At 45.2% G+C, this 288,358-nt stretch overlaps 1 protein-coding gene across 1 annotated transcript; it reads right to left on the bottom strand.

Annotated features, from left to right (window-relative positions):
- Positions 1–145,505: 145,505 nt before the first annotated feature.
- Positions 145,506–266,831, bottom strand: LOC122550340 (uncharacterized). The gene is made up of 14 exons (XM_043691068.2): positions 266,640–266,831; positions 262,275–262,313; positions 258,084–258,119; positions 257,871–257,951; positions 238,343–238,360; positions 230,752–230,778; positions 187,940–188,044; positions 180,713–180,787; positions 178,966–179,040; positions 164,919–164,981; positions 160,718–160,780; positions 155,905–156,006; positions 147,131–147,214; positions 145,506–145,800 (listed from the first exon to the last, which is right to left on the bottom strand). Exons 1-13 carry the CDS (start codon positions 266,662–266,664, stop codon positions 147,135–147,137), a joined length of 789 nt encoding a protein of 262 aa, XP_043547003.2. The 5' UTR covers positions 266,665–266,831; the 3' UTR covers positions 145,506–145,800; positions 147,131–147,134.
- Positions 266,832–288,358: the final 21,527 nt, after the last annotated feature.

Genomic DNA, 288,358 nt, shown 5'->3' with positions numbered 1-288,358 from the left:
ACTGTCACAGTTAGTCAGGGGGTACTGTCACAGTTAGTCAGTGGGGAACTGTCACAGTTAGTCAGGGGGTACTAACCCAATTAGTCAGGGGAAACTTTCACAGTTAATCAGGGGGTACTGTCACATTTAGTCAGAGGGATACTGTCACAGTTAATCAGGGGGCACTGTCACAGTTAATCAGGGGGCAATGTCACAGTTAGTCAGGGAGCACTGTCACAGTTAGTCAGGGGAGCACGGTCACAGTTAATCAGGGGATACTATCACAGTTAGTCAGGGGGTACTGTCACCGTTAGTCAGGGGGCACTGTCACAGACAGCCAGGTGGTACTGTCACAGTTATTCAGGGAGCACTGTCACCGTTAGTCAGGGGGCACTCTCACAGTTAGTCAGTGGGTACTGTCACAGTTAGTCAGGGGGCACTGTCACAGTTAGTCAGGGGGTACTGTCACAGTTAGTCAGAGGGGTACTGTCACAGTTAGTCAGAGGGGTACTGTCACAGTTAGTCAGTGGGTACTGTCACAGTTAGTCAGGGGGCACTGTCACAGTTAGTCAAGGGGTACTGTCACAGTTAGTCAGAGGGGTACTGTCACAGTTAGTCAGGGGGCACTGTCACAGTTAGTCAAGGGGTACTGTCACAGTTAGTCAGAGGGGTACTGTCACAGTTAGTCAGGGGGTACTGTCACAGTTAGTCAGGGAGCACTGTCACAGATAGCCAGGGGGTACTGTCACAGTTAGTCAGGGGGCTCTTTCACAGTTAATCAGAGGCATACTGTCACAGTTAGTCAGAGGAGTACTGTCAGAGTTAGTCATGGGGGCACTGTCACAGTTATTCAGGGGGTCTGTCAAAGTTAGTCAGGGGGGCAATGTCACAGTTAGTCAGGGGGTACTGTCACAGTTAGTCAGAGGGGTACTGTCACGGTTAGTCATGGGGTACTGTCACAGTTATTCAGGGGGTACTGTCACAGTTAGACAGAGGGGCACTGTCCCAGTTAGACAGGGGGGCACTGTCACAGTTAGTCAGAGGGGCACTGTCACAGTTAGTAAGGGGGTACAGTCACAGTTAGTCTGAGGGGGAATGTCACAGTTAGTCAGGGAGCACTGTCACAGTTAGTCTGGGGGCACTGTCACAGTTGGTCAGGGGGTACTGTCACAGTTAGTCAGAGGGGTACTGTCACAGTTAGTCAGGGGGCACTGTCACAGTTGGTCAGGGGGTACTGTCACAGTTAGTCAGGGGGTACTGTCACAGTTAGTCAGGAAGCACTGTCACAGTTAATTAGGGGGGCACTGTCACAGTTAGTCAGAGGGTACTGTCACAGTTAGACAGAGGGGTACTGTCACAGTTAGTCAGGGAGCACTGACTATCTGTGCGAGTACCCCCTGACTAACTGTGACTGTACCCCTCTGACTAACTGTGACAGTACCCCTTAGTCAGAGGGGCACTGTCACTGTTAGTCAGGGGGCACTGTCACAGTTAGTCAGTGGGTACTGTCACAGTTAGTCAGGGGGCACTGTCACAGTTAGTCAGGGGGTACTGTCACAGTTAGTCAGGGGTACTGTCACAGTTAGTCAGTGGGGAACTGTCACAGTTAGTCAGGGGGTACTAACCCAATTAGTCAGGGGAAACTTTCACAGTTAATCAGGGGGTACTGTCACATTTAGTCAGAGGGATACTGTCACAGTTAATCAGGGGGCACTGTCACAGTTAATCAGGGGGCAATGTCACAGTTAGTCAGGGAGCACTGTCACAGTTAGTCAGGGGAGCACGGTCACAGTTAATCAGGGGATACTATCACAGTTAGTCAGGGGGTACTGTCACCGTTAGTCAGGGGGCACTGTCACAGACAGCCAGGTGGTACTGTCACAGTTATTCAGGGAGCACTGTCACCGTTAGTCAGGGGGCACTCTCACAGTTAGTCAGTGGGTACTGTCACAGTTAGTCAGGGGGCACTGTCACAGTTAGTCAGGGGGTACTGTCACAGTTAGTCAGGGGGCACTGTCACAGTTAGTCAGTGGGTACTGTCACAGTTAGTCAGGGGGCACTGTCACAGTTAGTCAGGGGGAACTGTCACAGTTAGTCAGGGGGTACTAACCCAATTAGTCAGGGGAAACTTTCACAGTTAATCAGGGGGTACTGTCACATTTAGTCAGAGGGATACTGTCACAGTTAATCAGGGGGCACTGTCACAGTTAGTCAGGGGGCTCTTTCACAGTTCATCAGGGGGTACTGTCACCGTTATTCAGAGGGTGTTGTCACCGTTCGTCAGGGGGCATTGTCACAGCTAGTCGCGGGTACTGTCACAGTTTGTCAGGGGGCACTGTCACAGTTAGTCAGGGGGCACTGTCACAGTTAGTCAGGGGGTACTGTCACAGTTAATCAGATGGATCTTTCACAGTTAATCAGGGGGTACTGTCACAGTTAATCAGGGGGTACTGTCACAGTTAGTCAGGGGGTACTGTCAAAGTTAGTCAGAGGGGCACTGTCACAGTTAGTCAGGGGTACTGTCAAAGTTAGTCAGAGGGGCACTGTCACAGTTAGTCAGGGGGTGCTGTCAAAGTTAGTCAGAGGGGCACTGTCACAGTTAGTCAGGGGTTACTGTCAAAGTTAGTCAGGGGGGCACTGTCACAGTTAGTCAGGGGGTCCTGTCACAGTTAGTCAGAGGGGCACTGTCACAGTTAGTCAGGGGGTACTGTCAAAGTCAGTCAGAGGGGCACTGTCACAGTTAGTCAGGGGGTACTGTCACAGTTAGTCAGAGGGGCACTGTCACAGTTAGTCAGGGGGTACTGTCAACGTTAGTCAGAGGGGCACTGTCACTGTTAGTCAGGGGGCACTGTCACAGTTAGTCAGGGGGTACTGTCACAGTTAGTCAGGGGGCAATGTCACAGTTAGTCAGGGAGCACTGTCACAGTTAGTCAGGGGAGCACGGTCACAGTTAATCAGGGGATACTATCACAGTTAGTCAGGGGGTACTGTCACCGTTAGTCAGGGGGCACTGTCACAGACAGCCAGGTGGTACTGTCACAGTTAGTCAGGGGGCTCTTTCACAGTTAATCAGGGGGTACTGTCAGAGTTAGTCAGGGGGGCACTGTCAAAGTTAGTCAGGGGGGCACTGTCAAAGTTAGTCAGGGGGCACTGTCACAGTTAGTCAGGGGGGCACTGTCAAAGTTAGTCAGGGGGGCACTGTCAAAGTTAGTCAGGGGGGCACTGTCACAGTTAGTCAGGGGGGGCACTTTCACAGTTAGTCAGGGGGTACTGTCACAGTTAGTCAGGGGGTACTGTCACAGTTAGTCAAGGGGTACTGTCACAGTTAGTCAGAGGGGTACAGTCACAGTTAATCAGGGGGTACTGTCACAGTTAGTCAGGGGGCTCTGTCCCAGTTAGTCGGGGACACTGTCACAGCTAGTCGGGTGCACTATCACAGTTAGTCAGAGGGCACTGTCACAGTTATTCAGAGGGTGTTGTCACGGTTAGTCAGAGGGCACTCTCACAGTTAGTCAGTGGGTACTGTCACAGTTCGTCAGGGGGCACTGTCACAGTTAGTCAGGGGGTACTATCCCAGTTAGTCAGGGGGCACTGTCACAGTTAGTCAGGGGGTACTAACCCAATTAGTCAGGGGAAACCTTCACAGTTAATCAGGGGGTACTGTCACATTTAGTCAGAGGGATACTGTCACAGTTAATCAGGGGGCACTGTCACAGTTAATCAGGGGGCACTGTCACAGTTAGTCAGGGGGCTCTGTCCCAGTTAGTCGGGGACACTGTCACAGTTAGTCAAGGGGTACTGTCACAGTTAGTCAGAGGGGTACTGTCACAGTTAGTCAGGGGGTACTGTCACAGTTAGTCAGGGAGCACTGTCACAGATAGCCAGGGGGTACTGTCACAGTTAGTCAGGGGGCTCTTTCACAGTTAATCAGAGGCATACTGTCACAGTTAGTCAGAGGAGTACTGTCAGAGTTAGTCATGGGGGCACTGTCACAGTTATTCAGGGGGTCTGTCAAAGTTAGTCAGGGGGGCAATGTCACAGTTAGTCAGGGGGTACTGTCACAGTTAGTCAGAGGGGTACTGTCACGGTTAGTCATGGGGTACTGTCACAGTTATTCAGGGGGTACTGTCACAGTTAGACAGAGGGGCACTGTCCCAGTTAGACAGGGGGGCACTGTCACAGTTAGTCAGAGGGGCACTGTCACAGTTAGTAAGGGGGTACAGTCACAGTTAGTCTGAGGGGGAATGTCACAGTTAGTCAGGGAGCACTGTCACAGTTAGTCAGAGGGGTACTGTCACAGTTAGTCAGGGGGTACTGTCACAGTTAGTCTGAGGGGTACTGTCACAGTTAGTCAGGGGGTACTGTCACAGTTATTCAGGGGGTACTGTCACAGTTAGTCAGAGATGTACTGTCACAGTTAGTCAGGGAGCACTGTCACAGTTAGTCTGGGGGCACTGTCACAGTTAGTCAGCGAGGCACTGTCACAGTTGGTCAGGGGGTACTGTCACAGTTAGTCAGGGGGTACTGTCACAGTTAGTCAGGAAGCACTGTCACAGTTAATTAGGGGGGCACTGTCACAGTTAGTCAGAGGGTACTGTCACAGTTAGACAGAGGGGTACTGTCACAGTTAGTCAGGGAGCACTGACTATCTGTGCGAGTACCCCCTGACTAACTGTGACTGTACCCCTCTGACTAACTGTGACAGTACCCCTTAGTCAGAGGGGCACTGTCACTGTTAGTCAGGGGGCACTGTCACAGTTAGTCAGTGGGTACTGTCACAGTTAGTCAGGGGGCACTGTCACAGTTAGTCAGGGGGTACTGTCACAGTTAGTCAGGGGGTACTGTCACAGTTAGTCAGTGGGGAACTGTCACAGTTAGTCAGGGGGTACTAACCCAATTAGTCAGGGGAAACTTTCACAGTTAATCAGGGGGTACTGTCACATTTAGTCAGAGGGATACTGTCACAGTTAATCAGGGGGCACTGTCACAGTTAATCAGGGGGCAATGTCACAGTTAGTCAGGGAGCACTGTCACAGTTAGTCAGGGGAGCACGGTCACAGTTAATCAGGGGATACTATCACAGTTAGTCAGGGGGTACTGTCACCGTTAGTCAGGGGGCACTGTCACAGACAGCCAGGTGGTACTGTCACAGTTATTCAGGGAGCACTGTCACCGTTAGTCAGGGGGCACTCTCACAGTTAGTCAGTGGGTACTGTCACAGTTAGTCAGGGGGCACTGTCACAGTTAGTCAGGGGGTACTGTCACAGTTAGTCAGAGGGGTACTGTCACAGTTAGTCAGAGGGGTACTGTCACAGTTAGTCAGTGGGTACTGTCACAGTTAGTCAGGGGGGCACTGTCACAGTTAGTCAGAGGGGTACTGTCACAGTTAGTCAGGGGGGTACTGTCACAGTTAGTCAGAGGGGTACTGTCACAGTTAGTCAGGGGGCACTGTCACAGTTAGTCAAGGGGTACTGTCACAGTTAGTCAGAGGGGTACTGTCACAGTTAGTCAGGGGGCACTGTCACAGTTAGTCAAGGGGTACTGTCACAGTTAGTCAGAGGGGTACTGTCACAGTTAGTCAGGGGGTACTGTCACCGTTAGTCAGGGAGCACTGTCACAGATAGCCAGGGGGTACTGTCACAGTTAGTCAGGGGGCTCTTTCACAGTTAATCAGAGGCATACTGTCACAGTTAGTCAGAGGAGTACTGTCAGAGTTAGTCATGGGGGCACTGTCACAGTTATTCAGGGGGTCTGTCAAAGTTAGTCAGGGGGGCAATGTCACAGTTAGTCAGGGGGCACTATGTCAGTTAATCATGGGGCACTGTCACAGTTTGTCAGGGGGTACTTTCACAGTCAGGGGGCACTGTCACAGTTAGTCAAGAGGGTACTGTCACAGTTAATCAGAGGGGTACTGTCACAGTTAGTCAAGAGGGTACTGTCACAGTTAGTCAGTGGGTACTGTCACAGTTAGTCAAGAGGGTACTGTCACAGTTTGTCAGTGGGTACTGTCACAAGTCAGGGGACACTGTCACGGCTAGTCAGGGGAGCACTGTCACAGTTAGTCAGGAGGGCACTGTCACATTTAGTCAGGGGCACTGTCACATTTAGTCAGGGGCACTTTCAGAGTTAGTCAGGGGATACTGTCACAGTTAGTCATGGGGCACTGTCACAGTTAGTCATGGGGCACTTTCACAGTTAATCAGGGGGGCACTGTCACAGTTAGTCAGGGGGGCACTGTCACAGTCGGGGGGCACTGTCACAGTTAACCAGGGGCACTGTCCTAGTTAGTCATGGGACTCTGTCATAGTTAGTCAGAGGGGTACTGTCACAGTTAGTCAGGGGGCACTGTCACAGTTAGTCAGGGGGCACTTTCACAGTTGGTCAGGGGACACTGTCACGGTTAGTTGGGGGGCACTCTCACAGTTAGTCTGGGGGCACTGTCACAGTTAGTCAGCGAGGCACTGTCACAGTTAGTCAGGGGGTACTGTCACAGTTAGTCAGAGGGGTACTGTCACAGTTAGTCAGAGGGGTACTGTCACAGTTAGTCAGTGGGTACTGTCACAGTTAGTCAGGGGGGCACTGTCACAGTTAGTCAGAGGGGTACTGTCACAGTTAGTCAGGGGGGTACTGTCACAGTTAGTCAGAGGGGTACTGTCACAGTTAGTCAGGGGGTACTGTCACAGTTAGTCAGAGGGGTACTGTCACAGTTAGTCAGGGGGCACTGTCACAGTTAGTCAAGGGGTACTGTCACAGTTAGTCAGAGGAGTACTGTCACAGTTAGTCAGGGGGTACTGTCACAGTTAGTCAGGGAGCACTGTCACAGATAGCCAGGGGGTACTGTCACAGTTAGTCAGGGGGCTCTTTCACAGTTAATCAGAGGCATACTGTCACAGTTAGTCAGAGGAGTACTGTCAGAGTTAGTCATGGGGGCACTGTCACAGTTATTCAGGGGGTCTGTCAAAGTTAGTCAGGGGGGCAATGTCACAGTTAGTCAGGGGGTACTGTCACAGTTAGTCAGAGGGGTACTGTCACGGTTAGTCATGGGGTACTGTCACAGTTATTCAGGGGGTACTGTCACAGTTAGACAGAGGGGCACTGTCCCAGTTAGACAGGGGGGCACTGTCACAGTTAGTCAGAGGGGCACTGTCACAGTTAGTAAGGGGGTACAGTCACAGTTAGTCTGAGGGGGAATGTCACAGTTAGTCAGGGAGCACTGTCACAGTTAGTCAGAGGGGTACTGTCACAGTTAGTCAGGGGGTACTGTCACAGTTAGTCTGAGGGGTACTGTCACAGTTAGTCAGGGGGTACTGTCACAGTTATTCAGGGGGTACTGTCACAGTTAGTCAGAGATGTACTGTCACAGTTAGTCAGGGAGCACTGTCACAGTTAGTCTGGGGGCACTGTCACAGTTAGTCAGCGAGGCACTGTCACAGTTGGTCAGGGGGTACTGTCACAGTTAGTCAGGGGGTACTGTCACAGTTAGTCAGGAAGCACTGTCACAGTTAATTAGGGGGGCACTGTCACAGTTAGTCAGAGGGTACTGTCACAGTTAGACAGAGGGGTACTGTCACAGTTAGTCAGGGAGCACTGACTATCTGTGCGAGTACCCCCTGACTAACTGTGACTGTACCCCTCTGACTAACTGTGACAGTACCCCTTAGTCAGAGGGGCACTGTCACTGTTAGTCAGGGGGCACTGTCACAGTTAGTCAGTGGGTACTGTCACAGTTAGTCAGGGGGCACTGTCACAGTTAGTCAGGGGGTACTGTCACAGTTAGTCAGGGGGTACTGTCACAGTTAGTCAGTGGGGAACTGTCACAGTTAGTCAGGGGGTACTAACCCAATTAGTCAGGGGAAACTTTCACAGTTAATCAGGGGGTACTGTCACATTTAGTCAGAGGGATACTGTCACAGTTAATCAGGGGGCACTGTCACAGTTAATCAGGGGGCAATGTCACAGTTAGTCAGGGAGCACTGTCACAGTTAGTCAGGGGAGCACGGTCACAGTTAATCAGGGGATACTATCACAGTTAGTCAGGGGGTACTGTCACCGTTAGTCAGGGGGCACTGTCACAGACAGCCAGGTGGTACTGTCACAGTTATTCAGGGAGCACTGTCACCGTTAGTCAGGGGGCACTCTCACAGTTAGTCAGTGGGTACTGTCACAGTTAGTCAGGGGGCACTGTCACAGTTAGTCAGGGGGTACTGTCACAGTTAGTCAGAGGGGTACTGTCACAGTTAGTCAGAGGGGTACTGTCACAGTTAGTCAGTGGGTACTGTCACAGTTAGTCAGGGGGGCACTGTCACAGTTAGTCAGAGGGGTACTGTCACAGTTAGTCAGGGGGGTACTGTCACAGTTAGTCAGAGGGGTACTGTCACAGTTAGTCAGGGGGCACTGTCACAGTTAGTCAAGGGGTACTGTCACAGTTAGTCAGAGGGGTACTGTCACAGTTAGTCAGGGGGCACTGTCACAGTTAGTCAAGGGGTACTGTCACAGTTAGTCAGAGGGGTACTGTCACAGTTAGTCAGGGGGTACTGTCACCGTTAGTCAGGGAGCACTGTCACAGATAGCCAGGGGGTACTGTCACAGTTAGTCAGGGGGCTCTTTCACAGTTAATCAGAGGCATACTGTCACAGTTAGTCAGAGGAGTACTGTCAGAGTTAGTCATGGGGGCACTGTCACAGTTATTCAGGGGGTCTGTCAAAGTTAGTCAGGGGGGCAATGTCACAGTTAGTCAGGGGGTACTGTCACAGTTAGTCAGAGGGGTACTGTCACGGTTAGTCATGGGGTACTGTCACAGTTATTCAGGGGGTACTGTCACAGTTAGACAGAGGGGCACTGTCCCAGTTAGACAGGGGGGCACTGTCACAGTTAGTCAGAGGGGCACTGTCACAGTTAGTAAGGGGGTACAGTCACAGTTAGTCTGAGGGGGAATGTCACAGTTAGTCAGGGAGCACTGTCACAGTTAGTCTGGGGGCACTGTCACAGTTGGTCAGGGGGTACTGTCACAGTTAGTCAGAGGGGTACTGTCACAGTTAGTCAGGGGGCACTGTCACAGTTGGTCAGGGGGTACTGTCACAGTTAGTCAGGGGGTACTGTCACAGTTAGTCAGGAAGCACTGTCACAGTTAATTAGGGGGGCACTGTCACAGTTAGTCAGAGGGTACTGTCACAGTTAGACAGAGGGGTACTGTCACAGTTAGTCAGGGAGCACTGACTATCTGTGCGAGTACCCCCTGACTAACTGTGACTGTACCCCTCTGACTAACTGTGACAGTACCCCTTAGTCAGAGGGGCACTGTCACTGTTAGTCAGGGGGCACTGTCACAGTTAGTCAGTGGGTACTGTCACAGTTAGTCAGGGGGCACTGTCACAGTTAGTCAGGGGGTACTGTCACAGTTAGTCAGGGGTACTGTCACAGTTAGTCAGTGGGGAACTGTCACAGTTAGTCAGGGGGTACTAACCCAATTAGTCAGGGGAAACTTTCACAGTTAATCAGGGGGTACTGTCACATTTAGTCAGAGGGATACTGTCACAGTTAATCAGGGGGCACTGTCACAGTTAATCAGGGGGCAATGTCACAGTTAGTCAGGGAGCACTGTCACAGTTAGTCAGGGGAGCACGGTCACAGTTAATCAGGGGATACTATCACAGTTAGTCAGGGGGTACTGTCACCGTTAGTCAGGGGGCACTGTCACAGACAGCCAGGTGGTACTGTCACAGTTATTCAGGGAGCACTGTCACCGTTAGTCAGGGGGCACTCTCACAGTTAGTCAGTGGGTACTGTCACAGTTAGTCAGGGGGCACTGTCACAGTTAGTCAGGGGGTACTGTCACAGTTAGTCAGGGGGCACTGTCACAGTTAGTCAGTGGGTACTGTCACAGTTAGTCAGGGTGCACTGTCACAGTTAGTCAGGGGGAACTGTCACAGTTAGTCAGGGGGTACTAACCCAATTAGTCAGGGGAAACTTTCACAGTTAATCAGGGGGTACTGTCACCGTTATTCAGAGGGTGTTGTCACCGTTCGTCAGGGGGCATTGTCACAGCTAGTCGCGGGTACTGTCACAGTTTGTCAGGGGGCACTGTCACAGTTAGTCAGGGGGCACTGTCACAGTTAGTCAGGGGGTACTGTCACAGTTAATCAGATGGATCTTTCACAGTTAATCAGGGGGTACTGTCACAGTTAATCAGGGGGTACTGTCACAGTTAGTCAGGGGGTACTGTCAAAGTTAGTCAGAGGGGCACTGTCACAGTTAGTCAGGGGTACTGTCAAAGTTAGTCAGAGGGGCACTGTCACAGTTAGTCAGGGGGTGCTGTCAAAGTTAGTCAGAGGGGCACTGTCACAGTTAGTCAGGGGTTACTGTCAAAGTTAGTCAGGGGGGCACTGTCACAGTTAGTCAGGGGGTCCTGTCACAGTTAGTCAGAGGGGCACTGTCACAGTTAGTCAGGGGGTACTGTCAAAGTCAGTCAGAGGGGCACTGTCACAGTTAGTCAGGGGGTACTGTCACAGTTAGTCAGAGGGGCACTGTCACAGTTAGTCAGGGGGTACTGTCAACGTTAGTCAGAGGGGCACTGTCACAGTTAGTCAGGGGTTACTGTCAAAGTTAGTCAGGGGGGCACTGTCACAGTTAGTCAGGGGGTCCTGTCACAGTTAGTCAGAGGGGCACTGTCACAGTTAGTCAGGGGGTACTGTCAAAGTCAGTCAGAGGGGCACTGTCACAGTTAGTCAGGGGGTACTGTCACAGTTAGTCAGAGGGGCACTGTCACTGTTAGTCAGGGGGCACTGTCACAGTTAGTCAGGGGGTACTGTCACAGTTAGTCAGGGGGCAATGTCACAGTTAGTCAGGGAGCACTGTCACAGTTAGTCAGGGGAGCACGGTCACAGTTAATCAGGGGATACTATCACAGTTAGTCAGGGGGTACTGTCACCGTTAGTCAGGGGGCACTGTCACAGACAGCCAGGTGGTACTGTCACAGTTAGTCAGGGGGCTCTTTCACAGTTAATCAGGGGGTACTGTCAGAGTTAGTCAGGGGGGCACTGTCAAAGTTAGTCAGGGGGGCACTGTCAAAGTTAGTCAGGGGGCACTGTCACAGTTAGTCAGGGGGGCACTGTCAAAGTTAGTCAGGGGGGCACTGTCAAAGTTAGTCAGGGGGGCACTGTCACAGTTAGTCAGGGGGGGCACTTTCACAGTTAGTCAGGGGGTACTGTCACAGTTAGTCAGGGGGTACTGTCACAGTTAGTCAAGGGGTACTGTCACAGTTAGTCAGAGGGGTACAGTCACAGTTAATCAGGGGGTACTGTCACAGTTAGTCAGGGGGCTCTGTCCCAGTTAGTCGGGGACACTGTCACAGCTAGTCGGGTGCACTATCACAGTTAGTCAGAGGGCACTGTCACAGTTATTCAGAGGGTGTTGTCACGGTTAGTCAGAGGGCACTCTCACAGTTAGTCAGTGGGTACTGTCACAGTTCGTCAGGGGGCACTGTCACAGTTAGTCAGGGGGTACTATCCCAGTTAGTCAGGGGGCACTGTCACAGTTAGTCAGGGGGTACTAACCCAATTAGTCAGGGGAAACCTTCACAGTTAATCAGGGGGTACTGTCACATTTAGTCAGAGGGATACTGTCACAGTTAATCAGGGGGCACTGTCACAGTTAATCAGGGGGCACTGTCACAGTTAGTCAGGGGGCTCTGTCCCAGTTAGTCGGGGACACTGTCACAGCTAGTCGGGTGCACTATCACAGTTAGTCAGAGGGCACTGTCACAGTTATTCAGAGGGTGCTGTCACCGTTAGTCAGGGGGCACTCTCACAGTTAGTCAGTGGGTACTGTCACAGTTAGTCAGGGGGCACTGTCACAGTTAGTCAGGGGGTACTATCCCAGTTAGTCAGGGGGCACTGTCACAGTTAGTCAGGGGGTACTAACCCAATTAGTCAGGGGAAACCTTCACAGTTAATCAGGGGGTACTGTCACATTTAGTCAGAGGGATACTGTCACAGTTAATCAGGGGGCACTGTCACAGTTAATCAGGGGGCACTGTCACAATTAGTCAGAGGTGTACTGTCACAGTTAGTCAGGGGGCACTGTCACAGTTAGTCAGGGGGCTCTTTCACAGTTCATCAGGGGGTACTGTCACCGTTATTCAGAGGGTGTTGTCACCGTTCGTCAGGGGGCACTGTCACAGCTAGTCGCGGGTACTGTCACAGTTAGTCAGGGGGTACTGTCACAGTTAATCAGATGGATCTTTCACAGTTCATCAGGGGGTACTGTCACAGTTAGTCAGGGGGTACTGTCAAAGTTAGTCAGAGGGGCACTGTCACAGTTAGTCAGGGGGTACTGTCAAAGTTAGTCAGAGGGGCACTGTCACAGTTAGTCAGGGGGTACTGTCAAAGTTAGTCAGAGGTGCACTGTCACAGTTAGTCAGGGGTTACTGTCAAAGTTAGTCAGGGGGGCACTGTCACAGTTAGTCAGGGGGTCCTGTCACAGTTAGTCAGAGGGGCACTGTCACAGTTAGTCAGGGGGTACAGTCAAAGTCAGTCAGAGGGGAACTGTCACAGTTAGTCAGGGGGTACTGTCACAGTTAGTCAGAGGGGCACTGTCACAGTTAGTCAGGGGGACTGTCAACGTTAGTCAGAGGGGCACTGTCACTGTTAGTCAGGGGGCACTGTCACAGTTAGTCAGGGGTTACTGTCACAGTTAGTCAGGGGGCAATGTCACAGTTAGTCAGGGAGCACTGTCACAGTTAGTCAGGGGAGCACGGTCACAGTTAATCAGGGGATACTATCACAGTTAGTCAGGGGATACTGTCACCGTTAGTCAGGGGGCACTGTCACAGACAGCCAGGTGGTACTGTCACAGTTAGTCAGGGGGCTCTTTCACAGTTAATCAGGGGGTACTGTCAGAGTTAGTCATGGGGGCACTGTCACAGTTAGTCAGGGGGGCACTGTCAAAGTTAGTCAGGGGGGCACTGTCAGAGTTAGTCATGGGGGCACTGTCACAGTTAGTCAGGGGGGCACTGTCAAAGTTAGTCAGGGGGGCACTGTCAAAGTTAGTCAAGGGGTACTGTCACAGTTAGTCAGAGGGGTACAGTCACAGTTAGTCAGGGGGTACTGTCACAGTTAGTCAGGGGGCTCTGTCCCAGTTAGTCGGGGACACTGTCACAGCTAGTCGGGTGCACTATCACAGTTAGTCAGAGGGCACTGTCACAGTTATTCAGAGGGTGTTGTCACCGTTAGTCAGGGGGCACTCTCACAGTTAGTCAGTGGGTACTGTCACAGTTAGTCAGGGGGCACTGTCACAGTTAGTCAGGGGGTACTAACCCAATTAGTCAGGGGAAACTTTCACAGTCAATCAGGGGGTACTGTCACATTTAGTCAGAGGGATACTGTCACAGTTAATCAGGGGGCACTGTCACAGTTAATCAGGGGGCACTGTCACAGTTAGTCGGGGACACTGTCACAGCTAGTCGGGTGCACTATCACAGTTAGTCAGAGGGCACTGTCACAGTTAGTCAGGGGGTACTATCCCAGTTAGTCAGGGGGCACTGTCACAGTTAGTCAGGGGGTACTAACCCAATTAGTCAGGGGAAACCTTCACAGTTAATCAGGGGGTACTGTCACAGTTAATCAGGGGGCACTGTCACAGTTAGTCGAGGGGTACTGTCACAATTAGTCAGAGGGATACTGTCACAGTTAATCAGGGGGCACTGTCACAGTTAATCAGGGGGCACTGTCACAGTTAGTCGAGGGGTACTGTCACAATTAGTCAGAGGTGTACTGTCACAGTTAGTCAGGGGGCACTGTCACAGTTAGTCAGGGGGCTCTTTCACAGTTAATCAGGGGGTACTGTCACCGTTATTCAGAGGGTGTTGTCACCGTTCGTCAGGGGGCACTGTCACAGCTAGTCGCGGGTACTGTCACAGTTTGTCAGGGGGCACTGTCACAGTTAGTCAGGGGGCTCTTTCACAGTTCATCAGGGTGTACTGTCACCGTTATTCAGAGGGTGTTGTCACCGTTCGTCAGGGGGCACTGTCACAGCTAGTCGCGGGTACTGTCACAGTTTGTCAGGGGGCACTGTCACAGTTAGTCAGGGGGCACTGTCACAGTTAGTCAGGGGGTACTGTCACAGTTAATCAGATGGATCTTTCACAGTTAATCAGGGGGTACTGTCACAGTTAGTCAGGGGGTACTGTCAAAGTTAGTCAGAGGGGCACTGTCACAGTTAGTCAGGGGGTACTGTCAAAGTTAGTCAGAGGGGCACTGTCACAGTTAGTCAGGGGGTACTGTCAAAGTTAGTCAGAGGGGCACTGTCACAGTTAGTCAGGGGGTACTGTCAAAGTTAGTCAGGGGGGCACTGTCACAGTTAGTCAGGTGGTCCTGTCACAGTTAGTCAGAGGGGCACTGTCACAGTTAGTCAGGGGGTACTGTCAAAGTCAGTCAGAGGGGCACTGTCACAGTTAGTCAGGGGGTACTGTCACAGTTAGTCAGAGGGGCACTGTCACTGTTAGTCAGGGGGCACTGTCACAGTTAGTCAGGGGGTACTGTCACAATTAGTCAGAGAGGCAATGTCACAGTTAGTCAGGGAGCACTGTCACAGTTAGTCAGGGGAGCACGGTCACAGTTAATCAGGGGATACTATCACAGTTAGTCAGGGGGTACTGTCACCGTTAGTCAGGGGGCACTGTCACAGACAGCCAGGTGGTACTGTCACAGTTAGTCAGGGGGCTCTTTCACAGTTAATCAGGGGGTACTGTGAGAGTTAGTCATGGGGGCACTGTCACAGTTAGTCAGGGGGGCACTGTCAAAGTTAGTCAGGGGGGCACTGTCAAAGTTAGTCAGGGGGGCACTGTCACAGTTAGTCAGGGGGTACTGTCACAGTTAGTCAGGGGGTACTGTCACAGTTAGTCAAGGGGTACTGTCACAGTTATTCAGAGGGGTACAGTCACAGTTAGTCAGGGGGTACTGTCACAGTTAGTCAGGGGGCTCTGTCCCAGTTAGTCGGGACAATGTCACAGCTAGTCGGGTGCACTATCACGTTAGTCAGAGGGCACTGTCACAGTTATTCAGAGGGTGTTGTCACCGTTAGTCAGGGGGCACTCTCACAGTTAGTCAGTGGGTACTGTCACCGTTAGTCAGGGGGCACTGTCACAGTTAGTCAGGGGGTACTATCCCAGTTAGTCAGGGGGTACTAACCCAATTAGTCAGGGGAAACCTTCACAGTTAATCAGGGGGTACTGTCACATTTAGTCAGAGGGATACTGTCACAGTTAATCAGGGGGCACTGTCACAGTTAATCAGGGGGCACTGTCACAGTTAGTCGAGGGGTACTGTCACAATTAGTCAGAGGTGTACTGTCACAGTTAGGCAGGGGGCACTGTCACAGTTAGTCAGGGGGCTCTTTCACAGTTCATCAGGGGGTACTGTCACCGTTATTCAGAGGGTGTTGTCACCGTTCGTCAGGGGGCACTGTCACAGCTAGTCGCGGGTACTGTCACAGTTTGTCAGGGGGCACTGTCACAGTTAGTCAGGGGGCACTGTCACAGTTAGGCAGGGGGTACTGTCACAGTTAATCAGATGGATCTTTCACAGTTAATCAGGGGGTACTGTCACAGTTAGTCAGAGGGCACTGTCAAAGTTAGTCAGAGGGGCACTGTCACAGTTAGTCAGGGGGTACTGTCACAGTTAGTCAGAGGGGTACTGTCACAGTTAGTCAGTGGGTACTGTCACAGTTAGTCAGGGGGGCACTATCACAGTTAGTCAGAGGGGTACTGTCACAGTTAGTCAGGGGGCAAAGTCACAGTTAGTCAAGGGGTACTGTCACAGTTAGTCAGAGGGGTACTGTCACAGTTAGTCAGGGGGTACTGTCACAGTTAGTCAGGGAGCACTGTCACAGATAGCCAGGGGGTACTGTCACAGTTAGTCAGGGGGCTCTTTCACAGTTAATCAGGGGGTACTGTCAGAGTTAGTCATGGGGGCACTGTCACAGTTATTCAGGGGGTCTGTCAAAGTTAGTCAGGGGGGCAATGTCACAGTTAGTCAGGGGGTACTGTCACAGTTAGTCAGAGGGGTACTGTCACGGTTAGTCATGGGGTACTGTCACAGTTATTCAGGGGGTACTGTCACAGTTAGACAGAGGGGCACTGTCCCAGTTAGTCAGGGGGGCACTGTCACAGTTAGGCAGGGTGTACTGTCACAGTTAGTAAGGGGGTACAGTCACAGTTAGTCTGAGGGGGAATGTCACAGTTAGTCAGGGAGCACTGTCACAGTTAGTCAGAGGGGTACTGTCACAGTTAGTCAGGGGGTACTGTCACAGTTAGTCTGAGGGGTACTGTCACAGTTAGTCAGGGGGTACTGTCACAGTTATTCAGGGGGTACTGTCACAGTTAGTCAGAGATGTACTGTCACAGTTAGTCAGGGAGCACTGTCACAGTTAGTCTGGGGGCACTGTCACAGTTAGTCAGCGAGGCACTGTCACAGTTGGTCAGGGGGTACTGTCACAGTTAGTCAGGGGGTACTGTCACAGTTAGTCAGGAAGCACTGTCACAGTTAATTAGGGGGGCACTGTCACAGTTAGTCAGAGGGTACTGTCACAGTTAGACAGAGGGGTACTGTCACAGTTAGTCAGGGAGCACTGACTATCTGTGCGAGTACCCCCTGACTAACTGTGACTGTACCCCTCTGACTAACTGTGACAGTACCCCTTAGTCAGAGGGGCATTGTCACTGTTAGTCAGGGGGCACTGTCACAGTTAGTCAGTGGGTACTGTCACAGTTAGTCAGGGGGCACTGTCACAGTTAGTCAGGGGGTACTGTCACAGTTAGTCAGGGGGTACTGTCACAGTTAGTCAGTGGGGAACTGTCACAGTTAGTCAGGGGGTACTAACCCAATTAGTCAGGGGAAACTTTCACAGTTAATCAGGGGGTACTGTCACATTTAGTCAGAGGGATACTATCACAGTTAGTCAGGGGGTACTGTCACCATTAGTCAGGGGGCACTGTCACAGACAGCCAGGTGGTACTGTCACAGTTAGTCAGGGGGCTCTTTCACAGTTAATCAGGGGGTACTGTGAGAGTTAGTCATGGGGGCACTGTCACAGTTAGTCAGGGGGTACTGTCACAGTTAGTCAGGGGGTACTGTCACAGTTAGTCAAGGGGTACTGTCACAGTTATTCAGAGGGGTACAGTCACAGTTAGTCAGGGGGTACTGTCACAGTTAGTCAGGGGGCTCTGTCCCAGTTAGTCGGGACACTGTCACAGCTAGTCGGGTGCACTATCACAGTTAGTCAGAGGGCACTGTCACAGTTATTCAGAGGGTGTTGTCACCGTTAGTCAGGGGGCACTCTCACAGTTAGTCAGTGGGTACTGTCACAGTTAGTCAGGGGGCACTGTCACAGTTAGTCAGGGGGTACTATCCCAGTTAGTCAGGGGGTACTAACCCAATTAGTCAGGGGAAACCTTCACAGTTAATCAGGGGGTACTGTCACATTTAGTCAGAGGGATACTGTCACAGTTAATCAGGGGGCACTGTCACAGTTAATCAGGGGGCACTGTCACAGTTAGTCGAGGGGTACTGTCACAATTAGTCAGAGGTGTACTGTCACAGTTAGGCAGGGGGCACTGTCACAGTTAGTCAGGGGGTACTGTCACAGTTAGGCAGGGGGTACTGTCACAGTTAATCAGATGGATCTTTCACAGTTAATCAGGGGGTACTGTCACAGTTAGTCAGAGGGCACTGTCAAAGTTAGTCAGAGGGGCACTGTCACAGTTAGTCAGGGGGTACTGTCACAGTTAGTCAGAGGGGTACTGTCACAGTTAGTCAGTGGGTACTGTCACAGTTAGTCAGGGGGGCACTATCACAGTTAGAGGGGTACTGTCACAGTTAGTCAGGGGGCAAAGTCACAGTTAGTCAAGGGGTACTGTCACAGTTAGTCAGAGGGGTACTGTCACAGTTAGTCAGGGGGTACTGTCACAGTTAGTCAGGGAGCACTGTCACAGATAGCCAGGGGGTACTGTCACAGTTAGTCAGGGGGCTCTTTCACAGTTAATCAGGGGGTACTGTCAGAGTTAGTCATGGGGGCACTGTCACAGTTATTCAGGGGGTCTGTCAAAGTTAGTCAGGGGGGGCAATGTCACAGTTAGTCAGGGGGTACTGTCACAGTTAGTCAGAGGGGTACTGTCACGGTTAGTCATGGGGTACTGTCACAGTTATTCAGGGGGTACTGTCACAGTTAGACAGAGGGGCACTGTCCCAGTTAGTCAGGGGGGCACTGTCACAGTTAGGCAGGGTGTACTGTCACAGTTAGTAAGGGGGTACAGTCACAGTTAGTCTGAGGGGGAATGTCACAGTTAGTCAGGGAGCACTGTCACAGTTAGTCAGAGGGGTACTGTCACAGTTAGTCAGGGGGTACTGTCACAGTTAGTCTGAGGGGTACTGTCACAGTTAGTCAGGGGGTACTGTCACAGTTATTCAGGGGGTACTGTCACAGTTAGTCAGAGATGTACTGTCACAGTTAGTCAGGGAGCACTGTCACAGTTAGTCTGGGGGCACTGTCACAGTTAGTCAGCGAGGCACTGTCACAGTTGGTCAGGGGGTACTGTCACAGTTAGTCAGGGGGTACTGTCACAGTTAGTCAGGAAGCACTGTCACAGTTAATTAGGGGGGCACTGTCACAGTTAGTCAGAGGGTACTGTCACAGTTAGACAGAGGAGTACTGTCACAGTTAGTCAGGGAGCACTGACTATCTGTGCGAGTACCCCCTGACTAACTGTGACTGTACCCCTCTGACTAACTGTGACAGTACCCCTTAGTCAGAGGGGCACTGTCACTGTTAGTCAGGGGGCACTGTCACAGTTAGTCAGTGGGTACTGTCACAGTTAGTCAGGGGGCACTGTCACAGTTAGTCAGGGGGTACTGTCACAGTTAGTCAGGGGGTACTGTCACAGTTAGTCAGTGGGGAACTGTCACAGTTAGTCAGGGGGTACTAACCCAATTAGTCAGGGGAAACTTTCACAGTTAATCAGGGGGTACTGTCACATTTAGTCAGAGGGATACTGTCAGAGTTAATCAGGGGGCACTGTCACAGTTAATCAGGGGGCAATGTCACAGTTAGTCAGGGAGCACTGTCACAGTTAGTCAGGGGAGCACGGTCACAGTTAATCAGGGGATACTATCACAGTTAGTCAGGGGGTACTGTCACCGTTAGTCAGGGGGCACTGTCACAGACAGCCAGGTGGTACTGTCACAGTTATTCAGGGAGCACTGTCACCGTTAGTCAGGGGGCACTCTCACAGTTAGTCAGTGGGTACTGTCACAGTTAGTCAGGGGGCACTGTCACAGTTAGTCAGGGGGTACTGTCACAGTTAGTCAGGGGGCACTGTCACAGTTAGTCAGTGGGTACTGTCACAGTTAGTCAGGGGGCACTGTCACAGATAGTCAGGGGGTACTATCCCAGTTAGTCAGGGGGTACTAACCCAATTAGTCAGGGGAAACCTTCACAGTTAATCAGGGGGTACTGTCACATTTAGTCAGAGGGATACTGTCACAGTTAATCAGGGGGCACTGTCACAGTTAATCAGGGGGCACTGTCACAGTTAGTCAGGGGGCTCTGTCCCAGTTAGTCGGGGACACTGTCACAGCTAGTCGGGGGGTACTGTCACAATTAGTCAGAGGGCACTGTCACAGTTATTCAGAGGGTGCTGTCACCGTTAGTCAGGGGGCACTCTCACAGTTAGTCAGTGGGTACTGTCACAGTTAGTCAGGGGGCACTGTCACAGTTAGTCAGTGGGTACTGTCACAGTTAGTCAGGGGGCACTGTCACAGTTAGTCAGGGGGTACTATCCCAGTTAGTCAGGGGGCACTGTCACAGTTAGTCAGGGGGTACTAACCCAATTAGTCAGGGGAAACCTTCACAGTTAATCAGGGGGTACTGTCACATTTAGTCAGAGGGATACTGTCACAGTTAATCAGGGGGCACTGTCACAGTTAATCAGGGGGCACTGTCACAGTTAGTCGAGGGGTACTGTCACAATTAGTCAGAGGTGTACTGTCACAGTTAGTCAGGGGGCACTGTCACAGTTAGTCAGGGGGCTCTTTCACAGTTCATCAGGGGGTACTGTCACCGTTATTCAGAGGGTGTTGTCACCGTTCGTCAGGGGGCACTGTCACAGCTAGTCGCGGGCACTGTCACAGTTTGTCAGGGGGCACTGTCACAGTTAGTCAGGGGGCACTGTCACAGTTTGTCAGGGGGCACTGTCACAGTTAGTCAGGGGGGCACTGTCACAGTTAGTCAGGGGGTACTGTCACAGTTAGTCAGGGGGCACTGTCACAGTTAGTCCGGGGGCTCTTTCACAGTTCATCAGGGGGTACTGTCACCGTTATTCAGAGGGTGTTGTCACCGTTCGTCAGGGGGCACTGTCACAGCTAGTCGCGGGTACTGTCACAGTTTGTCAGGGGGCACTGTCACAGTTAGTCAGGGGGCACTGTCACAGTTAGTCAGGGGGTACTGTCACAGTTAATCAGATGGATCTTTCACAGTTAATCAGGGGGTACTGTCACAGTTAGTCAGGGGGTACTGTCAAAGTTAGTCAGAGGGGCACTGTCACAGTTAGTCAGGGGGTACTGTCAAAGTTAGTCAGAGGGGCACTGTCACAGTTAGTCAGGGGGTACTGTCAAAGTTAGTCAGAGGGGCACTGTCACAGTTAGTCAGGGGGTACTGTCAAAGTTAGTCAGGGGGGCACTGTCACAGTTAGTCAGGGGGTCCTGTCACAGTTAGTCAGAGGGGCACTGTCACAGTTAGTCAGGGGGTACTGTCAAAGTCAGTCAGAGGGGCACTGTCACCGTTAGTCAGGGGGTACTGTCACAGTTAGTCAGAGGGGCACTGTCACAGTTAGTCAGGGGGTACTGTCAAAGTTAGTCAGAGGGGCACTGTCACTGTTAGTCAGGGGGCACTGTCACAGTTAATCAGGGGGTACTGTCTCGGTTAGTCAGAGGGGTACAGTCACAGTTAGTCAGGGGGTACTGTCACAGTTAGTCAGGGGGCACTGTCACAGTTAATCAGTGGGTACTGTCACAGTTAGTCAGGGGGTACTGTCACAGTTAGTCAGGGGGGCACTGTCACAGTTAGTCAGAGGGGCACTGTCACAGTTAGGCAGAGGGGTACTGTCACAGTTAGTCAGGGGGTACTGTCACAGTTAGTCAGAGGGGTACTGTCACAGTTAGTCAGTGGGTACTGTCACAGTTAGTCAGGGGGGCACTATCACAGTTAGTCAGAGGGGTACTGTCACAGTTAGTCAGTCAGCACTGTCACAGTTAATAAGGGGGGCACTGTCACAGTTAATTAGGGGGGCACTGTCACAGTTAGTCAAGGCATACTGTCACAGTTAGTCAGAGGGTTACATTCACAGTTAGTCAGGGGGTACTGTCACAGTTAGTCAGAGAGGTACTGTCACAGTTAGTCAGGGGGCACTGTCACAGATAGTCAGGGAGCACTGTCACTGTTAGTCAGGGAGCACTGTCACAGATAGTCAGCGGGTACTGTCACAGTTAGTCAGAGGGGTACTGTCACAGTTAGTCATGGGGTACTGTCACAGTTAGTCAGGGGGCACTGTCACAGTTAGTCAGAGGAGTACTGTCACAGTTAGTCAGGGGGCACTTTCACAGTTAGTCAGGGGGTACTGTCACAGTTAGTCAGAGGGGTACTGTCACAGTTAGTCAGGGGGCACTGTCACAGTTCGTCAGGGGGTACTGTCACAGTTAGTCAGAGGGGTACTGTCACAGTTAGTCAGGGGGCACTGTCACAGGTAGTCAGGGGATACTGTCACAGTTAGTCAGGAAGCACTGTCACAGTTAGTCAGAGGAGTACTGTCACAGTTAGTCAGAGGAGTACTGTCACAGTTAATCAGGGGGGTACTGTCACAGTTAGTCGGGGGGTACTGTCACAGTTAGTCAGGGGGCACTGTCACAGTTAGTCAGGGGGTACTGTCACAGTTAGTCAGAGGGGTACTGTCACGTTTAGACATGGGGTACTGGCACAGTTTGTCAGGGGGCACTGTCACAGTTAGTCAGACGTGTACCGTAACAGTTAGTCAGGGGGTACTGTCACAGTTAGTCAGGAAGCACTGTCACAGTTAGTCAGGGGGGCACTGTCACAGTTAGTCAGGGTGTACTGTCACAGTTAGACAGAGGGGTACTGTCACAGTTAGTCAGGGGGCACTGTCACAGTTAGTCAGAGGAGTGCTGCCACAGTTAGTCAGGGGGCACTGTCACATTTAGTCAGGGGGTACTGTCACAGTTAGTCAGAGGGATACTGTCACAGTTAGTCAGGGGGTACTGTCACAGTTAGTCAGAGGGGTACAGTCCCAGTTAGTCAGGGGGTACTGTCACAGTTAATCAGGGGGTACGGTCACAGTTAGTCGGGGGCACTGTCACAGATAGTCAGGGAGCACTGTCACTGTTATTCAGGGAGCACTGTCACAGTTAGTCAGAGGGGTACTGTCACAGTTAGTCAGTGGGTACTGTCACAGTTAGTCAGGGGGGCACTGTCACAGTTAGTCAGAGGGGTACTGTCACAGTTAGTCAGAGGGGTACTGTCACAGTTAGTCAGGGGGTACTGTCACAGTTAGTCAGAGGGGTACTGTCACAGTTATTCAGTGGGTACTGTCACAGTTCGTCAGTGGGCACTGTCACAGTTAGTCAGAGGGGTACTGTCACAGTTAGTCAGGAGGCACTGTCACAGTTCGTCAAGGGGTACTGTCACAGTTAGTCAGAGGGGTACTGTCACAGTTAGTCAGGGGGTACTGTCACAGTTAGTCAGGGAGCACTGTCACAGATAGCCAGGGGGTACTGTCACAGTTAGTCAGGGGGCTCTTTCACAGTTAATCAGAGGCATACTGTCACAGTTAGTCAGAGGAGTACTGTCAGAGTTAGTCAGGGGGGCAATGTCACAGTTAGTCAGGGGGTACTGTCACAGTTAGTCAGAGGGGTACTGTCACGGTTAGTCATGGGGTACTGTCACAGTTATTCAGGGGGTACTGTCACAGTTAGACAGAGGATTACTGTCACAGTTAGTTAGGGAGGCACTGTCCCAGTTAGTCAGGGGGGCACTGTCACAGTTAGTCAGGGTGTACTGTCACAGTTAGTAAGGGGGTACAGTCACAGTTAGTCTGAGGGGGACTGTCACAGTTAGTCAGGGAGCACTATCACAGTTAGTCAGAGGGGTACTGTCACAGTTAGTCAGGGGGTACTGTCACAGTTAGTCAGGGGGTACTGTCACAGTTAGTCAGAGATGTACTGTCACAGTTAGTCAGGGAGCACTGTCACCGTTAGTCAGGGGGCACTCTCACAGTTCGTCAGTGGGTACTATCCCAGTTAGTCAGGGGGCACTGTCACAGTTAGTCAGGGGGTACTAACCCAATTAGTCAGGGGAAACTTTCACAGTTAATCAGAGGGTACTGTCACAGTTAGTCAGGGGGCACTGTCACAGTTAGTCAGGGGGCACTGTCACAGTTAGTCAGGGGGTACTATCCCAGTTAGTCAGGGGGCACTGTCACAGTTAGTCAGGGGGTACTAACCCAATTAGTCAGGGGACACTTTCACAGTTAATCAGAGGGTACTGTCACATTTAGTCAGAGGGATACCGTCACAGTTAATCAGGGGGCACTGTCACAGATAATCATGGGCACTGTCACAGTTATTCAGAGGGTGCTGTCATCGTTAGTCAGGGGGCACTCTCACAGTTAGTCAGTGGGTACTGTCACAGTTAGTCAGGGGGCACTGTCACAGTTAGTCAGGGGGTACTATCCCAGTTAGTCAGGGGGCACTGTCACAGTTAGTCAGGGGGAACTGTCACATTTAGTCAGAGCGATACTGTCACAGTTAATCAGGGGGCACTGTCACAGTTAGTCAGGGGGCACTGTCACAGTTAGTCAGGGGGCTCTTTCACAGTTCATCAGGGGGTACTGTTACCGTTATTCAGAGGGTGTTGTCACCGTTCGTCAGGGGGCACTGTCACAGCTAGTCGCGGGTACTGTCACAGTTTGTCAGGGGGCACTGTCACAGTTAGTCAGGGGGCACTGTCACAGTTAGTCAGGGGGAACTGTCACGGTTAATCAGATGGATCTTTCACAGTTAATCAGGGGGTACTGTCACAGTTAGTCAGGGGGTACTGTCAAAGTTAGTCAGAGGGGCACTGTCACAGTTAGTCAGGGGGTACTGTCAAAGTTAGTCAGGGGGTCCTGTCACAGTTAGTCAGAGGGGCACTGTCACAGTTCGTCAGGGGGTACTGTCAAAGTCAGTCAGAGGGGCACTGTCACTGTTAGTCAGGGGGCACTGTCACAGTTAGTCAGGGGGTACTGTCACAATTAGTCAGAGAGGCAATGTCACAGTTAGTCAGTGAGCACTGTCACAGTTCGTCAGGGGAGCACGGTCACAGTTAATCAGGGGATACTATCACAGTTAGTCAGGGGGTACTGTCACCGTTAGTCAGGGGGCACTGTCACAGACAGCCAGGGGGTACTGTCACAGTTAGTCAGGGGGCTCTTTCACAGTTAATCAGGGGGTACTGTCAGAGTTAGTCATGGGGGCACTGTCACAGTTAGTCAGGGGGGCACTGTCAAAGTTAGTCAGGGGGGCACTGTCAAAGTTAGTCAGGGGGGCAATTTCACAGTTAGTCAGGGGGTACTGTCACAGTTAGTCAGGGGGTACTGTCACAGTTAATCAGGGGGTACGGTCACAGTTAGTCGGGGGCACTGTCACAGATAGTCAGGGGGTACTGTCACTGTTAGTCAGGGAGCACTGTCACAGATAGTCAGGGGGTACTGTCACAGTTAGTCATGGGGTACTGTCACAGTTCGTCAGGGGGCACTGTCACAGTCAGAGGAGTACTGTCACAGTTAGTCAGGGGGCACTTTCACAGTTAGGGGGTACTGTCACAGTTAGTCAGGGGGTACTGTCACAGTTAGTCAGGGAGTACTGTCACAGTTAGTCAGGGGGTACTGTCACAGTTAGTCAGGGGGGCACTGTCACAGTTAGTCAGAGGGGTACTGTCACAGTTAGGCAGAGGGGTACTGTCACAGTTAGTCAGGGGGTACTGTCACAGTTAGTCAGAGGGGTACTGTCACAGTTAGTCAGTGGGTACTGTCACAGTTAGTCAGAGGGGCACTGTCACAGTTAGTCAGGAGGTACTGTCACAGTTAGTCAAGGGGTACTGTCACAGTTAGTCAGGGGGGCACTATCACAGTTAGTCAGAGGGGTACTGTCACAGTTAGTCAGGGGGGCACTATCACAGTTAGTCAGAGGGGTACTGTCACAGTTAGTCAGGGGGCACTGTCACAGTTAGTCAAGGGGTACTGTCACAGTTAGTCAGAGGGGTACTGTCACAGTTAGTCAGGGGGTACTGTCACAGTTAGTCAGGGAGCACTGTCACAGATAGCCAGGGGGTACTGTCACAGTTAGTCAGGGGGCTCTTTCACAGTGAATCAGAGGCATACTGTCACAGTTAGTCAGAGGAGTACTGTCAGAGTTAGTCATGGGGGCACTGTCACAGTTATTCAGGGGGTCTGTCAAAGTTAGTCAGGGGGGCAATGTCACAGTTAGTCAGGGGGTACTGTCACAGTTAGTCAGAGGGGTACTGTCACGGTTAGTCATGGGGTACTGTCACAGTTATTCAGGGGGTACTGTCACGGTTAGACAGAGGAGTACTGTCACAGTTAGTTAGGGAGGCACTGTCCCAGTTAGTCAGGGCGGCACTGTCACAGTTAGTCAGGGTGTACTGTCACAGTTAGTAAGGGGGTACAGTCACAGTTAGTTTGAGGGGGACTGTCACAGTTAGTCAGGGAGCACTGTCACAGTTAGTCAGAGGGGTACTGTCACAGTTAGTCAGGGGGTACTGTCACAGTTAGTCAGGGGATACTGTCACAGTTAGTCAGGGGGTACTATCCCAGTTAGTCAGGGGGCACTGTCACAGTTAGTCAGGGGGTACTAACCCAATTAGTCAGGGGAAACTTTCACAGTTAATCAGGGGGTACTGTCACATTTAGTCAGAGGGCTCTGTCCCAGTTAGTCGGGGACACTGTCACAGCTAGTCGGGTGCACTATCACAGTTAGTCAGAGGGCACTGTCACAGTTATTCAGAGGGTGCTGTCACCGTTCGTGAGGGGGCACTCTCACAGTTAGTCAGTGGGTACTGTCACAGTTAGTCTGGGGGCACTGTCACAGTTAGTCAGGGGGTACTATCCCAGTTAGTCAGGGGGCACTGTCACAGTTAGTCAGGGGGTACTAACCCAATTAGTCAGGGGAAACATTCACAGTTAATCAGGGGGTACTGTCACATTTAGTCAGAGGGATACTGTCACAGTTAATCAGGGGGCACTGACACAGTTAATCAGGGGGCACTGTCACAGTTAGTCAGGGGGGCACTGTCACAATTAGTCAGAGGTGTACTGTCACAGTTAGTCAGGGGGCACTGTCACAGTTAGTCCGGGGGCTCTTTCACAGTTCATCAGGGGGTACTGTCACCGTTATTCAGAGGGTGTTGTCACCGTTCGTCAGGGGGCACTGTCACAGCTAGTCGCGGGTACTGTCACAGTTTGTCAGGGGGCACTGTCACAGTTAGTCAGGGGGCACTGTCACAGTTAGTCAGGGGGTACTGTCACAGTTAATCAGATGGATCTTTCACAGTTAATCAGGGGGTACTGTCACAGTTAGTCAGGGGGTACTGTCAAAGTTAGTCAGAGGGGCACTGTCACAGTTAGTCAGGGGGTACTGTCAAAGTTAGTCAGAGGGGCACTGTCACAGTTAGTCAGGGGGTACTGTCAAAGTTAGTCAGAGGGGCACTGTCACAGTTAGTCAGGGGGTACTGTCAAAGTTAGTCAGGGGGGCACTGTCACAGTTAGTCAGGGGGTCCTGTCACAGTTAGTCAGAGGGGCACTGTCACAGTTAGTCAGGGGGTACTGTCAAAGTCAGTCAGAGGGGCACTGTCACAGTTAGTCAGGGGGTACTGTCACAGTTAGTCAGAGGGGCACTGTCACAGTTAGTCAGAGAGGCAATGTCACAGTTAGTCAGGGAGCACTGTCACAGTTAGTCAGGGGAGCACGGTCACAGTTAATCAGGGGATACTATCACAGTTAGTCAGGGGGTACTGTCACCATTAGTCAGGGGGCACTGTCACAGACAGCCAGGGGGTACTGTCACAGTTAGTCAGGGGGCTCTTTCACAGTTAATCAGGGGGTACTGTCAGAGTTAGTCATGGGGGCACTGACACAGTTAGTCAGGGGGGCACTGTCAAAGTTAGTCAGGGGGGCACTCTCAAAGTTAGTCAGGGGGGCACTGTCACAGTTAGTCAGGGGGTCACTGTCAAAGTTAGTCAGGGGGGCACTGTCACGGTTAGACATGGGGTACTGTCACAGTTTGTCAGGGGGCACTGTCACAGTTAGTCGGGGGGTACTGTCACAGTTAGTCAGAGGTGTACCGTAACAGTTAGTCAGGGGGTACTGTCACAGTTAATTAGGGGGGCACTGTCACAGTTAGTCAGGGGGTCCTGTCACAGTTAGTCAGGAAGCACTGTCACAGTTAATTGGGGGGCACTGTCACAGTTAGTCAGGGGGTACTGTCATAGTTAGACAGAGGGGTTCTGTCACAGTTAGTCAGGGGGCACTGTCACAGTTAGTCAGAGGAGTGCTGCCACAGTTAGTCAGGGGGTACTGTCTCAGTTAGTCAGAGAGATACTGTCACAGTTTGTCAGGGGGCACTGTCACAGTTAGTCAGGGGGTACTATCCCAGTTAGTCAGGGGGCACTGTCACAGTTAATCAGGGGGCACTGTCAGAGTTAGTCAGGGGGGCACTGTCACATTTAGTCAGGGGGGACTGTCAAAGTTAGTCAGGGGGCACTGTCACAGTTAATCAGGGGGCACTGTCAGAGTTAGTCAGGGGGGCACTTTCACAGTCAGTCAGGGGGTACTGTCACAGTTAGTCAGAGGGGTACTGTCACAGTTAGTCAGGGGGCACTGTCACAGTTAGTCAGGGGGTACTGTCACAGTTAGTCAGAGGTGTACTGTCACAGTTAGTCAGGGGGCACTGTCACAGGTAGTCAGGGGATACTGTCACAGTTAGTCAGGAAGCACTGTCACAGTTAGTCAGGGGGGCACTGTCACAGTTAGTCAGAGGAGTACTGTCACAGTTAGTCAGGGGGGTACTGTCACAGTTAGTCGGGGGGTACTGTCACAGTTAGTCAGAGGGATACTGTCACAGTTAGTCAGAGGAGTACTGTCAGAGTTAGTCAGAGCGGTACTGTCCCAGTTAGTCAGGGGGCACTGTCACAGTTAGTCAGGGGGTACTGTCACAGTTAGTCAGAGGGGTAGTGTCACGTTTAGACATGGGGTACTGGCACAGTTTGTCAGGGGGCACTGTCACAGTTAGTCGGGGGGTACTGTCACAGTTAGTCAGAGGTGTACCGTAACAGTTAGTCAGGGGGTACTGTCACAGTTAATTAGGGGGGCACTGTCACAGTTAGTCAGGGGGTACTGTCACAGTTAGTCAGGAAGCACTGTCACAGTTAATTGGGGGGCACTGTCACAGTTAGTCAGGGGGCACTGTCACAGTTAGTCAGAGGAGTGCTGCCACGTTAGTCAGGGGGTACTGTCTCAGTTAGTCAGAGAGATACTGTCACAGTTTGTCAGGGGGCACTGTCACAGTTAGTCAGGGGGTACTATCCCAGTTAGTCAGGGGGCACTGTCACAGTTAATCAGGGGGCACTGTCAGAATTAGTCAGGGGATACTGTCACAGTTAGTCAGGGAGCACTGTCACAGTTAATCAGAGGGTGCTATCACCGTTAGTCAGGGGGCACTGTCACAGCTAGTCGGGGGTACTGTCACAGTTAGTCAGAGGAGTACTGTCACAGTTCGTCAGGGGGTACTGTCAAAGTTAGTCAGAGGGGCACTGTCACAGTTAGTCAGGGGGTACTGTCACAATTAGTCAGAGAGGCAATGTCACAGTTAGTCAGGGAGCACTGTCACAGTTAGTCAGGGGAGCACGGTCACAGTTAATCAGGGGATACTACCACAGTTAGTCAGGGGGTACTGTCACAGTTAGTCAGGGAGCACTGTCACAGAGAGCCAGGGGGTACTCTCACAGTTAGTCAGGGGGTACTGTCACAGTTAGTCAGAGGGGTACTGTCACAGTTAGTCAGGGGGCACTGTCACAGTTAGTCAGGGGGTACTGTCACAGTTAGTCAGAGGGGTACTCTCACGGTTAGTCATGGGGTACTGTCACAGTTACTCAGGGGGCACTGTCACAGTTAGTCAGAGGGGTACTGTCACAGTTAGTCAGGGGGCACTGTCACAGTTAATCAGGGCATAATGTCACAGTTAGTCAGGGGGTACTGTCACAGTTAGTCAGAGGGGTACTGTCACAGTTAGTCAGGGGGTACTGTCACAGTTAATCAGGGCATAATGTCACAGTTAGTCAGAGGGGTACTGTCCCAGTTCGTCAGGGGGCACTGTCACAGTTAGTCAGAGGGGTACTGTCACGGTTAGTCATGGGGTACGGTCACAGTTAGTCAGGGGGTACTGTCACAGTTAGTCAGAGGGGTACTGTCACGGTTAGTCATGGGGTACGGTCACAGTTAGTCAGGGGGCACTGTCACAGTTAGTCAGGGGGTACTGTCACAGTTAGTCAGAGAGGTACTGTCACAGTTAGTCAGGGGGTACTGTCACAGTTAATCAGGGCATAATGTCACAGTTAGTCAGAGGGGTACTGTCACAGTTAGTCAGGGGGTACTGTCACAGTTAATCAGGGCATAATGTCACAGTTAGTCAGAGGGGTACTGTCACAGTTAGTCAGGGGGTACTGTCACAGTTAATCAGAGGGGTACTGTCACAGTTCGTCAGGGGGTACTGTCACAGTTAATATGGGCATAATATCACAGTTAGTCAGAGGGGTACTGTCACAGTTAGTCAGGGGGTACTGTCACAGTTAATCAGAGGGGTACTGTCACAGTTAGTCAGGGGGCACTGTCACAGTTAATCAGGGCATAATGTCACAGTTAGTCAGAGGGGTACTGTCACAGTTAGTCAGGGGGCACTGTCACAGTTAGTCGGGGGGTACTGTCACAGTTAGTCAGAGGGGTACTGTCACAGTTAGTTAGGATGCACTGTCACAGTTAGTTGGGGGGGCACTGTCACAGTTAGTCAGAGCGTACTGTCACAGTTAGTCAGGGGGGCACTGTCACAGTTAGTCAGGGGATACTGTCACAGTTAGACAGAGGGGTACTGTCACAGTTAGTCAGGGGGCACTGTCACAGTTAGTCAGGGGATACTGTCACAGTTAGTCAGGGGGCACTGTCACAGTTAGTCAGGGGATACTGTCACAGTTAGTCAGAGGGCACTGTCACAGTTAGTCAGGGGGCACTGTCACAGTTAGGGGATACTGTCACAGTTAGTCAGGGGGGCACTTTCACAGTTAGTCAGGGGGCACTGTCACAGTTAGTCAGGGGGTACTGTCACAGTTAGTCAGGGGGGCACTGTCACAGTTAGTCAGGGGGCACTGTCACAGTTAGTCAGGGGATACTGTCACAGTTAGTCAGGGGGCACTGTCACAGTTAGTCAGGGGATACTGTCACAGTTAGTCAGGGGGCACTGTCACAGTTAGTCAGGGAGTACTGTCACAGTTAGTCAGGGGGCACTGTCACAGTTAGTCAGGGGATACTGTCACAGTTAGTCAGGGGGGCACTGTCACAGTTAGTCAGGGGTCACTGTCACAGTTAGTCAGGGGATACTGTCACAGTTAGTCAGAGGGCACTGTCACAGTTAGTCAGGGGGTACTGTCACAGTTAGTCAGAGAGGTACTGTCACAGTTAGTCAGGGGATACTGTCACAGTTAGTCTGGGGGCACTGTCACAGTTAGTCAGGGGGCACTGTCACAGTTAGTCAGGGGGCATTGTCACAGTTAGTCAAGGGGGCACTATCACAGTTAGTCAGGGGATACTGTCACAGTTAGTCAGGGGATACTGTCACAGTTAGTCAGGGGGCACTGTCACAGTTAGTCAGGGGATACTGTCACAGTTAGTCAGGGGTCACTGTCACAGTTAGTCAGGGGATACTGTCACAGTTAGTCAGAGAGGTACTGTCACAGTTAGTCGGGGGCATTGTCACAGTTAGTCGGGGGCACTGTCACAGTTAGTCAGGGGAGCACGGTCACAGTTAGTCAGAGAGGTACTGTCACAGTTAGTCGGGGGCACTGTCACAGTTAGTCAGGGGGGCACTGTCACAGTTAGTCAGGGGGTACTGTCACAGTTAGTCAGAGGGGTACTGTCACAGTTAGTCAGGGGGCACTGTCACAGTTAGTCAGGGGATACTGTCACAGTTAGTCAGGGGGCACTGTCACAGTTAGTCAGGGGATACTGTCACAGTTAGTCAGGGGGCACTGTCACAGTTAGTCAGGGGGTACTGTCACAGTTAGTCAGGGGGCACTGTCACAGTTAGTCAGGGGATACTGTCACAGTTAGTCAGGGGGGCACTGTCACAGTTAGTCAGGGGTCACTGTCACAGTTAGTCAGGGGATACTGTCACAGTTAGTCAGAGGGCACTGTCACAGTTAGTCAGGGGGTACTGTCACAGTTAGTCAGAGAGGTACTGTCACAGTTAGTCAGGGGATACTGTCACAGTTAGTCAGGGGGCACTGTCACAGTTAGTCAGGGGGTACTATCCCAGTTAGTCAGGGGGCACTGTCACAGTTAGTCAGGGGGTACTAACCCAATTAGTCAGGGGAAACCTTCACAGTTAATCAGGGGGTACTGTCACATTTAGTCAGAGGGATACAGTCACAGTTAATCAGGGGGCACTGTCACAGATAATCAGGGGGCACTGTCACAGTTAGTCGAGGGGTACTGTCACAATTAGTCAGAGGTGTACTGTCACAGTTAGTCAGGGGGCACTGTCACAGTTAGTCCGGGGGCTCTTTCACAGTTCATCAGGGGGTACTGTCACCGTTATTCAGAGGGTGTTGTCACCGTTCGTCAGGGGGCACTGTCACAGCTAGTCGCGGGTACTGTCACAGTTTGTCAGGGGGCACTGTCACAGTTAGTCAGGGGGCACTGTCACAGTTAGTCAGGGGGTACTGTCACAGTTACTCAGATGGATCTTTCACAGTTAATCAGGGGGTACTGTCACAGTTAGTCAGGGGGTACTGTCAAAGTTAGTCAGAGGGGCACTGTCACAGTTAGTCAGGGGGTACTGTCAAAGTTAGTCAGAGGGGCACTGTCACAGTTAGTCAGGGGGTACTGTCAAAGTTAGTCAGAGGGGCACTGTCACAGTTAGTCAGGGGGTACTGTCAAAGTTAGTCAGGGGGGCACTGTCACAGTTAGTCAGGGGGTCCTGTCACAGTTAGTCAGAGGGGCACTGTCACAGTTAGTCAGGGGGTACTGTCAAAGTCAGTCAGAGGGGCACTGTCACCGTTAGTCAGGGGGTACTGTCACAGTTAGTCAGAGGGGCACTGTCACAGTTAGTCAGGGGGTACTGTCAAAGTTAGTCAGAGGGGCACTGTCACTGTTAGTCAGGGGGCACTGTCACAGTTAATCAGGGGGTACTGTCTCGGTTAGTCAGAGGGGTACAGTCACAGTTAGTCAGGGGGTACTGTCACAGTTAGTCAGGGGGCACTGTCACAGTTAATCAGTGGGTACTGTCACAGTTAGTCAGGGGGTACTGTCACAGTTAGTCAGGGGGGCACTGTCACAGTTAGTCAGAGGGGCACTGTCACAGTTAGGCAGAGGGGTACTGTCACAGTTAGTCAGGGGGTACTGTCACAGTTAGTCAGAGGGGTACTGTCACAGTTAGTCAGTGGGTACTGTCACAGTTAGTCAGGGGGGCACTATCACAGTTAGTCAGAGGGGTACTGTCACAGTTAGTCAGTCAGCACTGTCACAGTTAATAAGGGGGGCACTGTCACAGTTAATTAGGGGGGCACTGTCACAGTTAGTCAAGGCATACTGTCACAGTTAGTCAGAGGGTTACATTCACAGTTAGTCAGGGGGTACTGTCACAGTTAGTCAGAGGGGTACTGTCACAGTTAGTCAGGGGGCACTGTCACAGATAGTCAGGGAGCACTGTCACTGTTAGTCAGGGAGCACTGTCACAGATAGTCAGCGGGTACTGTCACAGTTAGTCAGGGTGTACTGTCACAGTTAGTCAGAGGGGTACTGTCACAGTTAGTCATGGGGTACTGTCACAGTTAGTCAGGGGGCACTGTCACAGTTAGTCAGAGGAGTACTGTCACAGTTAGTCAGGGGGCACTTTCACAGTTAGTCAGGGGGTACTGTCACAGTTAGTCAGAGGGGTACTGTCACAGTTAGTCAGGGGGCACTGTCACAGTTCGTCAGGGGGTACTGTCACAGTTAGTCAGAGGGGTACTGTCACAGTTAGTCAGGGGGCACTGTCACAGGTAGTCAGGGGATACTGTCACAGTTAGTCAGGAAGCACTGTCACAGTTAGTCAGAGGAGTACTGTCACAGTTAGTCAGAGGAGTACTGTCACAGTTAATCAGGGGGGTACTGTCACAGTTAGTCGGGGGGTACTGTCACAGTTAGTCAGGGGGCACTGTCACAGTTAGTCAGGGGATACTGTCACAGTTAGTCAGAGGGGTACTGTCACGTTTAGACATGGGGTACTGGCACAGTTTGTCAGGGGGCACTGTCACAGTTAGTCAGGGGGCACTGTCACAGTTAGTCAGAGGAGTGCTGCCACAGTTAGTCAGGGGGCACTGTCACAGTTAGTCAGGGGGTACTGTCACAGTTAGTCAGAGGGATACTGTCACAGTTAGTCAGGGGGTACTGTCACAGTTAGTCAGAGGGGTACTGTCACAGTTCGTCAGTGGGTACTGTCACAGTTAGTCAGGGGGGCACTGTCACAGTTAGTCAGAGGGGTACTGTCACAGTTAGTCAGAGGGGTACTGTCACAGTTAGTCAGGGGGTACTGTCACAGTTAGTCAGAGGGGTACTGTCACAGTTATTCAGTGGGTACTGTCACAGTTCGTCAGTGGGCACTGTCACAGTTAGTCAGAGGGGTACTGTCACAGTTAGTCAGGAGGCACTGTCACAGTTCGTCAAGGGGTACTGTCACAGTTAGTCAGAGGGGTACTGTCACAGTTAGTCAGGGGGTACTGTCACAGTTAGTCAGGGAGCACTGTCACAGATAGCCAGGGGGTACTGTCACAGTTAGTCAGGGGGCTCTTTCACAGTTAATCAGAGGCATACTGTCACAGTTAGTCAGAGGAGTACTGTCAGAGTTAGTCAGGGGGGCAATGTCACAGTTAGTCAGGGGGTACTGTCACAGTTAGTCAGAGGGGTACTGTCACGGTTAGTCATGGGGTACTGTCACAGTTATTCAGGGGGTACTGTCACAGTTAGACAGAGGATTACTGTCACAGTTAGTTAGGGAGGCACTGTCCCAGTTAGTCAGGGGGGCACTGTCACAGTTAGTCAGGGTGTACTGTCACAGTTAGTAAGGGGGTACAGTCACAGTTAGTCTGAGGGGGACTGTCACAGTTAGTCAGGGAGCACTATCACAGTTAGTCAGAGGGGTACTGTCACAGTTAGTCAGGGGGTACTGTCACAGTTAGTCAGGGGGTACTGACAGAGTTAGTCAGAGATGTACTGTCACAGTTAGTCAGGGAGCACTGTCACCGTTAGTCAGGGGGCACTCTCACAGTTCGTCAGTGGGTACTATCCCAGTTAGTCAGGGGGCACTGTCACAGTTAGTCAGGGGGTACTAACCCAATTAGTCAGGGGAAACTTTCACAGTTAATCAGAGGGTACTGTCACAGTTAGTCAGGGGGCACTGTCACAGTTAGTCAGGGGGCACTGTCACAGTTAGTCAGGGGGTACTATCCCAGTTAGTCAGGGGGCACTGTCACAGTTAGTCAGGGGGTACTAACCCAATTAGTCAGGGGACACTTTCACAGTTAATCAGAGGGTACTGTCACATTTAGTCAGAGGGATACCGTCACAGTTAATCAGGGGGCACTGTCACAGATAATCATGGGCACTGTCACAGTTATTCAGAGGGTGCTGTCATCGTTAGTCAGGGGGCACTCTCACAGTTAGTCAGTGGGTACTGTCACAGTTAGTCAGGGGGCACTGTCACAGTTAGTCAGGGGGTACTATCCCAGTTAGTCAGGGGGCACTGTCACAGTTAGTCAGGGGGTACTAACCCAATTAGTCAGGGGAAACCTTCACAGTTAATCAGGGGGTACTGTCACATTTAGTCAGAGCGATACTGTCACAGTTAATCAGGGGGCACTGTCACAGTTAGTCAGGGGGCACTGTCACAGTTAGTCAGGGGGCTCTTTCACAGTTCATCAGGGGGTACTGTTACCGTTATTCGGAGGGTGTTGTCACCGTTCGTCAGGGGGCACTGTCACAGCTAGTCGCGGGTACTGTCACAGTTTGTCAGGGGGCACTGTCACAGTTAGTCAGGGGGCACTGTCACAGTTAGTCAGGGGGAACTGTCACGGTTAATCAGATGGATCTTTCACAGTTAATCAGGGGGTACTGTCACAGTTAGTCAGGGGGTACTGTCAAAGTTAGTCAGAGGGGCACTGTCACAGTTAGTCAGGGGGTACTGTCAAAGTTAGTCAGGGGGTCCTGTCACAGTTACTCAGAGGGGCACTGTCACAGTTCGTCAGGGGGTACTGTCAAAGTCAGTCAGAGGGGCACTGTCACTGTTAGTCAGGGGGCACTGTCACAGTTAGTCAGGGGGTACTGTCACAATTAGTCAGAGAGGCAATGTCACAGTTAGTCAGTGAGCACTGTCACAGTTAGTCAGGGGAGCACGGTCACAGTTAATCAGGGGATACTATCACAGTTAGTCAGGGGGTACTGTCACCGTTAGTCAGGGGGCACTGTCACAGACAGCCAGGGGGTACTGTCACAGTTAGTCAGGGGGCTCTTTCACAGTTAATCAGGGGGTACTGTCAGAGTTAGTCATGGGGGCACTGTCACAGTTAGTCAGGGGGGCACTGTCAAAGTTAGTCAGGGGGGCACTGTCAAAGTTAGTCAGGGGGGCAATTTCACAGTTAGTCAGGGGGTACTGTCACAGTTAGTCAGGGGGTACTGTCACAGTTAATCAGGGGGTACGATCACAGTTAGTCGGGGGCACTGTCACAGATAGTCAGGGGGTACTGTCACTGTTAGTCAGGGAGCACTGTCACAGATAGTCAGGGGGTACTGTCACAGTTAGTCATGGGGTACTGTCACAGTTCGTCAGGGGGCACTGTCACAGTTAGTCAGAGGAGTACTGTCACAGTTAGTCAGGGGGCACTTTCACAGTTAGGGGGTACTGTCACAGTTAGTCAGGGGGTACTGTCACAGTTAGTCAGGGAGTACTGTCACAGTTAGTCAGGGGGTACTGTCACAGTTAGTCAGGGGGGCACTGTCACAGTTAGTCAGAGGGGTACTGTCACAGTTAGGCAGAGGGGTACTGTCACAGTTAGTCAGGGGGTACTGTCACAGTTAGTCAGAGGGGTACTGTCACAGTTAGTCAGTGGGTACTGTCACAGTTAGTCAGAGGGGCACTGTCACAGTTAGTCAGGAGGTACTGTCACAGTTAGTCAAGGGGTACTGTCACAGTTAGTCAGGGGGGCACTATCACAGTTAGTCAGAGGGGTACTGTCACAGTTAGTCAGGGGGGCACTATCACAGTTAGTCAGAGGGGTACTGTCACAGTTAGTCAGGGGGCACTGTCACAGTTAGTCAAGGGGTACTGTCACAGTTAGTCAGAGGGGTACTGTCACAGTTAGTCAGGGGGTACTGTCACAGTTAGTCAGGGAGCACTGTCACAGATAGCCAGGGGGTACTGTCACAGTTAGTCAGGGGGCTCTTTCACAGTGAATCAGAGGCATACTGTCACAGTTAGTCAGAGGAGTACTGTCAGAGTTAGTCATGGGGGCACTGTCACAGTTATTCAGGGGGTCTGTCAAAGTTAGTCAGGGGGGCAATGTCACAGTTAGTCAGGGGGTACTGTCACAGTTAGTCAGAGGGGTACTGTCACGGTTAGTCATGGGGTACTGTCACAGTTATTCAGGGGGTACTGTCACGGTTAGACAGAGGAGTACTGTCACAGTTAGTTAGGGAGGCACTGTCCCAGTTAGTCAGGGCGGCACTGTCACAGTTAGTCAGGGTGTACTGTCACAGTTAGTAAGGGGGTACAGTCACAGTTAGTTTGAGGGGGACTGTCACAGTTAGTCAGGGAGCACTGTCACAGTTAGTCAGAGGGGTACTGTCACAGTTAGTCAGGGGGTACTGTCACAGTTAGTCTGAGGGGTACTGTCACAGTTAGTCAGGTGGTACTGTCACAGTTAGTCAGAGGGGTACTGTCACAGTTATTCAGGGAGCACTGTCACCGTTAGTCAGGGGGCACTCTCACAGTTAGTCAGTGGGTACTGTCACAGTTAGTCAGGGGGCACTGTCACAGTTAGTCAGGGGGTACTATCCCAGTTAGTCAGGGGGCACTGTCACAGTTAGTCAGGGGGTACTAACCCAATTAGTCAGGGGAAACTTTCACAGTTAATCAGGGGGTACTGTCACATTTAGTCAGAGGGCTCTGTCCCAGTTAGTCGGGGACACTGTCACAGCTAGTCGGGTGCACTATCACAGTTAGTCAGAGGGCACTGTCACAGTTATTCAGAGGGTGCTGTCACCGTTAGTGAGGGGGCACTCTCACAGTTAGTCAGTGGGTACTGTCACAGTTAGTCTGGGGGCACTGTCACAGTTAGTCAGGGGGTACTATCCCAGTTAGTCAGGGGGCACTGTCACAGTTAGTCAGGGGGTACTAACCCAATTAGTCAGGGGAAACATTCACAGTTAATCAGGGGGTACTGTCACATTTAGTCAGAGGGATACTGTCACAGTTAATCAGGGGGCACTGACACAGTTAATCAGGGGGCACTGTCACATTTAGTCAGGGGGGCACTGTCACAATTAGTCAGAGGTGTACTGTCACAGTTAGTCAGGGGGCACTGTCACAATTAGTCAGAGGTGTACTGTCACAGTTAGTCAGGGGGCACTGTCACAGTTAGTCCGGGGGCTCTTTCACAGTTCATCAGGGGGTACTGTCACCGTTATTCAGAGGGTGTTGTCACCGTTCGTCAGGGGGCACTGTCACAGCTAGTCGCGGGTACTGTCACAGTTTGTCAGGGGGCACTGTCACAGTTAGTCAGGGGGCACTGTCACAGTTAGTCAGGGGGTACTGTCGCAGTTAATCAGATGGATCTTTCACAGTTAATCAGGGGGTACTGTCACAGTTAGTCAGGGGGTACTGTCAAAGTTAGTCAGAGGGGCACTGTCACAGTTAGTCAGGGGGTACTGTCAAAGTTAGTCAGAGGGGCACTGTCACAGTTAGTCAGGGGGTACTGTCAAAGTTAGTCAGAGGGGCACTGTCACAGTTAGTCAGGGGGTCCTGTCACAGTTAGTCAGAGGGGCACTGTCACAGTTAGTCAGGGGGTACTGTCAAAGTCAGTCAGAGGGGCACTGTCACAGTTAGTCAGGGGGTACTGTCGCAGTTAATCAGATGGATCTTTCACAGTTAATCAGGGGGTACTGTCACAGTTAGTCAGGGGGTACTGTCAAAGTTAGTCAGAGGGGCACTGTCACAGTTAGTCAGGGGGTACTGTCAAAGTTAGTCAGAGGGGCACTGTCACAGTTAGTCAGGGGGTACTGTCAAAGTTAGTCAGAGGGGCACTGTCACAGTTAGTCAGGGGGTACTGTCAAAGTTAGTCAGGGGGGCACTGTCACAGTTAGTCAGGGGGTCCTGTCACAGTTAGTCAGAGGGGCACTGTCACAGTTAGTCAGGGGGTACTGTCAAAGTCAGTCAGAGGGGCACTGTCACAGTTAGTCAGGGGGCACTGTCACAGTTAGTCAGAGAGGCAATGTCACAGTTAGTCAGGGGGTACTGTCAAAGTTAGTCAGAGGGGCACTGTCACAGTTAGTCAGGGGGTCCTGTCACAGTTAGTCAGAGGGGCACTGTCACAGTTTGTCAGGGGGCACTGTCACAGTTAGTCAGGGGGCACTGTCACAGTTAGTCAGGGGGTACTGTCGCAGTTAATCAGATGGATCTTTCACAGTTAATCAGGGGGTACTGTCACAGTTAGTCAGGGGGTACTGTCAAAGTTAGTCAGAGGGGCACTGTCACAGTTAGTCAGGGGGTACTGTCAAAGTTAGTCAGAGGGGCACTGTCACAGTTAGTCAGGGGGTACTGTCAAAGTTAGTCAGAGGGGCACTGTCACAGTTAGTCAGGGGGTACTGTCAAAGTTAGTCAGGGGGGCACTGTCACAGTTAGTCAGGGGGTCCTGTCACAGTTAGTCAGAGGGGCACTGTCACAGTTAGTCAGGGGGTACTGTCAAAGTCAGTCAGAGGGGCACTGTCACAGTTAGTCAGGGGGTACTGTCACAGTTAGTCAGAGGGGCACTGTCACAGTTAGTCAGAGAGGCAATGTCACAGTTAGTCAGGGAGCACTGTCACAGTTAGTCAGGGGAGCACGGTCACAGTTAATCAGGGGATACTATCACAGTTAGTCAGGGGGTACTGTCACCGTTAGTCAGGGGGCACTGTCACAGACAGCCAGGGGGTACTGTCACAGTTAGTCAGGGGGCTCTTTCACAGTTAATCAGGGGGTACTGTCAGAGTTAGTCATGGGGGCACTGACACAGTTAGTCAGGGGGGCACTGTCAAAGTTAGTCAGGGGGGCACTGTCAAAGTTAGTCAGGGGGGCACTGTCACAGTTAGTCAGGGGGGCACTGTCAAAGTTAGTCAGGGGGGCACTGTCACGGTTAGACATGGGGTACTGTCACAGTTTGTCAGGGGGCACTGTCACAGTTAGTCGGGGGGTACTGTCACAGTTAGTCAGAGGTGTACCGTAACAGTTAGTCAGGGGGTACTGTCACAGTTAATTAGGGGGGCACTGTCACAGTTAGTCAGGGGGTCCTGTCACAGTTAGTCAGGAAGCACTGTCACAGTTAATTGGGGGGCACTGTCACAGTTAGTCAGGGGGTACTGTCATAGTTAGACAGAGGGGTTCTGTCACAGTTAGTCAGGGGGCACTGTCACAGTTAGTCAGAGGAGTGCTGCCACAGTTAGTCAGGGGGTACTGTCTCAGTTAGTCAGAGAGATACTGTCACAGTTTGTCAGGGGGCACTGTCACAGTTAGTCAGGGGGTACTATCCCAGTTAGTCAGGGGGCACTGTCACAGTTAATCAGGGGGCACTGTCAGAGTTAGTCAGGGGGGCACTGTCACATTTAGTCAGGGGGGACTGTCAAAGTTAGTCAGGGGGCACTGTCACAGTTAATCAGGGGGCACTGTCAGAGTTAGTCAGGGGGGCACTTTCACAGTCAGTCAGGGGGTACTGTCACAGTTAGTCAGAGGGGTACTGTCACAGTTAGTCAGGGGGCACTGTCACAGTTAGTCAGGGGGTACTGTCACAGTTAGTCAGAGGTGTACTGTCACAGTTAGTCAGGGGGCACTGTCACAGGTAGTCAGGGGATACTGTCACAGTTAGTCAGGAAGCACTGTCACAGTTAGTCAGGGGGGCACTGTCACAGTTAGTCAGAGGAGTACTGTCACAGTTAGTCAGAGGAGTACTGTCACAGTTAGTCAGGGGGGTACTGTCACAGTTAGTCCGGGGGTACTGTCACAGTTAGTCAGAGGGATACTGTCACAGTTAGTCAGAGGAGTACTGTCAGAGTTAGTCAGAGCGGTACTGTCCCAGTTAGTCAGGGGGCACTGTCACAGTTAGTCAGGGGGTACTGTCACCGTTAGTCAGAGGGGTAGTGTCACGTTTAGACATGGGGTACTGGCACAGTTTGTCAGGGGGCACTGTCACAGTTAGTCGGGGGGTACTGTCACAGTTAGTCAGAGGTGTACCGTAACAGTTAGTCAGGGGGTACTGTCACAGTTAATTAGGGGGGCACTGTCACAGTTAGTCAGGGGGTACTGTCACAGTTAGTCAGGAAGCACTGTCACAGTTAATTGGGGGGCACTGTCACAGTTAGTCAGGGGGCACTGTCACAGTTAGTCAGAGGAGTGCTGCCACGTTAGTCAGGGGGTACTGTCTCAGTTAGTCAGAGAGATACTGTCACAGTTTGTCAGGGGGCACTGTCACAGTTAGTCAGGGGGTACTATCCCAGTTAGTCAGGGGGCACTGTCACAGTTAATCAGGGGGCACTGTCAGAATTAGTCAGGGGATACTGTCACAGTTAGTCAGGGAGCACTGTCACAGTTAATCAGAGGGTGCTATCACCGTTAGTCAGGGGGCACTGTCACAGCTAGTCGGGGGTACTGTCACAGTTAGTCAGAGGAGTACTGTCACAGTTCGTCAGGGGGTACTGTCAAAGTTAGTCAGAGGGGCACTGTCACAGTTAGTCAGGGGGTACTGTCACAATTAGTCAGAGAGGCAATGTCACAGTTAGTCAGGGAGCACTGTCACAGTTAGTCAGGGGAGCACGGTCACAGTTAATCAGGGGATACTACCACAGTTAGTCAGGGGGTACTGTCACAGTTAGTCAGGGAGCACTGTCACAGAGAGCCAGGGGGTACTGTCACAGTTAGTCAGGGGGTACTGTCACAGTTAGTCAGAGGGGTACTGTCACAGTTAGTCAGGGGGCACTGTCACAGTTAGTCAGGGGGTACTGTCACAGTTAGTCAGAGGGGTACTGTCACAGTTAGTCATGGGGTACTGTCACAGTTAATCAGGGGGCACTGTCACAGTTAGTCAGAGGGGTACTGTCACAGTTAGTCAGAGGGGTACTGTCACAGTTAGTCAGAGGGGTACTGTCACAGTTAGTCAGGGGGCACTGTCACAGTTAATCAGGGGGCACTGTCACAGTTAGTCAGAGGGGTACTGTCACGGTTAGTCATGGGGTACTGTCACAGTTCCTCAGGGGGCACTGTCACAGTTAGTCAGAGGGGTACTGTCACAGTTAGTCAGGGGGCACTGTCACAGTTAATCAGGGCATAATGTCACAGTTAGTCAGGGGGTACTGTCACAGTTAGTCAGAGGGGTACTGTCACAGTTAGTCAGGGGGTACTGTCACAGTTAATCAGGGCATAATGTCACAGTTAGTCAGAGGGGTACTGTCCCAGTTCGTCAGGGGGCACTGTCACAGTTAGTCAGAGGGGTACTGTCACGGTTAGTCATGGGGTACGGTCACAGTTAGTCAGGGGGTACTGTCACAGTTAGTCAGAGGGGTACTGTCACGGTTAGTCATGGGGTACGGTCACAGTTAGTCAGGGGGCACTGTCACAGTTAGTCAGGGGGTACTGTCACAGTTAGTCAGAGAGGTACTGTCACAGTTAGTCAGGGGATACTGTCACAGTTAATCAGGGCATAATGTCACAGTTCGTCAGAGGGGTACTGTCACAGTTAGTCAGGGGGTACTGTCACAGTTAATCAGGGCATAATGTCACAGTTAGTCAGAGGGGTACTGTCACAGTTAGTCAGGGGGTACTGTCACAGTTAATCAGAGGGGTACTGTCACAGTTCGTCAGGGGGTACTGTCACAGTTAATAAGGGCATAATATCACAGTTAGTCAGAGGGGTACTGTCACAGTTAGTCAGGGGGTACTGTCACAGTTAATCAGAGGGGTACTGTCACAGTTAGTCAGGGGGCACTGTCACAGTTAATCAGGGCATAATGTCACAGTTAGTCAGAGGGGTACTGTCACAGTTAGTCAGGGGGCACTGTCACAGTTAGTCGGGGGGTACTGTCACAGTTAGTCAGAGGGGTACTGTCACAGTTAGTTAGGATGCACTGTCACAGTTAGTTAGGGGGGGCACTGTCACAGTTAGTCAGAGCGTACTGTCACAGTTAGTCAGGGGGGCACTGTCACAGTTAGTCAGGGGATACTGTCACAGTTAGACAGAGGGGTACTGTCACAGTTAGTCAGGGGGCACTGTCACAGTTAGTCAGGGGATACTGTCACAGTTAGTCAGAGGGCACTGTCACAGTTAGTCAGGGGGCACTGTCACAGTTAGGGGATACTGTCACAGTTAGTCAGGGGGGCACTTTCACAGTTAGTCAGGGGGCACTGTCACAGTTAGTCAGGGGGTACTGTCACAGTTAGTCAGGGGGGCACTGTCACAGTTAGTCAGGGGGCACTGTCACAGTTAGTCAGGGGATACTGTCACAGTTAGTCAGGGGGCACTGTCACAGTTAGTCAGGGGATACTGTCACAGTTAGTCAGGGGGCACTGTCACAGTTAGTCAGGGGGTACTGTCACAGTTAGTCAGGGGGCACTGTCACAGTTAGTCAGGGGATACTGTCACAGTTAGTCAGGGGGGCACTGTCACAGTTAGTCAGGGGTCACTGTCACAGTTAGTCAGGGGATACTGTCACAGTTAGTCAGAGGGCACTGTCACAGTTAGTCAGGGGGTACTGTCACAGTTAGTCAGAGAGGTACTGTCACAGTTAGTCAGGGGATACTGTCACAGTTAGTCTGGGGGCACTGTCACAGTTAGTCAGGGGGCACTGTCACAGTTAGTCAGGGGGCATTGTCACAGTTAGTCAAGGGGGCACTATCACAGTTAGTCAGGGGATACTGTCACAGTTAGTCAGGGGATACTGTCACAGTTAGTCAGGGGGCACTGTCACAGTTAGTCAGGGGATACTGTCACAGTTAGTCAGGGGTCACTGTCACAGTTAGTCAGGGGATACTGTCACAGTTAGTCAGAGAGGTACTGTCACAGTTAGTCGGGGGCACTGTCACAGTTAGTCAGGGGGTACTGTCACAGTTAGTCAGAGAGGTACTGTCACAGTTAGTCGGGGGCACTGTCACAGTTAGTCAGGGGGGCACTGTCACAGTTAGTCAGGGGGTACTGTCACAGTTAGTCAGAGGGGTACTGTCACAGTTAGTCAGGGGGCACTGTCACAGTTAGTCAGGGGATACTGTCACAGTTAGTCAAGGGGGCACTGTCACAGTTAGTCAGGAAGCACTGTCACAGTTAGTCAGGGGGGCACTGTCACAGTTAGTCAGAGGAGTACTGTCACAGTTAGTCAGGGGGTACTGTCACAGTTAGTCAGGGGGTACTGTCACAGTTAGTCAGGGGGTACTGTCACAGTTAGTCAGAGGGGTACTGTCACGTTTAGACATGGGGTACTGGCACAGTTTGTCAGGGGGCACTGTCACAGTTAGTCGGGGGGTACTGTCACAGTTAGTCAGAGGTGTACCGTAACAGTTAGTCAGGGGGTACTGTCACAGTTAATTAGGGGGGCACTGTCACAGTTAGTCAGGGGGTACTGTCACAGTTAGTCAGGGGATACTGTCATAGTTAGACAGAGGGGTACTGTCACAGTTAGTCAGGGGGCACTGTCACAGTTAGTCAGAGGAGTGCTGCCACAGTTAGTCAGGGGGTACTGTCTCAGTTAGTCAGAGAGATACTGTCACAGTTTGTCAGGGGGCACTGTCACAGTTAGTCAGGGGGTACTATCCCAGTTAGTCAGGGGGCACTGTCACAGTTAATCAGGGGGCACTGTCAGAGTTAGTCAGGGGGGCACTGTCACATTTAGTCAGGGGGGACTGTCAAAGTTAGTCAGGGGGCACTGTCACAGTTAATCAGGGGGCACTGTCAGAGTTAGTCAGGGGGGCACTTTCACAGTCAGTCAGGGAGTACTGTCACAGTTATTCAGAGGGTGCTGTCACCGTTAGTCAGGGGGCACTGTCACAGCTACTCGGGGGTACTGTCACAGTTTGTCAGGGGGGAATGTCAGAGTTAGTCAGGGGGGCACTGTCACAGTTAGTCAGGGGATACTGTCACAGTTAGTCAGGGGGGTACTGTCACAGTTTGTCAGGGGGCACTGTCACAGTTAGTCAGGGGGTACTATCGCAGTTAATCAGGGGGATCTTTCACAGTTAATCAGAGGGTGCTGTCACCGTTAGTCAGGGGGCACTGTCACAGCTAGTCGGGGGTACTGTCACAGTTAGTCAGAGGAGTACTGTCACAGTTCGTCAGGGGGTACTGTCAAAGTTAGTCAGAGGGGCACTGTCACAGTTAGTCAGGGGGTACTGTCACAATTAGTCAGAGAGGCAATGTCACAGTTAGTCAGGGAGCACTGTCACAGTTAGTCAGGGGAGCACGGTCACAGTTAATCAGGGGATACTACCACAGTTAGTCAGGGGGTACTGTCACAGTTAGTCAGGGGGTACTGTCACAGTTAATCAGAGGGGTACTGTCACAGTTAGTCAGGGGGTACTGTCACAGTTAATCAGGGCATAATGTCACAGTTAGTCTGAGGGGTACTGTCACAGTTCGTCAGGGGGTACTGTCACAGTTAATAAGGGCATAATATCACAGTTAGTCAGAGGGGTACTGTCACAGTTAGTCAGGGGGCACTGTCACAGTTAGTCGGGGGGTACTGTCACAGTTAGTCAGAGGGGTACTGTCACAGTTAGTTAGGAAGCACTGTCACAGTTAGTTAGGGGGGCACTGTCACAGTTAGTCAGAGGGTACTGTCACAGTTAGTCAGGGGGGCACTGTCACAGTTAGTCAGGGGATACTGTCACAGTTAGTCAGGAGGTACTGTCACAGTTAGTCAGGGGGGCACTGTCACAGTTAGTCAGGGGGCACTGTCACAGTTAGTCAGGGGATACTGTCACAGTTAGTCAGGGGGAACTGTCACAGTTAGTCAGGGGGCACTGTCACAGTTAGTCAGGGGATACTGTCACAGTTAGTCAGGGGGCACTGTCACAGTTAGTCAGAGAGGTACTGTCACAGTTAGTCAGGGGGCACTGTCACAGTTAGTCAGAGAGGTACTGTCACAGTTAGTCAGGGGGAACTGTCACAGTTAGTCAGGGGGCACTGTCACAGTTAGTCAGGGGATACTGTCACAGTTAGTCAGGGGGCACTGTCACAGTTAATTAGGGGGGCACTGTCACAGTTAGTCAGGGGGTACTGTCACAGTTAGTCAGGGGATACTGTCATAGTTAGACAGAGGGGTACTGTCACAGTTAGTCAGGGGGCACTGTCACAGTTAGTCAGAGGAGTGCTGCCACAGTTAGTCAGGGGGTACTGTCTCAGTTAGTCAGAGAGATACTGTCACAGTTTGTCAGGGGGCACTGTCACAGTTAGTCAGGGGGTACTATCCCAGTTAGTCAGGGGGCACTGTCACAGTTAATCAGGGGGCACTGTCAGAGTTAGTCAGGGGGGCACTGTCACATTTAGTCAGGGGGGACTGTCAAAGTTAGTCAGGGGGCACTGTCACAGTTAATCAGGGGGCACTGTCAGAGTTAGTCAGGGGGGCACTTTCACAGTCAGTCAGGGAGTACTGTCACAGTTATTCAGAGGGTGCTGTCACCGTTAGTCAGGGGGCACTGTCACAGCTACTCGGGGGTACTGTCACAGTTTGTCAGGGGGGAATGTCAGAGTTAGTCAGGGGGGCACTGTCACAGTTAGTCAGGGGATACTGTCACAGTTAGTCAGGGGGGTACTGTCACAGTTTGTCAGGGGGCACTGTCACAGTTAGTCAGGGGGTACTATCGCAGTTAATCAGGGGGATCTTTCACAGTTAATCAGAGGGTGCTGTCACCGTTAGTCAGGGGGCACTGTCACAGCTAGTCGGGGGTACTGTCACAGTTAGTCAGAGGAGTACTGTCACAGTTCGTCAGGGGGTACTGTCAAAGTTAGTCAGAGGGGCACTGTCACAGTTAGTCAGGGGGTACTGTCACAATTAGTCAGAGAGGCAATGTCACAGTTAGTCAGGGAGCACTGTCACAGTTAGTCAGGGGAGCACGGTCACAGTTAATCAGGGGATACTACCACAGTTAGTCAGGGGGTACTGTCACAGTTAGTCAGGGGGTACTGTCACAGTTAATCAGAGGGGTACTGTCACAGTTAGTCAGGGGGTACTGTCACAGTTAATCAGGGCATAATGTCACAGTTAGTCTGAGGGGTACTGTCACAGTTCGTCAGGGGGTACTGTCACAGTTAATAAGGGCATAATATCACAGTTAGTCAGAGGGGTACTGTCACAGTTAGTCAGGGGGCACTGTCACAGTTAGTCGGGGGGTACTGTCACAGTTAGTCAGAGGGGTACTGTCACAGTTAGTTAGGAAGCACTGTCACAGTTAGTTAGGGGGGCACTGTCACAGTTAGTCAGAGGGTACTGTCACAGTTAGTCAGGGGGGCACTGTCACAGTTAGTCAGGGGATACTGTCACAGTTAGTCAGGAGGTACTGTCACAGTTAGTCAGGGGGGCACTGTCACAGTTAGTCAGGGGGCACTGTCACAGTTAGTCAGGGGATACTGTCACAGTTAGTCAGGGGGAACTGTCACAGTTAGTCAGGGGGCACTGTCACAGTTAGTCAGGGGATACTGTCACAGTTAGTCAGGGGGCACTGTCACAGTTAGTCAGAGAGGTACTGTCACAGTTAGTCAGGGGGCACTGTCACAGTTAGTCAGAGAGGTACTGTCACAGTTAGTCAGGGGGAACTGTCACAGTTAGTCAGGGGGCACTGTCACAGTTAGTCAGGGGATACTGTCACAGTTAGTCAGGGGGCACTGTCACAGTTAGTCAGAGAGGTACTGTCAAAGTTAGTCAGGGGGAACTGTCACAGTTAGTCAGGGGGCACTGTCACAGTTAGTCAGGGGATACTGTCACAGTTAGTCAGGGGGCACTGTCACAGTTAGTCAGAGAGGTACTGTCACAGTTAGTCAGGGGGTACTGTCACAGTTAGTCAGGGGGCACTGTCACAGTTAGTCAGAGAGGTACTGTCACAGTTAGTCAGGGGGCACTGTCACAGTTAGTCAGGGGATACTGTCACAGTTAGTCAGGGGGGCACTGTCACAGTTAGTCAGGGGGCACTGTCACAGTTAGTCAGGGGATACTGTCACAGTTAGTCAGAGGGCACTGTCACAGTTAGTCAGGGGGTACTGTCACAGTTAGTCAGAGAGGTACTGTCAGAGTTAGTCAGGGGATACTGTCACAGTTAGTCAGTGGGCACTGTCACAGTTAGTCAGGGGGCACTGTCACAGTTAGGGGGCATTGTCACAGTTAGTCAAGGGGGCACTATCACAGTTAGTCAGAGGATACTGTCACAGTTAGTCAGGGGGCACTGTCACAGTTAGTCAGGGGGCACTGTCACAGTTAGTCAGGGGATACTGTCACAGTTAGTCAGGGGGCACTGTCACAGTTAGTCAGGGGGCACTGTCACAGTTAGTCAGAGGGGTACTGTCACAGTTAGTCAGGGGGCACTGTCACAGTTAGTCAGGGGGCACTGTCACAGTTAGTCAGAGAGGTACTGTCACAGTTAGTCAGGGGGCACTGTCACAGTTAGTCAGGGGGCACTGTCACAGTTAGTCAAGGGGGCACTATCACAGTTAGTCAGGGGATACTGTCACAGTTAGTCATGGGATACTGTCACAGTTAGTCAGAGGGTACTGTCACAGTTAGTCAGGGGATACTGTCACAGTTCGTCAGGGGATACTGTCACAGTTAGTCAGAGGGCACTGTCACAGTTAGTCAGGGGGTACTGTCACAGTTAGTCAGGGGGGCACTGTCACAGTTAGGGGATACTGTCACAGTTCGTCAGGGGATACTGTCACAGTTAGTCAGAGGGCACTGTCACAGTTAGTCAGGGGATACTGTCACAGTTAGTCAGGGGATACTGTCACAGTTAGTCAGAGGGCACTGTCACAGTTAGTCAGGGGGTACTGTCACAGTTAGTCAGGGGGGCACTGTCACAGTTAGTCAGGGGGCACTGTCACAGTTAGTCAGGGGATACTGTCACAGTTAGTCAGGGAGCACTGTCACAGTTAGTCAGGGGATACTGTCACAGTTAGTCAGGGGGCACTGTCACAGTTAGTCAGGGGGTACTATCCCAGTTAGTCAGGGGGCACTGTCACAGTTAATCAGGGGGCACTGTCAGAATTAGTCAGGGGATACTGTCACAGTTAGTCAGGGAGCACTGTCACAGTTAATCAGAGGGTGCTATCACCGTTAGTCAGGGGGCACTGTCACAGCTAGTCGGGGGTACTGTCACAGTTAGTCAGAGGAGTACTGTCACAGTTAGTCAGAGAGGTACTGTCACAGTTAGTCAGGGGGCACTGTCACAGTTAGTCAGGGGATACTGTCACAGTTAGTCAGGGGGGCACTGTCACAGTTAGTCAGGGGGCACTGTCACAGTTAGTCAGGGGATACTGTCACAGTTAGTCAGAGGGCACTGTCACAGTTAGTCAGGGGGTACTGTCACAGTTAGTCAGAGAGGTACTGTCAGAGTTAGTCAGGGGATACTGTCACAGTTAGTCAGTGGGCACTGTCACAGTTAGTCAGGGGGCACTGTCACAGTTAGGGGGCATTGTCACAGTTAGTCAAGGGGGCACTATCACAGTTAGTCAGAGGATACTGTCACAGTTAGTCAGGGGGCACTGTCACAGTTAGTCAGGGGATACTGTCACAGTTAGTCAGAGGGCACTGTCACAGTTAGTCAGGGGGTACTGTCACAGTTAGTCAGAGAGGTACTGTCAGAGTTAGTCAGGGGATACTGTCACAGTTAGTCAGTGGGCACTGTCACAGTTAGTCAGGGGGCACTGTCACAGTTAGGGGGCATTGTCACAGTTAGTCAGGGGGCACTGTCACAGTTAGTCAGGGGATACTGTCACAGTTAGTCAGGGGGCACTGTCACAGTTAGTCAGGGGGCACTGTCACAGTTAGTCAGAGGGGTAGTCACAGTTAGTCAGGGGGCACTGTCACAGTTAGTCAGGGGGCACTGTCACAGTTAGTCAGAGAGGTACTGTCACAGTTAGTCAGGGGGCACTGTCACAGTTAGTCAGGGGGCACTGTCACAGTTAGTCAAGGGGGCACTATCACAGTTAGTCAGGGGATACTGTCACAGTTAGTCATGGGATACTGTCACAGTTAGTCAGAGGGTACTGTCACAGTTAGTCAGGGGATACTGTCACAGTTCGTCAGGGGATACTGTCAGTTAGTCAGAGGGCACTGTCACAGTTAGTCAGGGGGTACTGTCACAGTTAGTCAGGGGGGCACTGTCACAGTTAGGGGATACTGTCACAGTTCGTCAGGGGATACTGTCACAGTTAGTCAGAGGGCACTGTCACAGTTAGTCAGGGGATACTGTCACAGTTAGTCAGGGGATACTGTCACAGTTAGTCAGAGGGCACTGTCACAGTTAGTCAGGGGGTACTGTCACAGTTAGTCAGGGGGGCACTGTCACAGTTAGTCAGGGGGCACTGTCACAGTTAGTCAGGGGATACTGTCACAGTTAGTCAGGGAGCACTGTCACAGTTAGTCAGGGGATACTGTCACAGTTAGTCAGGGGGCACTGTCACAGTTAGTCAGGGGGTACTATCCCAGTTAGTCAGGGGGCACTGTCACAGTTAATCAGGGGGCACTGTCAGAATTAGTCAGGGGATACTGTCACAGTTAGTCAGGGAGCACTGTCACAGTTAATCAGAGGGTGCTATCACCGTTAGTCAGGGGGCACTGTCACAGCTAGTCGGGGGTACTGTCACAGTTAGTCAGAGGAGTACTGTCACAGTTCGTCAGGGGGTACTGTCAAAGTTAGTCAGAGGGGCACTGTCACAGTTAGTCAGGGGGTACTGTCACAATTAGTCAGAGAGGCAATGTCACAGTTAGTCAGGGAGCACTGTCACAGTTAGTCAGGGGAGCACGGTCACAGTTAATCAGGGGATACTACCACAGTTAGTCAGGGGGTACTGTCACAGTTAGTCAGGGAGCACTGTCACAGAGAGCCAGGGGGTACTGTCACAGTTAGTCAGGGGGTACTGTCACAGTTAGTCAGAGGGGTACTGTCACAGTTAGTCAGGGGGCACTGTCACAGTTAGTCAGGGGGTACTGTCACAGTTAGTCAGAGGGGTACTGTCACGGTTAGTCATGGGGTACTGTCACAGTTACTCAGGGGGCACTGTCACAGTTAGTCAGAGGGGTACTGTCACAGTTAGTCAGGGGGCACTGTCACAGTTAATCAGGGCATAATGTCACAGTTAGTCAGGGGGTACTGTCACAGTTAGTCAGAGGGGTACTGTCACAGTTAGTCAGGGGGTACTGTCACAGTTAATCAGGGCATAATGTCACAGTTAGTCAGAGGGGTACTGTCCCAATTCGTCAGGGGGCACTGTCACAGTTAGTCAGAGGGGTACTGTCACGGTTAGTCATGGGGTACGGTCACAGTTAGTCAGGGGGTACTGTCACAGTTAGTCAGAGGGGTACTGTCACGGTTAGTCATGGGGTACGGTCACAGTTAGTCAGGGGGCACTGTCACAGTTAGTCAGGGGGTACTGTCACAGTTAGTCAGAGGGGTACTGTCACAGTTAGTCAGGGGGCACTGTCACAGTTAGTCAGGGGGCACTGTCACAGTTAGTCAGAGAGGTACTGTCACAGTTAGTCAGGGGGCACTGTCACAGTTAGTCAGGGGGCACTGTCACAGTTAGTCAAGGGGGCACTATCACAGTTAGTCAGGGGATACTGTCACAGTTAGTCATGGGATACTGTCACAGTTAGTCAGAGGGTACTGTCACAGTTAGTCAGGGGATACTGTCACAGTTCGTCAGGGGATACTGTCACAGTTAGTCAGAGGGCACTGTCACAGTTAGTCAGGGGGTACTGTCACAGTTAGTCAGGGGGGCACTGTCACAGTTAGGGGATACTGTCACAGTTCGTCAGGGGATACTGTCACAGTTAGTCAGAGGGCACTGTCACAGTTAGTCAGGGGATACTGTCACAGTTAGTCAGGGGATACTGTCACAGTTAGTCAGAGGGCACTGTCACAGTTAGTCAGGGGGTACTGTCACAGTTAGTCAGGGGGGCACTGTCACAGTTAGTCAGGGGGCACTGTCACAGTTAGTCAGGGGATACTGTCACAGTTAGTCAGGGAGCACTGTCACAGTTAGTCAGGGGATACTGTCACAGTTAGTCAGGGGGCACTGTCACAGTTAGTCAGGGGGTACTATCCCAGTTAGTCAGGGGGCACTGTCACAGTTAGTCAGGGGATACTGTCACAGTTAGTCAGGGGGCACTGTCACAGTTAGTCAGGGGGTACTATCCCAGTTAGTCAGGGGGCACTGTCACAGTTAATCAGGGGGCACTGTCAGAATTAGTCAGGGGATACTGTCACAGTTAGTCAGGGAGCACTGTCACAGTTAATCAGAGGGTGCTATCACCGTTAGTCAGGGGGCACTGTCACAGCTAGTCGGGGGTACTGTCACAGTTAGTCAGAGGAGTACTGTCACAGTTCGTCAGGGGGTACTGTCAAAGTTAGTCAGAGGGGCACTGTCACAGTTAGTCAGGGGGTACTGTCACAATTAGTCAGAGAGGCAATGTCACAGTTAGTCAGGGAGCACTGTCACAGTTAGTCAGGGGAGCACGGTCACAGTTAATCAGGGGATACTACCACAGTTAGTCAGGGGGTACTGTCACAGTTAGTCAGGGAGCACTGTCACAGAGAGCCAGGGGGTACTGTCACAGTTAGTCAGGGGGTACTGTCACAGTTAGTCAGAGGGGTACTGTCACAGTTAGTCAGGGGGCACTGTCACAGTTAGTCAGGGGGTACTGTCACAGTTAGTCAGAGGGGTACTGTCACGGTTAGTCATGGGGTACTGTCACAGTTACTCAGGGGGCACTGTCACAGTTAGTCAGAGGGGTACTGTCACAGTTAGTCAGGGGGCACTGTCACAGTTAATCAGGGCATAATGTCACAGTTAGTCAGGGGGTACTGTCACAGTTAGTCAGGGGGTACTGTCACAGTTAATCAGGGCATAATGTCACAGTTAGTCAGAGGGGTACTGTCCCAATTCGTCAGGGGGCACTGTCACAGTTAGTCAGAGGGGTACTGTCACGGTTAGTCATGGGGTACGGTCACAGTTAGTCAGGGGGTACTGTCACAGTTAGTCAGAGGGGTACTGTCACGGTTAGTCATGGGGTACGGTCACAGTTAGTCAGGGGGCACTGTCACAGTTAGTCAGGGGGTACTGTCACAGTTAGTCAGAGGGGTACTGTCACAGTTAGTCAGGGGGTACTGTCACAGTTAATCAGGGCATAATGTCACAGTTAGTCAGAGGGGTACTGTCACAGTTAGTCAGGGGGTACTGTCACAGTTAATCAGGGCATAATGTCACAGTTAGTCAGAGGGGTACTGTCACAGTTAGTCAGGGGGTACTGTCACAGTTAATCAGAGGGGTACTGTCACAGTTCGTCAGGGGGTACTGTCACAGTTAATAAGGGCATAATATCACAGTTAGTCAGAGGGGTACTGTCACAGTTAGTCAGGGGGTACTGTCACAGTTAATCAGAGGGGTACTGTCACAGTTAGTCAGGGGGCACTGTCACAGTTAATCAGGGCATAATGTCACAGTTAGTCAGAGGGGTACTGTCACAGTTAGTCAGGGGGCACTGTCACAGTTAGTCGGGGGGTACTGTCACAGTTAGTCAGAGGGGTACTGTCACAGTTAGTTAGGATGCACTGTCACAGTTAGTTGGGGGGGCACTGTCACAGTTAGTCAGAGCGTACTGTCACAGTTAGTCAGGGGGGCACTGTCACAGTTAGTCAGGGGATACTGTCACAGTTAGACAGAGGGGTACTGTCACAGTTAGTCAGGGGGCACTGTCACAGTTAGTCAGGGGATACTGTCACAGTTAGTCAGAGGGCACTGTCACAGTTAGTCAGGGGGCACTGTCACAGTTAGGGGATACTGTCACAGTTAGTCAGGGGGGCACTTTCACAGTTAGTCAGGGGGCACTGTCACAGTTAGTCAGGGGGTACTGTCACAGTTAGTCAGGGGGGCACTGTCACAGTTAGTCAGGGGGCACTGTCACAGTTAGTCAGGGGATACTGTCACAGTTAGTCAGGGGGCACTGTCACAGTTAGTCAGGGGGTACTGTCACAGTTAGTCAGGGGGCACTGTCACAGTTAGTCAGGGGATACTGTCACAGTTAGTCAGGGGGGCACTGTCACAGTTAGTCAGGGGTCACTGTCACAGTTAGTCAGGGGATACTGTCACAGTTAGTCAGAGGGCACTGTCACAGTTAGTCAGGGGGTACTGTCACAGTTAGTCAGAGAGGTACTGTCACAGTTAGTCAGGGGATACTGTCACAGTTAGTCAGGGGGCACTGTCACAGTTAGTCAGGGGGCACTGTCACAGTTAGTCAGGGGGCATTGTCACAGTTAGTCAAGGGGGCACTATCACAGTTAGTCAGGGGATACTGTCACAGTTAGTCAGGGGGCACTGTCACTGTTAGTCAGGGGGCACTGTCACAGTTAGTCAGGGGATACTGTCACAGTTAGTCAGGGGGCACTGTCACAGTTAGTCAGGGGATACTGTCACAGTTAGTCAGGGGTCACTGTCACAGTTAGTCAGGGGATACTGTCACAGTTAGTCAGAGAGGTACTGTCACAGTTAGTCGGGGGCACTGTCACAGTTAGTCAGGGGGTACTGTCACAGTTAGTCAGAGAGGTACTGTCACAGTTAGTCAGGGGGTACTGTCACAGTTAGTCAGAGAGGTACTGTCACAGTTAGTCGGGGGCACTGTCACAGTTAGTCAGGGGGGCACTGTCACAGTTAGTCAGGGGGTACTGTCACAGTTAGTCAGAGAGGTACTGTCACAGTTAGTCGGGGGCACTGTCACAGTTAGTCAGGGGGGCACTGTCACAGTTAGTCAGGGGGTACTGTCACAGTTAGTCAGGGGGTACTGTCACAGTTAGTCAGAGGAGTACTGTCACAGTTAGTCAGGGGGTACTGTCACAGTTAGTCAGGGGGTACTGTCACAGTTAGTCAGAGGAGTACTGTCACAGTTAGTCAGGGGGTACTGTCACAGTTAGTCAGAGGAGTACTGTCACAGTTAGTCAGGGGGCACTGTCACAGTTAGTCAGGGGGTACTGTCACAGTTAGTCAGGGGCACTGTCACAGTTAGTCGGGGGGGTACTGTCACAGTTAGTCGGGGGGATACTGTCACAGTTAGTCAGGAAGCACTGTCACAGTTAGTCAGAGGAGTACTGTCACAGTTAGTCGGGGGGGTACTGTCACAGTTAGTCGGGGGGATACTGTCACAGTTAGTCAGGGGGGTACTGTCACGTTTAGACATGGGGTACTGGCACAGTTTGTCAGGGGGCACTGTCACAGTTAGTCGGGGGGTACTGTCACAGTTAGTCAGGGGGGTACTGTCACGTTTAGACATGGGGTACTGGCACAGTTTGTCAGGGGGCACTGTCACAGTTAGTCGGGGGGTACTGTCACAGTTAGTCAGAGGGGTACTGTCACAGTTAGTCGGGGGGATACTGTCACAGTTAGTCAGGGGGGTACTGTCACGTTTAGACATGGGGTACTGGCACAGTTTGTCAGGGGGATACTGTCACAGTTAGTCGGAGAGGTACTGTCACAGTTAGTCAGGGGGTACTGTCACAGTTAGTCAGGGGGTACTGTCACAGTTAGTCAGAGGGGTACTGTCACGTTTAGACATGGGGTACTGGCACAGTTTGTCAGGGGGCACTGTCACAGTTAGTCGGGGGGTACTGTCACAGTTAGTCAGAGGTGTACCGTAACAGTTAGTCAGGGGGTACTGTCACAGTTAATTAGGGGGGCACTGTCACAGTTAGTCAGGGGGTACTGTCACAGTTAGTCAGGGGATACTGTCATAGTTAGACAGAGGGGTACTGTCACAGTTAGTCAGGGGGCACTGTCACAGTTAGTCAGAGGAGTGCTGCCACAGTTAGTCAGGGGGTACTGTCTCAGTTAGTCAGAGAGATACTGTCACAGTTTGTCAGGGGGCACTGTCACAGTTAGTCAGGGGGTACTATCCCAGTTAGTCAGGGGGCACTGTCACAGTTAATCAGGGGGCACTGTCAGAGTTAGTCAGGGGGGCACTGTCACATTTAGTCAGGGGGGACTGTCAAAGTTAGTCAGGGGGCACTGTCACAGTTAATCAGGGGGCACTGTCAGAGTTAGTCAGGGGGGCACTTTCACAGTCAGTCAGGGAGTACTGTCACAGTTATTCAGAGGGTGCTGTCACCGTTAGTCAGGGGGCACTGTCACAGCTACTCGGGGGTACTGTCACAGTTTGTCAGGGGGGAATGTCAGAGTTAGTCAGGGGGGCACTGTCACAGTTAGTCAGGGGATACTGTCACAGTTAGTCAGGGGGGTACTGTCACAGTTTGTCAGGGGGCACTGTCACAGTTAGTCAGGGGGTACTATCGCAGTTAATCAGGGGGATCTTTCACAGTTAATCAGAGGGTGCTGTCACCGTTAGTCAGGGGGCACTGTCACAGCTAGTCGGGGGTACTGTCACAGTTAGTCAGAGGAGTACTGTCACAGTTCGTCAGGGGGTACTGTCAAAGTTAGTCAGAGGGGCACTGTCACAGTTAGTCAGGGGGTACTGTCACAATTAGTCAGAGAGGCAATGTCACAGTTAGTCAGGGAGCACTGTCACAGTTAGTCAGGGGAGCACGGTCACAGTTAATCAGGGGATACTACCACAGTTAGTCAGGGGGTACTGTCACAGTTAATCAGAGGGGTACTGTCACAGTTAGTCAGGGGGTACTGTCACAGTTAATCAGGGCATAATGTCACAGTTAGTCTGAGGGGTACTGTCACAGTTCGTCAGGGGGTACTGTCACAGTTAATAAGGGCATAATATCACAGTTAGTCAGAGGGGTACTGTCACAGTTAGTCAGGGGGCACTGTCACAGTTAGTCGGGGGGTACTGTCACAGTTAGTCAGAGGGGTACTGTCACAGTTAGTTAGGAAGCACTGTCACAGTTAGTTAGGGGGGCACTGTCACAGTTAGTCAGAGGGTACTGTCACAGTTAGTCAGGTGGGCACTGTCACAGTTAGTCAGGGGATACTGTCACAGTTAGTCAGGGGGGCACTGTCACAGTTAGTCAGGGGGCACTGTCACAGTTAGTCAGGGGGCACTGTCACAGTTAGGGGATACTGTCACAGTTCGTCAGGGGATACTGTCACAGTTAGTCAGAGGGCACTGTCACAGTTAGTCAGGGGATACTGTCACAGTTAGTCAGGGGATACTGTCACAGTTAGTCAGAGGGCACTGTCACAGTTAGTCAGGGGGTACTGTCACAGTTAGTCAGGGGGGCACTGTCACAGTTAGTCAGGGGGCACTGTCACAGTTAGTCAGGGGATACTGTCACAGTTAGTCAGGGAGCACTGTCACAGTTAGTCAGGGGATACTGTCACAGTTAGTCAGGGGGCACTGTCACAGTTAGTCAGGGGGTACTATCCCAGTTAGTCAGGGGGCACTGTCACAGTTAATCAGGGGGCACTGTCAGAATTAGTCAGGGGATACTGTCACAGTTAGTCAGGGAGCACTGTCACAGTTAATCAGAGGGTGCTATCACCGTTAGTCAGGGGGCACTGTCACAGCTAGTCGGGGGTACTGTCACAGTTAGTCAGAGGAGTACTGTCACAGTTCGTCAGGGGGTACTGTCAAAGTTAGTCAGAGGGGCACTGTCACAGTTAGTCAGGGGGTACTGTCACAATTAGTCAGAGAGGCAATGTCACAGTTAGTCAGGGAGCACTGTCACAGTTAGTCAGGGGAGCACGGTCACAGTTAATCAGGGGATACTACCACAGTTAGTCAGGGGGTACTGTCACAGTTAGTCAGGGAGCACTGTCACAGAGAGCCAGGGGGTACTGTCACAGTTAGTCAGGGGGTACTGTCACAGTTAGTCAGAGGGGTACTGTCACAGTTAGTCAGGGGGCACTGTCACAGTTAGTCAGGGGGTACTGTCACAGTTAGTCAGAGGGGTACTGTCACGGTTAGTCATGGGGTACTGTCACAGTTACTCAGGGGGCACTGTCACAGTTAGTCAGAGGGGTACTGTCACAGTTAGTCAGGGGGCACTGTCACAGTTAATCAGGGCATAATGTCACAGTTAGTCAGGGGGTACTGTCACAGTTAGTCAGAGGGGTACTGTCACAGTTAGTCAGGGGGTACTGTCACAGTTAATCAGGGCATAATGTCACAGTTAGTCAGAGGGGTACTGTCCCAGTTCGTCAGGGGGCACTGTCACAGTTAGTCAGAGGGGTACTGTCACGGTTAGTCATGGGGTACGGTCACAGTTAGTCAGGGGGTACTGTCACAGTTAGTCAGAGGGGTACTGTCACGGTTAGTCATGGGGTACGGTCACAGTTAGTCAGGGGGCACTGTCACAGTTAGTCAGGGGGTACTGTCACAGTTAGTCAGAGAGGTACTGTCACAGTTAGTCAGGGGATACTGTCACAGTTAATCAGGGCATAATGTCACAGTTCGTCAGAGGGGTACTGTCACAGTTAGTCAGGGGGTACTGTCACAGTTAATCAGGGCATAATGTCACAGTTAGTCAGAGGGGTACTGTCACAGTTAGTCAGGGGGTACTGTCACAGTTAATCAGAGGGGTACTGTCACAGTTCGTCAGGGGGTACTGTCACAGTTAATAAGGGCATAATATCACAGTTAGTCAGAGGGGTACTGTCACAGTTAGTCAGGGGGTACTGTCACAGTTAATCAGAGGGGTACTGTCACAGTTAGTCAGGGGGCACTGTCACAGTTAATCAGGGCATAATGTCACAGTTAGTCAGAGGGGTACTGTCACAGTTAGTCAGGGGGCACTGTCACAGTTAGTCGGGGGGTACTGTCACAGTTAGTCAGAGGGGTACTGTCACAGTTAGTTAGGATGCACTGTCACAGTTAGTTAGGGGGGGCACTGTCACAGTTAGTCAGAGCGTACTGTCACAGTTAGTCAGGGGGGCACTGTCACAGTTAGTCAGGGGATACTGTCACAGTTAGACAGAGGGGTACTGTCACAGTTAGTCAGGGGGCACTGTCACAGTTAGTCAGGGGATACTGTCACAGTTAGTCAGAGGGCACTGTCACAGTTAGTCAGGGGGCACTGTCACAGTTAGGGGTTACTGTCACAGTTAGTCAGGGGGGCACTTTCACAGTTAGTCAGGGGGCACTGTCACAGTTAGTCAGGGGGTACTGTCACAGTTAGTCAGGGGGGCACTGTCACAGTTAGTCAGGGGGCACTGTCACAGTTAGTCAGGGGATACTGTCACAGTTAGTCAGGGGGCACTGTCACAGTTAGTCAGGGGATACTGTCACAGTTAGTCAGGGGGCACTGTCACAGTTAGTCAGGGGGTACTGTCACAGTTAGTCAGGGGGCACTGTCACAGTTAGTCAGGGGATACTGTCACAGTTAGTCAGGGGGGCACTGTCACAGTTAGTCAGGGGTCACTGTCACAGTTAGTCAGGGGATACTGTCACAGTTAGTCAGAGGGCACTGTCACAGTTAGTCAGGGGGTACTGTCACAGTTAGTCAGAGAGGTACTGTCACAGTTAGTCAGGGGGCACTGTCACAGTTAGTCAGGGGGCATTGTCACAGTTAGTCAAGGGGGCACTATCACAGTTAGTCAGGGGATACTGTCACAGTTAGTCAGGGGATACTGTCACAGTTAGTCAGGGGGCACTGTCACAGTTAGTCAGGGGATACTGTCACAGTTAGTCAGGGGTCACTGTCACAGTTAGTCAGGGGATACTGTCACAGTTAGTCAGAGAGGTACTGTCACAGTTAGTCGGGGGCACTGTCACAGTTAGTCAGGGGGTACTGTCACAGTTAGTCAGAGAGGTACTGTCACAGTTAGTCGGGGGCACTGTCACAGTTAGTCAGGGGGTACTGTCACAGTTAGTCAGAGGGTACTGTCACAGTTAGTCAGAGGGGTACTGTCACAGTTAGTCAGGGGGCACTGTCACAGTTAGTCAGGGGATACTGTCACAGTTAGTCAGGAAGCACTGTCACAGTTAGTCAGAGGAGTACTGTCACAGTTAGTCAGGAAGCACTGTCACAGTTAGTCAGGGGGTACTGTCACAGTTAGTCATGGAGGTACTGTCACAGTTAGTCGGAGGAGTACTGTCACAGTTAGTCAGGGGGTACTGTCACAGTTAGTCAGGGGGTACTGTCACAGTTAGTCAGAGGGGTACTGTCACGTTTAGACATGGGGTACTGGCACAGTTTGTCAGGGGGCACTGTCACAGTTAGTCGGGGGGTACTGTCACAGTTAGTCAGAGGTGTACCGTAACAGTTAGTCAGGGGGTACTGTCACAGTTAATTAGGGGGGCACTGTCACAGTTAGTCAGGGGGTACTGTCACAGTTAGTCAGGGGATACTGTCATAGTTAGACAGAGGGGTACTGTCACAGTTAGTCAGGGGGTACTGTCACAGTTAGTCAGAGGAGTGCTGCCACAGTAAGTCAGGGGGTACTGTCTCAGTTAGTCAGAGAGATACTGTCACAGTTTGTCAGGGGGCACTGTCACAGTTAGTCAGGGGGTACTATCCCAGTTAGTCAGGGGGCAGTGTCACAGTTAATCAGGGGGCACTGTCAGAGTTAGTCAGGGGGGCACTGTCACATTTAGTCAGGGGGGACTGTCAAAGTTAGTCAGGGGGCACTGTCACAGTTAATCAGGGGGCACTGTCAGAGTTAGTCAGGGGGGCACTTTCACAGTCAGTCAGGGAGTACTGTCACAGTTAGTCAGGGGGGTACTGTCACAGTTTGTCAGGGGGCACTGTCACAGTTAGTCAGGGGGTACTATCGCAGTTAATCAGGGGGATCTTTCACAGTTAATCAGAGGGTGCTGTCACCGTTAGTCAGGGGGCACTGTCACAGCTAGTCGGGGGTACTGTCACAGTTAGTCAGAGGAGTACTGTCACAGTTCGTCAGGGGGTACTGTCAAAGTTAGTCAGAGGGGCACTGTCACAGTTAGTCAGGGGGTACTGTCACAATTAGTCAGAGAGGCAATGTCACAGTTAGTCAGGGAGCACTGTCACAGTTAGTCAGGGGAGCACGGTCACAGTTAATCAGGGGATACTACCACAGTTAGTCAGGGGGCACTGTCACAGCTACTCGGGGGTACTGTCACAGTTTGTCAGGGGGGAATGTCAGAGTTAGTCAGGGGGGCACTGTCACAGTTAGTCAGGGGATACTGTCACAGTTAGTCAGGGGGGTACTGTCACAGTTTGTCAGGGGGCACTGTCACAGTTAGTCAGGGGGTACTATCGCAGTTAATCAGGGGGATCTTTCACAGTTAATCAGAGGGTGCTGTCACCGTTAGTCAGGGGGCACTGTCACAGCTAGTCGGGGGTACTGTCACAGTTAGTCAGAGGAGTACTGTCACAGTTCGTCAGGGGGTACTGTCAAAGTTAGTCAGAGGGGCACTGTCACAGTTAGTCAGGGGGTACTGTCACAATTAGTCAGAGAGGCAATGTCACAGTTAGTCAGGGAGCACTGTCACAGTTAGTCAGGGGAGCACGGTCACAGTTAATCAGGGGATACTACCACAGTTAGTCAGGGGGTACTGTCACAGTTAATCAGAGGGGTACTGTCACAGTTAGTCAGGGGGTACTGTCACAGTTAATCAGGGCATAATGTCACAGTTAGTCTGAGGGGTACTGTCACAGTTCGTCAGGGGGTACTGTCACAGTTAATAAGGGCATAATATCACAGTTAGTCAGAGGGGTACTGTCACAGTTAGTCAGGGGGCACTGTCACAGTTAGTCGGGGGGTACTGTCACAGTTAGTCAGAGGGGTACTGTCACAGTTAGTTAGGAAGCACTGTCACAGTTAGTTAGGGGGGCACTGTCACAGTTAGTCAGAGGGTACTGTCACAGTTAGTCAGGGGGGCACTGTCACAGTTAGTCAGGGGATACTGTCACAGTTAGTCAGGAGGTACTGTCACAGTTAGTCAGGGGGGCACTGTCACAGTTAGTCAGGGGGCACTGTCACAGTTAGTCAGGGGATACTGTCACAGTTAGTCAGGGGGAACTGTCACAGTTAGTCAGGGGGCACTGTCACAGTTAGTCAGGGGATACTGTCACAGTTAGTCAGGGGGCACTGTCACAGTTAGTCAGAGAGGTACTGTCACAGTTAGTCAGGGGGCACTGTCACAGTTAGTCAGAGAGGTACTGTCACAGTTAGTCAGGGGGAACTGTCACAGTTAGTCAGGGGGCACTGTCACAGTTAGTCAGGGGATACTGTCACAGTTAGTCAGGGGGCACTGTCACAGTTAGTCAGAGAGGTACTGTCACAGTTAGTCAGGGGGAACTGTCACAGTTAGTCAGGGGGCACTGTCACAGTTAGTCAGGGGATACTGTCACAGTTAGTCAGGGGGCACTGTCACAGTTAGTCAGAGAGGTACTGTCACAGTTAGTCAGGGGGTACTGTCACAGTTAGTCAGGGGGCACTGTCACAGTTAGTCAGAGAGGTACTGTCACAGTTAGTCAGGGGGCACTGTCACAGTTAGTCAGGGGATACTGTCACAGTTAGTCAGGGGGGCACTGTCACAGTTAGTCAGGGGGCACTGTCACAGTTAGTCAGGGGATACTGTCACAGTTAGTCAGAGGGCACTGTCACAGTTAGTCAGGGGGTACTGTCACAGTTAGTCAGAGAGGTACTGTCAGAGTTAGTCAGGGGATACTGTCACAGTTAGTCAGTGGGCACTGTCACAGTTAGTCAGGGGGCACTGTCACAGTTAGGGGGCATTGTCACAGTTAGTCAAGGGGGCACTATCACAGTTAGTCAGAGGATACTGTCACAGTTAGTCAGGGGGCACTGTCACAGTTAGTCAGGGGGCACTGTCACAGTTAGTCAGGGGATACTGTCACAGTTAGTCAGGGGGCACTGTCACAGTTAGTCAGGGGGCACTGTCACAGTTAGTCAGAGGGGTACTGTCACAGTTAGTCAGGGGGCACTGTCACAGTTAGTCAGGGGGCACTGTCACAGTTAGTCAGAGAGGTACTGTCACAGTTAGTCAGGGGGCACTGTCACAGTTAGTCAGGGGGCACTGTCACAGTTAGTCAAGGGGGCACTATCACAGTTAGTCAGGGGATACTGTCACAGTTAGTCATGGGATACTGTCACAGTTAGTCAGAGGGTACTGTCACAGTTAGTCAGGGGATACTGTCACAGTTCGTCAGGGGATACTGTCACAGTTAGTCAGAGGGCACTGTCACAGTTAGTCAGGGGGTACTGTCACAGTTAGTCAGGGGGGCACTGTCACAGTTAGGGGATACTGTCACAGTTCGTCAGGGGATACTGTCACAGTTAGTCAGAGGGCACTGTCACAGTTAGTCAGGGGATACTGTCACAGTTAGTCAGGGGATACTGTCACAGTTAGTCAGAGGGCACTGTCACAGTTAGTCAGGGGGTACTGTCACAGTTAGTCAGGGGGGCACTGTCACAGTTAGTCAGGGGGCACTGTCACAGTTAGTCAGGGGATACTGTCACAGTTAGTCAGGGAGCACTGTCACAGTTAGTCAGGGGATACTGTCACAGTTAGTCAGGGGGCACTGTCACAGTTAGTCAGGGGGTACTATCCCAGTTAGTCAGGGGGCACTGTCACAGTTAATCAGGGGGCACTGTCAGAATTAGTCAGGGGATACTGTCACAGTTAGTCAGGGAGCACTGTCACAGTTAATCAGAGGGTGCTATCACCGTTAGTCAGGGGGCACTGTCACAGCTAGTCGGGGGTACTGTCACAGTTAGTCAGAGGAGTACTGTCACAGTTCGTCAGGGGGTACTGTCAAAGTTAGTCAGAGGGGCACTGTCACAGTTAGTCAGGGGGTACTGTCACAATTAGTCAGAGAGGCAATGTCACAGTTAGTCAGGGAGCACTGTCACAGTTAGTCAGGGGAGCACGGTCACAGTTAATCAGGGGATACTACCACAGTTAGTCAGGGGGTACTGTCACAGTTAGTCAGGGAGCACTGTCACAGAGAGCCAGGGGGTACTGTCACAGTTAGTCAGGGGGTACTGTCACAGTTAGTCAGAGGGGTACTGTCACAGTTAGTCAGGGGGCACTGTCACAGTTAGTCAGGGGGTACTGTCACAGTTAGTCAGAGGGGTACTGTCACGGTTAGTCATGGGGTACTGTCACAGTTACTCAGGGGGCACTGTCACAGTTAGTCAGAGGGGTACTGTCACAGTTAGTCAGGGGGCACTGTCACAGTTAATCAGGGCATAATGTCACAGTTAGTCAGGGGGTACTGTCACAGTTAGTCAGAGGGGTACTGTCACAGTTAGTCAGGGGGTACTGTCACAGTTAATCAGGGCATAATGTCACAGTTAGTCAGAGGGGTACTGTCCCAGTTCGTCAGGGGGCACTGTCACAGTTAGTCAGAGGGGTACTGTCACGGTTAGTCATGGGGTACGGTCACAGTTAGTCAGGGGGTACTGTCACAGTTAGTCAGAGGGGTACTGTCATGGTTAGTCATGGGGTACGGTCACAGTTAGTCAGGGGGCACTGTCACAGTTAGTCAGGGGGTACTGTCACAGTTAGTCAGAGGGGTACTGTCACAGTTAGTCAGGGGGTACTGTCACAGTTAATCAGGGCATAATGTCACAGTTAGTCAGAGGGGTACTGTCACAGTTAGTCAGGGGGTACTGTCACAGTTAATCAGGGCATAATGTCACAGTTAGTCAGAGGGGTACTGTCACAGTTAGTCAGGGGGTACTGTCACAGTTAATCAGAGGGGTACTGTCACAGTTCGTCAGGGGGTACTGTCACAGTTAATAAGGGCATAATATCACAGTTAGTCAGAGGGGTACTGTCACAGTTAGTCAGGGGGTACTGTCACAGTTAATCAGAGGGGTACTGTCACAGTTAGTCAGGGGGCACTGTCACAGTTAATCAGGGCATAATGTCACAGTTAGTCAGAGGGGTACTGTCACAGTTAGTCAGGGGGCACTGTCACAGTTAGTCGGGGGGTACTGTCACAGTTAGTCAGAGGGGTACTGTCACAGTTAGTTAGGATGCACTGTCACAGTTAGTTGGGGGGGCACTGTCACAGTTAGTCAGAGCGTACTGTCACAGTTAGTCAGGGGGGCACTGTCACAGTTAGTCAGGGGATACTGTCACAGTTAGACAGAGGGGTACTGTCACAGTTAGTCAGGGGGCACTGTCACAGTTAGTCAGGGGATACTGTCACAGTTAGTCAGAGGGCACTGTCACAGTTAGTCAGGGGGCACTGTCACAGTTAGGGGATACTGTCACAGTTAGTCAGGGGGGCACTTTCACAGTTAGTCAGGGGGCACTGTCACAGTTAGTCAGGGGGTACTGTCACAGTTAGTCAGGGGGGCACTGTCACAGTTAGTCAGGGGGCACTGTCACAGTTAGTCAGGGGATACTGTCACAGTTAGTCAGGGGGCACTGTCACAGTTAGTCAGGGGATACTGTCACAGTTAGTCAGGGGGCACTGTCACAGTTAGTCAGGGGGTACTGTCACAGTTAGTCAGGGGGCACTGTCACAGTTAGTCAGGGGATACTGTCACAGTTAGTCAGGGGGGCACTGTCACAGTTAGTCAGGGGTCACTGTCACAGTTAGTCAGGGGATACTGTCACAGTTAGTCAGAGGGCACTGTCACAGTTAGTCAGGGGGTACTGTCACAGTTAGTCAGAGAGGTACTGTCACAGTTAGTCAGGGGATACTGTCACAGTTAGTCAGGGGGCACTGTCACAGTTAGTCAGGGGGCACTGTCACAGTTAGTCAGGGGGCATTGTCACAGTTAGTCAAGGGGGCACTATCACAGTTAGTCAGGGGATACTGTCACAGTTAGTCAGGGGATACTGTCACAGTTAGTCAGGGGGCACTGTCACAGTTAGTCAGGGGATACTGTCACAGTTAGTCAGGGGTCACTGTCACAGTTAGTCAGGGGATACTGTCACAGTTAGTCAGAGAGGTACTGTCACAGTTAGTCGGGGGCACTGTCACAGTTAGTCAGGGGGTACTGTCACAGTTAGTCAGAGAGGTACTGTCACAGTTAGTCGGGGGCACTGTCACAGTTAGTCAGGGGGGCACTGTCACAGTTAGTCAGGGGGTACTGTCACAGTTAGTCAGAGGGGTACTGTCACAGTTAGTCAGGGGGCACTGTCACAGGTAGTCAGGGGATACTGTCACAGTTAGTCAGGAAGCACTGTCACAGTTAGTCAGAGGAGTACTGTCACAGTTAGTCAGGGGGCACTGTCACAGGTAGTCAGGGGATACTGTCACAGTTAGTCAGGGGGTACTGTCACAGTTAGTCAGGGGGTACTGTCACAGTTAGTCAGAGGGGTACTGTCACGTTTAGACATGGGGTACTGGCACAGTTTGTCAGGGGGCACTGTCACAGTTAGTCGGGGGGTACTGTCACAGTTAGTCAGAGGTGTACCGTAACAGTTAGTCAGGGGGTACTGTCACAGTTAATTAGGGGGGCAATGTCACAGTTAGTCAGGGGGTACTGTCACAGTTAGTCAGGGGATACTGTCATAGTTAGACAGAGGGGTACTGTCACAGTTAGTCAGGGGGCACTGTCACAGTTAGTCAGAGGAGTGCTGCCACAGTTAGTCAGGGGGTACTGTCTCAGTTAGTCAGAGAGATACTGTCACAGTTTGTCAGGGGGCACTGTCACAGTTAGTCAGGGGGTACTATCCCAGTTAGTCAGGGGGCACTGTCACAGTTAATCAGGGGGCACTGTCAGAGTTAGTCAGGGGGGCACTGTCACATTTAGTCAGGGGGGACTGTCAAAGTTAGTCAGGGGGCACTGTCACAGTTAATCAGGGGGCACTGTCAGAGTTAGTCAGGGGGGCACTTTCACAGTCAGTCAGGGAGTACTGTCACAGTTATTCAGAGGGTGCTGTCACCGTTAGTCAGGGGGCACTGTCACAGCTACTCGGGGGTACTGTCACAGTTTGTCAGGGGGGAATGTCAGAGTTAGTCAGTGGGGCACTGTCACAGTTAGTCAGGGGATACTGTCACAGTTAGTCAGGGGGGTACTGTCACAGTTTGTCAGGGGGCACTGTCACAGTTAGTCAGGGGGTACTATCGCAGTTAATCAGGGGGATCTTTCACAGTTAATCAGAGGGTGCTGTCACCGTTAGTCAGGGGGCACTGTCACAGCTAGTCGGGGGTACTGTCACAGTTAGTCAGAGGAGTACTGTCACAGTTCGTCAGGGGGTACTGTCAAAGTTAGTCAGAGGGGCACTGTCACAGTTAGTCAGGGGGTACTGTCACAATTAGTCAGAGAGGCAATGTCACAGTTAGTCAGGGAGCACTGTCACAGTTAGTCAGGGGAGCACGGTCACAGTTAATCAGGGGATACTACCACAGTTAGTCAGGGGGTACTGTCACAGTTAATCAGAGGGGTACTGTCACAGTTAGTCAGGGGGTACTGTCACAGTTAATCAGGGCATAATGTCACAGTTAGTCTGAGGGGTACTGTCACAGTTCGTCAGGAGGTACTGTCACAGTTAATAAGGGCATAATATCACAGTTAGTCAGAGGGGTACTGTCACAGTTAGTCAGGGGGCACTGTCACAGTTAGTCGGGGGGTACTGTCACAGTTAGTCAGAGGGGTACTGTCACAGTTAGTTAGGAAGCACTGTCACAGTTAGTTAGGGGGGCACTGTCACAGTTAGTCAGAGGGTACTGTCACAGTTAGTCAGGTGGGCACTGTCACAGTTAGTCAGGGGATACTGTCACAGTTAGTCAGGGGGGCACTGTCACAGTTAGTCAGGGGGCACTGTCACAGTTAGTCAGGGGGCACTGTCACAGTTAGGGGATACTGTCACAGTTCGTCAGGGGATACTGTCACAGTTAGTCAGAGGGCACTGTCACAGTTAGTCAGGGGATACTGTCACAGTTAGTCAGGGGATACTGTCACAGTTAGTCAGAGGGCACTGTCACAGTTAGTCAGGGGGTACTGTCACAGTTAGTCAGGGGGGCACTGTCACAGTTAGTCAGGGGGCACTGTCACAGTTAGTCAGGGGATACTGTCACAGTTAGTCAGGGAGCACTGTCACAGTTAGTCAGGGGATACTGTCACAGTTAGTCAGGGGGCACTGTCACAGTTAGTCAGGGGGTACTATCCCAGTTAGTCAGGGGGCACTGTCACAGTTAATCAGGGGGCACTGTCAGAATTAGTCAGGGGATACTGTCACAGTTAGTCAGGGAGCACTGTCACAGTTAATCAGAGGGTGCTATCACCGTTAGTCAGGGGGCACTGTCACAGCTAGTCGGGGGTACTGTCACAGTTAGTCAGAGGAGTACTGTCACAGTTCGTCAGGGGGTACTGTCAAAGTTAGTCAGAGGGGCACTGTCACAGTTAGTCAGGGGATACTGTCACAATTAGTCAGAGAGGCAATGTCACAGTTAGTCAGGGAGCACTGTCACAGTTAGTCAGGGGAGCACGGTCACAGTTAATCAGGGGATACTACCACAGTTAGTCAGGGGGTACTGTCACAGTTAGTCAGGGAGCACTGTCACAGAGAGCCAGGGGGTACTGTCACAGTTAGTCAGGGGGTACTGTCACAGTTAGTCAGAGGGGTACTGTCACAGTTAGTCAGGGGGCACTGTCACAGTTAGTCAGGGGGTACTGTCACAGTTAGTCAGAGGGGTACTGTCACGGTTAGTCATGGGGTACTGTCACAGTTACTCAGGGGGCACTGTCACAGTTAGTCAGAGGGGTACTGTCACAGTTAGTCAGGGGGCACTGTCACAGTTAATCAGGGCATAATGTCACAGTTAGTCAGGGGGTACTGTCACAGTTAGTCAGAGGGGTACTGTCACAGTTAGTCAGGGGGTACTGTCACAGTTAATCAGGGCATAATGTCACAGTTAGTCAGAGGGGTACTGTCCCAGTTCGTCAGGGGGCACTGTCACAGTTAGTCAGAGGGGTACTGTCACGGTTAGTCATGGGGTACGGTCACAGTTAGTCAGGGGGCACTGTCACAGTTAGTCAGGGGGCACTGTCACAGTTAGTCAGGGGGTACTGTCACAGTTAGTCAGAGGGGTACTGTCACGGTTAGTCATGGGGTACGGTCACAGTTAGTCAGGGGGCACTGTCACAGTTAGTCAGGGGGTACTGTCACAGTTAGTCAGAGGGGTACTGTCACAGTTAGTCAGGGGGTACTGTCACAGTTAATCAGGGCATAATGTCACAGTTAGTCAGAGGGGTACTGTCACAGTTAGTCAGGGGGTACTGTCACAGTTAATCAGGGCATAATGTCACAGTTAGTCAGAGGGGTACTGTCACAGTTAGTCAGGGGGTACTGTCACAGTTAATCAGAGGGGTACTGTCACAGTTCGTCAGGGGGTACTGTCACAGTTAATAAGGGCATAATATCACAGTTAGTCAGAGGGGTACTGTCACAGTTAGTCAGGGGGTACTGTCACAGTTAATCAGAGGGGTACTGTCACAGTTAGTCAGGGGGCACTGTCACAGTTAATCAGGGCATAATGTCACAGTTAGTCAGAGGGGTACTGTCACAGTTAGTCAGGGGGCACTGTCACAGTTAGTCGGGGGGTACTGTCACAGTTAGTCAGAGGGGTACTGTCACAGTTAGTTAGGATGCACTGTCACAGTTAGTTGGGGGGGCACTGTCACAGTTAGTCAGAGCGTACTGTCACAGTTAGTCAGGGGGGCACTGTCACAGTTAGTCAGGGGATACTGTCACAGTTAGACAGAGGGGTACTGTCACAGTTAGTCAGGGGGCACTGTCACAGTTAGTCAGGGGATACTGTCACAGTTAGTCAGAGGGCACTGTCACAGTTAGTCAGGGGGCACTGTCACAGTTAGGGGATACTGTCACAGTTAGTCAGGGGGGCACTTTCACAGTTAGTCAGGGGGCACTGTCACAGTTAGTCAGGGGGTACTGTCACAGTTTGTCAGGGGGGCACTGTCACAGTTAGTCAGGGGGCACTGTCACAGTTAGTCAGGGGATACTGTCACAGTTAGTCAGGGGGCACTGTCACAGTTAGTCAGGGGATACTGTCACAGTTAGTCAGGGGGCACTGTCACAGTTAGTCAGGGGGTACTGTCACAGTTAGTCAGGGGGCACTGTCACAGTTAGTCAGGGGATACTGTCACAGTTAGTCAGGGGGGCACTGTCACAGTTAGTCAGGGGTCACTGTCACAGTTAGTCAGGGGATACTGTCACAGTTAGTCAGAGGGCACTGTCACAGTTAGTCAGGGGGTACTGTCACAGTTAGTCAGAGAGGTACTGTCACAGTTAGTCAGGGGATACTGTCACAGTTAGTCAGGGGGCACTGTCACAGTTAGTCAGGGGGCACTGTCACAGTTAGTCAGGGGGCATTGTCACAGTTAGTCAAGGGGGCACTATCACAGTTAGTCAGGGGATACTGTCACAGTTAGTCAGGGGATACTGTCACAGTTAGTCAGGGGGCACTGTCACAGTTAGTCAGGGGATACTGTCACAGTTAGTCAGGGGTCACTGTCACAGTTAGTCAGGGGATACTGTCACAGTTAGTCAGAGAGGTACTGTCACAGTTAGTCGGGGGCACTGTCACAGTTAGTCAGGGGGTACTGTCACAGTTAGTCAGAGAGGTACTGTCACAGTTAGTCGGGGGCACTGTCACAGTTAGTCAGGGGGGCACTGTCACAGTTAGTCAGGGGGTACTGTCACAGTTAGTCAGAGGGGTACTGTCACAGTTAGTCAGGGGGCACTGTCACAGGTAGTCAGGGGATACTGTCACAGTTAGTCAGGAAGCACTGTCACAGTTAGTCAGGGGGTACTGTCACAGTTAGTCAGGGGGGCACTGTCACAGTTAGTCAGAGGAGTACTGTCACGTTTAGACATGGGGTACTGCCACAGTTTGTCAGTGGGTACTGTCACAGTTAGTCAGGGGGTACTGTCACAGTTAGTCAGGGGGTACTGTCACAGTTAGTCAGAGGGGTACTGTCACGTTTAGACATGGGGTACTGCCACAGTTTGTCAGGGGGCACTGTCACAGTTAGTCGGGGGGTACTGTCACAGTTAGTCAGAGGTGTACCGTAACAGTTAGTCAGGGGGTACTGTCACAGTTAATTAGGGGGGCACTGTCACAGTTAGTCAGGGGGTACTGTCACAGTTAGTCAGGGGATACTGTCATAGTTAGACAGAGGGGTACTGTCACAGTTAGTCAGGGGGCACTGTCACAGTTAGTCAGAGGAGTGCTGCCACAGTTAGTCAGGGGGTACTGTCTCAGTTAGTCAGAGAGATACTGTCACAGTTAGTCAGGGGGCACTGTCACAGTTAGTCAGAGGAGTGCTGCCACAGTTAGTCAGGGGGTACTGTCTCAGTTAGTCAGAGAGATACTGTCACAGTTTGTCAGGGGGCACTGTCACAGTTAGTCAGGGGGTACTATCCCAGTTAGTCAGGGGGCACTGTCACAGTTAATCAGGGGGCACTGTCAGAGTTAGTCAGGGGGGCACTGTCACATTTAGTCAGGGGGGACTGTCAAAGTTAGTCAGGGGGCACTGTCACAGTTAATCAGGGGGCACTGTCAGAGTTAGTCAGGGGGGCACTTTCACAGTCAGTCAGGGAGTACTGTCACAGTTATTCAGAGGGTGCTGTCACCGTTAGTCAGGGGGCACTGTCACAGCTACTCGGGGGTACTGTCACAGTTTGTCAGGGGGGAATGTCAGAGTTAGTCAGGGGGGCACTGTCACAGTTAGTCAGGGGATACTGTCACAGTTAGTCAGGGGGGTACTGTCACAGTTTGTCAGGGGGCACTGTCACAGTTAGTCAGGGGGTACTATCGCAGTTAATCAGGGGGATCTTTCACAGTTAATCAGAGGGTGCTGTCACCGTTAGTCAGGGGGCACTGTCACAGCTAGTCGGGGGTACTGTCACAGTTAGTCAGAGGAGTACTGTCACAGTTCGTCAGGGGGTACTGTCAAAGTTAGTCAGAGGGGCACTGTCACAGTTAGTCAGGGGGTACTGTCACAATTAGTCAGAGAGGCAATGTCACAGTTAGTCAGGGAGCACTGTCACAGTTAGTCAGGGGAGCACGGTCACAGTTAATCAGGGGATACTACCACAGTTAGTCAGGGGGTACTGTCACAGTTAATCAGAGGGGTACTGTCACAGTTAGTCAGGGGGTACTGTCACAGTTAATCAGGGCATAATGTCACAGTTAGTCTGAGGGGTACTGTCACAGTTCGTCAGGGGGTACTGTCACAGTTAATAAGGGCATAATATCACAGTTAGTCAGAGGGGTACTGTCACAGTTAGTCAGGGGGCACTGTCACAGTTAGTCGGGGGGTACTGTCACAGTTAGTCAGAGGGGTACTGTCACAGTTAGTTAGGAAGCACTGTCACAGTTAGTTAGGGGGGCACTGTCACAGTTAGTCAGAGGGTACTGTCACAGTTAGTCAGGTGGGCACTGTCACAGTTAGTCAGGGGATATTGTCACAGTTAGTCAGGGGGGCACTGTCACAGTTAGTCAGGGGGCACTGTCACAGTTAGTCAGGGGGCACTGTCACAGTTAGTCAGGAGGTACTGTCACAGTTAGTCAGGGGGGCACTGTCACAGTTAGTCAGGGGATACTGTCACAGTTAGTCAGGGGATACTGTCACAGTTAGTCAGGGGGAACTGTCACAGTTAGTCAGGGGGCACTGTCACAGTTAGTCAGGGGATACTGTCACAGTTAGTCAGGGGGCACTGTCACAGTTAGTCAGAGAGGTACTGTCACAGTTAGTCAGGGGGCACTGTCACAGTTAGTCAGAGAGGTACTGTCACAGTTAGTCAGGGGGAACTGTCACAGTTAGTCAGGGGGCACTGTCACAGTTAGTCAGGGGATACTGTCACAGTTAGTCAGGGGGCACTGTCACAGTTAGTCAGAGAGGTACTGTCACAGTTAGTCAGGGGGAACTGTCACAGTTAGTCAGGGGGCACTGTCACAGTTAGTCAGGGGATACTGTCACAGTTAGTCAGGGGGCACTGTCACAGTTAGTCAGAGAGGTACTGTCACAGTTAGTCAGGGGGTACTGTCACAGTTAGTCAGGGGGCACTGTCACAGTTAGTCAGAGAGGTACTGTCACAGTTAGTCAGGGGGCACTGTCACAGTTAGTCAGGGGATACTGTCACAGTTAGTCAGGGGGGCACTGTCACAGTTAGTCAGGGGGCACTGTCACAGTTAGTCAGGGGATACTGTCACAGTTAGTCAGAGGGCACTGTCACAGTTAGTCAGGGGGTACTGTCACAGTTAGTCAGAGAGGTACTGTCAGAGTTAGTCAGGGGATACTGTCACAGTTAGTCAGTGGGCACTGTCACAGTTAGTCAGGGTGCACTGTCACAGTTAGTCAGGGGGCATTGTCACAGTTAGTCAAGGGGGCACTATCACAGTTAGTCAGAGGATACTGTCACAGTTAGTCAGGGGGCACTGTCACAGTTAGTCAGGGGGCACTGTCACAGTTAGTCAGGGGATACTGTCACAGTTAGTCAGGGGGCACTGTCACAGTTAGTCAGGGGGCACTGTCACAGTTAGTCAGAGGGGTACTGTCACAGTTAGTCAGGGGGCACTGTCACAGTTAGTCAGGGGGCACTGTCACAGTTAGTCAGAGAGGTACTGTCACAGTTAGTCAGGGGGCACTGTCACAGTTAGTCAGGGGGCACTGTCACAGTTAGTCAAGGGGGCACTATCACAGTTAGTCAGGGGATACTGTCACAGTTAGTCATGGGATACTGTCACAGTTAGTCAGAGGGTACTGTCACAGTTAGTCAGGGGATACTGTCACAGTTCGTCAGGGGATACTGTCACAGTTAGTCAGAGGGCACTGTCACAGTTAGTCAGGGGGTACTGTCACAGTTAGTCAGGGGGGCACTGTCACAGTTAGGGGATACTGTCACAGTTCGTCAGGGGATACTGTCACAGTTAGTCAGAGGGCACTGTCACAGTTAGTCAGGGGATACTGTCACAGTTAGTCAGGGGATACTGTCACAGTTAGTCAGAGGGCACTGTCACAGTTAGTCAGGGGGTACTGTCACAGTTAGTCAGGGGGGCCCTGTCACAGTTAGTCAGGGGGCACTGTCACAGTTAGTCAGGGGATACTGTCACAGTTAGTCAGGGAGCACTGTCACAGTTAGTCAGGGGATACTGTCACAGTTAGTCAGGGGGCACTGTCACAGTTAGTCAGGGGGCAGTGTCACAGTTAGTCAGGGGGCACTGTCACAGTTAGTCAAGGGGTACTGTCACAGTTAGTCAGGGGGCACTGTCACAGTTGGTCAGGGGGTACTGTCACAGTTAGTCAGAGGGTACTGTCACAGTTAGTCAGGGGACACTGTTACAGTTCGTCAGGGGATACTGTCACAGTTAGTCAGGGGGCACTGTCACAGTTAGTCAGGGGGCACTGTCACAGTTAGTCAAGGGGTACTGTCACAGTTAGTCAGGGGTGCACTGTCACAGTTAGTCAGGGGGCACTGTCACAGTTAGTCAGGGGATACTGTCACAGTTAGTCAGAGGGCACTGTCACAGTTAGTCAGGGGGCACTGTCACAGTTAGTCAGGGGATACTGTCACAGTTAGTCAGGGGGCACTGTCACAGTTAGTCAGGGGGCACTGTCACAGTTAGTCAGGGGGCATTGTCACAGTTAGTCAAGGGGGCACTATCACAGTTAGTCAGAGGATACAGTCACAGTTCGTCAGGGGGCACTGTCACAGTTAGTCAGTGGGCACTGTCACAGTTAGTCAGGGGATACTGTCACAGTTAGTCAGGGGGCACTGTCACAGTTAGTCAGGGGGCACTGTCACAGTTAGTCAGAGGGGTACTGTCACAGTTAGTCAGGGGGCACTGTCACAGTTAGTCAGGGGGCACTGTCACAGTTAGTCAGAGAGGTACTGTCACAGTTAGTCAGGGGGCACTGTCACAGTTAGTCAAGGGGGCACTGTCACAGTTCGTCAGGGGATACTGTCACAGTTAGTCAGAGGGCACTGTCACAGTTAGTCAGGGGATACTGTCACAGTTAGTCAGGGGATACTGTCACAGTTAGTCAGAGGGCACTGTCACAGTTAGTCAGGGGGTACTGTCACAGTTAGTCAGGGGGGCAATGTCACAGTTAGTCAGGGGGCACTGTCACAGTTAGTCAGGGGATACTGTCACAGTTAGTCAGGGAGCACTGTCACAGTTAGTCAGGGGATACTGTCACAGTTAGTCAGGGGGCACTGTCACAGTTAGTCAGGGGGCAGTGTCACAGTTAGTCAGGGGGCACTGTCACAGTTAGTCAAGGGGTACTGTCACAGTTAGTCAGGGGGCACTGTCACAGTTGGTCAGGGGGTACTGTCACAGTTAGTCAGAGGGTACTGTCACAGTTAGTCAGGGGACACTGTTACAGTTAGTCAGGGGATACTGTCACAGTTAGTCAGGGGGCACTGTCACAGTTAGTCAGGGGGCACTGTCACAGTTAGTCAAGGGGTACTGTCACAGTTAGTCAGGGGTGCACTGTCACAGTTAGTCAGGGGGCACTGTCACAGTTAGTCAGGGGATACTGTCACAGTTAGTCAGAGGGCACTGTCACAGTTAGTCAGGGGGCACTGTCACAGTTAGTCAGGGGATACTGTCACAGTTAGTCAGGGGGCACTGTCACAGTTAGTCAGGGGGTACAGTCACAGTTAGTCAGGGGTGCACTGTCACAGTTAGTCAGGGGGCACTGTCACAGTTAGTCAGGGGGCACTGTCACAGTTAGTCCGGGGGTACTGTCACAGTTAGTCAGGGGGCACTGTCACAGTTAGTCAGGGGATACTGTCACAGTTAGTCAGGGGGTACTGTCACAGTTAGTCAGGGGGGCACTGTCACAGTTAGTCAGGGGGCACTGTCACAGTTAGTCAGGGGATACTGTCACAGTTAGTCAGGGGGCACTGTCACAGTTAGTCAGAGGAGTGCTGCCACAGTTAGTCAGGGGGTACTGTCTCAGTTAGTCAGGGGGTACTATCCCAGTTAGTCAGGGAGCACTGTCACAGTTAATCAGGGGGCACTGTCAGAGTTAGTCAGGGGGGCACTGTCACATTTAGTCAGGGGGGACTGTCAAAGTTAGTCAGGGGGCACTGTCATAGTTAATCAGGGGGCACTGTCAGAGTTAGTCAGGGGGGCACTTTCACAGTCAGTCAGGGAGTACTGTCACAGTTATTCAGAGGGTGCTGTCACCGTTAGTCAGGGGGCACTGTCACAGCTACTCGGGGGTACTGTCACAGTTAGTCAGAGGCGTACTGTCACAGTTCGTCAGGGGGTACTGTCAAAGTTAGTCAGAGAGGCAATGTCACAGTTAGTCAGGGAGCACTGTCACAGTTAGTCAGGGGGTAATGTCACAGTTAGTCAGGGGAGCACGGTCACAGTTAATCAGGGGATACTACCACAGTTAGTCAGGGGGTACTGTCACAGTTAATCAGAGGGGTACTGTCACAGTTAGTCAGGGGGTACTGTCACAGTTAATCAGGGCATAATGTCACAGTTAGTCTGAGGGGTACTGTCACAGTTCGTCAGGGGGTACTGTCACAGTTAATAAGGGCATAATATCACAGTTAGTCAGAGGGGTACTGTCACAGTTAATCAGGGCATAATGTCACAGTTAGTCAGAGGGGTACTGTCACAGTTAGTCAGGGGGCACTGTCACAGTTAGTCGGGGGGTACTGTCACAGTTAGTCAGAGGGGTACTGTCACAGTTAGTTAGAAAGCACTGTCACAGTTAGTTAGGTGGGCACTGTCACAGTTAGTCAGGGGATACTGTCACAGTTAGTCAGGGGGTACTGTCACAGTTAATCAGGGCATAATGTCACAGTTAGTCAGAGGGGTACTGTCACAGTTAGTCAGGGGGCACTGTCACAGTTAGTCGGGGAGTACTGTCACAGTTAGTCAGAGGGGTACTGTCACAGTTAGTTAGGAAGCACTGTCACAGTTAGTTAGGGGGGCACTGTCACAGTTAGTCAGGGGATACTGTCACAGTTCGTCAGGGGGTACTGTCACAGTTAGTCAGGGGGCACTGTCACAGTTAGTCAGGGGATACTGTCACAGTTAGTCAGGGGGCACTGTCACAGTTAGTCAGAGGGTACTGTCACAGTTAGTCAGGGGGGCACTGTCACAGTTAGTCAGGGGATACTGTCACAGTTAGTCAGGGGGCACTGTCACAGTTAGTCAGGGGGCACTGTCACAGTTAGTCAGGGGGCACTGTCACAGTCAGGGGATACTGTCACAGTTAGTCAGAGGGCACTGTCACAGTTAGTCATGGGGTACTGTCACAGTTAGTCAGAGGAGTGCTGCCACAGTTAGTCAGGGGGTACTGTCTCAGTTAGTCAGGGGGTACTATCCCAGTTAGTCAGGGAGCACTGTCACAGTTAATCAGGGGGCACTGTCAGAGTTAGTCAGGGGGGCACTGTCACATTTAGTCAGGGGGGACTGTCAAAGTTAGTCAGGGGGCACTGTCATAGTTAATCAGGGGGCACTGTCAGAGTTAGTCAGGGGGGCACTTTCACAGTCAGTCAGGGAGTACTGTCACAGTTATTCAGAGGGTGCTGTCACCGTTAGTCAGGGGGCACTGTCACAGCTACTCGGGGGTACTGTCACAGTTAGTCAGAGGCGTACTGTCACAGTTCGTCAGGGGGTACTGTCAAAGTTAGTCAGAGAGGCAATGTCACAGTTAGTCAGGGAGCACTGTCACAGTTAGTCAGGGGGTAATGTCACAGTTAGTCAGGGGAGCACGGTCACAGTTAATCAGGGGATACTACCACAGTTAGTCAGGGGGTACTGTCACAGTTAATCAGAGGGGTACTGTCACAGTTAGTCAGGGGGTACTGTCACAGTTAATCAGGGCATAATGTCACAGTTAGTCTGAGGGGTACTGTCACAGTTCGTCAGGGGGTACTGTCACAGTTAATAAGGGCATAATATCACAGTTAGTCAGAGGGGTACTGTCACAGTTAATCAGGGCATAATGTCACAGTTAGTCAGAGGGGTACTGTCACAGTTAGTCAGGGGGCACTGTCACAGTTAGTCGGGGGGTACTGTCACAGTTAGTCAGAGGGGTACTGTCACAGTTAGTTAGAAAGCACTGTCACAGTTAGTTAGGGGGGCACTGTCACAGTTAGTCAGGGGATACTGTCACAGTTAGTCAGGGGGTACTGTCACAGTTAATCAGGGCATAATGTCACAGTTAGTCAGAGGGGTACTGTCACAGTTAGTCAGGGGGCACTGTCACAGTTAGTCGGGGAGTACTGTCACAGTTAGTCAGAGGGGTACTGTCACAGTTAGTTAGGAAGCACTGTCACAGTTAGTTAGGGGGGCACTGTCACAGTTAGTCAGGGGATACTGTCACAGTTAGTCAGGGGGTACTGTCACAGTTAGTCAGGGGGCACTGTCACAGTTAGTCAGGGGATACTGTCACAGTTAGTCAGGGGGCACTGTCACAGTTAGTCAGAGGGTACTGTCACAGTTAGTCAGGGGGGCACTGTCACAGTTAGTCAGGGGATACTGTCACAGTTAGTCAGGGGGCACTGTCACAGTTAGTCAGGGGGCACTGTCACAGTTAGTCAGGGGGCACTGTCACAGTCAGGGGATACTGTCACAGTTAGTCAGAGGGCACTGTCACAGTTAGTCATGGGGTACTGTCACAGTTAGTCAGGGGGCACTGTCACAGTTAGTCAGGGGGTACTGTCACAGTTAGTCAGGGGGCACTGTCACAGTTAGTCAGGGGGTACTGTCACAGTTAGTCAGGGGATACTGTCACAGTTAGTCAGGGGGCACTGTCACATTTAGTCAGGGGGCACTGTCGCAGTTAGTCAGGGGATACTGTCACAGTTAGTCAGGGGGCACTGTCACAGTTGTCAGGGGGCACTGTCACAGTTAGTCAGGGGATACTGTCACAGTTAGTCAGGGGGCACTGTCGCAGTTAGTCAGGGGGCACTGTCACAGTTAGTCAGGGGGCACTGTCACAGTTAATCACGGGGTACTGTCATGGTTAGTCAGAGGGGTACTGTCACAGTTAGTCATGGGGTACTGTCACCGTTAGTCAGGGGGCACTGTCACAGTTAGGGGGGGCACTGTCACAGTTAGTCAGGGGGCACTGTCACAGTTCGTCAGTTGGTACTGTCACAGTTCGTCAGTTGGTACTGTCACAGTTAGTCAGGTGGCACTTTCACAGTTAGTCGGGGGCACTGTCACAGATAGTCAGAGGGGTACTGTCACAGTTAGTCAGGGGATACTGTCACAGTTAGTCAGGGGGTACTGTCACAGTTAGTCAGGGGGGACTGTCACAGTTAGTCAGGGGATACTGTCACAGTTAGTCAGGGGATACTGTCACAGTTAGTCAGGGGGCACTGTCATAGTTAGTCAGGTGGCACTTTCACAGTTAGTCAGGGGGCACTGTCACAGCTAGTCAGAGGGCACTGTCACAGTTAGTCAGAGGAGTACTGTCCCAGTTAGTCAGGGGGCACTGTCACAGTTAGTCAGGGGGCACTTTCACAGTTAATCAGGGGGTACTGTCACATTTAGTCAGAGGGATACTGTCACAGTTAGTCAGGGGGGTACTGTCACAGTTAGTCGGAGGAGTACTGTCACAGTTAGTCGGGGGGTACTGTCACAGTTAGTCAGAGGGGTACTGTCACAGTTAGTCGGAGGAGTACTGTCACAGTTAGTCAGAGGGGTACTGTCACAGTTAGTCGGAGGAGTACTGTCACAGTTAGTCAGTGGGCACTGTCAGAGTTAGTCGGGGGTACTGTCACAGTTAGTCAGTGGGCACTGTCAGAGTTAGTCGGGGGTACTGTCACAGTCGGTGGCACTGTCACAGTTGGTCAGAGGGTACTATCACAGTTAGTCAGTGGGCACTGTCACAGTCAGGGGACACTGTCACATTTAGTCAGGGGGGCACCATCACAGTCAGGGTGTTATGTCACAGTTAGTCAGGGGGTAGCATTCCAGCCAGCGATGGGGTAACTGACAGTCAGTTGTGAACAAACAAAAAGAACATCTTATTGGAATAATCTGCCAGATTCTGTAACATCTGAAATACTGTAGTACATTTACTGTCGGGTCAAAGCGCACTAAATTGCTGCAAAAACCCTTCACTTGACCTCATTTTGTAAAAGATATGTAACATTAGCACTTATGCTGACTCACTGCGACAAATTCCAGCAATGGAATGACTACTAATATCGTCTGATGTGTCCGACTGATCGCTATCCCGAGTTGGAATCATAGGACAATACGATGTGTCAGTTGTATCTAATGATGTGACAAGAGAAGAAATTCTCATTGAGCATGCAAATATGGAATAGACAGACATTTGTCAAATGAACCTTAAGAAATGCGAAATCATGTATTTTTCAAAGGAAAAGTCAGGAAAGACAATATAAAATATTAAATTCTCAAAGCTGTGCAGGGACCTGGAGTATATATGTTAATGGTATGTTATTGATGGCAGAAAAATTGGAATCATTTGCAATGATTCTGGGCTTAATATATCATTTGGTCAAACTCATTATGAAACTTCTAATTAATATTAACACTTTAGTGGACTCACTGTCAGTAGTAGTATCTATAAACATAGAGCTGTATGTTGAGTCAGTTGTATCTTGAGTTGTTGATTGCACTGTGGAAAGAGAAAAGTCCATTTGAACAATTATCTGTGTTATGAGGTTGTGGGTGCACTATTCCTTTAAAAGTGCTGAAATGTCTGGCTAACACAAAGTGTGCTGAATATTTAAAAACGTAACATTTGGATTGAAACACATATCTGGTTCTGTGTTGCCAAGATACACAAACAAATTCAAAATTTGGTCACTCAGTTTAAAGGATGCCCTAGATCCAATTGGATTTGAACCTTACCATTTCTAATGACATCAAACCAATGAAATGATCCGATGTTTTGGGGTAAAAATATCAAACATTTTGAAGAGTTTGCCAGAGCGGCAAAGAGCAGCCAGCACCAACAAGTCTACTTGCAGAAAGATCTGCTCTCGGAGAGGTACCTTTATCTATCAAAGACCTGTGGAGCAGAATCTCCAAGAAGAAGAAGAAAGGAAGAACTGAAAGCTGACTGGTTATGAAACACGATTTTTTTTTGGTAAATCTTTATCGGGATTTTTTTATCAGACTAGTATTGTAGAGTGGGAGGTAAAAGATAGGTTTAAGAGAAAGGAGTTGTAAATATTCTCTGTTAGACTTAAAGAATGAAGTTGTTAATTTTTACTTTAAGTAGTGCATTTTGGGATAGTTCTTGACCTCTCAAATTTTAACAGATTACAGCACAGGATGAATCTTTTCTGTGCTGCAGGTTTAAATTAGCAGAGGGGTTTAGTCCGTGTCATAACGTGAAATTCATAAGCATTTGTTAAATGAAATTTATTATCAAGAAGTGTGACGATAGGAAAAATGAGCAAAGACAATGTAACTTAAAGGATTAATTTCCAAAGATTCCAGTCAGATGGGCCACTTTGTAAATAGTGGCAGAGTAAAGGAAAGGTAAAAAAGCAATGCTCTCACAAACCTTTGAAAAACATTGGTTTAGCATAACCTGCTATATTCCATGCAATTCTGGGCAACACACTTTAAGAGGAAAAGAGGGTTCAGAAAAGATCAATGAGTTTTTTTTAACATACTTTCTCATGTTGTGGTTGTCACTGGCAAGACCAGTCTTTGGTGAGCAGCACTGATTACCATTGAAAACGTGATATGGTGTTGTCTACATTAACTACAGAAGACATTCTGGTGCTGGTGCACTCATTGTGCTGCTGGGAAGGGAGCTTCAGGAGTTTGGATGTTACCTCGAAGATGGACAATGGTCAAGTTGCTCTCCTCGGAGCAAAGCAAGTTCAGAGGAGATTGGATGGAGGTGTTCAAAAGCAGACAAAGAGTCACTTTACTTGAAGTGTTAAGGTGTTTTCTCTGCATGGATGCTGCCAGACCTGATGAGTTTCTCCAGCAATTTCTACTTTTGATTCAGATTTCCAGCATCCACAGTTCTTTGTTTTATTTTACTGTCCAAAAGTCATATCCCAGCTGGACAGGGTAGGTAGGGAGAGACAAATGATCTATTGCCTGTGAACGTTTGTTAAAGATGATTGGTAATGAAGTGATAGCATTGTGAAGTGTAGCTTCTTTAACAGAGAGATTAATATCTTGAGTGTGTTGTCCAGGACGTTGCAAAGTAATTCCATGGTAACTTGACAGAAACATTTTATGGAGCTATGCAGAAAAGGAAGTGCTTCTCCCAAAAGCTGGCAGAGATACCATGGTTCAAATGGCCTCCTTCTGTGGTGTACTCATTGCATACTTCCATGATTCAATTCCCTCAACATCATCCACTTTACCACTTGTTTTGCCAGTTACCACCTCAAACAATTCCAATGGGTTAAAATGTATCACTCTTGAATCACAAAGTCTGAGACCACTGAAGGAAATGAGGAAGGGGTGGAGGTCCCATCCTCAGACCCAGCTGCAGAAACGCTTGGCTTGCCTATCGGTGTGCATAACTCCGACTTCTATTATTCTCACATGAAAATGTTGGTCTCAGTCCATCAACTGATAATTAGGACAGAATCTGACCAGCTACTGAACCATGTGGGCGACAACAAGAAAGTCGGGAGAATCATGCGTAATGAGTGATGGGGAGCTTCACAAGATGATAACAATAAATCCCACATGCCAACAGAGGGACTTGGTCAGAGACCTATTTGCATGCGGAAATATGCATTAATACCTTCACTTTTAAGTCAGTGAAATGCAGTTTCCCAATAGAAACCAGAGTTCTGGGATCTCGAATCAACAGATGTAGAGTCCATACTGTTGGAGGTAAGAAATAAAAAAGGGAGAAAGACATTGAAAGTAGTAGTCGATAGGCCCCCTAACAGTAGCTATAATTAGATTACTTACAGTGTGGAAACAGGCCCTTCAGCCCAACAACTCCACACCGCCCCGCTGAAGCACAACCCACCCAGACCCCTACATGTACCCCTTACCTAACACTACGGGCAATTTAGCATGGCCAATTCACCTGACCTGCACATCTTTGGACTCTGGGAGGAAACCGGAGCACCCGGAGGAAACCCACGCAGACACGGGGAGAACGTGCAAACTCCACACAGTCAGTCGCCTGAGTCGGTAATTGAACCCAGGTCTCTGGTGCTGTGAGGCAGCAGTGCTAATCACTGTGCCACCGTGCCGCCCTATAATGTTGAACAGAGAATAAATAGGGAGATAATGAGGGCACATGACAAAGGTAGTACACATCTCATGAACGATTTTAATCTTCATGTAGATTGAGATTGGTTTAGTCACATTGGCAGAAGAAGCCATAAGGAACAATTCATAGAGTGTATTCAAGAAAGTTTTCAGAACAATATATTGTGGACCTCACCAGGGATCAGGCAATTTTGATAGTAATATCTAATGAGGCCGGTTTAATAAATTATCTCAAAGTAAAAGATCCTCTCAGAAACAATGACCACAACATAGTAGAATTTAGCATGCAGTTTGATAGGGAATTGGAAATAGCTGTGGAAGAATGATTACAAAGGAATGAGGGCAAAGGGTGGAATGCACTTGGAAAAGAGTTTACCAACAAAGATAGTTGAGGAACAGTCGTAAATGTTTAAGAAAATAGTTTGTGGATCACTGAAAAGATATATCCCAGTGAGAAAGAAGGATTCTAGGAAGGGGATAAGCCAATCAGGTTTAACCAGGAAAATGAAATCTGGAAAGCTGACTATGATATAGTTGAATCACCACACAATTTCACTGCTTTACTTATGCCCTAATGAGAGGGAGGTTTGGAATTTTTTCTCCTATTTTGTGCCTGCAGTATCTTGCTCTCTATAAACGCTTTCTGAAAGCACTTTACATCCATGCAGTTAAGTCAAATCATCATGCAAACCACCCTGGGGAGGCTCAAGCAATGTCAACATTATTGACACCCATATGCAGCAAATGAAACAAAGTGCTTCCAGGCTTCAGGGTCAGATCCTTAAATATGTCAGGCACATTGAATTTACTATCCATTCTGCAAACCACCTTGAACAGTAATACTTACGACCACATCTTCCAGACATGGAATAACTGCTTAAATCCAATGAAGAATCGGTGTCATGGCTACTCTGATTCTGCTGCAAATTAGCACATGGGTCACATGCAGTTGAAGCTGGATTTGCAGATGCTGTGAAAAGCGAGAAAGGTGAGAAGTTCCCATTCAATACTTCCACATGAACAAACTGAGCAACTAGACTTATTAATGCTATTGTCAACTGTGCACACAATTTATAACAATTAACAAATTCACAGTTCATGTCTTACAATCTTCGAGAAGGATAAAGCTGACATCCCAGAGTTTAGTTGATATTAAGTTCAGCCCCATTATGACAAACAGAATGTGAACTTTGGGTGCAGAAAGTGCTCCATTCAACATGTACGGTCAGGCATATGCAAAGGTCTATGATGAAGATGAAGCCAATATCTGTTGAGTTCACTTCTGAACATAGAATATGCTTGCCTCACGGTGCTGGGACCATATTGAAAGGTTCTGAAAATGCAGATATATCACGTCCACTGGTTCCCCCCCCCACTTATCTGTGAGGTCAGTTATTTCCTCCAAAACAATTATGCATGTCAGACATGATAGATCTGATCTCCTTTCATAACTCCATACTAATTCTGTCCAATGTATCCGTTTTCATTGAATTATTACATCCTTTCTCATAGATTTTAGCAATTTCTTTCCTGCTGATATCAGGCTAGTAAGTCTCTCTTATGCTACTCCTCAAATACTACAGCACTCTGTGCATATATGCAGTAAGATCTGGACAATATGCAAATGTGAGTTTATAGGCAGCAAGCCATATTATTGCACACAAGTACCAGGCGATGGCCATCTTTAATAAGCTAAAACAAATTATGTTCCCTTAGCATTCAGCACCATTATCACTGCTGAAAGCTCACTTTCAACATCCCAGAGGACACCATTGACTAAAAAAGGCAATTATTATTCATATGGACATCCTTGTCAATGAGTATCAAGTGGTTATGTAGATTGAGGGGTACCTCATCACATTACCAGGGAGCAAGGCAAAGAAGCAACTCTTCGTAAATGACGATTGCTGCTTTTGGATTTGAAACAATGCCTTGGGTGTTATTCACCACCATATGCTGGTCATTCAACCAACTGAGCTAACTAATTCCACCATGGACCAGTACTGAACTCGGAGAAAGTGAGGACTGCAGCTGCTGGACACCAGAGCCGAGAGTGTGGTCAGGCAGCCGGTCAGGCAGCATCCAAGGGGCAAGAAAGTCAACGTTTCAAACATAAGCCATTCATCAGGATTTCCTGATGAAGGGCTTGCGCATGAAGTGTCGATTCCCAGTACTGACCTTGGTCAGCCATATAAATACTACGGGTTAGAACAGCAAATATGATACCGCAAATTGTGAAATGAGTAACTCACTTTCTAACTTCTCAATGTCTGTCTATTGCAGGTGGAAGTCAAGAGTATGATGGAGAACCTTTTTTGTTTATTCTCACATGGGACGTGGATGTCGCTGGCTGGGCCAGCATTCATTGCCCATCCTTTCAGAATTTGATGGTGAGCTGCCTTCTTGAACCACCTTAGTCCAGGTGCTGTGGGTAGACTCACAGCACCCTTAGGTAAGGAATTCCATGATTTTAACCCAGTGACAGTGAAAGAATGGAGATATATTTCCAAGTCAGGGTGGTGAGTAGCTTGGAGAGGCATTTTCAGATGGTGGTGTTCCCATGTAACTTCAGCCCTTGTCCTTCTACTTCCAAATGGTCTGGCTGTTTGTGCAGCCTCCTCCTCTCATCACCATTTCCACTTGCCTGAATGCTGCAGCTCCAAGAGCTCAAAGATTTTGACCCCACCCAAGACAAAAGAAGATTATGTTAAGATTTAGGAAACTGAAATCAGTCAAAGCCCTTAAGGAATATAAAGGTGCTGGCTTGAGATTTTTGGTGAATTTCTGCAGTGCATTTTGTGGGTAGCACACACTAATGCGACTGAGCTTCCAAGGGAGAGGGAGTGGATGCTTGTGGATGTCGTGCAAATCAAGTAGATTGTTTTGCCTGGATGGTGTCAAGCTTCTTGAGTGTTGTTGGAGCTGCGGCCATCCAGGCAAGTGGGGAGTATCTCACCACATTCCTGACTTGTGGCTTGTAGATGCCGGACAGGCTTTAGGGAATCAGGAGGTGAGTCACTCGCCTTTCCTGGCTTCTGACCTGCACTTGTAACCACTTTTTCTTTAAGGTGGTGAGTCCAATTGAGTTTCTGGTCAATGGTCAAGCTCAAATGTTGACGATAGGGGATTCAGTGATGGTAACGGTAGCTTATCATTGGGGATTGTCATTGATTAGCATTTGCATGGCACAAATGGTGGTTGCCACTTGTCAGCTCAAGCTTGTATATCGTCCAAAACTTGTTGTATTTGAATATGGACTGCTTCACTATCTGAGGAATCATGGATGGTGCTGAATGTTGTGCAATCAATGGCGAGCATGCCCACTTCTGACCTTATAATGGAGGGAAGGTCATCAATGAAGCAACTGAAGATGGTTGGATCAAGGACACTACCCTGAGGAACGCCTGCACAGATGTCCTGGAGTTGAGATGGCTCCCCTCCAACAACTACGACTGTCATCCTATGTCCCAGATATGACTCCAACCATCGGAGCGTTTGCCCCCGATACCCACTGATTCCAGTTTTGCCAGTGCTTCTTGATGTCACACTCAGTCAAATGTAGCCTTAATGTCAACGGCTGTCGCTCTCACCTCACCTCTGGAATTCAGTTCTTTAGTACATGTTTAAACCAAGGCTGAGTGGCCCTGCAGAACCAAAACTGGGCATCCCTAACCATGTTATTGCTAAGCAGGTGCCACTAGATACCATTCTTGGTGACACCATCCATCGCTTCACTAGTTTTTGAGAGTAGACTGGTGAGCCAGTAATTGTCCTGCTTTTTGTGTACACTACATACCTTGGGAGAATTTCCACATTGTCAGGTAGGTGCTAGTGTTGTAACTATACTGGAAGAGCTTGGCTAGGGGAGCGGCAAGTTTTGGGGCACACGTCTTCAGTACTATTGCCGGAATGTTTTCAGGACCCATAGCCTTTGCAGTATCCAGTTCTTCCAACCATTTCTTGATATCATATGGAGTGAACTGAATTAGCTGAAGCTGGTACCTGTGATGTTGGGGACCACTGGAGGAGGCCAAGTTTGATCGTTCACTCAGTACTTGTGGCTAAAGATTGCTGTGAGTGTTTCAACCTTATCTTTTGCACTTTTGTGCTAGGCTGTTCCACCATTGAGGATGGGGATGTTTGTGAAGCCTCCTCCTCTCGTGCGTTGTTTAAATTGTTCATCACCATTTCCACTTCCCGGAATGGTGCAGCTCCAAGAGCTCAAAGATTTTGACCCCACCCAGGACAAAAGAAGGTTACGTGAGATTTAGGAAACTGAAATCAGTCAAAGCTCTTGAGGAATATAAAGGAAACAGGAAAAAAAGTAAACATGGTGTTACAAGGCGTATAAAGGGCCATAGACTGTTCTTGGAAAGCAAGATGAAGAAGAATTCCAAGGCATCATACACATATTTGGAACAAGAGAGTAGCTAGGGAACGGGTAGGTCCACATATGAACGAGGGAGGGAATATATGCATGGGGCCAGGGAAGGTTGGTGAGGTCCTTAATGAGTACTTCGCATCGGTATTTACCAAGGAGAGACAAAAAGGGCGATGGTTAGATTAAGGAGGGGTATGATTTGAAGATGCCGGGGTTGGACTGGGGTGTACAAAGTAACAAATCACACAACACCAGGATATGGTCCAACAGGTTTAACTGGAAGCACTAGCTTTCGGAACGTCGCTCCTTCATCAGGTGGTTGTGAAGTACACAGTTGTAAGACACAGAATTTATAGCAAAAGTTTACAGTGTGGTGTAACTGAAATTATACACTGAAAAATACCTTGATTGTTTGTTAAGTCTCTCATCTGTTAGAATGACCATGATAGTTTCACTTCTTTCACATGTAAATTACAAAACTTTTTTAAAAAATTACATTCTCAGGTTAACTGTAACAATTGGTATCAGCGCAGATAAGATGTTGAGATGTTGAAGGTGTTAGCCCTCTGTGTTCCCTGTCTGTGCCATAATGTTTAGACTGATTCTAATGTGAAAAGTGAGTTAACAGAGTCTTACATGGATTCATGCAGTTTTTGAGCAAAGTACAATGTAACTCTGGAAGTGCAAATTCACCCCACAAATGTATATGCGTGTGTGTGTGTATGTGTGTGTATGTGTCTGGCCTGGGAGTTTGTGAGAGTGTCTGTGAGAGAGAGTGTATATGTTTGTGTAAAGTGGTCTCAGTCTGTGAGAGGATGCATTGTTAGTGTGGGAGTGTGTGTGTCTGTAGGAGTGTGTGTGTCTGGGGTGGGGAGTTGTGAGTGTGTGTGAGTGTAAAGTGTCTAAGTCAGTGAGAGGGCGTATGTGTGAATGTGGGAGTGTATGTGTGTTTGTAGGAGTGTGTGGGAGTGTCTGTGTGCATGTCTGTGTATAGGAGTGTCTGTGTGTGTATATAGTGCAATGGTGGTCACCTGTAGTGATACAGTTAACCTGAGAATGTAATTTTTAAAAAAAGTTTTGCAATTTACATATGAAAGAAGTGAAACTATCATGGTCATTCTAACAGATGAGAGACTTAACAAACAATCAAGGTATTTTTCCTGAAAGCTCCGAAAGCTAGTGCTTCCAATTAAACCTGTTGGACTATAACCTGGTGTTGTGTGATTTGTAACTAAGAAGGGGTATGTTGATATCTAGGACATCACAGTATTAAGAAGGAGGAGGTATTCGGTCTCCTGAAAAAAACTAAGGTAGCTAAATTCATAGGGGTTAATGGGCTCAGTATCTATCCCATGATACTGAGGGGGCAAGGGGGGAAATTGCTGGGGCCTTCTCACTGAAGATCTGTGACCAGTGGTGCTCCGTGAGGATCAGTGCTGGCTCCTCTGTTGTTTGAGTAAGATAAAAATGTAGGTGGTCTGATTAGCAAGTTTACAGACAACACAAAACTTGGTGGAGTTGTAGATAATTAAGAAGATTGTCAAAGGATACAGCAGAATATAGATCAGTTGGAAAGTTGGACAGAGAAACAGCAGATGAATTTTAATCTGGACAAGTGTGAGGTGATATGGTTTGTGAAGTCAAATCCAAGAGGAAAGTCGACAGTAAATGGCAGGACCCTTAGGAGCATTGGGGTGCGAGTCCCTGAAAGTGACAACACAAGTGGATAAGGTGATAAAGACTATATCCAGCATGCTTGCCTTCATTGATCAGGCCACTGAATACAAAAGTTAGTAAGTCAAGTTGCAGCTATATAAACTTTAGTTAGACCACTTTTGGAGTTTTGTGTGCAGTTCTTGTCTTCACACTACCAGAAAGATGTGCAAGTTTTAGAGAGGGTGCAAAAGAGGCTGACCAGGACGTTGCTTGGTTTGGAATGTATTAGCTATAAGGAGAAATTGGACAGTATATAGAATTATGAGAGGCATGGAAAGGGTGGATAGGATTCCTACACTGTGGAGGAGAAAGTGAGGACTGCAGATGCTGGAGATCAGAGCTGAAAATTTGTTGCTGGAAAAGCGCAGCAGGTCAGGCAGCATCCAGGGAACAGGAGAATCGACGTTTCGGGCATGAGCCTGAAGAAGGGCTCATGCCCGAAACGTCGATTCTCCTGTTCCTTGGATGCTGCCTGACCTGCTGCGCTTTTCCAGCAACACATTTTCAGCTCCTACAGTGTGGAAGCAGGCTATTCAACCCACACTGACCCTCTGAACATCATCCCACCTCCCCTATCCAATCCCTGTAACCATGCATTTCCCATAGAGAACCCAACTAACCTACGTGTGTTGGGACTGTGGGATGAAACCAAAGTAACCAGAGGAAACCCATGCAGACGCGAGGAGAATGTGTAAACACCACACAGTCACCTGAGGGAGGGATTGAACTGTGAGGTGGCTGTGCTAACCACCCAGCCACCAGGCTGCTCCAATAGTTGGAATATTTGTCCCAGGGTGAAAATGTCAAGCACTAAGGGACATAGGCTAATGGTGAGAGAGGGAAAGTTTAAAAAGAGATATAATAGACAGATTTCTTGCAAAGAGGGTAGTAGGTTCCTTGGAACACGCTGCCAGTGAAAATGGTGGGAAGCAATGCTTCACAGGCACTTAGACAGACACATGAACGAACAGAGAATAGAGGGATACAGGCCATGTACAGGCCGATGGGATTAGTCTAGATTAGCACCATGGATCGTGCAGATATGGTGTTCCTGTGTTGTACTGTTCTATGTTTTATGTTCTATGTTCTAAAGCTGCTCACTTAATTGGCACCCCATCTTAAAACATTCACTCACCCAACACAGTGCACAGTTGCAGCGCAGTCACCATCTATGAGATACACTGCAGTAAATGGAGTCAAGTTAGGTAAAGGGACAGTACAACAAGATTTGGGTGTTCTTGTACATCAGTCAATGAAAGCAAGCATGCAGGTACAGCAGGCAGTGAAGAAAGCTAATGGCATGCTGACCTTCATAACAAGAGGGATTGAGTATAGAAGCAAAGAGGTCCTTCTGCAGTTGTACAGGGGCCTGGTGAGACTGCACCTGGAATATTGAGCGCAGTTCTGGTCTCCAAATTTGAGGAAAGACATTCTGGCTATTGAGGAAGTGCAGCATAGGTTCACGAGGTCAATTCCCGGAATGGTGGGACTATCTTACGCTGAAAGATTGGAGCGACTGGGCTTGTATATGCTTGAGTTTAGAAGGCTGAGGGGGATCTGATTGAGACGTATAAGGTTATTAAAGGATTGGACACTCTGGAGGCAGGAAGCATATTTCCGCTGATGGGTGAGTCCCAAACCAGAGGACACAGTTTAAAAATAAGAGTAGGCCACTTAGAACAGAGTTGAGGAGAAACTTCTTCACCCAGAGAATGCTCTGCCCTAGAAGGCAGTGGAGGCCAAGTCTCTGGATACTTTCAAGAAAGAGTTGGATAGAGCTCTTAAGGATAGTGGAACCAAGGGTTATGGGGATAAGGCAGGAACAGGATACTGATTGAGGATGATCAGCCATGATCATAATGAATGGTGGTGCTGGCTCGAAGGGCAGAATGGCCTACTCCTGCACCTATTGTCTATTGTCTATAACTTACCATGGTGGCTCAGTGGTTTGCCTCACAGCTCCAGGGACTCAGGTTCAATTCCACTCTTGGGTGACTGTCTGTGTAGAGTTTTTATATTCTCCCTGCATCCACATCGGCTTGCTCAGGTTTCCTCCCACACTCCAAAAATACGCAGACCAGGTGGATTAGCCATCGGAAATGCAGGATTACAGGCATAGGTCAGGGATCTGGGTGGTTTGCTCTTCAGAGGGACAGTGCAGGCTTAATGGGCTAAACAGGTTATTTCCACACTGTGGGGATTCTATGATTTCTAAATCTGTTTTAGCAGTACCTTTAACTACTACCATCTAGAAGAACAAGGACTACAGACTCATGTAACAATGCCAATTGAGAGTTCCCCTCCAAGCTGTCTCCCATCCTGTCCTGGAACGACAGTGTTCAGTCACTGTTGCTGGGCTAGACACTTGGGACTTCTTTCTGATTGTGTGGTGAATCCCCAAGCACCACACAAACAGCAGAGATTCAATAAAATTCAATGCTTTCAAGGTCAATTCAATAAACACTGGCCGAGCCAGTGACACTCATGTCCATGAACAATTAAGGTAAAATTACTAACAGAGTTCATGAGGGGTATTCGTGGCACAAGGAATCTGACTAAAAGCTTCAGATGAGCTTAGGCCTCCAGCTCTATTCTTGACTCTGATCTCCAGCATCTGCCGTCCTCACTTTTGCCTAGGCCTCCAGTAGGCAAATGCTTTCACCTGCCCCTCAATGGATACATTTGTGCCTTTTGTTGCTGGTGCCCATTCACTGCAGCAAGTAAACAGAACATAAAATATTGAACAATACAGCACAGAACAGGCCCTTCGACCCTCGATGTTGCGCCGACCTGTGAACTAATCTCAGCCCATCCTCCTACACTATTCCATCATCATCCATGTGCTTATCCAAGGATTGTTTAAATGTTGCTAGGGTGAATGGGAAAGAAGCAGGCATGTACCTTGGGCCTTTAATCCTTCCACTATTCTCATGCATGGTATGAAGATGTAATGAGCTACAGCTCCTGGGAGGGCACTGACAGTCACTCTTCCTCGTTCCAGATTCTTTGTGAAAGAAACTCTAGCTTATGGGCCTAAATAGTTAGAGGTGAGATGTCATTCATAACAGATTGGATGCTGGGATCAAAATCAGGCTTCTTAATGGAAGTCTTACTACAAAATTAGAACAATGGTTCTGACCAACACATACATCCTAATCCAGATATTTATAAAATTTGAGCCATAAAGTTTCTCAGTAAATGAGAGGGAAGCTCGTTTCTATCATTTCTGTGAAATAGACTCACAGTATACACTGGAGAAAGTGAGGACTGCAGATGCTGGAGATCAGAGCTGAAAATATGTTGCTGGAAAAGCGCAGCAGGTCAGGCAGCATCCAAGGAGCAGGAGAATCGACGTTTCGGGCATGAGCCCTTCTTCAGGAATCATGCCCGAAACGTCGATTCTCCCTGCTCCTTGGATGCTGCCTGACCTGCTGCGCTTTTCCAGCAACACATTTTCAGCTCATAGTATACACTTGCTAGTTCAGCTGTAAACCTCAGCTTCTTTGACATCGATTGGTTTATTGTGACCCTATTTCATATCATAGGCTTGGACCATTTTCAACCAAAATTTACTTATTTCCAAAAATCCAGTGATCTCACCAAAAGTCACATTGCCGAATCCAAGTTGTCCCCTGCCCAAAAGTCTCATTGGATGTTGAGGTGTTTGTCTGCTCGCAAGACTGCTCTGCGGTTCTAACATTAAAGATCAAACAGTTTAGTTCAAATATTGCATGTCGGGACCATATTTCAAAATATTACTTTCTGACTCCAGACACTTGTTCTGTTCTATTGTTTACCTTTGCGCATGCTGAACCAGCAAAAGGCAACGAGGAACCCATCTACGCCTATTCAACCTCATCCATCGGTTTACATTGGATTTACAATCCCAAACACCAGGCTAATGCTTCAGGGACATGGGTTCAAATCTCATCACAGTGAGTTGTGATTTCAGTTAATCAATCTGGAATTAAAAGCCATAGTCTAGTGACAACCTTTGTTGTTAAAACCCATCTGGTCTACTGATGCCCTTTAGGGAAGGAAATCTGCACTCAGCTGTATTAAATTGCTACAAATCCAAAGAAAAGGAATAAAGCCTGATGTGCTACATGGCAGTGACCTTGCAAATCCAGCCTTTTAAAATCTGCTTCACTAACATAAGACCTTACGCCCATAAGATACAGGAGCAGAAGTTAGACCCATTCAGTCTGCTGAGTCTGCTCTGCCATTCGATCATGGCTGGTAAGTTGCTCAACCCCATTTACCTGCTTTCTTGTAACCCTTGATCCCCTTGACCATTAAGAACTGATCTATCTCCGTCTTAAATATACTCAATGACCTGGCCTCAACAGCCTTCTGTGGCAGTGAATTCCATGGATTCACCACTCTCTATTAGTGAATCAGTTGCTGTTCTGAAAGGTCTTCCCTTTACTCTAAGGCTGTGCCCTCGGGTCCTAGTTTCTCCTACCAATGGAAACATGTTCCCAACATCCAACTTGTTCAGGCCATTCAGTATTCTGCAAATTTCAATCAGATCCCCCCATATCCTTCTAAACTCTATTGAGTCTCGACCCAGAATCCTCAAACATTCCTCCTGTGTTAAGCTTTTCATTTCTGGGACCATTCTTGTGAACCTCCTCTGATTACTCTCCAGGGCCAGTACATCCTTCCTGAGAAATGGGGCCCATAACTGCGCACAATACTCCAAATGTGGTCTGACCAGAGACATAGAGAAGTACATCCCCGCTTTTAGATTCAGGTCCTCTCTCATGCCTGAAACGTCGATTCTTCTGCTTCTTGGATGCTGCCTAACCTGCTGCGCTTTTCCAGCAACACATTTTCAGCTCTCAAAATAAATGCCAGTATTGCATTTGCCTTCCTACTACTGACTCAACCTGCAAGTTTACCTAGAATCCTAGACTAGAACGCCCAAGTTTCTTTCCACTTCAGACTTCTGAATTTTCTCCCCATTTAGAAAATAGTCCATGCCTCTATTCTTCCTACCAAAGTGCATGACCTCACACTTTCCCACATTGTATTCCATCTGCCACTTCGTGGCCCACTTTCCCAATCTGTCCAAATCCTTCTGCAGCTTTCCCACCTCCTCAATGCAACCTGTCCTGCTATCTACTTTGTATTGTCTACAAACTTAGCCAAAATGCCTTTAGTCCTTCATCTAGATCATGTATAAAGTGAAAAGTTGTGGTCCCAACACTGGTCATTGAGCAACACTACTTGTCACCAGCTGCCGTCTTGAGAAAATAGAACATAGAAAATAGAACATTACAGCGCAGTACAGGCCATTCGGCCCTCGATGTTGCGCTAACATTTCGATCTTTTATGATAAATTTTGTGTCCTATGATCCTGCCCCACTAGCTACCTGACGAAGGAGCAGCACTCCGAAAGCTGGTGCTTCCAAATAAACCTGTTGCACTATAACCTGGTGTTGTGTGATTGTTAACTTTGTCCACCCCAGTCCAACACTGGCACCTCCACATCAAAATCAAGATTGCAGCCTCATTTAATCCTAACATACTAATCTAATTTAATCCCATCGCATTAACTTTATTTAATCCCATCGAAGTAACCTGGAGAATAAATAGTTATTTCATTGGTTAAAGGCTGAGTTATAAATTGACTTCCAACCATTCTGTACAATAGAGCCTGCAGAGCTAGTGTCTGAAAACTCAACATGCTTTTCAAAGACATTACCACTTCTTCGTCTTATGTGGGCGCTGGCTCCACTTTGTGTAGTTCTCCATGCTAGATCGTCAGCAAAATGGCTTTCTGCACCTGTGCACAGATATATATAATTAAAGTGGTGATTATATTAAACTGAAATTAGAAACATTTAATACACATATTAAAGCACTATCATCAACATAACAATTCAGTTACATCAACTAGGAAATTAACTATATGGTCACCTTCTTAAAAAAAACACTTCCTTTCTGTTTTCCTATCCACTTCACATTTCTGCACATAATATTGCATTGGCGACTTCCTTGTCCACAAATTTAACCTTACTGTGATTCTATATAAGTTCTTCTGCAAGCTCATTGCATCACAGCTTGTATTCAGGCCTATGTCACACCTCACAGCGGTAGCATGCTGGAAATCAAACCCTGTTATTCCTAGGGTCATCAGCAAAGCTTAACAATTTTGAAAAGTCTGCAAGAATCCCTAATTTACATATCTTTTTGACAAAGATTGTCAGAAAGCAAGAATCAGGCTTCTTCACTCAATAATAATTATGATTAATTTAAATGAATTGGTTTGAAAAACAGATAAATAATCATGAACTGTCAACACATAACTTTATGGGTTACAACTCTAACCCCTTATAAACCCTCCCTCTAAACAACTAATAAGATGAGTGATATGGGCAAAAGGGAAGCCTGGGGAGGGGTTCGATGGATATAGTTAACTGAGATCTCCTTTTGACTTGTCCGGACATGCTGCTCCTTAATTCTCCTTCTCCAAATACTCTCACTTGTTTGCAGAAAGTACAGGGTGGCTGATGACTATTTTTGTTCATTCACAGGATGCAGGTGTTGTTGGCTAGGCCAGCAGTCATTGCCCCATCCCTAATTGCCCAGAGCGCAGTTGAGAGTCACCAATTTTACTGTGTCTCTGGAATCACACACAGACCAGACCAGGCGAGGATACCAGTTTCCTTCCCTAAAGAACATTAGTGAACCAGATGGACCTTGCCTTGCAATCGACAATGGTTTCATGGCCACCATTAGACTCCTTCTTCCAGATTTTTACTAAAATCAAATTCCACCATCTGTTTAAGGGAGTTTTAGATAAGCACATGAATAAGCAAGGAATGGAGGGATGGAGGGATAAGGGCCACGTACAGGCAGAAAGGATTAGTTTAGCTTGGTGTCATGTTCGACATGACATCATGGGCTGAAGGGCTGTTCCTGTGCTATACTGTCCTACATTCTTCATCTGAACCAGAGGGGTACCAATATCCTGGGGGGGAGGGGAATTCGCTAAGGCCTTTGGGGTGGGTTTAAATTAATCCAGCAGGGGGATGGGAACCAAAATTGTAGTTCGAGTATAGAAAAGGTTGAGAGTAGGAAGGTCCAAAACCAAAGTTTCAGGGATGCAAGATGGCACCAGCAAGCAAGAAGTTGGTTTGAAGTGTGTCTACTTCAACGCCAGGAGCGTCCGGAATCAGGTGGATGAACGTGCAGCATGGGTTAGTACCTGGGACTTCGATGTTGTGGCCATTTCGGAGACATGTATAGAGCAGGGACAGGAATGGTAGTTGCAGGTTCCAGGATTTAGATGTTTCAGTAAGAAGAGAAGATGGTAAAAGAGGGGGAGGTGTGGCATGTTGGTCAAGGACAGTATTACAGTTGCAGAAAGGATGTTTGGGGACTCGTCAACTGAGGTAGTATGGGCTGAGGTTAGAAACAGGAAAGGAGAGGTCACCCTGTTGGGAGGTTCCTATAGGCCTCCAAATAGTTCCAGAGATGAGGAGGAAAGGATAGCACAGATGATTCTCGATAGGAGTGAGAGAGACAGGGTAGTTGTCATGGGGGACTTCCAACTTTCCAAATTTTAACTGGGAACACTATAGTACGAGTACTATAGATGGGTCTGTTTTTGTCCAGAGTGTGCTGGAGGGCTTCCTGACACAGTATGTAGACAGGCCTACAAGGGGCGAAGCCACATTAGATTTGGTACTGGGTAGTGAGCCTGACCAGGTGTAAGACTTGGAAGTAGGTGAGCACTTTGGTGATAGCGATCACAATTCTGTTATGTTTACTTTAGTGATAGAAAGGGATAGGTGTATACCACTGGGCAAGAGTTATAGCTGGGGGAAAGGCAATTACAATGCAATTAGGCAAGATTTAGGAAGCATAGGATAGGGAAGGAAACTGCAGGGGATGGGCACATTAGAAATGTGGAGCTTACTCAAGGTAAAGCTCCTGTGTGTCCTAGATAAATATGTACCTGTCAGGCAGGGAGGAAGCTGTAGAGCGTGGGAGCAGTGATTTATGTAGGAAGTGGAATCTCTGGTCAAGAGGTTGAAGGTGGCTTATGTTAGGATGAGATGGGAAGGCGCAGTTAGGGCGCTTGAGGGTTACAAGGTAGCCAGGAAAGACCTAAAGAGAGAGAGCTCAGAAGAGCCAGGAGGAGACATGAGAAGTTGTTGGCGGATTGGATCAGGGTAAACCCCAAGGCTTTCTATAGGTATTTAAGGAATGAAAGAATGACAAGAGTAAGATTAGGACCAATCAAGGATAGTAGTGGGAAGTTGTGTGTGGAGTCAGAGGAGATAGGGGAAGCACTAAATGAATATTTTTCGACAGTATTCACTCTAGAAAACGACACTGTTGTCGAGGAGATTACTGAGATACAGGCTACTAGACTGTGGGTGGGATTGAGGTTCACAAGGAAGAGGTATTAGAAATCCTGCAGAGTGTGGAAATAGATAAGTCCCCTGGGCCGGATGGGATTTATCCTCGGATCCTCTGGGAAGCCAGGGAGGAGATTGCCGAGCCTTTGGCGTTGATCTTTAAATTGTCATTGTCTACAGGAATAGTGCCAGAAGACTGGAGGATAGCAAATGTGGTTCCCCTGTTCAAGAAGGGGAGTAGAGACAACCCTGGTAATTATAGACCAGTGAGCCTTACTTCAGTTGTTGGTAAAGTGTTGGAAAAGGTTATGAGAGATAGGATTTATAATCATCTAGAAAAGAATAATTTGATTAGGGATAGTCAGCACGGTTTTGTGAAGGGTAGGTCATGCCTCACAAACCTTATTGAGTTTTTTGAGAAGGTGACCAAACAGGTAGATGAGAGTAAACCGGTTGATGTGGTGTATATGGATTTCAGCAAGGCGTTCGATAAGGTTCCCCACAGTAGGCTATTGTACAAAATGCAGAAGAATGGGATTGTGGGAGATATAGCAGTTTGGATCAGTAATTGGCTTGCTGAAAGAAGACAGAGGGTGGTGGTTGATGGGAAATGTTCATCCTGGAGTCCAGTTACCAGTGGTGTACTGCAAGGGTTGGTGTTGGGTCCACTGCTGTTCATCATTTTTATAAACAACCTGGATGAGGGCGTAGAAGGGTGGGTTAGTAAATTTGCAGATGACACTAAGGTCGGTGGAGTTGTGGATAGTGACGAAGGATGTTGTAGGTTACAGAGAGACATAGATAAGCTGCAGAGCTGGGCTGAGAGGTGGCAAATGGAGTTTAATGCGGACAAGTGTGAGGTGATTCACTTTGGTCGGAGTAACCGGAATGCAAAGTACTGGGCTAATGGTAAGATGAGCAGAGAGATCTCGGTGTCCAGGTACACAGATCCTTGAAAGTTGCCACCCAGGTTGACAGAGTTGTTAAGAAGGCATAGTGTTTTAGATGTTATTAATAGAGGGATTGAGTTCCGGAACCATGAGGTTATGCTACAGCTGTACAAAACACTGGTGCGGCCGCACTTGGAGTATTGCGTACAGTTCTGGTCACCGCATTATAACAAGGATGTGGAAGCTTTGGAAAGGGTGCAGATGAGATTTATTTGAATGTTGTCTGGTATGGAGGGAAGGTCTTACGAGGAAAGGCTGAGAGTCTTGAGGCTAGAGAGAAGAAGGTTGAGAGGTGACTTAATAGAGACATACAAGATAATCAAAGGGTTAGATAGGGTGGACAGGGAGAGCCTTTTTCCAAGTATGGTGACGGTGAACACGAGGGGGCATAGCTTTAAATTGAGGGGTGACAGATATCAGACAGATGTCAGAGGTAGTTTCTTTACTCAGAGAGTAGTAAGGGTATGGAATGCTTCTCCTGCAAAGTAGTAGATTCACCAACTTTAAGTACATTTAAGTCGTCATTGGACAGGCAAATGGACGTACATGGAATAGTGTAGGTTAGATGGGCTTCAGATTGGTATGACAGGTCGGCGCAACATTGAGGGCCGAAGGGCTTGTACTGCACTGTAATGTTCTATGTTCTATGTTCTACATTCCATGTTAAATCATGCCAGTTACAACCCTTAAAACTCTACAGATTTGTCAAACGTCATTTCCCTTTAGTAGATCTTAGTAGTGATTTTCTAAGCATCCTGTTACTACCTCTCTAATAATAATTTACAGCATTTTCTATAATTCCACTGTAAGGCTCACTTATTGGCCCATAGTTCGCTCTTCTATCTTTCTTCCTTTCTTGGAGAATATTAAACAGCAATTTGAAAACAAAGCCCAAAGGTCTTCATTTGGCTCCTTGTTTAATCTTTATGTGAGAATCATAGAATCATACATTATAGAAGAGATAAAGTCATAGACTCATAGGGTCTCAGCACAGAAACTGACCCTTTGGTCTAACTTGTCCATGCTGACCAGATAGCCCAACCTAATCTAGTCTTATTTGCCAACACTTGGCCCATATCCTGCTAAACCCTTCCTATTCATATACCCATCCATATGCTTTTTAAATGCTGTAATTGTACCAGCCTCGACCACTTCCTCTGGCAGCTCATTTCATACGTGCACTACTCTCTGTGTGAAAAGGTTACCCCTTAGGTCCCCTTTATATCTTTCTCCTCTCACCCTAAACCTATGCCCTCTAGTTCTAGAGTCCCCCACCCCAGGGAAAAGACTTTGTCTATTTATCCTATCTATGCCTCTCATGTTTTTATACACCTCTATAAGGTCACCCCTCAGCCTGCAACACTCTAGGGAAAACAGTCCAACCCTAGCAACATCCTTGCAAATCTTCTCTGAACACTTTCAAGTTTCATAACATCTTTCCGATAGGAAGGAGACCAGAATTGCAAGCAATATTTCAACAGTGGCCTAACCAATGTCCTGTACAGCTTCAACATGACCTCCCAACTCCTGTACTCAATATTCTGACCAATAAAGGAAAGCATAACAAACACCTTCTTCACTATCCTATCTACCTGTGACTCCACTTTCAAGGAACTATGAACCTGCACTCCAAGGTCTCTTTGTTCAGCAACACTCCCTAGGACCTTGCCATTAAGTGTATAAGTCCTGCTAAGATTTGCTTTCCCAAAATGCAGCACCTCGCATTTATCTGAATTAAACTCCACCTGCCACTCCTCGGCCCATTGGCCCATCTGATTAAGATCCCGTTATACTCTGAGGTAACCTTCTTCGCTGTCCACCACACCTCCAATTTTGGTGTCATCTGCAAACTTACTAACTATACCTCTTATGTTCACATCCAAATCATTTATACAAATGACGAAAAGCAGTGGACCCAGCACTGATCCTTGTGGCACTCCACTGGGCACAGGCCTCCAGTCTGAAAAACAACCCTCCACCATCACCCTCTGTCTTCTACCTTTGAGCCACTTCTGTATCCAAATGGCTAGTTCTCCATGTATTCCATGAGATCTAACCTTGATAACCGGTCTCCCATGGGGAATCTTGTCGAACACCTTACCGAAGTCCATATAGATCATGTCTACTGTTCTGCCTTCATCAATCCTCTTTGTTATTTCTTCAACAAACTCAATCAAGTTCATGAGACATGATTTCTCACGCACAAAGCCATGCTGACTATCCCTAATCAGTCCTTGCCTTTCCAAGTACATGTAAATCCTGTCCCTCAGGACTCCCTCCAACAACTTGCTCACCACCGAGGTCAGGCTCACTGGTCTGTAGTTCCCTGGCTTTTCCTTGCCATCCTTCTTAAACAGTGAACATAGAACATAGAACAATACAGCACAGAACAGGCCCTTTGGCCCACGATGTTGTGCCGAACATTTGTCCTAGCTTAAGCACCTATCCATGTACCTATCCAATTGCCGCTTAAAGGTCGCCAATGATTCTGACTCTGCCATTCCCACAGGCAGCGCATTCCATGCCCCCACCACTCTCTGGGTAAAGAACCTACCCCTGACATCCCCCCATACCTTCCACCCTGCACCTTAAATTTACGTCCCCTTGTAACACTCTGTTGTACCCGGGGAAAAAGTTTCTGACTGTCTACTCTATCTATTCCGCTGATCATCTTATAAACCTCTATCAAGTCACCCCTCATCCTTCGCCGTTCCAATGAGAAAAGGCCTAGCACTCTCAACCTATCCTCATATGATCTATTCTCCATTCTAGGCAACATCCTGGTAAATCTCCTCTGCACCCTCTCCAAAGCTTCCACATCTTTCCTAAAGTGAGGCGACCAGAACTGCACACAGTACTCCAAATGTGGCCTAACCAAGGTCCTGTACAGCTGCAGCATCACTTCACGACTCTTGAATTCAATCCCTCTGCTAATGAACGCTAATACACCATAGGCCTTCTTACAAGCTCTATCCACCTGAGTGGCAACCTTCAAAGATCTATGAACATAGACCCCAAGATCCCTCTGCTCTTCCACCTTACTAAGAACCCTACCGTTAACCCTGTATTCCATATTCTTATTTGTCCTTCCAAAATGGACAACCTCACACTTGACAGGGTTGAACTCCATCTGCCACTCCTCAGCCCAGCTCTGCATCATATCTAAGTCCCTTTGCAGCCGACAACAGCCCTCCTCACTATCCACAACTCCACCAATCTTCGTATCATCTGCAAATTTACTGACCCACCCTTCGACTCCCTCTTCCAAGTCATTAATAAAAATTACAAACAGCAGAGGACCCAGAACTGATCCCTACGGAACTCCACTTGTAACTGGGCTCCGGGCTGAATATTTACCATCTACCACCACTCTCTGACTTCGACCGGTTAGCCAGTTTTCTATCCAACTGGCCAAGTTTCCCTCTATCCCATGCCTCCTGACTTTCCACATAAGCCTACCATGGGGAACCTTATCAAATGCCTTACTAAAATCCATGTACACTACATCCACTGCTCTACCCTCAACCACATGCTTGGTCACCTCCTCAAAGAATTCAATAAGACTTGTAAGGTAAGACCTACCCCTCACAAATCTGTGCTGGCTATCTCTAATCAAGCAGTGTCTTTCCAGATACTCATAAATCCTATCCCTCAGTACCCTTTCCATTACTTTGCCTACCACCGAAGTAAGACTAACTGGCCTGTAATTCCCGGGGTTATCCCTATTCCCTTTTATGAACAGGGGCACGACATTCGCCACTCTCCAGTCCCCTGGTACCACCCCCGTTGACAGTGAAGACGAAAAGATCATTGCCAACGGCTCTGCAATTTCCTCTCTTGCTTCCCACATAATCCTAGGATATATCCCGTCAGGCCCAGGGGACTTGTCTATCCTCAAGTTTTTCAAAATTCCCAACACATCTTCCTTCCTAACAAGTATCTCTTCTAGCTTACCAGTCCATTTCACACTCTCCTCTTCAACAACAACAACAACAACAAAAACAGTGGCACCACGTTTGCCAACCTCCAGTCTTCCGGCACCTCACCTGTGACTATCGATGATACAAATATCTCAGCAAGAGGCCCAGCAATCATTTCTTTAGCTTTCCACAGAGTTCTAGGGTACACCTGATCAGATTCTGGAATTTATCAACTTTTATGCATTTCAAGACATCCAGCACTTCCTCCTCTGTAATATGGATATTTTTAAAGATGTCACCATCTATTTCCCTACATTCTATATCTTCTATATCCTTCTCCACATAAACACTGGTGCAAAATACTCGTTTAGCATCTCCCCCATCTCCTGAGGTTCCAAACAAAGGCTGCCTTGCTGATCTTTGAGGGGCTATATTTTCTCCCTAATTACCCTTTTTTCCTTAATATATTTATAAAATCCTTTAGGGTTCTCCTTAATCCTGTTTGCCAAAGCTATGTTATGTCCCCTTTTTGCCCTGTTGATTTCCTTCTTAAGTATACTTCCAATGCAATTATACTCTTCTGAGGATTCACTTGATCTCTGCTGTCTATATGCTTTCTTATTTTTCTTAACCAAAACCGCAATTTCTTTAGTCATCCAGCATTCCCTATACCTACCAGCCTTTCCTTTCACCCTGACAGGAATACAATTTCTCTGGATTCTTGTTATCTATTTCTAAAGTCTTTCCCATTTTCTAGCTGTCCCTTTACCTGCGAACATCTGTCCCCAGTCAGCTTTTGAAAGCTCTTGCCTAATCCCGTCAAAATTGGCCTTTCTCCAGTTTAGAACTTCAATTCTGGTCTATTCTTTTCCATCACTATTTTAAATCTAATAGAATAATGGTCACTGGCCCAAAGTGCACTCCCACTGACTCCTCAGTCACCTGCCCTGAGATCCTTCAGCCCATCAAATCTGTACTGCCAAAGCTACACTAAATCTACACTAGTCCCACTTACAGCTCCAGGTCCATCGTCTTTAATGTTATGATATTTCAAGCTCTCATCCAAGTATTTTTATAGGTTGTGAGGCATTCCAGAATCCCGCCATTTCTGTGTGGGTAAGTTTTTCCTCAAATCGTATGGAAACCTTGTACCCTTCAGGTTAAAATTATTCCTCTTGTTATTTATCTTCAATTAAGGGAAATAGCTTCTCTTTTTCCACCCTGTCCATGCCTCTCTTTATCTTATACACAACTATCAGGTTCCCCCTCAACCTTTTCTGCTCCAAAGAAAATAACGCAAACCAGTCTAGTCTCTCTTCATAGCTAACACCTCCATCCCAGACAACATCCTGGTGAATCTCCCCTGCACTCTTTACACTGCAATAACATCCTTCCTATGGTGCCGTCACCAGAACTGCACACGGGACTTCAGCTATGTCCTCCCCAAAATTCTGTACAGCTCCAACATAACTACTCTGCTGTTATAATCTCTGGTATGACTGACAAAGATAAGTGTCCCATTTGTTTTCTTAACTGCCTTAATAATTTGTTCAGTCAACCTTCAGGGATCTTGTTGACAAGCACCCCAAGATCTCCCCTTTCCTCTGATTTTCCTCATGTCCTGCCATGCATTGAGTACTGCCTTGTCTTGTTCCTTTTTCCAAAGAGCAACCCCTCACATTTATCAGGGTTAAATTCTACCTGCCACTGATCTGCCCATCTGGTCAACCTGTTTCTCTTCTCCTGTAATCTTCGGCCTTCTTCCTCACTGTCGACCACCTGGTCAATCTTCACATTATCCAGAACCTGACGTATCATCCATATTCTTGTCTATATTGTTTATCTATATCATGAATAATAAAGGACCCAGCATTGATCCTATTGGTATGTCACTGTGCACGTGGCTCCAGTCACACAAACAATCTTCTACCTGGAGCTTCTGTCTCCTGTCACTAAGCCAACCTGGATTCAGCTTACCAAGTTACGCTGGATCCCAAGTACTTTTACCTGCTTTATCCTACAGAACCTTATCAAAGGCTTTACTGAAATCACGAGACAGTAAAGACAATAACCTTACATCATCTCTATCAGTTTCGACTCACCCTCACTTACTGCTTGGTAAAGACACGGGCCACCTGCAAATGTGAAGAGAAATAAAAAGGACTGATTAATACTATTAACAGCAAATGAAAACTCTAATTTCAAAATGTTCACAACTGATCAAACAACTGTTGCCTGGTTTCGTTCCTCTCCTTATCACAAGTGAACTTATAGAAAGAGGACCCCTAACATCTTTAAATATGTGTTGTAAGACAATCCAGTCAGTTCATGGAATAGGTTGACCCTAGGTACAATGAACAGATGTATTAGGCTGTTGTAAGCAGTAACCCATGCAGCATAAAGTAACAGTTCTCTAACCCGCTCATACAATTTCCCACATAGTAGCTTAGGCATTCGGGGAAAACTTTTGAGTGGAATCGAGATACATTTCAAGAGGGAAGGACAGAGCATGGAATCTGTATTGACAGAGACAATATCTATGAATCCAAGTTGATTAAGGCACATTTTCAGAAATAGAAATAGAAAGTATCAAAAAAAGGATAAGGGAATGTCTGTGAATGCAAGAATCATAGTAAGTCGGTCTGGTCAGCTGCTTGCAAACTACCAGAACAAGAGACCTTGTTGAAATAAGGCAAAGATTGTAAATGTAACATTCCCAGCTACAGGGTTTTCAACAAACATAGGACATTGGGAATAAAAGGGAGAGGATGGCAGTATTGATTATAGAGACAATAAAGCATCAAGTCAGATGATGTAACATAAGGGTCAAAGTCACAGTTTGGATCACACTGAGGGACAATAATGAAGCAACTACATTACCATGCATATACCAAAGCCCACTAAATAATAGGAAGGAAAGTTAGGTGAACAAGGTTGCAGGTGAATTACAAAAGAGCAGAAGAATAATAAAATAGTGACAAAGGGAAGCTCCATTATCCCATTATGTTCATAATAACAAATGGAGTTGAGGGAAAGGAATTCCTGAAGTAAATGCAAAAAAAAATTCTTATTCAGTATGCTTCCAGCACCAAGTATGAACACCGCTGATGGAATAGTATTATCTCAATTAGTCACACTTGTTTGCTGTTTCAGACTTTAAAGTTTTCTCTACTGTTGTGTGATATTTTCTAGAAGTGAACATAATTTAATTTGATTGTTATCAGTCAGTCTCTGGAGGACACGTCTGAATGGCTGATTAGCTTGGACTATTTATAATTTCTGAGGTATATCGTAAAACAGTGAATCCTTTTGAAAAACCACAGATGAGATTAGAATTTATTCTGAACTGAACTGATTTGCTTTGTTGACTCCTAGCAATTTAATAAATGTGTTATAAGCTTAAATGCTGTATGTGTTTGAATGAAGAATTGGAATTATTTTGGATTGTATGGCCACGAATTTTCGATATTTTTGAAGTGTTGAAGTTAACTGGCCATCCCCACTGCAGAGAAAACTCAAATTATCGCACATCAGTCAGCTTAGCGAGACTGAACAAGGTCCTTAGCTATTACTGGCCTCGGCAATAACACCCAGATCACCAGAAGCTAACAATCAAACATTTCCAACTTCTGGCTCTAAGGGACTACCCCAAAGCTTCCTCCTTGTGGTCACTTCACATGGAGTGGGCCCATGGGATACCGGGAAACCACAGGAGTCAGAGACACAGGCAATTGACAGCTTTCAGACACCAGCCCCTTGCTCCCATCTCTGTTTCTGATTGCCACCAGACTGGAGTCCCCATCAACCCAGGTCGATCTGATTTCTGAGTTGGAATTAAGCATCAGGAATACAGGTAATCAGAACGGTGATACATTAAGGCCATTAAGTAGCTTTTAGTTGAACACTTAAAGCCTAAACTTGTGGCTTCTTGAGAAGGTTGCTTATAGACCTTCTTGCCCAGAATTTAATGGGTGAGGTGCCAGATGGAGTTTAATCCGGTTCTGCATTTTGGGAGGTCAAGTGCAAGAAGAAAGTATACAGTAAATGGAAGGAGCATTGATATAATATATGGATGGATCCTGAGGTGCAAGTCCATAGCTTCCTGAAAGTGGCAACACAAGTGGATAAGGCAGTAAATAAGGTGTATGGCATGCTTGCCTTCATCAGTTGGGGCACTGAGCATAAAACTTGGCAAGTCATGTCGTAGCTGCAAATACTTTAGTTCAGCCACATTTGGTACTGTGTGCAGTTCTGCCCCCCATACTACAGGAAGGATGGGGAGGCTTTGGAGAGGGTGCAAGAAGGGTTTACCAGGATGTTGCCTGGATTGCAGTGTATTAGCTATAAAGAGAGGTTGGAAAAACTTGGATTGGTCACGCTTGAGCCTCAGAGTCTGAGAGGTGACCTCGTAGAATTGTATTAAATTATGAAAAGCATGGATGGGGTAGCTAGATGGAGTCTTTTTCCCAGGGTGGAAATATCAAATACTAAGAGGCATAGGTTTATGGTGAGAGGGCAAGTTTAAAAATGATATACAAGACAGGTTTTTTTGCACAGAGGCTGGTAGGTGTCTGGAACATGCTGCCAGGGGAGATGGTAGACGCAGATATGATAGTAATGTTTGAGAGCCATTTAGACAGATGAACAGACAGAAAATAGAGGGATACAGACAATATGAAGACAGGTGGGATTAGTTCAAAATGGCAGCATGCTCAGCCCACACATGGTAGGCCGAAGGGCCTGTTCTGGTCTGGGCAAAAGTGAGGACTGCAGATGCTGGAAACCAGAGTTTAGATCAGAGTGGTGCTGGAAAAGCACAACAGGTCAGGCAGCATCCGAGGAGCAGGAAAATTGACGTTTCAGGAAAAAGCCTATGGTAGAAAATCTTGCAGCCTCGTGTGAGAAGTCTAGCAAGGCCATTCTCAGGTGCAATGAGCTGCACTTTTCAACAAAGCTCTGAACGTCAAGACAAGATTCTCACTAGGGAGTAGCAAGAGACCTTCCTCAAAAGCAGATGCTGTCATCCAACACTGTTAGCCCCTTTGTACCATTGTAGTACACCTCCAACCGACTTTGTTTTTTCAAATCAACCTGCTTTGGAGCAGGTGGGACTTGAATTCAGGCCTCCTGGATCAGAGATAGAACACTACCGATGTGCCACAATAGTCTTCACTTCCAATCTACTAACTGCAAGCTGTGCGCTTCAGTACTACTTTAGGGTCATTGCCAACTCTCGTTGCAATGCTGTGACAGGAACACCTTCCCATCGGGGCAAGCAGCCACACTGGAGCAGACTTTAGCTCAGGGCTGCTCATTTGCCCACGAAGCCCTCACTCTGTGCTGGCCCTGCCTTGTCTTCCCTTTTAGGGCAGGCACAACACCAAGTAGTTTGTCATCTTTGCCAGTTGTCACCAGCCAAGACAGTGAATGCGTAACTGTCTGTCACAATGCTTGTGTGTTAGACCTATACCGTCTGCCAGCAGTCGTGGCATCCACACCACTTGTGCTTCAACCAAACAGTCATGTCTCAGAGAGAAGTACTCAGTTACATCAAGTGAGATACCCGTCAGTCACAGCATCCTGGCCATAAGTCACACCTAACTGCCAATATCAGTTTAAGGAATCAGACATGGTCAATTGGCCACTTGAAGTGTTTGGAAGCAGGAGGTCAATTCATAGTGTGTGGGTGAAGAGCCAATATCAAACACCCACCACATGTCATGGCTCATTTTGTCCTAATGGGCAGCATGGTGGCTCAGTGGTTAGCACTGCTGTCTCACTGCGCCAGGGACCTGGGTTCGATTCCAACCTCGGTGACTGTCTGAGTGGAGGTTGCACGTTCTCTCTGTGTCTGCGTGGGTTTCCTCTGGGTGCTCCGGTTTCCTCCCACAGTCCAAAGATGTGCAGGTTAGGTTGTTATTAGGCATACTAACACCCATGGTGTTCAGGGATAAGTAGGCTAGGTGCATTAGTTAGAGGCAATCTAGAGTAATCTGTATAGGGGAATGGGTCTGGGTGGGTTACTCTTCAAAGGGTCGGTGTGGACTTGTTGGGCCAAATGGCCTGTTTCCACAGGTTAGGGAATCTAATTCCAATTCTATTATGGGCCATTCTCTCCTGCATTGAGAGAAACAACAGGAATAAATGAAATGAAAGCGAGTAGCATAGCTGTTAGTGCTGATGCAGGAGAGGAAAAGGCAGTGAGGTATCTGGGTGAGTGAGAAGAAAGTGTGGAGGACACGCAGGGTCAGTAGAGTAGGGGGTTATGGTGGGAAGTGCAGAGGATATGCAGGGTCAGTGGTGTGAGTTAGTGAGGGAATATGTTGTAGGCAATACTGAAAGGGGTGGAGCATGGTTGAGAGCTTGATGGGAGGTGAGTGCAGTAGTAGAGAGAGTATGATTGTGAGGAGCAGAATGAAGATGGTGACTTGCCCTGGCAGAGTGGAGAAGATCACTGACCTTCTTTTCCCTCATTGCTGGATGTTTCTCCAAATTACTGATACATCGCTGACCTGGTAGCAATGTCGAAGTGGGCTGGCAGGATCTGCAGTGGTCTCTGCCAATCTGGCAGGGGGTAGTGGGGTGGTGGATGGGAACGGTAGAATGGGAACAGGTCAGCAGCACTCTTTCTAGCAGGATCTCCAGGAATCTGGCCACAAATCGGTGTGCCAATTACACGTCTCTGCCAGCCATCACAATCTCAGGAGGGTAGTCTGGGACTACACTTGTCTGGTTGCTGAAAGGTCTTTTGCAAATAATTTGCATTTGACCATGGGTTGTGGGCATCACTGACTGGGCTAGCATTTAATGCCCAATCATATTCAAGTGGGTTAGGAAATACATGTAGGCCAGACCAGGTAAGGATGGTAGATTTTCCAAGCCTCAAGAACATTAGCTAGCTCTTAACGGCAGATACTTTATTAAATTCAAATCTATCACAGTGGGATTTGAATGCATGCCTGCAATAATTTTAGTGAAGTCAGCCAGGTGAACCTCATGGAATGTGAGTTCCCCGATTGGGGCTGTTAATCTGGTCCAATCAGGGAGCCCAGGCTGACAGATATAAACAGGAGTGTCAGAGGTTCTGTTCACTCTGAGATCTGGCTCTGAGGGAGCTGGGTCAGTGTAAAGGATTCTCCATGTGTAAATACAGGGTGACAATGAAAGGATACTGGTCCCTGTGGAGTTATTTCAGTGGCAATAAGAACAATTCATATTCATTAAGAAATTCCCTCGCATCTTTGAGTTGGGATAAGCATATCTGACATCATGCTGTTACTTGAGAATCTTGACTCTTCGACCATACCATCGAAGACTGGGTCCAGTACGTGGAAAGAATGCATTGTGTTTTACAGGCAAATAATTTTGGGGGGCACGATGGATCAGTGGTTAGCATTGTTGCCTCACAGCATCAGGGACCCAAATTCAATCCCAGCCTGAGGTGACTGTCTGTGTGGAGTTTGCATATTCTCCCAATGTCTGCGCGGGTTTCCTCCCTCAGTCCAAAGATGTGCAGGTCAAATGAACTGGCCATGCTAAATTGTCCATGGTGTTCAGGGATGTGTAGTTTAGGTGGATTAGTCCAGGGAAATGTAAAGTAATAAAATAGGGGGGTGCATCTGGGTGGGATACTTTTCAAAGAGTCAGTGTGGACCTTTTGGGCCAAATGGCCTGTTTCCACACTGTATGAATTCTATGAAATCTATGACATTGGGGCAAATAAAAAGTAACAAATAATTCTCCCGATAGGTTGGGAACCCACAACCTTTTCAGTTGTTAGTAGCTTAGCTTTCCCTGAGGCACTAGAAAACAAAGTGTTGATAGATTTAGTTTAGGAATATTACAACCCCAAGCCTCCTTTAATTCTGAATTGCTATTGTTTTACTCAGTAATTTGAGAATTCGGGTAATCTGTATCAGGATTTTTAAGATGACTGGCGCAGGCATATGACTTTGATTTAATCTGTAATGAGATGCTGAAAGGCCATTTAGTATGTGGGATTAATGATGTAACCATGCAAAAGCACCTACTAGCTGAAGCCCAAATGGACTTCAAACAGACACCAGAACTGGCTTTAATCATCTGAAAACGGGGCAAGTGCAACAAATGAGTTCCAGGACATATGAATTTGTGCGGCAGATCCATGACAACACCACCAGTGCAAGTTCGTCTCCAAGCCACTCACCATCCTGACTTCGAAATATGTCACCATTCCTAAAACCTGCTCCTTAATGGGATTGTGAGATTACCTACAGTAATTGCAGCAGTTCACGAAGGCAACTCATCACCACTGTCTCAATGGAATGATGTGGAGGTGCCAGTGTTGGATTGGGTTGAACACGGTCAAAATCACGCAACACCACGACAGACACACACACACACACATGCACGTAAGTCTATGGGGTGAATTTGCATTTGCAGATTTGGATTTTCAAATACATTCTATTTTTAAGCACACAATTTGTAGACAGTCAATGTGACATTTCCTACTTTAGGCCTCACACTTAAAATGCATTGTCTGACCTGACATGTCACCTCTTCTGTACTGATAAAACCTTAAGTTATCCCAGGGCAGTGACCTGAAAAAAATTCTGAGATTTGCATATTAATCAATCAAAACTCCATTCTAACCGATGAAAGATTGAACAGCCATCTTAGGTTTTGCATCAGTTATTTGACCCTTTGATCTTTCACTTATAGATTCTGTGTCTGATATCCCCTCTCTCACATGCACCTGAAGGTGGAGCAAGTTTCTGAGAGCTTATGCTTTCAAACAAATCCATTGGGTTATAACCTGGTGTCATGTGATTACTGACCTTCTCAAAGGAAGCTAGAGAAGGGCAACAAAATGTTGGCTCAGCCAGCAACACCCATGACCCATGAATTAATATTTTAAAAACTATCCATTTAAAGGGACCTTTCTAGCACTGCACATGCCAATTATAATTTTAAGTGTATCAAAGTACCACAACTTCAATGAACAAAGAGATTCTATTAATTCTTAGCAGAAAGCTAACAACAGCAATGGCAACATTATCTAATAAAAGCAGATGTAAGTTCAAGTCTCTCATTTCCCTCTACACTCTCAAACATTATTGAGCTTTCAAGAATTCTGGATGTCGGATTGCTCACTGAGCTGGAAGGTTCATTTTCAGACATTTTGTTACCATACTAGGTAACATCTTCAGTGAGCCTCCAGACGAAGCACTGCAGATGTTTCCTGATTTTTATTCATATGTTTGGGTTTCTTTAGGTTGGTGATGTCATTTCTTGTTTGTTTTCTTTTTCTCAGGGAATGGTAAATGGGGTCCAAGTCAATGTGTTTGTTGATGGAGTTCCGATTGGAATGCCATGCTTCTAGGAATTCTCGTGCGTGTCTCTGTTTGGCTTGTCCTAGGATGGATGTGTTGTCCCAGTCGAAGTGGTGTTCTTCCTTATCTGTATGTAAGGATACTAGTAAGAGAGGGTCATGTCATTTTGGGGCTAGTTGGTGTTCATGTATCCTGGTGGATGGTTTTCTGCCTGTTTGTCCAATGTAGTGTTTGTTAAAGTCCTTGCATGGCATTTTGTAAATGACATTAGTTTTGCTCATTGTCTGTATAGGGTCTTTCAAGTTAATTAGCTGCTGTTTTAGTGTGTTGGTGGGTTTGTGGGTTACCATGATGCCAAGGGGTCTGAGTAGTCTGGCAGTCATTTCCGTGATGTCTTTGATGTAGTGGAGAGTGACTAGGGTTTCTGGACACGTTTTGTCTGCTTGTTTGGATTTGTTGCTGAGAAATCTGTGGACTGTGTTCATTGGGTACCCATTGTTTTTGAATACACGGTATCGGTGTTTTTCCTCTCCTCTGCGTAGTTACTCTATGCTGCAGTATGTGGTGGCTCATTGAAATAATGTTCTGATGCAGTTTCATTTGAGGATGTTGGGATGATTGCTTCTGTAATTCAATATTTGGTCTGTATGTGCTGTTTTCCTGTAGACGCTGGTTTGAAGTTGCCCATTGGCTGTTCGCTCTACTGTGACATCTAGGAATGGCAGTTTGTTGTTGTTTTCCTCCTCTTTAGTGAATTTTATGCCAGTAAGAGTATTATAGATGGTCTTGAAGGTTTCTTCTAATTTGTTTAGTGATGACAAAGGTATCATCTATGTAGCAGAGCCAAAGTTTGGGTTGGATGGTTAGCAGCGCTGTTTGTTCGAGTCTCTGCATTACTGTCTCTGCAGGACAGCAGAGTCTCTGCATTACTGGACAAGCAGACAAAACACGTCCAGAAACCCTAGCCACTCTCCCCTACATCAAAGACATCTCAGAAATGACTGCCAGACTACTCAGACCCCTTGGCATCATGGTAGCCCACAAACCCACCAACACACTAAAAAAGCAGCTAATGAACTTGAAAGACCCTATACAGACAATGAGCAAAGCTAACATTTAACAAAATGCAAGGACTGTAACAATCCTGTTACATTGAGCAAACAGGCAGAAAACTGGCCACCAGGATACATGAACACCAACTAGCCACAAAAAGACATAAACCTCTCTCACTAGTATCCTCACATATGGATGAGGAAGGACACCGCTTCAACTGGGACAATACGTCCATCCTAGGACGAGTCAAGCAAGGACACACACGACAATTCCTAGAAGCATGGCATTCCAACTGAAACTCTATCAACAAACACACCGAGTTAGACCCCATCTACCACCCCCTGACAAAAGGAACAGAAAGTGACTACACCACAGGAAATAACATCACCACAGGAAATGACATCACCAACCCAAAGAAACCCAAACATATAAATAGAAAGCATAAATTTTCAGCATTGCTTCACATGAGGTCCACTGATGATGTTACCTAGTAGGGTAATGAAACGTCTGGAAATGAACCTTTTAGCTCAGTAAGCAAACCTACATCCAAAACCTCAACCTGAGCTACAAATCTTCTCAAAACTCATGAGGTAACATCTTCAGTGAGTTTCCAGATGAAACACTGCTGATGATTCCTGATTTCCATTCCAAAATTTCATTCCAAAAATCTTTCTCCACATCATGGCTCCTTAAACAATACTGTCATTTTTTTTTTCCTTTCCTTCCCTATACTTCCTTCCTTACCTTTCCTGAACAACTTGTTTCCCGAATTATTTAATTCTCAGTCCTGACCTTCCTTAACACCAAAGCATCACATTTTCATGTGTCCACCAGTGCTTCCAGTTTACCAACATTATTTAGCATACTCCACGTATTGACTTTATGCACTGTGGTATAGACATTATTGCATTCCGCATTACTCTAACCCTACATAATAAATTATTATTTATTCCTGCGGCACTTTCTCACTTTTCCAAATCTCTTTGCCACAAACAATGATTTTGCTTGAGGATGGCTGATAAAAGCTAGTTTGTTGCAAATGCCATCTTAGCTCAGCAATAGAATTCTTCTTCTGGAGTTTGAAAAGTATGGATTTAAAGCCTCTGCAGTAGAGGGAGGCTGGACCATTGGAAAGCAGTCTCTACAAGGAAACGATAAACCAAGGTCTTGCTTGTCTATTCACATTGACTTAGAAGAAGATATCATGATGCTTCTTCTTTAAAGACAACAGAGTTTGCTTGGGGTCCCAACCAAAACTTAATGCCTTTGAAACAAACCAATTGATCATCTGTCTCTTTTTATTTGTGAAGTCTGTGTGTTCAAATTTGGCTTTTCGTCATAAAGTTTGTGGAGTTGAGACTGAGATGAGATCAGCCATAATTGTAATAAATTCTGGAGCAGGCTTGACGGCCTGAATTGCCTTCTCCTACCCCTGGTTCTTGTAAAATAAGTGACGTCACATTATTAGCTGTAGGGAGTTTCAGGACAATCTGAAAGGTGGTACATAAGTCAGGGCAAGTCATTTCACACTTAATATTCCTATTCCCATTTTTCATTTTTATTTATTTAATCCACTAACAAATATTGTTTATCTGTAACATCACAGCCGCTCACTCCTCATTTTTTTCTGCTTTTACTCCATTTCTTTTGCCAATCTCAAAGTCGTAAAAATATTTAACTGACTCAACATTGACTCAGGGTGAACAAGTATGATTTCCACCATTCTTTGAGAAAAAGTGACTTCTGATTTCACTGTTAATATGGTCACATTTAATTGTTCTGGATTCCTCAGCAAGTGGAAAGAATTTCTCTTCTGCAAGTCCAATACTGAATTTCATTTTTAACTATTCAATCAAAGGTTGTGCTCACTGCTGGCTTGGCTGACATCCATTGCCCATCCAACGTGAATTAAGATTCATCTGCATTGCTGTGGATCACATGTAGAACAGGCCAGATAAAGATGGCAGATTTCCTTCCCTGAACGGTTTTAGTAACCAACAATTTTCCAATAATCAACAATGATTTCTTGCTCATCATTAATTTCAGATTTGTTTCCACTGAATTCAAATTCCACCAGCTACTGTGACTTGGAGGTGCTGGTGTTGGACTGGGGTGGACAAAGTTAAAAATCACACAAAACCAGGTTATAGTCCAACAGGTTTATTTGGAAGCACTAGCTTTCACCCTTCTTCAGGTGGTGAAGGAGCGGCGCTCCGAAAGCTGGTGCTTCTAAATAAACCTGTTGGACTATAACCGAGTGTCGTGTGATTTTTAACTATCTACTGTGGCAAGAATCCAGTGCGAGCCACTGAATTAATAGTCCAGCTTTCGCCTCCGCGTGATATCAAGCATTTCAAACATCCCAGTTAGATCAATTCTAAACCTCTTTTTCCTCAATTAAAGTCCTTAGTTTCATGTGGAGAAGTGTGATATCAACAGATCCAAATATTTTATTTTTAGTAAAATAGGAATCAAGGGATTTGATATGCAGACACACAAGTCACTAAACAGTGACTTACAGGCACAACAAGAAATCAAGCTAGCTAATAGGAAGTTGTCTTTCAACTCAAGAAGTTTGGAATTCAAAAGTGTTGAATCCTGTGCTACAATTGCATGTGGCTTGGTTAAACGTCAGACTGTGCACTGTATTTGATTTTACGTAACATGGTTCAAAGTAGATTTCAAAGGTGAAGTACTTAAATGGTGAGGAAAGGCCACATAAATTTGACTTCTTTCCTTCAGGGCAGTTTATTTTGGCTAACCCTACTAATTCATCCCTAGGTTTCTTGAAAGTTGATGTCTGAAGAGAACCAGAAGAAAAAACAACGACAAAAAGAAGAGGAATCACACATAAGTCCAGTAACTGCAGAATGTCATCATTTAATGGGTATAACATTGCTGATGGTACAGAAACCCTAAGGGTAACAATTTATTTTCAAGGTCATCCTCAGGACTACCTCACAAAAGGCCGCTCACCACTGAACCTAGAAAATAAGAGAAGACAAACATATTAACAACACGGGTCAAGATTTGACTGCACCCTCTTCCCATCCATACGCACACACGCACACATTTAAATCTCAGGAGGCTCAGAATAATACCCACAGCCGTTCCGGAATTCAGAAGGTTTCCACTGCTGTGTGGTGATTTTTATCAATTGTGCAGAGATATAAATGCTTTAATCACAATCTGGACATGGGGCTTGCCTCCGAGGAGCAGGTTTATCAGCAAGTTTACAGACAGCATTGTAGTGCCATTCAACTCCCTACTCCGTCATTGTCAAACCATAGTTAAATACTGTGAAGCTGCCCAACCTTGGCTGGATTATTGAGACAGAGCTGAAAATGTGTTGCTGGAAAAGCGCAGCAGGTCAGGCAGCATCCAAGGAACAGGAGAATCGACGTTTCGGGCATAAGCCCTTCTTCAGGAATGAAGAAGGGCTTATGCCCGAAACGTCGATTCTCCTGTTCCTTGGATGCTGCCTGACCTGCTGCGCTTTTCCAGCAACACATTTTCAGCTCTGATCTCCAGCATCTGCAGCCCTCACTTTCTCCTCCTGGATTATTGAGACAACCTTGTGTGCCCTTGGAGTTATATGCTACTCCTCTCAGAAGTTCATTCCACAGCAAAGTTTCGTTTTAATGGTACTTTAAATGCCGTTTACAGTCTATCAACAAGGATAATCAGTAGTAATAAGTTAATAGTTAAACTTTTTCAGGTAAAAATATTATTTACCTGTTCTACTGAAGTCTTGTCAAGTAAAAACATGATTCTCATCATGTAGTCTGGCTCTTCTCCTCCGATGCTGGAAAACAGGTTACGATTTCAAGATAAAACGTTTTTTTCTAAATATTGCCAAGGGTATTGTTGCAAGGTGTCCTTGCTTTTTCACTTTCTGTACTGTGCTGGAATATGGACCGTGGTGTCATCCTCTGGATCCTCATTTTTCTTAATCTATGAGTGCAGAGCGCGGGCTTGATTGTACAGATTATACAAATAGCATAGCTGGATAGAATGCAGTTCCAAGTTTATGAAATAGTTTTCAGTATTTATTTCCTTTGCACAGAGAGTTGTGGGGACGTGTCATTCCAGTGCTGGAAATTACATCAACTTTCAAGATCATATTAGATCAGTGTATGAATGGAAAGAGTTTGGGTATGGAATGGGTGAATATGATTAGTACTAATTGCTGACATGGACTGTTCGCATATTGTAACTTCTATATAGAGCTCCTATTAATGAATGATAGTTAATAAGAAAATCACAATAGCTGTAATAGACATAAAACATTTACAAGTAGCTGAGCATTTGTAACACAAGGAGCACACAATCTGTAACCATGTTAGTATGGAATCAGGAGGATTAAAACCAACTGGCTGAAATGAAATCATACTATGTTACTGCCATGGAATTAAGTGAGTGCACTTAAGTGATATTAAGTGCAGTGTCAAACATACTTTACAAAATATATGCATAATCACAGAAAAACAATGTGTACCAGCTGTTTGCCTGTTTTAGCCAGTTCTAGAACTAAACAATTATTTCTTCAGTCTTTGAGTAAGCACCATATTTCTGTCAGCTAATATAGCCATGATTGTCAACAAAATATTGCCAAAGATTGAGTATAAGCTTTTTTAAAAATAAAGAATATAATAGCCTGCACAGTCCCTAACTTATGGTTCACCTGGACTGCAGAATAACTTAAGCAGAAATGTCTACAGGCTGAACATAGTGGCTTAGTATCCAAGATCAACGAAATTACAGTCAACTTTTATAAGTTGTCCAGCACAAGGTCATAATGTTGACATCGATCTGTCACTCTTTAATTCCATTGTCATTCATCAATTAAGAATAATCGATTAAAAGGATCAATACTATTGCTATTTTACAAATGCGCTGTTACTGAGGGCTCAGTGTGACAGTCTCTCAACGATTTATGAGTCAGTGCTCAGCCTTGGCTTGTGCTGTGACCTTAAGAGTGGTGAGTGTAGAGTAGAAAGTGCATTTGCCGATACATTCATCATTATGAATTATGTAGAGGCAAGAGAGCTATCTACTCCACGTTCACCGCGTTTAAGGCGACAGTACGGGCTAAGGCTGAGAGGACAGAGAGGTAAAATATTAGCTGTACTAACCACCAGAGGCCGATGGTGCCCCTGGGAATGGGCAGGTTCCATCTGGAGTGGTATTGGAATCACAAGGGGCGTTGCTGCTCGGAGTGGACCTTGATTGATCTCCTCCTCTTGATGGCTGATTCCGGTTGGTGTCAGATTTGTCGTTATTGTCCATAATCCTCCTCCTCCCCTGTTCACTTGCCACTGAGCTGCCCTCACTTGGGGTAAACCCAACTTTTCCCCTAGCCACGTCAAGCTGAGAGCTCTGTGACGTTCCCTCAGGGACACTGTGATACAATAATTAAACGGCTCTGCGCTCACCGCTTTCATATTTTTGTGTTGATTTCCCCCACCCACCCCCCTCTCTCTCTGTGAACAGCCTCAAGTGAAAGGCTATTTGCAGAGGCTACAGAGCGAGACTTTGCCCCCGCTTTTGAGCCAGGGGGCTCGGGCGCTTTCAAACAAACGGAGCCTTAAAGCAGAAAATCCTACTCAAAAACTTTGCAAGTGCTGCTCAGATGCTAACACATTCACACAGGATTTTGAAGCACTGCACTAGGGCGTCAAGCTCAGTGTGTTCTTCCCCCCCCCCCCCCCAACATTTAATGCTCATCCAAAAGTATCACCCTTTCTAAATTACAGCAGATAAAGGCTTCCACACTGACTCTGGGGAATTCACTCAGGAAATTGGATGTTTTTTGTCCTAACTCAACCTGTCCAGACACACCTCTGGAAACTTTCGACTGGAGCCTGGGCCTTTTGGCCCAGGGGTAGGGACACTGCCACTGCACTAAAAGAGGCCTCCCCGCAGCATGGACTTAAGTACAAACAATCTCTGCAAACTAATCTGGGCTGACCTGAACACTTCATATTCCTGCCTGACTCATTTCACCCAATACTTAGCAACAATCCATCCATTTCTGGCTTCAAAATAAAGTTCAGTGACTCCGTTTCCACCACCTTTTGAGTGACTCCTGACCCCGAGAGAAAAACAATTCTCCTTATCTCTAACATAAATAGGTGCCACCTTATTTTGAAAATAGTGATCCCTGGTTCTCGAATCTTCAGCACAAAAAGTAATATCCTCTCCATTCGCACCTTCAATCCACTTCAGGATTTCATATGTTTCAATTAGGTCACCCCTTCTAAATTACAGCAGATAAAACCTGACCTGTCCAATCTTTCCTTATCAGTCAGCCCAGCCATTCCTGATATTACTCTAGTGAACTTCGGAACCTCTCAGTTGTCATGGTAGATAACATTATAATATTCCTAAGTTACTAAATGTTCAAGAGGCATAGAGTAAGGAGGCAATAAATACAACAACTATCATTGCAGAAAAAAAACTAGGAAAACTAATGGGACTCAAGACTGATGGAGCTCACATTCCTGAGGAAGGGCTTATACCCAAAATGCTGATTCTCCTGCTTCTCAGATGCTGCCTGACCTGCTGTGTTTTTCCAGCGCCACACTTTTCCACTCTGATCTCCAGCATCTGCAGTCCTCACTTTCTCCTTTTGGAATGTATCTTAGGATATTAAAAGACCCAGCAAGATGCACTGGTAGTCATTCTCCAAGAATCCTTAGGTTCTGGAAAATTCCCAAATGATTTAAAAACTTTCAAGTAACACCCTGATTCAAAACAGGAAAGGAGACAAAAAAAAAGTCCAGGTAACTATAGGCCAGTTATCTTAACATCTGTGTCATTGGGAAAATATTAGTCTAATATCAAGGATGCATGATCAAAACAGTTATAAATACATAATACGATCAAGTAGAGTCAGAATGGCTTCATAAAGGGGAATCATGCCTGACAAATTTAGTAGAATTCTCTGAAGTGGTAACAAGCAGGATAGATAAAGGCAAAATGGTGAATGTAATATATTTGGATTTCTAAAAAGGGATCAATAAGATGCCACATGTACGATACTTAATAAGAGCCCTTGGTGTTGGGGGTAGTATATTACTGTAGATCGAGGATTGACTATGAATAGATGACATTAGACGAAGCAATCAGTCTCAGGTTGGCAACTTGTGGCTAGCAGTGTGCTAGGGACACAATCATTTACAATATATATTAATGATAGATTCATCAGTTCTTCAAATGACACAAAATTACGTGGGAAGGCAATTAGTGAGGATGATACAAAGGATCTGCAGAGGGATATGGATAGGTTGAGTGGGTAAAAACATGGCCGTTAGAATATCATTGTGGAAAATGTCAGATTGTGCACTTTGACAGTTATAGAGCTACTGAATATTATTTAGATGGAGTAAGAGTGCAGAAAGTTGCTGCATAGATGGATTGGGAGTCTTTGTCCATGATTCGTTAAAAGCTAGCTTCCAAGTTGAGAGGTGATAAGAAAGGCAATGGAATGTTGGCCTTTATTTCAAATGAAATGGAATATAAAAAATAGAAGTTATGCTAAAACTATACAAGGACTTGTCAGACCACACTTAGAATATTTTAAATAGTATTGTCCCTTATCTGAGAAAATATATCCTGGCATTGGAGGCACTCCAGAGAAGGTTCACGAGCTTGTCTCTGGGTATAGAGGGCTTTCTGAATGAGGAAATATTAAGTTGTTGAGGCTTGTATTCCTTACAGTTTAGAAGAATGAGAGACAACGTGATTGAAACCTATAACATTCTTAAGGGTGTTGAGAGGATAGGTGCTGAGAGGTTCCTTGCCCTTGTGGGAGAGATGAGAAGCAGAAGGCGTAATTGCAGAGCTATCGGTTAAGACAAAGGTGAGGATGAATTTCTTCCCTCACAGGGTAGTGAATCTGTGGAATGTTTAATCACGAAGGGCTATAGATGCTATAGAGACTGGTTCATTAAGTATACTCAAGGCTCAGCTAGACAAATTTTTAAACAGTAAAGGAATCAAGGCAAGAAAGGAGAATTCAGGATTACCTGTCCAGGGACGATCTCATTGAATAGTGCGGCAAACCTGATTGGTCAAATAATCTACTTCTGCTGTCACTGAATAAGTGGACAAAAATCTGCCAGCTGCAGTGTAATGTGGAAAAAGTTGTTCACTTTGGCAGGAATAACAAGTAGGGCACTACTTCATCAGAGAATGATTGTGGAATTTCAAGATGCAAAGGGGTCTAAGTATTCTGATGAATGAGTCAAAAGATATTTGTATGCAGGTACAGTGCATAATCAAGGCTAATGGGATGTTTATTATGAGAGGAATTGAAAATGAAAGTAAAGATGTTTTGCTTCTGTTGAACAGGAGAAAGTGAGGTCTGCAGATGCTGGAGATCAAAGTTGAAACTTTATTGCTGGAACAGCACAGCAGGTCAGGCAGCATCCAGGGAACAGGAGATTCGACGTTTCGGGCACAGGCCCTTCCTCAGGAATGAGCAGAGAGTGTTCAGCAGGAGAAGATAAAAGGTAGGGAGGAGGGACTTGGAGGAGGGGAGTTGGAATGTGATTCCAACTCCCCTCCTCCAAGTCCCTCCTCCCTACCTTTTATCTTCTCCTGCTGAACACTCTCTGCTCATTCCTGAGGAAGGGCCTGTGCCCGAAACGTCGAATCTCCTGTTCCCTGGATGCTGCCTGACCTGCTGTGCTGTTCCAGCAATAAAGTTTCAACTTCTGTTGAACAGGACATTGGTGAGACCACATCTTGAATAGTTTTCATTTAATTTATGTAAAGATGTAAACATATTGAAGGTGGTTCAGCAGAGGTTTACTAAATTGATACCGAGTATGAGTGGTTATCATCCGAGGATAGGTTAAACAGCCTGGGCATGTTTCCACTGGAATTTAAATTGTGAGGAGTGACTTTATTGAACTAAATAAGATCCTCAAAATGTCTTGCTAAAGTGGATGTGGAACATATTTCTTATGTTTGTAAGTTCTGTATTACTGATTCTTTCAAGGGATGTTGGCGTGATTGGCTAGACTAGCAGTTGCTGAAAATGTGTTGCTGGAAAAGCGCAGCAGGTCAGGCAGCATCCAGGGAACAGGAGAATCGACGTTCTGGGCATAAGCCCTTCTTCAGGACTAGCAGTTACCTCCCATCTCGAATAGTCCTTGAGATATTGATGGTGAGCTGCCTTCATGAGCAGCTGCAGTCTTTGTGGTGCTCTTCCCAAGACACAAGAAACGACAGAGAGTTGTAAACACAGCCCAGTCCATCGCGCAAACCACCCTTCCATCCATTGACTCCATCTAATACTTCCCACTGTCTCAGGAAAGCAACCAACATAATCAAAAACCCCTCCCATCCGGTTATACACTCTTCCACCCTCTTCCGTCAGGCAGAAGTTATAAAGATTTGAATATAGGTACGAATAAATTTAAGAACAGCTTCTCCCCTGCTGTTATCAAACTTTTGAACGGACCTCTCAAATGTTAATTCTGCTCTCTCTCTGCACTTTCTCTCCAGCTGTAACACCGTATTCTGCACTCTGTTCTGCTACCCTGATGCACTTTGTATAGTAAGATCTGCCTATGTAGCATGCAAAACAACACTTTTCACTGTATTTCAGTAAATGACAACAATTAATCAATCAATTATTTAATCATTGGTGAAACAGCTGAAGCTGGCTGAGCCTCGGACACTATGCTGAGGAACTACTGTCCTGGAACTGAGATGATTAAATTCCCACAAGACACCCATTTACGTTATGCTAGGAATGCACACAATGCTGCAGGAAAAGTCATATCAAAGCTTTATACAAATGCAACAAGGCAGAGTCATACAGCGTGGAAACAGACCCTTCGGTCCAAGCTGACCATGTTCCCAAACCAGGTGCAAGTGAGGAATGCAAATACTAGGGATCAGAGTCTAGATCAGAGTGGTGCTGGAAAGCACAGTAGGACAGGCAGCATCTGAGGAGCAGGAAAATCGACATTTCAGGCAAAAGCCCTTCATCAGGAATGAGATGAAGGGATTTTGCCCGAAACATCGATTTTCCTGCTCCTCAGATGCTGCCTGACCTGCTGTGCTTTTCCAGCACCACTCTGATCTAGACATGTTCCCAAACCAAACTAGTCCCACTTGTCAACATTTGGCCCATATCCTTCCAAATCTTTCTTATTCCTGCACTTATCCAAATGTCTTTTAAAAGTTGGAATTGTACTTGCATCTGCCACTTCCCCTGGCAGATCTTTCCACATGTGCAAAAAAGTTGCCTCTCAGGTCCTTTTTAAATCTTTCTCCTCTTACTTAAAAATATGCCCCCTAGTTTTGAATTCCGCCACTCTTGCTATTCACTTTATCTATGACCCTTATGATCTTAACCTCTATGTCACCCCTCAACCTCCTATACTCCACTGCAAAAAATCCCAGCCCATCCAGTCTAACTTTACAACTCAAACCCTCCATTTCTGGCAACATTCGGGTATATCTTTTCTGAACTCATTCCAATTTAATAATATTCTTCCTATAGCAGAGTGACTAGAACTGTAACTACAACCTTGTATTCCTCACTCTATCTAAACACCCTATGCCCTTGTTTGCTCAGATCAGTCTGTACTACATACAAAACAATACTTCTCACTGTACTTAGGTACATGTGACAACAATAAAGCAAATCAAATCAAATCAAATGCTCCATAGTTCTTCAGAACAGGCCTCACCAACATCCTGGAGAAAGTAAGGACCTGCAGATACTGAAGAGTCGGAGTCAAAAAGGGTGGCGCTGGAAAAGCACAGCAGATCAGGCTGCATCTGAGGAATAGGAGAGCCGACATGTTGGGCATAAGCCCTTCATCAGGAATGTGATATCACCAACATCCTGTATAACCTCAACATCTTTACTTCTCTACACAAATCCTCCGAAATGTCATATGATTCGGCTTTCTAATTGTTTCTCGTGGTAAGGGCTCCATTAGCTTTACACCACATTGCCTTGCAAGTGCAGCATGTTAACTCTGAGTTGTATCACATCCAGAAGGGTTTCCAGGCTCTGATTTGTGACAATGCTTAATGTACCAAATAGGTTAACACTCCACTTCTAAACAACATGCACAATACGTTCATTCTGCCACAGTGCACTGTCCAATGTACATTTAAGATATCACAACAAAGCAGTGGATGCTGTCTGCTGAGCACTTGGTCCAGGGATCCATTGAACAACACATACTTCAAACAAATCGTAACAGCACATGAAATGAAATCAGGCAGAATGTTAGGACAATTAGACAATGTTTTTGATGCCTGTACTTCTCTGGAAGAGCTCTGACATACTCAGCAGAGGTCAGGTCAAGATTTGTGCTGCTATGCTGTATTAGAACATAGAACAGAGAACATAGAACAATACAGCACAGAACAGGCCCTTCGGCCCACGATGTTGTGCCGAACATTTGTCCTAGCTTAAGCACCCATCCATGTACCTATCCAATTGCCGCTTAAAGGTCACCAAAGATTCTGACTCTGCCACTCCCACAGGCAGCGCATTCCATGCCCCCACCACTCTCTGGGTAAAGAACCCACCCCTGACATCTCCCCTATACCTTCCACCCTTCACCTTAAATTTATGTCCCCTTGTAACACTCTGTTGTACCCGGGGAAAAAGTTTCTGACTGTCTACTCTATCTATTCCTCTGATCATCTTATAAACCTCTATCAAGTCACCCCTCATCCTTCGCCATTCCAATGAGAAAAGGCCTAGCACTCTCAACCTATCCTCGTACGACCTATTCTCCATTCCAGGCAACATCCTGGTAAATCTTCTCTGCACCCTCTCCAAAGCTTCCACATCTTTCCTAAAGTGAGGCGACCAGAACTGCACACAGTACTCCAAATGTGGCCTTACCAAGGTCCTGTACAGTTGCAACATCACTTCACGACTCTTGAATTCAATCCCTCTGCTAATGAACGCTAATACACCATAGGCCTTCTTACAAGCTCTATCCACCTGAGTGGCAACTTTCAAAGATCTATGAACGTAGACCCCAAGATCCCTCTGTAACTCCACCTGACTAAGAACCCTACCGTTAACCCTGTATTCCGCATTCTTATTTGTCTTTCCAAAATGGACAACCTCACACTTGGCAGGGTTGAACTCCATCTGCCACTCCTCAGCCCAGCTCTGCATCATATCCAAGTCCCTTTGCAGCCGACAAGAGCCCTCCTCACTATCCATTCTGGACAATCTCACTACAATGAGGCACAACCTTTGCATTACTTTTGTGGTAAACAGCTGAGAAGAATGTGAAGGATGAATAGGAAGTATTCAGCAGCAGCAAGTCCAGCTCTAATTTCCCAATCTGTTGCCTTATCCTTCAATTGTTTATTGGCCATCACAGCATCATCTTGGACACAATGCTGAAACAAAAGCCAACAATAAAGCAAACATACTAAATCAAATTGACAAGTTAGATCATTCAATATTCTCAAATGTCAATTACTCATCTTTAATAGTCTTTGTGTGTTCTTTCCATCTAGTAAAAAGAATAAAGATTTTTATTTACATAGCACATTTCGTAACCAAAGGACATCACAAGCCAATGAAATACTTGTGAAGTATGGTTTCTGTTGTGACGTAGGAAACATAGCAATCAATTTATGAGCAGCAGGCTTCCCAACACAATATCATCACAACCAGATAATCTGTCATTGTATTGATGGTTCAGTGATAAGTATTGACTGGGACCCCAGGGATAATTTGCCTGGTATTCTTTAAAATCATGCTTTGGAATCACTTCCACCCATCTGGAAGGGTTGATAAAGCCTTGATTTACAACTTTATAAAAAAACTCAATGCTTCCAAAGTATTTCATTTCAGTGTCAGCCTTGATTTTTGTCTTCTAGCCGTGGGATGAGACTTAAACCCAGAATCATCTGACTCTGAGGCATTAGCACTGTCAATGGTGCCATGGCTGAAACCCGCTGAGTTCCTGACAGTACTGCATTGACTGCAGCATGGCGAGCAGAAGGTTACCTACTTGCAATGGGGAGATTCCAGGTGACCTGGCAGGCCATTATTGATACACGCTGGCCCGAGATGGCCTTAAATCATCATGCACCACCTGGCAGTGGCATTTTGGATAGCAGCTTAATGGGCAGTAAGCAAGAGCGTTGTTGAAATGTGAGGTCAAATGCTGTCATCCTGAAATCGGCCATTCGCTTTATGGCGCTTGGAGCTCCTGCTACTTTAATGGGCTGAAACCGATGTGTTGCAGGGCAGCTTGCTGGATTGCTATAGAATCTGCAGGCTCCTTCAAACAGCAGTTCTGATGGTAACACTTTACTCAGCAGCAAGGCTGAGCTTGCACTGCAGTGCCTGGAAATTGTACAGCTTCTGCTGGTGTTGCTCTGCAAGCTGACCCACTGACAAGACTACAAGAGATAGAAGCAGGAGTCGACTACACGATCGGAGATGTATGTTCTGCCATTTGATACGATCAGAGTTAATCTTGGGTTTGCCTATCCCACTCAGCCCACACATTCCTTCAGTCTCTCAGACACACAAAAAATATGCCTATCCCACCCCAAAATGTATGCAACAACAGAACATTCATAACCATCTGGAATAGGGAATTCTCAAGATTTACAATCCACTGAATCATCTCAGTCTGATATGATTAGATTACTTACAGTGTGGAAACAGGCCCTTCGGCCCAACAAGTCCACACCGACCCGCCGAAGTGAAACCCACCCATACCCCTACATTTACCCCCTACCTAACACTATGGGCAATTTAGCATGGCCAATTCACCTGACCTGCACATTTTTTTTGGACTGTGGGAGGAAACCGGAGCACCCGGAGGAAACCCACGCAGACACGGGGAGAACGTGCAAACTCCACACAGTCAGTCGCCTGAGGCGGGAATTGAACCCGGGTCTCTGGCGCTGTGAGGCAGCAGTGCTAACCACTGTGCCACCGTGCCGCCCATAATATATGATATGATCATCCTTGTATCCAGAAACTCTGCCCTTTTGTTTTCAGCCATTTGAAACTACATCATGGACAGAACCTGCAGGTTCCGAAACTGGATCCCTGCACTTTCACCTCTTTCTGTAGAAACATAGAAGATAGGAGCAAGAGGAGGCCAGTCAGCCCTTCAAGTCTGCTCTGCCATCCATCACAATCATGACTGATTATCCAACTCAATAGCCTATTCCTGCTTTCTGCCTGTAATCTTTGATCCCATTTGCCCTAAGTGCTAGATAAAAGCAAATTACTGCGGATGCTGGAATCTGAAACCAGAAGAGAAAATGCTGGAAAATCTCAGCAGATCTGGCAGCATCTGTAGGGAGAGAAAAGAGTTGATGTTTTGAGTCTAACTGACCCTTTGTCACAGTTTTGACAAAGGGTCAGATAGACTCGAAATGTCAGCTCTTTTCTCCTTACAGATGCTGCCAGACTTGCTGAGATTTTCCAGCATTTTCTCTTTTGCCCTAAGTGCTATATCTAGCCGCCTCGTGAATACATTCAATGTTTTGGCATCAACTACTTCCTAGTAATGAATTCCACATGAATTCTTTAGGTGAAGAAATGTCTCCTCATCTCCATCCTAACTGGTCCACCCCGAATTCTCAAACTATGACCCCTGGTTTTGGACACACCCACCATCGGTAACATCCTCCCTGCATCCATCCTGTCTGGTCCTGTGAGAATTTTATAAGTCTCTATGAGATCCCCTCTCACTTGTCTCAACTCCAGCAAAAACAGTCCTAACCTCGTCAATCTCTTCTCATACATCAGTCCTGCCATGCCTGGAACCAGCCTGGGAAACCCTCACTGTCCTCCCTCGAGAGCAAGAACATCCTTCCTCAGAAAAGGCGACCAAACCTGCCCACAATATTCTCGGTGTGGCCTCAACAAGGCCCTGTATAACTGCAACAACACATCCCTGCTCCTGTACTCGAAGGAGAAAGTGAGGACTGCAGATGCCGGAGACCAGAGTTGAAAAGTGTGGTTGTTGTGGTTCTATTCGCCGAGCTGGGAATTTGTGTTGCAGACGTTTCGTCCCCTGTCTAGGTGACATCCTCAGTGCATGGGAGCCTCCTGTGAAGCATTTCTGTGATGTTTCCTCCGGCATTTATAGTGGTTTGTATTTGCTGCTTCCGGTTGTCAGTTCCAGCTGTCCGCTGCAGTGGCCGGTATATTGGGTCCAGGTCAATGTGCTTATTGATTGAATCTGTGGATGAGTGCCATGCCTCTAGGAATTCCCTGGGTGTTCTCTGTTTGGCTTGTCCTATAATAGTAGTGTTTTCCTAGTCGAACTCATGTTGCTTGTCATCTGAGTGTGTGGCTACTAAGGATAGCTATCCGAGCTACAAATCTTCTCCCAAACTTTGAAAAGTGTGGTGCTGGAAAAGTGCAGCAGGTCAGGCAGCATCCGAGGAGCAGGAAAATCGACGTTTCGGGTATAAGCCCTTCATCAGGAATGAGGCTGGTGTGCCAAGTGGGCTGAAATAAAAGGTGGTGGGGGGGGGTGAAATTTGGGTGAGGGGCACTGGGAATATGATAGGTGGAAGGAGGTGAGGGTGAGGGTGATAGGTGGGAGACGGGGTGGGGGAGAGGTTGGGAAGAAGATTGCAGGTCAAGAGGGCGGTGCTGAATCCGGGGGTTGGGACTGAGATAAGGTGGGGAGAGGGGAAATGAGGAAGCTGGAGAAATCTCCATTCATCCTGTGTGGTTGAAGGGTTCCTAGGCGGAAGATGAGGCGCTCTTCCTCTAGGCATCGTGTGGCCAGGGTCTGGCGATGGAGGAGGCCAAGGACCTGCATGTCCTTGGCGGAGTGGGAGGGGGAGTTAAAGTGTTCAGCCACGGGGTGGTTGGGTTGATTGGTGTGGGTGTCCCAGAGGTGTTCCCTGAAACGTTCCGCAAGTAGGCGGCCTGTCTCCCCAATGTAGAGGAGACCACATCGGGTGCAGCGGATACAGTAAATGATGTGTGTGGAGGTGCACGTGAATTTGTGGCGGATATGGAAGGATCCCTTGGGGCCTTAGAGGGAGGTGAGGGGGGAGGGGGGGGGGGGGGGGGGGGGAGGTGTGGGCGCAAGATTTGCACTTCTTGCGGTTGCAGGGGAAGATGCCGGGAATAGAGGTTGGGTTGGTGGGGGTGTGTGTACCTGACGAGGGAGTCGCGGAACGAGTGGTCTCTCCGGAACGCTGATAGGGGTGGGGAGGGAAATATATCCCTGGTGGTGGGATCTGTTTGGAGGTGCCGAAAAATATCGGAGGATGATACTATGTATCCGGAGGTTGGTGGGGTGGAAGGTGAGGACCAGTGGGGTTCTGTCCTGGTGGCGATTGGAGAGGCGGGGCTCAAGGGCGGAGGAGCGGGAAGTGGAGGAGATGCGGTGGAGGGCACCGTCGACCACGTCGGAGGGGAAATTGTGGTCTTTGAAGAAGGAGGCCATCTGTGTTGTACAGTAGTGGAATTGGTCCTCCTGGGAGCAGATGTGGCGGAGGCGAAGGAATTGGGAGAATGGGATGGCGTTTTTACAGGGGGCAGGATGAGAGGAGGTGTAGTCCAGGTAGCTGTGGGAGTCGGTCGGTTTGTAGTAAATGTCTGTGTTGAGTAGGTCACCAGAGATAGAAATGGAGTGGTCTAGGAAGGGGAGGGAGGAGTCTGAGGCGGCCCAGGTAAATTTGAGGTCGGGGTGGAAGGTGTTAGTAAAGTAGATGAACTGTCCAACCTCCTCGTGGGAGCACGAGGTAGCGCCGATACACTCATCAATGTAGCGGAGGAAAAGGTGGGGGATGGTGCCAGTGTAACTGAGCAAGATGGACTGTTCCACATATCCGACAAAGATGCAGGCATAGCTGGGGCCCATGCAGGTGCCCATGGCTACCCCTTTGGTTTGGACGATCGCCAGAGATAGAAATGAAGAGGTCTAGGAAGGGGAGGGAGGAGTCTGAGACGGTCCAGGTAAATCGGTCGCCAGAGGTAGAAATGGAGAGGTCCAGGAAGGGGAGGGAGGTGTCCTGTACTCGAAACCTCACACAATGAAGGCCAACATCCCATTTCCCTTCTTTCCCACCTGCTGCACCTGTATGCTTACCTTCAGCGACTGGTGCACAAAGACACCCAGGTCCCACTGTACTCTCCCCTCTTACAATTTTCAGGTCGGAATCTGCCTTCTTGTTTTTGCTTCTAAAGTGAATAACCTCACATTTATCCAAATTATACTACATCTGCCATTGATTTACCCACTTACCCAACCTGTCCAGATCATGCTGAAGGATCTCTGCATCCTCATCACAGTTCACCTTCCCACCCAACTCAGTATCATCTGCAAGTCTTTGAAAAGATTTGTCTCTCACGTTGAGGTTCAGGTTGTAAGTTTGCTTGCTGAGCTGGAAGGTTTGCTCAGCAATAAAACTTACAAGTTGATCATCTGCAAACTATGAGATGTTACACTTTGCTCCCTCTTCCAAATCATTAATATATATTATGAATAGCTGGGGTCCTAGCACCAATCCCTGTAGCACCCCATGAGTTACTGCCTGCCAATTTAAAGGGTGCCTTATGGAGAGGGCGTCTGCTGAAATTTTCAAATACAGACCTGGAGGTTTAGGCACACAAGGTAGAGACATAGCAGCCACATCATGCACCTGGAAACAATCTCTGTGTTTATGACATTTATCTCATATCATAACTTCACATTCTCATAAACTCGTACTCGCATAACCAAATCCCCATGCTAACACCCAACTTTGTCCTCAATCTTTTTATTTTATAGCTTCAGATTGCGTAACCTTGCTTTCTAACTCTGCCTTCATTGCAGCCCAATCCTTATGATTTTCCCCTTTCAGATCCCCTTCAACTGCCATCTCATGGAATCGCTACAGTGTGAGAACAGGCCATTTGGCCCATCAAGTCTAATTCAACCCTCCATCGAGGTTTATAAAATCATGAGGGGCATTGATAGGCTAAATAGACAAAGTCTTTTCCCGGGAGAGGGGGAGTCCAGAACTAGAAGGCATAGGTTTAGGGTGGGAGATGAAAGATATAAAAGAGACCTAAGGGGCATCTTTTTCACGCAGAGGGTGGTGTGTGTGTGCAATCAGCTGCCAGAGGAAGTGGTGGAGGGTAGAATAATTGCAACATTTAAAAAGCATCTGGATGGGTATATGAATAGGAAGCGTTTGGAAGGATATGGGCCGGGCGCTGGCAAATGGGACGAGATATCTGACTGGACCAAAGGGTCTGTTTCCGTGTTGACTCTATGACTCTCAGAGCATCGCAACCACCCTATCTCTGTAACCCAGCATTTCCCAAGACCATTCGACCTATCCTGCACATCTTTGGACTGTGGGAGGAAACCAGAAGAAACCCATGCAGAAACGGGGAGAATGTGCAAACTCTATACACATAGTCACCTGAGGGTAAAATTGAACCTGGGTCCCTCATGCTGGGAGGTAGCAGTGCTGGGCCACTGTGCCTTCTTGGACTTGGGCACAGTGATGGAATCAGAGTCAGTATGGATCTATGACGAAGATTGACAAATCTGTTGGAATTCTATGAAGATGTAAATAGTAGAATTGACAAGAGGGAGCCAGTTGGTGGTGGCATATTTGGACTTTCAGAAAGCATTTGAGAAAATCCCACATAATAGATTACTGTGCAAGATTAAAGCACATGCGACTGGGGGAAATGTATTGAAATGAATAGAAAACTGGTTGGCAGAGAGGAAACAAAAAGTAGGAATTAATGAATTAATCAATTTTCAATTCAATTCTCAATTTTCAAATTGAGATACAGGAACAGAATTAGGTCATTCAGCCCATTGAGTCAGCTCTGTTATTCAATCATGACAGATGTGTTTCTCAACTCCATTCTCCTGCCTTCTCCCTGTAACTCATGAAGCCCTTACGAATCAAGAATCTATATGTCTCAAAGGCTTGACTTCCACAGCCCTGTGCAGAAATGAGTTCTTCAGATTCACCACCTTCTGGCTGAAGAAATTCCTCCTCATCTCTGTTCTAAAGGGTTGTCTCCTCACTCTGAGGCTTTGCCCATGGGTTGTGATCTTTCCTATTAATGGGACCATCTTCTCCACGTCCACTCTATCCAGGCCTCTCAGTATTCTGTTAGTTTCAATCTGATCCCCTTCATCTTTCAAAACTCTATTGAGTTCTCAACTGCTTCTCATATGACAAGCTCTTCATCCCCAGGATCATTCTTGTGAATCCCCTCTGGAACCCCATCCAATGCCAGCACATCTTTCCTTAGATGCGGGGCCAAATACTGCTCACAAAATTCCAAATATAAACTTGCAAGTTAACCTTAACAGAATCATGAATGATGACTCTGAAGTACCTTTGTGCGACATATTTTCAAAGAATTTTCCTAACCAAAGTGCATAACTGCACACTTTCCCACATTGTAATCCATCTGTGACTTCTTTGCCCACTCTCCTCACCTGAGTCCTTCTACAACATTCCTGCTTCAACTTTACCTGACCCTCCCCACCTATGTTAAAAATCACACAACACCAGGTTATAGTCCAACAGGTTTAATTGGAAGCACACTAGCTTTCGGAGCGTCGCTCCTTCATCAGGTGATAATGGAGGGCTCAAACCTAACACAGAATTTATAGCAAGAATTTACAGTGTGATGTAACTGAAATTATACATTGAAAAATTGATTGTCTGTTAAGCCTTTCATCTGTTAGAATACAGTGATAGTTTCACTTCTTTCATGTCTAAATCACAAAATCTTTTTTTTAAAAAGTTGCATTCTCGGGTTAGCTGTTAACAATGGTGATAGCTAGACAATATGTTGAAGGTGTTGGCCCCCTGTGTTCTCTGTCTGTGCCATGATGTTTAGATTGATTCTAATCTAAAAAGTGAGATAACGGAGTTTTACATAAATTCATGCAGTTTTTGAGCTCAGAGTTCTACATGAATGCATGCAGTTTTTGAGCAAAGTACAATGTAACCCTGCAAGTACAAATTCACCCCACAAAATATATGTGTGCATGTAGGTATTTGTCTGTCTGTGTGTCTGTCTGGGTTGGGGATTGTGGGTGTGAGAAAGTGTATGTGTGTGTGTGTGTAGTGAGTGCAGAGTGTCTTAAGTCTGTGAGGGGGTGCATGTGTGAGTGTGGGAGTGTGTGTGTCTGTAAGGGTGTGTGTGGGTGTCTGTGTGCGCGTCTGTGTGTATGTGTGTCCGTGTGTATGTGCGTATAGGAGTGCCTGTGTGTGTGTGAGAGTGTGTGTGTGTGTAGGAGTATCTGTGAGTGTGTATAGTGCAATGGTGGTCACCTGTAATGTGACATGAACCCAAGGTCCCGGTTGAGGCCCTCCCTATGGGTACCGAACTTAGCTATCAGCCTCTGCTCAGCCACTTTTCTCTGCTGCCTGTCCCAAAGTCCACCTCGGAGGATGGTCACCCGAAGGTCCGAGGCTGAATGTCCTGGACCACTGAAGTGTTCCCCAACTGGGAGGGAACCCTCCTGTCTATTGATTGTTGTGCAGTGCCCATTCATCCGTTGTCATAGCCTTTACTCGGTTTCCCCAATGTACCATGCCTCCGGGCATCCTTGCCTGCAACATATAAGATAGACAACATTGGCTGAGTCACATGAGTGCCTGCCATGTACACGGTGGGAGGTGTCCCCACGCGTAATAGTGGTATCTATGTCCACACTCTGACACATCTTGCAGCGTCCACCGTGACAGGGTTGTATGGAGTTGTCCTGAGAGCCGGGCAGTTTGCTACGAACAATGATCTGTTTGAGGTTTGGCGGTTGTTTAAAGGCAAGTAGTGGAGGTGTGGGGAAGGTCTTGGTGAGGTGCTCATCCTCATTGATAATGTGTTGCAGGTCACGAAGAACATGGCATAGAACTCTGAGCTCAAAAGCTGCATGAATTTATGTAAAACTCCATTATCTCACTTTTTAGATTAGAATCAATCTAAACATCATGGCATAGACAGAGAACACAGGGGAGCCAACACCTTCAACATATTGTCTAGCTATCACCATTGTTAACAGCTAACCTGAGAATGCAACTTTTTGTAAAAAAGGTTTTGTGATTTACACATGGAAGAAGTGAAACTATCACTGTATTCTAACAGATGAAAGGCTTAACAGGCAATCAATTTTTCAATGTATAATTTCAGTTACATCACACTGTAAATTCTTGCTATAAATTCTGTGTCAGAATTGAGCCCTCCATTATCACCTGATGAAGGAGCGACGCTCCGAAAACTAGTGTGAGTCCAATTAAACCTGTTGGACTATAACCTGGTGTTGTGTGATTTTCAACTTTGTACACCCCAGTCCAACATCGACATCTCCAAATCATAATCTCCCCACCTATCTTTGTGTCATCTGCAAAATTAGCGAACAGGCCCTCAGTTCCTTCGTCCAGTTTGTTCATGTATAACGTGAATAGCTGTGGTCTGAACACCGACTCCTTTGGAACTCTACAAGTCACGAGCTGCTATCCTGAAAAAGACCCCTTTCTCCTCATTCTCTGCCTTCGGCCAGTCAACCAATCCATGCCAGTACATTGCCCCTAATACCATGGACTCTTGTCTTATTGGGCAGGCTTCTGTCATCTTGTCAAAGGCTTCTGGAAATCCAAATAGATCACATCCACTTTTGTGCAACTGCTCATTACCTCCTCAAAGAATTCTAACAGATTTCTCACACATGACTTTCTCTTGATGAAGCAATGCTGACTCAATCCTATTTTACCATGCACTTCCAAGTATTCCATAATCTATCCTTAAAGATGGACTCTAAAACCTCACTAATGACTGAGGTCAGGCTAACCAGCCTATAGTTTCCTGTCTTCTGCCTCTCTCCCTTCTTAAAGGGATGTGTTCATTACCCACTTTCCAGCTGTCTGGGATCCTTTCTGATTCCGGAAATTCCTGAAAGATCACCACCAATGCATCTGCAATCTCGTTATCTCCTTCAGAACTCTGGGATGTAGTCCATCTACTCCAGGTAATGGAACATAGAACACTACAGCACAGCTCTCAATACTTTGCCGACCTTTTATCCTACTCTAAGATGAGACTAACTGACATACCTTTCATTATACCATCTTCCGTGTGCCTATTTGAGAATCACTTAAATGTCCCTAATGCATCTGACTCTACTACCCCTGCTGGCAGTGCATTCCATGCACCCACCACTCTCTGTGTAAAGAACTCCCTGACATCTTCCCTGAATCTTCTTCCAGTCACCTTAAAATTATGCCCCCTCATGACAGACATTTCTGCCCTGGGAAACAGTCTCTGGCTATCCATTCTATCAATGTCTCTCATCATCTTGTACAACTGTTTCAAGTCACCTCCCATCCATCTTTGCTCCAATGAGAAAAACCCTAGCTCCCTCAACCATGCACTCTAATCCAGGCAGCATCCTGATAAATCTCCTCTGCACCCTCTCTAAAGTTTTCACATCCTTTTGATAATGTGGCGACCAGGACTGAACACAATATTCCAAGTATGGTCTAACCAGGACTCTATAGAGCTGCAGCATAACCTCATGACTCTTAAACTCAATCCCCTTGCTAATGAAAGCCAATACACCATATGCCTTCTTAACAACCCTATCAACTTGGGTGACAACTTTAAGGGATCTACGGATATGAACCCCAAGATCATTCCGTTCCTCCACATTACAAAGAATCCTGCCTTTAACCCTGTATTCTGCATTCACATTCAACCTTCCAAAGTGAATTACTTCACACCTTTCCAGGTTGAATTCCATCGACCGGTTCTGCATCCTGTCAATGTCCCATTGCAACCTACAACACCGCCACACACTATCTACCACTCCACCAACCTTTGTGTCATCAGCAAACTTACTAACCCGCCCTTCCACTTCCTCAATCAAGTCATTTATAAAAATCATAAAGAGCAGAAGTGCCAGAACCGATTCCTACAGTACACCACTGGTCACGAGTTCCAGACCGAATACTTTCCATCTACCATCACCCTCCGTCTTCTATGGGCCAGCCAATTCTGTATCCAGACAGACAATATTCCCTGTATCCCATACCTCCTTACTTTCTGAATGAACTACAATGGGGAACCTTGTTAAATGCCTTGCTAAAATCCATGTACACCACATCCACTGCTCCACCTTCATCAATGTGTTTTGTCACATCCTCAAAGAATTCAATAAGTTTGTGAGACATGACCTGCACCTCAAAGCCATGCTAATGATCTCTAATCAAATAATGCTTTTCCAAGTAATTACAAATCCTGTCTCTCAGGATGCTCTCCAGTGGTTTACTCACCACAGACATGAGACTGACTAGGATTATCCCTATTCCCTTTCTTGAACAAGGGAATAGCATTTGCCACCCTCCAATCATCTGGTACTACTCCAGTGGACAGTGAGGATGCAAAGATCTTCACCAAAGGCACAGCAACCCAATTCCTCGCTTTCTGTAGTAATGTAGGATGTATCCCATCTGGCCCAGGGAATTTATCTATCCTCATGAATTTCAAAATTTTCAGCACATCCTGCTTCTTAAAATCAACCTGTTTGAATGTATCGGTCTGTTTCACGCTATTCTCAGAACCGTCAAGGTCCCTCTCAGTAGTGAATACTGAAGCAAAGTTAGCGAGTTTTGAGAAGATTTGTAGCTCAGGTTGAGGTTCTGGATGTAGGTTTGCTCGCTGAGCTGGAGGTTTCATTTCAGGCATTTTGTCACCATACGAGGTAACATCTTCAGTGGGCCTCTGGACAAAGTACTGCTGATGTTTCCTGCTTTCTATTTATACGTTTGGGTTTTCTTGGGCTGGTGATGTCATTTCATATGTTGATGTCATTTCCTGTTCCTTTTCTCAGGGGGCTGTAAATGGGGTCCAATTCAATGTGTTTGTTGATAGACCTCCAGTTGGAATTCCATGCTTCTAGGAATTCTCATGCATGTCTCTGTTTGGCTTGTCCTCGGATGGATGTGTTGTCCCAATCGAAGTGGTGTCCTTCCTTATCTGTATGCAAGGATACTAGTGAGAGAGGGTTATGTTATTTTGTGGCTAGTTGATGTTCATGTATCCTGGTGGCTAATTTTCTGCCTGTTTGTCCAATGAAGTGTTTGTTACAGTTCTTGCATGGTATTTTGTAAATGACATTAGTTTTGCTTGTTGTCTGTATCAGGTCTTTTAAGTTCATTAGCTGCTGTTTTAGTGTGTTGGTGGGTTTCTGGACTACTATGATGCCAAGGGGTCTGAGTAGTCTGGCAGTCATTTCCGAGATGTAGTTGATGTAGTGGAGAGTGGCTAGGGTTTCTGGATGCGTTTGTCTGCTTGTTTGGGTTTGTTGCTGAGAAATCTGTGGACTGTGTTCATTGGGTACCCATTCTTTTTGAATACACTATACAGGTAATTTTCTTCTGCTCTGCGTAGTTACTCTGTGCTGCAGTGTGTGGTAGCTCGTTGAAATAATGTTCTAATGTTGCTTCATTTGTGGGTGTTGGGATGATTGCCTCTGTAGTTCAATATTTGGTCTGTATGTGCTGTTTTCCTGTAGACGCTGGTTTGAAGTTCCTCATTTCCTGTTTGCTCTACTGCGACATCTAGGAATGGCAGTTTGTTGTTGTTTTCCTCCTCTTTAGTGAATTTTATGCCAGTAAGGGTATTATTGTTAGTCTTGAATGTTTTCTCTAATTTCTTTCGTTTAGTGATGACAAAGGTGACATCCACGTAGCGGATCAAAAGTTTGGGTTGGATGGTTGGCAGAGCTGTTTGTTCGAGTCTCTGCATTACTGGACAAGCCAAACAGAGATATGCACTAGAATTCTTAGAAGCATGGCATTCCAACCAGAACTCTATCAACAAACACATTGACTTGGACCCCATTTACCACCCCCTCAGAAAAAGAACAGGAAATGGCATCACCACAGGAAATGGCATCACCAACCCACAGAAACCCAAACATATAAATAGAAAGCAGGAAACATCAGCAGTGCTTCGTCCGGAGGCTCACTGAAGCTGTTACCTAGTATGGTGACGAAATGTCTGAAACGAAACCTCCAGCTCAGTGAGCAAACCTACACCCAGAACTGAAGCGAAGTATTCATTAAGGAGCTTCCCTGTGTCCTCCGACTCCAGGCATATGTTATCTCCACTATTCCTGATCGGCCCCACCCTCATTCGGGCCATCCTCTTGTTCCTCACGTAACTGTAAAATTCTTTAGGGTTTTCCTTAATCCTTTCTGCTCAACCTTTTTTATGTCCCCTTATAGCTCTCCTAAGTCTGTTCTAAGTCCCTTGTAACCCTCGAGAGCCCTTTCTGATCCTTGCCTCCTCAACCTTAAGTAAGCTTCCTTCTTCCTCTTGACTAGATGTTCCACATCCCTTGTCACCCAAGGTTCTTTCAACTAACCATCCCTTCCTTGCCTCAGTGGGACAAACCTGTCCAGCACTATCAGCAATTGGTCCCTCAGCAACTTCCACATTTCTGTCACACATATCCTTGAGAACATCTATTCCCAGATCTTTCAGCTTTCCCACCATCTTCTCCTTAGTGACAGCCACCACATTTACCTTTGCCGCTGATCCTTTTGAAGTTCCTGTAGGTTGCTGTTGTCTTTGACCATGCATTGCTCATCTCCCAGCCCTGAGTAGCAGTGCACTCCCTTGTAAAGACAGATTGCCTACAGCATAAGCTGTGTGGAATCATCACTTACTACTCCAGAGTCAAAAAATGACTGATCATATAAGTCATCATCATTGACTCCATCCTCCCACTGATACAGTACACCAAAGTGTGGAAGGGCTCTGCAGGACAGACCACAATCTCTGCACATCACAGTTTTGTAGTCTTAGTGTTGTGTCATCCTGACTCCCCAATGACATTCCATATCCAGGCAGTATTATTCAGGTGTGTGCTGGAATATTCTTTAGTCACCCGGATGAATGCTGCTGCAACAACACTCAAGATGCTCCGTCCAGGACAAAACAACATGTTTTTTTTTGTATCGCATTCATTACCTTCAATCTTTGTTCCCTCCACCACAATTCCAATGTGTATCATTCACAAAATGTACTGCAGTAACAATCACCTCCCAAAGTCATGTTCTCTACTATTTGTCTAAGTAAAGGCAACAACTCCATGGGAACACCACACCCTCTAAATTCTCCACCATATCACTCACCATCCTAACTTGGAAAGAGACTTTATTATTACTGGATCAAGATCTTCAAATTTCTGACCTACCAACATTTCGGAGTACCCTCACTAACTTGTACCTTTGGAGCTCAAGTCGCAACTCAATACTCGTAACTCCAGCAGTAGAAACAGCCTAGTGGCATTATCACTGAACTGTTAATCCAGAGATCCAGGTAACGTCTGGGGACCCAGGTTCAAACTCTGCTACAGCAGATAGTAGCATTTAAATTCAATAAAAATCTAGAATTAAGAATCTAATGATGACTGTGAATCCATTGCTGATTGTCAGGAAAACCTCATCTGGATCACTCATGTCCTTTAGGGAAGGAAACTGCCATCCTTACCTGGTCTGGCCTACATGTGACTTCAGACCCACAGCAATGTGGTTGACTCTTAACTGCCTTCTGGGTAATTAGGTCTAACCAATTATATTCTCATCTCATGAATGAACAAAATAAATGTCAGCTTCTGAAGGGCATTTAGTTTATGCAATGACAACCATGTTTCATCCTGATCAAATTTTCCATCAGTCTTGAAAATCTAATGGAATAAAATCAACCTTATGTCATCGTCCTGGACATTTATTTCTTTAATGCATGGTAACATTCAGGAAAATCCATGCTGTATCCACTTGAAGTATCATATACCTTTCTTGTTCAGTTTACAGAACTGAACTCTACACAGGTCTAGGTGGAAGTGGGTACTGCAGATGCTGGAGTTTACAGTCAAGATTAGAGTAGTGCTGGAAAAGCACAGCAGGTCAGGCAGCATCCGAGGAGCAGAAAAAAATGATTTTCCTGCTCCTTGGATACTGCCTGACCTGCTGTGCTTTTCCAACACCACTCTAATCTTGACTTTACACAAGTCTGACAAGGGCTCTGTATAACTTGTTGAATTGTGATTTGAATTTACTTGGCTGAATTTTACTAGAAATCAGCTCAGTGTCAATTTTGAGGAGTTTAATGGAGGGTTTCCGTTCATGAGACTAACAAGATTACTCATGCTTGTATCTGCAGATTGCATCATTAGCTGTGCACCATGCTTCCGTAGCTTGCACTGTCTTCTGTTCAGCAATGGCAGAAGTGCTCATCACATCCAAGACCTCCTGGGATTCTTTGGATTCTCCAGCATCCCAGATATTCCACTCATGAAAGGTATTCTCCTCTCACTGCTCAAAACGTGTTGCAGAATTCTTCTTGACGTTGAGAATCTTTCTACTGCCATTGTCGCCACATTTCTGCAACTGACCTGCCACTGTCCATGTCCTTCAGGGCTAGCAACTTTTCGCCTACAGTGTATTGCAATGGGCAGAAGAAGTCACCATATATAAAAGAGACAACGGCATGAGTGACAGAATGGAAAGGGAACAGTCAGACTCATGTCATTGTTGGGTGAACAACCTGTATTGTTCATCTTGTTTTATGAATTCTCTACTATAAGCTTACTCGAAGGCAGATGTGATGCCACCATCCTCTATCAGGATAGGGATCTACAGGGCCTCCTTGGTCTAGTGTGGTAGAGGAAACCTATTTGATTGATGAAAGAAAGAAGCTCTTCAATAAAATGTAGTTTATCGCTTGATACCAATTATGTACCAATTATATTAATGTGATAGACACTGGAAGGAACTTTCCCTTTCCTGGTGTGGCATAAGCAATGCATAGCAGGTGGGAAAATATGGAAAAATTGAAAAAAAAATCAGAATCTGGAAAGGAAGGAAACAAAAGGACAAAAATTTCATGATTGATACTTCAGAGTTTTGGCATTAAGCAGCAACTATCCTATCTTCATGTATTTGCACCTCAAAACAATTCAGCTCACCTTATTTAAATACCACATCCATATTCTCTCCTCTCCTTCCCAAGCAAATTTCAAAAAATTAAATCAGATACTTGGTGGCTGCAGCTCAATAAATCCTCACCTTGGGCACCCTGCAGCTGCTTCTTCAGTACAACGTTCCTCTGTGCACCACAGCCACCATCCTCCTCAACTCTTTGCCCACACAAGTCGGAATCAGAAAACCGTCAGTTTCACCACATCATCAGACCTGTTCTTGGAGTAACTCATACTCCCTTCGCTTTGCAGCTCAGGGACACTTACAGCGTACATGACAGGTTGAATTACATGCAGTGATAAACATGCATCTCATGCATTTACATGGGATGCATGTTATGGGTCTTAGTTTGCTTTCCTCGTGCTCACTTTGCACTTTCTTGGAGATTGTCAGCCTCAGTCTATAAGACTGTAAGAGGTAGGAACAGAAGTAGGCCATACGAGTCTGCTCCACAATTCAGTGAGATCATAGTTGGTCTGATAATCCTCAAATCCACTTACCTGCCTTTTCCCCATTTTCCCTGCACTCTGCTTTCTTATCATATATTCACTGACTTCAGCACTGACTTATAGACTCTAAGTCTTTGTGTGGGTTACATTGCTATCTTAGCACAGGTTCATTAGGGCTCAGATGGAGATTGTTAGTCTCTGTGGATTACATTGCTTTTTAGCACAGAGAGCAAGGCCGGCAGCTTTTCATAGAGGAGAACACGTATGTACTTTAACCAGAGTCTGGATATCCATGTTATTTGGGATAGTGCCATGCTCAGTCTGATCAGTCAAGTACAATCAGTTTGGGATTACCTGTTGGTCAATTGTGTTGTTGTGGAAACATCAATACAAGGGAAGAGTGAATATTTCTGCAATTTGAGAAAGGGAAGAAATGAGTAAGATGGAAATGGATAAAAGTGCAATTAATGGTGATAGTGAGGTCTGCAGGTGCTGGAGATCAGAGTTGAGAGTGTGTTGCTGGAAAAGCAACTCTTAAGTATGCTCCTACTTCTTAACCAAACCCTCAATTTCTTTAGTCATCCAGCATTCCCTATATCTACCAGCCTTCCCTTTCACCCTGACAGGAATATACTTTCTGCAAAAAATACGGAGGTATGGCATTGAGAGTGAGTTGGAGGTTTGGATTAGGAATTGGCTGGCTGGAAGAAGACAGAGGGTAGTAGTTGATGGTAAAGGTTCATCTTGGAGTGCAGTTACTTGCGGTGTTCCGCAAGGATCTGTTTTGGGACCATTGCTGTTTGTCATTTTTATAAATGACCTGGAGGAGGGGCTAGAAGGTTGAGTGAGCAAGTTTGCGGATGATACGAAAGTCGGTGGAGTTGTTGACAGTGAGGAAGGATGTGTCAGGTTACAGCGGGATATAGATAAGCTGCAGAGCTGGGCAGAAAGGTGGCAAATGGAGTTCAATGTAGTAAGTGTGAGGTGATTCACTTTGGTAAGAGTAACAAGAAGATGGGGTACTGGGCTAATGGTCGGATACTTGGTAGTGTGGATGAGCAGAGGGATCTTGGTGTCCATGTACACAGATCTCTGAAAGTTGCCACCCAGGTAAATAGTGCAGTGAAGAAAGCATATGGCATACTGCCTTTTATTGGTAGAGGAATTGAGTTCCGGAGTCCTGATGTCATGTTGCAGTTGTATAAGACTCTGGTGCGGCCGCATCTGGAGTATTGTGTGCAGTTTTGGTCGCCATACTATAGGAAGGATGTGGAGGCACTGGAACGGGTGCAGAGGAGGTTTACCAGGATTTTGCCTGGTATGGTAGGAAGATCGTATGAGGAAAGGCTGAGGCACTTGGGGCTGTTTTCATTGGAGAAAAAAAGGTTTAGGGGTGACTTGATAGAGGTGTACAAGATGATAAGGGGTTTAGATAGGGTTGACCATGAGAACCTTTTCCTACGTATGGAGTCAGCTATTACGAGGGGCATAGCTTTAAATTAAGGGGTGGTAGGTATAGGACAGATGTTAGGGGTAGATTCTTTACTCAGCGAGTCGTGAGTTCATGGAATGCCCTGCCTGTAGCAGTGGTGGACTCTCCCTCTTTATGGGCATTTAAACGGGCATTGGATAGGCATATGGAGGATAGTGGGCTAGTGTAGGTTAGGTGGGCTTGGATCGGCGCAACATCGAGGGCCAAAGGGCCTGTAATGTGCTGTATTTTTCTATGTTCTATGTTCTCTGGATTCTTGTTATCTCATTTCTGAAGGCGTCCCATTTTCCAGCCGTCCCTTTACCTGCGAACATCAGCCTCCAATCAGCTTTCAAAAGTTCTTGCCTAATACCGTCAAAATTGGCCTTTCTCCAATTTAGAACTTCAACTTTTAGATCTGGTCTATCCTCTTCCATCACGATTTTAAAACTAATAGAATTATGGTCGCTGGCCCCAAAATGCTCCCCCACTGACACCTGTCACCTGCCCTGCGTTATTTCCCAAGAGCAGGTCAAGTTTTGCACCTTCTCTAGTAGGTACATCCACACACTGAATCAGAAAATTGTCTTGTACACACTTAACAAATTCCTCTCCATCTAAACCTTTAACACTATGGCAGTCCCAGTCTATGTTTGGAAAGTTAAAATCCCCTACCATAACTACCCTATTATTCTTACAGATAGCTGAGATCTCCTTACAAATTTGTTTCTCAATTTCCCTCTGACTATTAGGGGGTCTATAATACAATCCAAATAAGGTGATCATCCCTTTCTTATTAGTGAACCAGATGGGTTTTTCTGACAATCGACATTGGATTTATGGTCATTAATATATTCTTAATTCTAGATTTTTAAAATTGATTTAAATTCCACCATGATGGGATTCAAACCTGGGTCCCTAGAATCTCACCTGAGTCTCTGGATTAATAGTCTAATGATAATACCACTAGACCATCGCCTTCCCTTGACCGTCCCATCAACATGAGCGGACCAGGACAGAGTGTTGGTGATTGTCACTCCTAGGAATTTGACGTTCTTGACCATCTCCACCTCAGCTCCATTGATGTAGACTGGGATGTGCCCTCCACAATGCTTCCTGACGTCAATGACTAGCTCTTTCATTTTGCTGATGTTGAGGGAGAGATTTTATCTTTACACCAGGCTACCAAGCACTCTCTTTCCTGTATTTTGTCTCATCATTGTTTAAGATCTGGCCTACAACGGTGTCATCTGCAAAATTGTAGATGGAGCTAGGACGAAATTTGACCACACAGTCATGACTGTACGGGGTTACAGTCGGGGGCTGAGTACGCATCCTTGTGGAGGGGTGCTGCTATTGAGGATTATTGTGGAGGAGGTGTTGCTGCCTATCCTGACTGATTGCAGTATGTGGGTTAGGAAGTCGACGGTCCAGTTGCAGAGAGTGGAACAGAGACCTAGGTCTCAGAGTTTGGGGATTAGTTTTGGTTGGAATTTTTGTGTTGAAGGCAGAGCAGTAATTAAAAGTAGGAGGTATTGTTGTTATCCAGATGTTCCAGGGATGAGTGTAGAGCCAGGGAGTCTGTCGTTGACCTGTTGCGATGATAGATCATTTGCAAGGAATCAAGGCAATCCGGCAGGACAGAACTGATGTGTATTTCTGCATGAAACCTGTGGATAATATCTCCTCCAACAATAGGGAAGTTGGGGAAGGAGTGGATATTGAGTTGCTGATCAAACAGAATGACGTTCACTAGAGTAAAACTAAGAACTGCAAATGCTGAAAATCAGAAACAAAAACAGAAATTGCTGGGAAAACTCAGCAGGTCAGTCAGCATCTGTGGAGAGAAAGCAGAGTCAATATTTTGAGTCCAGTGACCCTTCTTCAGGAACCTCTGAGCTTCTCCAGCAATTTCAGTTTTTGACTTATTCTGAATTTGTTTAGGAGTTGGAAAGTTTTTAAAATCTGTGAGCTGACCATCACAGGGTACCTCCACTAAATCATGGCCATTTTGGCTCAGTTCATAACCATCTGGACAGTAGTGACCTCAACAAATTGATGGTCAGCAGCTAGGCAAGGGTGCCATGAAATCCAGTTGGGTGACATTTTCTTGCTGGAAACGGTGGTTATTTGATACTTAACATCATAAATGATAGACCTCCAACAACCTCTGTGTCATGTATGACTTAAGCCACTGGAGGTTTTTCCAACTGAAAGCTTTTTAGCTCAGTCTGGATTTCCTCCACCTCAGTAATTACACCTCAGCTTGCTTGAAGGGGAGATGGTGGTGTTGTAGTGATATCGCTAAGCGAGAAACCCACAGGCCCAGGCTAATGATCTGGGAGCATGGGTTCAAATCCCATCATGTCTGCAGGTAGAATATCAATTAAATTAATAAATCTGAAATGTAAGGACAGTCTTGGTGATAGTGACTATGAATTATTATCAGTTGTCATAAAAATTGATCTGGTTCATTAATATTATTTAGGGAAGGTCTGGTGTCCATGTGACTGCAGACCCACAGTTCTGTGGTTGGCTCCTGAAAGCTCTGAAATTGCTTTAGGGCAATCAGGATGGACAACAAATGCTGGCTTTACAATGACATCCATTACTGTTCGGAGAATAAGTCATGAATATTTTTTAAGAGACAAACATGGTGTTGTTGCACATAGGGACAGTAGGTTTGCAGGGATTCTGTTTAAGGACTTATGTCAGCAAATGTGTTGCTGAAGCCCTGTAGGGAAACTAGGTGGAAACTAGTGTTTAAGTTAGTAGTATTTGACATTGGAATTAAGTAGCATTGAATGATGAGTTCATAATTAGGTTGGACATGAATCTGCCAAAAAAGGATTGGCTTCACTATATATTTAAATCTAAAAGAATGTACACAGATATCATCTGTTGCCTCACATTGTTTTATTGACTCAACGTTGATCTGTGACAGCCCTTCGCATTTTGATGCTTACCCAACGACATCTACAAAATAAACATTGGATGCTTGCTGTTTGTCAAGAGATTTCTTAGGCCGAAGAACCTTCAATAAGCCGAATGGAACAGAATCATATTCCACAGAGGGGTTTAGATCGCTGCCATTCGCTAACATTACTGCACAAGGCAGATGCTGTACACAGGTGTTCCACAAATTGACAGAGTCCGGAATGGGTAAGTGAGTCATTCACCATACCTAAGTGCTGTCCATTCAACTTATTTTTTGTCTGTTTTCTAGAACCTGGAGAACAAGTTGATATTTTGGTAAGTTAATAGCAGTTCCACAGACAAACAAAGATTATGAGATACACACTTCTGTTCCTTTTTTTTTGTTTACCTAAAACTGACCTGACTTAGAGCCCAGAAGTGGGCTTGGTAGATAAGTGGGGTCTCTTGGAGGCCACAGGATTAAATATTAGATGATGGCGCATTGGAATTAATTTAAATTTTACCAGTCTAATTCATGCTGTGGTTCTGTTCACCGAGGTGGAAGTTTTTGTTGCAAACGTTTCGTCCCCTGTCTAGATGACATCCTCAGTGCTTGGGAGCCTCCTGTGAAGCGCTTCTGTGGTGTTTCCTCCGGCATTTATAGTGGCCTGTCCCTGCCGCTTCCGGTTGTCAGTTTCAGCTGTCCGCTGTAGTGGCCGGTATATTGGGTCCAGGTCTATGTGTTTGTTGATGGAGTTTGTGGATGAATGCCATGCTTCTAGGAATTCCCTGGCTGTTCTTTGTTTCGCTTGCCCTATAATGGTAGTGTTGTCCCAGTCAAATTCATGTTGCTTGTCGTCTGCATGTGTGGCGACTAGGGATAGCTGGTCGTGTCGTTTCGTGGCTAGTTGATGTAGCTATCCCTAGTCGCCACACATGCAGACGACAAGCAACATGAATTTGACTGGGACAACACTACCATTATAGGGCAAGCGAAACAAAGAACAGCCAGGGAATTCCTAGAAGCATGGCACTCATCCACAAACTCCATCAACAAACACATCGACCTGGACCCAATATACTGGCCACTACAGCGGACAGCTAGCTGAAACTGACAACCGGAAGCGGCAGGGACAGGCCACTATAAATGCCGGAGGAAACACCACAGAAGCGCTTCACAGGAGGCTCCTAAGCACTGAGGATGTCACCTACACAGGGGACGAAACGTTTGCAACGAAAGCTTCCAGCTCGGCGAACAGAACCACAGCAATGAGCACCCAAGCTACAAATCTTCTCACAAACTTTGAACAGTCTAATTCATGCCACAATGGGTCAAATCTGGGCTCAGTGGTCCTTAAGTTATTCAAATCAATCATTTTCTTTTTCTGGAACTTACAACTAAAAACTTATGTTGGCTCAAAACATGGCCTGGGTAATAGAGATGATTTGGGAAGGAAAGAATGAGAGGAAAAACTCACCTGTCCTCCAAAGGTCACTGCCTTTGAATGTACATCTATTATAACAGATGGCGTGTTATCAGTGTATTAGCATAGCACTGCATCATCAGGCTATCTAAAGCTTATTCTTGTTTTGTGAAATTCCCTGACCCATATTACATTTTATTTGTTACGTTTTACACTCACATGATTAGGTTCTTCGTTTTGCAGGCATCTTGCAAACTTTCGATCCAGCTGGTCGCCTACTTGCTGCACGACTGCCAGATGGGGCTGTGATCAATAAGAGAATAGGAAATGTAGTATTTAGCTCAAACTGTTTTGTCTTGTGTACTCTAATTAGCCTCCCAACTTTCTGTAAGACACTTAGATTGAATGCTTATTAAGCACATTTGCAGTCGGCTCGAAAGGGGCTGACTGGCTTTCTGCTGCTCCTATTTTCTAAGTTTTCAATTTTAAAGCTCTGGCAGAGCCTTTGCTCCCTTCAAATTATCTTTATATAATCTTATGACAATGACATTATCTTCACTGTATATAGTTTCAGTACTGTTCATCTCCCATCTTCTGTGCTGTCCCCATTTTCGGTTCATCTTCTCCTACCACATGGGGTGAGTCTTTGTGGTGCTTTGACCAGTCTCTCTGTGCTGCTTCTGGTCTTGAAATAACTTCACAGAGGCTGGCATCCCATCACCAAGTTACCCTTTAGTTACACTGATCCAGCTCCCTCAGAGACCGCTCTCACAGTCAACAGAACCTCTGATACTTCTGTTTACGTTTGTCAGCCCGGGTCTCTGATTAACAGGGATAAACAGATTAACAGCCCCAATCAGGGAACTCAGATACTATGAGGTCCACCTGGCTGACCTCATTATAATCACGACATCCCTTCTCCTCTAAGTCCGAGGATATAGGTCGGTCTTTTTCCTTGTTGCATCTCCTGAGGTGTTCTAGCGGTGGGTCAGGTTCCTCCAACTCTGAGTTTGATACATGTGGCATGTAATGCACAGGAGCTCGCCTCTTGCACCCAGAACATCTTGGGAGAAATTCACCCTCTTCTTGCAGCAGCAAAGGCATTGACATGGCAATATTGGCTGTGTCCATCTCAGATTCAGAGGTCTCCTCAACGCTTGACAGAGAGGGAGAACCAACAATTTCTGACTGCCTTTCTGACAGTTCTGAGGAGCAGGGCACATTTTGGTCCTGCACTGTCTGCAACTTCATTGCTTTCAAATGATCCACAGACTTTTCAGGACCATCGCTACTACCCGAACCTTATAAGTCACTCTTCCTGACCTTGCGACGACCATTCCCATGATTCCTACACCAAACTTTGTCCCCTGAAATAAACCGTCTCTCTCATATGGCAGTCTAGTATCCAGCACTGGCACTCCTGATCCCATTTTACCCTCTCCGCCAGGTCCGGGAAGATCAGGTTTAACCTGTTGCAGAGTTTTCTCTACAGTGGCAACTATGCTGGAGCTACTCCTATAGTTGCATAAGGGGTAATATTATAATCAAATAGGAACTGGGTACGTTTGGTGTCTAGCAAAGCTGTAGACTGTTTCTTCAAGCCTGCCTTCAAAGTGTGAACTGCTCTTTCTGCCAGGCCATCGGATAATGGATGGTATGAAGCTGTCCATATATGTCGAATGCTATTCGACTTCAGGAAATACTCAAGTTCCCTGTTGGTAATCAATGGTCTGTTATTTATGACCAACACTTCCGAGAGACTGTGTATTGCAAAAGATGCAGACAGTTTTTCTACTGTCTTTCCCATGTTTGATGAATGAACTCTATGCACATCCAGACAATTTGGTGTCTACATGACTAAGAAAATTGAGCACATGAAAGGACATGCAGAGTCGACATGTACTCGAGTTCAGTGTTTACCTGGCCATTCTCATGAATTTGGGGAACTGCTGATCGTAATTTTTGTCCTTGTTGTCAACATGGGCACTGCTCCACCAACACAGCTATGTCTGCATCTAAGCCTGGCCAACAGATATAACTTCTCACCAACATCTTTTGGAAACCCCTGGATGATCCTGGCAACCTTTGGTCTGACCAAACACTTCCACTCCCCATAATAATATGCCATCCTCTACAGTGATCTGGTCTCTCCAGGTCCAAAATGGTTTAAATTCTGGTTGTGATGGCCCTTTGGTCTTCCCCATCACTACCAGCAGTTTCAGTTTTGCTAGGTCCTGATCCTTCTATGTCCAAAGTCTAATATTGTCAGCTTTGGCTGGAAGTGTGTCCAGAAAACTTAAAACCATCACGGACTCTTCCAGATGACGGCACCACCATTGGCGTATCTGTCAGTGGGAGGCAGCCCAATCCATCTGCTTTCATGATTTTGACTCCCCGTGTTCCAACATTTATTTACACACACTTAGTATTAGAGCCCACTGCTGAATTTGGCCTGAAGCTGTGGGCAGCACTGCCTTGTCCTCATTAAGTAGACACAGGCAGGCTCTGTGGTCTGTTATTATTACAAATTTACATCAATAACGGTAATGGTGAAACTCCCTGATTCTAAATATGACTGCCAAACATTCTTTCCCTGGCTGGGCATATTTACGCACTGCATTAAGCCAAAGTCCTGGATCTAAATGCTATTGGCATTCCTTTGGGCCAACTGTTATGGACCAGGCCAGATTCCCTCAAAATATTTCAACAACGTAACCCGGATCCTAACTTTGCGAGTTGTTTTAGGCAGGTGTAGAGTGGGTATTCTAGGAGTGATGCAGTGGCCCAAACACTTAGTTTTAAACAAAACAGAATTTATTTGCAAGATTCCCGAATGAAACACAAACAAAAGAGCGATATCAGACAGAGGGAGATGGCAGAGAGATTCAGCATGGAACCCCTTCTTCCATGTAGCTGTTTCTTTGACCAGCTGCTTGCTCTGAATAGCCAGACTGCTAAAACCCAAACTAAACTAACCAGAAAAAAGCGGAGTTGGAAGAACTGGCCAATCCCTTTTCATTATACAAGTGTTTGTTTTTACTTAAAAGCTTCTTCAAGTAGATCAAGCCATGCATTTTGTAACCTGTGTCATAAAACACTTTTGAAAAACACCAGGAACAACACAACCTTGCTAAAGGAGTACCATCATTGCACACTTATGAGCGAATACTACCCCAATACCATAGGGGAAGGCATCACATATCAATACTGTATTTCACTTGGGATCATACTGTGGCAACACCTTAAAGGATAACAGCTGTTTCTTCCCTTCCCTGAAAGCTATGAGTTGGCCACATGACCATGGCCAAGGCTGACCCTTTTATAGGAGTTCATGCAAAGGTGCCAGGATGGAGGCCAGCTTGTATAATGATTCATTAGCCCAGGAAAAGACCTAAGCTCCTGTGGAAACATGGGAGCCGGGCACCTTTGATCACCTTCACTATATCTTCCAACACATGTAACCTGGTATTGTTGATTCAGGAGCCCAAGTATGTCATTTGGGGCACCTTAAAAAGTGTACATCTGCCTGGGAGAAATGTCTCTAAGGACTGTTTTCAAGTTCTCCAAGTGCTCCTTTTTGGTCTTCCCTGTTATTAGCGCGTCATCTAGATAAATGGCGCTCTGCAAAATGTTCACCCTCATCTACTGGAAAATTGCACAGGATGTCGATACCCTAAATGGTGTCTCGTAACTTGGTACAAACATTTATGGTGTTAATTGGATCATCTTTCTGGGAATCCACATCTAACCGTAATTGCTAGTACGCACAATTCATATCCTGCTTCATAAAGAACAGACCACCTGCCTGCTTTGTGTATAAATCCGCTACATGAGGGATTGGGTATTTATCCAGCTGCAAAAAGCAGTTTACCATTTGTTTAAAATCCCCACAAAGGCAAACCAATTCGTCAGGCTTCAAAACTGGCATGACCAGTGCTGCCCATTCCACAAACTGGACTGGTCTGGTCATTCTTTCGCTTTCTAGCCTTCTTATTTCTGCCTCTGCTATTGCCTGTTAGGCAAATGGCACTAGACTGGCTTTGGAGAATTGTTTAATTGCCTCATGATCAATTTGGAAGGTGACCTTGGCTTCTTTGATAGAGCCTCAACCCTCCTGAAAGATGTCCAGGTACTAAATTAAACAGGACTTCATTCAGGCAGCCATTTTCTCACTAAAAAATGTTGGCCAATCTACTTAATCTTTTCAACCAATTTTGCCTCATCAGCCTTGTGCCTGAGCCTTTTACAACAATTATTGTAAACTGAACTAGCTGCATCTCATAAGAGACTGGAACCAAAGTGTACCCTTAATCTATAAAGCTTCTCACAACCTAGCTGAGGTCTTGCAAATTTAAGGTTTGGAATCCCGAGCAAATTCTGTTCAAGACTGGTTCTGCAATCACTGAAACAGCCACTTCATTAGAACCAAATGACCATTTAACCAGATGTTTATTACAATTGGTTATGATTTAACTGTTCCAAACTAGCTGTAGATGCGACTTGCCAGGATGTGTATACCGGCCTCTGAGTTCTCTTATTCAATTGAAGTTCAGTAGGACTCCTTTACTGTCTTAAGACTGCACACCAGCAGCAATTACATTAACTTATTAGTCCAGATCTTGGAGCTGGACAAGTCAAGGACTTTCTAGTGTAAACTAAGGGTGACTTGGTGATAGGATATCAGCCCCTGTGGAGTTATTTCAGTGATGACAAAAGTAAAGCACGTTCCCATGTAAACTCACTCGTACCAATAGTCTTTGAGTTGGAGTAAACATTTCTGGCATCCTGGTGATATTAGAAAACTTCATTTGTTCAAATCTGTTCTTGAAGACTGGACCCAGCATTTTGAAAGAATGATATCATTCCATGATATCAATATCATTCCAGGCAAATGATATTGCAGCAGATGAAAAGTAATAAGTAATTTTCCTGATAGCTTGTGGACACACAGCTTTTACAGGTATTAGGAGCCTAACTTTTCCTGAGGTACTGGATACTAAAACCTTTCAAAAGTTGACAAATTTAGTTAAGGAATATCACAACTCCAAGCCTCATCTAATTCTGAGATGCTATTGTTTTTACTTGGCAATTTGAGAACCAGAGGAATCCATATCAGAATTTTTGACTAGGTTAAGACGACTGACAGAGGCATAGTGACTTTGGTTTCACCTTTAATGAGATGCTGAGAGACCCATTCAATATGTTGGATTGTGACAATGCTACTCCTTTAACAAGGTTATGGCATCCTTGGCTTTTTTTTCCAAGTGGGATTGTAAAAGTCCGAAAAGTCTGGGTTTAACTACTTGAGAATGCTTTCAAGTTTTAAAGAAAAACTCGTACAATGAAAGGGGAGTGGCCCGTTCTCCCAACTCAGCTTTTCTCTGGTTTAGTTTAGTTTGGTTTGGGTTTCAGCAGTCTGGCTGTTGAGAGAAAGCAGTCAGTTTGTTTTGAGGCTGCTGGTTAAAGAAACAGCTCTATGGAAGAAGGTATTCCACATTGAATCTGTCTGTCATCTCTCTCTCTGATATCTCTCCTGTAAGACCCTTGTGTTTGATTTTACCTTTTTTGCTAAGGGGTATTTATGGGGATTGTTGCAAGTATTTGGAACAGCATCATTAAGTTAGGATAATCTTTTGGGATTTCGGAGAGGTTAAATTGTTCTGTACTCTGTTCTCTTTTGTTTGTTTTTTTATTCGGTAATCTTGCAAAGAAATTCTGTTTTGTTTAAAACTTAACGGTTGGGCCAGCTGCATCATTCCTGGAATATTCAATTACACCTGCTTAAAACAACTAGCAAAGTTAGAGTCCATACTACTTTCTTGAAATGTTTTGAGGGCGGTCCGGCCTGGTCCATAACAGGATTGATGATGTAACAATGTAAGAGCAGGAGAAAGTGAGGACCGCAAATGCTGGAGATCAGAGTCGGGTTCCAGCATCACACTCTCGAACCATGCAAAAGTGCCCGCCAATGGAAGCCCAACTAGACTTTATCAGGCACAACAACTGACCTCATCATTGGAAAATGCAGTAAGTGGAGAATATGAGTTGCAGGGTATTCCAATTGAAGTGAACACCTTCACTAGTTCAACTGAGCTTGGGGAACACTACTTGAGTGTGAAGGCAATTGTAGAGCTACACTCACGACATATTCTGAACAGAGGTGAAATTACTCCACTGAGGCTGGTATCCTGTCACTAAGCCACTGGAAATTCCTTGACACTGATCCAGCTCCCTCAGTGCCAGCTGTCAGAATAAACAGGATGTCTACACTCCTGTTGTCATTTTTTAATCCTGAAGAGATTCTCATCACCTGTTTTTTTTAAAAGTAAGTCCCACACTACTGCCTAATAGCACTAGTGCTTATTTATTCTCTTCTGTTTTCATTTATTTTGTTAAACAGTACAAAATACAATTAACAATAAACAGAAAGCAGCAGTTCACAAAGAAACCCACTATCTACAGGGGAAAGGGCAGCAAAGCGAAATCCCAAACCAGATTACAGGGAAATGTGGACAAACTCAAATCCCACTTCCATTCATCTCAAAGATAACAGTAGCAAACACAGGCAAGACAGTGCAATGAAGTCAGAAACATTGCATAGAACACAGTCCCAATATAGCTATTAAAATAAACCACCTGACACCTGTCCGCACCACATACTGATCAGACTGTCCTTGGCTAGCCTTCCTGCAGAACAGTTGTCGGCCTTCCGGTCTCTGGCTGCCCTGCGTACTGACCGACCCTCCCCAGGCCTGCTTTTCTCCAGGCTGGTCATCAACCACCCAGCTCCCAGTCGCCCTGTATACTGACTGGACTATCCCGGGCCACTTCCGGTCTCCGGCCTCACTTCTGTTTTCATTTGGTAGCCAGGGTTCCTTGATTGAACTAGATTAACAGCTCCAATCAGGAAACACACATTCTGTGAGGTCCACCTGGCTAACCTCATTACAATCACATCAGGTTTCCTTTTGAGATTTAGGATGTTCTGCACTCTGGCTTTCTTGGGTGCAAGTGCTCCTTTACTAAATGGTTGCAGACATGTTTTTTCCTCTTCCTCTTCTTCTAAGGAACAGTCACACATCTCTGTTCATTCAATGATATTAAAATGCATTACAATTTCTTCTTTTCAACTCTTGATCTCTCTCAATCTTTATGATTTTGGTTGCTGTTCTTTTCCAGCATCATTCCTTCTCCCTGTTAACCTCCTTGTCTCTCAGACTGTAGCTCGAGTCCTGTCATGCTCTGCGCCTTTTATTACAATTTCTAGCCTAGTTTGTCTGTTGCTGTTTTTACACTGATTATCTTTATCGTGGTCATTCTCATTAATGTTTGGTTGTAATTTCTGAGATTGGTTTGGATGTTATATTTTTAATCTCAAATCCATCTGATGGTGATAATCTATTTTGCAATGATGATGATCCGTAGTGCAAGATTTAAGCCTTCGTTCTTTATCAACAAAGTCTCAATAGTACAAATTCCTCTTTCTCACCTCCTCAATTTGCTTGAGGATAGTAAAGTGAACTAGTGGTGTGAACAAAGTCATTTCCCCATATTTAGTTGTATTATAAATGAAACCCGAAGACCATAAAACAAAGGAGGAGATGTAGGCTCTTCAGCCCACTGAGTCTACTCTGCCATTCAATGAGATCATGACTGATCTGCTAATCCTCTGCCATTCCTGATGAAGGGCTTTTGCCTGAAACATTGATTTTCCTGCTCCTTGGATGCTGCCTGATCTGCTGTGCTTTTCCAGCACCACTCTAATCTTGACTCTGATCTCCAGCATCTGCAGTCCTCACTTTCGCCTGCTAACCCTCCAATCTACTTTCCTACCTTTTCCCTGTCGCTCTTGATTCCTTTAGTGATTGAAAATCTGACTATCATAGCCTTAAATATAAGTAATGACCCAGCCTCAAAATCCCTTTGCAGTAAAAATTATCCCAGATTCACTACTCTCTTAAAGAAAAAAATCCTCTTCATAAAAGACTGCAAGACACAGGAACAGAATTGGGCCATTTGGCTTATCGACATTTTGATATTTAGGATGGTAGCAGTGCCAGACAACACAGTGGAGGGTACCACCAGTGCAGAAAGGACGTCATTTCCATAAAGAAGATGTGGCGGTTACTCCTGTGAAAACTGTTATGGGTGAATGCTTCTCCGTCAGTTAGATCGGTGAAGGTAAAATCAAGTGAATAGTTCTCCTCATGTTCATTCTCCAATCACCTAAGTTGTGCCCTGTTATGGGCAGCTCATGCAGTAGTGATGCTACTGAGCCACTCCTTTTGAAAGATACTGAGGTTTCCTAGATTAGTTCTGTGATCTTGCTATCCTCAGCACTTATTCCAAGTGGTGTTCAACTCATTCACTGACACAGGGAAGGGCTATGTGGCATTCAGCAGGATGTTTCTTTTCCTTGATCAGATTCAATGCCACGATGTGATCTAGAGTCAGTGGCCAGGATTTTGCCAAGCTGACATAATACAATAGCCCTTTAAAAATGGGACTAGGTCCTGATTCCAGGACAGTCAGCCCCATTCCCTGGCTTTCTGATTTTCACCAGGGCTGTTTAAAGCTGTGGAATGGTTTGTGTTGTGGGCCCATAGATAACCTTCTGGGTGTCGCTGGCTGTAGTACAAAGACAGGCATGGCATACAGTTTCTGTGGGGGTGATGGAAGCACACAGGATGGCATGGTTGTTCTTGGGTGTGAGGGATGAGGACCTTACCATCCTCACCAAAGACGGCACGAAGTGCCACAGCATAAGGGGAGGTGATGCCTAGTGTTATAATCGGTGGTTTGTTAATCTAGAGAGCCAGGAATTAATTAATTGAATTTAACATCCTTTTGTTAGTTATGATGCAAAGTAAATTTAATGGGAATTCTACAGAGCATTTGTCCTAGACTACTGGTCCAGTAACATTATCAATTCAGTAATACCTCACACACAGTCCTTCAGTTCAGAGTCATGTTTCTCTTCAGTTTGTACTTACGCATTCCAAACTGTGGCTGCATAAAATCAGGTTGCCCCATGGCACCTCTCCCTCTTGGTCTTATCATGCTCTCATTGAGCATTGATTGGCCCATATTCATAGCTGGCATTTACAAAGAAATACATTAATTAGTATTCATTTGTAGATTGAAAGAAAATTACAAATGCACAGATACAGTGATACTGAGTAATTGTTACGCAAACATATAAACAAGTAACAACTTCTTTGCAACAGTAGAACATTATTTTATCAACAGAGCTTTTAGTCACCGGACGTTTCTCCCCAGTGAAAGACGTTCTTTACCAGGTCATATTTACTTCATTTACCTCTCTCACGGATTGACCAGAAAGTGAGAGGCAAACACAACAGAGTTGATGTGGGAAGAAAGAGAGGGAATGGATTGCCAGTTTCAGAGCCATATTTTCAATCTCTGCTCAGTTCATTCTCTAACTAAATGTCATAAGACACATACTGAAGCCATTGGAATCATGCTAGCTTTCTGCTGAATAATACAGGCAGGCTCATAACCTGCTCACTCCCTCTTGCTACATTACTATCTTGTCTGCTGCATTTCTCAAAAAATTTCTATTCTCAAACAGATGTCTTTTATGAATGCAAGAGCAGGGAGGTTATGTTTCAGTTATACAGGATATTGGTGAGAATGTATTTGGAGTAGTGGTTACCATACTTACTAAAGGACGTTAGTGCATTGGAAACAGTTCAGAGAAGATTTATTAGAAATATACCGGATTGCCTCCTGAGGAAAGGCTGAGCAGGCGGAGCTTGTATCCTTTGGAATTTAGAACAGTCAGAGGTGACTTAATTAGAACAGAGAGATCCTGAGGGAACTTGACCTGGTGGATGATGAAAATATGTTTCCTCTTGTGGGAGAATCTAGAACTAGGGGACATAGTTTAAAAATAAGGGTGTGGGGGTGCTGCGCCATTTAAAACAGAGAAGAGGAAACATTGTCTTTACTCAGAGGATTGTGACTCGTTGGCATTCTCTTCCTCAAAAGGCAGTGAAAGCAAAATCTTTAAATATTTTTCAGACAGGGTTCGATAGATTTTTGATGACTGAGGTGTGAGAGATTATCAGGATATGCAGGAATACAGAGTTGAGGTTAAAATCAGATCAGCCATGGCTTACTGAATGCTCAATAGGGCCACAGTGGCCGGCTTTTATTCCTTGTTTGTACTTTTGTAACTTCATTTCTGTCAAGCCCCATCTAATTTCCTTTGGAAATTATTGATGCTTTCTGTAACCAACACCTTCACAGGCAGCACATTGCAGGTCATTACCACTTGGTTGGTGAAAGAAAGTTCTTCCTCTTACATCTCCTGTATCTATAGCCCAAAATCTTGAAGCTATGACCTCTGCTCATCTGGGAATCAGCAAATGGGAACAGCTTTTCTTTGCTGCCTTAACCTTCAAATTCCCTTTGCTCCAGGGAAGAAAGCTCCAGTTTCTCCACTCTCACCTTGTAGTGAGATTCCTCATCACTAAAACCATTCTAGAAAATGCCCACTGCACCATTTCAAGGATCCTCATATTTCTCCAAAGGTATGGTGACCAGAAGTGAAAAAAGTACGCCAGTAGTTGCCTAAACACGGATATCGAAAGATTCTGGATGACCTCACTGTTTTTCAAGACAAAAGTCCCAGATGCACACCAGAGATGAACGTTTTGAGAGTGAAAACTTTTTGTAGTTAAAAAGAAAGGAAAAGGCAATAATCAAGGAAAGGATGCAACTAATGCTAAACAGTATGAAAGGAAGGGACAGAACATACAAACAGAAGAGTGCACTAGCAAATAAGATCAGAATGGGGAAAAACAGTAAAAAAGAGAGTGAGAGGCTCTTTACTTGAATGCAGCCAGCATTCATTATAAGACAAATTAATTCAGCACAAGTCGAAATAAATGAGTGTGATATGAAAGCCATTACATTGGTTGCAACCTGACTGTAGCTGAAACTTGAATATTCAAGGGTATCTCACATTTTGAAAGGATAGGAAGAAAGAATCAAGTGGCTGGAGCATCTCTGTTAATAAAATATGAGGTAAGGACAGTGGGGAGAAATTATCTTACTTCAGAGGATCAAAATGTACAGGCAGTTTGGAGCTAGCAAATAGCAAAGAAAAAGAAGTTATTGCTGAGTACTTCATACACCCCAGACATAGATACAGTATAAGACAAAACATAAATCAAGAAATAATGAGGTTTGTAAGAAAATACTACAATATTCATGGGAGATTTTGATCTTCATATTGATTAGATGAATTTTTTTTTCATTCATTGAATGTGGGTGTCTAGACCACCATTTATTGACCATTCTTAATTGACTGGAAGGCAATTAAGAGTCAACCACAATCCTGTGGTCTGGAATTGCATTGCAATAGCTTCCTTCCTCCAAATCATTATTATATACTGTAAACAGCAGTGGTCCCAGCAGTGATCCCTGTCCCCTAGTTAAAGTTTTCCAACCTGAAAAATATTCTGTTATCCCACTCGCTGTTTCCTACCCATTAGACAAGTCTCTTTGCATGCCAAAATACTTCTTCCAACATCATGGGCTCCTGTCTTATGACCGTAAGCTTTTGTGAAAGCTTACCTTGTCGAAAGCCTTCTAGAATTCCAAATACAACACATCTGTCTCCCCTCTGTCCACTCTGGTTGAGACTTCCTCTCAAAACTCCAATAGATTAGTCAGACATAATTTTCCTTTCAATGAAGCCGTGCTGACAGTGCTTAAATTAGATTATGATTTTCCAAATTTGCTGCAGTTGCTTCCTTAATAATTGGTTCCAACATTAGATGTTAGGCTAAACAGCCTATAGCTAGGTTCTTTTTGCCTCCGTCACTATTTGAATAGGGGTATCACATTGGTAGTTTTCTAATTATAGAATCATAGTAGAATTCCTACAGCGTGGCAGAAGGCCATTCGGTCCATTGAGTCCATACCAACTCTCCAATGAGCATCCCACACAGACCCCCCACCCTATCACTGTAACCCTGCATTTCCCAATGGCTAATCCACCGAGACTGCATATCCCTGGAGACTATGGGCAATTTAGTATGGCCAATGCACCTAACCTGCACATTCTTGTACTCTGGTACTTCTCCAGATCTAAGGATTTTTGAAAAATTACAGCCATGCATCCACTATCTCTGTAGCTGCCCTTTTTAGGATCCCAGGATGCATGCCATCAGGGCCAGGGGACTTATCCACCTTTAGCTGCGTTGGTTTGTCTCATACTACTTTCTTCAGTAATGGTGATGTTGATACTTAATTCCTTCTCTGTTTTCTTTAGTATTAATGAGAGGTTCAAAGTATCTTCTACCGTAAAAACTAATAAAGAATATCTGCTTAACTCTTCTGCCATTTCTTTGTTCCCAGTAACCATCTCTCCAGATTCATTTTCAAAGAGGCCTATGCTTACTTTGACCTCTCCCTTCTTCTTTACATGCTTTTTAAAGAAGCATAATAGAAAGTGAAATTTACATTCAATGAATTAACAAGCTCAATCAATTGATTAAAAAAAATGGAATTGAACGCTAGTTTTGTATCTTTCATTGATTATTAAAAAAAACCTATCTCGTTCATTTATGTCCTTCAGGTAAGGAAATCTGCCTTCTTTACCTAGTCTGGGCTACACGTGACTCCAGATCCTTGGCAATGTGGTTGACTCTTAACTGACTTCTGAAATCACTGAGTAAGGCATTCAGTTCCAGAGCAATTGAGAAAGGATCATAAAAGCCTTACCAACAATACCCACTTTTGATTTAAGGAGATACTCCATAACTCACAATAATTTTATAATTTGTTTAGAAACCTTTTCTTAACCGGGGAAAGTAGTGATTGAGAGATAATTAGAGGGACATGGGAGATGGGCAATGGATATAATCAAACTTGGTGCAGAAAGTAAAATGAACAGAAGGTACCAATGATGAGATGAACTGAGGGAATAAATGAGACATAAAAGGAAAGCACAGAAATTCCAATTCTAATTATTAAAAATCTCAAACAAATTTTTAATAGAACTCATGCAGGAATAGCATTGAACAATTATCATGTCTGACTCTTCTTCAGAACAGTTCCAAAGAAGGGTCACTGGACCCAAAATATTAACTCTGATTTCTCTCCACAAATGTTGCCAGACCTGCAGAGATCTTCCAGCAATTTCTATTTTTGTGTCAGATTTCCAGCATCTGCAGTTCTTTTGTTCTTTTATGAATAATTAACATGTTCCCTTTCTGTTTCATTTGCTAGCAAATGAAATCCATCATGGTCATTCCTTTTTCTATTCGTTTGTTTACTTTTTTAAACAATGTGTTTTGTAAACGTCAGTTCACAGTTCAGGTCTATCAGTGTGTTAGGCATTAATCACTCAGTAGTGAGAGTGTAAGTGAAACTGTATCCATTCAATGAGAAATTCACAGGATCAAATACAATGTTGATTTTACTCTTGTCCAATGTTACCCCCATTGACCAGAGTTATATCTGGCAGGATGGGAAGTTGACATTCCACTGAATTTCATGGGTTTTCTGCTCAGGAGCCTACATAGAAATTAATGTCCAAGAAATACACTGGGAGAGAGTTTAACAGACTCAGTGCAAATTAACAGTTAAACTGCACAACACCGATTACTTCGCAGTTAATACGATATTTTGCTTCGCAGGGAACGTATTTTTGTACAGAAAAGTATCTGGTAGGCTTCAGTGGAACCTTTGGCCTTGTTTGTTTAAAATTGCTACAGTTTGACAAAAGGTCTCAAGAATCCTTCATTCCAAGTTTCCTTTCTTGGTACTTACAAGGTGGGCGTAGCCTTGATGGAGGAGCCTGCCCACCACTCATTGGGCATGTCTGTGATAATGCTGTAAAACAAAAAATGGAAGCTGTTAGTTGACACTTGTACATCAAAAAAAATCCAAGATTTAAAAGCCGTTACCTTTCCAAACAAAGTCAGAATTTAATAATGCCGAATGCATTATTATTCCCAGATTTAATTATGAAATGTTGATTTTAATATCTGCAGCTGGCTTTAATCATGATGTGGAGATGATGGTGTTAGGCTGAGGTGGACAAAGTCAGAATTCACATGAAACCAGGTTATAGTCCAATAGGTTTATTTAAAATCACAAGCATTCGGAGCACCGCGCCTTCATCAGGTGGAGGAACAGTGCCTCGAAGATTGAGATTTTAAATAGACCTGTTGGAATATAACCTGGTGTTGTGTGACTTGGCTGGTGAAAGAAGGTTCTTCCTTGTACGTCTCCTGTATCTATTTCCCAAAACCTTGAAGCTATGACCTCTGCTCCTCTGGGAATCAGCAAATGGGAACAGCTTTTCTTTGCTGCCTTAACCTTCAAATCCCCTTTGCTCCACAGGGAAAAGCCCCAGTTTCTCCACTCTCACCTTGTAGTCAGATCCCTTATCACTAAAACCATTCTAGGAAATGTCCACTGCACCATTTCAAGGATCCTCATATCCTTCTGAAAGTGTGGTGACCAGAAGTAAACAAAGTACTCCAGTAGTTACCTAACCAGGGATCTGGAAAGGGTCTGTGGGACTTCCGTTTTTCAAACTCAACACCGCCACTTATGAAGCCCAAAGTCCCGGATGCACAGGAGAGACGAATGTTTTGAGAGTTAAAAATTTTTGAAAGTTAAAAAGAAAAGACAAGGCAATCATCAATGAAAGGATGCAACTAATGATAAACAGTATGAAAGAAACAAACAGAATATACAAACAGAAGAGTGTGCTAGCAAAAAAGACAGAGTGAGAGGGTCTTTACCTGAATGCAGCCAGCATTCATAATGAGACAAATTAATCCAGCACAAGTCGAAATAAATGAGTGTGATATGAAAGCCATTACATTGGTTGAAAGCTGACTGTAGCTGGAACTTGAATATTCAAGGGCATCTCACATTTTTCAAAGATAGGAAGAAAGGATCAAGTGGGTGGAGCATCTCTGTTAATAAAGTATGAGGTAAGGACAGTAGGGAGAAATTATCTTACTTCAGAGGATCAAAATGTACAGACATTTTGGAGCTAACAAATAGCAGAGAAAAAGAAGTTATTGCTGAGTACTTCATAGGCCCCAGACATAGATACAGTATAAGACAAAACATAAATCAGGAAATAATGCAGTTTATAAGAAAATACTACAATACACATGGGCAATTTTGATCTCCATATTGATTAGATGAATCATTTTTTTCATTCATTGGATGTAGGTATCTAGGCCACCATTTATTGACCATTCCTAATTGACTGGAAGGCAATTAAGAATCAACCACAATGCTGTGGGTCTGGAATTGAATTGCAATAGCTTCCTTCCTCCGACCAATGCATCCACTATCTCTGTAGTTGCCACTTTTAGGATCCCAGGATGCATGCCATCAGGGCCAGAGGACTTATCCACCTTTAGCCCCATTGGTTTATCTCATATTACCTTCTTCAGTAATGGTGATGTTGATACTTAATTCCTTCTGTTTTCTTTAGTATTAATGAGAGGTTCAAAGTATATTCTACCATAAAAACTAATGCAAAATATCTGCTTAACTCTGCTGCCATTTCTTTGTTCCCTGTGGCCATCTCTCCAGATTCATTTTCAAAGAGACCTATGTTTACTTTGACTTCTCCCTTCTTTTTCATGTATATAAAGAAGCATGATAGAAAGTGGAATTTATATTCAATGATTTAACAAACTGGTTGGCGGCACAGTGGCACAGTGGTTAGCACTGCTGCCTCACAGCGCCAGAGACCTGGATTCAATCCCTGCCTCAGGCGACTGACTGTGTGGAGTTTGCACATTCTCCCCGTGTCTGCGTGGGTTTCCTCTGGGTGCTCCGGTTTCCTCCCAATGTCCAAAGATGGGCGGGTCAGGTGAATTGGCCATGCTAAATTGCCCGTAGTGTTAGGTAAGGGGTAAATGTAGGGGTATGGCTGGGTTGCGCTTCAGCGGGTCGGTGTGGACTTGTTGGGCCGAAGGGCCTGTTTCCACACTGTAATCTAATCTAATCTAATTTGTTAATGTGCACTTGTATTGACAAGGATGTGTTAGCCATGCGATCTTTATAGGGGTGGTACGGTGGCACAGTGGTTAGCACTGCTGCCTCACTGTGCCAGAGACCCGGGTTCAATTCCTGCCTCAGGTGACTGACTTTGCGGAGTTTGCACATTCTCCCCGTGTCTGTGTGGATTTCCTCTGCTTTCCTCCCACAGTCCAAAGATGTGCAGGTTAGGTGAATTGGCCATGCTAAATTGCCTGTAGTGTTAGGCATTGTGGGTTGGTGTGGACTTGTTGGGCTGAAGGGCCTGTTTCCATACTGTAAGTAATCTAATCATTGTGGGCGGCACGGTGGCACAGCAGTTAGCACTGCTGCCTCACTGCGCCAGAGACCCGGGTTCAATTCCCGCCTCAGGCGACTGACTGTGTGGAGTTTGCACATTCTCCCCGTGTCTGCGTGGGTTTCCTCCGGGTGCTCCGGTTTCCTCCCACACTCCAAAAATGTGCAGATTAGTTGAATTGGCCACGCTAAATTGCCTGTAGTGTTAGGTGCAGGGGTAAATGTAGGGGAATGGGTCTGGGTGGGTGCGCTTCAGCGGGTCGGTGTGGACTTGTTGGGCCAAAGGGCCTGTTTCCACACTGTAAAGTAATCTAATCTAATCTAAATTAATTGATTTAAAAAATCTGGAATTGAAAGCTAGTTTTGGTATCTACCATTGATTAAAGTAATAATTAGAGGGGCCTGGGAGGCAGGTCAATGAATATAATCAAACTAGGTGCAGAAACTGAAATGAAGAGAAGGAACCAAAGGGTAGATGAATTGAAGGAATAAATGAGACATAAAAGGACAAGGGTAGCACGGTGGCTCAGTGGTTAGCACTGCTGCCTCACAGCACCAGGGTCCCAGGTTCGATTCCAGCCTTGGGTGACTGTCTGTGTGGAGTTTGCACTTTCTCCCTGTGTCTGTGTGAGTTTCCTCCCACAATCCAAAGATGTGCAGCTCAGGCGAATTGCCCATGCTAAATTGTCCATAGTGTTAAGTACATTAGTCAGAGGGAAATAGGTCTGGGTGGGTTGCTCTTCGGAGGATCGGTGTGGACTGGTTGGGCTGAAGGGCCTGTTTCCACACTGTAAGGAATCTAATCTAAAAAAAAATTCTAATTCCATTTACTAAATAGACTCAAAGAAATTTTTAAAATACATTTAGAAATAGGATTGAATAATAATCATGTCTGACTCTTCTTCAGGACAGTTCCAAAGAAGGGTCACTGGACCCAAAATATTAACTCTGATTTCTCTCCATGGATGTTGCCAGGCCTGCAGAGATCTTCCAGCAATTTCTATTTTTGTGTCAGATTTCCAGCATTTGCAGTTCTTTCAATTTTTTAATTGAATAATTAACATGTTCTCTTTCTGGGCTGATAAGTAAAAATTGCCAGAAATGAAATCCATCATGGTCATTCCTTTTTCTATTCATTTGATTACTTTTTTAAACAATGTGTTTCGCAAGCGTCACTTCACAGCTCAGGTCTATCAGTGTGTTAGGCATTAATCACTCAGTAGTGAGAGTGTAAGTGAAACTGTATCCATTCAATGAGAAATTCACAGGATCAAATACAATGTTGATTTTACTCTTGTCCAATGTTACCCCCATTGACCAGAGAGTCTGGCAGGATGGGAAATTGACATCTGGCAGGATGGGAAATTGACATTCTACTGAATTTCATGGGTTTTCTGCTCAGGAGCCTATGTAGAAATTACTGACTAAGAAATACACTGGGAGAGTGTTAAACAGGCTCTGTGCAAATTAACAGTAAAACTGCACATCCCCGATTACTTCACAGTTAACATAATATTTTGTTTCACAGTGAACACATTTTTGTACAGAAAAGTATCTGGTAGGCTTCAGTGGAATCTTTGGCCTTGTTTCTTTAAAATTGCTACAGTTGACAAAAGGTCTCAAGCATCATTCATTCCAGGTTTCCTTTCTTGGTACTTACAAGGTGGGTGAAACTTTGATGGAGGAGCCTGCCCACCACTCATTGGGCATATCTGTGATGTTGCTGTAAAGCAGAAAATGGAAGTCGTCAGTTGACACTTGTACATAAAAAAAAATCCTAGATTTAAAATCCATTACTTTTCCAAACAAAGTCGGAATTTAATAATGCTGAATGCATTATTATTCCCAGATTTAATTATGAAATGTTGATTTTAATATCTGCAGCTGGCTTTAATCATGATGTGGAGATGACGGTGTTAGGCTGGGGTGGACAAAGTCAGAAATCACATGAAACCAGGTTATAGTCCAACTGGTTTATTACAAGGAGTACTGTCCCTAGTTCTCCAATCTATCTTCACACGTAAAATTCCTCATCCCCGACAAGCCTTCGCTCATACTCTAATTTTTTTCTCTTTACTTTTTTGGCCACTCTTTTCTTTTTTTATATCTTCCAATCTTCTGACCTAGTTTTTAGTTAGGTACAGTCATTAACATTTCCAGTTAAACATGGATGGTGGGTTCATCACTTGGAATTTTCTTACTTATTAGAATATATCTATTCTGTATATTCCAAAATATCCCTGTAAATACCTGCCGATCCATCCCTGGTGACTTATTCTTTTAACCAAATTTGCCAATTCATTTTCGCCAATTCTGCTTTCATGTCTCCATAATTGTTTTTATTTAAATTTTAAAAACACAATGGGCCAACTTCTCTCTCCCTCATACTAAATGTAACCAGCAGGAAACCAGTTATGATCACTGCTATGAGGGTCACCTTCACTCATGAGATTACTTGTTAGTTCTCTCTACTGCACAAAACCCAAAGCAGTAGATCAACTTGCAGAACAATTTATGGGAAGGCAAATATTAAATCAAGTTTAATAGGAATAACAGGCAGGGGCTGGTTAATGAATGCCACATGACTGGCGGTCTGAAGTATATTTATTTTAATTCAAAGACTTTAACGTGTAATGTAAATGAATGTAGAGCTTACGTTAGTACATGGGACCACAATGTTGTAGCCATTACAGAAACTTGGTTGCCAGAAGGGCAGGACTGGCATCTCAACATTCCAGGGTTTAGATGTTTCAGGTGTGATAGAGAGGGATGTAAAAGGCTGGCGGAATTGCATTACTGGTTAAGGAGAATGTCACAGCTGCACTAAGAGAGGACATCTTGGAGGGTTCATCAGGCAGGCCATATGAGTTCAGCACAGGAATAAGAAAGATGAAGTCACTGTGATGGGATTATACTATTGGCCTCCTAATAGCTAAAGGGAGATAATGGAACAGATATGTAGACAACTTATGGGAAGTATTGCCAGGGACTTAGATGGGGGCAGAATTTGTTAGGTGCATCCAGGAAACAATATGTAAATAGTCCTATTAGTGAAGGGACCATACTGCCCTTTGTATTGGGGAATGATCATGGCCAGATGATGAAGTCTCAATGGGAAAGCATTTTAAGAACAGTGACTGTAATTCCATAAGCTTTAAGATAGTGATAGATATGGGTAAGACTAATCCTTGGGTGGACATGCTAAATGACAGGCGAAGGTTAATTACAACAGCGTTAGGCAGGAACTTGAGAAATTAGACGGGTCAGCTGTTTGAGGGTAAATCCACATCTGACATGTGGGAGTCTTTTAAAGAATAGATGATCAGAGTTTGGGACCAGAATGAGAATGAAAGATAAGGATGCAAGAATCAGAAAACCTGGATGACAAGAGATATTGACAGGTTAATCAAAAAGGAAAATGAAGCACACGTAAGGTTTAGGAAAGTGAAATCAGACAAGGCAGTTGAGGAATATAAAGGAAGCAGGAGAGAAATTAAACAAGGAATTAGGAGAACTCAAAAGGGGCAGGAAATGTCCTTAGCGAGTAGGATTAAGAAGAATCCCAATGCATTTTATATATATATTAGGAGCAACTGGATAACTGGGGAATGAATAGATCCACTCAAGGACAAGGGAGGGAATTTATGCATGGAAGCAGAGGAAGTGGGTAAGGTCCTTAATGTGTACTTTGCATTGGTATTCACTAAGGAAAAGGACTTGGTGATGGTAAGATTAGGAACGGGTATGTTTTTAGGGCATGTAAATGTTAAAGAGGAGATGGTGTTGGGTATCTAGGAAACATTAGGTAGATAAGTTCCCAGGACCTGAATCTATCCCAGGATGCTAAAGGAGGTAAGGGAGGAGATTGCTGGGGCCTTAACAGATATCTTCGCACCCTCTTTGGCCTCAGGCAAGGCTCCTGAGGACTGGAGAATGGCCAATATTATTCCTTTGGTTAAGGGGGACAACAGAGATAATCCAAGTAATAATCAAAGTTAGCCTGACATCAGTGGCGGAAAAGCTGTTGGAGAAGATACTGAGAGACAGGATGTATTCACATTTGGAAACAAATAGACTTGTTAGTGATAGGCAGCAAGGGTTTCTGTGGGAAAAGTCATGTCTTATCAACTTCAGAAATCACATGACACCAGGTTGGAGTCCATCAGGTTTATTTGAAATTACAGGCTTTCAGACCATAGCCCCTGTTGGACTATATCCTGGTGTCATGTGAATTCTGACTTTGTTCAAACAGTCCAATTCTGTCAGTCCAACACTGGCACTTCCACATCATCTTATCAAGTTGATTAGGGTTTTTGAGGAAGTGACAAGAATGGTTGATGAGGGAAGGGACTGGATGTTGTCTACGTAGAATTTAGTAAGGTAATTGATAAGGTACCTCATGGCAGGCTGATACAAAAGGTATCAATCAAAATAGAAAACCTCATGGGATCTGGGGTGAGATAGCTAGATGGATACAAAACGGGCTTGGTCATAGAATGTAGAGCGTAGTGATGGAAGGGTGCTTTTCAGAATGGAGATCATATTTGTTGGATAAGGCTGAAGATAACAGAAAAACATAAAGGATTTACAATGGGCTTTTATATGCTAGAATTACACTGAGTCATTCAGGTCCGTTAAAAGCTAAGATTACAGGCATTCAGTGACTCTTCCAAATAAGGATGAAACATTCGGGATTGGTCATGTGCATGAATTATTCCAATTAGGGCACACGTGTCACAGAGACCTGTGTATAAACAGCCTGAGAAAACCCTTGATTTTTCAGCAGAACTTCAAAGATTAACACTGCAGGAGGTACCCTATGTCAGGAGGCAGAGGGAAAATGTTGAGAAGAATTCCAGCATGGCCAGCTGTCAACTCTCCTGCGTAATAACATTTGGAGGTAGTTACAGAACCTAGAGTAGTGAAAAACAGTGATTGCGATATCTCTAGTTGGTAATAGCATGTGTTATTTGTTTAAATAATGAATAAATTAATTGAGTTTTATAGAGGTCCACTGTATACAGGTCTCCACTGTATCTTTGTCCATGTTGTCTTCAGAGATGGGCAACAGATCAGTAAGTTTGCTGATGACACCAAACTTGGTAGAGTTGAAGATGGTGAGGAGGAGTGAGCAAGAATACAGTGGGATATAGATTGATTGCAGATCTGGGCAGAGAAATGGCAGATAGAGTTCGATCCTGACAAATGCAAGGTGATGCATTTTGGACGACCAAATTCAGGCAAACATTATACAGTAAATGGCAAGACCCTTAGAAGCATTTACATACAGAGGGGTCTGGGTACACAGGTATGTGTGAAAGTGGAAATACAGGTGGATAAAGTGGTCAAGAAAACATACAAAATGCTTGCCTTCATTGGCTGGGGTATCAAATATAAAAGTTGGCTGAGGGGTGACCTGATAGAGGTCTACAAAATTATGAGAGGCAATGATACGGTGTATAGCAGAGGCTATTTTCTCGGGTGGAAAAGTCAACTACAAGACGGCACAGGTTCAAGGTGAGAGGTGAAAAGCTTAAGGGAGATGTGCGGGGAAACTTTCACACTGAGGGTGGTGGGTGCCTAAAATGCAGTGCCAGTAGAGATGGGCACGTGAAGGGAGATGAACAAAAGGATAGAAACCGCATAGAGCAATAAGTAACAGTCTAACTTGTTGCTGCCATAGTCTTACCAGACCATAGGGCTGCTCTCTGTTGGTACCATACCATTCTGTAAACCAATGATCCAGCCAACATAGCTAAGGATTAGGAATCAACGCAGACTTGGTAGACCGAAGGGTCAATCCTGAGCTGTATTGTATTATTGTATTTTATTGAGTACAGGAGTTGGAAGATTATGTACAGGACATTGGTGAGGCCACTTTTGGAATACTGCATACAATTCTAATGGAAGGATGTTGCGAAACTTGAGAGGTGCAGAAAAGATTTACAATGATGCAGCTGGGACTAGAGGGCTTAAGCTATGCAGAAAGGCTGACTAGGCTGGGACTCTTTTCCCTGGAGCACCAGAGGCTGAGGGGTGACCTTATAGAGGTTTATAAAATCATGAGGAGCACGGATAGGGTGAATAGTCAAGGTCTTTTCTCCCAAATTAGGGAAGTTCAAATTAAAGGATAAAGCTGAAGGTGAGAGGGGAAAGATTTAAACAGGATCTATGGGGTAACTTTTTCACATAGAGGGTGGTTCATTAATGGAATGAGCTGTCAGAGAAAATAGTGGAGACAGGTACGATTGCAACAATTGAAACTCATCTGGATGGACACACGAATAGGAAGCATTTCAAGGGATATGGGCCAAATATTGGCAAACGGGACTAGGTCAGATTGGGAGTTCTGGTCTGTGTAGATGAGTTGGATTGAGGGTTTGTTTCCATGCTGTATGATTCAATGATTGGAGTATAAGGGAACTTTCCTGAAGCTATACAAAACACTGCATAGACCTCAGATGGAGTACTGACAACACATCTGGTCATCACACCTTAGGAAGGTTATACTGGCCTTGAAGGGAGTATAACCTCCCTTGGGGTGGCACAGTAGCACAGTGGTTAGCATTGCTGCCTCACAGCGCCAGAGACCCGGGTTCAATTCCCACCTCGGGCAACTGACTGTGTGGAGTTTGCACATTCTCCCCATGTCTGCGTAGGTTTCCTCTGGGTGCTCCGGTTTCCTGCCACAGTCCAAAAATCTGCAGGTTAAATTGCTAAATTACCCGTAGTGTTAGGTGAAGGGGTAAATGTAGGGGAATGGGTCTGGGTGGGTTGCGCTTCGGCGGGTCGGTGTGGACTTGTTGGGCCGAAGGGCCTGTTTCCACACTGTAAGTAATCTAATCTACATTACAAGAGTGATACCTGGATTTCAGGGGTTAAATTATGAGGAGGGATTATGCACATTAGGCATAAGGAGTGATCTGATCAAAGTCTTCAAGATGTAATCGGAAGGATGTTATGAAGCTATGTTATGGTTGGACCGAAAGGTCTGTTTCCATGCTGTATGACTCAATGACTCTTTCTATTTCCACTGATTAGGGATGAAGTTAAGTGGTTGATGTGATGTACATGGATTTCAGTAAAGCGTTTGACAAGGTTCCCTACGGTATGGTATTGCGCAAAATACGGATGGGATTGAAGGTGATTTAGCGGTTTGGATCAGAAATTGACTAGCTGAAAGAAGACAGAGGGTGATGGTTGATGGGAAATATTCATCCTGGAGTTCAGTTACTAGTGGGGTACCGCAAGGAACTGGTTTGGGTCCACTGTTGTTTGTCATTTATATAAATGACCAGGATGCGGGCATAGAAGGATGGGTTAGTAAATTTGTAGATGACACTAAGGTTGGTAGAGTTGTGGATAGTGATGAAGGATGTTGTAGGTTACAGAGAGACATAGATAAGCTGCAGAGCTGGGCTGCGAGATGGCAAATGGAGTTGAATGCAGAAAAGTGAGAGGTGATTCACTTTGGTAGGAGTAACAGGAATGTAGAGTACTGTGCAAATGGTAAGATTCTTGGTAGTGTAGATGAGCAAAGAAATCTCAGTATCCATGTACACAGATCCTTGAAAGTTGCCACCCAGGTTGATAGGATTGTTAAGAAGGCATACGGTGTGTTTGCGTTTATTAGTTGAGGGATTGAGTTTCAGAACCATGAGGTCATGCTGCAACTATACAAAACTCTGGTGCAGCCCCACTTGGAGTATTGCATACAGTTCTGGTCACTGCATTATAGGAAGGATGTGGAAGCTTTGGAAAGGCTTCAGAGGAGATTTGCCTGGTATGGAGGGAAGGTCTTATGAGGAAAGGCTGAGACACTTGAGGCTATTTTCATTAGAGAGAAGAAGGTTGAGAGATGACTTAATTGAGACATATAAGATAATCAGAGGGTTAGATTGGTTGGACAGTGAGAGCCCTTTTCCTCCGATGGTGATGGCTAGTATGAGGGGACATAGCTTTAAATTGAGGTGTGACAGATAGAGGACAGATGTCAAAGGTGGCTTCTTTACTCAGAGAGTAGTAGGGATGTGAAACGCTCTGCCTGCAACAGTGGTAGACTAACCAATGTTTAGGGCATTAAGTTAAAAATCACACAATAACAGGTTAAAGTCCAAAAGGTTTAATTGGAAGCACACTAACTTTTGGAGCGTCGCTCCTTCATCAGGTGATAGTGGAAATTGATTGTCTGTTTTTTTCAATGTATAATTTCAGATACATCACACTGTAAATTTTTGCTATAAATTCTGTGTGTTGGGATTGAGTCCTCCTCTATCACCTGATGAAGGAGCGATGCTCTGAAAGCTAGTGTGCTTCCAATTAAACCTGTTGGACTATAACCTGGTGTTGTGTGATTTTTAACTTTGTACACCCCAGTCCAACACCGGCATCTCCAAATTTAGGGCATTAAAATAGTCATTGGATAGGCATATGGACCAGAATTGAATAGTGTAGGTTTAGATGGGCTTCAGGTTGGTTCCACAGGTCGGCACAACATCGAAGGCCGAAGGGCTTGTACTGCGCTGTAATGTTCTATTGTTTGGAACTCTTTTCCACAAACAATAATTGGCAGTAGGTCAGTTGTTAATTTTAAATCTGAGACAGATTTTTTGTTCAGCAAAGCTATCAATGGATATGAGCCAAAGGCAGGTATATGGAGTTAGGCCACAGTTCAGTCATGATCTCATTGAATGGTTGAACAGACTAGAGGGGCCTACTTCTGTTCCTACAATCCTATGTTCCCATGTTCACCCTGAAATCTGATACCCGAGCTTACTCCACATGTAAAATTATATTCTGGTATAGAGGACTATGCTTTTACATTTGACAACTATCATTGTGCACAACTGAACCTTTTTTAAAAACTGCAGCACTTTCAACAAATAAATGATTTTCCATTACTTCCAAGGCATTGGTTGCATCATTCCTGACACGCAGTTACCAATGGCAATGAATACTGTGCAATCATCAGCTGATATATTCACTTCCGATCTTATGATGGATGAAGCAACTATCCTGAGAAATTCTTACAGTGAGGTTCTGGGCTAATATGGTTAAATCTAAAAGCCACAAAAATCCTTCATTCTTCCAGGGATGTCTCCATCTAGTGGGAAATTTTCCTTTGATGTCCATAGACTTCACGTTGCGTTTGGTCAAATGTTGCATTGATAATAAGATGCCATTCTCATCTCATCTTTGGAATTCAGCTCTTTTAGCCATGTTTGAACCAAGGCTGGAATGATGTCTGGAACTGAGTGGCCCCAATAACTTATAACCAAGGGCTGAGTTCACATTCCATTTCTTTTTTCAAAGGTTTATTGCTGTGAAGCCTAGCGAGTGTTCTTGCCAAAGCTGCCTCATTAATTACCTACCACACCCCTATCGCACTGCTCATGTCCAGTAACTGGACTATTTAATAACTCAGAGGATATGTACCAAAATGGCAGTATTCTTTGCAATAGTTCCATCTTCAAACTGTGCTCTGCACCCTGGTTGGCCACTGGCATTCCAAGACTGCTCTGCTCATTGAAGGACATGTGCACAAAATGATAGAGAAGAGGATGATGATACCATAGTTCTTTGACAGGGAGAAAGAGGTCCTGGTCAAGGGGGTGGTACACCGGAGGGGAGTCCTCTTCCTGGAGGACCAGCGGAAAAGGCTGGAGCATCGCCTGGTCTGAAGTCGCCATTCGGATTAGGGCCATCCTCAAGGATTACAGGAGTGGGCAATACTACAGAAAGGAGTTGAATGACCTTCTCTGCTCCACCAGGATAAATGACACACTCTTCCCACTGCCACTGAGGGCAGGTGATGGCCTAGTGGTATTATTGCTGCATTATTAATCCAGAGACCCAGCTGTGGGAAGCTAGAGAAGTGATTGCTGGGCGTCTTGCTGAGATATTTGTACCATCGATAGTCACAGTGAGGTGCTAGAAAACTGGAGGTTGGCAAACGTGGTGCCACTGTTTAAGAAGAGCTGTAAAGACAAGCCAGGGAACTATAGACCGGTGAGCCTGACATCGGTGGTGGGCAAGTTGTTGGAGGGAATCCTGAGGGACAGGATGGACATGTATTTGGAAAAGGCAAGGACTGATTCGGGATAGTCAACATGGCTTTGTGCATGGGGAATCATGTCTCACAAACTTGATTGATTTTTTTGATGAAGTAACAAAGAAGACTGATGAGGGCAGAGCAGTAGATGTGATCTATATGGACTTCAGTAAGGCGTTCGACAAGGTTCCCCATGGGAGACTGATTAGCAAGGTTAGATCTCATGGAGCACAGGGAGAACTAGCCATTTGGATACAGAACTGGCTCAAAGGTAGAAGACAGAGGGTGGTGGTGGAGGGTTGTTTTTCAGACTGGAGGCCTATGACCAGTGGAGTGCCACAAGGATCGGTGCTGGACCCCCTACTTTTTGTCATTTAACATAAATGATTTGTATGCGAACATAAGAGGTACAGTTAGTAAGTTTGCAGATGACACCAAAATTGGAGGTGTAGTGGACAGCGAAGAGGGTTACCTCAGATTACAACAGGATCTGCACCAGATGGGCCAATGGGCTGAGAAGTGGCAGATGGATAAAAACAATGACTGCAGATGCTGGAAACCAGATTCTGGATTAGTGGTGCTGGAAAAGCACAGCAGTTCAGGCAGCATCGAGGAGCTGTAAAATCGACGTTTCGGGCAAATGCCCTTCATCAGGAATAAAGGCAGTGAGCCTGAAGCGTGGAGAGATAAGCTAGAGGAGGGTGGGAGTGGGGAGTAAAGAGCATGGAGGTCCTGGACCTCCTTCACCGCCGCTTGTCCTACCTGCCTATCTTCTTTTCCACCTATCCACTTCCCCCTCTTTTCTGCCCCCCCACCCCCAACCTATCACCTTCATCCCCTCCCCCACTCACCTATTGTACTCTATGTTAGTCCTGCCAACCCTGGAATCAGGATGATAAACCCCCACTGTTCTCCCTCGAGAGCAACAGCATCCTTCCTCAGAAAAGGAGACCAAACCTGCATGCAATATTCTCGGTGTGGCCTCACCAAGGCCCTGTATAACTGCAACAACACATCCCTGCTCCTGTACTCGCAATGAAGGCCAACATCCCATTTGCCTCCTTTCCCACCTGCTGCACCTGCATGCTTACCTTCAGCGACTGGTGCACAAAGACACCCAGGTCCCACTGTACACTCCCCTCTCCCAATTTACAGCCATTCAGGTAGTAATCTGCCTTCTTGGTTTTGCTTCCAAAGTGAATAACCTTGCATTTATCCACATTATACTGCATCTGCCATTGATTTGCCCACTTACCCAACCTGTCCAGCACGGTGGCACAGTGGTTAGCACTACTGCCTCACAGCACCAGAGACCCAGGTTCAATTCCCGCCTCAGGCGACTGACTGTGTGGAGTTTGCACGTTCTCCCCGTGTCTGCGTGGGTTTCCTCCGGGTGCTCCGGTTTCCTCCCACAGTCCAAAGATGTGCAGGTCAGGTGAATTGGCCATGCTAAATTGCCCGTAGTGTTAGATAAGGGGTAAATGTAGGGGAATGGGTGGGTTGCACTTCGGCGGGTCGGTGTGGACTTTTTGGGCCGAAGGGCCTGTTTCCACACTTTAAGTAATCTAATCTAATCTGTCCAGATCGTGCTGAAGGATCTCTGCATCCTCACCACAGTTCACCGTCTGACCCAGCTCAGTATCATCTGCAACCTTTGAGATGTTACATTTTGTTCCCTCATCCAAATCATCAATCTATATTGTGAATAGCAGGAGTTCTAGTGCTGATCATTGGGGCACCCCACTAGTTACTACCTGCCAATTTGAAAAGGACCCATTAATTTGTACTTTGTTTCCTCTCTGCCAACCAGTTTTCTATCCATCTCAATACACTTCCCCCAATTCCATGCACTTTAATCTTGCACAATAATCTCTTATGTGGGACCTACCGATGTTAGGCTTACTGGTTTCTAATTCCCTGATTTCTCTCTACCTCCCTTTTTGAATATTGGAGTGCCATTAGCTACCCTCCAATTTGCACAGACTTTTCCAGAGTTTACAGAATCCTGGAAGATGGCCACCAATGCATTTTCTATTTCTACAGCCACTTCCTTAAGTATTCTGTGTAGATTATCATGCCCTGGGGATATATCTGCCTTTAATACCCTGAATGTTCCCAGCACCATTTCTCTACTAATACTAATCTCTCAGTTCTTCCCTCTCACTAAATCCTGCATTCTCCACCATTTGTTATCTGATTTGTGTCCTCTTTTGTGAAGACGGAACCAAAGTATGTCAGTTGTTCAGCCATTTCCTTGTCCCCGTTATACATTCCCCCATTTCTGTCTGTAGGGGACCTACATTTGTCTTCACTAATCTCTTCCTCTTCACATACCTGCAGAAACTTAGTGTCAGTCTTCATGTTCCCTGCAAGCTTACTTTTGTTCTGTATTTTCAGCTTTTTAATCAATCCCTTGGTCCGTCTTTGCTCAATTCTAAACTGCTCCCAATCCTCAGACCTATTATTTGTCTTGGCCAATGTGTATGCTTCCTCCTTGGATCGGATACTATCACTAATTTGCTGTGGAATCCGTGGATTGGCCCTCTTACCCATCTTGCTGTTGTGCCAGACAGGAATAAACAGTTGTTATAGCTCCCCTTGAATATTTGCCATTGTCTATCCATTGTCATCCCTTTAAGTAACTCTCCCCAATCTATCAAGGCCAACTCACGCCTCATACCTTCATAGTTTCCTTTATTAGGATTCAGCATTCTGTCTCCGAATCAACTACCTCACTCTCCATCTTGATAAAAAAAATGCAATCATGTTATGGTCGCTGATCCCCAAGGAGTTTCAGACAGATTGGCGATGATTCCCTTCTCATTACACAATACCCAGTCTAAGATGGTCTGCTCTCTACTTGGTTCCTCTACATATTGGGAGAAGGTGAGGACTGCAGATTCTGGAGATCAGAGTCGAGAGTGTGGCGCTGACAAAGCACAGCAGGCCAGGCAACATCTGAGGAGCAGGAGAATCCCAAAACGTCAATTCTCTTGCTCCTCAGATGCTGCGTGACCTGCTTTGCTTTTCTAGCATCACACGCTCAACTCCTCCACATATTGGTCAAAAAACCATCCATATACAATCCAGGAATTCCTCCTTTATGGCATTGTGTCTAATTTGATTTGCCCAATCTGTATGCAAATTAAATGCGCCCATATTCCCTTATCACATGTAAGTCTAATATTCTGTTCAATGTCAATCCCAACATCACCACTGCAGTTTGGGGGTCTACATATGACACCCACTAATATCGTTTGCCCCTTTGTATTTGTCAATTCAAGCCATGCAGACTCCACATTGTCAGAGCTAATATCCTTTATCAATTTGTTTTAATTCCCTCTTTAACCAGCAATGCCACTCCAGCACCTTTTGTTTTTTGTATACCCTGGATGGAATGAGGTTTATGTCAGACAGGGGAAACACAGTGGCATAGCGGTCAGCACTGTTGCCTCACAGCATCAGGAACCTTGGTTCACTTCCAGTCTTTGCAAAGCATCTGTGTGGAGTTTGCATATTCTGCCTGCATCTGTGTAGATTTCTTCCAGGTGCTCTAATTTCTTCCCACTGTCCAAAAATGTGCAGGGTAAATGGATTAGCCATGGTAATTGCAGAATTACAGGGGTAGGGTGGGGCCTGGACCTGGGTGGAATGATCTTCAAAGGACTTGATGGTCTAAATGGCCTCAATTTACACTGTAGGGATTCTGTGACAATGAGAATGGCAGAATATAATTCTGCTGCTGCTGCTTCCCTCTGCACCCCACAAATGCCCAGTTTAAACGTATTTAAAAGACATTTTCTGGCTGTTCATGTTGAGTCTGTTGAAGTTGATTTTGTAATGTTGTGAAGCTGGCTTCATAAAGGACATTTACATGCTTTGTGTCTACTTCAGCAAGTGTGGGTATGGAATATTTCATTGACAAGGTCTGGGTTGATGCATGAATTTTGTTCTGGCAATATTCATGGACAGAAAGAAATTCTTAGGCAGAAGTGGGTACTGCAAGTGCTGGAGATTAGAGTCAAGAATAGAGTGGTGCTGGAAAAGCACAGCAGGTCAGGCAGCATCCAAGGAGCAGGAAATTCGACATTTCGGGAAAAAGCTCTTCAGCAGGAATTCTTGCCCATAGAACTGTATGCAATTTGTAGAGCTCCCTCAGCAAATTTTCTGCCCAGTTCTTTCCATTGTTGCTGGTTCTGATGCGGTCCACAATTGCTTTGCCATCTTTCTTGGCTATGATTTTCTTAATTCTTTTGAAATTGCAAAAATGGAAATTGCAGAAGTAAATATTCCCACTTGTGACCTCTTGGTGAAGGGGGCATCATTGATGGAGCAATTGAAGATAGTTGGGTCTGGGACACTACCCTGAGGAATGTCCACCTCGTGCCAATGTCTTTTAGCTGAGATTATCAGCCTCAATAAATGCTAACATCTTCCTTTGAGTCCATAGGATGTCAGAGCAGAAGCAGGCGATAGGGCCCATTGAGTCCACACTGCAGTTTAATGACTGATCTGATAAGCATCAACTCCACTTCCCAGTTTTATCTCCATAACCCTGATTCCCTTACTGCTTAGAAATCTGTCTATCGTAGCTGTGAATATACTGTATTTAACAACCCAGCCTTGAAACCCTCTGCAGTAAAGAATTGCACAGATCCACTACCCTTGGAGGACAAAATAATCTACCTCATCTCTGTCTTAAATTGCAACCCCTTATTTTGAATTTATACCTTCTGGTCCTAAACTCTTCCATCATGAAAACAACCTGTCTACATGTACCCTGTCAAGTCCCCTAAGACTCTTGTATGTTTCAATAAGTGTTCCTTTCATTCTTCTAAACTCTGATGAGTACAAGCCCAGCCTACTGAACCTTACCTCACAAGAAAACCTCTCCATGCCTGTGGTCAATCTAGTGAGCTGTCTCTTCTACCAATATATTTTTTCCTTTAGACAAGGGAACCAGTTAGGTATTGAACTAGGTATGTCTCCAGCCAATGGAGGGTTCTCCCAATTATTAAATTCAAGAATATCAAACCCTGTAATGTCAAAGTTAATTGAATTCAAGTTGATTATAATTTAGTTTATTTTAATTGGAATTTAATTAGAAAAGACTCCCTTTGAGTTTTGTTTGCAGTATGGCTACAAACATCAAAGTGAAGAGAGAGTGTTAATGCTGTCTAGTATTGATTGCATTCTACTTTGGGGATCAAGAGTTTCCACTGATAAAATTTTTTGTGTACATCCAGAGTTATCTAAAAGTTCTCAAACTCACATTTAGTCAGCAAAAAATCACAGAATATTTCTTTCCATTTTATTCATTTTTAGTTTGATAATAAACTTGACTTCAGGCCAATGAATTGTCAATTTTTTTTTGGCGTTTACCAAGAGTTGAAAAGAATAAAGTGAAATGCTTTATTGTTTTCAATGCATATTTAATAATATAAGTTATTCATATTTGCCCTTAGCCTGATGCCACAGATTATTTCACATATTAAAGTATTACTTTCACAGAAAACTTAATTTTGTACTGAGCATGAGCATCAAGAAACATTTTTGCATTGAGCTTCAGTTGTAACTTTTAATTGCAAATACTGTGCATCATCAAACCTTTCCTAAAGCTGTTTTGAATGTTCAAGTTACCTTTTTCAATACTTACAAGACATGGGCTGATAGCTCCTTCGAAGAGGTCCCATCTGGGTGTGGGTTGGAGCCGGTCGGTATCTTGGCATAACTATTATCAGGTAGAAAATGGGACCAGTCAATAACAGCATGGTGTATCGATATAAATCTGAGCTACAGACACTGAATGTTGCATTCAACATGTTGGTGTAATGAAGTTTCACATTAGCTATTATTCCTTAATTTGAATAAACAAAATGGAGAACAAGGACCAGACCAGGATGTAAACACATAATCAGCACAAACAAATTTGAAATGGAGAGAAAATGAAGTATATTCAAATAAACCACTTTCAGGCCACTTGAACAGATCTTAGAGATCCCATAATACAATTCAAAGGAAATCAGGCAATTTTCCCAGTGTCACTGCAAACAAATGATCCTAACCAGCGCTACCAGAAATAGATTAACTGGTACTGAAATCCCCATTCTGATTTGTGCTGTGTGAAAGCCACTTGAGATGGTAAAGCCAAGGGGCATGGGTGTGAGGGTGAGATTCATGGAAAATAGGAAGGCACATAACTCAGAAGAGATATCATGATGAGTTGAGAAGGAGTTTGAAATCACCAAAATATTGTTCAATGAGGGAGTAATATAAAGTTACTAGTAGTAGGATCCGCAAGGATCTGTTTTGGGTCCACTGCTGTTTGTCATTTTTATAAACGACCTGGATGAGGGCGTAGAAGGATGAGTTTGTAAAAAGCGGACCATACTAAGGTTGGTAGAGTTGGCGATGGTACAAAAGGATATGGTAGGTTACAGAGGGACAGAGTTAAGCTGCAGAGCTGGGCTGAGAGGTGGAAAATGGAGTTGAATGCGGAAAAGAATGAGGTGATTCACTTTGGAAGCAGCAACAGATTACAGAGTACTGGGCTAATGGTAAGATTCTTGATGGTGTAGATAAACAGAGAGATCTTGGTATCCAGGTATATAGATCCTTGAAAGTTGCCACCCAAGTTGATAAGATTGTTAAGAAGGCATACAGTGTGTTAGCCTTTATTAGTAGAGGGATTGCGTTTTAGAACCATGAGGTCATGCTGCAGCTGTAACAAACTCTGGTGCGGCTACACTTTAGGGAATCCAATCTAAACTACTATGACTCTGTCACTGCACTAGCCTCTCACCAAGGTTCATGGGTTACAACTCTCACAATTGTTGTAGTTTTGTCCATTCACTGGTTCTCAATCTTCACTTTCCCTCAAACTACTTACCATCCATGCCTTCTGCAGTTCCTACTAACTCTCTTCTGTATAGAATCACGAGAGGAGATCGAATTGATGTGAGGTATTAAAGGAGATTGACAAAGAAGGTATCAAGAGGATGTTTTGCCCTGTGGCGTAAACTAGAACGAGAGGCCATATAGAATATATGGTATCAGATTGAAAACAGAGGTAAAGAGAAATTACTTTTCTAAAAAGGTCATGATTTTGCAGAATAAGCTACCCCCAAATATGATGAATGCTGGGACATTGAGTAAAATTAAGGAGATGGACAATTTTAAAATTAGTAATGGGTTGAAGAGTTATCCGGGGGACAGGAAAGTGGAATTGTGGCCGAGACAAGATCAGCGATAACTGCAATGACAGCAACTTTGGTGGGGGTGCTGAATGGCCTACTCCCATTCCTCATTCTTTTGTTCTTATCATGATCCTTCCTTAATATTGCATCACTTTACAATAAAATATCTTAAGTGTCACTTAGTTTGTTTCCTATATTATTACTTACAACCTGCACGCCTCATTGGACAAGGGGAGGTTTCGGTCTGAAAGGACTCCAAGACCTCCTGAACTGCCCTCAATGCTGTAATGAAACACAGAAGGAGTCTATATTAGTGTTGCATTCAAAAAAGGCATTCTAAAATCATCCTGCCCCTCTCTTTCTTAAAAACATTCAATAGGTCTTAGCACTTTAGTCAAGCCTTAGTTTGTCTGCCCTAGAATTTCCTTGTGCCATGGTGTCAGAATTTACATGGTAACACTTCCCTGATTACATCTTTGGATGTTTTACAATGTTCAGCTGGTACATAAATGCAATGACAAAGACTCTGAGGTGTTGACATTGAAGTTTGGAAGTTGTAATTTGAACAACTAAAGTGGTGCTCAAGGTCCACACTACAGACGGCATCTTGATTTTTGGTTCTGAAAGGGACATCAGATGTAATCTAAAGGCCTACCTACACTTGGTGCAGTCATGTTCTCTCATGCAAATACAAACTAGGCAGAAACAGCCCTGCTGCCTTATTATTAGAAGTGTGGCTAAGCGACCTAAGGTGGTTTAAGCTCCAGGCTCTACCAAGCTCTGGATGTGAATCCTAGCACGACCAGTATCACAGGTTAGGTACCCAGGCAGTCACCTACAAAAGGGGGCTGGGCAACTTTAAGTTTGTGATATTTACTTTGCCACATGGTGACGTAGTGGTTAGCATTGCTGCCTCACAGCGCCAGGATCTCGAGTTTGATTCCAGCCTCAGGCAAATAGAACATAGAACATAGAACATAGAACAATACAGCGCAGTACAGGCCCTTTGGCCCTCGATGTTGCGCCGATCCAAGCCCACCTAACCTATACTAACCCACTATCCTCCATAAACCTATCCAATGCCCGCTTAAATGCCCATAAAGAGGGAGAGTCCACCACTGCTACTGGCAGGGCATTCCATGAACTTACAACTTGCTGAGTAAAGAACCTACCCCTAACTTCAGTCCTATATCTACCCCCCCTTAATTTAAAGCTATGCCCCCTTGTAATACCCGACTCCATACGCGGGAAAAGGTTCACACTGTCAACCCTATCTAACCCCCTAATCATCTTGTACACCTCAATCAAGTCACCCCTAAACCTTCTTTTCTCTAATGAAAACAGCCCCAAGTGTCTCAGTCTTTCCTCATACGATCTTCCTTCCATACCAGGCAACATCCTGGTAAACCTCCTCTGCACCCGTTCCAGTGCCTCCACATCCTTCCTATAGTATGGCGACCAAAACTGCACACAATATTCCAGATGCGGCCGCACCAGAGTCTTATACAACTGCATCATGACCTCAGGACTCCGGAACTCAATTCCTCTACCAATAAAAGCCAGTACGCCATATGCCTTCCTCACCGCACTATTTACCTGGGTGGCAACTTTCAGAGATCTGTGTACATGGACACCAAGATCCCTCTGCTCATCCACACTACCAAGTATCCGACCATTAGCCCAGTACCCCATCTTTTTGTTATTCTTCCCAAAGTGAATCACCTCACACTTAGCTACATTGAATTCCATTTGCCACCTTTCTGCCCAGCTCTGCAGCTTCTCTATATCCTGCTGTAACCTGCCACATCCTTCCTCACTGTCAACAACTCCTCCGACTTTCGTATCATCCGCAAACTTGCTCACCCAACCTTCTAACCCCTCTTCCAGGTCATTTATAAAAATGACAAACAGCAATGGTCCCAAAACAGATCCTTGCGGAACACCGCTAGTGACGGCACTCCATGAAGAAACTTTGCCATCAACTACTACCCTCTGTCTTCTTCCATCCAGCCAATTCCTAATCCAAACCTCCAACTCACCCTCAATGCCATATCTCCGTATTTTCTGCAGTAGCCTACCATGGGGAACCTTATCAAACGCCTTACTAAAATCCATATATACCACATCTACCGCTTTCCCCTCATCAACCTCCTTCGTCACCTTTTCAAAGAATTCAATAAGGTTTGTGAGGCACGACCTACCCTTCACAAAACCATGCTGACTATCCTTGATCACATTATTCCTATCCAGATGTGCATAAATCCTATCCCTTACAATTCTCTCTAAGACTTTGCCCACAACAGAAGTGAGACTCACCGGCCTATAGTTACTAGGGTTATCCCTACTCCCCTTTTTGAACAAGGGAACCACATTTGCTATCCTCCAGTCTTCTGGCACTACTCCTGTAGACAAAGAGGACATAAAAATCAAGGCCAATGGCTCTGCAATCTCCTCCCTTGCTTCCCAGAGAATCCTAGGATAAATGCCATCAGGCCCAGGGGACTTATCTATTTTCACCTTTTCCAGGATTTCCAACACCTCTTCTCTACATACCTCAAAGCCATCCATTCTACTTATTTGTGACTCAGTATTCACATCGACGACAATGCCCTGTTCCTGAGTAAATACTGAAGAAAAGTATTCATTCAGTGTCTCCCCAATCTCTTCCGCCTCCACACGCAACTTCCCACTACTATCCTTGACTGGACCTATTCCTACCCTAGTCATTCTTTTATTCCTAACATACCTATAGAAAGCCTTAGGGTTTTCCCTAATCCTACCGACTAAGGACCTTTCATGTCCCCTCCTTGCTACTCTTAGCTCTCTCTTCAGGTCCTTCCTGGCTACCCTATACCTCTCAATCGCCACAATTGAATCTTCACGTCTCATCTTGAGATAGGCCGCCCTCTTCCATTTAACAAGGGATTCCAATTCCTTATTAAACCACGGCTCCCTCGCACGACCCTTTCCTCCCTGCCTGACAGGTACATAATTATCAAGGACACTCAATAGTTGCTCCTTGAACAAGCTCCACATATCATTTACACTCTTGCCTTGGAGTCTACTTTTCCAAGCCACACATCCTAAATCATGCCTCACCGCATCATAATTTCCCTGACCCCAGCTATAATCTTGCCCTGTAGTACACACTTATCCCTCTCCATCACGAGAGTAAAGATCACCGAATTATGGTCACTATCCCCAAAGTGCTCACCTACCTCTAATTCTAACACCTGGCCTGGTTCGTTACCCAGAACCAAATCCAGTATGGCCTCACCTCTTGTTGGCCTGTCTACATATTGTGTCAGGAAACTCTCCTGCACACATTGAACAAACACTGACCCATCTAACGAACTTGAGCTATAGCTTTCCCAATCAATATCAGGAAAGTTAAAGTCCCCCATAACAACCACCCTATTACTGTCACTCATCTCCTGAATCACCTTCCCTATCCTTTCTTCAATGATTCTAGGACTATTAGGAGGCCTGTAAAAGACTCCTAACAGGGTGACCTCACCTTTCCTATTCCTAACCTCAGCCCAAACTACCTCAGATGGCAAGTCCTCATCCATCGTCCTTTCCACCACTGTAATACTATCTTTGACAAGCAATGCCACACCTCCCCCTCTTTTACCCCCACCTCTGACCCTACTAAAACATTTAAATCCTGGAACCTGCAACAGCCAATCCTGTCCCTGTTCTAGCCATGTCTCCGTAATAGCCACAACATCGAAGTCCCAGGTACCAACCCACGCTGCAAGTTCACCTACCTTATTTCGTATACTTCTTGCATTGAAGTATACACACTTCAAGCCACTTTCCTGTTTGCAGGCACCCTCCTTGGAAATTGAGGCCATGTTCCTAACCTCCCTACACTCCAGGCCCTGCACCCTGAAGCTACAATCTGGGTTCCCATGCCCCTGCAGAGTTAGTTTAAACCCCCCCCAAGAGCACTAGCAAACCTCCCCCCAAGGATACTGTCCACAAATATCTGTGTGGAGTTTGCACATTCTCCCCGTGTCTGCACAAGTTTTCTTCAGGTGTTCCAGTCTCCTCCTACAGTTCAAAGCTGTGCAGGTTAGGTGGTTTGGCCATGCTGAATTGCACATAGTATCCAGGGATGTGCAGGTTGGATGGATTAACTGTGAGCAATGCAGGATTCCAGGGACTGGGTGGGACTGTAGGTCTGGGGGGCGATGTTTAGCAGACAGTTGGTGTGAACACAATGGGCCAAATAGCCTGCTTCCACAATACAGGGAATCTATTATTCAGTTGGTAAAAGGTATTTGTAAACCTAATGTAGCATTATTCTCAGCTTATTGCATATACATGAATAACTAGAATGTCCAATCCTATAAGGAGTTCAGAATCCCACCAGGATCTCCCTCCAATGATCTACAGTGCATTACAGGGGTATATGTAACATTGTCTTCTCAATGTTTCATGTTCCTATGTGTGAGTTAACATGATAAGTTTGCCAATGCATATGATAGAAACACATACAAATAGGTGCTAAGTATCTCCATCAAATGTTTCACGTGCACTGAGTTGTCTACCAGTGTCGAGCTACCAATGGTGTACTATCTGAATTACAGCAAGACTGGCTCCATACATCTGCCATGGTTCATAGTTAAATGTAAAAAGAGTTACAATACTCAGCAAGTAACTGATCTTTTATCTTGGTTAGGAGAACTTACTTATCAGGCAATGAAAGGGCTGTATGTGTGCGCGCGCACACACACAGACACACACACAGACACAGACACAAACACACACAGACACACACACTCATCATCCGATGCTTTACGCTTCATCTACTCTAAATCTTTGACCAAATTAAAGTAATATTCATTCAGAATATATAGCTCCTCTGATGCCTTACGCCACGCACTTCTGCAGCAATGCTACAGCAGACATTCGTGCTCTGGGGATTGACATATTTACCGATGTTACCGAATGCAGAGAAGGTGCTCATGTGCCCATTCTATTATCTCTTACAGCTTTTCTCCTCCTTCAGGAGGAGAATGTAGACAACAAGTGCAAACATTCCCAGACCAGGCAGCAGGATGACGTCTGACCTCAGGTTCTGGATATTCTTTGATAAAGAAGCAATGCAGCTGGCAAGAGGTCAAGAGAACCACACGTAGGCTGAAGGGTGGAAAAGCATTGCAAAAAGAAAGCTTTCTAAAATCCAAGGCAAAGAAACTGGAAAGGAATCAGCTAAGTAAAGATTTTAAACTAAGTAGGGCTGATATATCTTTGGGATTCATCCTAACAGGTAATGTTGGTGAACAGGTTGAAAGGCATACTGCCTGAGAGCATAGTGAATGCAGAATCAACCATGACATCCAAAAGTGAATGGAATAATTGTTTAGAGGAAAGTAAATGGATCCAAAGTTAATCAGGCTGCTGATTGGCTGTTGACTGCCCTTCTGTTGGGAAGACAAAGCCAGACAAAGAAATCTCACGCACCTGGAGCTGTCAACCAATCAGAGATCAGTATCCATGGAACTAGACATGAGCAATTCCAGAGGAGGCTTACAAGAATGATCCAGGGGATGAAGGGCTTTGAATATGAGTAACAGCTGAGGACTCTTGGTCTGTACTCGATGGAGTTTAGAAGGATGAGGGGAGATCTGATTGAAACTTTCAGAATACTGAGAGGCCTGATAGAGTGGATGGGGAGATGTTTTCTCCACTAGTAGGAGAGACTAGAACATGGCAACACAGCCTCAGACAGAAGGGGCGACTCTTTAGAACTGAAATGAGGAGGACTTTCTTCAGCTAGAGGGTGGGGAATCTGTGGAACTCATTGCAATTAAGGGCTGTGGAAGCCAAGACATTGACTGTGTTTAAGGCAGAGAAAGATAAATTCTTCATTAGGAAGGGGAATCAAGGATTATGGGGAGAAGGCAGGAGAATGAGGTTGAAAATCATATCAGCTATGATTCGATAGTGGAGCAGACACAATGGACTGAATGGCCTAACTCTGCCTCTCTATCTTATGGTCTTATGATCTAATACTCATATAATGATTGTGGAAAAGAGTCAACAAACAGCTACTGTAATAACTGATGCAGATGTAATGATTGTAATGTACTGATGCAGATGTTTTCAAACCTTACTGTTGTGATGCAAAATGTTTCAAAATATATTTAAAAGATTGAGATTAAAATACTTTCACAACTTTACAATTCTATAGACCCTAGCTGGCCTCTAGGAACACTTATATGTCATTCGTAAATTTACGATTCTCGCACTGCGGAAAAACAAAGTTGCATCAAGACACTATTCAAAAGGGCCACAACACACTGCAGCACACCAGAACTGCAAAAAGAGGAAGAGGAACACCTATACAAGGTATTCGCCAAAAACGGATACCCTCGCAATTTCATCAACAGATGCCTAAGGGAAAGACAACGGAACGAGGACATGCCGCAACCCAAAGGACTAGCCACACTACCATACATCAAGAACATCTCTGAAATGACAGCCAGACTACTGCGACCACTAGGACTTATAACAGCACACAAACCAACAGCCACTCTCAGACAACAACTCACCAGAACGAAGGACCCGATACCCAGCATGAGCAAAACTAATGTAGTGTACAAAATCCCATGCAAGGACTGCACAAAACACTATATAGGACAAACAGGAAGACAGCTAACGATCCGCATCCACGAACATCAACTAGCCACGAAATGACACGACCAGCTATCCCTTGTAGCCACACACGTAGACGACAAGCAACATGAATTTGACTGGGACAACACTACCATTATAGGGCAAGCGAAACAAAGAACAGCCAGGGAATTCCTAGAAGCATGGCACTCATCCACAAACTCCATCAACAAACACATCGACCTGGACCCAATATACCGGCCACTACAGCGGACAGCTGAAACTGACAACCAGAAACAGCAGGGACAGGCCACTATAAATGCCGGAGGAAACACCACAGAAGCGCTTCACAGAAGGCTCCCAAGCACTGAGGATATCACCTAGACAGGGGACGAAACGTTTGCAACAAAAACTTCCAGCTCGGCAAACAGAACCACAGCAACGAGCACCCGAGCTATAAATTTTCTCACAAACTTTGAAAAATGTGATCTATTTGAACTCAGCAGTGTGTTCCAATAGCCCTGCTGAGTTTGGGCTTTTCATCTGCGTGAATCAAGTCATGCTCTTTGTTCCTTATGGGCAATAATTGGATCTGTCAAAAGTGGGGCCAGAGTGTGTGGTTCTGGGCTTGTGCACTACTTTTGCAGGTCCGCAGAATCTTCGCAACTCCATAAAAAGTTCAACCCATGGCTCTACACTGAGCGTGCAATACGTATCTGAAATTACATCAGAGTCCAATCACATCAGAGTCTCTCTTAAAACTATGTACATTTACAAAAGTTATTCAAATTTTCCTTCATCAGTACTCACATGGTAAAGGTGTACGAAGCCTTGAACATGTTTGCGCCCTGGTCTTTGGTCGGGCTCCTGAGGCTGGTGCGGCTGGTGCAGGTGGAGATGCTGGGGCCGCTGGGGCTGGTTTGATGCAGTTATAAAGCAAAGAATGAAAGCAGTCAGTAATATATTTCTATGTCAAAAAACACTGAAGAATTGAAGAGGCTCAATACAGCTGTAAATAGATGGCTGCAGTAACATTGAACTAGTCTCATTTAAACAATTAACAGAGTTAAAGGGCCATGCCAGACTGTGATTGTAAAGGCTCCATGACACTTCACTTACATTATTTAGGAATGTTGGATTATACTCTAATGTTGACAGTTTGCAGCAGAGAAATTGAACCTGTTCCAATAAGCACAGTTGGATGTTAAAGTTTCTATAGTACTGAAAGAAAAGCTGGAAATTCTAGCAGTACCATGGCAAACATTCTCCAATCAATGCCATTACAAATAGATTATCTGGCTATTGTTGGGATTTGTGTGATGAGGAACTGCTGGCTTTGACTGTGGCTTAGAAGCATTCTTGTTTCCAAGTCAAAATTCTGAGAGTTCCAAATACCATTCCAAAGCTTGAGCACATTATTTTGTCTCAGAGTTGAGTGCAGCAGTGTTGGAGGTGCCATCTTCACTGAAGACAAGCAAGTCAATATTTATTCTTCAGCCAACATTAAGACTGATTTTCTAATCAATACCACATTGATATTTTTGGTACCTTGCTATGCCAAATTTGTGTTTTAGTAATCATACTTTAAGACAGTTCAAAATTGGCTGCAAAGCACTTTGATGTATCCTGAGAGCACCCCCTCCCACATCGCCCCCCCCCCCCCTCCCCCAACCACCATCATTGGTAAGTGAGATAGCTGCCATATTTGCCCATGGTGACTACATTCAAAAAGCATTTCAATGGGTGAAGTTATAGCGATGGTATGAAGAGCACCTTATAAATGCACACTCTTTAATCTAGATTCCCCATGTATATGTTTTGCCTATTTTATATGATTTGATTTTCTCCACTTCCAATTTATGTCATCTGTAAATTCAGACAATCTTATTTCTAACCTGTGGTCAAATAACTTACATACAATGCACACAGCAGTGACCCTCCCACCAATTTCACTCTGGTGGTTTAGCTATATTCCAGTGCATCTCAGAAGCTTTTCTCCTAAGTCTTTCTACCTTCTGGGCTTGCCTCTGCTGCTTCTGATGGTGGAGGTGGTGGTGGTGGCAGTGTGGGCATTGTCAGCTGCCTGGCAGGACAGGTTCGTCTTGCTGTTCGGTGCAGACCTGAAGCCATATGTCTTTGCATTTCTGATCATGAAACAGTTGGTTAAAATGTTTATAGTAAACAAGCACTAAATACTGCCATCAAAACACAAGTACAGTCATGTCAAATTAATTGATGTAGATTTCAAAAGGAATTTTTGCAGGGAATGTAAATTCATAATATTGGAAACTATATGTCTGTAAGGAATGAAAGGAAGCCATGTTTGTTAGAAGTCTCGGAATATGGTAGTTCTCCCAGGCAGAAAATTCTGGTCTTCTATATTAAGCAGACATTTTCCAAGCAAGACTTGATGTCTAGCCTTTCTTCCACTCCCGGGCACTGGGTGGTGATAAAGAAACAGCAAAAGGAAGAAGATGGAAAGATTTAGCACTTGATAGAGCTCCTAAAACCACTGCCAGGGATTTTCCTCCATCATTTATTCGTTGTGGGGTTCTTAGTGCTGGATTTGCTTTCCTGATCCCATCCTCAGACATAAATGATAATGCACTGGAACCAAAGTCCAGGAAGACTATGTGGAGAGACTGTATCAGTAGCAAAGCACCGATGCAAGGGGTGAATTGCATCGTCCTTCTCCCTATCTAGTCAAGCAAAAGCTTTTTTTCACAATACCAATTGATTAAATGTTCAGAATGACATTTCAGGCCTTCCTAAGCCCTTTCACTACCACTGCTTCATCTTTTGGGTCTCCATTTCAAAACCCCATCCAAGCTGACAATGCTGTTCAGAGTTAGTCAGAGCCATTGCAGGAGGTTAGGTCAAGCTAAAAGTAATGTCCCAACAAACCCGGGGTGACAAAACTGCACTGTGGGTTAATTTAAAGGCAAGTGTTCAAAGAGTTAATTGTTGAAAAAGCCAAATAAGGTCAAAGAATTATGACAGTTAAGCACTGTTATAATTTTGAAGGCTTGATTAAACAGAGCTCAAGTTAAATTCTGCTTGCTGTTTAAGGCAACAGACAGAAGAAGACATCAGGTTGTAAGTTTGCTCACTGAGCTGGTAGATTTATTCTCAGACATTTCGACACCATGCAAGGTAACATTGTCAGTGAGCCTCCAGTGAAGTACTGGTGTTCTGTCCCACTTGCTATTTATGTGTCTTAGTCTGTTCTGGTAGGTGATTTCACTCCTGGTTCTGTTTCTGAGAGGTTGGTAAATGGGGTCCAAATTGATATGTTCATTCATGGAGTTCCAGTTTGAATGCTAGGCCTCTAGGAATTCCTGTACGTGTCTCTGTTTAGCCTGTCCCAGGATGGATGTATTGTCCCAGTCGAACTGGTGTCCCTTTTCATCTGTGTGTATGGATACCAGTGATAGTTTGTAATGTCTTTTGGTGGCTAGTTGGTGTTCATGTATCCTGGTGGCAAGTTTCCTGCCCATCTGTCCAATGTAACGCTTGTTGCACTCTTTGCAGGGTAATTTGAATATGACGTTTGTTCTGCTGGTTATTGGTACAAGGTCCTTTAAATTCATCAGGGGCTGTCTCAGTGTGGTGGTAGGTTTGTGGGCTACCATGATGCCTAGGGGCCAGAATAATCTGGTCATCATCTCCGAGATGTCTTTGCTATTTGGCAGGGTGGCTTTAGTCTCTGGGCATATTGTGTCTTCTTGTTTAGGTCCTGGACAATAGACCTACCACCACACTGAAACAGCTTCTGATGAATTTAAAGGACCCCATACAAAACCCCCGGCAAGGACTGCAATGAACATTACATTGGACAAACTGGCAGGAAACTAGCCACCAGGAGACATGGGCACCAACTGGCCACCAAATGACATGACCAACTATCACTGGTATCCCTACAGACAGACTAAGAGGGACACCAGTTCGACTGGAACAATACATCCATCTTGAAATAGGCTAAACAAAAACATGCATGGGAATTCCTAGAGGTCCGGCATTCAAACCAGAACTCCATTAACAAACATATCGATTTTGACCCCATTTACCAACCTTTCAGAAAAAGTACCGAAAGCGATATCACTGACCACAACAGACTAAGACACATAAATAACAATCTGGACAGAACACCAGTGCTTCACCAGGACCTACTGATGATGTTACCTAGTATGGTGATGAAATGCCTGAGAACAAATCTACCAGCTCAGCAAGCAAACTCACAACCTGATCCACATTCTGTCCAATCAGTTCACGCCTGTATTTATTAGGGGAAAGCGAGGACTGCAGATGCTGGAGATCAGAGTTGAGAGTGGGGTGCTAGAAAAGCACAGCAGGCCTGATGAAGGGCTTATGCCCGAAACATCAATTCTCCTGTTCCTCAGATGCTGCCTGACCTGCTGTGCTTTTCTAGCACCTCACTCTCGATGCCTGTATTTATGCTCCTTGATTTTCCTCTCAGCCTTTTTCATTTAATTCTATCAGTATAATCCTTAATTCCCTTCTTAATGTTATGTTTAAAAGCATCCTTCATTTACACTTATACTATACTCCAGTTCTGCAGAACAGTTACACTGGTCATTAACTCTGTTTCATTGTGCAGATTTTGGCTGATCTACCACACTTCTACTTTCTGTGTTTGTTTGCATATATACAAGTTGTCACAACTGGTAGTCAGGTAAAAGGGACATGGAATGATCCAGGAGGTATGGGAGGGAGGGTAGTGGGGCATAGTGTGATATAGATGGTATCTAGGACATAGAGGGCCAACAGGGTATGGGGAGCTATTGGGATGCGTAAATGGGGATAGAGTGGTAAGGAGTATTATGATGTAGAATAGAAATGGCATGGATAGGACAGGGACTGACTGATGGGAGACAGAATGGAAGCAGTGAAGGCTGGAGGGATGGATTTTTGTTTCCTTCTTTATCTATTAAACTGCAGTGATGGTGCATGGAGGTATGTCTCAGGCTCAGCCTGTATATATAACCAATAGTTATATCTCTCATATTGGGTTACATAGCCACATCCCAAGGAGCCCCGCCATGATGGAGAGGTACCATCTTCGATATGGGATTTGCTGATATGAGATATGTCTCATTGCTGTGCTGCCACCTTCAGGATGAAAATCAGGGCCACAAGTACCAATGCCTTTATCTGCTTGAGACTTCTTAATCTCACAGGTAATGAAAATACTGTTCATACAAACAGCACCTTATTTCAAGGTAATACACATGTCATCTAACAACACTTTCCTTGCCGTCTTCAGCTAAGTAAATGTTGTTTCCTGAGATTGAAAGGGCATTAGTCATTCTTAGAGCTGAGCATTCATAATGTTTATCCTGCTTTGTTGATACAATTGCCAGATGATCACTACTCTCTTCCCCTCCCCTGGACATGGTGAGAGAGCTGGTGAGAAAGAGGAAGAATTGGGCAACCTGGCTCTGGAGAGATATTCACTCCTTTCTTGCCACCTCATCCAGTAAATTCTGGGACAGAAAATCCATTGGAGATTTTCCCAAACCAGTTGAGTGATCAATGAATGCTGCTCAAGGCCCTCAACCCATCACCTCTCCAGTTCCCTGCTTTCTTGGTGGCTGGGAAACCGGGGGGGGGGGGGGGGGGGGGGGGGGGGAGGGGGGGTGCCTAGTTGTTGGGGGGGAGGGGTTTGTGTTGATATCTGATTGCCCGAATCAGGAGGTAATCAGAGATCAACAAATAGTGCTGGAAGTTGATGCCCTGCCCATGTCTCCAACTCCAATAACATGCCTCTATTATCCCCACTCCGTGACAAGATAAAAATCATGAACTTTGTCACAGGATCCCATAAGGAGTAGGTCCCAATCAGCAATCTATATGGATCAAAAACTGCTAGAGACAACTAGCGATGGCAATTTTGAGACTGCAATGGACGGGGAAGTGCTGCCACACTCACTTCCCTGCTCTTACCGAGCTCACTGTTGTGTAATTATATCAGCTTGGATACCTCTACAGACAGTGACACAGGCACAACGTTACGAATAACATGGCTTTATATTGTATCATTCTATGGGGGTCATGGATAGCACAGTGGCTCAGTTATTAGCACTGCTGCCACACAGTGCAAGGGATCCGGGTTTGATTCCAGCCTCAGGCATCTGCCTGTTTGGAGTTTGCACTTTTTCCCTGGGTCTGCGTAGGTTTCTTCCCACAGTCCAACAGGTTAGGTGGATTGGATATACAAAATTGCCCCAAGTATGAAAGGATGTGCAGGCTAGGTGGATTTGCAATGTGGGATTACAGGGATATGATGGGGGGAGGTGGGTTTGAGTGGGATGATCTTCAGAGGGTCAATGTGGACTTGATGGGCTGAATGGCCTCTTTCTACACTGTAGGAATTCTATGAAATGGTTTGATGATTATCTGTTATTAAACCTTTATATGTGCTTGACAAAGGTTCCTTTGTTTTCTTAATTTTCAAAGTGAAACATGTTTAACTTTCAAAAATCCTGTCTAGATTTTCTAGATTTTGTGTTCACAAGCTGGGGGGGGGGGGCGGGGGGGGGGGGGTGCCTATTTCAGAGAGCAGCTGGGATCAAGGAACTGGTAACCCAATGAGTGGGACAGTGTTATCCATTATCACAGCAGGCTAACAAATTATTTGTTGCTAGTATTCTTTAAGCCAAAACCTAATTAACACACTGGCTATTTTCTGCTATTATTTTGTTTTCCAAAAACAGTTGGAAATAAACAAAATATTTGTATGTAATTTTTTGATTTTCTTTCATCTTTCCTGCAGTTAAAAATTAGTTACCTTTTGTAAAACTTGAAATATTATTTGATATCATCCCTCATGCTTTAACTCACCTTCTGTAAGTATTTGCTCTTCATTCATTAATCTCTCTGTTGACAGAGAATAAAGGTAGAGTTCAAACTCTGCACATCTAAAATATTAAGAAATGGCTTCTGATTGGTAGTTAAGTTGCAGTACATGTCTTATACTTCCTATTCAAGTGTGACTGCTGCAATTTCCAACAACCTTAAACCACTTCACGTGGAGAGGTTTGTTGAAATGATTCAAACGGACTGCTTCTATTAGATAGTACAAATGTGGGCCATGAAAGTTACGAAGTGGTAGAACTGCAAAGTAGTGCCCATGACGCTGAAGCTGAAACAGATGTTTCTTTAAATTGTAGCACAGAGAGATTTGGATTGGTGTCATCTGGGGTTAAGGTTGAATAATTAATTTTGTGTAAAAGCGTTATTCAGAGGTTAACTAGCTGCTAATTTAAACATAATTCCTTCTGTGGACTAAATTAACAGCTAAAGAAACAGAAGAAGTAACACTGAAAGTTCACTTAGCATTCTAAAGTAGTACCACATAAGCAGGTATGTTGAATAAAATTGTTGAACTGAATATTGTAGAGTGAGTGAAAACTGAGTTATTAGCATCAAATTGGCTAATACCTGCTGGATAGAGTAGATATGGAGAAACTGTCGCTACTCGTTCAAGAAACACGAACATGAGGGACTAAATTTAAAATACTGTACTCTGCAAAGGAAGCGAGAGCGATGTGAGCAGTTTGGGTCTGGAAATACACTGGGGAGAAAGTGAGGTCTGCAGATGCTGGAGATCAGAGCTGAAAATGTGTTGCTGGAAAAGCACAGCAGGTCAGGCAGCATCCAGGGAACAGGAGAATCGACGTTTCCTGAAGAAGGGCTTATGCCCGAAACGTCGATTCTCCTGTTCCCTGGATGCTGCCTGACCTGCTGTGCTTTTCCAGCAACACATTTTCAGCTCTGGAAATACACTGCTTAGAAGTGCGGGGTGAAAGCAGGGTCAACTGAGGCATTCAGGAAGGCATTGGATGATTATTTGGACAAGCATAATGTGTAAGGTAATGGGGGAGAAACAGGAGATTATCATTGGGTACCGATGCTTCTTTAATGTGGCAGTGTAGGCATGATGGGCTGAATAGCCTTTTGCCCTGCAATGGTTTTGTGATTCTGTGAATTGCAAAACCAATTGCAAAGATACCAGGAATTAAGATACATACTTTTGCCACTGATGATCTTCATTGCATTAACACTATATTTTCGGAGCTGTAATATATTTCATGGTTAACTAACACAGAGCAATTTGGGTGTACCTTCAAAGAGGCATAATTCCCCTTCCAATAAGGCTGGCATGAAATAAGTACATAATGAAAGAAAACCTGACATTGACCTGCCTGATACTGTGTTGCCAGTCACAGACTAACGAGGCACTGAAAATGACACTGCTTTTCTTCTTCAATTCAGTGTTGAATGGTCCAAACCAGACCACAGACATCAAAGCCATTGGAAAATAACTCTCACAGCTAGTATACTCCAATAACCCCCTAAAGATGGTTTCAGGGACAGAGAATTGAAAGAGGTCACCCAAAGTAAGCCTTAGTGATCTGATTATTGTAAAACTGTTTTTTGTTGTTAAATGCAGCATACAACATTATTGCAGGACCTTAATTATCAGCACTTCAACTTGCTACGAGCTAGTGAGGGCAGAAATATGAGGATAGAACAGATGAATGCATGGCTGAGGAGCTGATGTAAGGGAGAAGGATTCACATTTTTGGATCATTGGAATCTCTTTTGGGGTAGATGTTACCTGTACAGGAAGGACGGATTGCACCTAAATTCGAAAGGGACTAATATACAGGCAGGGAAATTTGCTAGAGCTGCTTGGGAGGATTTAAACTAGTAAGGTGGGGGGGTGGGACCCAGGGAGATAGTAAGGAAAGAGATCGATCTGAAACTGATACAGTTGAGAACAGAAGCAAGTCAAACAGTCAGGGCAGGCAGAGACAAGTTAGGACTAATAAATTAAACTGCATTTATTTCAATGCAAGGGGCGTAACAGGGAAGGCAGATGAACTCAGGGCATAGTTAGGAACATGGGACTGGGATATCATAACAATTACAGGAACATGGCTCAGGGATGGGCAGGTCTGGCAGCTTAATGTTCCAGGATACAAATGCTACAGGAAGGATAGAAAGGGAGGCAAGAGAGGAGGGGGAGTGGCGTTTTTGATCAGGGATAGCATTACAGCTGTGCTGAGGAAGGATATTCCTGGAAATACATCCAGGGAAGTTATTTGGGCAGAACTGAGAAATAAGAAAGGGATGATCACCTTATTGGGATTGTATTATAGACCCCCCAATAGTCAGAGGGAAATTGAGAAACAAACTTGTAATGAGAACTCAGCTATCTGTAAGAACAATAGGGTGGTTATGGTAGGGGATTGAGGTATATGGGCCGGGTGCTGGCAGGTGGGACTAGATTGGGTTGGGATATCTGGTCGGCAAGGACGGGTTGGACCAAAGGGTATGTTTCCATGCTGTGCATCTCTAAGACTCTATGACATAGACTGGAACTGTCATAGTGTTAAGGGTTTAGATGGAGAGGAATTTGTTAAGTGTGTACAAGAAAAAATTCTGATTCAGTATGTGGATGTATCTACTAGAGAAGGTGCAAAACCTGACCTACTCTTGGGAAATAAGGCAGGGCAGGTGACTGAGGTGTCAGTGGGAGAGCACTTTGGGGCCAAGACCATAATTCCATTAGATTTAAAATAGTGATGGAACAGGATAGACCAGATCTAAAAGTTGAAGTTCTAAATTGGAGAAAGGCCAATTTTGACGGTAATAGGCAAGAACTTTGGAAAGCTGATTGGGGGCAGACGTTCACAGGTAAAGGGACAGCTGGAAAATGGGAAGCCTTCAGAAATTATATAACGAGAATCCAGAGAAAGTATATTCCTATTAGGGTGAAAGGAAAGGCTGACAGGTATAGGGAATGTTGGATGACTAAAGAAATTGAGGGTTTGGTTCAGAAAAAGAAGGAAGCATATGTAAGGTATAGACAGGATAGACCGAGTGAATCCTTAGAAGAGTATAAAGGCAGTAGGAGTATACTTAAGAGGGAAATCAGGAGGGAAAAAAGGGGACATGGATAGCTTTGGCAAATAGGGGTAAGGATTTAACCCTAAAGGGTTTTTACAAATACATTAAGGACAAAAGGGTAACGAGGGAGAAAATAGGGCCCCTCAAAGATCAGCAAGGCGGCCTTTGTTTGGAGCCACAGAAAATGGGGGAGATATTAAATGAGTATTTTGCATCAGTATTTACAGTGGAGAAGGATATGGAAGATATAGAAAATAGGGAAATAGATGGTGACACCTTGCAAAATGTCCATATTACAGAGGAGGAAGTGCTGGATGTCTTGAAATGGGTAAAGATAAATCCCCAGGACCTGATCAGGTGCATGCTAGAACTCTGTGGGAAGCTAGAGAAGTGATTGCTGGGCCTGTTGCTGAGATATTTGTATCATCGGAAGACTGGAGGTTGACTAATGTGGTGCCACTCTTTACGAAGGGTGGTAACGACAAGCCAGGGAAGTATAGACCAGTGAGCCAGATATCGGTGGTGGGCAAGTTGTTGGAGGGAATCCTGAGGATCAGGATGTACATGTATTTGGAAAAGCAAGGACTGATTAGGGATAGTCAACATGGCTTTGTGTGTGGGAAATCATGTCTCACAAACTTGAATATTTTGAAGAAGTAACAAAGAGGATTGATGAGGGCAGAGTGGTAGTTGTGATCTATATGGACTACACTAAGGCGTTCGACAAGGTTCCCCATGGGAGACTGATTAGCAAGGTTAGATCTCACGGAATACAGGGTGAACTAGCCATTTGGACACAGAACTGGCTTAAAGGTAGAAGACAGAGGGTGGTGATGGAGGGTTGTTTTTCAGACTGGAGACCTGTGACCAGTGGAGTGCCACAAGGATTGGTGCTGGGTCCTCTACTTTTTGTCATTTACGTAAATGATTTGGATGCGAGCATAAGAGGTACAGTTAGTAAGTTTGCAGATGACACCAACATTGGAGGTGTACTGGACAGTGAAGAGGGTTGCCTCAGATCACAACAGGATCTTGACTGAATGGGCCAATGGGCTGAGAAGTGGCAGATGGAGTCTAATTCAGATAAATGCGAGGTGCTGCATTTTGGGAAAGCAAATCTTCGCAGGACTTATACACTTAATGGTAAGGTCCTAGGGAGTGTTGCTGAACAAAGAGACCTTGGAGTGCAGGTTCACAGCTCCTTGAAAGTGGAGTCACAGGTAGATAGGATAGTGAAGAAGGCGTTTAGTATGCTTTCCTTTATTGGTCAGAATATTGATTACAGGAGTTGGGAGGTCATGTTGTGGCTGTACAGGACATTGGTTAGGCCACTGTTGGAATATTGCATGCAATTCTGGTCTCATTCCTATCGGAAAGATGTTGTCAAAACTGAAAGGGTTCAGAAAAGATTTAAAATGATGTTGCCAGGGTTGGAGGATTAGAGCTATAGGGAGAGGTTGAACAGGCTGGGGTGTTTTCCCTGGAGCATCAGAGGCTGAGGGGTGACCTTATAGAGGTTTACAAAATTATGAGGGGCATGGATAGGGTAAATAGACAAAGTATTTTCCCTGGGGTCAGGGAGTTCAGAACTAGAGGGCATAGGTTTAGGGTGAGAGGGGAAAGATATAAAAGAGACCTAAGGGGCAACGTTTTCACACAGAGGGTGGTACGTGTATGGAACGAGCTGCCAGAGGAAGTGATGGAGGCTGGTACAATTGCAACATTTAAGAGGCATTTGGATGGGTATATGAATAGGAAGGGCTTGGAGGGATATGGGCCGGGTGCTGGCAAGTGGGACTAGATTGGGTTGGGATATCTAGTCGGCATGGACAAGTTGGACTGAAGGGTCTGTTTCCATGCTGTACATCTCTATGATTCTATGTACCCATCCAAATGCCTTTTTAATGTTGTAATTTTGTACCAGTCTCCAACATCTCAACTGTCAGCTCATTCCAAATATTTAAAAAAGTTGCCGCTTCGGTCCCTTTTAAATCTTTTCCCCCTCACCCTAAACCTGTATCCTCTAGTTTTGGACTTCCCCACCGTGGGAAAAAGATCCTGTCCATTTACCCTATTCATGCCCGTCATGATTTATAAACCTCTCTAAAGGCACTCCTCAGCCTCACTCTTGAGGGAAAATAGCCCCAGCTTGCTCAGCCTCTCCCTATAGCTCAAAACACCCAACCATGGAAATTTTCTTGTAAACCTTTCTGAATCCTTTCAAGATTTACAACATCTTGCCTAAAGCAGGGTGACCAGAATTGAAGCATTCCAAAAGTGGCCTAACCAATGTCTTGTAGAGTTGCAACATGATCTCCCAACTGTTATACCCAATACACTGACCAATAAAGGGAAGCATACCAAACAACTTCTTCACTACCCTGTCTACTGCAAAGCCATTTTCAAGGAACTATGAACCTGCACTCCAAGGTCTCAGGACACTCCCCAGGACCTTACCATTAAGACTATAAGTCCTGCCCTGATTTGCCTTACCTAAATGCAGCACCTCACATTTATCTAAATTAAGTTCCATCTGCCATTTTTTGGGCGATTGGCCCATCTGATCAAGGTCTCACTGTGCTCTGAAGTAACTTTCTTTGCTGTCCACTACACCTCCAATTTTGGTGTCATCTGCAAACTGCCTAACCATACCTCCTACACTGACATCTAAATCATTTATATAAATGATGAAAAGCAGTGGACCCACCACCGATCCTTGTGGCACACCGCCAGTCATAGACATCCAGCCTGAAAAGCAAATCTCCACCTGTGTGTACTAATTTAATCCAACTATCCAAATGAACGTGCACCATTTAGCCAATCATGTCGATGCTGTTTCTCTAGACAATCAATGTTATAATCAATACTCCAGAAAGAAACACTGAAATGTTTTCAAACAGCTTTGTCCGCCATTAATTCCAACCTAAAAGGAACATGCAAGGGAATTAGAAAAAAGCAGGAGACTGGTAATAAATAATGGCATTCAATTGAAGAGCAAACACAGGCACAATGGGCCGAATGGTCTCCTTCTGCACCAAAACATTTGTATTTCTGTGATTCTCACTGGGTATGTTGTAAGAAATTTGATAATCATAGGGACCGATCGTCAATGAAATTGCAGCAGTTTCTATGCACACGTTTTGTAAAAGATACATTTCAGTTTGAAAAATTCATTTGTGACATGCCTATCATTTGTAGCATGGTCAGCCATATAGTCCCCTTCACAATATTATAGAATATTGATTCCTATGACTGAATCACCTTTTTTGCATAACATATGTTGAAATATATCTTTCAAAATGCACAAACAACATTTGAAGAAGGAACAAGACAAGGGAATACTCAGTGAGTGACAGGGCACTAGGAAGCTCAGAGGAACTGAAAGAATTTGGGATACTTGTCTACAGATCTCAAATGTGGTTGGACAGGTGAATGGGCAGCTGAGAAGGCATACTGGACACTTGCCATTATCAAGCAAACATAGATTAGAAGAACAGGGAGGTCATGTTGGAACTGTACAGACTTTGGAGTACTGTGTGTGTTTCTTGTCATCATACTATACGAAGGATGTGATTGCACTGAAAAGGACACAGAGGAGATTCTCCAGGATGTTGCCTGGGATTCAGCAGTTTAGCAATGAAGAGAGAATGGATAAGTTTGGGTTGTTTACTTTTGGAGCAGAGAATTTGAGAGGGGACCTGACTAAGGTGTATGAGATTATGAGGGGCATATACAGGGTGGACAGAAAGCAGCAGTTCCCCTTGTTTGAAGGGTCAATAACAAGATGCCATAATTTTAAGGTGAAAGGCAGGATGTTTCGAGGGGATTTGAGATTTAAAAAAAACTTTCGCCCAGATGGTGGTAGGTTGACCATTGAAGGTTAGTTGAGGCGGGAAAACTCACAAACTTTAAAAAATTACTTGGATGAGCACCTGAAGTGTCATAACATTCAAGGCTATAGACCTGGTGTGTTAAAGTGGGATTTGTTAGTTTTGGAGTTGTTTTGATGTCATTGCAGACTTGATGAGCCAAAGTGCCTTTTCTGTACTGTATGATTCAATAATTCTACAAACCATTTGGACGCATGACACATCCTGATATTCTGCATTCCCTTGTTCCTACATTTACTTTCTCTACTTTGAAACTTACCCAATTCTTCTCCTGAAATTTCACCTTGCTGCAATCTCTCTGTTGAGAGAATAACAGTACTCAAGATTTTTTCTTAATATACAAGGTTTGATCTAGACATTGAAAGTTGTTATTGTAATAAAACAATTTCCTTTTCAGGTCATCTTTCAACTTACCAAGTTGATCCTGAAGTTCTTTCAGAGCCTCCTCTGTCAACAGATAACAAGACTCAGTACAAACCTTGCATATTAAAAAAAAATTCGAAAATACTGTAATTTGTTAAAAATTGCTCTAAAACCAAATCTAACTGAGACCTACTAAATGGTATAACTATTGAAAATTACAGGTAGATGGCAGTCAGTTTGGTAGAAATCTTTATGATGTATTCAGCAATGAGTTAATTCTAAAATAATGTACTTTTAAAATGAAGGTGGGTGGGGTGCAAGTAGTCTAGGTGAATTTGGGCAATCTTGGGAAGTACTTTACATCTTCTGATGGGCTGTACTGCCAGCTGAAACTGGGTCAGATTTGTATGGCACAATTCTACAGGCTTTTGGTTTGATGTATCAATCAAGGTCAACTATATGTTGTAGGGCTTCACCTTGTTTATTAAACTGTTCTACTGCCTTAAAATAGTTAGACAACTTGCCTGCCCAGGTCCCGGCAAGTGTGAACAACTATGCCTGAGTTACTGATGTTTTATTCTTAGAATGTGGCCAAGTTACGGTTTAACACTTTACAAGTGGGCGTCAATGTGGCATCAGTTGTTATGGCCTGAATGTTACTGTGGTAACATTCAATATCACAGTGAAATGCAGGTCCAGTTTGACAATTTAATCATTAGGGGACTCTTAATTGGCTGCCAGCAGGGCCACCATGGGTTTAAGGAATGTAGCTGAAAATGTGTTGCTGGAAAAGCGCAGCAGGTCAGGCAGCATCCAGGGAACAGGAGAATCGACGTTTCGGGCATAAGCCCTTCTTCAGGAATCCTTTAAGGAATGTAGGCATGTTCCTGATGCTGCCAGCTCAATCAGAAGGTCTGAAACCTTAGCAGCACCACTTAGGTCAAGCTGTCACTGCTAAGGCCAGCCAGCTATGTTGTAAAGAAAAAAATACTCAATGGAACGGGTGGGGGGACCTGCAAAGATCATTGGAGCTGCAGGAGCAACCTTTCCTGCGTGTGGACCAGTCTGTGTGCCTCTGCTCCAGACTGGGGGACGTCTGGTGCAAATTCAGCTGCGGGTGGGTTGCTGTGTTATGTTAAAAATGCCACTGGCCTGGTAAATTACCTCTTGACCAGACATTTATTATGGAAATCCACTGGCCAGCTTCTTGAAGAGGGCAAGTAATTTACAGTGTGCTGGCGGAAAGGTATTGCCCCCTGCAGTGGGACTGACAAACCAGACACGGGCTCCTGGTTTTTTACTGCTGTACCACCTGCCAGGCCCCCTTCCCAAAGGACAGTAAAATTGGCTCCAATATTAAAGAAAGTGAAGGGGAAGGAAGCAGTCCTATTTTTTAGCAGCCAAAAAACAAAGTAGGAAACACTAACTTCAAATAGAAAAGTCTTAGCAGACAAAAAAAAAATCATTGATCAGAAACCAATTCCCAAATCTTCAAGGAGGAAGATAGTTGTTGCTTAAGCAGAGACCAGAATTATGCATCAGGATCATTCAGAAGTCCTAATGCAGGTATCACCCAGGAAGATTAAACTTCCAATAAGCATTTGCCTGGTGGCTTTAGGCTTCGACAAAGTCCTTAACTCTGAGTTAGAAAGAGAGATCTTGGAGGGCTCTGACTTACTATTATTAGCCAGGAAAGGTTAGAGAAATTAAAATTGCTCTACCTCCCAGATACATACACAACTACATTTACGCCTCACCATTAAGTACATCATCCCAGCCTATTTATGCCCACCAGCCCCCATGGACACCTCACCTCACATCCCTGTCTTGCAATGCTCCCGATTCCACCTCCCATTACCTGACTTGACCTGCAGCTCCACCCCAACCTCTAACAGACTTCTAATACTCTCCCCGTCCTAAATCCCAGGCACCCTCCTCAGTTGGCACCCTAACAACCCTTCCGTCTGTGACTAAGCACCCAACCGACCCACATATCTGCCACGCTATCAGAGTGGCTTTAGAATCTGTAAACTACAAAATATAGCAACCACTGCTGCAAAGAGATGGTTGTGTTTTATCTACTGATCCTCTCTGATCCTGCCAGTGTAGACTCTTGGACTTGATTGTGCTCCTTTGGCTGGGAAGACTGCTGTTCCTCGGGTTGGCATGGAAAACTCTTCCGAAGGTAAGTGACTAACATCTTGTTGAGTCTGGATTAGAAATAAGGTCTCTGATCCAGGTCAGAAGATACCAGTCAGTGTTTGCCTCTCTCTCCACAAGTGCTGCTGAACCCACTGAATACTTGCCCTTTGTTAAATTTTTATTTCAGATTTCCAGCATCCCAATATTTGCTTTTTTAAAAGAAAAACATGATTCCAAAATCACAGCCACAAAAGAATTAGGGCAATATGAGACTACATGGATCAGAATAACAGATTGAAGTACAGTACAGATTGAAGTTGAAGTTCATTGTTGATCAAGGCTCTGAGGTAGGCGGGGTGAAGGGTGGCAGACATATCCCAAGGTAGGAAAATTCCTGAAGAAGGGCGAATGCCCGAAATGTCGATTCTCCTGTTCCCTGGATGCTGCCTGACCTGCTGCGCTTTTCCAGCAACACACTTTCAGCTCTGATCTCCAGCATCTGCAGACCTCACTTTCTCCTCTAGGAAAATTCCTGACTTGCTACTACCTGCCTCAGTCAAAAATGTCCAGAATCACAGGATTTTTGTTTGGGGGTGTTGGTGGTGGTGGTTCTAGTGCAAGGTGTTATCAGAAGCAGATGCTAGGAGGACACAAGTATGGGTGAGGGTCAGGAATGGTGATTGGTAGGTGCAACCTCAGTTCTCAAGATGTGAGGCTCTCTAATTCATTCCAACACACCACGATCTATCCCTGAAAACCTCCATGCTAATTCATTTCCACACTACCATACCTCCTATGAGTGAACATAAACTCTATGCCAAACCAATGCCAACCAGACAAATCTCAGGTGCCCATATTTAGCTAAGAAAAAAAAAACAAATGCAATTACAGCCTTCAAAATACAGATTTGATTGCAAAAAAAAATCACTCATTCATTAAAGTATCAAAGTTTTTAAATCTAGAACATAGAACATAGAAGAATACAGCGCAGTACAGGCCCTTGGGCCCTCGATGTTGCGCCGATCCAAGCCCACCTAAACTACACTAACCCACTATCCTCCATATACCTATCCAATGCCCTCTTAAATGCCCATAAAGAGGGAGAGTCCACCACTGTTACTGGCAGGGCATTCCATGAACTAACGACTCGCTGAGTGAAGAACCTACCCCTAACATCAGTCCTATATCTACCCCCCCTTAATTTAAAGCTATGCCCCCTTGTAATACCCGACTCAATACGCGGGAAAAGGTTCATACTGTCGACCCTATCTAACCCCCTAATCATCTTGTACACCTCAATCAAGTCACCCCTAAACCTTCTTTTCTCTAGTGAAAACAGCCCCAAGTGCCTCAGTCTTTCCTCATACGATTTTCCTTCCATACCAGGCAACATCCTGGTAAACCTCCTCTGCACCCGTTCCAATGCCTCCACATCCTTCCTATAGTATGGCGACCAAAACTGCACACAATATTCCAGATGCGGCCGTACCAGAGTCTTATACAACTGCATCATGACCTCAGGACTCCGGAACTCAATTCCTCTACCAATAAAAGCCAGTACGCCATATGCCTTCCTCACCGCACTATTTACCTGGGTGGCAACTTTCAGAGATCTGTGTACATGGACACCAAGATCCCTCTGCTCATCCACACTACCAAGTATCCGACCATTAGCCCAGTACCCCATCTTTTTGTTATTCTTCCCAAAGTGAATCACCTCGCACTTAGCTACATTGAATTCCATCTGCCACCTTTCTGCCCAGCTCTGCAGCTTCTCTATATCCTGCTGTAACCTGCCACATGCTTCCTCACTGTCAACAACTCCTCCGACTTTCGTGTCATCCGCAAACTTGCTCACCCAACCTTCTAACCCCTCTTCCAGGTCATTTATAAAAATGACAAACAGCAATGGTCCCAAAACAGATCCTTGCGGAACACCGCTAGTGACGGCACTCCATGAAGAAACTTTGCCATCAACTACTACCCTCTGTCTTCTTCCATCCAGCCAATTCCTAATCCAAACCTCCAACTCACCCTCAATGCCATATCTCCGTATTTTCTGCAGTAGCCTACCATGGGGAACCTTATCAAACGCCTTACTAAAATCCATATATACCACATCTACCGCTTTCCCCTCATCAACCTCCTTCGTCACCTTTTCAAAGAATTCAATAAGGTTTGTGAGGCACGACTTGCCCTTCACAAAACCATGCTGACTATCCTTGATCACATTATTCCTATCCAGATGTGCATAAATCCTATCCCTTACAATTCTCTCTAAGACTTTGCCCACAACAGAAGTGAGACTCACCGGCCTATAGTTACTAGGGCTATCCCTACTCCCCTTTTTGAACAAGGGAACCACATTTGCTATCCTCCAGTCTTCTGGGACTACTCCTGTAGACAAAGAGGACATAAAAATCAAGGCCAATGGCTCTGCAATCTCCTCCCTTGCTTCCCAGAGAATCCTAGGATAAATGCCATCAGGCCCAGGGGACTTATCTATTTTCACCTTTTCCAGGATTTCCAACACCTCTTCTCTACATACCTCAAAGCCATCCATTCTACTTATTTGTGCCTCAGTATTCTCATCGACAACAATGCCCTGTTCCTGAGTGAATACTGAAGAAAAGTATTCATTCAGTGTCTCCCCAATCTCTTCCGCCTCCACACGCAACTTCCCCCTACTATCCTTGACTGGACCTATTCCTACCCTAGTCATTCTTTTATTCCTAACATACCTATAGAAAGCCTTAGGGTTTTCCCTAATCCTATCTACTAAGGACCTTTCATGTCCCCTCCTTGCTGCTTTTAGCTCTCTCTTCAGGTCCTTCCTGGCTACCCTATAACTCTCAATCGCCCCAATTGAACCTTCACGTCTCATCTTGAGATAGGCCGCCCTCTTCCATTTAACAAGGGATTCCAATTCCTTATTAAACCACGGCTCCCTCGCACGACCCTTTCCTACCTGCCTGACAGGTACATAATTATCAAGGACACTCAATAGTTGCCCCTTGAACAAGTTCCACATATCATTTACACTCTTGCCTTGGAGTCTACTTTTCCAAGCCACACATCCTAAGTCATGCCTCACCGCATCATAATTTCCCTTACCCCAGCTATAATTCTTGCCCTGTAGTACACACTTATCCCTCTCCATCACGAGTGTAAAAATCACCGAATTATGGTCACTATCCCCAAAGTGCTCACCTACCTCTAATTCTAACACCTGGCCTGGTTCGTTACCCAGAACCAAATCCAGTATGGCCTCACCTCTTGTTGGCCTGTCTACATATTGTGTCAGGAAACTCTCCTGCACACATTGAACAAACACTGACCCATCTAACGAACTTGAGCTATAGCTTTCCCAATCAATATCAGGAAAGTTAAAGTCCCCCATAACAACCACCCTATTACTGTCACTCATCTCCTGAATCACCTTCCCAATCCTTTCTTCAATGATTCTAGATCTCTTCTTTAAAGTCTGTTACCTGTCATTTTTGAAACTCGTCCAGTCATGAATAGCTCTCAGGCAAGTCTCAACAAGTAATTTTATTGAATTACTTTGAAACTGCTCAAATAAATGCTACACCAGCTGGACTATCAATCAAAACATTCCAACAGAGTTTTCTTCAACAATCATTGATACTGCAAATTCATTTTACAGTTTGAAGAATCAAGTATTTTAAAAAATCTTTAGATTATAATAGCTAAGAGATTATACATGCCCTTTCAGAAGGTTTCATTTACTCTACTATAATTTTGGAGAGAATCAAGTGTAAGACTATATTCTTCTTCTCCAGTGAATTGTGTAGTTGTCCACCACCGTTCACAACTGGATGTGGCAGGACTTCAGAGCTTAGATCTGCTCTGCTAGTTGTGAGATCACTTAGCTCTGTCTATCACTGACTGTTTATGCTGTCTGGCATGCAAGTTGTCCTGTTTGGTAGCTTCACATTCTTGACACCTCATCTTCAAGTTTGCCTGGTGCTACTCCTGGCATTTCCTCCTGCACTCTCCATTGACCAGGGTTAATTCCCTGGCTTGATGGTAATGGTAAAGTGGAGGAATCTGACAGGCCATGAGGTTTGCAGATCTTGTTGATTTGTATTGCTACTGAAGGCCCACAAAGCCTCATGGATGCCCACCCTCAAGTTGCTAGATCTGTTCAAAGTCTGTCCCATTCAGCATGGTGACGCTGCCACTCAATACAATACAGGGTATCCACAATGTGAAGGCAGGACTTCACCTCCATAAGGATTTGTAATGGTCATTCTTATTGATGTATCTGCAGGTGGCGAATTGGTAAGGATTAGGTCAAGTATGTTTTTCTCTATTGTTGGTTCCCTCACCGCATGCTGCAGACCCCAGTTCAGCAGCTATGTCCCCACCTGACTAGCTTGATCATTAGTGCTGCTGTGGAGCCACTCTGCTGGGTCTGTCCTGCTGCTGGAACAGGACATACCCTGGGATGGTGATGGTGCTGCCTGGGGCATTGTTTATAAGATGTGATTCTGTGAGTATGACTATATCAGGCTGTGGCTCAACTAATCTGAGAGACAGCATTCTCAACTTTGGCATGAACCACCAGATGTTAGTGAGGAGGACTTTGCAGGCTTGACAGGACTGTTTCTGCCATTATCTTTTCCAGTGCCTAGGTCAATGCCAGGTGGTCCATCCAGTTTTCATTTCTTTGTTGAAACTTTGTAGCAATTGATACAACTGAGAGGCTTCCTAGACCATTTCAGAGAGCAGATGAGAGTCAACCACATTGCTTTGGGTCTGGAACCACATGTTGGCCAGACCAGCTGGGGATTGACAGATATGAAGGGCATTAGTGAACCAGATGGGTGAATGGGGTTTCAATATCATTACTCGACTTAATTCCAGACATTTATTGAATTCAAATTCCACCATCTGTGTGGCAGGATTTAAACCTGGGTCCCCAGAACATTTTGGATTAACAGTTTAGAGAAAGTACCACTAGGCTATCTGCCTCTCCAAAAGGCATATTTGTAGGCTTTAATATGGAGTGTCAATTGCTGAGGTATGTATCTTTCAAGATGTATACCAATAATATGATGGGACAAGCTCCTTTGTTGATTTTAGCTTTTGCTGTATATCATTCTGCCTTTTTAGGACAGAAGTTGGGAGATTGAGTTTCATGTTATCCTGAAGAAGGGTCCCGGCCTGAAAGGTCAATTCTCTTGCTCTTCTGATGTTGCTTGACCTGCTGTGCTTTTTTCAGCTCCACACTTTATCAGTTCTGACTTTCCAGCATCTGCAGTCCTCACTATCTCTGAGTTTAATGTAGGAAAGGGCAAGGTTCTCTGCACTTTATTGCGGAGAATCAAAAGGCAGGCTGTTATTTAAATGAAGAGAGATTCCAAAAGAATTGCAGTGTGTGCTTGACATAAGTGCTCTTAGACACAAAATACAAGATGTTAGCATCCAGATGCATTCTGAATGCAGATGTCAGATGCAATTTTAGCCTTTACAGTTAGGGGATTGGAAGATCAAAATAGAGAAGTTCTGTATCACCTGTACAGAGTTTTGATGATGTCACACATGGAGTACCGTGTGCAGGTATCATCCCCATATTTTAAAAAAACGACATACAGGTAGTTCTTCTATAAGATGATGGTTGCGATCTTGTGCAACCTCGCATTATAGAAAAATCACACTTTACAAACAGTGCTTAAAGTGTTGGCAATGTAATCATGTTACAGCCGACACATGCTTTAAAAGTTTGTGCTTTAGAAACATTGTGCCCAATTTGTCAATCGCATTAAGTGAATTTGTGTTAGCAAAACGTGCATTATAGCAGAATGTTCTGTTCTAGCATAAAGACAGTTCAAAAGATATTCACTAGACTGATTCCCGGGATGAAAGGATTGGCTTATCAAGGATCGATAAACAGGTTAGGGAGTTATTCATTAGAATTTAGAAGAATGATGGGTGATCTTACTGAAACATATAAGATTCAGGGAGACAATAGTCTAGCGATATTATTGCTTGACTATTAATCCAGAGACTCAGGAATGTTCTAAGGACTTGAGTTCAAATCCTGTCACATGTAATTTGAATTTAACAACAAAACAAAATGAGAATTAAGTGTCTAATGATGACCATTGATCCATTGTCGAGTGTCAGAAAAACCCATCTGGTTCACTGATGTTCTTTAGGTAACAAAACTGCTATCCTTACCTGATCTGGACTACATGTGACTCCAAATCCACAGCAATGTGGATGACTCAACCATCCTTTGAACAATTATGGACAGGCAATAAATGCAGACCTAGCCAGCAACACCCTCATCCCCTAATTGAATCAAAAAACATTCTGAGGTGGCTTGACAGGATAGATATTGAGATGATGTTTCTGCTAGCGGAGGAATGTCAAACTCAGGGACATAGGTACAGAATAAAAGGACACTGATTTAAAATTGAGATGTGAAGGAATCTCTTCTCTCAGAGGGCAGTAAATGTCTGGAATTCTCTATCCCAAAGAGTTGTGGAAGCTAGATCACTGAAAAGGAGGTAGATAATTTTTTTTGAAATATCATGGAGTTGAAGGCCATAAGGAGCTGGCATGAAAGAGGAGTTAAGGCCTGGGCAGCACATCCATGATCTTGTTGAATGGCAGAGCAGACCTGAGGGGTCAAATAGCCTCTTCGTCCTAATTCTTATATTCTCACATAATATTAATGGTCGTAAAATTTCTGATTGCCTTACACTGTCAATATGGTGTGTGAGGTTAGCAGGGCAGAAAACTTGATCATCTGAAATTTGTCTGTAGGTTGGTTAGCTCTGAGCCTTATTGGTGTGTTTCTGTTTATACAACTTCTTATTACTTTCCTTGCTGCCAGCATTGTGGTATTCTACTATCTTATTGGCCACCTGTGTTTTGTGCTGGTGTCTTGCTTGACTTTTGGAATCAGACGTCCAGCACACATGTATCCGTCGGTGCTACATGCATTGCAGATATCAAGAAAAGCTGGATGGCTTTTGGATAGGTACAACAAACCATATGTCTTTCTGATTTTGTTAGAAGGCCATATTAATGATTTGGATAAGTGTGTACAAGGCATGATTAGTACGTTTGCTGATGACATTAAAATAGGCAGTATCATAGACAGTGAGGAAGGTTATCAGAAAATTGCAGCAGGACCTTAACCAGCTAGGGAAGTGGGCTGAAAAATGGCAAATAGAGTTTAATATACATAAGTGTGAGGTCTTGTGTTTTGGAAAGTCAAATCAAGGTAGGAATTTCATGGTTAATGGTACAGCCTTAGTGAATATAGTGGAACAGAGGGATTTGGAGTTCAGGTTCACAATTCTCTGAAAATGGAGTCACAGGTAGACAAGGGCAGTGAAGAAGACTTTTGGCACACTGGCCTTCATCAGTCAGGGCAATGGGTACAGAAGTTGGGAAGTTATGTTGAAGTTGTACAGGACATTGGTCAGTCCTCACTTGGAGCCTGGACTCAATGGTCTGAGTTATAGACAGAGGTTGGACAAGCTAGGAATTTTTTTTCTTTAGAGGTTAGGAGACTGAATGGGGGCGGGGGGGGAACCTTATAGAGGTCCATAAGCTCATGAGAGGTATGAATAGTGTGAATGCATTCAGTCTTTTTCCCAGGGTTAGAGAATCAGATTTAGGTTAGTGGGGAAAGAATAAAAGGGAACCTGAGGGCCAACGTTTTTACACAAAGGGTGGTAAACATATGAAATAAGCTGCCAGCAGAAGTGGTTGAGGCACATACATTAACAATATTAAAAGGATTTGGACAAATACACGGGTAGGAAATGTTTAGAAATATATGGGCCAAGTGCAGGGAAATGGGGTTAACATGGATGGACATTTTGGTCGGCATGGACCAGTTGGGGCCAAAGGGCCTGTCTCCATGCTGTAGAATTCTATGACTCTATCAGTCTCTATGGCTGTACTTAGCTGACTGCAACCAATCATATTGTTGTGTCTAAAGCTGTGGCTGCTACTATGACTTCACACCCATTTCTCCATCTCCCTCCTTCAGTGATGCACTAGTGATATGGCCCCTTTATCATGTCATGAAAGCTTTAATTAGTGTGGAGATGTTGACTAATTCCATGAGCGTCTTTGACAGTCCCTCTTCAGAAAAGTCACACTCATGCCCTTTGCTTCGGTACCATCTGACAAATTAATCAATGCACCCTACGGGGTTCCATCCGTCTGATAAGAATTAGAATTTGTTACTCCTGAAGTTAATTCATACCTTGAGCTGGTCTCGGACAGCTGTCAAGATCTTTTTTTTTAACTTACGGATTGTCAGTGCAAAGTCAGTATGTGTTAAATCTGTGATTTTGCTAGTGGTGAGCAGGAAATTTAGAGGGCCATCCATTGCTTCATCAGTAAACTGGAATGACAATCCCTTGTTTGAACAGTTGTCATTCAGTAAAGGTGTCAATGGATGATCAATTCATAATGATGCATTTGCAATCCACATTTCTATCTTGAAATCTTTGTTCTCAAAATCACAGAATTGTTACAGCACAGAAGGAGGCCATTTGGTCCATCAAGCCTACACTAGTTCTATCATTTAGTGTCAATCCCCGGCCTTTTCTCAACATCCCTGCAAACTATTTCTATCCAAGACTAGTTTGAGCAACATTTACATTGAAACTGCAGCTTGAAACTGCTCATTGGGCCCTTGGAATCAAAAGTCCTGTACATGGTATTACATGCATTATAGATACCAAGAAAAGGAGAAAGTGAGTACTGCAGATGTTGGAGACCAGATTCAAAAAGTGTGGCACTGGAAAAGCAGAGCAGGACAGGCAGCATCTGAGGAGCTGGAGAATCGACTTTTCAGGCATAAGCCCTTCATCAGGAATACAATACCAAGAAAAGCTGGGCAGCTTATGGATATATGTGACAAAGTAGATCTCTGATAGATTTTTTTACATTGCTGTACTTAGCTGACTGCAGCCAACAATGATGCCCGTGCCTAAAGCACATAATTGTGGTTAGGCTTCCACTATTATAACTGGCTTTGATCCTTTTAAAACAGCTGTTCCACTGACCTTGGTCCTTTTAAGACTCTGCTTAAGGTTTCTGACTGTGAAAGAGGCTTTGTTTTGATCTTTGTGCCAATTTGAAAAAAAAATAGTGGAGATAATTGACATTCCCTGGGCACCATGAACCTTCTTAGTGTAAGTTTTCTCAAGGTAGACAACCACTTTTTTAGTGTCTTGAAACTGTATTTTCTTCTAAAATGCTGTGGACTGTGCTTTAAAGAGCAACATGGATTTGCAGTCTCTTGAATGTATTTTTTATGGAAAAGAGTAGGAAAGGTGAGTATGCTTCAGTGTAGACTTTATCTTTAGCTGTATTTGTAACTTCAGTTAGTTTATTTTTAATACAGGGTCTGTTAAAAATTATTTTTCTCTTGAAAGAACACACAATGTAATAAAAAAGATGTTTTCTTGCTGCTTAATTTACCATCAACACATCTGTACAAATTTCTATGCTGCTGACTTTCTGAATTATTTAATGGTCTGTTATTTCCTCCCACATAAGAAACTGTGCATGAACAGCACAGGAAAAGACCTTGTGGCCCACCTGTCTGCAATGGTCAAAAAGTTTGCAGCAGGGTAGACTGAGGGAGGTGAAAATGTGTTGCTGGAAAAGCACAGCAGGTCAGGCAGCATCCAAGGAACAGGAGAATCGACGTTTCGGGCATAAGCCTTTCTTCAGGAATCTGAGGGAGGGACATCAATGAGTTGTATAAAGTTATAAGAGACAAAGATAAGCTAGACAGAAAGAAACTTTTTACCCTTGGTGGAGGGAATCAATGACTTGGGACACGGATTTAAGGTAAGAGGCAAGAGGTTCAGACAAGATGTGAACCCAGCAAGAAGGGCCTTAGATCCAGTGTGGTAGTCCCTCGGCCTGGAATGGCAGTCTTTCAGCCTGGTGTGGGTACAGTGTACATCTCTGGCCTCTAAATGATTCCAGAATAGTCTCCCAGCCTTTGGCATCTTGAGGCAAAGCCTGGTACAATCTAGTGTCAAGCCCGGGTGTGGACAAGAGGGTAGATGCCAGTGTAGACTGGGCTGGAAGAACTGTCGTTCTGAAGTTGTTATTTCTCAGTTTTTTCATTGATCCCTATGATCTGTAATGCTGGACTTCTTACTTCTTTATTTTTCCGATTTTTGATTTTCCCTAAGAACTTGTACTGAAGAATCTGAACCAAGAATGGGCCAAGTAAACCTTGTACCTAAGATGGCGTCGTAAGTGGCAAATTGTAAACTTTTCACTGCTCATTTGACATGGTGACAATAAAGTTAATTCAATTCAATTCAATTCAATTCAATTCAAAAAGTATTCCACCCAGAGGGTGATGGGAATCTGGAACTCACTGCCTGTAAATTTGGTACCAGCTACAAAGTTTTTAGATGTGTAATTGCAACACCAAGGCATACAAGGCTATGGGCCAAGTGCTTAAAAATCGGATTAGGATAGTTAGGTGATCATTTCTGACCAGTGCAGATCTGATTGATTGAAGGATGTTTTTGTGTGCTGTAGACCTCTATGACTCTGAAACTGTCTAGCCCAGGTAACATCCTGATAAATCTTCTCTGCACACTTCTCTAGCTTTATCACAGACCTTTTATAATCTGGATACCAGAGCTGCACACAGAATTCAACTGTGGTCTAATCAATGTTTTATGCAGTTCCCATATAACTACCCTGCTCTTAAACTCTATGCCTCATCTAATAAAGGCAAGTATATCATTTACCATATGCCTTGTTAACCACTCTATCTACATGACCTACAACCTAAGAGAATGGTGGACATACATCAAGTCCTTCTGATCCCTGATGCTTCCTTAGTCCTGGTATTCATTATGCATTCCCTTGCCATTTTGTTCAGCTCAAGTGCATCACCTCAAACACAGAACATAGAACATTACAGCGCAGTATAGGCCCTCGATGTTGCGCCAGTCTCTGAAACCCATTTGAAGCCCATCTAACCTACACTATTCCACTATCATCCATATATTTATCCAGTGACCATTTAAATGCCCTTAAAGTTGGTGAGTCCACTGCGGTTTCATGCATGGCGTTCCATGCCTTTATTACTCTCTGAGTAAAGAGTAACATATCCTAATTGAATTCCATTTTCCATCAATCAGCCCATCTGACCAGGGCATCTATATCTTCCTGTAATCTAAGGCCAGCCTCCTCATTATTTACTATGTCACCAATTTTCAAATCATCCGCAAACCTACTGATCAACTCTCCTACATGCAAGTCTAAATTGTTTACACACACCATAGACAGTAACATCCCTGATGCTTACCTCTGCAGAACCCCACTGGATGCAGGTCCAGGCACAAAAACATCCATCAACAATCACCCCAGCTTCCTGACACTCAGCCAATTCTGGATCCAATTAGCCAAATTTCTCTGGATCCCATTTGTGAGGCCTTATCAAACATTTTGCTGAAGTCCAAGTAGACCACATCAAATTCAAGCAAAACCATGCAAATGTTCTTGATTAATCCAATGCCTCTTGGCCCATAGCTTTCTAATGTGATCTCAGTTGAGAGTGGAAATAAATCTAGTGCAGTCATTAATCTATGGTACTCTTTTCCTCAAATGGCAGTGGAGGCTGGGTCATTGAATTTGAACACTGAACATAGTACAGCAAGGTACAGACTCTTCGGCCCTCAATGTTGTGCTCACCTTTTATCGTATTCAAAGATCAAACGAACATACCTACTCTACAATTTACTATCATCCATGTGCCCATCCAAGAGTCGCTTAAATATCCCTAATGTATCTGACTCTACTACCACCACTGGCAGTGCATTCCATGCACCAACCACTCTCTGTGTAAAGAACCTACCTCTGACATCTCCCCTAAACCTTCCTCCAATCACCTTAAAATTATGCCCCCTCATGATAGCCATTTCCACCCTGGGAAAAAGTCTCTAGCTATCCACTCTAACTATGCCTCTTAACATCTTGTACACCTCAAACAAGTCACCCCTCAAACTTCTTCACTCCAATGAGAAAAGCCTTAGCTCCCTCAACCTTTCTTCATAAGACATGCCCTCCAATCCAGGCAGCATCCTGGTAAATCTCCTCTGCACCCTCTCTAAAGCTTCCACATCTTTCCTGTAATGAGGTGAGCAAAACTGAACACAATATTCCAAATGTGATCTAACCAGGACTCTACAGAGCTGCAGTATAATCTTGCAGCTCTTAAATTCAATCCTCCTGTTAATGAAAGCCAATGCACCATAAACCTTCTTAACAACTCTATCAACCTGGCTGGCAACTTTGAGGGGTCTATGGATGTAGACTCCAAGATCCCTCTGTTACTCAAAATTGCCAAGAATCCTGCCTTTAACCCTGTTATCTGCATTCAAATTCAACCTTCCAAAATGAATCACTTCACACTTTTCCAGGTTGAACTTCATCTGCCACTTTCTCAGCCCAGCTCTGCAACTTGTCTATGTCCCATTGCAGAGGTAAAAACAATGACTGCAGATGCTGGAAACCAGATTCTGGATCAGTGGTGCTGGAAGAGCACAGCAATTCAGGCAGCATCCGACGAGCAGCAAAATTGACGTTTCGGGCAAAAGTCCTTCATCAGGACGTTGATTTTGCTGCTCGTCGGATGCTGCCTGAATTGCTGTGCTCTTCCAGCACCACTGATCCAGAATGTCCCACTGCAACCTACAACAGCCCTCCACACCATCCATAACTCCACCAACCTCCGTGTCATTGGCAAACTTACTAACCCATCATTCCACTTCCTCATCCAAATCATTTATAAAAATCACAAAAAGCAAGGTCACAGAACAGATCCCTGTTCCAGTGGAATACCATTGGTCACTGTGCTCCAGGCTGAGTACTTTCTATCCACTACCACCCTCTGTCTTCTATGGGCCAGCCAATTCTGTATTCAGACAACCAGATTTCCCTGTATCCCATGCCTCCCTACTTTCTAAATGAGCCACCCATGGGAAACCTTATCAAATGCTTTGCTAAAATCCATATACACCACATCCACTGCTCTACTTTCATCAATGTGTTTTGTCACATCCTCAAAGAATTCATTAAGGCTTGTGAGGCATGACCTGCCCCACATTAAACCATGCTGACTAACTCTAATCAAGCTATGCTTTTCGACATATCATAATCCCTGTCTCTCAGAATCCTCTCCAATAATTTGCCCACCACTGACATCAAACTGACTAGTTTGTAATTCTCAGGGTTATCCCTATTCCCTTTCTGGAGCAAGGGAATAACATTTTCCACTCTCCAATCAACTGGTACTAATCCAGTGGACAGTGAGGACTCAAAGATCATCGCCAAAGACACAGCAATTTCTTCCCTCACTTCCTGTAGAAACCTATACATCCTATCTGGCCCAGGGGACTTATTTATCCAAAAGTTTTTCAAAATCTCCAGCACTTCATCCTTCTTAACATCAAACTGTTCAAATGTATTAGCCCTTTTCACGCTATCCTCACAAACGACAATGTCCCTCTCACTAGTGAATACTGAAGTAAAATATTCATTCAGGACTTCCCCTACTTCCTCCGACTCCAGGCACAAGTTCCCTCCACTATTCCTGATTGGTCCTACCCTCACACTGGCCATCCTCTTGTTCCTCACAGAAGGGGACTTTGGGGATTAGTTGCATAGCTTTTTGTGGGAGGGGGAAAGGAGAGCCATGGGAAGTAGCAAATGATATTGTCAGGTGAATTAGAATTAGAATCCCTACAGTCTGGAAACAGGCCCTCCAGCCCAACATATCCACACCAACCCTCTGAAGAGTAACCCACCCAGACCCATTCCCTATATTTATCTCTAGTCTACTCTAGTCTAGACTAATGTATCTAGTCTACACATCCCTGAACACTATGGGCAATTTAGCATGGCCAATTCACCTAACCTGCACATCTTTGGATTGTGGGAGAAAACTGGACCATCCAGAGGAAACCCATGCAGGTACGGGGAGAATGTTCAAACTCCACACAGACAGTTGCCCGAGGCTGGAATTGAACCCAGGTCCCTGTTGCTGTGAGGCAGCAGTGCTAACCACTGAGCCACCGTGCTGCCGTGGTGGGGCAGGAGCTCAGGCGATAGAAAGTTTACTCTTAAATCCTGTGATCCTACACTGTCCTCTCCAATGCTCTCTTCTGACGGGGCTTGTACTGTCTCTGGCCCTCAGCAGGTTTTTGATGCTCAGCTTGTTGCATGACCAGATTGTCTAAACCACAAAACGCCATGATGATACTCAAGAGATGCACTGAGTCATACTAGAGAGCACCCCTGAGCTGGTTGGACAATGGAAATCCATTTTGAATAAACCAATAGACTGCTCAATAGATCCTGTGTAACCATGACTCGTGTTATATCTTTCCACTGTATCGGTGCAAGGGACCCTCTCATGGGTGACGTGAGCCAGCTCCTGACAAGAAGGTGGTCAGCTGCCTTCTTGAACCACTGCAGTCTTTGGGGCCTGTTCTAATGGTTCTGTATCATTGCCTTCATGCTGTCGATTCAACTTAGCTGGAGTGTGTTGAGCCTATTGGTAATCTCTCAAAACTGATGCCATTTTGAGGTGGACCCTTGTTCCTGTGCAGTGATTATGACCACTTAAAGGGCCAGGCCCTCTGACTCATAAGGCTGGCTTCTTCTGAGACACTCTGCACCCTTACACAGGTCCTCAAAGAAGAGGAGACTATGGGAGACACAGACTTTAGAAGATCAGTTTGAAGTTAAGATCCAGGGTATTAGCAGAGCCTGTGATACTGGCCCCAATGAGAAAGTGAGGGAGATGGGGTCAGGGTTTGAGAGGACATGGCTAAGGGTAAAGGCAGGTATGATCTTGGGGAGGAATGCCTCTGATGGGCACAAAGGACCCTCCAAAGTAGATCCACCCACTTCTAGGCTGATGCAGGCTTGTGGGGTAATATCTGGTTGGTGTGAACTTCTCCCTCTCACTACATGTAGAAATGTAGTCAGGTTTGAAAGAATAAAAGTGTTGTAGGTGTGGGCCGAGGACCTTAAGTGACAAATTAATGGCTTCAATAGGTGCAAAGGTGAATGGGTGAAGGGTTGTTCTTTGATGGGGTGAAGGGTTGTTCGTTGATGAGGTGAATTTAATTGCAGTTTTAAAACAGACGTTGACAGGTTCTCAGCTGAGCTAATTAATTAGACAATGATTTAATCTGGTTTAGTCTGAATTTAATCTGAATTGGGGCCACAAAGGTGAACTTGTTGAGTGTTGCCCTGCCTGTACTGTAGTGCTGCTTTGTTGCATTTTACTGTAAATGGAGTTGGCAAAACAGGGAGAAAGTGATCAGTCCCTCTTTTTGTTTGATTGGTATGTACTTGCACAATATTCAGCACCATTTGCAACTTCACAGATATGGAAGTAGATAAACACCAGCTACAAGAGCATATCAGAGGTTAGGTATACTGCGGCATTTAACCTCCTTTCTGAGTCCCTAAAGCCTGTCCACGATTGATAAGATATATGTTAGGATTATGATGGAATACTCCTCACTTGCCTGCTCCAGCAACACCCAAGAAGCATGAAACCATGCAGGACAAAGTAGCCCACTTGATTGGCACCACATCCACTAACATTCATTCCCTTTATCACTGATATTCAGTACTAGCAGTGCGTACTACCTACAAGATGCATTTCAGAAATTCACCAAACTTACACACACAGCACCTTCTAAGCACTTCCATCTAGAAGGACAAGGGCAGCAGATACTGGGAACACCTTCATTTGCAGTTTCGCTCTAAGCCACTCACTATCCTAGTGGGAAATATATTACCATTTCTTCACTATCTTGGGTCAACATCCTGGAATTTCCTCTATAATGGAATTACGGTTCAACTCACAGCAGATGTGTTGCAATGGTTCAGGAAGGCAGCTCACTACAACCTTCCCAAGGCCAACTAGGGATTGTCAATAAATACTGGCCAGCCAGCGATGCCCACATCCCACGAGTGATTTTTTTAAAAAAACTTCTGCTGTTTAAAATAAACATAAGATCTTAGGAAATTTGGAAAATAAAGTGTAGGGGGATTTTAAGGAACTTTTGACCATGAGAACCTTTTTCCACGTATGGAGTCAGCTATTACGAGGGGGCATAGTTTTAAATTAAGGGGTGGTAGGTATGGGACAGATGTTAGGGGAGATTCTTTACTCAGCGAGTCGTGAGTTCATGGAATGCCCTGCCAGTAGCAGTGGTGGACTCTCCCTCTTTATGGGCATTTAAACGGGCATTGGATAGGCATATGGAGGATAGTGGGCTAGTGTAGGTTAGGTGGGCTTGGATCGGCGCAACATCGAGGGCCAAAGGGCCTGTACTGCGCTGTATTTTTCTATGTTCTATGTTTTAACTTAAAGCCACAACATTGGAGGTCAGACTGCGAGTGAGGAGAATCTGAGTTGAGCAATGCAAAATGTTTAAATCCCAGAGTTCATGGATTCCACATATACAGCTCAACAAAACTTCAACCTGATCAGCACTTGTCCTGCAGGCATCCGATTAGACAAGAAAATACAAATTAAAGCAATCAACAAATGCTGTTGCCCATTGTCTGTGACATAGTGGTAACATCCCCACCAGTAAGCCAGAAGGCCTACAGTCAAGTGAAACTTAATGCAGATGGATGTTGAAACATGTCTGAAGCAGTTAATCTTCAAAAAAATATATACAGAGAACATAGAATGTTACAGCGCAGTACAAACCCTTCGGCCCTCGATGTTGTGCCGACCTGTGAAACCAATCTGAAGCACATCTAACCTAAACTATTCCATAATCATTCATATGTTTATCCAATGGCCATTTAAATGCCCTTAAAGCTGGCGAATCTATTACTGTTGCAAGTAGGGTGTTCCATGCCCCTATTACTCTCTGAGTAAAGAATCCACCTCTGGCACCTGTCCTGTATCTATCACCCATCAATTTGACATTATGTCCCTTCGTGCTAGACATCACCATCTGAGGGAAAAGGCTCTCACTGTCCACCCTATCTAATTCTCTGATCATCTGCCTTATTACCATTTAGTACTTGTTTCACCAAACTAACTCTCTGTGGTAGGACTCTTATGGTGCAGTCAGAGCATCCTTACCTCTGGACAGTAGGTCTAGGTTCAAGTCTTGAAACAGAAACTAAGTGCTGAAGAAACTCAGCAAGTCTGTAGAAAGAGAGGCAGCAGTTGTAATTTGAGTCCAGTGACTCTTCATCAGAACAGAACTGAAGTAGAACTGTTTAAACTCACTCAGCAGGGGGATGGGAACCATAGGTGTAGTTACAGTGCACAGGAGGACGAGAGTAGGAAGGACAGGGACAGGATTTCAGGGTCACAGGAATGTGATGGCAGACAGCAAACTGATTTGAAGTGTGTTTACTTCAACGCCAGAAGTATCCGAAATAAGGTAGGTGAGCTTGCAGCATGGATAGGTACCTGGGACTTCGATGTTGTGGCCATTTCGGAGACATGGATAGAGCAGGGTGAGGAATGGATGTTGCAGGTTCCAGGGTATAGATCTTTCATTAAGAACAGGTAAGGTGGTAAAAGAGGGGGAGGTGTGCCCTTGTTAGTCAAGGATAGTATAACGGTGGCTGAGAGAACTTTTGATGAGGACTCGTCTATTGAGGTGGTGTGGGCTGAGGTTAGCAACTGCTTGGAGTTTTATATAGGCCTCCGCAGAGTTCCAGGTAGGTGGAAGAGAGGATTAGCAAAATTATTCTGGGTAGGAGTGAAAGGAACAGGGTGGTCATTATGGGGGACTTTAACTTCCCCAACATTGATTGGAAATGCTATAACTCTAGTACGTCAGAGGAATAAGATTTTGTCCAATGTGTACAGGAGGGTTTCCTGACACAGTATGTCGAAGGGCAGACAAGAGGGGAGGCCACACTGGATTTGGTGCTTGGTAATGAACTAGACCAGGTGTTTGATTTAATTGTAGGTGAGCACTTTGGAGAGAGTGACCATAATTCAGTTATGTTTAGCTTAGCAATGGAAAGGGATAGGTACATGCCAGAGGTCAAGAGTTATCGATGGGGCTAGGGCAATTATAATGTGATTAGGCAAGAATTAGGATGCATAGGATGGGGTGGAAAAAAACACGGGATGCAGACAATGGAAATGTGGAGCTGGTTTAAGGAACAGATATTGCATGTCCTTGATAGGTATGTCCCTGTCAGACAGGGAGGAAGTGATAAGGTAAGAGAAACGTGGTTTACTGCAGAAATTGCATCTCTTGTAAAGAAGAAGAAAGAGCTTATGTGTTGATGAGGCAAGATGGTTCAGATGAGGCGATGGAGAGTTACAGATCAGCTAGGAATGATTTAAAGAGAGAGTTAAGAAGAGCAAAGAGAGGACACGAGCAGTCTTTAGCAAATAGAATAAAGGAGAACCCTAAAGCTTTCAATAGGTATGTGAGGAATAAAAGGATGATTAGCGTAGGAATAGAGCCAGTCAAAGACAGATGTGAGAAGTTGAGTGTGGACCCTGTGAAGATCGAAGAGGTGCTAAACGAACATTTCTCATTGGTTTTTACTCAGGAAAAGGATAATATTGTAGAGGAGAAGAATGGGGTACGAGATATTAGACTAGAAAGGATTGAGGTTAGTTACAAACAGGTGTTATCAATTCTAGAAGGAATGAAAGTAGACAACTTCCTTGGGCCGGATGGGATTTATCCTAGGATTCTCTGGGAAGGTAGGGAGGAGATAGCAGAGCCGCTGGCTTTGATAATTGAGTCATCATTGTCTACAGGTTTAGTACCAGAGGACTGGAGGATTGCAAATGTTGTGCCCATGTTCAAGAAGGGCAGTAGAGATGACCCAGGTAATTATAGACCAGTGAGCCTTACTTCTGTTGTAGGAAAGGTTTTGGAAAGGATTATAAGAGATAAGATTTATAATCATCTAGCAAGCAACAATTTGATTTCAGATAGTCAACATGGTTTTGTCAAGGGTAGGTTGTATCTCACAAACCTCATTGAGTTTTTTGAGAAGGTGACCAAGGATGGAGATGAGGGTAGAGTTGTTGACATAGTACACATGGACTTCAGTAAAGCCTTTGATAAGATTCCACACGGTAGGCTGTTGGAGAAAATGCAGAGGCATGGAATTGAGGGTGATTTAGCAATATGGGTTAGAAACTGGCTTCCTGAAAGAAGTCAGTGAGTGGTGGTTGATGGAAAATATTCAGCCTGGAGTCCGGTTACTAGTGGTGTGCCACAAGGATCTGTTTTGGGACCACTGCTGTTTGTCATTTTTATAAATGACTTAGACGCAGGTATAGGTGGATGGATTAGTACATTTGCAGACAACACTAAAGTCGGTGGGTAGTGGACAGTTTGGAAGAATGTTACAGGTTGCAGGGGGACTTGGATAAACTACAGAATTGGGTAGAGGTGACAAATGGACTTCAATGCAACTAAATGTAAGGTGATGCACTTTGGGAAGAATAACAGGAGGACAGAGTACTGGGTCAATGGAAAGATTCTTGGCAGTGTGGATGCGCAGAGGGATCTTGGAGTCCATGTACATAGATCCCTGAAAGTTGCCATCCTGGTGGATAGTGTTGTTAAGAAGGCATAAGGTATGTTAGGTTTCATTCGTAGAGGTTTTGAGTTCCGGAGTCACAATATCATGCTGCACCTATACAAAACGCTAGTGCAGCTGCACTTGGAATATTGTGTACAGTTCTGGTCCCCATCCTTCGGGAAGGATGTGGAAGCATTAGAAAAGGTGCAAAGGAGATTTACCAGGATGTTGCCTGGTCTGGAGGGAAGGTCTTATGAGGAAAGGCTGAGAGACTTGGGTCTGTTCTCATTGGAAAGAAGAAGGCTAAGAGGGGATTTGATAGAGACATACAAGATGATCAGAGGATTAGATAGGGTAGACAGTAAAAGTCTTTTTCCTAAGATGATGACGTCAGCTTGTATGAGAAGCATAACTACAAATTGAGGGGTGATAGATTTAAGACAGATGTCAGAAGCAGGTTCTTTACGCAGAAAGTGATAAGGGCGTGGAATGCCCTGCCTGCTAATGTAGTCAACTCAGCCACATTAGGGAGATTTAAACAATCTTTAGATAAGCACATGGATGATTTTGGGATAGTGTAGGGGGACGAGCTGAGAACAGTTTACAGGTCGGTGCAACATCGAAGTCCGAAGGACCTGTTCTGCGTTGTATTGTTCTATGTTCTAATGAAGGGTGACTGGACTCGAAACATTAACTCTGCTTCTCTCTACAAATTCTGCCAGACCTGTAGAGATTCTCAAGCACTTCCTGTTTTTATTTCAAATGTCAGGATCTACAATTCTTTGTTTCAATTCTAGGTTCAAGTCCTACCTGCAAAGATGTTTCATAACACATCTGACCGGGTTAATTAAGAAATACCGATAAGAGAGGATCAGAAACACACATTCGGACAAAGAGTCATTCGCCCGCATCATTAACTCTGATTTCTCTCCACAGATACAGCTGAGCTTTTACAGCAATTTCTGTTTTATTCGGGAACACAAGGGTTCGGAAGATATATAATGCAATACAACACACAACCAGCAATTTGTAACATAAGGCAATAAACACATACAACAATGAAGATAATAAAAAGTACAAATGATCGAATACGCAGACATGCATGGGTGGATGAACACTGGTATAGAATATAGGATATAATGAAAGTTATCTCACTGTAAATCACTATGTCCCATATTATTCAGCTATAAATGATTTAATATTGTATTCGGTAAAAATACAAAATGCATGTAAGAGGCTGACAGTGTGTAAAATCATTTGGAACAAATATGTTGAAATTCAACAGAAAATTTTATGATGATCTCGAAGAAACTTAAGGTTTATGCATTTCTTGAGGTGAAAAATAATTTACAACAGTCTATTTGCTAAGCTACAGATAACTATCATTATTAAGTATAAAGATAGTTGGGTGCAGAATAGGCTAGACATGATCAATTATCCTGTGGAAACCAATTGGTAGGAATTTATGTCATAGGTTAGAGTCCCAGTATCATTCAAATGCAAGTCCCAACCCCATACTGTGTTAGGAATAATCACCTGGCAGTGATTTGGCCTTGCTTGGCCAGTTGTGACTAGATGGTGTTAATAAGGCTAAGAGAGAATGCTTCCATCATGAGACGAAGTTGAATGGGTCTCCCTTAATCACATGCTTCCTGGTCTGCCTCATTCCACTTGGCCTTTGATCCCTGACATAAATTGATTAGATTCCCTACAGTGTGGAAACAGACCATTTGGCCCAGCAAGTCCACACCGACCCTCTGAAGAGTAATCCACGCAGACCCATCCCCCTACCCTATTATTCTACATTTAACCCTGACTAATGCACCTAACACGATGGGTATTTTAGCACGGCCAATTCACCTGACTTGAACATCTTTGAATTGTGGGAGGAAACCCACGCAGACACCGGGAGAATGTGCAAACTCCACACAGACAGTCGCCAGAGGGGGGGATCGAACCTGGGTCCTTGGCGCTGTGAGGCAGCAGGGCTAACCACTGAGCCCCATGGCACCCAAAAATTAAAACTGAGATTTTAATAACTTAGGATTGGCCAGTCAAGCATGAAGCTGACTTGGCCATCCCAAAGTTGATTTGTGGATAAACTGTTGGCAATAAATCAGCAAGCAAGTGGTCCAACATTATGTTGCACCCACCTCCACTCGAGTTGCACATTGACAAAAAGTTCTGTCCAATGGCATCAAGGCGAGGATGTTGTGTATTGAGAAGCAATGTTTTAAGTAAGTCTAGTTGGATCCCATGAGCTAAAACCTTGGGTCTGTTTGAAATCCAGAAGACCATAAGACATAGGAGTAGAAGTAAGACATTCAACCCATTGAGTAGGCTTCATCTTTTAATGAGATCACAGCTAATCTGATAATCCTCAATTCAGTTTTCCTGCCATTTCCCCATAACCTTTGATTCCCTTACTGATTTAAATAGATTTGATGTGATTTATTATTGTCACATATACATAAGTAGTGTTTCAGTTTTGTTTTGCATGCAGTACAGGCAGATCATACCATACAAATATCATAGAGTGATTGAACATTGTGGGGAATACAAAGTCACTGTTGCAAAGAAGGTGCACAAAAAAGCAAGATCAATGTTCCATTTGAAATTTGAGAGGTCCATTCACAAGTCTAATAACAGCAGGGAAGAAGCTTGTCTTGAACCTGTTGAAATGAATGTTTAAGCTTTTGTATCTTCTGCCTGACTGAAGAATTTGGAAGAGGTTATAACCAGGGTGGGAGGGGTCTTTGATGATTATGGCTGCTTTCTGAGGCATCAAGAAGTGTAGATGGTATCAATGGATGGAAGGTTGGCTTGAGTGATGTTCTGCGTTTTGTCCACAATTTTCTGTAGTTTCTTATTGTCATGGGCAAAGCAGCTGCCGTACCAAGCCATGATGCATCCAGGTAGAATGCATCTGTAAAAGCCAGTGAGGGTCCTTCTGGAATTTCCTCAGCCTCCTGATTAAAGACCTGTCTGTATCAGCCTTTAACAAACGTAACAAACCAACATTGACAGCCCTCTGTAGTAAAGAATTCTCCAGGTTCACCACCATCTCAAGAAGAAATTCCTTGTCATCTCTGTATTAAAACTATGATTCTTATTCTAAGATTATGCCCTCTGGTCCTAGACTCTGGAAACAATCTCTACACATCTATCCTGTCTGGTCTCCTAAGAATCCTGTATATTTCAATAAGGTTGCCTTTTTGGTGCATTGTTCATAGTATTGGTGAGGGGAGGGGAATGCTGAAGGATGTCAGTATTGGGATGCTGCTCCTGCAGCTGGTCATCTTATGGGGCCTGGGAAGGTGACCTGCTACCAGTGGGAAAGTAGGCAAATAGATTCATGAAGAGAACTGTAGAAGGCTGACGGGCTTTTCCAATCAGCCTCTGACTTCCCAATACGATGGGGACAGATCAACCACCTAACAGCTGGCACTTAGTGGCAGACAGGGGTGCTGGTGGCAGAGGACATTCTACATGCAGTCTCTCTGCACGCCTGGACAAAGGCACAGTCAAGAGTCATTCTAAACAGGGATTCTCCATCCCCATGTCCCATTCCACATTCCTGGCTTCCTCTTATAAATTTTTTTTAATTGACATTTATATAAACTGCCCCCTTTTACTGACACTACATCTGGATGCTTCTTCAAAGCTCGAGGCCTCTGATTGGTCATAGAGAGTCATAGAGATGTACAGCATGGAAACAGACCCTTCGGTCCAACCCGTCCATGCCGACCAGATATTCCAACCCAATCTAGTCCCACCTGCCTGCACCCGGCCCATATCCCTCCAAACCCTCCCAATTCATAATACCCATTCAAATGTCTCTTAAATATTGCAATTGTACCAGCCTCCACCACTTCCTCTGGCAGCTCATTCCATACACGTACCACCCTGTGTGTGAAAAAGTTACCCCTTAGATCTCTTTTATATCTTTCCACTCTCACCCTAAACCTATGCCCTCTAGTTCTGGACTCAGGGAAAAGACTTTGTCTATTTATCTCATCCATGCCCCTCATGACTTTGTAAACCTCTATGAGATCACTCCTCAGCCTCCGGCGCTCCAGGGAAAACAGCCCTAGCCTGTTCAGCCTCTCCCTATAGCTCAAATCTTCTAATCCTAGCAACATCCTTGTAAATCTTTTCTGAATCCTTTCAAGTTTCACAACATCTTTCCGATAGGAAGGAGACCAGAATTGCACGCAATATTCCAACATTGGCCGAACCAATGTCCTGTACGGCCGCAGCATGACCTCCCAACTCTTGTACTCAATACTTGGAGAAATTGCAGAGGCATGGAATTGAGGGTGATTTAGCAGTTTGGATTAGAAACTGGCTTTCTGAAAGGAGGCAGCGAGTGGTGGTTGATGGAAAATATTCAGCCTGGAGTCCGGTGGTGTTTTGGGACCACTTCTGTTTGTCATTTTTATGAATGACTTAGACGCAGGCGTAGGTGAATGGATTAGTAAATTTGCAGACGACACTAAAGTCGGTGGTGTAGTGGACAGTGTGGAAGAATGCTACAGGTTGCAGGGGGACTCGGATAAACTGCAGAATTGGGCTGAGAGGTGGCAAATGGAGTTCAATGCAGCTAAATGTGAGGTGATGCACTTTGGGAAGAACAACAGGAAGGCAGAGTATTGGGTTAATGGAAAGATTCTTGGTAGTGTGGATATGGAGAGGGATCTTGGAGTCCATGTACATTGATACCTGAAAGTTGCCACCTAGGTGGACAGTGCTGTTAAGAAGGCATACGGTATGTTAGGTTTCATTTGTAGAGGGATTGAGTTCTGGAACCGCAATATCGTGCTGCAACTATATAAAACGTTGGTGCGGCCATACTTGGAATATTCTGTACAGTTCTAGTCCCCATATTTCGGGAAGGATGTGGAAGCATGGGAAAAGATAAGGTCTGCTAAGACTTGCTTTCCCAAAATGCAGCACCTCGCATTTATCTGAATTAAACTCCATCTGCCACTTCTCAGCCCATTGGCCCATCTGGTCAAGATCCCGTTGTAATCTGAGGTAACCTTCTTCGCTGTCCACTACACCTCCAATTTTGGTGTCATCTGCAAACTTACTAACTGTACCTCGTATGCTCACATTCAAATCATTTATGTAAATGACAACAAGTAGAGGGCCCAGCACCAAACCTTGTGGCACTCCACTGGTCCTTTAGTTTAAATCTCATTGTAATTTCCAGGTTCACTCTCCTGAACATTCTAACTTTAATCAGCTAACAGAAGGGTCTCAGAACCAAATTCAAAGTGATCTCCACATCCATAATGGAAATTCAGATCCATGAGTATAGATTTCAGAAACTGGCACAAAGGTTTGCTTCAGAGATGATTGGATAGAGTCATAAAATTGCCTTACAAGTTTAGTATCTGAGTAAAAATCCACTTCTAAACATTTTGCATACAAATTAGGTATTATTAACCAACCATAGCAGAATATCGTGCCTTTTACAAGTTGGGGACAGGCCCTCTACTTTATCCTCGTGTCAGGTTAGGCCCCAAACCTGGCTTCTCGCTACCTTTGTAATGAAGTTACAGTATTTCCATGAAGTGAATTTGTCAGGTCAATGCAAGGTAAGAAGATAGAATGAATATTGCAAGTGCCATGGGCTTGAATAACCAAATATATTTTCAAAGAACAAGAAACAGTACAACACAGGATCAGGCCCTTCAGCAAACCAAGCCTGCGCCGACACATGTGCCTTTCTCAACTTTTTCTCCTGTGTTCTAGATTAGATTAGATTAGATTACTTACAGTGTGGAAACAGGCCCTTCGGCCCAACAAGTCCACACCGCCCCGCCGAAGCGCAACCCACCCATACCCCTACATTTACCCCTTACCTAACACTACGGGCAATTTAGCATTGCCAATTCACCTGACCTGCACATTTTTGGACTGTGGGAGGAAACCGGAGCACCCGGAGGAAACCCACGCAGACACGGGGAGAACATGCAAACTCCACACAGTTAGTCGCCTGAGGCGGGAATTGAACCCGGGTCCCTGGCGCTGTGAGGCAGCAGTGCTAACCACTGTGCCACCGTGCCGCCCACCGTTCTCCATAGTATTATCAGATCCTTTTAATTTATTGTTGCAATATTGTAAAATTTCAGCTGGTGTTTCTCCCAATAGACAATCACAACTTCACCTGAAACCCTGGTGTAATGACATAAACAGCTTTTTAACTTATAGACACCAGTTCCAGCTACACTTTCAACGAGGTCAAAAATGCAACAGATACATTTAAAGAATCCAGTGACAATTCTGTCCCATTGTCAACTGGATCAACAATTGCAGACATCAACAATTTCAATTATAAGGTTTTGTGGCTCTGTGATAGTCTTCCCTACCTCGAGGTCAGAATGTCTGGGTTCAAGTCTCACCTACCCCAGACTTACGCTATAATGTGTCTCAGTAGGTTGATTAAAATATCTACAATAGAAATGGTTGGAGATCGAGTAAGCTCTAATGCAGAAACTATTTAAATACAATAATAGCTGGAGAGAGCTACTGTTGGACCTGGAGGTGCACTGAGATACCAACATATCTTGATTTCTTTTAAATGCTCATGTAAATATTGTTATTGTGTGGTGGCAGTGTATAGAAATTCTTCAATGTGATTTAATGGCAGTATTTGTCTATCAAAGCATTCCTCATTTCTAAACTTACGTTTCTCAGCCAAGCTTGTCTCACTACAACTTGCCGTCGCTGCTAATGAGTAACAAAAAAGGTCAGTACAAAGTAAATTCCATTGTTGACAGAACATAAGGCAATTTTGGTCCCAAACCTTTTGAAAATATTGAATTAGTCTGGAGTACAACTTCATACATAATAATATTCTAATATCCTGCCCAAATGACCATTTTCCATGTTTGCTGTTGAATATGGATGACACTGCCAAGGCTGCGATATAAGCCCATGCCTAGTTGCCCAGTGAAGGTGTAGATGGGGCTTTTCTTTGACCTACTTAACTTTTTAACAGTGGTGGTACTCACACATTAACATTATCATAAGGAAAAAACTTGGATTTATATCATCCCTTTCACACCTAAGGACACCTCAAAATGCTTTATAGATGATGATGTTTGAAGTGTAGTCACTGACATAATGTAGGCAGCCACTCTCTGATGGTGATTGTAACCAGATCATTTTCAGTTGAGGCCAAGACAGCAGACAGATGGCCTCTGTACCATTTTGTGGGCAGATACATGGGCCATCTATCCATTTGAGAGGGCAGAGACAATTTCAATTCAATGCTGCATCTGAAAGATGACACTCTACAAATTACTGCACTGGAAATTGTCAGCTGAAATACTGTGCAAAAATCTCTGGAGTGGAACTTGAACCCACATCCTTCTGACCTGAGATGAGGATTAACAGTGCCGTGATTGTCACACATAAATCATGACATCTAAAGCCAGTCGGTCATCCTTAATATCCACACCTTGCAGTGTTTCCCTGCAAAGGAGGCTGGACAAACCACTTCTTCAGACAACTAGAACTGAGGCAATGGCCACTAAAGAGCAGATAACTCAATTTATATCGGAATCAAATTTGGGCTGTTCTGGTCTGTAAGACGTTTATGCCTCTATTAATTATGTTATTAGCATTTTGCATAATGTTTTTAAAAACACAACCAAACTTTCACTTGTCAAATTGTTAACTTACCACCTCCCTCTGCTCCTTCAGGTGGCTCTACAAGAGAGAACAAAGCAATAAATCAACACAAAACATCCATAATAAAGCTAACTACAATACAGAAAATATTTAATATTTCTGTGTTAAAGGCAAAGTATTGAAAAATTTACAGATGATGTAGCTGAGAGATGTGCATGAGGATCGTGAAGAATCCCCATCACAGCAAATTCTGAAGAACTTACCTCGCAAGTTAAAGATTCCACAGGGCACTTTCCCTCCCTCCTGGAAGTCTCCATTTAAACCAGAGAATTTATCAGGTACTGATGAAATTATGTAAATAATTACGCAGGAAAGTTAAGATATTAAATAGATAGTCGAACCCCTGAGTACCTATTCATCTATTCAAATTATTCACATTGGAGGTAGTGGCATAGCAGTAATGTCATGATACTAGCAATCCAGAACCTCAAGGTAATATCCTGGGGACAAGAACTCAAATCCAGTCATGGCAGATGGTCAATTTCAATTTTGGTAAGGTGGCAATAGTCTGTAATTTTAAATATCCAACATAACAGCCGTCAATTGTTGTAAAATCCAGATCCAATCCTCCAACTCAGCACCGCCCTCTTGACCTGTCCCACCTGTTCATCTTCATTCTCACCTATCCACTCCATCCTCCCTACCAACCCTATCACAAGCCCCCTCCACCTGCATTCACCTATCGCCTTCCCAGCTACCTTCCCTGGTATTGTCTACATGTGATGCCAGACCTAACCACCGTCTTTTAACCACCGTCTGGGCAAGTGAGGATGGGCAATAAATTCCCTAACCAGTGACACCCATGTGTGAGTCATGTATGGCACATACATGTTTCACAAACTCTCAACTATAATTCCCAAAGATGACTTAAACTCCCCAGACCGTACACTGACAACCCCTTTTCTTCCTTTGGGACCTGACACCTCTTTTCTTGACCATACCTGACAGCCTCTTCCTCCAGTCTTGAACAATCCTTCCTCTGCTCCAAACTCTGCCTCCCCACCACACCGCCCCAAACACCCTTTCCCTGCTCCAGACCCAGCACATCCTTTCTCTCTCTCAGAACCACAGCCCCAATCCTCTGCTCTGGACCTGCTACATTCCCCACTCTGGAACTAGTGGCCTTCATTCCCCAGCTTCAGGCCCATCAGCCCTCTCCTACTTAAGAATGTTCTGGAGATAATCTACATACACCCCCAAGATTCCCTTTTGCCAGACACGATACTCACTCACTGGAATTGATATTTCCCACCCAGTCTAACTGAAACATTCATTACCTACCTGGTCCCCTGGCATTTTACCTGCTAGCCACTTGGTACCCGATCTACCTGGCACTCCGCATCCTTTACCAACCTGCAATCTTTATTCCAGCCTCCCAATAACCGACTTACCTGGCACCCTTTCCAGCTGATTGCTGTGAAAAGGGGGCATGGTTTGCCTTCCCTAACACTGAGGAAACTTTTAGAGTAGAAATCTGCCTTTCTAAAGACATCTTGATTGGAATCTTATAGAAATACAGAAGCACAGACGATACGGGCAGGAGTGGGTCCCTCGAGCCTGCAATACCATTCAATATGATCCTGGCTGATCATGCAATCTCAATATCCCATTCTCACTTTCTCTCCATGTCCCTTGATTCCTTTAGCTGCAAGGGTGATACCTAACTCCCTCTTGAATGTATCTAATGAACTGGTACCAACAGCTTCCTGTGGGAGAGAATTCCACAAGTTCACAACTCTCTGAGTGAAAAAGTTCTTCCTCATCTTAGTCCTGAATGGCTTACTACTTGTTCTTAGACTGTGACCCCTAGTTCTAGACTTCCCTGGGATGGCGATAGAAGGATATAGGTGGGGGGTGATTGTGATAGGTCGGTGGGGAGGGTGGAGCCGATAGGTGGGAAGGAAGGTTGGATGGAGGTGAGGGGGGAGGTGTGGGCACCCCTTGTGGCAGGAAAGGTCCAAGGCCTCAAAAGATGTTTCCACATCCAACAGAGATATTTCTGTACATCCACCCACCTCATCTACTGTGTCCATTTCTATCAATGTGGTCTCCTTTACATCAGGGAGACAGGATGCCAACTCACGGAGCGTCTCGGGAACATCGCTGGGACACACAGACCCAACAACCCCACTGCCCTGTGGCCGATCACTTCAACTGCCCCTCCCATTTCACCAAGGACATGTTAGCACTGGGCCTCTTCCACAACCAAATCCAAGCCACCCAGCGACTAGAGAGGGAAAGCCTCATTTTCCGCCTTGGGACCCCCCAACCATATAGCGCCAACGTCAACTTCACTAGTTTCTGAATCTCCCCTCTTCTCACCTCATCCCAGATCCAACCCTTCAACTCAGCACCGCCCTCTTGACCTGTCCCACCTGTTCATCTTCATTCTCACCTACCCACTCCATCCTCCCTACCGACCCTATCCCCCTCCACCTGTATTTACCTATCGCCTTCCCAGCTACCTTCCCCCCTCAGCCCGAACCCACCCCACTATTTGTCACTCAGCCTCCTTCCACCCTCCTCCCCTACCCATATTACTGATGAAGGGCTTATGCCTGAATATCGACTCTCCTGCTCCTGGGATGCTGCTTGACCTGCTGTGCTTTTCCAGCACCACCTCTTTTGACTCTGACTCTGCAGCTTCTGCAGCCCTCACACTCACATGTATAACCGCATCAGAGATTTCTATTTTTGCAAAAAAAAACAGGCAGAATGGCAATCTGTGTGAAACTGCCACTCCATGGAAAATCCAGATACAGAATTAGCATTAGAATCTCTGCAATGTGGAAACAAGCTATTTGGCCCAACAAGTCCACACTGACCCTCTGAAAAGTAACACACCCAGATACAATTGGTCTGCCATCACTTTATTCTTACCCTGTCTCTGACTGCAAGGGTCCTAGATTTATCTTCACTAACCTTTTACTCTTCACATACCTATAGAGGCTTTTACAATCAGTTTGTATGTTCCATGCAAGCTTACACTTGTACTTTATCTTTCCTCGCTTAATTAATCCCATTTTCTTGCTTTGCTGAAATCTAAACTGCTCTCAATTCTCAGGTTTGATATGCTGTTTTTGGTCAATTTGTGTGCCAATTTGTAATTCTAATATTACACCAAATTTCCCCTGTTAGCTGTAATCAGGCCAGATAGGAATAAAGAATTGTTGCAGTTCTTCCATGCACCCTTTGAAAGAGGGTGGTGGAGGAGGGTTGTTTTTCAGACTGGAGGCCTGTGACCAGCGGTGTGCCACAAGGATCAGTGCTGGGTCCATTACTTTTCATCATTTACATAAATTATTTGGATGTGAACATAGGAGTTATAGTTAGTTAAGTTTGCAAATGACACCAAAATTGGAGGTATAGTCAACATCGAAGAAGGTTACCTCAGAGTAAAACAGGATCTTGATCAGATGAGCCAATGGACTGAGGAGTGGCAGATGGAGTTTAATTTAGATGAATGTGAGGTGCTGCATTTTGGAAGAGCAAATCAGAGCAGGATGTATACACTTAACGGTAAGGTGCGAGGGAGTGTTGCTGAACAAAAAGACCTTGGAGTGCAGGTTCATAGATCCTTGAAAGTAGAGTCGCAGGTAGATAGGATCGCGAAGGAGGTGTTTGGAATGCTTTCCTTTATTGGTTAGAGCATTGATTATAGGAGTTGGGAGGTCATGTTGCAGCTGTACAGGATATTGGTTAAGGCACTTTTGGAACACTGCGTGCAATTCTGGTCTCCTTCGTTGGAGGGTTTGAGCTATAGGAAGAAGGCCAATCATGGGCCGACGGGCCTGTTATGTGCTGTATTTTTTTATGCTCTATAGGGAGAGGCTGAATAGGCTGGGGCTGTTTTCCTGAAGTATTGGAGGCTGAGGGGTGGCCTTATAGAGGTTAATAAAATCATGAAGGTCACAGATAGGATAAATAGACAAGGTCCTTTCCCTGGGGTGGGGAAGTCCAGAACTAGAAGACATAGGTTTATGGTGAGAAGGGAAATATATAAAAGGGACCTAAGGGGCAACTCATTCACATAGAGGGTGGTGTGTGTTTGGAATGAGCTGCCAGAAGCAGTGGTAGAGGCTGGTACAATTACATCATTTAAAAGGCATCTGGATGGGTATATGAATAAGAAGGGTTTAGAGGGATATGGGCCAAGTGTTGGCAAATGGGACTAGATTAGGTTAGGACAGCTGGTCACCATGGACAGGTTTAGATTAGATTAGATTAGATTACATTACATTACAGTGTGGAAACAGGCCCTTCGGCCCAACAAGTCCACACCGACCCGCCGAAGCGCAAACCACCCAGACCCCTACATTTACCCCTTACCTAACACTACGGGCAATTTAGCATGGCCAATTCACCTGACCTGCACATCTTTGGACTGTGGGAGGAAACCGGAGCACCCGGAGGAAACCCACGCAGTCACAGGGAGAATGTGCAAACTCCACACAGTCAGTCACCTGAGGCGGGAAATGAACCCGGGTCTCTGGCGCTGTGAGGCAGCAGTCCTAACCACTGTGCCACCGTGCCGCCCATAAAAGTTGGACTTAAGGGTCTGTTTCCATGCTGTACATATCTATGACTCAATGCTTATCCACCATTACCCCTTTGAATAAAACTCCCCAGTTTATAATATCCAGCTCTCATTTCATGCTATTGTAGTTTCCTCTGTTTAGATTCAGGTTCTAGACACAGAATCAACAATGTCATGCTGCCTTTGAAGATTTATTTTATATTATAATCAGTTTTCCCTCTGGGGGCCTCACACACCTAGATTTCAAAAGTTCCTTTCTCATGACACAATATCCAATCTAGAATGGCCTGTTCCCTGGATGGTTTCTCAATGTATTAATCCAAAAAACATATCATACACACTGCGGGAATTCTTCCTCCCCAATGATACTTTTATGAATTTGATTTGTCCAATCTACATGCACATTATAGCTGCCCAATATTACACCTGTACCTTTATTGCTTACAACTATAATTTCATGTTTAATGCTTTCTCCATCAATGTGACTATATTTTGGGGTAAATGTACAAACCTCCTCCCCACCTCCTCATCTTGGTGTTTCTAAGCTCTACCCATACAGATTCCACTTCACTGGATCTAATATGTTTACCTCACTATTGCATTAATATCATCTTTAACCAGAGTAAGCCACTTTGCCCCTCAACCCAACTATGTCATTCCACTTGGACATGGCTAATATTGTAGTTCAATACTTAGATTAGTTCACAGGTCAACGCAACATTGAGGGTCGTAGGGCCTGTTCTGCACTACTGTATTGTTCTACGTTCCATAACACCACTTATCTGCAATATCCCATAACCTTTCATATCTTTCATATTTGGAAATCTACCTAACTTTGTACTAAAAAGAACTCAATGATCAGGATTCCACAACCCTACAGGGTACAGAATTCGAAAGTTTCATACCCTTCTGAGTGCAGATAATCCTCCTCATTCATCTTGGATTCATTTTGAGACATATCTCCTGATTCTAGTTCCCGCACCCAAGCCGTGGAAATCGTTTTGTATGCCTCAGTTAGACCCATCTTTGATTCTTCTAAACTCTGGAGATTACACAGCCTGACAGATCAAGCTCTCCACATAAGATGACCTCATTATGAAGTGGAGAAGGTGAGACAATATTTCTGACTGTCACAGTTTATCAAGGGCACTAAAGCAAACACTGTAAAATGCAGAGATAGTGAAATCATTTAAAAGCTTTTCCACCACTAGTTCCAATTCTATTTTTGTGAACCTTTATAGTGGACTTTCAGTGAGTACTGTAGACAGTTGAGAAAACATAATGCACATTGATGTTTAAATACAAACCAGGAGAACCTACACTTGCTGTAAATCAGAAACAAAAAAAGAAATTACTGGAAAGACTCAGCAGGTCTAGCAGCATCTGTGGAGAGAAATCAAAGTTAAAGTTTTGGGTCAGGAACTCCTTTGTCAGAACTAGAGTTCTGCCAAACCTGCAGAGTTTTTCTAGCAATTTCTGTTTTTATTTAAATTTTGCTCACTGCAATCAAATACTATATCACAACAAAACCAATTTATACCAGGTTATCAAAACACAAGTAACCACTGGCTTAATTCTTTCTTCATTTCAGATGGAACTTACTATTCTGGCCTTTTATTTAGAGGGTTGAAGGATAATGACGCAGAAGTTATGCTTCAGTTATACAAAACAGTCATTAGACCCCAGGTGAAGTACTGAGCAGATCTGGGTGCCACACCATAGAAAGGTTATATTGGTCTTGGAGGGAGGACAACATAGGTTTCAAAAAATGACACCTGGACTTCTGGGATTCATGTATGAGGACAGATTAAATTAGGCCTGTTTTGTTGAGAATTTAGAGGTTAAGAGGTGTTCTCACTGCAGTCTTCAAGGTCAAAAAGTGTGGCGGTGGAAAAGCGTCAGACAGCTCCGAAGAGATGTTAGGAAGCATGTCGACACACAAAGGATGGTGGATATTTGAAACACTTTTCCAGAAAAGGCAACGGATGCAGGATCAGTTGTTAATTTTAAATTTGAGATGGATTTTATTTTAAACAAAGGAATTAAAGGATATGGACCAAAGACAGGTGTACAGAGTTGGGCCATTAATCAGCTATGATCTCATTGAATGGTGGAACAGAATGGAGGGGCTGAATGCTGAATGGCCTACTCCTGTTCCTATGTTCCTCTATGATCCTACCTCCTCTGCTCCATGTGTACTTCACACACAATAAAAGCAATTAGCCAGCATGTATCCCCTCCCACACACACAGTGAAACCAACATGAGTACAAATAAGGAATTCTGCAAGTAATATAAGAAAGTAGTGTATGACAAACAGTAGCTCAAACCCACTCTAATGGTCAATAAGCTTATGGCTGATCTATAACAGAGCTCTGTTTAGTTGCCTATTTTTCAAATTCCTTGTTGTCTTTGCCCAACTAGGGCTCAAACTTCCTTTGCAAAAACTCCTTTGGAGATTTCCTCAATGGTTCCTTTTTGATTTTCAGGGCTTACATTTTGGTTTTCAGGACTCCACTTTTCATTCTCACCAACTTCTTTAGAAGGTGATACATTCACATCGTAGCATTACTTTTGTATCGGTGTTGAATTTTTTTAAGGTTTCTTTCTTTAGATAGAAAGGGAGCACAAATACAAAAGGTTGTATGCATACTATTAACCTTGGAATCCATGAGCAAGGAACTGGTATTCAGCTTCTATCAATAATTTTATATATAAGATGATTTTGTTATTTTATTATGAATACATTTTCCATATTCCATATCCAAAATTAAAATTCTAACCACTCAACACAAGGCAACCCATTGGCATTGAGTTTCACATCTTTTTGCCCACTTATGTTTCACAGGCTCTTTTGCAGATTGCAAGAGTGAATTCTCTTGTCACTCCTGTATATCTTGAACCCTGTACCCAAAAAATACGTGTTAATTTTGTCTTAAATTTCAACTGACCCAACATGTGCAGGCCACAAAATCAGATCTTAATATTGTGCGTGGCACTTTTTAAAAATGCAGCCAAAATTTCAATTCACAAATTTTTAACTTACCACCGCCCTCTGCTCCCTCTGCAAGAGAGAAAAGTACAAGAAATCAGTGCAAATTGTACACAATAAAGCTGTCCAAAGTTCCTAAAATATCAAATGTTTCAATGTTGATTTGCAGTACTCAAATAGAAAATGAATATAAAACATAAAGAAGACATGGTATTTCAAAGGATAGCTGGAGCCCAAGCTGTAACATTTTAGTGTGTATCCATTTTCACTATCTGTTGTTCAAAATAGCAGCTTTGTATTTTGCAGTTTTCATGGACTGGCTAAGATGCCACCTCTGATTGCTATGATTTAACAAATGTAATAGGCAGCCAATTCCTCAAAAGCATATAGGACTGTGTAAAGGATATTTTCAGAATAACATTGTATAAGCTCCAATTTCAATTTTTATATCTTCATAATTAACTTGTCGTGAGCACTATAAACAGCAGTTTAAAGCTCAATGCAGTTCTCATATTTAACTATTGTTTACTGCTTATGTGGTGTAAATATTTTTTCTCACTTATCAACCATAAATGTCTGAACATTCTTCAGGTCCTGCCCATGGACCCAGGCTGTTTCAATAAAAGGAGCAACTGTGTAATCATCAATGAACATCCCATTCCTGACTTTATAATGGAAGGTATATTATTGATTAAACAGCTGAAGACATGCTTGCTTTCATTGGTCAGAGCAATAAGTATGGAAGTTGGGATGTCTTGTTGCAGATGTACATGACATTGGTGAGGCCACATTTGGAGTACTGCCCGTAGTTCTGGTCACTCGACTATAAAAAGGATATTATCTAACAATGATGTGGCAGTGTCGGTGTTGGACTGGGGTGGACAAAGTTAACAACCACACAACACCAGGTTATAGTCCAACGGGTTTATTTGGAAGTACTAGCTTTCGGAGAGCTGCTCCTTCATCAGGTAACTAGTGGGACATGATCATGAGACACAGAATTTATATCTAAAAGATCACAGTGTCATGTAACTGATACGATATATTGAACACACCTAAATTGCTGTTAAGTCTTTCATGGAATGTAGGTATCGATTTATTAATGTGTAAATTTCAGAACTTATTTCAAGTCACATTCCCAAGATAACTTGTTTTATATAAAAAAAGGTGACATCTCAGCTCAGACAATGCATTAGTGTGACATGCAGGCCGGGCCGCACTGCAGGTGACCCCACTACACTATACATTTTCACAAACATTTCACACACATGCACACTTATGCACATACTCTTACATGCTCCCACACTCACGAAGACCCACTCTCATACACACACTATCTCTCAGACACAGACTCATTCACCCCAACACACTCTCACCCACGCATCCAGGTTTATACTCTGTTACACTCATGCACACACTCTTCAGAGCATGCACACACACACTCACACATTCATGCCTAAACACACACACATACACACACACACACTCTCTCACACTCTCTCCCAGTCCCTCACACACACACACATATAATTCATAGAATCATAGAGATGTAAAGCACAGAAACAGACCCTTCAGTCCAACTCGTCCATACCGACCAAATATCCCAACCCAATCTAGTCCCACCCGCCCATATCCCTGCAAACCCTTCCTATTCATATACCCATCCAGATGCCGTTTAAAAACTGTAATTGTACTAACCTCACCACTTCCTCTGGCAGCTCATTCCATACACGCACCACTCTCTAAGTGAAAAAGTAGCTCCTTAGGTCTCTTTTATATCTTTCCCCTCTCACCCTAAACCGATGCCCTCTAGCTCTGGACTCTCCCAACTCAGGGAAAAGACTTTGTCTATTTATTCTATCCATGACCCTCATAATTTTGTAAACCTCTATGAGGTGACCCCTCAGCCTCCGATGCTCCAGGGAAAACAGCCCCAGTCCCTATAGCTCAAATCCTCCAAACCTGGCAACATCTTTGTCAATCTTTTCAGAACCCTTTCAAGTTTCACAAATTCCTTCCGACAGCAAGGAGACTAGAATTACACGCAATAATCCAAAAGTGGCTTAACCAATGTCCTGTACAGCCTCAACATGACCTCCCAACTCCTGTACTCAATACTCTGACTAATAAAGGAAAACATACCAAGCACCTTTTTCACTATTATATGCACCTGCGACTACTTTCAAGGAGCTATGAACCTGCACTCCAAGGTCTCTTTGTTCAGCAACACTCCCCAGGACCTTACCATTCAGTGTATAAGTCCTGCCTTGATTTGCTATTCTAAAATGCAGCACCTCGCATTTATTTAAATTAAATTCCTCCTGCACTCCTCAGCCCATCGACCTATCTGATCAACATCCCGTTGTAATCTGAGGTAACCTTCTTCACTATCCACTACACCTCCAATTTTGGTGTCATCTGCAAACTTACTAATTATACGTCTCATGCTCACATCCAAATCATTTTTATAAATGACAAAAAGTAGTGGACCCACTACTGATCTTGTGGCACCCCACTGGTCAAAGACCTCCAGTCTGAAAAACAACCCTCCACCACCACCCTCTGTCTTCTATTTTAAGCCAGTTCTGTATCCAAATGGCTAGTTCTCCCTGTAATCCATGAGGTCTAACCTTGCTAACCAGCCTCCTATGGGGAACCTTGTCAAACGCTTTACTGAAGTCCATATAGATCATGTCTACACTCTGCCCTCATCAATCCTCTTTGTTACTTCTTCAAAAAACTCCATCATGATTTATGAGACATGATTTCCGACACACATAGCCATGTTGACCGTCCCTAATCAGTCCTTGCCTTTCCAAATACATGTACATCATGTCCCTCAGGATTCCCTCCAACAACTTGATCAAAACTGACGTCAGGCTCACTGGTGTATAGTTCCCTGGCATGTCCTTACCACCTTTCTTAAATAGTGGCACAATGTTAGCCAACCTCCAGTCTTCTGGCACCTCATCTGTGACTATCGATGATACAAATATCTCAGCAAGAGTCCCACCAATCATTTCCATATCTTCCCACAGACTTCTAGGGTACACCTGATCAGGTCCTGGGGATTTATCTGCTTTTATGCGTTTCAAGTCATCCAGCACTTTTTCCTCTGTAATATGGACATTTTTCAAGCTGTCACCTTCTATTTCCCTACATTCTATATCTTCCATGTCCTTTTCCACAGTAAGCACCAATGCAAAATACTCATTTAGTACCTCCCCCATCTCCTGCAGCTCCACTCAAAGTCTATAGGGTGAATTTGAATTTGCAGCATTGTATTTGCAGGTACATTCTATTTTGTTCAAAAAGCGCACAATCTGCAGGCAGTCAATCCTTGTGGCATTTTATAAATTCCTACTTTGGACGTAGAACCAGTCTGACTCAAAGTTGGAATACTGATAGAGTCTATCCAAACACCATTGTCTGAGCTGAGATGTCACCTTTTTTTATAAAATCTTAAGTTATCTCGGGAGTGTGACTGAAAGAAGGTCTGGGATTTACACATTAATGAGTCACAACCTGCAACCCATTGTAAAAAATGAAAGATTTAACAGAAATCTAGGTATGTTCAATATATCATATCAGTTGCACAACACTATGACCTTTAACTATAAATTTTGTGTCTTATGATCCTGCCTCACTAGTTACCTAATGGAGTAGTGCTCCGAAAGCTAGTACTTCCAAATAAACCTGTTGACTATACCCTGAGTGTTGTGTACTGTTAAACTAGAAAGAGTGTAAAAAAGACTTACTATGATGCTACCTGGACTGGAAGGTTTGAGTTATAAGACGTTGCATAGGCTGGGACCTTTTTCCTGGAGTATAGGAGACTGAAGGGTGACCTTCTAACTTTTTGGAAGAGCAGGGTCGGATTAGAACAAGTCAACATGGATTTAGTAAGGGGAGGTCGTGCCTGACAAACCTGTTGGAGTTCTTTGAAGAGGTGACAAGTAGGTTAGACCGGGGAAACCCAGTGGATGTGGTCTACCTAGACTTCCAAAAGGCCTTTGATAAGGTGCCACACGGGAGGCTGCTGAGCAAGGTGAGGGCCCATGGTGTTCGAGGTGAGCTACTGGTATGGATTGAGGATTGGCTGTCTGACAGAAGGCAGAGAGTTGGGATAAAAGGTTCTTTTTCAGAATGGCAGCCGGTGACAAGCAGTGTCCCGCAGGGTTCAGTGTTGGGGCGCAACTGTTCACATTATATATTAATGATCTGGATGAGGGGACTGGGGGCATTCTAGCGAAGTTTGCCAATGATACAAAGTTAGGTGGACAGGCAGGTAGTACTGAGGAAGTGGAGAGGCTGCAGAAGGATCTAGACAGTTTGAAGGAGTGGTCCAGGAAATGGCTGATGGAATTCAATGTGAGCAAATGCGAGGTCTTGCACTTTGAAAAAAGAATAGAAGCATGGACTACTTTCTAAACGGTGAGAAAATTCGTAAAGCCAAAGTACAGAGGGATCTGGGAGTGCTAGTTGAGGATTCTCTAAAGGTAAACATGCAGGTTGAGTCCGTGATTAAGAAGGCGAATGCAATGTTGTCAATTATCTCAAGAGGGTTGGAATATAAAAGCACTCTTGTGCTACTGAGACTTTATAAAGCTCTGGTTAGGCCCCATTTGGAGTACTGTGTCCAGTTTTGGTCCCCACACCTCAGGAAGGACATACTGGCACTGGAATGTGTCCAGCGGAGATTCACATGGATGATCCCTGGAATGACAGGTCTAACATATGAGGAACGGCTGAGGATCCTGGGATTGTATTCATTGGAGTTTAGAAGATTAAGGGGAGATCTAATAGAAACTTACAAGATAATACATGGCTTGGAGAGTGTGGACGCTAGGAAATTGTTTCCGTTAGGAGAGGAGACTAGGACCCGTGGACACAGCCTTAGAATTAGAGGGGGTAAATTCAGAACAGAAATGCGGAGACATTTCTTCAGCCAGAGAGTGGTGGGCCTGTGGAATTCATTGCCATAGAGTGCAGTGGAGGCTGGGACGCTAAATGTCTTCAAGGCAGAAATTGATAAATTCTTGATGTCACAAGGAATTAAGGGCTACGGGGGAAATGTGGGTAAATGGAGTTGAAATGCCCATCAGTCATGATTGAATGGCGGTGTGGACTCGATGGGCCAAATGGCCTTACTTCCGCTCCTATGTCTTATGGTCTTATAGAGGTCTGAGAGGCATAGATAAAGTAGATAGCCAACAGTTTTCCCCATAGTAGAGGGCATAGATTTAGGGTGCCCGAGGTAGTGGTGGAGGTGAGTAAAAGTTTGTCATTTAAGAAACATTTAGATAGGTACATGGATGGGATATGTAGGGATATAGACAAAATGCACAAAAATGGGACTAGTTTAATTGTGAAAACTGGGTGGCAAAGATAATTTGGGCTGAAGGACCTGTTTCCATGCTGTAAACCCCTATGAATCTATGATCTCTAGACAGTAAATTCCACACTCTAACTGCTCACCGAGTGAAAAGTATTTCTCATATCACCCTTGCTTCTTTTATACATCACTTGAAAAATATGCTTCCTCATTCTTGTTACTTTTATGAGCAGGAACGGATTAATTAATCAGATTCCCTACATTGGAAACAGGCCCTTCGGCCCAACAAGTCCACACTGACCCTCCGAGAGTAACCCACCCAGACTCATTTCCTTCTGACTAATGCATCTAACACTATGGACAATTTAGCATGGCCAATTCACCTGACCTGTACATCTTTGGACTGTGGGAGGAAACCGGAGCACCCGGAGGAAACCCACACAGACACGGGGAGAATGTGCAAACTCCACACAGGCAATTGCCCGAGGCTGGAACAGAACCTGGGTCCCTGGTGCTGTGAGGCAGCATGCTAACCACTGAGCCACCGTGCCACTCCCAGTTACTTTACCTCCTACAACCACAAGTATTTTCCTTGTTTTTCCTGATTCCCACTGATTTCAATTTTGTGAGGCTCAATTCTTTTTAATGTAAAGGAATGTCTATCTCATCTCTTGAATTGAATTGTTTGTTCCTGACCTTTTTACAGATTTGGCCCAAGCATAAACCATTGTGGCAGAACCCAGGCTGAGCAGGGTGTTTCTCTATAGATGCTACTTGATAGCACTATTCACAATACCTTCCAGCACATTTCTAATGCTTGAGAGTAGACTGGTAGAGCAGTAACAGCCAGAATTTGGAAAATCCCAAAGCCTTTTATTCACATATAAGGAGCAAGAGGGTAACTAGAGAAAGGGTTGGCCCACTCAAGGAGAAAGGAGGGAAGTAATGCGTGGATTCAGAGAAAATGGGTGAAATACTTAATGAGTATTTTGCATCGGTATTCACTGAGGAGAGGGACATGTTGTATATTGAGGTTAGGGATAGATGTTTGAATACTCCAGGTCAAGTCAGCATAAGGAGGGAGGAAGTGTTGGGTATTCTAAAAGGCATTAAGGTGGACAAGTCCCCAGGAGCAGATGGGATCCATCCCTCAGGTTACTGAGGGAAGCAAGAGAGGAAATAGCTGGTGCCTTAACAGATATCTTTGTGGCATCCTTGAACATGAGTGAGGTTCCGGAGCACTGGAGAATTGTTAACGTTGTCCCCTTGTTTAAGAAGGGTAACAGGGATATTCCAGGTAATTATAGACCAGTGATCCTGATGTCAGTGGTAGGGAAGCTGCTGGAGAAGATACTGAGGGATAGGATCTATTTACATTTGGAAGAAAATGAGCTTATCAATGACAGACAACATGGTTTTGTGCAGGGAAGGTCATATCTTACCAACTTAATAGAATTATTTGAGGGAGTGACAAGGTTGATTGATGAGGAAAGGACTGTAGATGTCACATACATGGACTTCAGTAAGGTGTTTGATAAGGTTCCCCAAGGTAGGCTGATGGAGAAAGTGAAGTCGCATGGGGTCCAGGGTGTACGAGTTAGATGGATAGAGAACTGGCTGGGCACAGGAGACACAGAAGCGTAGTGGAAGGGAGTTTCTCAAAATGGAGAACTGTGACCAGTGGTGTTCCACAGGCATCCGTTTTAGGACCACTGTTGTTTGTGATATACATAAATGATTCGGAGGAAGGTATAGGTGGTCTGATTAGCAAGTCTGCAGATAACACTAAGATAGGTGGAGTATAGTGAAGGTGACATCTCTAGACTGCAGAACATAGATAGATTGGAGAGATAGGCTTAGAAATGGCAGCTGGAATTTAATCTGAGCAAATGTGAGGCGATGTATTTTGGAAGATCCAATTCAAGAGTGAACTATACAGTAAATGGAAAAGTCCTGGGCAAAATTGATGCACGGAGAGATCAGGGTGTTCCGGTGCATTGTTCCCTGAAGGTGGCAACGCAGGTCGATAGAGTGGTCAAGAAGGCATACGGCATGCTTTCCTTCACTGGACGGGGTATTGAGTACAAGAGTTGGCAGGTCATATTACAGTTGTATAAGACTGCTCTGGCCACATTTGGAATACTGCGTACAGTTCTGGTCACCACATTAACAAAAGGACTTGGATGCTTTGGAGAGGAGGTTTACGAGGATGTTGACTGGTGTGGAGGGCGCTAGCTATCAAGAAAGGTTGAGTAGATTTGGATTATTTTCATTAGAAACACAGAGGTTGAGGGGGGACCTGACTGAAGTCCCTCCCCTTCCTGGACCTCTCCATCTCCATTAATGACGACTGACTTGACACTGACATTTTTTACAAAACCACCGACTCCCACAGCTACCTGGATTACACCTCTTCCCACCCTACCTCCTGAAGAAATTCCATCCCCTATTCCCAATTCTTCCGCCTCCGCCGTATCTGGTCCCAGGAGGACCAGTTCCACCACAGAACACACCAGATGGCCTCCTTCTTTAGAGACCGCAATTTCCCTTCCCACGTGATTAAAGATGCCCTCCAGCGCATCTCGTCCACATCTCGCACCTCCGCCCTCAGACCCCACCCCTCCAACCGTAACAAGGTCAGAACCCCCCTGATGCTCACCTTCCACCATACCAACCTTCACATAAACCAAATCATCCGCCGACATTTCCACCACCTCCAAACAGATTCCACCACCAGGGATATATTTCCCTCCCCACCCACTTCCGCCTTACGCAAAGACCATTCACTCCGTGACTACCTGGTCAGGTCCACGCCCCCCTACAACCCACCCTCCCGTCCTGCCACCTTCCCCTGTCACCGCAGGAATTGCAAAACCTGCGCCCACACCTCTTCACTCACCTCCATCTAAGGCCCCAAAGGAGCCTTCCACATCCATCAAAGTTTTACCTGCACATCCACCAATATCATTCATTGTATCCATTGCTCCCGATGCGGTCTCCTCTACTTTGGGGAGACTGGACGCCTCCTAGTAGAGTGCTTTAGGGAACATCTCTGGGACACCCGCACCAATCAACCCCACCGCCCTGTGGCCCAACATTTCAACTCCCCCTCCTACTCAGCCGAGGACATGGAGGTCCTGGACCTTTTTCAACGTTGCTCCCTCACCATCCGACGCCTGGAGGAAGAACGCCTCATCGGCTCGGAACATTTTAACCCCAGGGCATCAATGTGGACTTCAACAGTTTCCTCATTTCCCCTTCCCCTACCTCACCCTAGTTCCAAACTTCCAGCTCAGCACTGTCCCCATGACTTGTCCTACCTGCCTATCTTCTTTTCCACCTATCCACTCCACCCTCTTTCCTGCCTCCCTCCACCCCCGACCTATCACCTTCATCCCCTCCCCCACTCACCTATTGTACTCTATGCTACTTTCTTCCCACCCCCATCCTCCTCTCATTTATCTCTCCACCCTTCAGGCACTCTGCCTGTATTCCTGATGAAGGGCTTTTGCCCGAAACGTCGATTTTACTGCTCCTCGGATGCTGGCTATAAGGTTAGCCTTATCAGGGGTTCAGAATGTTGTTCACTGTCTTTGCAGCATCCAGTAGTATTTGGCATTTTTTGACATGATGTCGATTAAAATATATTGGCTGAAGACTTGAATTTAACATGTTTAGGACCTCAAGAGTTGGCACTTTTAACCTAAGGTAGCTGCAAGTAGGGGGAGTCAAAAGGTGTGGTGCTGGAAAAGCATAGCAGGTCAAACTGGAGCCGAGGAGCAGGAGAGTCAATGTTTTGGGCATAAGCACTTCATCAGAAATGTGTAGGTGGAAAGGAGCTGAGAGATAAATATGGGAGTGGGGTGGGGGCGGTGGAAGGTTGGTGGGATAGTAATGGGTGGATGCAGGTGGGAGATAATTGTGATAGGTCGGTGAGGAGGGTGGAGTGGATAGGTGGGAAGGAAGATGGACAACTAGGATAGGTCAAGAGGGTGGTGCCAAGTTGGAGGGTGGCTTTTGGCAGGTGGCTTTGATCTGGCAGTGGAGGAGGTCCAGGAGTTTCATGTCTTTGGGGGAGTTGAAGTAGTTGGCCACAGGGCACTGGGGCTTTTTGGTGTATGCAGTCTAGAGATATTCCCTAAATGCTCCGCAAGTTGGTGTTCTGTCTCCCCAGTGCGGAGACCAATGAGGTGGGTGGATGTGCAGGAAAATCTCTGCCAGATTTGAAATGATCCTTTAGGGCCTTGGACAGAGGTGAGGGGAGGTGTAGGTGCAGGTTTTGCACCTCCATAAGTTTAGCCTGAGAGGGGAAAAATTAAAAGGGATCTAATGGGCAATTGTTTCACACAGTGGGTGGTGTGTGTATGGAATGAGCTACCTGAGAAAATGGTGGAGGCCGGTGCAATTACAACATTTAAAAGGCATCTGGATGGGTTTATGAATAGGAAGGTTTATAGAGTTATGGGCCAAATTTTGGCAAATGGGACCAGATTAGTTTAGGATATCTGGTCGGCATGGACGAGTTGGACCGAAGAGTCTGTTTCTGTGCTGTACATCTCTATGACTGTAAGTGCTTTAGCCTTGTGTTTGGATGGGCTGCGCCATCATTGAGGATGACAATGGTTAATTCACAATGGCATGTGACCAGACTGCAGGTGTAATCTGTTAGCTATGGATCGCCAACTTGGTCTATTTTGTTTTTTGTTTATGCTGTTTATCTTAGATGTAGTCCTGTGCTTTCTCTGTGGCAATATCGCAGCCAAACAGAGCCAACCTGTCTTGATGAGAAGCTTTGACAACATGCCCCCATATTTAGCAAAATTCTGAGTTGCATTTTCACCAGGTTAGGAAGTGAACTTTAGGTATACCATGTGATGCTACTGGCTTGCAAAGTTCACTATACCAAGATTGAACCCTTGGCTTAATAGCAATGGTAGGAAGGGCAGAACGACAAGACCAAGGCAAGTGATTGAGATGTTAGGGGGAGAGCACTTTGGGACCAATGTCCATAAATTCATTATTTTTAATATAATTATGGAAAAGAAGAGGCCTGATCAATAAGTTAAAGGCTTAAGTTAGGGCAAGTCCAATTTTGAGGACATTGGACAGAACATTTCAAAAGTGTGTTAGGATTTCAAAAGCGAGATTTCACAAAGCTAGTCCTTTTTTTCCTAAAAGCTGCTCCTCGGCTCAAGGAGACTCTGTCCTTGATTTTCTCAGAGGGGCAATAAACCGGGCCTGGCTTCTTACAGAGACGAAAAGGATTTTGAGAGGCCTTTTGTTTATATGTAAACAGATGAGACTTCAGGCCAAAGTGGTCAGGCCTTAGAGGTGACCTGTATAAAGAGAGGAGAGTGGTCAGCTCTCTAGCTGACCTGAGCTGAGCAGATTTAGTTCAGTCTGACCTGGTGAGAGGTTCAACAGGGAGCTGTGTGGAAACTCACTCTCTCTTTTTCCCCTTCAACTTCAACCTGTAAGCATGTGTTCCATTTATATTGATTATTAAAGGGAGCTTGCTTATTGGGACTGTTGTGTATATTCGGAAACCATAATTAACTCTAGTTGGATAAGTTGAGTTCTGCAGGGGTTCTTTATTCTGTTCTTTGTGTTTCATTGCATAACTTGGTGAATAATTTTTTGTCTGTTTTAAAATCTAGTAGTCAACCTAGTTATCTTGCTCTGGGTAATTTTTCACTGTACACTTACCGAAACAAATTGCAAACTTATGGTGTGGGGCTGCCTGTTTAAGAATATTTTGAGTGGGCTTTCCTAGTCCATAACAGAGATAATGAGATTTCAGGGACAGAACGTTCCTGTTAGTGTGAAGGGCAAAGCTGGCAGGAGTGGATGACTAAAGGTATTGAAGTTCTAGTCAAGAAAAAGGAGGCATATGTCAGATTTAAACAGCTGGGGTCAAGTGAATTCCTTGAAAAGTACAGGAGGTGTGGGAGTACACCGAAGAGGGAAATCAGGAGGGCAAAAAAGGGAGATAAGATAGATTTGGCAGAAAAGCTAAGGACAATCCAAAGGGATTCTACAAGTATATTAAGACCAAAAAAAGTAACTGGGGGAAAGAATAGCGCCCCTTAGACAATTTCCAGAGGCAAATCGAGGGCTGGAGCCCAGAGTGGGAGGCTGTCTGAGCCCAGGCTGGCCTGGGAGACATCTCCTGGATGTGAGGCCCAGAGGTGAATCTAGGTTAAAGGCGATCATGTGGAGGCAGTGAGGCTTCATGTTCTGAAGCGCAACGGGCATGACTTAGTAAAACGGAGTATAATTGAAAACTTTTATTCTTATTCTAGACTTTGAGTAAGTTGAGCACTTTTAAAATGTTGTACTCCTATGCTAAACCTTTTAGCGTGTTTTGAGAAGATTTGTAACTCAGGTTGAGGTTCTGGATGTAAGTTTGCTCTCTGAGCTGGAAGATTCGTTTTCAGACATTTCGTCAGCATACTAGGTAATATCTTCAGTGAGCCTCCGAATAAAGCACTGGTGATGAAGCCCCCTTTCTATTTATATACTTGAGGCTTCTAGGCTTGGTGATATCATTTCCTGTGGTGACATCATTTCCTATGGAGGTATCATTTCCTGTTCTTTTTCTCGGGGGTCGTAAATAGGATCCAAGTCAATGTGTTTGTTGATAGAGTTCCAGCTCAGAGAGAAAACCTACATCCAGCTCAACTCTTTCAATTCTGTATCAAATGCTTAAAGTATCTGCACCTTGGTATCCAGTACCTAAAATGGAGGCAAAGCGTTGACATTACAAACTTTTCACTGCAATAATTTGAGTACAAGTGACAATAAAGGCTATTCCATTCTATTCTTAAAGATCAACAAGGCCAACAATGTATGGAACTACAGGAAATATTGAGATCCAAACAAATACTTTGCATCAGTATTTACTGTGGTGAAAGACATGGAAGCTAGGGAACTTGGTGAAATAAATAGTGATCTCTTGGAACGAGTGCGCATTGTAGAAGAGGATACGCTGAAGATCTTAAAATGCATAACAGTTGTTAAATGCCTAGGGCCTGATCAAATGTATACTGGGCAATGTTGAAAGCTGGGGAAGAAATTGCAGGACCCATGACAGAGATATTTGTATCATCAACTGCCACAGGTGAGCTGTCGGAAGACTGAATGGTGGCTAATGTTATGCCATTATTTAAGAAACATTGCAAGGAAAAGCCAGCGAGCCATGATTGGTGAGCCTAACATCAGCGGTGGGTACATTGTTGGAAGGGATTCTGACTAACAGGATATACATGTACTTGAATAATTTATTGTCACTTGTTTTTTTTTACAAAAAATGTGAAAAGTGTATACATCAACATAACACAGTGCCTAGATTAACAACAGAAGGCATAGATAACAAAAAGAATTTTAGAAATTAAGACAAAGTCCATCAATTCATGGCTTCTGAGTCGAGAAAGACAATAATGCTTCAAGACCACCACAACAGGTTGCTGGAATACTGGGCCGCAAGATTCAGGTAAGACAAATCAGAGCCGAACTAACATTGCTAATAGGAGGGCCCTGAAGAACGCTGTCGAACAGAGACATCCCAGGGTTCAGGTACATATTTTCTTGAAAGTGGCATCACAGGTAGACAGGGTGGTGAAGACAGTGTTTGGCACATCAGGCTTCATTGGTCAGGGCATGACCGAGCATATTGCAGCACTGACGAAAGAACTCGAAGACCTTAGGCTCATCCGAGAAAATGAGATCTTTCTGGACAAGACCTTCAGCGATGTTATTACACCAATCATGCCAGAAGAGAGCAGAAGAGAGCAAATGATGAGGAAGGCAGAGAGGAGACAGGTGCAAGAGACCCCGGGAGAAGTACCTGTCAGGAACAAGTTGAAGCTTTTGGAAGCAGAGACTGATGACACTGTCAGTTCGCAGGGCGGCCAAGTTTGTCAATCAAAAGTTGCCGGAGATGCAGAGTGGAAGAGTCGGACATCGCACAGAGTCGTGGTAATAGGGGACTCCATCGTGAGAGGAACTGACCGGGGTTTTTGTGGCAGCAGACGGGATTTAAGGATGGTGTGTTGCTTTCCTGGTGCTAGAGTGAAAGACATCGCGGACAGAGTGCAGGAAATCCTCAAGGATGAGGGTGAAGAGCCAGAGGTGGTGGTACATGTCGGCACAAATGATGTCGGGAAGAAGAGGAGGAACATACTACAGCCAGACTTCGGAGAACTAGGAAGAAAAGCAGGACGCCCAAGGTGGTTATCTCCGGTTTGCTTCCAGTTCCTCGCGCTAGTGTGGCCAGAAACAGGGAGATAATGGACTTGAACGTGTGGTTGGGGAACTGGTGCAGGAAGCAAGGATTTAAGTTCTTGGATCACTGGGGTATATTTTGTGGTAAACATAAATTCTACAAGAGAGACGGCTTGCACCTTAATAGGTTAGGGACCAGCATACTGGCAGGCAGGTTTTCTACTGCAACACCGCTAGATTTAAACTAAGTAGCGGGGGGGAGGGGACAAGCTGGATGTTTAAAAAGGAAATTGAAGGGAAAGTTAGAACAAGAGAAGTCAAGAAAGACAACTGTATTAATGAGGCAGAAAACTCGGAAAGGCATCATGCTGTAAGGTTGAGTGAAATAAGGGTTGATGGGAAGGGTGAGAGCAGTAACAAATTAAAAATACTATACATGAATGCACGAAGCATTAGACATAAGATGGATGAGCTTGAGGCTCTTTTGGAAATTGGCAGATACGATATTGTGGGGATAACTGAGACGTGGCTTCAAGTGGACAGGGCCTGGGAAATGAATATTCAAGGCTACACGTGCTATCGTAAGGACAGACTGACGGGCAGAGGGGGTGGGGTGGCCTTGTTGGTAAGGGACGATATTCAGTCCCTTGCGCGGGGGGACCTAGAGTCAGGGGATGTAGAGTCAGTGTGGATAGAGCTTCGAAATACCAGGGGTAAAAAGACCCTCTTGGGAGTCATCTACAGGCCCCCAAACTGTAGTCTGGAGGTCGGATGTAAGTTAAATCAGGAGCTGAAATTGGCCTGTCGCAAAGATGTCACTACAGTTGTTATGGGGGATTTTAACATGCAGGTAGACTGGGAGAATCAGGATGGTATTGGGCCACAAGAAAGAGACTTTGTGGAGTGCCTCAGGGATGGATTCTTAGTGCAGCTGGTGCTGGAGCCGACCAGGGTGAAGGCAATTCTGGATCTGGTATTGTGTAACGAACCAGAATTGGTCAGAGACCTCGAAGTGAAGGAGCCATTGGGAAGTAGTGACCATAATACAATAAGCTTCAATCTGCAATTTGAGAGGGAGAAGGTACAGTTGGAAGTGACAGTACGTCTGTTGAATAAAGGGAATTATGGAGCTATGAGGGAGGAGCTGGCCAAAGTTCAATGGTGCAATACCTTAGCAGGGATGACCGTGGAGGAACAATGGCGGATATTTCTGTGTATAATGCAGAAGTTGCAGGATCAGTTCATTCCTAAAAGGAAGAAAGATCCCAGGAGGAGGCATGGGCGGCCGTGGCTGATGAGGGAAGTAAAGAAACATATAAAGTTAAAAGAGAAAAAGTATAACATAGCTAAGATAAGTGGGAAAACTGAGGACTGGGAAGCTTTTAAAGAGCAACAGAGGATTACTAAGAAGGAAATATGCAGAGGAAAAATGAGGTACGAAGGTAAACTGGCCAAGAATATTAAGGAGGATAGTAAAAGCTTTTTTAGGTATGTGCAAGGCAAAAAAATGGTTAGGACAAAAATTGGGCCCTTGAAGACAGAAACAGGGGAATATATTACTAGGAACAAAGAAATGGCAGAGGAATTAAATGGGTACTTCAGATCTGTGTTCACTTGGGAAGACACAAGCAATCTCCCTGAGGTAACAGTGGCTGAAGGACCTGAACTTAAGGGAATTTATATTTGCCAGGATTTGGTGTTGGAGAGACTGTTAGGTCTGAAGGTTGATAAGTCTCCGGGGCCTGATGGTCTGCATCCTAGGGTACTGAAGGAGGTGGCTCGGGAAATTGCGGATGCGTTGGTGATTATTTTCCAGAGTTCAATAGATTCGGGGTCGGTTCCTGAGGATTGGAGGGTGGCTAATGTTATAGGAGAAAGTAAGGTCTGCAGATGCTGGAGATCAAAGTTGAAACTTTATTGCTGGAACAGCACAGCAGGTCAGGCAGCATCCAGGGAACAGGAGATTCGACGTTTCGGGCACAGGCCCTTGAAGAAGGGCCTGTGCCCGAAACGTCGAATCTCCTGTTCCCTGGATGCTGCCTGACCTGCTGTGCTGTTCCAGCAATAAAGTTTCAACAAGGCTAATGTTATACCACTTTTTAAGAAAGGTGGGCGAGAGAAAGCAGGTAATTATAGACCAGTTAGTCTGACCTCAGTGGTGGGAAAGATGCTGGAGTCTATTATAAAGGATGAAATTACTGCACATCTGGATAGTAGTAGCAGGATAGGACAGAGTCAGCATGGATTTATGAAGGGGAAATCATGCTTGACTAATCTTCTTGAATTTTTTGAGGATGTAACTATGAAGTTGGACGAGGGAAATCCAGTAGATGTAGTCTACCTGGACTTTCAGAAAGCTTTTGATAAAGTCCCACACAGGAGGTTAGTGAGTAAAATTAGGGTGCATGGTATTGGGGGCAAAGTACTAGATTGGATTGAAAATTGGTTGGCTAATAGGAAACAAAGGGTAGTGATAAACGGCTCCATTTCAGAATGGCAGGCAGTGACCAGTGGGGTACCGCAGGGATCCGTGCTGGGACCACAGCTGTTTACAATATATGTTAATGATATAGAAGATGGTATCAGCAATAACATTAGCAAATTTGCTGATGATACAAAGCTGGGTGGCAGGGTGAAAAATGATGAGGATGTTAGGAGATTACAGGGTGACCTGGACAAGTTAGGTGAGTGGGCAGATGCATGGCAGATGCAGTTTAATGTGGATAAATGTATGGTTATCCACTTTGGTAGCAAGAACAGGAAGGCAGACTACTACGTCAATGGAATCAATTTATGTAAAGGGGCAGTACAGAGAGATCTGGGTGTTCTTGTACACCAGTCAATGAAGGTAAGCATGCAGATACAGCAGGTAGTGAAGAAGGCTAATAGCATGCTGGCCTTCATAACAAGAGGAATTGAGTATAGAAGCAAAGAGGTGCTTCTGCAGCTGTACAGGGCCCTGGTGAGACCACACCTGGAGTACTGTGTGCAGTTCTGGTCTCCAAATTTGAGAAAAGACATTCTGGCTATTGAGGGAGTGCAGCGTAGGTTCACGAGGTCAATTCCTGGAATGACAGGATTACCTTACACTGAAAGACTGAAGCGACTGGGCTTGTATACCCTTGAGTTTCAAAGATTGAGACGTGTAAGATTATGAAAGGATTAGACACTCTGGCAGTAGGAAACATTTCCACTGATGGGTGAGTACCGAACCAGAGGACACAGCTTAAAAATACAGGGTAGACCATTTACGACAGAGCTCAGGAGAAACTTCTTCACCCAGAGAGTGGTGGCTGTGTGGAATGCTCTGCCCCAGAGGGCAGTGGAGGCCCACTCTCTGGATTCATTTAAGAAGGAGTTGGATAGAGCTCTCAAAGATAGTGGAATCAAGGGTTATGGAGATAAGGCAGGAACAGGATACTGATTAGGAATGATCAGCCATGATTATATTAAATGGCGGTGCAGGCTCGAAGGGCTGCATGGCCTACTCCTGCACCTATTGTCTATTGTCTATTGTCTAGGAGTTGGGATATCATGTTACTGCCGAACATGACATTGGTAAGGTTATACTTGGAATACTGCGTACAATACTGGTTGCCCTGCTGTAGGAAGGATATTATTAAACTGGAAAGGGTACAAGGATCTTATCAAGACTGGAGGATTTGTGTGAGAAGGAGAGGCTCAACAGGCTGGGAAATGTTTTTTCCCTGGAGTGTACGAAGCTGAGGGGTGACCTTGTAGAGCTTTATAAAATCATGAGGTGGCATGGATAGGATAAATAGACCAGGTTTTTCCACAGGGTAGGGGACTACAAAACTAGATGGCACAGGGTTAAGGTGAGAGAGAAAAGATCTAAAAGGGACCTGAGGGGTCCATACAGGGTGGCGCTTATATGGAACAGGTTGCCAGAGGACATAGTAGAGACGGGTTCAACCTAATGGAAGGATGTTGTGAAACTTGAAAGAGTTCATAAAAGATTTACAAGGATGTTGCCAGGGTTGGAGGATCTGAGGTATAGGTTGAATAGGCTGGAGCTGTTTACCCTGGAGCTTTAGAGGCTGAGGGTTGACCTTTTAGAGGTTTATAAAATCATGAGGGGCATGAACAGGATAAATAGACAAGGTCTTTTCCCTGGGGGTGGGAGAGTCCAAAACTAGAGGTTTAGGGTGAGAGGGAAAAGATATAAACGAGACCTAAAGGTTAACTTTTTCACGCAGAAGGTGGTGCGTGTATGGAATGGGCTGCCAGAGGAAGTGGTGGAGACTGGTACAATTACAATATTTAAAATACATCTGGATGGATATATGAGTAGGAAGGGTTTAGAGGGATATGGGCCAAGTGCTGGCAAATGGAACTGGATTAATCTAGGGTATCTGAACTGCATGGCGGAGTTGGACCAAAGGGTCAGTTTCCGTGCTTGACATCTCCATGCTCTATGATTCTAAAAGCCATTTGGACAGGTACATTGATAGGAAAGGTTGAACAGGATATGGGCAAATGCAGGCAAATGAGAGTAGTTCAGTTTAGGAAACCTGGTGAGCATGGATGAGTTGGGCTGAATGGTCTGTTTCCATGCTGTACAACTCTATGACTCTAAGAGGTTACAAGTTGTGGTTGAATAAATTTCTGGTGCTGATGGCCCAAGGCATCTCATGTATTTACCCTTTTTGAGCTGGTGGATCCATTCTAAATCTATCCTCTGAAGCATGAATGGTAGTGTCATGCAATAAGAGAGACAACAACCTCAAAGTGAACATGGGAAGTTTGCATCTGTGACAGGTGGATTGATAAAAGTGAAGTCAAATAGGATTTACCTTCTTGTTGATTGCCTCACTACCCTCTGTGGACCAAGTTGGGCATATTGTCCTTCAGGAATTGACCAGTTTGGCCATTTGTGGTGCTTCTCAGCCACTATTCATGACGTGCACTGAGGTCTCCCACCAAGAATATGCTCTCTAACCCTGTTAGCCTCAGTGCCGCCAAGCTTAACATGGAGGTAAACATGAAGGTATGCTGATTTGTTGATATAGGGTGGCCAGTAGGGGTTAATCAGCAAAGGGCCTCTTGCTTCCACTCAACATGATGCCCTCAGAACTAGTGAGATCCAATGTCAATGTTGCGTTGCAAGATGGCAGCAGAGTAGCACTCTCCAGCCGGAGCTCCTCTGCTTTGCCAGTTCCTTTTCCTTTCCTTTCTTCCCTTTTCTGTAGTTCCTCTCCCATCCCCGGCACCCCTAACTTGTAGCTTCTTAAACATCCCTGGAAAGAATGGAGGAGGTGAGCCCCAGTCGTCTGGGCCCTGGGCCAACCTGGGAGTCAAGACCTGGAGGCAGGCCAGGGGCCGCAGCCTGGCACAGGGGGCAGACCATGCTGGCACGGGAAGCTAATCCCACAGGCGAGTCAAGGACCAGGGCCTGCCGCGGGAAACAGACTGAGTCCAGGTCAGCCTTGGGAGACAAATCCTGGAGGTGTGTTGCGAGGCAGAGGCACTTTAATTCTCCCAAAGGAGCACCTGGTCTCTCTCAAAGTATCCCTGGGTCATACACAAAGGGACACTTTAGGTTTCTAAAAGGGTGACCCGGATATCCACAATACTCCACAAAATTCAGACTTGTTTCCACCAGGTTTAATGTGTGTATCTTGTACTTTAGACACCAAAATTACACTGGCATGGAGGCAGATGCCTCCGTGTGATATGTGTACTCAAAATGCTACTCAGTTCTACTGGCACACATTGAAATGGTATGTGCTCTGTTTGGATGTGGAACTCCCAATTTTTGCCACATCTGTAATTTTGCTACGATGGACAGGCTGTTTGCTGTAATGAAAATCCAGGACTTCATTTTAAATAATGATGTGACATTAAACCCACTTAACACTTGCCCTTGATTTATTTTTAGATTGTGTCTCTAATATTTACTGGCACACCATTTCTTAATGTTGCACAATAGCAGAACAAGCATCGATCTCGAAAAGGCCTACATTTCTCATTACCACTCTAGCTAAAATTCTAGATGGAACGTACCAGGTTCTGGAGGAGGAGGTGGTGGTGGTGGTGGTGGTGGTGTTGCTGCTGCTGCTTCTGCGGCTGCTGGCTGACATGGTGCTGCAGACAGACAAGAACAATCCATGAGCATTGAAAACACTGAACCAAACAGATCAAGCTGAGTGCTGAATAATATTTTAAAGTTACAAGTGACCTCTGTTTGTCATTTTTTCTTCCTTAAATTGAACTTACCCTCTCTTGCTTTTGCAGCTTCTTCTTCAATTTTCACTGCAGACAGGGAACAGAAACAATCAGCTCACATGAACTACAGACAAGAAGTACAAGTAAAATGAAATTCATGTCAATAATTATTATGAGTGTCCTGTACTTTAAGTCTCCCTCATATTTCACCCAAATGGCCCATCCTTCATGTTCCAATGAACTCATCTGTCTCTCTGTCCAGCTCAGCACCGTCCCCGTGACCTGTCCTACCTGCTTATCTTCCTTTCCACAATCCACTCCACCCTCCTCTCTGACCTCTCACCTCCATCCCCACCCCATTCACTCATTGTACTCTTTGCTACCTTCCTCCACCGTCCTCTCTGACCTATCACCTCCATCCCCACCTCCATTCACCTATTGTACTCTATGCTATTTTCTCTCCACCCCTACCCCCCTCTCATTTATCTCTCCACTCTGCAGGCGCCCTGCCTCTATTCCTGATAAGGGCTTTTGCCCGAAACGTCAATTTTCCTGCTCCTCGGATGCTGCCTGACTTGCTGTGCTTTTCCAGCACCACTCTAAGCTAGACTCTAGTTTCCAGCACCTGCAGTCCTTGTTTTTATCTCTGTTTCAGAAGCCAAATGGCTTACTGCAAAATTCCAAAATACTTCATTTTCATTACAGGTCAGTCCTGGAGCAAGGGGAACAAAAGGCCACTTTCTGACAATAACGCTCAGCAAAATATTTATCATCAGCCATAAGATACAGGAGCAGAATTAGGCCATTCTGCTCATCAACTCTGCTCCACCACTCGATCATGATTGATATGTTTCTCAAACCGATTCTCCTACGTTCTCCCATAACCCTTGATCCCCTTACTAATCAATGAGTTATTTAACTCTGACTTAGAGACACTCAATCTTTAGCCTCCACAGACTTCCATGGCAATGAGTTCCACAGATTCACCACAGCACCCTCACAGCAAGTTTTCCATGATGGTGGAGGTGCTGAAAAGTGTGAGTAACTTAGCAACGGTGATGGGTTCTGGAGCCACCTGGCAAGGCCATCAGGCAGAATGTAGCATTTTTATTGGGAGGAGGGGGGAGCGAAGTAGAAGTGCTTGAATTAAGTACTAAATTAAGTACCACAAGTACTAAATCTCTGTATGACGACTTGGCCAAGTGGAGGAGGGTATGTGCCCACCAGCGTGAAGGTCAGGGAATTGAACCATGATCTCTAAATAAAACTCCACACCCCTTAGTGGGCGGCACGGTGGCACAGTGGTTAGCACTGCTGCCTCACAGTGCCAGAGACCCGGGTTCAATTCCGGCCTCAGGCGACTGACTGTGTGGAGTTTGCACATTCTTCCCATGTCTGTGGGTACTCCGGTTTCCTCCCACAGTGCAAAAATGTGCAGGTTAGGTGAATTGGCCATGCTAAATTGCCCGTAGTATTAGGTGAAGGGGTAGATGTAGGGGAATGGGTCTGGGTGGGTTGCACTTCAGCGGGTCAGTGCAGACTTGTTGGGCTGAGGGGCCTGTTTCCACACTGTAAGTAATCCAATCATTTCGTATATAGCCCTTAATCAGAGAAGTAACAAATTAGATTGCCCCTGAAATTGAAAGGGCCATAATAATATTGGCACCATTCTTTCTAATTCATGTGGGTATCACTTGTAAAGCCACTATTTGTCCATCCCTAATTGCCCTTGAAAAGGTGGGTTCCCAGGGCCATTTCATAATCACCCTTGAATGTGGACTCACCTGCATGCCAGCCCAGGTAAGAGTGGATTTCCTTCTCTACAAGATACTAGTGAAACTGCATGGTTTTTTATTAAAAAATCAGTTATAGTAGATTTGGAATGATGTCATTAAACTGTCTCAGCCATCCACAAAGTAGAACTGAAACGACTCAATTAAGTAAAAATTTGAAGAGTTAATATAGGAGTGATGTTTCCCTAAGATTGAGTATCTGTAAAGGATATCATTGGGAAACAGGTTGAAACTTTCTTTTGCTGTTGGGTGAAGATCTTTACAGTCTTACCTTGATATATCATTTTGTTTATTTTTATTTTCTTCACTTTTTTAAGGAATATTTTGCAGTCTGATGTGCATATGTTCACTGACAAATGACAACCAATAGCAAAATATGATACTAAAAACTAAACAATTGCGGAAGCTGGAAATCAGAAACAAAAACAAATTGCTCTGTAGTTCTGGCAGCATCCATTGGGAGAAAACAGAGTTCACATTTTGGGTCCAGTGACTCTTCTTCAGAACTTCAGCTGTTCTGAAGAAAGGTCACTGGACCTGAAACATCTGGATATAAGACAGATGTATTGTGATGAAGGTTATTACACAGATTTGACTTTTGAAATGGTGACTAGTGGAGCTCTCCAGGTGTCACAGTTGGGACCGCAACTATTCATATTATATAATAACAATCTGGACAAAGGAACTGAGTGCATTGTTGCTAAGTTTGCAGATAACAGAAAGGTAGATGGAGGACAGGTAGCATTGAGGAAGCAGGAAGATTACAGAAGGTCTTGGACAGGCTAAGAGAGTCAACAAAGAAGTGACAGGTGGAATACAGTGTGAGACAATGTGAGATTATGTATTTTGGTCAGAAGAACGGAGGTGTAGGTTAACATAGGATAGTGAAGAAGGCATTTAGTATGCTTGCCTTTATTGGTCAGAGTATTCAGTATGGAGTTGGGAGGTCATGTTGTGGCTTTACAGGACATTGGTTAGGCCACTTTTGGAATATTGTGTGCAATTCTGGTCTCCCTCCTATTGGAAGGATGTTGTGAAACTTGAAAGGGTTCAGGAAAGATTTACAAGAATGTTGCCAGGGTTGGAGCATTTGAGCTATAAGGAAAAGTTGAATAGGCTGGATCTGTTTTCCCTGGAGCATCGGAGGCTGAGGGGTGACATTATAGAGGTTTATAAAATCATGAGGGTCATGAATAGGATAAATAGGCTCATCTCAGGATGTGGAAGAAGTTTGGAAGGCTCAGAGTGTACTATCCTCATTGTCATTCCCTCAAGAACACATAGTAGACAGAGACTTAGGATATCCTGGGACACCACAACAGAATTATGTCATCTGGTAGAGCAGATTTGTGTTCTGAACAATAGTGGTTATCCCATCACAGTGGCTGTCAAGATGACTTGTGCACTTAGGTTTCAATATAATAGGAACAAGGTAAAATTTCCACATTTTGTAGCCAGTACACAATGGGCATTGTCAACCCCTATTGCCACAGAGTACAAGTTCAGTTTTGGATGCATCAGCCAGTCTACTTAAAGTACTGGCCATAGAAAGCAGGCCCCAATTTAAGAAGAATCCAATTAGGAGGCATTTGGATCGATCACAATAAAACAAGTTTCTTCATCTTGATGATATATTGTGTTCCCAAACATTCTTCAATATTATTGAAGGATGTAATAAAAGCTGAAAGGTGGACATGGTATTTATGAAGTGCTCAGGTTTAGACCAGAAGATTAGGGAGCAGAATTAGGCCATTTAGGCCATCAAGTCTGCTCTGCTATTTAAACATGGCTGATGTGTTTCTCAACGCCATTCTCCTATCTTCTCCATGTAACCCGTGATCCCCTTACCAATCAAGAAGCTATCTCTTAGTTAAAAATCACACAACACCAGGTTATAGTCCAACAGGTTTAATTGGAAGCACACTAACTTTCGGCGCGACGCTCCCATCGCTCCGAAAGCTAGTGTGCTTCCAATTAAACCTGTTGGACTATAACCTGGTGTTGTGTGATTTTTAACTTTGTACACCCCAGTCCAACACCGGCACCTCCAAATCATGATCTTTGTCTTAAATACACTCAATGACTTGCTCTCCACAGCCTTCAATAGCAATGAGTTCCACAGATTAACCACTCTCTGGCCAAAGAAATTCTTTCTCATCTCTGTTCCAAAGGGTCACATCCCCACTCTGAGGCTATGCCCTCGGATTCTAGTTTCTCCTAATGTATGGAACTATCTTCTCCATGTCCACTCTATCCAGGCCTCACAGTAATCTTTAAGTTTCAATGATCACTATCCCATGCTTCATGAATTCAAGTCAGACTTTTCTTATTCTGTGACATATTTCTTCACAACAATATTTGAAACATCTGTAACATTTTTCAGTAGCATTTTTGGAGAATAAATTTGTCACATTTCAACTGATTTCACCTTTCTCTCAACAAAACTTACAGTTTCGAACCAAACGTTGCTCTTCCCGTTTCAAGAACTCTGTTGATGAGAACATAAGTCAATAAGTGACATTTAAGAGCAAAGTAATGCAGTTGCTGGAAATATAAAACCAAAGATAAAATGCTAAAAATAATCAGCAGGACTGGCATTATCTGTGGAGAGAGGAATCAACAGAGTTAATGCTTAGGGTTGATCACACATTCTTCAGAATCCAAGGATGGGTCACTGACCGGAAACATTTGTCTGTTTTTTTTCAGTAAGCAGGAATTGTGAAATTTCCCCACTCCCGACACTTATTTCAGGAGAGACTGCCGTGAACCGCTGGCTTATCTTTCCAGGGATCGGGGCGCATGACAAATTCAGGCCCATAAAACCCAAACAATTGTCGGAGGCAACCTGAGAGGCTGCTGAGTTTTGAGGCAGTTTTTTAATCGGCCTGCCTCGGTTCACTTGGATATTGTCTCGGTTGTTTCCTCTCGTTTCAGGCCGTCAATCCTTCACAGTCCAACCCTATTCACTGGCTTCCCATTCCCTATCTATGCCAACCTAGTGCCAACACATGCACACTGTTCTTCTCAAAAGCCCCTCGTAGCCCCTTTTCCAACTTAGTGCTGAATTGTGCTAACCCATGACACTCCAGACATCACCCTTTGCCCTTACCCCTCTCTATAATCTCACCAAGTATCGACTTGGGGTTAATCTCAGGACCCATGCTGAAGTGAAATAAAATACACTCAGAGTCACAGAGTCAGAGAGATGTACAGAGAGAAACACACCCTTCAGTCCAACTCGTCCATGCCGACCAGATAGCCCAACCTAATCTAGTCCCATTTGCCAGCACTTGGCCCATATCCCTCTAAACCCATCCTATGCATAATACCCATCCAAATGCTTTTTAAATGTTGCACTGGCTTCCACCACTTTCTCTGGCAACTCATTCCACATATGCACCACCTTCTGCATGAAAAAGTAGCTCCTTAGATCTCTTTTATACCTTTCCCCTCTCACCCTACACCTATGCCCTCTAGTTCTGGACTCCTCCACCCCAGGAAAAAGACCTTGTCTATTTATCCTATTCATGCCCCTCATTATTTTATAAACCTCTATGAGGTCACCCCTCAGCCTCCGATGATCCAGGGAAAACAGCCCCAGCCTATTCAGCCTCTCCCTACAGCTCAAATCCGCCAACTCTGGTAAGATCCATGTAAATCTTATCTGAACCTTTGACGTTTCATGACATCCTTCCAATAGGAAGGGGACCAGAATTGCACGCAATATTCCAAAAGTGGCCTAACCAACATCCTGAACAGCGAGAACTTGACCTCCCAACTCCTATACTCAATGATCTGGCGAATAAAGGACAGCATATAAAAATCCTTATTCACTCTCCTATCTATCTGCGACCACTTTCAAGGAGCTATAAATCTGCACTCCAAGGTCTCTTTGTTCAGCAACACTCCCTAGAACCTTACCAATAAATGTATAAGTCCTGCTAAGATGTGCTTTCCCAAAATGCAGCATCTTGCATTTATCTAAATTAAACTCCATCTGCCACTTCTCAGCCCATTGGCCCATCCCGTTGTAATCTGAGGTAACCTTCTTCGCTGTCCACTACACCTCTAATATTGGTGTCATCTGCAAACTTACTAACTATACCTCCTCTGATCATATCCAAATCATTTATATAAATGATGAAAAGTAGTGGACACAGCACTGATCCTTTTGGCACTCCATTGGTCACAGGCCTCCAGTCTGAAAAACAACCCTCCACCTCGCATCTCTGTCTTCTACCAATTCTGTATCCAAATGGTGAGTTCTCCTTGTATTCCATGAGATCTAACCTTGGTAACCAGTTTCCCATGGGGAACCTTGTCAAATGCCTCACCAAAGTCCATACAGATCACATCCACCGCTCTGCCCTCATCAATCCTCTTTGTTACGTTTTCAAAAAACTCAATCAAGTTCATGAGACATGATTTCCCACACACAAAGCCATGTTGACTATCCCTAATCAGTCCTTGCCTTTCCTCAGCATTCCCTCCAACAACTTGCCCACCATTAGTGTCAGGCTCAAAGATCTATAGTTCCCTGACTTGTCCTTACCACCTTTATTAAATAATGATACCATGTTAGCCAACCTCCAGTCTTCTGGTACCTCACCTGTGATATCGATGATACAAACATCCTAGCAAGGGGCCCAGCAATCACTTTCCTAGCTTCCAACAAAGTTCTATGGTACACCTGATCAGGTCCTAGGGATTTACCCACCTTTATGCATTTCAGGATATCCAGCCTCTGTAATATGGACATTTTTCAAGATTCATCTATTTCCCCACATTCTATATTTTCCATATCCTTTTCTACAGTAAATACTAATACAAAAATACTCATTTAGTATCTCCCTATCTCCTGAGGCTCCACACAAAGGCCGCCTTGCTGATCTTTGAGGGGCCCTATTTGTTCCCTAGTTAACCCTTTGTCCTTAATGTATTTGTAAAAGCCTTTTAGGGTTAAATCCTTACTTATTTGCCAAAGCCATCTCATGTCCCCTTTTTCGCCCTCCTGATTTCTCTCTGAAGTATACTCCTACTTCCTTTATACTCTCCTAAGGATTCACTCGATCCTTACTGTCTATACCTGACATATGCTTCCTTCTTTTTCTGAACCAAAACCTCAATTTCTCTAGTCATCCAGCATTCCCTACACCTACCAGCCTTTCCTTCCACCCTAACAAGAATACACTGTCTCTGGACTCTCATCTCATTTCTGAAGACTTCCCATTTTCCAGGCATCCCTTTCCCTGCGATCATCTGCTCCCAATCAGCTTTTGAACGTTCTTGCCTAAAATATTCTTGTACACTCTTAACAAATTCCTCTCCATCTAAAACCTTGACACTATGGCAGTCCCAAACTATGTTTGGAAAGTTAAAATCTACCACCACCCTATTATTCTTACAAATAACTGAAATCTTCTCACAAATTTGTTTCTCAATTTCCTGCTGACTATTAGGGGGTCTATAATAAAATCCAATTAGATGATCATCCCTTTCTTATTTCTCAGTTCCACCCAAATAACTTGTCTGGATGTACTTCGGGAAAATCCTCCTTAAATAAAGCTGTAATGCTGTCCCTTATTAAAAATGCCATTCCCACTCCTCTCTTGCCTCCCTTTCTATCCTTCCTATAGCATTTGATTCCAGGAACATTAAGCTGCCAGTCCTGCCCATCCCTGAGCCACATTTCTGTGATTGCTATGATATCCCAGTCACATGTTCCTAATCAGGCCTGAAGTTCATCTGCTTTCCCTGTTAGGCCTCTTGCATTGAAATAAAAGCAGTTTAATTTATCATTCCTACCTTGTTCTCTGCTTTGTTCCTGCCTGCCCTGACTGTTTGACTCGCTTCTGTTCTCAACTGTACCAGCCTCCAATTGATCTCTTTCCTCACTACCTCCCTGGGTCCCACCCCTTCCTCCTCCTTACTAGTTTAAATCCTCCCTAGCAGGTCTAGCAAATCTCCCTGCCAGTATAATAGTCCCCTTCCAATTCAGGTGCAATCCATCCTTCTTGTGCAGTCACTTCTACCCCAGAAGGGATTCCAATGATCCGAAAATGTGAATCCTTATCCCATACACCAGCTCTTCAGCCACGTATTCAGCTGCTCTGTCCTCCTTTTCCTATCCTCACAAGCTCATAGCACCGGGAGCATACTTCTAGTCATTGGTAATGCTACTTTGACAGCACTTAGTGTTCTGTCAACAAACTGCCTTTGAAACTTCTGGAACAGACCTTTTCAACTCTCTGAAGCATTGGCATACAAATTTTAAAGGGCTGGCCATTAAATAGCTTTTGATTATTTGCGTTTTTTGCAACACTCTCAGACATAGACAGGCAGCTTTAAAAGATAAGAAATTAAATGGTTGGCCATTTAAATAGCTTAACAGCTGCACATAACTTATTTATGCTTATAAAACTACCCTATAATTTAGTGAAAAGGTGATCATTATGAACTCAGTGACTGAATTCAAATGACCCTGTGCAGTTTGAGCTTCCCATATATGGGAGTCAGATCCCACCCTGCACCCCATCCTTGGTGAAATGACACCCGCCAAATACAGGAGGGGGTTTAACAGGCCTGAGGTCCACCCGCCATATTGGATCTATGACCAAGTCTCCGTAATCCATGACTTATCCAAAAGGATCTCTCCAATCCTGGGTAGTCATATGGATGACTGAAGAAATGTCTGACTTATTTTATAGTTTTGCAATTTTTTTAGCACAAGCTCATACAGATGATCTGCAACTAAACGTGTCCATTAACTACTTCTGTATTTCAAATAAATTTTGCTTTTTTTCCTTTGTCTTACCTTTTTCAAATTCTGAAGCAACCATCTTCTCTGTTCATGTGAAAGAAAAATCCTCAGTTAAAGACAAATTGTTAAAGACAAATGTTAAAGAGTAACAGTAAAGTTCCTGTCAGCTGCATCAAGACCATCATTTTTATTTACACTCCCAGGCTCTTCTGATTTTTCACTTCTTTTCTCTTTACCCTGTCTCCATCCATTTCTCTTATCATTATAATTCCTTGCATTTTTCACTCTTGGATATTGTGTTTTCATAAATCACATCATTGCTCCTCAACCTTCCTACCTCGACCACTGCCTTCCCAGACTTCATTCCCTCTTAAATAGACTACACCTCTGTTGGAATCTTCTGACAAGTCCAATAAGGTTCACATTGCTGCTTGCTTACAAGCTCGAGTTAGCCCTGTGGATTCTGCCAATTAATGGATCAGCCATCACCAGCTCTCTCCACACCTACCTCCAGAATGATAAAAACACCTTGACAATTATTGTCAGCAATCAGTCACTAACTACTACGATTGTCCACAGAGAAAATTCCATGTCAGGTCATGCGTTCTCTGGGTCCATGCATGGTTTATAAGCCCAATCCTAGAGCCAGATCTCTGCCCACACTGGGAATTGGAAGCGATCCTTGTCTTTGAGATCGTAAGCATTTCTTTATCCAGTTCCTTTTCCATTCTTATAGATTCATAAAGTCATAAATTCACACAGTGTAGAAGAAGCCCTTTGGACTATCGAGTCTGCACCGACATAACTCCCACCAAAAGTGTGCTAATTCCAATTTCTTGCACATGTCCCATATCTTTGCATGTTATAATATCTGTAGTACTCATCCAAATATCTTTTAAAGGTTGTAAAACTTCCAGACTCCACTACCTTCCCAGGTAGTTCATTCCAGATCCCCACTACCTGCTGAATGAAAACATTTTCCCAAATCCGCTCTGAATCCCCTGCCCCTTACCCTAAAACCATTGCTCTCTTGCAATTGACCCTTTAACCAAGAGGAACAGCTGCTCTCTATTCACCCTGTCCATACCCCTCACAATTTTATATGCCTCAATCATGCTCTCTCCCACCCCTAGCCAGTCTTCTCTGCTCTAAAAACAATCCAACCTTACCTAGTCTTTCCTTCTTGCTCAATTTATCCATCCCAGGCAACATTCTGGTGAACCTCCTCTGTACCGTCTCTAGTGGTAACACATCCTTCCAGTAGTGAGGTGACCAGAACTACACACAGTACTCCAGCTGTGGCCCGACCAAGGCTTTGTACAATTCCAACAAAAATATCCCTGATCTTAGACTTCATGCCATGACTGATGAAAGTAAATGTGCCATATGCTTCGTAACTGTCCTCTTCATGTGCTCTGCTGACTTCAGGAATCTGTGAATAATTACCCCAAGATCCCTTTATTCCTCTGAGCTACCCAGTATCCTGCCATTCACTAAATACTTGCTCATTTTGTTTCTTCTTCTTCCCAACTGCATCACCTCACAACCTTCAGGGTTAACTACCATCTGCCACTAGTCTGCCCTTCTGAAATCTCATCTTTGTCTGCCTGTAACCTACAACCATCTTCTTCACTATTCATCGATCTACCACTTTTGGTGCCGCTGCAAATTTGCTTCACATTTCTCCCAATTGTCATCAATATCATTTATGTATGTAACAAATAATAAGGGGCCAAGTACTGATCCCGATGGTACACTGCTGGACACTGGCCAGCATTTGATAAGATTCCTCACAGTAGGCTATTGCACAAAATTCGGAGGCATAGGATTGAGGGTAATTTAGCAGTTTGGATCAGACGTTGGCTAGCTGAAAGAAGACAGAGGGTGGTGTTTTATTGAAAATGTTCATCCTGGAGTTTAGTTAATAGTGGCGTACCGCAAGGATCTGTTTTGAGGCCACTGCTGTTTGTCATTTTTATAAATGACCTGGATGAGGGTGTACAAGAATGGGTTAGTAAATTTGCGGATGACACCAAGGTTGATGGAGTTGTGGAAAGGTGCTAAAGGATATTACAGGTTACAGAGGGACATAGATAAGCTGCAGAGCTGGGCTGAGAGGAAAAGTATGAGGTGGCTCACTTTTGAAGGAGCAAAAAGAATAAAGAGTACTGGGTTAAATGGTAAGGTTCTTGGTAGTGTAGATGAGCAGAAGGATCTTAGTGGCCATGTACACAGATCCTTGAAAGTTGCCATCCAGGTTGATAGAGTTGTTAAGAAGGCATACAGTATGTTAGCTTTTATTGGTAGAGGGATTGAGTTTCAGAGTCATGAGGTCATGCTATAGCTGTACAAAACTCTGGTGCAGCCACACTTGGAGTATTGCGTATAGTTCTGGTCTCTGCATTTTCGGAAGAATATGGAAGCTTTGGAAAGGGTTCAGAGGAGATTTACTACGATGTTGCCTGGTATGGAGGGAAGGTCTTATGAGGAAAGGCTGAGGGACTTGAAGCTGTTTTCATTCAAAAGAAGAAGATTGAGAGGTGACTTAATTGAGACATGTAAGATAATCAGAGGGTTAGATAGGGTGGACAGGGAGAGCCTTTATCCTCGGATAGTGTTGGCTAGCACGAGGGGAGACAGCTTTAAATTGAGGGGTGATAGATGTAGGACAGATGTCAGAGGTAGGTTCTTTACTCAGAGAGTAGTAGGGGCTTGGAACGCCCTGCCCGCAACATTAGTAGACTCATCAACTTTAAGGTCATTCAAATGGTCATTGAATAGACATATGGATGAAAATGGAATAGTTTAGGTTAGATGGACTTCAGATTGGTTCCACAGGTCAGCGCAACTTTGAGGGCCGAAGGGTCTGTACTGCGCTGTAATGTTCTAATTCTTTAGTATGTTTTTGTGAAGGCTTGATTCTCTTTTCAGAGAGCAGAGGTGACATCTTTATCCACATACTAAAGTTCCACAAGTGATGTCAGTGATGTTTTCTTTTTGCATTTCAACCGAGCTGGAACAAGTCTGAGTGCCAGCAAATCTGTGAGGTCACAGCCAAAAGAACTTGAGGAGATGGAGAGGCTTCTCAGTGTTTTGGATGAAAGATCAAACAAAAAAGCTTTTTTGGGACAACCTTTCTTAACCTAAAAGAAAAAGTCTCATCTATTTATGAAGGTCTAAAGAAAAATGCTCAAAATCCTGCAGATGTGCCTGCCTTTCACATGGCTTTCCATAACATAAAGTTAATTGGTGAATATGCCTGTGCAGATGAGGAGCCTGCACTGGCATTTCCTCCCATAATCCAAGATTCCAACGGGTGTGAACTGTCAGGAAAGCTCCCAAAAGTTGCCTTTGCAAAGCAGGTTGGCTTTGAAGAAGTGGAAAGTGAGGATATTGAAGAGTTGCCTGAGTCCCACTGTGAAGACTTCTCCACTGCTAATCTATAACAGCTTCTCGCTGAGGGGAAAGTCGTAGCTGGAGGTGAAAAACATGAAGTCCAGGATGCACCATGAAAGCTTTCCATTTCTCTTTTCTCTTCTGTCCTGAGGCAGTTGCAGCTCTTCGAGGCCAACAATTACAATGCAGAACACAGCAGGGTAGCAGTACAGTAAGATATCATCTGGCACCCTATGAACAGCTTCTTCAAGACAGAAGGAAAAGGGCAAAGCAGCAAAAGCTGGATGTCCTTTTTAACCAAACCCCAGTAAGAAGACAATCAACCAGAAGACAGTGATGATGATGATGATGATCTGCATTAACAATATTTTTTCAATGTTATGTGTTAAATTTACTTTTGTTTCATTAATAAATATGTTTTAAGCCTTCATTCAGGCTGTGCTGGACTTTATTTCGGGCTTTTGTGAGATTTTTGAGTGAGCATGAGTGATATTTTTTGCTGGTCTGTTCCTAACCTCACTTTTCCCATAGGCCCCATTATTTCTATTCAGCGATTTTCTCAGTGCGGTTTCACTGGAACACAACTACAGCATTATAGGAGAACGACCTGTATGCTGTGTTGCACAATTTTCCTTGCTATTAAATGTGAAGTGTTTAGATGAGATTTGGAGGTGCTGGTGTTGGACTGGGGTGTACAAAGTTAAAAATCACACAACACCAGGTTTAACTGGAACCATCTGACAACCATCTGATGAAGGAGCAGCACTCCAAAGGTTAGTGCTTCCAATTAAACTTCTTGGACTATAACATGGTGTTGTGTGATTTTTAACTTTGTTTAGATGAGTACCTTTTGGAAAGACTTGTTAAAATACGCAGTGGCAGAAACAGAGAAATTGTAGAGATAATTGTGCCAATATTGACCACATCTTGTTAGTCAGGATAAACTACAGCCTAATAACTACAGCCCAGAGTAAGAATCTAGAAGGATAAATGAAGGACTCCACATGACATCACTGGTGTGGAAAAGAAGTCAGAAGATTGACAACGATCAACAAGCATTGGTGCATGCCTCAAGGACAGCACCCCAGTGACCTCAAGGACCACAATACACTATTATCATACAACCATTGTGAAGTTTCAACTTTATGTTTGTGAACTGAACTCTAACAAACTTATGCCAATAATCAGAGCATTCAATGTCTACATTTAGTGAGTCCAGGAGTTCCTTGATGATTAACTACCCTATCAGAATTTCCATTCTCCCAAAGTAGTTGTCTGTTCTCACTGTAATTCACACTGGAACACTGTGCCTTACATGGAAATCATAAAGACTTTGACCCTCAGTCTCATATTTTGTGATGATGAGGCAGCATTCACTGACATTCTTTGCTCTGAGCATTATCTAACATTTGTGAGAAACATTTAAACAATATTATTTTGCACATTCCTCAATAACCTTCAAATCATGTTTTTTTCTCTTTCTGAACTTACCCATTTCAAGAAATTCTTCTTCTTCCCGTGCCAATCTTTCTGTTGAAAAACAATATAAACTATACATAAAGAAATTCAATCCCAAATATTAAATGATTTTCATTTAAAAATTGTTCCCACCCAAATGATAGATGCAAAGAGGAAAAACAAGAAAGAGAGCTGTCAATTCTATTCTGATATGGTGGAGTGAAATTGAAGTGAGCACAACTAACAGGTTGAATTGAATTGCTGGTTTAGACGTATTTTATGAATGAAATGACTGGGAAGATGCAGTATGTTCAAGGCCAAGATCAAAGATCAGATTTTAGTCCACTTGTGGGTTTGTTTTTGAAGGGGCACAGCTCATCTCTGACCCGAACTAGCGTCAAGTGAGAGAGTAATAGAGAGAGAGAGAGAGGGAGAGAGAGAGAATATGTGTCATTCCCAACTGCATACTGCATTATCACAAAAGGCAAAACAGGAAACATAACACAGAGGTATAGAGCATCAATCCCATTTCAGCATGTCTTATTCCCTGTACAAAATATGACTTTAGTCTGGAAATGTATTTCAGCAGAGTACGTTTTACCATAAAGCGAAAGCACAGCTCTATGTTTGGATTAGGAACTGCAGGCGCAATCCGCTGCATGCAAACATCTCATTGAGATGTGGAAGTAACCACCAAATTCAACTTTTAGGGCACCATTGTATTTCAAACAGCCGGGGGATTTCTAAATCATCACTCTCAGCAGTTTTGGAAAAGATATACTTTACAGAAAGATGAAGGCTAAAATAGTAAAGTATCTCAGGGTTTAATGTTTCAAGAAGCAATTCAATACTGAGTGGAAATTTTATTATAACATCCCTCTGGAATTGTGGGAAGTGGCTTTAATACTTACATGTGATATCAGCTGGAATACATTAACATGGAAATTCGGAATACAAGAAAAATGTAATGAATGCAGAAAGTTAGAGTCATAGAGTCCTACGGCACGGAGACAGGCTCCATAGCCCAAATGGTCCATGCTGACCAAAATGTACGTCTATGCTAAAATAAATGGAGAAAATACATTAAATGAAATCATTATTTACTTACGTTCTTCTGCAGTTTGTTCTGCAGAAACAGCTCCACCTGTGAATAAAAAATAAAAATATTCATTACAAACTTACATTACCATCGATCAATAACCATGAGAGATTTACATACAGAAGGAGGATCTTCAATTCAGCATACCATTAATAGTGTTTTGAAAAATCAATTATGCTTAATCTTTTACTTCAATTTCTCCCTGTAATCCTGTAACTTCCTTATTCTCAAAGTCCAAATTTATTTCAAAATTATTTTAGAAACAGCTGGGAGAGGCAAAAATTTGATCATGGATAGTCATCATGGCTTTGTCAGATAGAGCTCATGCCTAACAGATTTGACTGAATTTTTCAAAGAGGTGTGTCGATGTGGTACTGCGGTTGATGTGCTTTATATGGATTTTAGGAAAGCCTTTGACCAGGTCCCACATGGGAGACTGATGTAAAAGGTAACAACACATGGGATCCAGGATAACTTAGCAAGTTGCATGTAAAATTGGCGTAGTGGCAGAAGTGTGGTGGTAGAAGGCTATTTATCTGACTAGACAGCACGGTCCAGAGGCATACTATACGGATTGGCACTGGATTTGTTATTGTTCATGATGCATTTGTAAATGATATAGAAGAATATGCTGTGGGGAGCGTGGATCATAAAATAAGCTTGTAGAATGATGTGAAGATTGGTTAGGTGGTTGACACTGAGGAATAAAGTCATAGGTTACAGGAGGATTTAGACAGATTGGTCAGTGGTAGATGGCATTTAACCCTGATAAATGAGAGGTGAAGAAATAACAAATCAAAGAAATGCTCAATGAATAAAACAGGGCAGTGGGATGCTCAGAGGAACAGAGGGACCTAGGTAAGCTTGTCCACAGATCTCTGGAGGACAGAGTCATAGAGTCATAGAGATATATAGCATGGAAACAGACCCTTCAGTCTAACCCGTCCATGCCGACCAGATATCCCAACCCAATCTAGTCCCACCTGCTAGCACCCAGCCCATATCCCTCCAAACCCTTCCTATTCATCTACCCATCCAAATGCCTCTTAAATGTTGCAATTGTACCAGACTCCACCACATCCTCTGGCAGCTCATTCCATACGCGTACCACCCTCTGCATGAAAAAGTTGCCCCTTAGGTCTCTCTTATATCTTTCCCCTCTCACCCTAAACCTATGCCCTCTAGTTCTGGACTCCCTGACCCCAGGAAAAAGACTTTGCCTATTTATCCTATCCATGCCCCTCATAATTTTGTAAACCTCTATAAGGTCACCCCTCAGCCTCCGACGCTCCAGGGAAAACAGCTCCAGCCTGTTCAGACTCTCCTTGTAGCTCAGATCCTCCAACCCTGGCAACATCCTTGTAAATCTTTTCTGAACCCTTTCAAGTTTCACAACATCTTTCCGATAGGAAGGAGACCAGAATTGCACGCAATATTCCAACAGTGGCCTAACCAATGTACTGTACAGCCGCAACATGACCTCCCAACTCCTGTACTCAATACTCTGACCAATAAAGGAAAGCATACCAAACGCCTTCTTCACTATCCTATCTACCTGCGACTCCACTTTCAAGGAGCTATGAACCTGCACTCCAAGGTCTCTTTGTTCAGCAACACTCCCTAGGACCTTACCATTAAGTGTATAAGTCCTGCTAAGATTTGCTTTCCCAAAATGCAGCACCTCGCATTTATCTGAATTAAGCTCCATCTGCCACTTCTCAGCCCTTTGACCCATCTGGTCCAGATCCTGTTATAATCTGAGGTAACCCTCTTCGCTGTCCACGACACCTCCAATTTTGGTGTCATCTGCAAACTTACTAACTGTACCTCTTATGCTCGTATACAAATCATTTATGTAAATGACAAAAAGCAGAGGGCCCAGCACTGATCCTCATGGCACTCCACTGGTCACACGTCTCCAGTCTGAAAAATAACCTCCACCACCACCCTCTGTCTTCTACCTTTGAGCCAGATCTGTATCCAAATGGCTAGTTCTCCCTGTATTCCATGAGATCTAACCTTGCTAATCAGTCTCCCATGGGGAACCTTGTCGAACGCCTTACTGAAGTCCATATAGATCACATCTACTGCTCTGCCCTCAATCTTCTTTGTTACTTCTTCAAAAAACTCAATCAAGTTTGTGAGACATGATTTCCCGCGCACAAAGCCATGTTGACTATCCCGAATCAGTCCTTGCCTTTCCAAATACATGTACATCCTGTCCCTCAGGATTCCCTCCAACAACTTGCCCACCACCGAGGTCAGGCTCACTGGTCTATAGTTCCCTGGCTTATCTTTACCGCTCTTCTTAAACAGTGGCACCACGTTTGCCAACCTCCAGTCTTCCGGAACCTCACCTGTGACTATCGATGATTCAAATATCTCAGCAAGAGGCCCAGCAATCACTTCTCTAGCTTCCCACAGAGTTCTCAGGTACACCTGATCAGATCCTGGGGATTTATCCACTTTTAACTGTTTCAAGACATCCAGCACTTCCTCCTCTGTAATCTGGTCATTTTGCAAGATGTCACCATCTATTTCCCTACAGTCTATATCATGGTTAGGTTAATAGTGTAGTTAAGAAGGATCGTGGGATATTTGCCTTCATTAGCTGTGACATAGAGCAGGGAGGTTATGTTGGAACTTTAGTTAGGCAACAGCTGGAGTACAGTGTGCAGTTCTGGTCACCACGCTACAGGAAGGATGTGATTGCATTGGAAAGAGTGCAGCGGAGATTCACCAGGATGAAGACTGGGATGGAACATTTTAGTAATGAAGAGAAGCTGGATAAGCATGGGTGTTTTCTTTAGAGCAGGGAAAACTGAGTGGTGACCTGGTTGAAGTGTGTAAGAATATGAGGGCATGGGCAGGGTGGATAGAAAGCTGTTTTTTCCTTTAGCTTAAGGGTCAATAACAAGAGGCATAATTTAAGGAAGTAGGTTTACAGGGGATCTGAGGAATTTCTATTTCATCCAGGTGGTGGTGGGAATCTGTAACATATTGCCTAGGAGGGTAGTTGAAGTGGGAACTTTAAAAAGTACTTTGATGAGCAGGTGAAGTGATATAACATTTAAGGCTATGGACCAAGTGGTGGAAAGTAGGATTAGTGTAAATTTAGAGTGTTTTTTGTCACTGGTCAAACAGCCTCTTCTGCACTGTACAATTCTGTGATGCCATGAAAACAATTCTCTTCACTGCCTCATTAATGTCTTATCAATAATTTTGAATGCATGTCTCTTATTGAACTACTCATCTTTCTCTAACTACGTCATTAAATCCTCTCATTATCCTTAAAACATCTATTAGGTCACTTTTCAACCTTGTCTGTCCTAAGAAGAAGTCATAATTTTTTCAACCTCCTCTCATTACTAATGTCCCTCATTCCTTGTACTATCAGGTAAACTTCTCCTCAACTGGTTTTAATCCTTATATGTAATCATTTTATACAGTAACTGAATGATTTCTTTGATTTTATATTCTGTTCCTCTGTTTATAAATCAAGTAGCTCACATGAGTTTTTCAACTACCTATTGATTTGCTCACTCACATTTAAGGATTTGTTTTTATGGCTAACACGTTGAGAAAAAAATGAGGGGGTATCTCATAGAAACCTATAAAATTCTAACAGACCAGGCAGTGTAAACACATGAAGGATGTTGCCAATGGCCAGGAGTCCAGAATTAGGCATCACAGTTTAAGGATCCGTGGTATGCATTTAGGACTGTGATGAGGAGAAATTTCTTCAGCCAGAGATTGGTGAGCCTGTTGAATTCTCTGCCAAAGAAAGTGGTGAGGCCAAAACATTGAATGTTTTCAAGAAGGATTAGTTCTTAGATCGAAGGGGATCAAGGGTTATGGGGAGAAAGTGGAAACAAGTACTGAGTTGGATGATTTGCCATGAGCAGCCTTGAAAGGCTGAATCGCCTATTTCTGCTAATATTTTCTATGTTTCTAAGATCTCTCTACAATCTTAACTATTTCAGGATTATGCTATTTATAGTATACTGACTTCCAAAGAAAGCTCAGTACTTCCCTATACTGAACTCTATTGACGTTGGTGAATAATGGTGAATCTTAACTAATCTGATATTGAATGGGATAGTGATTGTGAAGAATTTTCCATAGTGCATTCCGGGCAATTGTCTTGATCAGTACAATATCTAACAAAAATAAAGCATGACTGGGTGTACGACTGGGAATGAAATAATTAGAATCATAGAAAGTTACAGTACAGAAGGAAGCCATTTGGCTGATCATGTCTGTACTGGCTCCTGAAAGAGCTACAGCTCGTCTCACTCTCCAGCCCTATCTCTGTAAATTCATCACTTTTAATATATATACGGCTTTCTTTTGAAACCTCCAACGGAATCTGTCTCCACCGCTCTCCCCAGGCAGCTCATTCCAAACCCTAGCAACTCTGTGAGTGAAGAAGTTCCTCCTCATCTCAATCCCAATTTTTCTTGCTGACAATCTTAAAATTGTGACCTCTAATTACTGACATGCCAACGAGTGGAACGGAGTATCCTTCATTACACTGTCAAAATTGTTCATAATGTTGAACACCTCAATAATGTCACCTCTTAATCTTAAGGTCATCACGCACTGAACTTGCAAGTGGCTTGCCAACAGGAACTATAACCTTACACAAGTATTACAAGTAGACTCCCTCAACTTAATTTGCTTATTCATTTTCAGATCCCTGAAATTCTTTTTACATGAATGGAATAATGCAAATGAATGGAATTTCTGAGCGAATTCTCTTGATCTACTGCAGTTGATTCAGCAGACAATTTCTTTTGCTCAGTCTTCTTCCATCGAGGTGACAGTAGACATGGAAGAGCCCTGTACAAGTTCTGAGCCCCCAATGAATCTAAACATTTACTTGAAAATTTTCAGGGCAGTTTCCTTTAGGTAAATAGTTTCTGATAATTAACTCCGAAAATAGGAAGTTAAATTATAATTTTGTTCTTAGAGGTGAAATTTCTTTTTGCTGTCTAACTTACCCACGCCTAGTTCTTCAGCCAACTTTTCATTCCCTGTAACAGAGACAAAAAGCATGACCATAATCTTAAGCAGAAGAATGCTTCGATCAAAGTACAAGCATAATAATAAGTATCGATTGCTAAAGGAATCAGTCCTGCAGCCACAATTACTGACAATACACATTAAAAACTTGGGTGAGGTGCTATTGCCAAGTTTGGAGATTAAACAAAAATTGGGGGAAAGCAATTGGTGAAGATGACACAAAAAGGCTGCAGAAGCATACAGACAGGTTCAGAAAAAATAAAACTTGGCAAATTAAATATAATATGGAAAAATGAGAGGTTATGTACTTTGGCAGGAGGAATATGGGAATTGAATATTATTTCAAAGGAGAACTGCAGAAAGCTATAGGACAGAGGGATTTGGGAGGCCTTGTGCAAAGGGCACAAAAAAACAGCCAACAATTTCAGCAAGTAATAAGGAAGGTAAATTAATGTTGGCCCTTACTGCAAAGGCAATGGAGTGTTAAAATAGGAAAATCTTACTAAACTTATACAAGTCATGAGTCAGACTACAACTAGAATACAGTTTTGGACGCCTTATCTAACAATAGATACGTTAGCATTGGAGAAGGTCCACAGAAGGCTCACTAGGCTGTTACCAGGTATAGAGGGATTGTCTTCTGAGGAGAGGTTGATTAGATTGGGCCTACTCTGGATCAGTGGTGCTGGGAGAGCACAGCAATTCAGGCAGCATCCGACGATTCCTGATGAAGGGCTTTTGCCCGAAACGTCGATTTTGCTGCTTGTCGGATGCTGCCTGAATTGCTGTGCTCTTCCAGCACCACTGATCCAGAATCTGGTTTCCAGCATCTGCAGTCATTGTTTTTATCTCCTAGATTGGGCCTACACTCATTGGAGCTTCGAAGAAAGAGAAGCCACCTTATAGAAACATACATGATTCGGCAGGAACCATGACAGGGTAGATGCAGAAAGGTTCTTTCCCCTTGTGGCAGGGTATACGACTGGAGGCTATAATCTCAGAATAAGGGGTCACCCACTTAGGACAACAACGTGCAGGAATTGCTTCTCTCAGAGGGTAGTGAATTTGTGAAATTCTTTACTGCAGAGAATTGTTAAGGCTGGCTCATTAAATATATTCTGAGATGAAACAGACAGATTCTTCAACTGTAAGTGAATAAATAGATATGGGGAAAAGGCAGGGATGTGGAGTTGAAGATTATTAAAGCAGCTATTATGCCATTCAATAGTGGAACAGACTTGAAAGACTAAATGTCCTATTTATGGTCCTACATCTTCTGATCTTGTTTAAATGTTAGCTGGTACTTAACTAAAGGATATATCAAGGGAATAAAGCTGTATGCTTTTAGCTTGTAGTGACATTAAACAGGGAATCTTTCACTGTATTACCCATCCAACAAACTTTCAATTCAAATATTTTCCAGTTATTTAAGGTATTAGTAAAGTTCCATAAGCACATTAGCGATAATAATTTGATAGCATTGTATTAAGTGGGGTAGTGTGGTGGGAGAAAAGTGATAAATCAGCTAAAATTATTGGCCAATCATCTGCAGCAGAAATTTTGGCTGTTTCCATTCCAGAAACAACAAAGCAGTTGTAATATTCTTGCCATCACCAAAAATATCGAACAAAGGTATCTAAAGATTACACTCGATCAAAGAGAGAGATGTAGAGTTGCTGAAAAAATTAACCGTAAAGATTAGGTGGAATTTAGAATTCAGCAAAAGAGGACGTCAAAACTAATAAAGAACAGGAAATCAGATTATAACTGCAAATTAGCAGGAATAGTAAATCACCACGGGACTAGTGTTATGAAGTTGAAGGCGTATACCAAAACTTTAACAGAGAGAGAGAATGCTGTGCTGAATTGAGACATTAAAATCATTTGTGTATATGATCAGATGGTTGTCCCAGAGTATACTGGAAAATTGATAACATGTAACATTTGGCTATGAAATGAATACCTGAGTTTTGGGTCCTGTTTTGACAACTTGAATTTAACCAATCAGTTTAAATTATGCCCCAGAATACTAAAACCTAATCAAGTTTGAATTTATTGCTTTGCCAACATTGAACTAATGAGACAATCCAATGGTGGGGGGGGGGGAGGGGTATGAAATGAGGACATTTTAAAAATTGGTCAGAGAGCAACTTCCATAGAGAGAAAACTGGAAAGCTAATTGGCCATCTAATATCTTGCTCTCCAAGAAATTAGGAAACACTCTTTATCAAAGGTACCTTTTCACATGAAACATACTCAAAGTAAGAAGAAAGAAGACAACCCAGGGGGATACTCATCTGGTAGATTGAAGACACAGAAAAAAACAGCGGCTGTGTGGTTTTGAAATTAATGGATTTAATTTTAATAAGTGTCTTACTGGAACAGCATATTGTTATAGAGTTGGAGATAGATAGTAAGCAGTTAAGAGAAAGGGGGGCATGGAGTTGTGAATAATTGTTGTTTATGTTCATTTTTAGAGTGAAAAAAATAAATTGATGGTATTTCTTTAAATAATGGAATTTAAGAGTTGTCTGTCACTTATATTTTAACAGATTATGAGGCGAAGTGAGCTTATCTGTGTGTTTGGTTTAATTAACAGGGGGGCGGGGTCATAACACTAGTAAGAATGTACAACTGAAAGAAATTAACATCGGTATAACAAAGAACAGTACAGCACAGGAACAGACCCTTTGACCGATCATGTCTGTGCTGACCTTGATGCCATTCCAAACAAATTCCATCTGCCTGCACATGGTCTGTGTCCCTCTATTCCTTGCCTATTCATATGTATGTCTAAATGCTCTTAAATATTGCTGTACGCATCTGCTTCTACCACCTCCCCAGAAAGCACATTTCAGGCACCTATCATCTTCTGTGTGAAAAACACTTGCCTCACACATGTCCTTTAAACTTTCCCCCTCTCATCTTAAACTTATGCCTCCTAGTATTTTAAATCTCCAACTACCCAGTCTAACCATGCCTCTCATAATTTTACACACTTCATGTTGTGATTGTAACAAGGTCAGCTACCTCAACCTTGTAGAATATGACTTCCCAGAGGGGCTGTTTAACCTGGTCCAATCAGGTTAACCTGGCTGACATAAAAAAAGGGGATTGTCAGAGATACTGCCACTCTGATAGCAGAATTGGACTGTGGCAGTACTAAAATCAAGGACGATATAAGTGTAAAGGGTGACTTAGATTATTTCAATGGCAATGAGAGTAAAGCATGATAAGAAATTCATGTGCAACAGTTTTTGGGAATGTAATTAACAGAATAAATAATGGAGAACCAGTTGATGTGGTCTTTTTTTGATTTCCAGAACAGTTTCAATAAGATCCTATACAAGGCTAATAAATAAAGTTAGGTATGCATTCATAATTGGTTAAATGGGCAGAAAATAGAATTGGAATAAATGAGTTATAGTCAGCTTGGCAGGTTGTGACTAGTGAGCTACCTCAAAGGTCAGTGCTTACATCCCAGCTGTATCAATTATTTGAATATGGGATGCAAACTCAACTTTTTCAATTTTGCTAATGACACTGGGTGGGAATGTGAATTTTGAGAAACAACCAGAAGTTTCATTGGGACTCAGAGAGGCTAGGTAGTGGACAATGACATGGCAGATGTAAAAAATATGAAGTTTTCCACTTTTGTAGGAAAAGCAAAAAACCAGAGTATTTTTTAAATGGTAAGAGATTAGGATGTGTTGAAAGAACCACAAGACCATAGGTCAAAATACAGGAGCAGAAGGTAGATGGATTAGTAAGTTTGCAGATGATACTGAAGTCGGTAGGAGAGTGGACAGTGTGAAAGAGTGTTGCAGGTTGCAGGGGGACTTGGATAAACTGCAGAATTGGGCTGAGACTTGGCAAATGTAGTTCAATGCAGATAAATGTGAGGTGATGCACTTTGGGAAGAATAACAGGAAGGTAGAGTACTCGGTCAATGGAAAGATTCTTGGTAGTGTGGATGTGCAGAAGGATCTTGGAGTCCATGTACATAGATCCCTGAAAGTTGTCACCCAGGTTGATAGTACTGTTAAGGCAGCATACAATGTATTAGGTTTCATTTGTAGAGGGATTGAGCTCTGGAGCTGCAATATCATGCTGCAACTATACAAAACGCTGGTGCGGCCACGCTTGGAATATTGTGTAAAGTTCTGGTCGCCCCATTACAGGAAGGATGTGGAAGCATTAGAAAAGGTGCAGAGGAAATTTACCAGGATGTTGCCTGGTCTGGAGGGAAGCACTTATGAGGAAAGGCTGAGAGACTTGGGACTGTTCTCATTGGGGAGAAAGTGAGGTCTGCAGATGCTGGAGATCAGAGCTGAAAATGTGTTGCTGGAACAGCGCAGCAGGTCAGGCAGCATCCAGGGAACAGGAGAATCGACGTTTCGGGCATAAGCCCTTCCTGAAGCTTGTGCTCCTTTGAATACAGTGACCACATCTGCAGCAAGTGTTGGTTGCTGGAGGAACTCCAGCTCAGAGTTGATGAGCTGGAAGCTGAGCTTCAAACACTGCGGCACGTTCAGAAGGGGAAGAAGAACCTGGACGTTTTATTTCAGGAGGCAGTCACACCTGGTAGATTAAGTATTATAAATTCAGTCAGTGGCCAGGGACAACAGGGTGTGACTGCAAGTGAAGCAGATAGAGGAACCTCAGCTCCCTGCTCCCTGTGTGGTACCTGCTCCCTGTGTGGATGAGGGACAGAGCTGCAGGGAGGATGAGCCAGCTGACCACGGCACTCAGGTACAGGAGACCATTCAAGAGGTGGGAGCAAAAAATCAAATTGTAATTGTAAGGGATTCTATAATTAAGAGGATAGATAGCATCCTTTGTCAATAGGATTGAGAGTCCTACATGATACGTTGCCTGCCCAGTGCCAGGGTGCAGGGCATCTCTGACTGGCTTGAAAGGTTATTGGAGCGGGAGGGGCAGGATCCAGTTGTTGTGGTCCACATCAGGACAAACGACATAGGCCAGGATAAGAAGGAGGACCTGTTTGGTGATTATCAAGCACGAGGAATGAAATTAAAGAACATACGGTCAAGGGTTATAATCTCTGCACGAGCCACGTGCAAATTGGCTTAAGGATAAGAAAATTAGAGAAGTAAACACGTGGCTAAAGTACTGGTGTTGGAAAGAGGTGTTCCATTTCTTGGAGCATTGGCATCAGTTTTGGAACAGGAGGATCTGTACTGATGGAAAAGTCTGCACCTGAATCGATCTGGAGAAAGTGAGAAAGATAAAGAGAGTGGTCACTAAGACTTTAAAACTAGTGAATGGAGAAAAGGAAGGGGAACACGATAGGAAGCGTGATGGTAAGTAGAAAGGAAAGCAGCAAGTTAGCATGTGTGCAGGAGTATTTAACTACATGGAAGACTATGAAAGAAGTTAAAAGGAAGGATAACTCATGAGATACTATTAATGGATGTTAGAATTCATAAAGAGGGAATAAAAAGTAGAATAAAGGCACTTTACCTGAATGCTCATAGCATTTGAAGCAAGGCAGATACGTTAGCAGCACAAATCATCACGACTGAGTATAGTTTAGTAGCCATTACAGAGACATGGTTGCAGGATGGAAATGACTGGGAGTTATCAGAGTTATCAGACTATTCGGAATTACAGACAGGAAGGTAAGGGAGGTGGTGTGGCTTTGATATTCAAGGGCGCTTTCAGGGCCGTGCTGAGAGATGATATAGGTTCTATGGAGAATAAGGTTGAATCCATTTGGGTAGAAATCAGAAATTCTAAGAAGAAAAAGACTGATAGGCGTAGTCGAAAGGCCACTAAATAATAATATCATTTTGGGGCAGGAAATAAACAAAGAAATAACTAATGCCTGTAAAAAAAGTACAGCGATTATCATGGGAGAATTTAATCTACATGTCGAATGGTCAAACCAGGCCATCAGGCTGGCTTTGAGGAGGAGTTCATTGAATGCATCTGTAATAGTTTCCTTGAATAGTATGTAATGGAATCAATGAGGGAACAAGCTATCCTCGTTCTGGTCCTGTACAATGAGACAGGAATAACCAATGATCCTATAGTTAGGGATACTCTTAGAAGGAGTGATCACAGCATGGCTCAATTTAGAATACAGATGGTAAGTGCGGAGATAAAATCCAATACCAGGATTTGAATGTGCTTAAAAAAAGGAGACTACAAAGGATGAGGGAGGAGTTGGTTAAAATAGACTGGAAGCAAAGACTTTATGGTGGGACAGCTGACGAACAGTGGCGGACTCTCAAAGTAATTTTTCAAAGTGCTCAGCAAAAGTATACATCAGTGAAAAGGAAGGACTGTAGGAAAAGGGGTTATCTGCAATGGGTGTCTAAGGAAATAAGGGAGACAAGAAAAGGCATACAAAGTGTCAAAGGCCAGCGGGAAGCTAGAATATTGGAAAAGCATTAAAGGTTAACAGAAAACCACAAAAAAAGCTGTAAAGAAAAATAACGTAGATTATGAGAGCAAACTAGCTCAGGATACGAAGACAAATAGCAAAAGTTTCTACAAACATATAAAATGAAAAAGAGTGGCTAAGGTAAACATTGGTCCTTTACAGGATGAGAAAGAGGATTTAGTAATGGGATATGAGGAAATAGCCAAGACATTGAACAGGTATTTTGTGATGTTCTTCACAGTGACTAGTGGTGTACCTCAGGGATCAGTGTTGGGACTACAATTATTCACAATTTACGTAGTATGATTTGAAGTTGCTGACCACGTGTTGTGTATCAAAGTTTGAAGATGACATGTTTGATTGTGCAAAGTGTGCAGAGGACTGTGAAACTTTGCAAAGGGACATAGATAGTTTCAGTGAATGGGCCAAGGTCTGGCAGATGGAGTACAATGTTGATAAATGTGAATTCATTGATTTTGGTAGGAATAACAGTAAAAAGGATTATTACTTGAATGGTAAAAAGTTGCAGCATGCTGGTGTGCAGGGGGACCTTGGTGTCCTTGTGTATGAAACAGAGAAGGTTGGTCTGCAGGTGCAAATGGTAATTAAGAAAGCAAATGAAATTTTGTGCTTCATTGTTAAAGTGATTGAGTTTAAAAGCAGCCAAGTTATGTTGCAGCTGTACAGGGTGCTGGTGAGACCACACCTGGAGTATTGCGTGCAGTTTTAGTCTCCTTACTTGACAAAGGATGTACTGGTGCAGAGGAAATTCACGAGGTTAATTCCGGAGTTGAGGGGGTTGGCCTAAGTGGAGAGACTGAGTAGCCTAGGATTATATTCATTGGAATTTAGAAGAATGAGGGGAGATCTTATCGAAACATATAAAACTATGAAGAGAATACGTAAGTTAAAAGTAGAGAGGCTGCTTCCACTAGTGGGTGAAACTAGGACAAGGGGGCATGGCCTCAAAATTAGGGGGAGCAGATTTAGGACTGAATTGAAAAGGAACACCTTCACCCAGAGGTTGTGGAATTCCCTGCCCAGGGAAGTAGTTGTGGCTTCCTCATTGAATGTTTTTAAAGCTAAGATAGATCATTTTTTGAACAGAGGAATTAAGGGTTATGGTGAGAGGGTGGTCAAGTGGAGCTGAGGCCACAAAAAGATCAGCCATGATCTTATTGAATGATAGAGCAGGCTTAAAGGGCCAGATGGCCTACTCCTGCTCCTGGTTCTTATGTTCTTATGAACACTTACGTTGTCTGAGGAATTCTTTCTCTGCAGCTGCCAGGTGTTCTGTTGACAGAAATATTCATTAGTTCATATGAATAACATATCCAGAAAGATGTTTACATCAAACTATTTAAACATATATCACACAGAACAATTGTTGTGGAGGTCTGCATTATTTTTGTATGTCATAGTGTGCCTTATTTCCCTCCATCATTACAAATTCCTGTAAACTTTGCCTGCATAAGGGGGAGGCACAGGGGCTCTGTGGTTAGCACAGCTGCCTCATGGCGCCAGAGACCGAGGTTCGATTCCAGCCTTGGACGACTGTCTGTGCGGAGTTTGCACATTCTCCCCGTGTCTGTGTGTGTTTCCTCCGGGTGCTCTGGTTTCTTCTCAAAATCCACAGATGTGCAGGTTAGGTAAATTGGCCGTGCTAAATTGCCCATAGTGTTTAAGGATGTGCAGGTTAGTTGCATTAATCAGGAGTAAATATAGGATAATAGGGGAGGGGAATGGGCCTGGAAGTCATAGAGATGTACAACACGGAATCCAACCCTTCAGTCCAACTTGTCTATGCTAACCAGATAGCCCAACCTAATCTGGTCCCATTTGCCACCATTTGGCCCATATCCCTCCAAACCCTTCCTATTCATATACCCATCCAGATGCCTTTTAAATATTGCATTTGCACCAGCCTCCACCACTTCCTCTGGCAGCTCATTCCATACACGTACCATCCTCTGCATGCAAAGGTTGCCTAGATCCCTTTTATATCTTTCCCCTCTCACCCTAAACCTATGCCCTCTTGTTCTGGACTCGCCTACCCCAGGGAAAAGATTTTGTCTATTTATCCTAGCCATGCCCCTCATGATTTTATAAACCTCGATAAGGTCACCCCCTAGTCTTCGACGCTCTAGGGCAAGCAGCCCCAGTGTATTCAGCCCAGCCAATGACCTGTACAGCTGCAACATGACCTCCCAACCCCTATACTCAATGCTCTGACCAATAAAGGGAAGCAAACCAAACACTATCCTATTCTTCACTATCCTATCTACCTGCGACTCCATTTTCAAGGGGCTATGAACCTGCTCCAAGGTCTCTTTGTTCAGCAACACTCCCTAGGACCTTACCATTAAGTGTATGTCCTGCTAAGCTTTGCTTTCCCCAAATGCAGCACCTGGCATTTATCTAAATTAAACTCCATCTACCACTCATCAGCCCATTGGTCCATCTAATCAAGATTCTGTTCTAATCTGAGGTAACCTTCTCTGTCCACTACCCTTCCAATTTGATGTCATCTGCAAACTTACTAACGATACCTCCTATGTTCATATCCAAATCATTTATAAAAATGACAAAAAGTGGTTGACCCAGCACCGATCCTTGTGGCACTCCAATGGTCACGGGCCTCCAGTCTGAAAAGCAGACCTCCACCATCACCCTCTGTCTTCTATCTTCGAGCCAGTTCTGTATCCAAATGGTTAGTTCTCCCTGTATTTCATGAGATCTAACCTTGCTAATCAGTCTCCCATGTAGAACTTTGTTGAACGTCTTACTGAAGTCCATATAGATCACATCCTCCCTCATCAATCCTCTTTGTTACTTTTTCAAAAAACTCAATCAAGTTTGTGAGAATATTTCCCACACACAAAGCCATGTTGGCTATCCCTAATCAGTCCTTGCCTTTCCAAATACATATAAATCCTGTCCCTCAGCATTCCCTCCAACAACTTGTCCACCACCGACGTTGGGCTCACCGGTCTATAGTTCCGCGGCTTGTCGTTACTACCATTCTTAAACCATGTTAGCCAACCTTCAGTCTTCTGGCACCTCACCCGTGACCATCAAAGATACAAATATCTCAGCAAGAGGCCCAGCAATCAGTTCCCTAGCTTCCCACATAGTTCTAGGGTACACCGGTTCAGGTCCTGGGGATTTATCCACCTTTATCCTATCAAGACATCCAGCACTTCCTCCTCTGTAATATGTACATTTTTCAAGATGTCACCATCTATTTCCCTACATGCTATATCTTCCATGTCCTTCTCCACAGTAAACACTGATGCAAAATACTTGTTTAGTATCTCCCCTGTCTCCTGTGGCTCCAAGCAAAGGCTGCCTTGTTGATCTTTGAGGGGCCCTATTCACTCCCTAGTTACCCCTTTGTCTTTAATGTATTTGTAAAAACCCTTCGGGGTTAAATCCTTTACCCTATTTGCAAAAGCTATCTCATGCCTCCTTTTTGCCGTCCTGATTTCCCTCCTTAGTATACTCTTGCTGCCTTTATACTTTTCTAAGGATTCACTCAATCTGACATATGTTTCCTTATTTTTCTTAAACAAGTCCTCAATTTCTCTCATCATCCAACATTTCCTACACCTACCAGCCTTTCCTTTCACCCTAACAGGAATATACTGTCTCTGGACTCTTGTTATCTCATTTCTGAAGGCTTCCCATTTTCCAGCCATCCCTTTACCTGCGAACATTTACTCCCAATCAGCTTCTGAAAGTTCTTGCCTAACACCGTCAAAATTAGCCTTCCTCCAATTTAGAACTTCACCTGTTAGGTCTAGTCTGTCCTTTTCCATCACTATTTTAAAACTCATAGAATTACGGTCTCTGGCCTCAAAGTGCTTCCCCACTGACACCTCAGTCACTGCCCTGCCTTATTTCCCAAGAGTGGGTTACTCTTCAGAGGGTTGGTGTGGACTTGTGGGGCCAAAGGGCCTGTTTCCACACTGTGGGGATTCTATGATAAATACACTATGCATTCCTGTGTACCACTAGTCACAGAATCATAAAGTCATAAAGATATACACAACAGAAATAGACCCTTCGGGCCAACTCATCCATGCCAACCAGATATCCAAAACTAATCTAATACCATTTGCCAGTACTTGGCCCATATCCGTCTAAACCCTTTCTATTTATATACACATCAAGATATCTTTTAAATGTTGTTATTTTACCAGCCTTCACTACTTCCTCTGGCAGTTTATTCCACACACGCACCACCCTCTATGTGAAAATGTTGCCGCTTAGGTCCCTTTTAAATCATTCCCTTGGCACCTTAAATCAATGATTTCTAGTTTTGGACTCACCTCGCCTTGGGAAAAGACCTTGACTGTTCACCTTATCCACACCCCTTATGATTTT

The sequence above is a fragment of the Chiloscyllium plagiosum genome, unplaced genomic scaffold, assembly GCF_037043375.1.
Source record: "Chiloscyllium plagiosum isolate Xiang-an unplaced genomic scaffold, Cpla_swu_hap1 HiC_scaffold_5, whole genome shotgun sequence".
NCBI classification, from domain to species: domain Eukaryota; kingdom Metazoa; phylum Chordata; class Chondrichthyes; order Orectolobiformes; family Hemiscylliidae; genus Chiloscyllium; species Chiloscyllium plagiosum.
Note: the sequence above shows the minus strand (reverse complement) of the source record. Positions and strands in the feature narration are given on the sequence as shown.

Bases quoted from the DNA above. Each gene is read 5' to 3' on its own strand.
- LOC122550340 (XM_043691068.2), bottom strand. From the start codon at position 266,664: ATGGTTGCTTCAGAATTTGAAAAAG. The intron at 258,120-262,274 runs GTAAGTTTTGTT...CCCTGTCTGCAG, and splicing joins GCAACGTTTGGTTCGAAACT to TGAAAATTGAAGAAGAAGCT. The intron at 179,041-180,712 runs GTAAGTAATAAT...ACCTGATAATAG, and splicing joins TCCAATGAGGCGTGCAGGTT to TTATGCCAAGATACCGACCG.